We start from the raw sequence: 288358 nt of genomic DNA on the forward strand, positions 1-288358 counted from the left end.
TAAATAAAGGTCAAATATTAATACAATTATCTGTAAGGTCCTTCAGTTGAGTAGTGAATTTCAAGCACAGATTCAACCACAAAAACAGGGAGGTTTTCCAATGCCTCACAAAGAAGGGCACCTATTGGTAGATTGTATAATAAAATATACCATTGAGCTTGGTGAAGTTATTAATTACACTTTGGATAGTGTACCCAGTCACTACAAAGATACAGGCATCCTTCCTAACTCAGTTGCCGGAGAGGAAGGAAACCACTCAGGGATTTCACCATGAGGCCAATAGTGATTTTAAACGACGGTTATGGGAGAGAACTGAGGATGGATCAATGACAATGTTACTCCACAATATTAACCTAAATGACAGAGTGAAAAGAAGGAAGCCTGTACAGAATAAAAAATATCCCAAAACATACATCCTGTTTGCAGTAAGGCACTAAAATAATAATGCAAAAAATGTGGCAAAGAAATTTACTTTTTGTCTTGAATACAATGTGTTATGTTTGGGGCAAATCCAACATCACTGAGTACCACTCTTCATATTTTCAAGAATGGTTGTGGCTTCATCATGTTATGGGTGTGCTTGTATCGGCAAGGACTAGGGAGGTTTTTTCAGGATAAAAATAAACGTAATTGAGCTAAGTACAGGCAATCTGGTTCAGTTTGCTTTCCAACAGACACTGGGAGACAAATTCACCTTTCAGCAGGACAATAATCTAAAACACAAAATGTGAAAAAAGTTAAGGGTTGTGAATACTTTCCGAAGGTACTGTACTTAATAATACTGGCAGCTAACATGAGAGATGCCAATCTTCTGACAGAGATGCCAATCTTAGCTAATGCAACTCTGCCTTGTCACCTGAATGCACTTACAATCGTATAGATTCGTTATTAAGCAAAAAGAATAGTACTTAAATTGCATATGGTTTTCTATTTCCATTGGAAATACTGTGGTAATGACAATGGAATGTATTTTTTGATTAATTGTAATTGTTATTTTGGATTTATTAAGGCAGATTTTTCTATTAGAGAGAATGATATTTACACTCACATTTGTGAGAGAAAATGCCTTTAACACACTTGATTGGAGATGCCTTTCTGGTCAAATACAGCTGTTTCTTGTATTAAACTATGGTCTGTCTCATCTGTTGTTTTGGGTGGGTGGAGAGACTAGGGATGTATTAAACAGTTTTCATAGTGGCAGTTATATTTACTTGAATGTACACCATTATATACCGCAAGAATATGCAGTGTTTTGTGTGAATGTGCATCACCTAGTAGAGGGCTAGTGATTTCTGTTCAATGGTCTGATAATAGGAGCAGTTTTTTAGTTTCTCTGTCTTAGCTCTGATGCACCTGTACTGTATCCGTCTGTTGGACGGTAGCTGAGTGAACAGTCTGTGGCTCAGTTGACTGAGGTCCTTAATGATCTTCTTGGCCTTCCTTTGACACTGGACGCTGTAATGTCCTGGAGCGCAGGCAACGTGCCCCCAGTGATTTGTTGGGGTGCCCGCACCACCCTCTGGAGAGCCATGCGGTTGAGGGCGGAGCAGTTGCTGTACCAGGCGGTGATGCAGCCCAACAGAATGCTCTCAATGGTGCATCTGTAGAAGTGTGTGAGGGTCTTAGAGGCCATGCCGAATTTCTTCAGGTGCCTGAGGTTGTAGAGGCACTGTTGCGCCTTCACCATAATGTTGACGTGGCGGTCATGAAATTATATCAGCCGGTTGTCATGCAAAAGACAGCCGGTGTTACGGTAATTGTCCGTTAATGAACATAAACGCACCATCGCCAGGCCTCCATGCATACAAGCCCCTGATGCGCGCGTTTCCTTTGGAACATTTACATTTAAAAAGTTGAATAATCAATTTAATATACACCATCACAATGAATACATTATTACTTTTAGGTAGGTCTAAAGAAACATTTTGATATGAAGAAAATGTTTTTCAGAAGAGCAGAATACGAGTTGGCCTACTGTATGTTTTCTGGCTATGCCCCATGCTGTAGGCTTGTTCATTTAGCAGACAAGTGCCATTATTTTATATGATTGTACAGTAAGAAGAATATAATTGAACTTGACTGAATAAAATAGATAGAATATTTTGCACATCCCGGAGCAAGTGTGCAAATGAAGTGGTTATGTTGAGCGTAAAAGTGATCATTTGAAACAGGTCCTATATGCTAGATTCAGAGTTATTTAGCAACTTTAGTTGTGACTGATATACGCTGTTCTCTCATCAACTGATCATATTTTCACTATTCTAAATGTAATCTTGTCTTTACTAATATGTAACATTTGTTTAGATTTAGAATGGCCCATTATCATGGGAAAAAAACCAACTATATATATATATATATATATATATATAGTAGGGCTTTAGCTGAGATTGTTCTTTACAGAGTCAAGTGCTGTATATTTGTCCAGGCCTCAATTGTTCCTTTACTAGCATCATTCATTCGCACTGTCGATAATTATGTTATAACTTCTAATAGTAACTGTATCTCCTGGTTAAATGTGAGAGAGGGAGGTAGTTGCCATCTTAGAGCCAACCTTGTTTTCATAACAATGCTGCCTTCCAACAGTAATCTTCTCCGATTAAGAGATTCAAGGGGCTATCACCATTAAGTAACATAATGGTTGAGTATTGAGTATTTAGAATGATGATATTTGAATAATTGTGAAACTTTGTCCAAAAGCATTTAACTGAAGGGTCCTCCCATATAGGGCTGTGGCGTGATTGGGCCCTTCTCACAGGCATCTCAGCTAGAAGTAGGCTACAAGTGAAGACAGACACATCAGGGATGTAACTGCGCGCATCCTTCTTATCCAATTCCGAGGCGCATATTGAACTCATCCTTTGCAACCACGTACCTATGTGAGAGTGGATTCTTGGCCCTCACTAGCATGAAAACTAAATACAGGCACAGACTGTGTGTGGGAAATGATTTAAGACTGAGACTCTCTCCAATACAACCCAACATTGCAGAGTAATGTGCATCCTTTCAAGCACACCCTTCTCATTATTAACCTGTGGTGAGTTATTCACAATTTTCGATGAACAAATAAGGTTTTATATGTAAGATGGCTAAATAAAGAGCAAAATGATTGATTATCTGTGCCCTGGTCCTATAAGAGCTCTTTGTCACTTCCCAGGAGCCGGGTTGTGACAAAAACTCACACTCATTCTTATGTTTAATAAATGTATCGTATAGTGTGTGTGTGGCAGGCTTTCAATGATGGCAAAAAACAACATTTGAGAGTGCGCTGACCCTGGTGCTAGAGGGGGTATGCAGCTGGAGGTTTAATGTTTGAAGTGGTACGGGGACTATAAAAAGTTTGGGAACCACTGACATACAGTATGTAAAGGATGAGTTGTTAATAGTTTCCTTGTTTTTTGAGATATCATTACCAAATTCAGAGTGGTCCATCTTAGGCACGTCCATGATAGCAGTGACAAGTTTAAAGTTGATAGACCAATGTGGAGTGGATTTACAGTGGTTTAAATGACCAATCCCTTAGCTTTTCTCAAACTAAGTTAAAGCATGTACCATGGGCCTGCATTCCACAAGTGGTGTCCTTTGGTCCTATGGTTCATAAGGAGAAGAATTTAAAGGTTTTCAAAAATGTCCAAGATGGAGGAAAAGTCCTAACAGACCTCATGGGTCCTTGAGGCAAATTGTTCAGCACGAGGAAAGACATCTACGCGCAAATGCTCAAATCTCTAGGTCAAACTGGGCGGCTGGGTATGAGGGCCAATCAGTGCCATTCTTTTTGATCGAAGTTGCATATGGCTTCTATTTTCTGTCTGCAAAACTAGAAAATAAGTTACCAATCCATGCTTGAGTTATTTTACCATGTCAAGGGAAAAATCGCTGTGAACTCCTGATTAAAGGTATTGTGTTTACATCCTACTTTTCACTGATTAGGCTTTGTAATGGCAAAAGCTGCCACTTAAGAACATTCTTAAGTCCTTGGAAGTCCTCTCCACCACTCATATACGCGTCGCTTTGCTTTGCCATCAGCTTTGCGTCAATGTGATGTTTGTTTTGAGAGCAGAGAGGAGGAGCTACTTCCCCTACTGTACTTTACCATATTCATTGATTATGCATAAGTACAAAAGCTTTGGTCCAGTTTTTCACAGATACTCTAAATTGTTGCTAATGGTTGTACTAAATTATCCTCTAATTTCACAACTTGTTTTTTTTGTACATTGTGAACCTAGCTAGTCAATGTAGCTAACTAGCTAGTAGTAGCTTCTTGACTTCATCAAATCGAATCAAATGTTTTTGTCACATCCTTCGCATACAACAGGTGTAGACTAACAGTGAAGTGCTTACTTACTTCCCAACAATGCAGAAAAAAAGAAAGGAAATTGTAGAAAAATTTAAACGAGGAATAAATAGAAAAAATTATAACACAAGGAATAATTACACAATGAGTAACGAAAACTTGGCTATATACACAGGGTACCAGTACCGAGTCAATGTGCAGGGCTATGAGGTAACTGAGGTAGATATGTACATATAGGCAGGGATAAAGTGACTAGGCTACGGGATAGATAATAAACAGTAACAGCAGCGTATGTGTTCAAAAGAGTTAGTGCAAAAAGGGTCAATGCAGATATTCCGGGTTGGTTAAATATTTGACTAACTATTTAGCAGTCTTATAACTTGGGGGTAGAAGCTGTTCGGGGTGCTGTTGGTTCCCAGACTTGGTGCATCGGTACCGCTTGCCTTGCAGTAGCAGACTGTCCACACAGTAGTGCTGAATTTCAGCCTCAGCTGAGCTCCAATACTCAAAGATTTTCCTTTGTACTTCCTAATTTTTGCCATTTGTTTGCAATGTGTCTTTGATGAAAATAACCTATGCCTATATTCCAATACATTCAATTTATCAGTTGATTTATCATGGTTTGCTTTTGTCAGTCAGCTGTTTAGAGCACTCTTTGCTTTGTTTTTCAGGTGTTCTCCGTGTCATCCATTGCCAAAAGTAGTAGACCATTTATTTAGCTTTATTAGTTTCGATCAATATTTGTTTTCTTTCCTGGATCAGCTGATGATGGTTGACAATATCACTAGACAACTAGCCTACAGCTAGACACCAATTAACATTCAATAAGTAGGCTATACGTTAATGACAGTAGGCCTATAAGGTGTTAGAAGAGGTTAACGTTCGATTAGAAGCATTCGATTTTGCAATGGCATAGGCCTACATTACTTGGGATTTGTGTACCCATGAGAACTGTTTTCACGGTGAAACATAATGAAGTGTTACGTCAACGTCTTCCGAGATCTCCAGGATCCATGATTCATTGCATTCCTGGACACAGGGACTATGGCGGTCTGCTTGAAACATATAGAGTACATTTGACATTTTCTGTATTTTGTTACTTTATATAAAGCCTTATTCTAAAATGGGTAAAAAAATATCAATCTACAAGTAATATCCCATAATGACAAAGCAAAAACAGGTTTTTGCAAATGTAATAAAAATAAAAACAGATAAAAACAGACATGATTTGGAAAGAAACACACCTGTCTATGTAAGGTCCCACAGTTGACAGTGCATGTCAGAGCAAAAATCAAGCCATGAGATTGAAGGACTTGTCCGAGACAGGATTGTGTCAAGGCACAGATCTGGGGAAGGGTACCAAACTCTTCCAAGAGCTGGCCGCCCGGCCAAACTGAGCAATCGGGGAGAAAAGCCTTGATCAGGGAGGTGACCAAGAACCCGATGGTCACTCTGACAGAGCTTCAGAGTTCCTCTGTGGGGATGGGAGAACCTTCCAGAGGACAACCATCTCTGCAGCACTCCACCAATCAGGTCTATATGGTAGAGTGGCCAGAAGGAAGCCACTCCTCAGTAAAAGGCACATGACAGCCCGCTTGGAGTTTGCCAAAAGGCACCTAGAGGACTCAGACCATGAGAAATGAGATTCTCTGGTCTGATGAAACCAAGATTGAACTCCTTGGCCTGAATGCCAAGCGTCACGTCTGGAGGCAACCTGGCACCATCCCCACGGTGAGGCATGGTGGCAGCATCATGCTGTGGGGATGTTTTTCAGCGGCAGGTAATGGGAGACTAGTCAGGATTGAGGGAATGATCAACGGAGCAAAGTACAGAGAGATCCTTGATGAAAACTTGCTCCAGAGCGCTCAGGACCTCAGACTGGGGCGAAGGTTCACCTTCCAACAGGACAATGATCCTAAGCACACAGCTAAGACAGCGCAGGAGTGGCTCTGAATGTCCTTGAGTTGCCCAGCCAGAGCCCGGACTTAAACCCAATCGTTCTGAATACTTATGTAAATGTGATATTTCATTTTTTAAATTTGTAATACATTTGCAAAATGTACTAAAAACCATGTTTTTCTTTGTCATTATGGGGTATTGTGTGTAGATTGATGAGGGGAAAAAAACGATTTAATCAATTTTAAAATAAGGCTGTGTAGTAACAAAATGTGGAAAAAGTCAAGGGGTCTGAATTATTCCCGAATGCATTGTAGTAGGTATTACAGACTGGGTCAGGGAGAGGTTGAAAATGTCAGTTAATACACTTGCCAGTGCATGCTCTGAGAAGGCATCCTGGTAATCCGATGCTGGTAGAAATGAGGTAAAACAGGTTTCAGTTTTCCTGCATTAAAGTCAATGCTAGGAGCACCGCCTCTGGGTGAGCATTTTCTTTTTTGCTTATGACCCTATGCATCTCGTTGAGAGTGGTCTTAGTGCCAGCATCAGTTTCTGGTGGTAAATAGACAGTTACAAAAAATATAGATAAACTCTCTTGGTAAATAGTGCGGTCTACAGTTTATCATGACGTATTATAGCTCAGGTGACCAGAACTTCGAGACTTCCTCAATTTTAGAGATTGTGCACCAGTTGTTAACAAAGAGACACACACACTCTCTTCTGAGCTTTCCCGACGCAGCCATTCTGTCCTGTGTAGATTTGTATTTACCATGTCCTTGTTCAGCCTCGACTCGGAGAAATATAGGATATTACAGTTCTTCAGATCACGTTGATAGAATAGTCTCGAAGGGAGCTCATCCAGTTTATTCTCCAGCACATTCGCCAATAGACTGGAGGGTAGAGGCTATTTAATCACTCTCCGATGTAGTCTGGTCAGTTATCCTGTACACCGGCCTCTATAGCGCCGTCTCATCCTCCTCCGAGTGTCGGGGATTTAGGCCTGGTCCGACTCGTTGAAGTAGAAATCCTAGTCCAAATCAAGGTTAGTGATAGTTATTCTGATGTCCAGAAGCTCTTTTCGGTCATAGCAAACGATGGCGGAAACATTATTTTCCAAAAAGTTAAGATGAGCCCCCAAAAAATACACAAAATAGCAAAATTGGTCAGGGGCCCGTAAAACGTCCGCCATTTCCTCTGGCGCCATACTATTATAAATCTTAGTAAAATAGCCAGTGGTGAATAGTCAAGGCCATATGCAACCAAAATAAACTTTATTTCAATTCACAAGATAGAATGAATGCGCGCGTGTTAGCCATCGAGAATTGAACCTCAGCTTGGACACTGGCCATTGGACGTGACGCTACACAAGCTCAACACGGGCAGTGAAGCAGCTTTCACTGATTTCAAAGGAAGCATTTCCTCAATGGCTGACGGCAATTGCGGACGTCCGATGGCTATAGTGTACCAGGGCCGTTAGGGGCATATTCTCATTTCACTGCGCACCACATCATCTGGTTCTGCACTACAAGTGTGTGCGTATCTCCAAAGTCACCCCAGTCCGCGCCATTGAGCCATCAGTATCTTCACAGGTGATGTTTATTTCAATGTGATACCTTAATATTCCACAAATTATAACAGTATAAAAACATCTTAAATAATGTAAGCACTATTGTGGAACATTGAACTTGTGATAGGCCTTGTGAAACTAATTAATAAAGTATCAAACTCATAAGAAGCCTGAAAGTTGGAGAAAATAAATATGCTTTAAAACAGTGTAATTTCTGAACTATGCCACATAGGCATTTATACAGGCAGCCCAAATCTGATCATTTCTCACATATTGGTCTAAAAAAGAGCTGCTGTGATTGGTCAAGACTAATTAGTGGAAAAAAGATCAGAATTGGGCTGCCTGTGTAAACACAGCCTTGAGAGCAATTCTTCACGTTAGGATGCTTTGTGAATACGGCCTTAGACTTGTGGGCTCACCACAGTGCATTACTATCAGTCCTCAAAGGACTTGGGACCTCCAGAGCTTGGGACTATAAGGTTCGATCTGCAAAAATATGAGTCTGAGATAATTGGCCTCAATGTTACGAACCCTAATGGGTTTGAATGGTGTCAGCAATTTATATCTAGTATTCTTTTGAATTTAAAATGAATTGGGCTATTAAGAGTGCTATATAGGTAGATAACAAGGCTTATATAGGTAGATAACAAGGCTATGTCAATAACAAGGCTATGTCAATAATTTTGACAAAAATGCAGATAGAACCTTATATTCCCAAATTCTGTAGTTTTCCATTTACCCAGCATCACCAAATATACAGTGCACTGTCAAACAAGATACATTTTTTCAAATAAAATGTTTAATCAAAGTTATACATCTTTATAATAAATATTTTCTGTGCTGTTGTGCCCTCTCAAAGCATCTCAACAATAATTGTTTTTTATGAAAGAATCCGCAAAATAAACAATACAGTTGAGGAAAATTCTTATTCAAATTAAAAATGTCCAACAAATCTGGATTCACAACATAATAAAATTAATACAAAATAACAATGTAAAAATAGCAGGAGTATGATGAACTGTGTACAAGGGCCATGTGAGTGCATAGATGCCAAAGTCACACAAAATGTCAACTATTGATGTGAGGTGAGCGTCAGAGGACACAAAGTCTAGCTGTTGGGTGGAGAAAAGCAAAAGAAGCTGATATTATTTCCTTCCCCTCCTTTGTTGGTGTGGCAATGACTTGTGTATCTGCCATCTTCTAAAATTCATTTCCTTAACATTTTTCTTAAAAATAAAAATCATTAAATATACAAACAGTAACATTTCTTAGGCCAACAATGTTTCTTGAACTTTGTGGTGTACATTCAGGAACATTCATATTGAAAGTGAAAAAAAAAAAAATCAATAACAAAAAAAAAATCATATTAATTGGCTATAATTATGAACAATATAAATTGCCATTACAATTGATCATATGTTACAAAGTATTTTGTTTCTAGCAGTCCAATCTCCCTGCCAAAGTGGTGTGTTCTCATAATTTCTCCTTTGACGGGATCCAGATGTAGGGTCCTGAATGCTCTTCTACCACCATTTTGCAGTGGTTATAAATTTCCTCTAAGGTGTCCCCTTGAACAAGGGCTGCAAAACAAGGGGAGACATTCAGTACAGACAGATCTAGCCATTTATCAATTGTTTTTAAAGAATAAAATTGCTCAATGTCAACTGAGAAGAACATTGTTTTCAGTAATGTACATACTGTTCGTGAGAACAATACATTGCACCCATATAACATATTGTGGTGACATTTACTACCACAGGTTAGGTTGAAAGAGTCAATGCAAAAGATTAAAACATTCTGCTAACACTTCTAAAAAAAATAATGAAATGTACTAGTGGCTTAGTTCCAATTGTTCCTTGTCATACAGCAAATAAGGGTGTTATTTGTCACCATAAAAGTTGAATAAAGGGCATTATCCAGGCAGGGTTGTAATGCTCGTGCACATGCACAGAATTACAGTATGGATCTGCTTTATCATTTGATAAACACCAATAATTTGTGGCGTAAAGTATGCAATGTTCCCACTAATTGTAGGATCTCGATGTGCACCAAAATGGTGTGAAATCTATAGAAGGTTGAGAAATGAGGCCTCATAACTGTATACATCAACACTGAAATCGACAAGACTACAATTTTTCACAACTCTTTTGTCTAAAAAGAGCAACATTGTGCATCTTTAACTCATGGATACTGTACCTGTGAAAAACTCGGCAAACTCCTGCTCCAGCTTCATGGCCCGGTCAAATGTCTTCCTGGCCTGCTCTTCAGTTAGCCTCTTATTCATCTCCCTGGGAACAGATGTTTGTTGTGAGGCCTCAGACTTCATGGGGAGGTTTCCCCAGACACAGATTAAGCCTAGTCCTGGACTATAAAGCAAGGTCAATGGAGAATCTCCATTGAAAGTGCCTTTTAGTCCAGGAATAGGTTTAGGGCTGGATTTAATCCGTAGCGCTGAAGAGCTGCGCTATAGGGCGATATCAATTTAAAGGCAATGTTCGCGCATTAGCAGAGACTGCATCCATTCTAATCGCTATATATGTCGGCTAAATCGGAAATGACCTTTATATTTAAATCGCTGATTTTCAGCACTTAATCTGTGTCTGGGAAACCGGACCCATAAATTCTACTGTCTGCAACTGTTGTATTTGTCAATTCAACTCCCATGTTAACTTAATTGCCCGATTTGCCCCCTGCCTACTTTGGAGACCACATAAAATACATTCTGCACTCACTTGATGTCAGCGCCTTCTATTGTATTGCATATCTGTTATAAACACATTTGCTATGTAATAATATGTTCATGAGTTGGGAGATGAGAACTCACATTAATGAATCGATGGATCTAGGCTTTATAAAGATGGCAATGGGATAGAGTTGTGCTACTTGTAGTCGTTTAATGGCATTCCCCGACACGTCAAGTATGCAGTGTTTACCCTGCTGAAAGAAGAAAGAAACAGTTTATGTACAGTGCATTCAGAAAGTATTCATGCCCCTTGATTTATTCCACATTTTGTTGTGTTACAGCCTGAATTTAAAATTGATTAATACCCCATAATAACAAAGTGAAAAGATGTTTTTAGAAAATGCTGCAATATATTTTTGCAATATTTCTCATTTAAATAAGTATTCACACCCCTGAGTCAATACATGTTAGAATCACCTTTGGCAGTGATGCTATGAGTCTTTCTGGGTAAGTCTCTAAGAGCTTTGCACACCTGGATTATATCACATTTGAACATTATTCTTATTTTAATTCTTCAAGCTCTGTCAAGTTGGTTGCTGATCATTGCTAGACAGCTATTTTCAAGTCTTGCCATTGATTATCAAGCCAATTTAAGTCAAAACTGTAACTAGGCAAACTCAGGAACATTCAATGTCGTCTTGGTAAGCAACTCCAGTGTATATTTGGCCTTGTGTTTTAGGTTACTGTCCTGCTGAAAAATGAATTTGTCTCCCAATGTCTGAAGACTGAACCAGGTTATCCTCTAGGACTTTGCCTGTTCTAAGCTCTATTAAGCTCTATGAAGTGTTACTGAGTGATGTGTTTAATTGGATTTGCCACAAACATAACGCTTTGTATTCAGGACATTGCTTTTCCACATTCTTGGCAGTGTTACTTTAATGCCTTATTGTAAACAGGATGCATATTTTGGAATATTTGTATTCTGTACAGGCTTTCTTCTTTTCACTCTATCACTTAGGTTAGTATTGTGAAGTAACTACAATGTTGTTGATCCATCCTCAGTTTTCTCCGATCACAGCCATTGAACTCTGTAACTGTTTTAAAGTCACTATGATATCCATGAGCGGTTTCCTTCCTCTCGGGCAACTGAGTTAGGAAGGAAACCTGTATCTTTGCAGTGACTGGGTGTATTGATACACCATCCAAAGTGTAAGTAATAACTTCACCATGCTCAAAGGGATATTCAATGTCTACTTTTTATTTTATTTTTAGCCATCTACCAATAGGTGCCCTTTTGTGCGAGGCATTGGAAAACCTCCCTGGTCTTTGTGGTTTAATCTGTGTTTGAAACGCACTGATTGACTGAGGGACCTTACATATTGTGTGTGTGTGTGATAAAGAGATGAGGTAGTCATTCAAAAATTATGTTAAAAACACTATTATTGCACACAGACTGAGTCCATGCAACTTATTATGTGACTTGTTAAGCCCATTTTTACTCCTGAACATATTTAGGCTTGCCATAGCAAAGGGGTTGAATACTTATTGATTCAAAACATTACTGCTTTTCATTTTTTATTAATTTGTAAAAATGTCTAAAAACATAATTACACTTTGACATTATGGGGTATCGTGTGTAGGCCAGTGACACAAAATCTCTTTTTTTTTTACTCAGGCTGTAACAACAAATCACAAGGCACTGTACATAATCATTGAATTTACATGACGTCCTTGATTCAGTCAAATTACTGTTTCTGACAAAGAATCTGGTAATACTTTACTAGAAGGGGTAAACAGTACATACTGTATAAAGGGATAATTATGCTTGAAGACCAATAACACACACAGACTTTAAAAAATTCAGATATCGATCAAATAATTTTTTAAAATCTTTGTGTGGTTGCAACATACAGGAAACCACATTTTGTATTTCTCAGCCAATTAAAATCGTCGACGTAGTTGCACGTGATTAAAGGCGACATGTTAGCTATACTAGTTACATAACCTGGAACATTTAGCCACATGCTAACCTTACCAGGTGGCCGTGATTATATCCTGTTCGTAACAGCCAATTAAAATCGTCAACATAGTTGGACGTGAGCCAACACTTGTTCATGGAAGTGTCCTTAATAACAATTATTAATTATTAATAATCAAAGCAACTACATCACGTGTAGTTGACTGACTGGTCAAATATCTCTCTGTGTAGTGCCTAGCTCCACGTAATTGTCGCAGATTGTGGCAAGGGTTAGAATCACATGAGTCTCCCCCTCATTTTTAAATGTAGAATAACATTTACTGTGTTAGTGTATTAAGATAGGAACCGTGTTGAAAAGTAGTGAACTACATGTATTTCAACTTGTAATATAATTACATTTTGAAGTAGCTTTGTGGTAGTTGAACTAAATTAAAATATTGGTAGTTCAGTAGTTATTTTTGACAACTTTTACATCACTACATTTCTTAGGACAATAATGTACTTTTTACTCCATACATACAAAAGTACTCATTACATTTTGAATGCTTAGCAGGACAGGAAAATGGTCCAATTCATTCACTTATCTTTGGTCATCCCTTCTGCCTCTGATCTGGCGGACTCATTAAACACACATGCTTGGTTTGTAAATGATGTCTGAGTGTTGGAGTGTGCCCCCGGCTATCTGTAATGATGTCTGAGTGTTGGAGTGTGCCCCCGGCTATCCGTAATGATGTCTGAGTGTTGGAGTGTGCCCCCGGCTATCCGTAATGATGTCTGAGTGTTGGAGTGTGCCCCCGGCTATCCGTAATGATGTCTGAGTGTTGGAGTGTGCCCCCGGCTATCCGTAATGATGTCTGAGTGTTGGAGTGTGCCCCCGGCTATCCGTAATGATGTCTGAGTGTTGGAGTGTGCCCCCGGCTATCCGTAATGATGTCTGAGTGTTGGAGTGTGCCCCCGGCTATCTGTAATGATGTCTGAGTGTTGGAGTGTGCCCCCGGTTATCCGTAAATTAAAGTGAAAATGGTGCCGTCTGATTTGCTTAATAGAAGGAATTTGAAATGATTCATAATTTTACTTTTGATACTTAAGCATATTTAAAACCAAATACATTTAGATTTTTTATTCAATTTTACTGGGTGACTTTCACTTGAGTCATTTTCTATTAAGGTACTGAATCTTTACTTTTACTCAAGTATGACAATTTTTACCACCACTGACTACACACAATTTTGTTTAGCAAAAAAAACAAAATATGGGTGAAGTAGGCAAGAATGTCCTTTCTTTTTCAGAAATAGACCTGCCTAATTATCACATGAAACATATGTTTTGTGTTTAATGGGCCAAAATTACACATTCTGTTAACATCTGACTCCAGAGTAATCTTTTCTTGCAATTTGTAGTCTATGACATTTTAGATTTAGATATGCTAATTTATCACAAAGTAGTTTGGATGTAGTGAACTACCTTTTTCAAAGTAACATTAATGAAGTAAACTATATTTTTCTTAAGCGTAGCTTGAGTGCAGCTTAACTTCTTCCGGTGTTAAGTAATCGATGACTTGCTAAACTATATGTTCAGAGTGGATTCCCCAAGACTGGGAGGAAAATACAGATAACAGCTTGAAAATGAAGGAGCTATGGCCTAATAATCATATTGCATCATAATCATATTAATAAAGGAGCTATGGCCTAATAATCATATTGCATCATAATCATATTGCATAAGCAGACCTATAAGCAGACATATATATATTTATTTATTTTATTTATTTCACCTTTATTTAACCAGGTAGGCAAGTTGAGAACAAGTTCTCATTTACAACCTGAGCAAGATAAAGCAAAGCAGTTTGACACATACAACAACACAGAGTTACACATGGAGTAAAACAAACATACAGTCAATAATACAGCAGATAAATAAGTCTATATACAATGTGAGCAAGTGAGGAGAGATAAGGGAGATGAAGTCAAAAAAAAAAGAACAAAAAAAAGAAAAAAGGCCATGGTGGCGAAGTAAATACAATATAGCAAGTAAAACACTGGAATGGTTGATTTGCAGTGGAAGAATGCGCAAAGTAGAGATATAAATAATGGGGTGCAAAGGAGCAAAATAAATACAGTAGGGAAAGAGGTAGTTGTTTGGGCTAAATTATAGATGGGCTATGTACAGGTGCTGTAATCTGTGAGCTGCTCTGACAGCTGGTGCTTAAAGCTAGTGAGGGAGATAAGTGTTTCCAGTTTCAGAGATTTTTGTAGTTCGTTCCAGTCATTGGCAGCAGAGAACTGGAAGGAGAGGCGGCCAAAGGAAGAATTGGTTTTGGGGGTGACCAGAGAGATATACCTGCTGGAGCGCGTGCTACAGGTGGGTGCTGCTATGGTGACCAGCGAGCTGAGAAAAGGGGGGACTTTACCTAGCAGGGTCTTGTAGATGACCTGGAGCCAGTGGGTTTGACGACGAGTATGAAGCGAGGGCCAGCCAACGAGAGTGTACAGGTCGCAGTGGTGGGTAGTATATGGGGCTTTGGTGACAAAACGGATGGCACTGTGATAGACTGCATCCAATTTATTGAGTAGGGTATTGGAGGCTATTTTGTAAATGACATCGCCGAAGTCGAGGATTGGTAGGATGGTCAGTTTTACAAGGGTATGTTTGGCAGCATGAGTGAAGGATACTTTGTTGCAGAATAGGAAGCCAATTCTAGATTTAACTTTGGATTTGAGATGTTTGATGTAAGTCTGGAAGGAAAGTTTACAGTCTAACCAGACACCTAGGTATTTGTAGTTGTCCACATATTCTAAGTCAGAGCCGTCCAGAGTAGTGATGTTGGACAGGCGGGCAGGTGCAGGCAGCGATCGGTTGAAGAGCATGCATTTAGTTTTACTTGTATTTAAGAGCAATTGGAGGCCACAGAAGGAGAGTTGTATGGCATTGAAGCTCGCCTGGAGGGTTGTTAACACAGTGTCCAAAGAAGGGCCAGAAGTATACAGAATGGTGTCGTCTGCGTAGAGGTGGATCAGAGACTCACCAGCAGCAAGAGCGACATCATTGATGTATACAGAGAAGAGAGTCGGTCCAAGAATTGAACCCTGTGGCACCCCCATAGAGACTGCCAGAGGCCCGGACAACAGATCCTCCGATTTGACACACTGAACTCTATCAGAGAAGTAGTTGGTGAACCAGGCGAGGCAATCATTTGAGAAGCCAAGGCTATCGAGTCTGCCGATGAGGATGTGGTGATTGACAGAGTCGAAAGCCTTGGCCAGGTCAATGAATACGGCTGCACAGTATTGTTTCTTATCGATGGCGGTTAAGATATCGTTTAGAACCTTGAGCGTGGCTGAGGTGCACCCATGACCAGCTCTGAAACCAGTTTGCATAGCGGAGAAGGTATGGTGGGATTCGAAATGGTCGGTAATCTGTTTGTTGACTTGGCTTTCGAAGACCTTAGAAAGGCAGGGTAGGATAGATATAGGTCTGTAGCTGTTTGGGTCAAGAGTGTCCCCCCCTTTGAAGAGGGGGATGACCGCAGCTGCTTTTAAATCTTTGGGAATCTCAGACGACACGAAAGAGAGGTTGAACAGGCTAGTAATAGGGGTGGCAACAATTTCAGCAGATAATTTTAGAAAGAAAGGGTCCAGATTATCTAGCCCGGCTGATTTGTAGGGGTCCAGATTTTGCAGCTCATTCAGAACATCAGCTGACTGGATTTGGGAGAAGGAGAAATGGGGAAGGCTTGGGCGAGTAGCTGTGGTAGGGGTAGCCAGGTGGAAAGCATGGCCAGCCGTAGAAAAATGCTTATTGAAATTCTCAATTATAGTGATTTTATCAGTGGTGACAGAGTTTCCTATCCTCAGTGCAGTGGGCAGCTGGGAGGAGGTGTTCTTATTCTCCATGGACTTTTCAGTGTCCCAGAACTTTTTTGAGTTTGTGTTGCAGGAAGCACATTTCTGCTTGAAAAAGCTAGCCTTGGCTTTTCTAACTGCCTGTGTATATTGGTTTCTAGCTTCCCTGAAAAGTTGCATATCACGGGGGCTGTTCGATGCTAATGCAGAACGCCATAGGATGTTTTTGTGTTGGTTAAGGGCAGTCAGGTCTGGAGAGAACCAAGGGCTATATCTGTTCCTGGTTCTAAATTTCTTGAATGGGGCATGATTATTTAAGATGATGAGGAAGGCATTTAAAAAAAATAACCAGGCATCCTCTACTGACGGGATGAGATCAATATCCTTCCAGGATACCCCGGCCAGTCGATTAGAAAGGCCTGCTCGCTGAAGTGTTTCAGGGAGCGTTTGACAGTGATGAGTGGAGGTCGTTTGACCGCTGACCCATTACGGATGCAGGCAATGAGGCAGTGATCGCTGAGATCTTGTATGTATGTATATATATATATATATATATATATATATATATATATATATATATATATATATATATATATATATATAGCCTAAATATATCTCAATTGCTACGACATTGACACTTACCCTCTCAGCCACATATTTGACCGACTGAACACTGGTTCCATACAGATTGTCGTTGTATTGGCCCGCCTCTATGAACTTGTGCTCTTGGATGTCCTGCTCCATCTGCTCTCTGGACATTACAAAATGGTAGTCCCGCCCATCGACCTCGTAGTCCCTTCTTGATCGAGTGGTATCTTTGGTACAAGAGAAGGAGGCAAAGAGGTAAAAGGAGGAAATTGTTTAACTGAATGTGCAAATTATTGTTGAAGAGGGAGTTATAGAGGGGGCAGTGTTTAGAGTGATTGGTTTAACAACTTAAGTGTCATTGTGTCCTTGAAACAAATTCAATATGATCCTAGATAAACGTCAAGGACATATTTAATCCCAAATTATAGGGTGATGCGTCTCAAAATCAGACGATATCTACAGCCGTTCATCGGATGACAATTTTTAAAAATACATTTAGTCATTTAGCAGACGCTCCTATCCAGAGCGACTTACCGGAGCAATTGGGGTTAAGTGCATTGCTTAAGGGAACATCGACATACACTGCTCAAAAAAATAAAGGGAACACTTAAACAACACAATGTAACTCCAAGTCAATCACACTTCTGTGAAATCAAACTGTCCACTTAGGAAGCAACACTGATTGACAATAAATTTCACATGCTGTTGTGCAAACGGAATAGACAAAAGGTGGAAATTATAGGCAATTAGCAGACACCCCCAATAAAGGAGTGATTCTGCAGGTGGTGACCACAGACCACTTCTCAGTTCCTATGCTTCCTGGCTGATGTTTTGGTCACTTTTGAATGCTAGCGGTGCTCTCACTCTAGTGGTAGCATGAGACGGAGTCTACAACCCACACAAGTGGCTCAGGTAGTGCAGCTCATCCAGGATGGCACATCAATGCGAGCTGTGGCAAGAAGGTTTGCTGTGTCTGTCAGCGTAGTGTCCAGAGCATGGAGGCGCTACCAGGAGACAGGCCAGTACATCAGGAGACGTGGATGAGGCCGTATGAGGGCAACAACCCAGCAGCAGGACCGCTACCTCCGCCTTTATGCAAGGAGGAGCACTGCCAGAGCAGTGTATATTTCACCTAGCCGAAACCGTGACCTTTCAAATGTTTTATTTTATTTTATTTTATCTATTTGTTAGAAAAAGACACAAACTTCATTCAACCACTTTGAAATCAAGGTCTTTAAACAATCAGGGGGGATAAAAGTTGTTCGCAAGACAACATTTAAAGATAGAGTCCTTAATTGAAACAATAAAGCAGTCCCCCCGCCTCAGTTTTGGTAGAAAGCTGAGGGATGGGCCTGGAGAAATGTAACCCCTCTCAAATTCACAGACAGAGCTATGGATGCAAAGACTGACCATCCATGAAATAAAAAAATATTGTTTTAAGCATGTTTTGAGGCTATATAGGATTTATTTACATTGTTTTACAAACATTGCAGTGAAATACGTTTCTATTAAGGGGTTCTGATGGGGTACGACAGTTGAACTAAGCACATGAGCCATTTATAAGTTATATTCTTCAAGAATCAATGAGTATTGATATTTAATTCATAAGTCCACAAATGGCTGTAGCAACTAAGGATTCTAGCTTTAATGTCATTTGTTAGTATGGTCCCACTTTACAATAAGTGGCTCTAATACCTTTTTATTTACAATATAGTTACGAAAGGCAGGCACAGTGTGATCACAGTGTAGATACACAAACACAACTGCCTGTTTGTGTGTGTAAACAAACTAATTCATTGTGCACTGTTAGAAGAACATTTTTCAAAATAACATGATCGTTTTGAACCCATTATAACTAGTACACCTACGCTGAAATCTGGAGGGTGTAGGGTTTTCAGTGTGATAGGATGTAAACCCAGTGTAAGTGTTATGATACTCTAAGGTGCTCGATTCAATCCGTATCGCGGAAGTTCAGCGCAATAACACAATTGAAATTTAAAGGCAATGTTCGCGCGTTCGCAGAGACTACATTCACGGTAAACGCTGCATATGTCGGCTCAATTGGAAATGACCTTTACACTTTAAATTGCCCTACGGCGCTGAACTTCCACGACAGGGATTGAATCAAGCCCTGAATGTGCTTTTGTTCAATCAGAATTCTTGGTATACGTGTTAACGTAAATGTGTATAATAGGGAAATCTATAGATTCTCTGTCACATTGGTTAAAAAATGTGTAGGTTTTTCCGGGGAATATACAGATTTACCAGTGAGAACAGAAATCTACACATTCCCCACGGCGAATCTGTAGATCTCCTGGTAACTGTGTACAGAGAGGCATTTTAAAATGTCAATACTTCTACATTTTGAATCAAATACTTACAACAGAGTGGAACCTATTCTACCTTTCACTACATTGACTTTACCAACAACTTTGTTACACTACATATATTCTGTATAGCAGCAACTAAGTGGCTTACTTACCTCGTTGCCCTGAACTGTTAGCTGCTTTATTTGGTTTTAAAAATAGAAAGATAAGTAAATGAAAACAAACAAAATGAAAACAAAAAATATGACATCAAGTACACAGTGATGTGAAATATACAATAGTATTAAATACTCAATTTAGTTTAGTCCAATATTGATAGTCCCAAAAATGCAAGTCTTCATGATCACTTTCATTACATGACGCTCAGTCTCCTGATTCCCAAAATCAAATAGGAGCAAAAAAAGTTCTAAAACTTTTCACAGGCCTGCTATTAAGACAACCATGCGGCTTGTATGTGCAAAATAATTGGATTGTGAGACCACATTAATTGTGTACAGACGAGAAATGTGTGAAAAATGGTTTTTAGAGTAAAATGCTCCTTTAAGCCAGAAACGCTACCGTCCACGAACCTTTGAACTTAGTAGTATGGCCTCACTATCTTTCATACTGGTCTACAACAGTCATACAGCTTTTAAACTAAAAACTACCAAAACACCAAATCCTGTTGTCCGTAAAACTATATCCAAATGTGTTCCCATAGCTTCTGTTGGATTGTGAAAAAATAAAGTTTGTAGTAACTTAAAAACAAACAAAAAACCTAACCATCGATTACAGTGTCTCCTGGCCCATAGACTACATTCAGTGTGAGGAACCATTTAACATCAAGTTCTAAAACCCTGAACTTCCCCTTTAATGGTTCAATTAAATTGCACATGTGAATAGAAGTGAATAATAAGATCCTACATTACTATTGTCATCAAGAAATATTCTCTGGATAATTTAACCAAGTATGTAATATACAAAACAAAGAACCCCAAAAAACATGTAAGAGGAAAAAATTAAATGCCTTTTGATGAGAAATTAGGAAAAACAATGAATCAAACACTATAATGACATAACAAATGAAGGAGATGGATATAAACCACAAGCACAATGGTGTATTGGCAGCACAGTGGAATTTACAAGGGCAACGGTGGTATCTACTGTTTATAGGGAGAGCTAATCACAAGGGCACATGATCACACAATTCATTTTTGTGGAGTGCTGCTCTAGGATCAGGTCCTCTCTGCCCATGAAATCTTATCCATTTTGATCTAAGAGGCAAAACTGATCCTAAAATCAGCGCTCCTACTCCGAGAAGCTTGTTACCTAAGGCCCCTGGTTTCCTTGCGAATGTACAGGTACTTACGTGGCACGCAGGAGCCAAATTTGTCAGGGTATTCTGATATCAGGTCGTCATTGATTCTGTCCTTCATTGGTCCAAGGATTATGACGGGTCTGGCGTAATTAACTGAAAGATAAAATGTGTCGATTGACTAATTTACAGACGTTTGAGGCTATAACTGTCCCCCTAGCGTTACTCTCTGCAGTAATTGTGGGCATGCAATTTTACTACAATAGCCGCTTACCCATTGTCACGCTATATCCGAGCAAGACGATGCATGCTAGCGCCAGAACGGGTTTGATGTCTCGAGACTCAACAAGTGATTACTTCCTGTAAATAACTAGTATGGAAGAACTTGTTGAATCTTGCCTGAATCTTCCTGCAGGAGTTAACAGGAAGTCATCAATTGTTTTATATCTGGATTTTAAAACCTTGTGGCACTAGTACACATTGGCTTTCATGGATATAGCCTGACAATGTGTAAGTGGCTAATGTTTCACTGACTGAAAAAGTGCTGAGGCATTAACAAGGACCGCTTTGGTGAAAGATTGGAGTACTCACTCTCATGTCGAATGACAGGCTCATAAGAGAGAATCATGTCCTCTTGACTCCCTGGTGACATGAAACAATAAGAAAACGGTTACTAAAATAGTTACTATAAAACAGAAAACGGTTACTAAAAACAAACATGACATACATGTTCATGCTTATTCTCATGATCAAGTGTCTTACGACAGGAGAAATGTCAATCTGGATGAGTAAAGAAGTGATTAGATACTTGCAATGAAAACACTCTTGGTGTAAATTGTGACTTTGCCACACTTAAAATAGGGATTGAGAGACTCTGTTGCCAAGGGAGTTCAACTCCTCTGCTGCACTATGCAAACAGGCTTCTCAAGTATACATTTTACAACAAACAAACAAACTGAGGTTCTTTTCTCTCGTCTGAAATTACGACCAGTGGATGCGTTTTGATTTAGAGCTGTGGCCACAAATGAGTGTACTGAGTGGATAATCAAACTACAGCTGGTAGGGACTGCCATATGGACCTCAAAAGGAACCCTTGACCATCAGTCAAGTTATGACTATGGTGATATATTGGTCGCTTCATTGCATTACTTGTCCATACACTTAAATAATATGACATCAAATCAGTTTCTTTAGTCAAAAGATTGTCAATATAGGCCTAATTTAATTTAGGTCACGATTATAGCTCTCAGGAGGATGATCACATTGGGTGCTTGTCTCAAAACCGAAAAAAACTCTTTGCCACGATTAATTTAACCTTCTACTATAACACACCAAGTGCCCTGCTTCACTTTGAAGGCTTCAGCATAACACCTATAAAACCTATATGAATTGTTATCTGGCAACTCATAGTTGTATTTAATTGGTGCTTCTTTGGCATGTTAAGTTAATTGGTTAGTATGCGCAAAACACATCCACATCAACATTCCCCCCATACTAGCCATAGTTATACTGTAATTATAAAGTGTCAATCTACTTCACATAATTGTTGCTTTTTTATTTATTTCATATGAAACACAAGACGGTACCAACGTGATTTTGTTCTGCATCTATTTGTACTCTGATCCCGGGATTTGGACTCAACATAACATCAATAATAATATATAATAGTTATATAAAAATAAGAGGAGAAAGCAAATGTTACACAGGTGGGTGTCCATTATTGTCGCAGTAAAATAAAAAGTTGTGACAGAAAAATAAATGGGAGACAAGAACACCTTCATTCTTGTCATGGGATTCAACAATGCAATGTGTCAAACTCATTCCATGGAGAAACATTCAAAATGTACTATAAGTGAGATAATTAAAAAGCACAAATATACATTGCATTGACAGTAAGAACCCCTTAGCATGCCAGCCTAAAAAGAGCTGATCCCATTCAGATGACCAGTGTATATCCAAACAGATAACACCTGTCTGTTGTAGAAAGAGACAGAGAGATTTACTATAAACAGAATAGTTGCATAAAAAAAATGAACATTTATTTCCAGACTTAAACACTTTGTTTCCGTCTTTCTTTTTTTGTGTCATGCAAACAATCCTAATGTTAGGTGACAGAAATCAAGACAATCAGGTCCCAAAGTGAGTCGTGATACTGCAGCATGCAAACAGGCTATCTAAAAAAGAGTTAATAAGGCAGCGAAAAAACAAAGAGGGAGGAAACAAGCCCAAACTCAAAAGGGAAATGTGTTGGGGGGGGGGGATTTGTTTGACTGAAACGACAGGACCATTCCTAAACCAACTTACTCAGCGTCTTTGTCCCGTACCCGTCATCACCTATTCCTGGGATGTCCTACATGGCCGTCCCAAGAGAGCAAAGACAAGGAGAGAAGGCAAGGATAGCCGGAAAGGAGGAAGGAAGAGGTAAGTGGCGTTAAAGAGGTGAAACGGTGAAACCCTGAAAGGCAAGATTGGTTAGTCCAGCTCAGATCATCTGTCTCAGTTCAGACACTGTGCAGACACCAGACGACCAGCCTAAACCGGTCCTAACTAGCTCAGCACCAGTACAGTTTCAGTTCTCTTATATCACCCCTTTCAGTAATCCTCACATGCTGTAATTAAAAATACATTTTTTATTTTTATTTTTTAGGTCATATCAGATAAGATGATAGATGAGCCCCGGGGAAAGTTGAGGAACCACTGGTGACTGCTCAGTGCTTGACACAGGCAGATCCTGACTTGAGCTCCCAGATGCCATCACTCCACCAGAGCCAAAAGAGAGAGAAAAAAAGATAGGAGGGGGGCCGGCACACGTCTCGATAACGCACCTATGTATCACCTATATGTACCTGTGTCAGTTTGTACCTGTATGTGTGAGTATGTTCGAGCCTACAGTACTTACGTTCGGAATCACTGCCATCCTGCTCACCCAGCTCGTTCTTGTAGAATGGGAACTTTCGTGTAAAGATGAAGTTGTTTTTACGCTTGTCATTGAATGACTGTGGAGGAAAGAAAGCATGGGGTGGGGCAAACAGGGAGCTCTAATTGTTGCCACATTCATGCTGACAAACCAACTAGCTGCAATATGTGGGACATGAAGAATCGATGGCGGTCACCAAAAATGTTACACATGACTGACATTACAGTACTGACGCTACACTAGCTGATTCCTCCCTCAAAGCAGAGTTGAATTATAATAGCCTAATCATTAATGTTGTTGATTTTGCAAAGGAAATATTGAATAAATGAATCAAGACATTTGACAAAACTCTCATTTTGTTTTACAAATTCAAATTGCAATAAGAAAGATGCGGTTTGACAATAACACTGTCAAAATGACTCAATTTGTGATAGAGAAGAATTACACAGCAATATCTGCCATCATTTACTTCATGTGCCATAATTGCACCCGAAACATTCTGAAAACACTTGAAAATAAAACAAGAACAGAACAGGTGTTGAAAAGAAAACACACATAATTGCCGATATGTGGTATGCCATGCAGCAAACACGTTACCAGGGTCATGCTATGAAAGAAGGAACATGGCTGTGACACAAACGACTGTCCAACAATCATGCAGGTTAGAACTTCGGGAGGTGGAGGGATGAGATCCCATGCCATGGCAGTTGGGAGTTCTAGGAGCTAAAATGATTACACTTTTTTAAAGAGAAGTTGTGCGTAGTGCTGTTTGAGGAGCTTGGAGGCAGCGTGGAGGAGACTGAAGGAATAGCAGTTGTAGTGTTTATCTGCGGCGGATACTCATTTGCAGCCATGTACTTCATGAACCCATTCTAAAAGGTATATTCTTTGAACCAGCAATGACCACCGCAACTGGTTCAATAGCAGCCTCAACTGCATGTGTTCGATACGTTTGGCTCTAACTGTCAGCTGAAATAAGTGTGTCCAATGGGTGGATTAAGGTGTGCATAAAAGTTGAGAATTGTATCATGTAATCACAGTGGTTGTGATTCTTACACAGGGGTATCATAAGGATTGACATACTGGCATATTTGTTAACGTGGGTAACATCTGTGACAGACTAATTATCGTGTTAATTTACAATTGAGAAGGATACAGCAATGCGACTACTGCAATGTGTGCTCAGAATATGTACTATTTCTCATGATATTACACACATAGGGCTCTGGTCAAAAGTAGTGCACTACATACGGAATATGATGTCTTTTGGGACGCATACTTAGTGTCCTATTGCTATTAATCATAGCTGTAAAGGACATGCTGTAAACGATGCACACAGCCTAGAAAAAGTATTCACCCCTTTAGGGATTTAAACCTGATCAGTTATGCAAGTCACTGACTGTAAAATAATTATTGTATTGACACAACTGCTGGAGAAATCCTGCTCCTTAGCCCATTAGTGCTGAAAGTTTGGCCCAGAGCCACATCAAAATACAGGGACCATTTCATGTTTCAAAAGTCTGCTTTACAAGACACACATTCAGAGCTAGTTATGACATTGCCATGGATACTTTCCCAACAGACAAGCTTATTCAGATGAAAAGGGTTCTGGGTAGACCCTAAGGCCATACAAATGTAATAAAATGTTAAACATATCTTTTTTAAATATTTTTTTTTAAGTGAGGCACGCAAGTAAAAAATAAAATAAAGTGTTCAAATACTATAATCGACCTTAGTTCAACACCTAGTGACCAAATCAAGAGATTTTAGCCTCTTTGGGAGGCCAAGAGGCATAATTCAGCCATAATCTAAGAGGAAGTTGTGTGTCTCCTTACTGGAAGCTTGAGGACATTATTTTATTTGCAATTTGTCAATACAACTTTTCCCCCCAAAAAATCATTGTATTTTTGAAAAATAAACAATTAAATACATTTGTATGGCCTAACCCTCCAAAACCTATTGGAACCCTTTTAAATAAGAGTGCAGCAAATTCAAACCAAAATCTTCTTTTTACTTGTAACATAGGTAGGCAAAAACATTGATGAACACTGGCGGAATGTCCTGCTGTTATGTCCAAAATTGAATAAGAGTACAAAGTATGGTAATTTGGCTTCTGCTTCCGCAGAGGCTGGGAGTTTCATGAAATAAAAAGAATATCCTCAAATGCTTCATTAAAACAAATCTAATTATCTAAATGTGCAATGTTTATTTAGGGTCAGGGCCGTGAGGGATAGCTGTCAGGGAGAGGGGACAGCCAGTAGAGATGTGTTGAGGTCTTTTCCACTCAGGCAGAGAGAGCTTAGGCTAATACTATAGATGGCCATAAATGACTATCACAACCTCCCCTAATGTGAGGGTAATCTGATTCATTTCACATTAATTCAGAAAAAACTAAGTTTAGAGGCTACTTTTTCAACTTAACAAAGGAATTTATTTGATAAATGTGGGTTTACAAGCGTTTCCATTTCGTAAAACGTCTTCAAAAGTTAAGTTGACTTGCCAGTCCTTAGTATAAGATCTTAGCACTTACCCCTTTTGAATCGATTCCAGGTTTGGCATTGAACTTCACTGTCTTTAGACGTGCTCGTTCTTTCCTCTCAACCCTGCCAGTGCAAGGAAAGACACATGTAAAATAAAAAATAATAATTAGAGTGGCTTTTCCATTTCTCCAATGCTCTCTGCGGCAATTGATTTTCTTGTCATTTTGTGGGGCTTCACTCAGTCTACCCAGAAGCACCCCCATGGGGCAGAGAAAATGTTGCAGTTTTAAAGTTTAGTCCCTGAAGTTCTACACATTTCACCATGACTTATGCCATATTCATATGGAAGTCAGGACCCCTGGGCACGTGCCTTGCCTACCCGGTCAGTAATTTGGCCATGATGACAACAAGGTTTAGATAACTGGCTAGACTAACTTACCTAGCAATCTATAAAATGTTAGTTGACATTGGCTAATTGATTGACTGTCAGTAACTGACAAGAGGAAAACTGCTGATGTGCTAAATTTCAAAATTGCAGGTTGTCTATTCTACTATGCTATCTCAACAGTAAGTTGAGACCCGACAGGACCCCCCCCCCGTGGTCAGGGGCCCTACATGCAGCGCGTTGTCTGCACATAGGCAGAGGCGCTTGGGAACCTACCACACCTAATACACCTTTGAACTTCAGATAAATGGACTGGTAACTGAATGCTTTAGGAATGGAGACTGTAGGCCAATATAATCTCTCATGTCATATACCAATATATCTCTGTTCAGCCTTGTGTTCATTTCTCAGCTATGCTTGCTAATAAAAGAGCTACACTGAACAAAAAATATAAACGCAACATGTAAAGTGTTGGTCCCATGTTTCATGAGCTGAAATAAAAGATCCCAGAAATTTTCCAAAGGCAAAATAATCGTATTTCTCTCAAATTATGTGCACAAATTTGTTTACATCCCTGTTAGTGAGCATTTCTCCTTTGCCGAGCTAATCCATCCACCTGACAGGTGTGGCATATCAAGAAGCTGATTAAACAGCATGATCATTACACAGGTGCACCTTGTGCTGGGGACAATGAAAGGCCACTAAAATGTGCAGTTTTGTCACGCAATACAATGCCACAGATGTCTCATGTTTTGAGGGAGCGTGCAATTGGCATACTGATTGCAGGAATGTCCACCAGAGCTGTTGCCAGAGAGTTGAATGTTGCTTTTGAATTGCTCTGCTATTATTCTTGTATGAGGTATTATTGGTTGGGTTACCCACCCCTGTGCTGTAACGTGTGTTTTAGATGGTGCGTCTTATCTTTTCTCTCCATTGGCTATCTGGCAAACAGGCTACACTCTAGGCATGGGCAATTATTTCCCATGGAGGGCCACATTAGAATATATTTTTGCCATCGTGGGCCAGAATCATATTACAGGATTATACATCATGTGTACGACTGTGTTGACAGATATATTTACTGTAAATCACGTCCAGATATGCAATTTATTTAACTTTTTTAACATGCACAGAAATAAACCATATTCATGTTCTCCTTTTGGTAGGTATTTTCATTATTAAACATGCAATGAACTACACAGAGGGAAAAGTACACTGTGCATTCAGAACCACGGACAGAACTCTTGTTAACGGGTATGCACAAAAACAAAAAGAGAGAGAGAGAGCTCAACATTACATTTAAACTACTCAATCAGTGTGAGGAGTGAAGTCTCTGATGGGCATTGACTAGAGCAGTGAAGTCAGGTATAGTTTCTGACGTCGCTATGCGCAGGATTGCTGAGAGGTGAGAGTCAGTAAGAGATGATCTGTGCCTTGACTTGTTATATTTCATCACTGAAAATGTCTGTTCACATACATAGGTCGACCCAAACAGTACAAACATCTGAGCATGACTCCTAATCATTGGAAAGTTTTGTTCATTGAAAGATGCATAGAACCTCGTCAGTGACATTGTTTTGAATAGTTCTCCAATCACTGCATCAGACTGAAGATCGATAAGATCAAGCTGCAGGTCAGTGGGAGCATTAGCCACATTCAAGGTGAAAGGAGAGGAAACCAACAACATGTCATTTTCCAACACTTTGAAATCCTCAAAACAACGAGAACTCACCTTTCAAAGCACGCAGCAGTGATGTATACTTCTCCCGTTGGTCATCTGATAGGGAACAGACTAGTAATGTCAGAAGGTGGGTGAGATTGTTGGCTTCTACTTGGCTGGTCAGGAAGAGTCATTTTCCTTTGAAGGCTTTGATAAGGCTGTACATCTGATGTGCAAAAAGGCCCTTCCCTTGTAGTTTGGAATTCAGTTCATTCACGAGGGCCATGATGTCCACAGCGAAGAAAAGAAAAATCAGCCAACCATTCTTTATCTTGCAGATGAGGGAAATCCACATATTTTAATTTCATTTGCAAAAACTCAGCAATCTCCGACTTCAGGTCCCACACCCTTTTAAGCATCTTCCTCAAACTCAGTCATCTCATGTTTGTGTGATAGGGGAGATCTGCATGACCAGAGTCTGTCTCTTCCAACAGTGAGACAAACTGCCTGTGGTTTAAAGATTTTGCTCATGAAGTTGAACACTTTAGTGACTGTATCCACAACATGGCTCATTTTCAGAACACATTTACAGAGCACCTCCTGATATATAATGCAACGCAGGAAAATAATGTTCTGATCTGGGTTCAGCTCAGCTACTTGATTTTGTATTCTTTTCAAAAGGCTTTTGTATTCTTTTTTTTCCTGTCAAGTTTGGGCACCGATCAGTGGTCACACTAGATAACTTCTCAAACCCAGTCCCAGCTTTGCCACACACTTATTAACCTCCTCCAATAAATATTTCCCTGTGGTTGTGCTCTTCATTGACTACACTGAAGCAAGCTCTTCTGCCATTTCAAAGTCTGGGGTTATGCCTCGTAAGAATATCAACAACTGTGCCGTGTCACGTGCATCACTGCTCTCATCCAGGGCCAAGGAGAAATAGGTGAAATCCTTTACCTTGTCTTTCAACTGTTGTTCCATATTCTCTGCGATGTCCTCAATACGCCGTGTCACTGTTCGTCTTGCCAGGGAACATTTTCAAACAGCTCTTTCTTGTCGGGGCAAAGTATTGCTGCAGAGTCAATTAAACATTCTTTAATGAATTCGCCCTCAGCGAATGGCTTGCTATGTTTAGCAATTTTGTGGGACAGTACATACTGTAGCTGGCTCTCGCAATTCCGTCGTTTGCTTAATGCCGTTTCGTGAAAAGTCCTTGCTGCTTTTGCAACTGCGAAAGCAACTCTTTCGATGCTCTTGCCCTCTGCTCAGAAGACATATTTCTCTGCATGCTTCGTCTGGAAGTGTCGGGACAAGTTGTAGTCTTTCAAGACTGCGACGCTTTCTACACTAAGCACACAGCTTTCCCTGATACCTCAATAAAGAAAGCATTTCGCTACACTCGCATTAACATCTGCTAATCACGTGTATGTGACAAATAAGATTTGAGAAATATTACTTTCACTGTCACTGAAATACTACTTTCCTTTTCTTTGAAAAATTCAATTTTTTCGCAATTTCTAGCTAGTTACTATTTGTAACTGTGACGTGTGTCAGCCTGTCAGTCACTGTCTGTCCTCGTGTAGTTGTTATTTATACGTGCCTTCAAAATAAATGTCCCACAAGCGGTGGTAGTTAAATCATTACACAAAGGCGAGTATTCGTTGGGCTTTTCATTTGAATAACAAATACGTTTTTCCAAACTTTACTATCGCAAATTCTTTATGTGATCTGAGCATGATTCCGAGGGCCACACTGAATCAGGTCACGGGCCACATATGGCCCCGGGTTGGCCTTTGCCCAGGCCTGCTCTAGCCAGTCACTTTTGCTGATGTGTGTGAGTGTGTGTGTAGCCAGTCACTTTTGCTGATGTGTGTGTGTGTGTGTGTGTGTGTGTGTGTGTGTGTGTGTGTGTGTGTGTGTGTGTGTGTGTGGTAGCGGTATCTATCCTACTCTTTTCCTTTCGGCAGGGTTAATACCTGCCAGTCACCCGAACAAAAAGCTTTCTTTACCCCTCTCTAACAATACCACTACAAACTCTATGCAAAGGAGATGTGTCTGCTGCATGAGGCAAATGGTGGTCACACCAGATACTGACTGGTTTTCTATTTCATGCCCCTACTTTTTTTTTAAAGGTATCTGTGACCAACAGATGCATATCTGTATTACCAGTCATGTGAAATCCATCGATTAAGGCCTAATTTATTAATTTCAATTGACTGATTTATTTATATTAACTGTAACTTAGTCAAATCTATGAAGTTGTTGCATGTTGCGTTTATATTTTTGTTCAGTATAGCTTGTGTAGAATGAAGTATTTCTTGCAGTAAAATGATACACCCAATGTTATTCTTTTTTGCGGGAACATATATATTTTTTAGCATCTCTCAAGCAAATTTGCGAACAGGTAGGGACGTAAAAGGTCCACTGTCCCCCCGGATGTGAAGTTAGCCTTTTGGTCAACCACGTTACAGTTTAGTTTAGCACATCCAACACTCACCTCCTCTTGCTGGGGATGACCCCCATCTCCTCGCTGTCCCCATCGGGGGTCGCCCTCCGGGCCTGCCACCATTCATCGTCTGAGGCGTTGATGACGTGGAGGATGTCCCCGTATCTAAAGCTGAGGCCTTGGCTAGGGAGGCCACTGTCTTTGGCCTTCTCATAGTCAAACTGTGCTCTGTGATGGTAACAGAAGGAGACATACTATTATATAATTATTACGGTAAATGCTATCTATTTGGGATGACAGTCCAAAAGAGACCCACCTGACGTAAAGGGAGCGTTTCTGATTGGTTCGGAGGGATCCGGACCCAGAGCTCATGCTGTGGTTCATCATCTGTTCCCGCAGATCATGGATTTTGGCCTCGAAGCGCCCGTACTCTGCAAGGGAAAGACAACACCCAGGAGTACAATAACGTTCCGTTTTACACTCAATGTATACTGCCCTACACTGCAATGGAAAAAAGGGGGGAACTGGCCCTGGTCAAAAGTAGTGCACTGTGTAGGGAATAGGGTGCCATTTGGGATGCATCCATAAAGGATTATTGTGACATTTAGTGTGCATCAGTAAAAACAAAAATATATATTTGTTTATATGCTTACATTTCAATGGACAGAACCAATGTTTTCAACTGCTTTATATTGATTGATGTATGTACAGTATTACTATGTAAAAATATCCCTGATATTTTATGCAAAACAATATTGTAACGGCTGATTTTGTTTCCCGATATAAATGTCCAAAAGTTAAAAAATATATTTTTATTTCTTAAATGTAATAAGTTGAATGAAGACGTCAATATGCCTATCATACCATTTAAATGCTTTGGTCAATATTAACGATCCTTTACTGTTGCTTAGGACGTGCATTCCCAGTGATTTGCCTTGTCGAATTTGTCTCTCGGTTTTGGATCGTTTCAAAATACTAGGTTGCAAAGGCTGGTTGTGGAGGTGGCTGTGGGACAGGACAGAGAACAGGTTCGATATTGGCAGTCCTATTGGCTCAGGGGGTAAAAATCCCCTACATACAGATGAAGGATCAACTTATCCTACCCGTAGTGGGAAAAATGTAGAACTGACCCAAGATCAGCATCTTGGGAAACTTCACCTTACACTGTCCTATTGAGTGAATGCTCTGTTTACAGCTCTGAGAGTCCCCCTGCAAATTCTCCCTCCCTCCACCACACCCTACGCAAGGTGACATACTGTACAGAAAGCAGACAATGTTAGAGACAGTGTCTGAAGGGCACATGCAGTACAGAAAGCTCAGATAGTCCTCTAAAATGTTGCTCTCAGGATAGTCGAAGCCCCATGCTTCTTCCCATCCAAACCAAACATCCACAAAAACCTAAAATCTTATTTAAATCAAATTTGATGTTACATGCTTCGTAAAACAGGTGTAGACTAACAGTGAAATGCTTACTTACGGGGCCCTTTTCAACAATGCAGAGAGAAAAATATAGAAATGCTCAGAAAAGCAGTAATCGATATCTTCCAAGACAAAATGGAAAACTGTGTTTCCATTGAACTCCATGCCACTTTGCTCCATCAATTTGAAACTTGTCATGACACCACCTCTATATAAAGTTTGGGGATGATATATATATATAAAAAAACATTGAAGCCAGCGGTTTAATTACATTTTGACCCCAAAATCCTAACATAATGCTAATACTATCTCATGAAACCTACTGTGATGACATTTGGGAGAAAGGCTCAAAGTCCCCTACCAGACCAAATAATCACAACATCTCTGAAAGGGATTGTGTAGCTTTGAAGTCACTTAAATTATTTGGATGTGAGTCAGCGGTTGGTGACCGTGGCTAGGTAAACCAGCTCAAAAAGTATCTTCTTGTCCATAGACTGATTTGAGTGTAAGGAAACTAAATATGTAATTATATGTGAGATAATCATTTGGGTGAACTATCCTTGTAATAAAACACTGCTGCAGAAGTCGTATCTGAAGCCCTGGGCAGCCATTCAGCTAATGAGGCAGAAAGACTCACTTCAGCCTAAAGCCCACAACATACCTCGGTATAGCAGTCAGCTAAAGCAGGACTGAGAGCGCATGACCCAGTCAATCAGACTAACGTTTGGACGGAGAGAGTTCATTATTCAGATTGGACAGAAAACATCTCCTGGAACAGTTCACATCAGTAAGGTTCCATACAAAATACATGGACACAAACACAACAAATCATCCAAATAGGGAATCCGCGAGTCTTAAAGCCAATTTCTTCCCGGATGCATGTAATGTGCTTCCCCCTGAGAATGCAGAGTTTTGGGGGAGAATAAGAGCAGATTCGCCCAGGCTGTGCCTTCAATGAGAGAGATGAGGATGTGCATTACAACCAGCAGAAAGACCGTTCTCAACGTTGACATATTCAGGCATTGCAATACTCAGATGCAGAGAGAGAAAGATATTCAGTGATCTAACTAGATGTGAGGTTCTAATACGGGTCTTGTAATGTGTCAGAGGAAAATCGTGTCATCTGTAGAAAAACCTTTGAGTGTTGAAAGAGCCATTCCTTAATCTTTGTTTAGTTTGACAAAGATGCCAAGTCTACCGTTTTAATTTGAGATTTGTCTAATCTTGTTTTGCGCCACTTATAATAATAATAATAATTATGCCATATAGCAGATCGTTTTCTCCAAAGCAACTTACAGTCATGCATATGTTTTAAGTATGGGTGGTCCCAGGAAACCACCAACCGGGCGATAAAAGCACCATGCTCTACCAACTGCGCTACTAAGGAGCATAATGAAAAACAGTCGCATCTGCAACCCTGAGCAGTCATGCAGCTACAGTGCATTCGGAAAGTATTCAGACCCCTTACTCAGTACTTAGTTGAAGCACCTGTGGCAGCGATTACAGCCTCAAGTCTTCTTGGGTATGACGCTACAAGCTTGGCACACCTGTATTTGGGGAGTTTCTCCCATTCTTCTCTGCAGATCCTCTCAAGCTCTGTCAGGTTGGATGGGGAGCGTCGCTGCACAGCTATTTTCAGGTCTCAACCTTCGTTTCATCAGACCAGAGAATCTTGTTTCTCATGGTCTGAGAGTCCTTAGGTGCCTTTTGGCAAACTCATGTGCCTTACTGAGGAGTTGCTTCCGTCTGGCCACTCCTACCATAAAGGCCTGATTGGTGCAGAGATGGTTGTCCTTCTGGAAGGTTCTCCCATATTCACAGAGGAACTCTGGAGCTCTATCAGAGTGACCATCAGGTTGTTGGTCACCTCCCTGATCAAGGCCCTTTTCCCCTGATTGCTCAGTTTGGCCGGGTGGCCAGCTCTAGGATGAGTCTTGGTGGTTCCTAACTTCTTCCATTTAAGAACGGTGGAGGCCACTGTGGTCTTGGGGACCTTCAATGCTGCAGAATGTTTTGGTACCCTTCCCCAGATCTGTGCCTCGACAAAATCCTGTCTCGGAGCTCTACGGACAATTCCTTTGACCTCATAGCTTGGTTTTTGCTCTGACATGCAATGTCAACTGTAGGACCTTATATCGGCAGGTGTGTGCCTTTCCAAATCATGTCCAATCAATTGAATTTACCACAGGTGGACTCCAATCAAGTTGTAGAAACATCTCAAGGATGATCAATGGAAACAGGATGCACCTGAGCTCAATTTAATGTATCATAGCAAAGGGTCTGACTACTTATGTAAATAAGGTATCTGCTTTTTTATTTTTATACATTTGCTAACATTTTGAAAAACCTGCTTTCACTTTGTCATTATGGGGTATTGTATGTAGATCGATGAGGAAAAACATTAATTTAATCCATTTCAGAATAAGGTTGTAACGTAACAAAATGTGGAAAAAAGGAAGGGGTTTGAATACTTTCCGAATGCACTGTATTGGTTTCCTTACCCTTACGTGCAGTTTCATAGCAACATTTCTGTAATTCTGTAAAAGGAAATCCATGGCATATGATGTGTTCGTATGCTATTCACAATGCAAGTGAATATCTGTGATTTTAGATTTTTTTGTGTGTTTTATGGGTAAATCATATTTTTATAACTTTATTGAGCTACACAATCAATTTTAGACACTTTGGGATAATTTGGACATGAAATTTAGCAATCAGAAAAATTTATTTTTAAAGAATGTATTAACATATTTTTTGAAAGGAAACATTAATGGTATGTGCTACCTAAAAATGTTCCTCTGCATGTACTTGAATGTGTCATGAATCATGATGACTTTTTCTCCGTTAGACATATACTACACTTTTGCACCAATGCAATGTTGGTCTGTTATTTTTAGAAGGAATAAAACCAAACAAAAAAAAGTATAAATAAATGAAGAATTAAACAGTCAATTAAATGTTGGCCTTAAATAAATAACATCTGGCCATTATCAAGCACAATTTAGGAAGAAGAGTGACATTTTTGGTGGGAAGAAAATGCAAAAAGGAAACAGCATTCAGTGAGAAAAGGATGTGTGGATGGATGGAATAGGATGTCTTGATGGGTGATGTGAGATCATGTCTTACACCAGGAAAAAAGCACAGCGGGCATTGGTTTAGGGCTGTGAGCTGGGGTATAGTATCAAGACCTGAAAGACAGGCTGTGACTGAATTCTCGTCTCTATATTTACTAGAGTTGGTGCATTACAAAGAAACTAAGGGAGACACAACCTTTGTGTTTATACAATATATTAAATACTTTTGTTTACTTTCTGCATTTAAAAGAACCGTTAGAGCTCTAAATCCCCAAAACATGTCGCTACAACTCAACACATCATTAATGGGACAAGCAAATTTGCCTGCTCTAAACTTCGCATAAAGAACTTTATATATTAATGTTTTATTATTTATAAACAGCTCAACATAAACAAAATAATACAAAAAACATGTATGATGTGAAACTATTTGTCGTGTTTTTCATTGCTGCAAAGGCAAGGGACACAAATGCCACGCAAATTCAATAATGACCCAGGACATAATATAATAATTCGGTCACAGCCATATAGGAGGGGGGTGAATGGAAATGAGGTATGCATCTGTGCATGCAGAGTGAAATACGAAATACAGTGTTCACCGCAGGCTGTGGAAGGGTAAAGTAGTGGTGGAAGGAAGGATTAAAATGTTGTAAAGTGTGAATTGGGATTTGAGGATCTGTTTACACTTGCATATCCAGCGATTCATCTTGCATCTTGGTTTATTAGTTAGGCGGTTCTGAATGATCAAAAGCGGTATTTCAACTTTCAGTTAAATCTTCACTAAGTGGAGAGGTTTGATACACTGCCAAAAACGTTCAAATACACAAGCAATTACTCAGCAGCAATTTATTTTATGGCACTGTACCGGTATTTCCTTTACATTTCCTGCAGTGAAGGTGACCTGCCATAATATGGAAGCAATTGCAAAGCTTGATGATTTTATTCAAGCAGTTATGTACCATCATCACAATATAGGCTAAAATGAAAGGATTGCTGTCAAATTCTCCCACGTCTCTTCTTTGACCTGCTATTGCCTTAATCATATGGAAAACAGAACTGACAGTCTTTCATTTGATTGTCATCAATTATATTGGCAGACAGTTCAGTTTGCTAGTGAAGGCAACAAGTACTTATCCGATAATACATTTCTATGAGCAAATGTGAGTTAGTATTGTTATTCAGAATTACTTCAGGGGTGGGAAATATTTTTGTCTCGAGGGCCACATCAGGATTTAGAATTTCTCTATGATTTTAGACATTCAGATGTAGACTGAAGTCGTTTATCCAAAATAATAATTGTATCATTATCGGGCACCGGATACTGCCCACCCCGATCTGCAGTATGTGTTGGTGTGTGTGGGTGTGTGGGAGAGGGGGTGAGGTAAGATCTTGCAAGATGGGAAGATGAGGGACAAAAAGGGGGAGGAGGGGCTGTCTGATACAAGGAGTAAGCCTGTGACTGAGCAGGGGTAAGTGGACTGCCCGTGACAGGCCACACTCCAGTGATCCTCCCCCCCAAGCCCCCCGTGAGGAACGTCCATGTTCAGAGCTGCCACTGGGGCCAGATTGCTCAACTTTGACCCTGGGCGCTGATCACATGGCACAAACCTGGTGCTGGCGAAGGGGCCCGGCGCGGGGAGCACAAAGCAAGTTCTGACGGGTGAGAAAAGAGAGCAGTCGTCAGTTTGGGGAGTGATCGTCAGCAGGGAGTCCTGTGTGCCAGTCTGTTTCTGGTCAAATCTCAACCACATGATTCAAGCAGGCACTTACATCCCCAGTGTCAAAACAGTCTCAAACGTCAAACCCTTTACTGTTTCTGAGGACAATCTTCGGACAAACCAATTCAGAACATAACGAGTCTCCCCAGAATGCACCTTTACACAGTGATTCTGAAAGTCCAGGTCCATGACTCACTGTTACTGCAGTCATCCCCTGAGGTATCGCCAAATGCAATTGCTGACTTTAATCCAATATGGCATGTCTTGGCACACCAATCAAAACAACCCAGTGTGAAATTCACTTTTTCTGAGCCAATGCAACATTAAAAGCAGTGCTGTATTAATGAGGGTTGGGTAGTGATTTTTTTTTTAAATTTGACTTCACTGGACTCGCAGTGCCTGCATCTGAAGGCCAGTCTCTCAGCGAATGGAGGGAGAGAGCAACAGAGGGTCCACCTCTCACCACCCAGGTAGCTGAATTTGCATATTCAGACCAATGACATTTTTCAAAATGGGATCACTTCGCCTACCCGGTGTACCAGGCAAGTTAATCAAGTGTAAGTAGCCTTGCACAAGCCTTGGCTTGTGTGAGATGGAACGGCTCAGAGGAGCAAGTTTCTGTTTCTGTAGCTTGAGGCAGCTTGATGTACAAGTACACCACTGGACAGGACACAAGTCTATCGCAGGGCCTTACCCACAATCCATCTCCTTAATGCGGAGTGCCAAGCTGAGATGCATTGGGTCTAATTTTTACAGTATTTGGTATGACTCGGCCTGGGATCGAACTTCCAACCTTCCAATCTCAGAGCGGGAACAAGGCCACTTAGTTGGTCTTGTTAATCAGGTGTACTTATCGCTAATAGCATGAGATGAATTTAATAAACGGGAGTGCACTGCTTTATCGTTGGCTATTCAACAGAAAAGTTTGCTGATCGACTAGGAATGCCTTAAGATCTACCAGTCGATTACAATTGACGGGATGGCGACCACTGTTCTAGAGTGTGTGTTGTCATGTGCCTTTCGCCTTGATCATGAAGCTCAGTGATTGACCGTTACAGCTGATACTCACCCTCGGGACGGTACTGGGCAATGATGGTGACCGTTTGGCCCGCCCCCTTTAGCGCTGCAGCAGCTTGCTCGTGGGTGGCCCCGCGTAGGTCGATCCCATTAACCTGCATTGACAAAGACACATTGATCTGTACATACATTTTCCACTTTGTACAACTGCAAACAAAAAAATAACAAGTCAAACAGGTCCCTCCCTCCTTCCCTCTCAACCCATTAATCTCAACCCCTGTGTGTGTGTGCGTGTGTGCTTACTACTCAATGCCTGTCTGACAGTGTGACGTGAAGAGACTGGGAAGTGGGAGGGAAAGTGAGAGACTGAGGGAAAGACTACGTGCCTGAGAGTACATGCCTAAGAGAAAGAGGGAACAAGTTATTCTTAGACATGTAAATCAGGCCAGAGCTGAAATGCACCTTAACTGCCTACTCTGATCAAAGTTGCCAGAGCAGGGGCGTCAGTAAGGCTATTGTAGGGTATGTCTCAAGTTTTGAGGGAGCGTTCAATTGGCATGCTGACTGCAGGAATGTCCACCAGAGCTGTTGCCAGAGTTTAATTTTCATTTCTCTACTATAACCTGCCTCCAACTTCATTTTTGAGAATTTGGCAGTACGTCCAACCGGCCTCACAACCGTAGACCAGTGTATTGCGTCGTGTGGGTGAGCAGTTTGCAGATGTCAATGTTGTGAACCCAGTGCCCATGGTGGCAGTGGGGTTATGGTATGGGCAGGCATAAGCTACGGAAAATGAACACAATTGCATTTTATTGATGGCAATTTTAATGCACAGTGATACCGTGATGAGATCCTGAGGCCCATTGTCGAGCCATTCATCCGCCGCCATCACCTCATGTTTCAGTATGACACCCATTGAGCATGTTCGGGATGCTCTGGATCGATGTGTACGACAATGTGTTCCAGTTCCCGCCAATATCCAGAAACTTTGCACAGCCATTGAAGAGTAGAGTAGTGGTACAACATTCCACAGGCCACAATCAACAGCCTGATCAACTCTATGTGAAGGAGATGTGTCAAGCTGCATGAGGCAAATAGTGGTCACATTTTCTGATGCACGTCCCTATCTTTTTTTAAGGTATCTGTGACCAACATATGCATATCTGTATTCTCAGTCATGTTAAATCCATAGATTAGGGTCTAATGAATTGATATAAATTGACTGATTTCCTTATGTGAGGTGTAACAGTAAAATCTTTGAAATTGTTGCATGTTGCATTTATATTTTTGTTCAGTATAAATGTATTTGAGTGTTTACTAGCATTTGTAACTTGAGTCAGATAATTATCTGTACAAAACAAGTGAATCTGATATTACTTGTGGAATATAAAAAATACTTGCTTTACATATATTTTCCAGTTTCTTGAAATACTTTGCAAATGCAACCTATTTCGTACTGGTCCCCCGTGGGAATTGAACCCACAACCACAGCATTGCAAGCACCATGCTCTACCAACTGAGCCACATCATCACAAACCACTTTGTCTCAATGTACTCAATTACCGTATTGTGTCTTGTTTTTCTTCATGGTGATGGTAAGTCTACAGGTACAAACCTAGATGACCAGCCTATGTACAATACAGTAATGTACATTTACATTAAGAGGTTTGTAAGAATGGCAAATTAATACTGCACAAAAAGTGGTTGTTTTTTGACCAAGAAAAATATCAAATATGATGTGGATGTTTTGTGTCTTTGCCCATTACTTTGCACCTTGTGATGTACATTTTTTGAGGACAGGGTTTTGTTCTATCTGGATTCTATTCGAATGACAATCGCAGAGAAAGGGACAGGGCAACACTGTTCCAATTCCAACTATTGACTCTTGCAAGAGCAAAGCTGAGATGCTGAACTCTTTTATTTTTTCGAGCTGCTGACGTCTATGTCAGTCCGCTAATACTAGTAAAGGCCCAGTACACTGCATTTGTGAAAAAATATTTATTTCAAAAAAGGGTGTCAAGAACTGCAACGCTGTTGGGTTTTTCAAAACATTAGGAACACCTTCCTAAAATTTAGTTGCAACTCCTTTTGCCCTCAGAACAGCCTCAATTCGTCAGGGCATGGAATCTACAAGGTGTTGAAACCGTTTCCACAGGGATGCTGGGACATGTTGACTCCAATGTTTCCCACAGTGTCAAGTTGGCTGGATATCATTTGGGTGTTGGGCCATTCTTGATACACACAGGAAACTGTTGAGTGTGAAAAACCCAGCAGCGTTGCAGTTCTTGACACACTCAAACCGGTGCGCCTGGCACCTATAACCAGACCACGTTCAAATGCAATTCTCTTTAGTCCTGCCCATTCACCCTCTGAATGGTACACATACACAATCCATGTCTCAATTGTCTCAAGGCTGAAAAATCCTTCTTCAACCTGTCTCCTCCCCTTCATCTACACTGACTGAAGTGGATTTAACAAGTGACATCAATAAGGGATCATAGCCTTCAAATGGATTCACCTGGTCAGTCAGTCATGGAAAGAACAGATGTTCCTAATGTTTTGTACAATCAGTGTATATAATCCAAAGATAGTGAAATTATCAAGGTAAAATAAATAAATAATGATATATATTTTTTTAAATACGTATGAGTAATAAGACAAACATTGGAATTGTTGGTCAACATGTTGTTCATTTATAGCCCCAAAAGCTACAGATATACAATGCCAGCATGTGTTTGCACACACGTGTGTATACTGTATGTTTGTACATACAGTGCCTTCGGAAAGTACTCAGACCCCTTGACGTTTTCTACATTTTGTTACGTTATGATTCTAAAATGGATTAAATACAACATTTTCCTCATCAATCTACACACAATTGGACATTTTTGCACATGTGCACATTCAATAAGTAGGCTATACGTTAATGACAGTAGGCCTATAAGGTGTTAGAAGAGGTTAACGTTCGATTAGAAGCATTCGATTTTGCAATGGCATAGGCCTACATTACTTGGGATTTGTGTACCCATGAGAACTGTTTTCACGGTGAAACATAATGAAGTGTTACGTCAGCATAGTTACAGTGCAGTGCCTCTTCCGAGATCTCCAAGATCCATGATTCATTGCATTCTTGGGCACAGGGACTATGGCGGTCTGCTTGAAACATATAGAGTACATTTGACTTTCCACATTTTGTTATGTTACATACAGCCTTATTCGAAAATGGATTAAATCATTTTTCCCCACATCAATCTACAAGCAATATCCGCTAATGACAAAGCGAAAACAGGTTTACATTTTTTGTGTGCAAATGTATTAAAAATTTTAAAAAGATACCTTATTTACAATAAGTATTCAGACCCTTCGCTATGAGACTCGAAATTGAGCTCCGGTGCATCTTGTTTCCATTGATCATCCTTGAGATGTTTCAACTTTCAACTTGGAGTCCACCTGTGGTAAATTCAAGTGATTGGACATGATTTGGAAAGGCGCAACACCTGTCTATACAAGGTCCCACAGTTGACAGTGGATGTCAGAGCAAAAGCCAAGCTACAAGGTCGAAGGAATTGTCCATAGAGCTCAGAGACAGGATTGAAGGTCCCCAAGAACACAGTGGCCTCCATCATTCTTAAATGGAAGAAGTTTGGAACCACCAAGACTCTTCCTAGAGCTGGCCACCCGGCCAAACGGAGAAATTGAGGGAGAAGGGCCTTGGTCAGGGAGGTGACCAAGAACCCGATGATCACTCTGACACAGCTCTAGAGTTCCTCTGTGGAGATGGGACCTTCCAGAAGGACAACCATCTCTGTAGCACTCCACCAATCAGGCCTTTGTGGTAGAGTGACCAGACGCAAGCCTCTTCTCAGTAAAAGGCACATGACAGCCCGCATGGAGTTTGCCAAAAGGCACCTAAAGGACTCTCAGACCATGAGAAACAAGATTCTCTGGTCTGATAAAACCAAGATTTAACTCTTTGGCCTGAATGCCAAGCGTCATGTCTGGAGGAAACCTGGCACCATCCCTATGGTGAAGCATGGTGGTGGCAGCATCATGCTGTGGGGATGTTTTTTCAGCAGCTGGGACTGGGAGATTAGTCAGGATTGAAGGAAAGCTGAACAGGGCAAAATACAGAGAGATACTTGATGAAAACCTGCTCCAGAGCGCTCAGGACCTCAGACTGGGGCGAAGGCTCACCTTCCAACAGTACAACGACACTAAGCACACAGCCAAGACAACGCAGGAGTGGCTTAGGGACAAGATCAAACATCTGTGGAGAGAATTGAAAATAGCCGTGTAGCGACACTCCACATCCAACCTGACAGAGCTTGAGAGGATTTGCATAGAACAATGGGTGAAACTCCCCAAATACAGGTGTGCCAAACTTGCAGCGTCATACCCAAGAAGACTCGAGGATGTAATCGCTGCCAAAGGTGCTTCAGCAAAGTACTGAGTAAAGGGTCTGAATACTTATGTAAATGTAATAATTCAGTTTTTTCGAATTTGCAAAAATGTCTAAAAACCTGTTTTGGTTTGTCATTATAGGGCATTGTGTGTAGATTGATGAGGGAAAAAAACTATTTAATCAAATTTATAATAAGGTTGTAACGTAACAAAATGTGGAAAAAGTCAAGGGGTCTGAATACTTTCCGAATGCACCGGAAGTGTGTCAACATGTACAGTATAAGTACATTACTTTGTACTGTAACTGTTTCTCAGGACATTCTTGAAAATGGAACATCTCAGGAGTATAATCTTGTTCTCAAACCTTGTTAGTGCACTGCCAATTACAGTACATGTGCATACCTGTGTGTGTGTGTGTGTGTGTGTGTGTGTGTATGTAGAAACATTATCAGTATAAATATCATTATGTGCGTCTGTAGGGGTAAACTCACCGACAGGATCTGGTCTCCCCTCCGCAGCTCTCCACTTAGGTCGGCGGGCCCTCCCGCCAGGATGAAGGAGACAAAGATGCCCTCTCCGTCCTCCCCGCCCACGATGTTGAATCCCAGGCCTGTGGAGCCCTTGTGGAGGACCATCCTCCTGGGATCCCTGTACAAACAGGTCAGATAGTACATCAGCTCTGCATCCAAGTCCGAGGGGCTTAGCATCTTGACTGTCGGTCCGGGAGAGAAGAAAGAGAATCACACACTCAAGCAGATAGACGCGGGGGCACGTAGAGCGCGCCTAGGCACAGTACAGAGATGGCAGAGGCCCAAAGGAGCATTGTGCTCTACTTAAATCATTGTCCCATTTCTGACTGGTTTCCTGGAGACGAGGAGCCTGCACATGAGCGTGAGGTCACAAGTGTGCATGTATGCACGCACGCACGCAGGCACACACACACACATTCACACATAGCCATGTATGAAGACCGAGAGCTAGCATCTGCTACCAGCTCCCACTGGGCGAAAGTCAAATAGCAATCAGGACATTGAGGACACCTTCCTCAAGGACTCTTTGGAGAGATGAGACTTATTTTCCCTGTAGTGCCACCAATCTACTCTGAAGGGAGCACTGTCGCTGTCAAACCAACAAAATGATATAGTTAATAATGTATGTAAAGTAAAGATAGAAGGTTCGGAGTCCCTTGCCAGGTGTCTTTTTGAGTTGCTTGAGAACAGTAGGAGACTATGTCTACAGACAGATGAAGTCTGGAAATCAAGCTATAGGGATCGATAGCAATGAGTCTCAGAGCAAGAGCTCTGATCTAGGACAAGGTCCCATGTAATCTTATTCATTGTGATCTAATGGTAAAACTGATCCTATATCAGCACTCCTATGCTGAGATGCTTGATACTGTACATATACATGGCCACTGACCTAGTTGTAAAGTGCTGCGCTGTGGGTTGTAGGTTCCCGCTTAGACCGATTGTTGTGACAGGCCTAACACTTGTTACATAACAATAGATTGCCATCTACTGGGGGATTAAAGGAACACTTCACTGATTTTTAACATCATTCAGCATCATACCACTATGTGTGAAGATGTCACCTTTGAATATGAAGTAAAAAATCTGTGAAATACTGCTTTAAAGTAATTGGGTAAAGCAGTGGTACCCAAAAACATTTAACGTGTGTCTCAAACAATTTGTGAAATAAGGTTAGGGTACGACATTGTCCGAGCATGGTGATTAGTACGTTTTCCTATAATACAAGGGGAGTTTCTCAATTTTGGGGAGGTTCTCAATTGGGTTAAGTCTGTCCTCTCCTCGACTCCTGCGTCCTCCTCTCTTCCGTGAGCTGGAAACCGATAAGTGGTCGAAAAGTGTGTCAACTTGTTAGTAGGTGAACGGAGAAGTATGCTATTCTACTGACCTCCTTCGGCAGAGGTCACACGAGTATTCTCCCACCTGCTAGCGCGGAAGTGTTTTGAAATCTTTTGATGTCTCCTCGATTACGTTTGACCTTTTTCAAAAGCAGGCGAGGAGAGTACGGAGGAGAGGACGCAAGGAGTCGAGCACAACCAAATGATTCTCTCATTGCCTACAAATCTGAACTGTGAATAGAGCAGACAAATTCTAATCTGGACCATTTTCATTCTTTCAATCTAATTAGGGCTGGCACGATAATTGGATAATTGATTAAGGATGAAGACAGTCATAACCGTTTTTTAAAATATATATATAATTATTTTTTGTTTAAAATTGTATTTATTTAAAAAAATGTACTTCATATTTAAGTCAGAAACTTTACCCAAAAGCAGAAAAGTAAAAGTAAGCCTGATTTACCTCTAACAGCCCACAGGAGGGAGGAGAGGAGACAAAAGTATAGCCAGTTTTAGAATGCTGTGTCGTGGAACAATCAGCTGACTGAAAAAGGGAAATCCAGGCATTCAAAAAAATGACATGCGAGTGAGTCAGTTTCTATGGCAACGTGATGGAACTGTGTAGCTCCTTGCTGTAGCCAACTCAAACGATTAGAACGGCGCCCGCTGTCATTTGGCTGACAAATAACCTTCCTCCAAAATGCCATGACCGTCACAGCCCTACCTCTAATCAGGGACTGTAGTACCAGCAGTAATCCGGACCCTCAGGCTCGGATTTGGAAACCCCTGCAATAGCGCATCTATAAAACAAAATAGAGCACGTAAAGTAAAAGAACAAAGCGCGGTCTCCGCCACTTGTTTTGGTATACAGCTGAGGGCAGGGCCAAACATCAGTGTCTGCATGGCTTAACCTGCCAGCACCCAACAGAGCGTTGCTTCCAAAATGTAACACTAGATGGCAACCAAACTCCAGATGGCATCTGAATGTCCTTTAATGTAGCACAAAAGCTTGAACTGAACTTGAAATGCAGCCATGTATTTGAAATCTTCTTAATGTAGCTAATAATATTGGTTGGGATGTAATTATATCCATGGAAATGGGGATATATACATGTTCTGTGCTTAGACCAGCTTTTAGTATACGCTGAGTGGGAAAAACATTAAGAACTAATATTGAGTTACATGGACTCGACAAGATGTCGAAAGCTTTCCACAGGGATGCTGGCCCATGTTGATTCCAATGCTTCCCACAGTTTTGTCAAGTTGGCTGGATGTCCTTTTGGTGGTGGACCATTCTTGATACACACGGAAAATTGTTGAGTATGGAAAACCCCGGCAGCATTGCAGTTCTTGACACAAACCGGTGCGCCTGGCATCTACTACCACACCCTGTTCAAAGGCACTTAAATATTTTGTATTTTCCCTTCACCCTCTTAATGGCACACATAAACAATCCATGTCTCTTAAATATCCTTCTTTAACCTTAACCTGTCTCCTTCATCTACACTGATTGAAGTGGATTTAACAAGTGATGTCAATAAGGGATCATAGCTTTCACCTGGTCAATCTATGTCATGGAAAGACCAGGTGTTCTTAATGATTTGTACACTCAGTGTATTATTTGAAAGACAATGAGCATGGTTGACCCCGTTGCTAGGAATGACAAGCTGCTTTCACCACTCTCATTAATAATAATACTACATGTATTACATTTGTAAAGTAATTTTCATTATACAAGAACAATCTCAAAGTGAATAAAATAGACAAATAGTTAATATATATATATATCTGACCATATCATGAAAGCAACAATCAAAGTCTAGGAGGAGGGATAGGCCAGTTGATAGAGATGAGTCTTAAGGACTGCTTTAAAAGCTCCAACAGTCTGAACAGCTTGGAGACTATCTGGAAGGGAGTTCTATAGGTGTGGTGCACGGGAGGAAAAGGCACGGTAGACGCACCCTTTTAAAACGCTATTGAGATGCATTAAAATCAGAGATTGTTATTGGACAAGTTCAGGTAGTCCTTCCTGTTTCGGCTGTTTTCTTCCATTTGGTTTCTAGTGAAAACGACCCTGATTGCGTTATGCTTCTGTGAGAATACATATGGTATTTAAGCCAGGGTTGTTAATAAATCATTAGAGTGGGCCCTTGCCCTCCCAGTGTCCCCAAAGGCCCCCCTGTGACAACAACACAGACAGCTGAAACACATTGATATGGAGAGAGGAATGGTCAGGTAGCTGGAGGCCCACCAGAGGCCATTCTAGGCTAGGACACAGGGAGGTGGCCTACAGTCAAAATGCTAATGCTAACATGGTTCTGTAAAATCTATTCAGCACACCAGCAATAGCTAATTTGGCGTTTGCGGCACCAAGGCAACCACAGGCATCTCGCCGTAATCATATGGGCGAATGAGAAAACAGAACATTCGTTGTGAATTCCACCTCTCTCTGGGTAAGCTCAGACAACCAATTCCGCCTATGCGTTAAGCATGCTCCATGAAATGCCTTTCTCTTCTTGCCTCATTATTTCATGTCACCTTTTGTTTGGCTCTCCCAGAATCTTTGTACTCATGCATCCCTTTGATATTTAAGTGTTAAAATCGGAAAATGTCGTAAGGAGAATGCCACGAAAGTGAGAAGCAAACAGCCATTTTGAATAGACTGTTGGGTAGGTTACAGAGCATATCTACTGCATATGTGCTTTGCTTCCACATTTCAAATGTCCAGAAAAGGTTTATTTTCAACCTTCCTGCAAAAGTTAACTAATGTTAATCGCTCTGATATTCTGTATAACCTTTGTGCAACAAGTGAAAATATAAATTCTGACGGATATATAACAGCAATCGCATAATGAGTGTGCACAACACAGTTTAGAAATTGAAATATTGCTATTGACTGTGGGTGGGCATCCTCTATCAGCACCCACCCACAGCCACTCAATTTCTGTGAGCGAGAGAGCGAAAAATGTAAATACAACCCATGTTTATTTATTTTCCCTTTTGTACTTCTACTATTTGCATATTGTTATAAACACTGTAAACAGCCATAATATAATGTTTGAAATGTCTCTATTCTTTAGAAACTTTTGTGAGTGTAACGTTTACTGTTAATTTCTGATAGATAATAAACAAAGGTGAAATAAACAATTTCACTTGCTTTGGCAATACAATACATTTCCCATGCCAATAATTCCCATTGAATTGAGAGAGCGAGAGCCACAGTCAGTGAGCATTAGGTAGTAATCAGTTACATTGTGGAGCAAGCTAGCACAAGGCACGAGGGGTTCAACTAGAATTTCGTTTTTATGTAGAGATCCAAGAATCTGTTCAATGGTCATTTCAATTCTTTATATTTACACATTGATTCTTGAAGAATATAACTAATTATAACCACGACTGCCTATGCCTTCCTGCTCTGCATAAGTGTGACTACTTTATACTGCAAAGCGATGTCAACGCTGGTCAAAATAACGTTGCGTGATTTCCATTCGAGTTTTTATAGCGAAAACAACACTGGACACAGAACAAGACCATGTTCAGATGCTCTAAGTACTTGTGTTTTCTCACTCAACTTACTCAATTTACAGCGGAATGAGTGATGAAAACAAAAGCCTTTGAGAAATGCTTGGAACTGCACACACCCTTGCATTCTAGAGTAGGTTTTAAAGAGACAGCTTGATTATTCTCTGCTCCCTCTGAGAAGTCGCCTCACAATACCACAGCTTTCTGAGGTTGTAATTGGATTACGAGAATGGAAGAGGCAGTGCACTCGGCTCACAACAGAGGGAATGCAAATTAAAACGGAGATGAGGCAATCCAAAACACAGTGCGCGTCCCAAACGCGCACCTTCTTTCCTACATAGGGTATTCCTTTTGACCAGCGCCCTATAGGCCCTTGTCAAAAGTAGTGCACTGTATAGGGAATAGGGTGCGATTTGGGACGTAACCACTGTAAACACATTGCCTTCTAGTTAATTAGGGTCCAGACAAAGAAGTAGTTATGCCTACCAATGAGTAATTAGACAAAACGTTCCCCTTTAACAAAATAAAATATTAAATACTAATATGTTCTGATATTCTGTGATTGTGAGGCTTTTGCTAAGTCTTTGTAAAAGGAGACGGTAACTAAAGCTCCTTATTAAAACATAAAAATAGCTCATAAAACATTATTATTAAGGTCAAATGGACTAATAAACTCTGGGCTCCTGGGTGAAGTTTCCCCTAGTTAGAGATCTAGAATCAGTTTCCTTCCCCTAATCCAAACTATATCTATTAGTGAGGAAAATGCCAATCCGACCCAAGGTCAGCATCTAAGGGCAGCTTCACCCTACAGTACATCGATACATTATGTCAGCTACACTTGAGCAATCAATAAAGGCTTATTGAATACCACATTTAATGGTTCTCTTATGCATCTCAGTAACCAGTGTTTGACATGTCAGACACATCAAGCATAGGGAAAGTCATCGAAATGAATTCACTTTCAGTCAGCACATCCAGAGCGAATCTATGAAGATCATTCCATCCCTACTTGTCATTTCATGCCAGATAAGCATGTGTGGTATGATACAAATGGCACAGATTGAAACCAAATGAAGCAATATTCTGACAAATAGTTGAAAAAAACAATCATCCGATTTATAAAATCACATTTTTGTTTTATCCACATGACCAGACAGTGATAAAGACCTACGGTAGTGTGCTTCAACTGGAAGACTCTTCCACAGCAAATAAAACAGCAGACGACTCCATTTGAATTAAAACCATTGTCAAATAACTACATTGATTGTCTTCATAATTGTCAGCACAGTTTGAAATATCCCTTGTAAGTTTGATTTTGACCTAATACAAAACAAACCCTCCTCTACCTGTCCTTTGTGAAACAGCCCAGCATTGCTGCCACATGCGCACAACACCATTTCATGAATACTGATCTAACAAGCTCTGCAATGACCTGCATAGTTAACAGCAGGCCAATTCATTCAAATATTAAAGTAGTCAAGGGACTCCACGTAATGATGCTGGAAGCCATGGTTTGCCAAGTGCCCAGTCTCATGCCTGGTGCTGATCCACTCGCCAGAGCAACTTTGGCTGCCTTTCCTCTGATAAGGAGCAACACGGCATCCCAAATGTAGCATCAGACTTAAATGATCACTTGACTCCAAAACATATTTTTGTATTTTCTTCATTAATCCACTGTTGATATGGTCTCACAAACATATTCTTGTCAGCAGTTACATTGTCAAAACGTTCAGTAAAAAGCTACAAATGATGATGATGATGATGATAAATGCATTATATGATGCAAAACACATCACGCTTTTTTACTGAAAGTGCTCTCTTAACTTTACTGCTGACATGCACCATTTTTGGAGGCCGTATCAACAGTGGACTAATAAACCAAATACTAAAAACGTTTTTTTGTTGTTGAGTAAAGTGATCATTTTAAATGCCTTAACATTCTATGTATCTTGTTCGCATTGCATTAGGCTGGTCCAACTTCAACAATATGGATGACGCACAGTTGAACTAATCTGGTCCGAATAGCATGCACTTTAACACCTCATGCCTTATTCATGGTTACCATCACACCCCAGCTCTGTTGATTGTACTCCCAGATACGCTGCTCATGCAGAAATGATAAACAAGCTGAAATAATAAATAAGCCCTGCACAAACGAGATAAAGATGGCAAAGTGCTGTTACTAAGAGAAAGAGCAGACAAACAACTGTATGCTTACCACTAACGGAATCTTGATCATTATCATATAAAATGGCACCTCAATACTTATATTTCAATTGATGCAAAAAGAGTCTACTGCTGTTCTTGTTGATGTAATATGTATATTATTTTTTGTAATATTATTTGTATTATTATTATAATAACTCCCACGGAGGCCAATTAGGAACTACTTTAGTTTTCATAACATAATGCAGATCATTGAAATTCTAAACAAACAAGCAAAACTTAACGAAGGTGGAGGCCATCCTGATCCAGAAGGGAAATAGTGCTTGAGGGTTCAACTACAATGTGTTCAGGGAGAGCTAAGAAAGAGATATATTGTCAAGCAATCTGAGATTTTGTTTTTGACAAGTATATCTAATATATATGACCAGTGAAATCACAACTTGCCCCTTAACGTTGCGATCACACCAACCACCGGCTTCACAAAAAGTGTAATAGCATCTGGTGCGTTAAGTGCGTTTGATTGTGTTTGAGTGCGTCTGAGTAGCTGCTATAGGCTTCAACATACCACTTTTTAAAACCACATTTACAGAGAAAACACATTCACTTACAACAACATTGCCCGATTTCAGGGGGGGGGGGGGGGGGGTCCAAATGTGTTTGCGGAAGATAAGGCCAGCAGGTTTGGACTAGATCAGACCCCCTGGATTGAGAGGGAGCCGAAGGGAGGAGAGGCATGCAGGTTTAGAAGAGCGAGACCCTCTGGGAACGAGTGAGAAAGTGAGGATAGGAAGAGAGTAGGGGGCATGGATAGAGAGGTAGGAGAGGCATGCAGGCTTAGAAGAGCGAGACCCTCTGGGAACGAGCGAGAAAGTGAGGATAGGAAGAGAGTAGGGGGCATGGATAGAGAGGTAGGAGAGGCATGCAGGCTTAGAAGAGCAAAGATCCTTTGGGAACGAGTGAGTGTGTGTGAGGATAGGAAGAGAGTAGGGGGCATGCCATGCCATGCAATACAATGCAAAGCTATGCCATGCAGCGGGTAGAATACCTGGTGATCTCGGAGTCAGGGAGCAGGCCTAAGTGATAGTGAGGGAAGGGTATGGAGTGGAGGAGGCTTTTGTCGCACTCCATGGGGGAATAGCGGCGGGGAGAAGGTGTTTTGTCACACAGTTTGTTCACAGTGCTGTAAACTGGCTCAGGAGGCCTGGGGGTAGGAGAATAGAGCAAAGAGAGTGGTTAGTACAGAGAGTAGGAGGAGACAGAGACAGAACAGAACAGAGGGACAGAGAGAAACAGAACAGAATAGACAAATAACACCTATGTTGTGGGAGTGGAAAAGGAAGAATTCAACCTTGGTTTATAATGTGCACTCAGGCTTTTGTTGTTTTACATGCAAAACACCTACTGTTACATGTCTTTTGTTTTTCATTTAGAGTTTGGATTCCACAAAAATATCAGTACTCTTTCACCCCCCCCCATGCTGTCGGCACAGAGAGCCCTCCTGCAGACTTCCACTTCACTAGTTTCAAGTTTCAACTTCACTACACGCCACGCTAACATTGCCGCTCCAGTGAGTTTTCCATCTGCTTTATCTTTGAGATTAAGCAAAAAAAGGTCAAACTTGTTCTTAGTATGAAACAAAGTGATTTGCACCATGATAGTACCAGTAAAGGAAAGCCTACTACCATCAGTATGGGGTGGTAGCCGGTGACAACATATGCGGGAACTAAAATCTATATTCATTACTGAACAATCTGAAAATCTTTAAGCTTCATTTATTTTTATCATCAATTTTGTCAATGCTCATTCCGAGTATGCACATCACTAAAGTGGCCTTGTGGTTAGTGTCCGCCCTGAGATTGGAAGGTTGGGAGTTCGATCCCCGGCCGAGTCATACCAAAGACAAAAAATGGGACCCAATGCATCTCTGCTTGGCACTCAGCATTAAGGATATAGGTTGAGGGTAAGGCCCTGCAATAGACTAGCGTCCTGTTCAGTGGGTGTACCTGTACATAAAGCTGCTACAGGAACAGGAGATGGGTGCAGGAGCCTATGAGCCACTCCGGCTCGCACAAGGCTACTTACTTACATCACTAAAGCCCGCTTAGGGCAAAAAGAGGCCGCTTTGAAAGGAAACTGATATGAGAACTGTAACAGGGATCCATATTCAGATAGCACATATAAATAACTTTTTTTTTAATATACTTGAGTTTAGGAAACTGAGCAAAACATAAATAACGCATCTTAATGCCATAATGCCTCTTTATATCTCAGATTAAATCACACTGACAGATTACAGGGAAGTTTATTGGTAATTTTTGCACTTTGCACAATTCTTTTGCACACGTAAATGTATTGTAATGAAACAGGCAGGGAGCAGGTCTCGAAACCCTCGACCTTCTAGCCCGAAGTCCGGCGCGCTATCGACTGTGTCGCAAAAGCATGCTCGAAAGGCAGAGTCGATTTCAGCGCTTATAAACCCAGGGTCGTTACACTACTCCCTCCTTTGAAAGAGCGCGTCCTCGCGCTAGCTTGCGACTCTACGTCTTACAGGAACGCGCTCACCGGCCAAGCACACGCACTGTCGTGGATGCAAGGTCCGATCCCACTTCTGACACCAATGTAATGAAACAGCAGGGAGCAGGTCTCGAACCCTCGACCTTCTACCCCGAGGTCCGGCGCGCTATCGACTGTGCCGCAAAAGCATGCTCAAGCGGCACAGTCGATTTCCGCGCTTATAAACCCAGGGTCGTTACAGTATGTTACCCACTGTATATGCTGTCCTGCATTAGAGGATAAAATGAGGACAAAGATGTATTACAGATGGAATGGGAAGCCAAACATGAGGGTCAGCAGTCATTTTGAAATGTCTCACCTCAACTGGAAGTGCTGCGAATCAAACCTGTGACCCTCCCCGTCATCTATTGAGGCATTTCTGATTGGGGAAGAGATAAGACCAACAAAAGAAGTGCAATAACAGAGTCAGAATCAGAGTGGCAATACGAAGGAAAACTGCAAAAAGGATCAGATTTGACATGGTTTTATTAATTAGAATTACAAATACTAAAAGCTTTATATTTACAATATACTTTGTATGCATTTAGCATAAAAGCCAAACGACGACAGAGCATGCATGTGTTCTTTGTCTTTGACACAACAAACAGTTGGATGCATGCTACAGAAGATGACACAAAGTGTTTGATCAGGGAGAAATGTTTGATAAACAAATAAATTCCTTACAATAGAGACTACAAACGGGACCACCATAATGCATTTCTAAAATTACAAAGTCCTCATTGCCAAAGGTTCATTATTGATATGTCTCAATTACCCAACCTTGGGACAGACTATGTTTGTTCCCACTCTCGGGACTCTGACTCTCTATTGGTTACATAGACTTTTAGCCTCAAAACCTATTCTAACCACCTCTCGCTGGCTTTGTATTCATGTTACCTGATGAAATTGCTGTACAATATGATCTTGTTGCCATCTAATGCACATTCAGATGTCCTAAATCAGCACTGCAGAGCTCTCCCTGTACTATGCCGTGCCTTCATTGTATTACTGTTGATGACATCTGTAAATGTGCATGTACACCCTGGCCCATCTACTGTTGCTAGCCCCAATTCTGACTTGTGCTCTGATATCTGTTTCACTGATTTCTGCTCTCGTATAAGCGTATTACCTAAAATGGATACATTGAAAGTGTGGGTTCACAGCTCCAATCCAGATGTGTTGGTCAATACTGAGACATGTTTAAGGAAGAATGTTTTGAACACTGATGTTAACCTTTCTGGTTATAATCTTTTTCGGCAAGACAGATCTTCCAAATGTGGTGGAGTGGCAATCTTTACCAAGGATCACCTTCAATGCTCGGTTGTCTCCACCAAGTCTGACCCCAAACAATTTGATTTGCTAGTTTTAAGCATTAAACTTTCAAATAGCTCTTTGTTGATTGGTTGCTGGATGTTATCGTCCTCCATTAGCACCGGCCTGTACCCTACCTGGCCTAAGCTCTCTCCTGGCCCCTTACACTAAGTCTGAATTTGTCCTGCTATGTGACATAAACTGGGACATGCTTAAACCACCTGACCAAGTCCTAAAGCAATGGGACTCCCTAAATCTTTCTCAGGCTATTACCAATCCCACAAGGTATGACTCCAAACACCCAAAAAAGGCTACTCTCCTCAATTTTATCCTCACAAATAATCCTGAGTGGTATCAGTCTGGTGTTTTCTGTAATGACCTTAGTGATCACTGTTTTACAGCCTGTGTTCATAATGGCTGCTCAGTGAAACGACCTGTCCTGGTTTGTCATAGACGCTTGCTAAAAAACTTTACTGAGCAGGCCTTCCTTCATGACCTGGCCATTGTAAAATGGTATTGAATCAGCTTGATCCCTTCTGTAGAAGATGCTTGGACATTCTTTTTTTATATTTTCAGTGGTATTGTTAACGAACACGCCCCTATTAAAAGCAGGTTCAGCCCTTAGTTCGACCGTGATCTTGCAGAGTTACTCCACCTCAAGAATTGCATTTGGCGAAAGGCTCTGCACACGCATACTCAGGCTGACTGGCTATCATTCAGGCAAATTAGAAATAAGTGCACTCAGGCTATCCAGAAGGCTAAAGTTAGTTACTTTAAGGAGCAGTTCTCTCTCTGTAGGTCTAATCCCAAGAAAGACCTGGAGAATAAACCCTCCTCCTCACAGCTGCCCATGTCCCTTAATGTTGATTATGTGGTTGTTACTGACAAGAAGCACATGGCTGAGCTCTTTAATCACCACTTCATTAAGTCAGGATTCCTATTTGACTCAACCATGCCTCCTTGCCCGTCCAACATTTCCACATCTCCCAACCCTTCTAATGCGACTATCCCCGATGCTTCTCCCTCTTTTTCCCCTGCCCGCTACAAAGTTTCTCCCTGCAGGTGGTCACTGATTCTGAGGTGCTAAAGGAGCTCCTTAAACTTGACCCCAAAAAACCATCTGGGTCAGATGGTTTAGACCCTTTCTTCTTTAAGGTTGCTGCCCCTATCATCGCCAAGCCGATCGCCAACCTTTTTAACCCGTCTCTCCTTTCTGGGGAGGTTCCCTTTGCTCGGAAGGCAGCCACAGTTTGTCCTTTATTTAAAATGGGGAGATCAAGCTGATCCTAACTGTTATAGGCCTATTTCTATTTTGCCCTGTTTATCAAAAGTGTTGGAAAAACTTGTCAATAATCAACTGACTGGCTTTCTTGATGTCTAAAGTATTATCTCGGGTATGCAATCTGGTTTCTGCTCAGGTTATGGATGTGTCACTGCAACCTTAAAGGTCCTCAATGATGTCACCATTGCCCTTGATTCTAAGCAATATTGTGCTGGTATTTTTATTGACTTGGCCAAAGCTTTTGATACTGTTGACCATTCCATTCTTGTGGGAGATCCTTAAACTTGGAGTATTGGTGTTTCTGAGGGGTCTTTGGGCTGGTTTGCTAACTACCTCTCTCAAAGAGTGCAGTGTATTAAGTCAGAAAATCTGCTGTCTCAGCCACTGCCTGTCACCAAGGGACTAACCCAAGGCTCGATCCTAGGCCCCAATTCTCTCAATTTACATCAACAACATTGCTCAGGCAGTAGGAAGCTCTCTCATCCATTTATATGCAGATGATACAGTCTTATACTCAGCTGGCCCCTCCTCGGATTTTGTGTTAAATGCTCTACAACAAAGCTTTCTTAGTGTCCCACAAGCTTTCTCTACCCTTAACCTTGTTCTGAATACCTCCAAAACAAATGTCATGTGGTTTGGTAAAAAGAATGCCCCTCCTCCCACAGATGTTATTACTATCTCTGAGGGTTTAGAGCTTGAGGTAGTCACCTCATACAAGTACTTGGGAGTATGGCTAGACAGTGCCCTGTCCTTCTCTCAGCAAATATCAAAGCTGCAGGCTAAAGTTAAATCTAGACTTGGTTTCCTCTATCGTAATCGCTCCTCTTTCACCCCAGCTGCCAAACTAACCCTGATTCAGATGATCATCTTACCCATGCTAGATTACAGAGACATCATTTATAGATCTGCAGGTAAGGGTGCTCTCGAGCAGCTAGATGTTCTTTACCATTCGGCCATCAGATTTGCAACCAACGCTCCTTATAGGACACATCAGTGCATTCTATACTTCTCTGTAAACTGGTCATCTCTGTATACCCATCCAACTGGTTGATGCATATTTATAAAACCCTCTTAGGCCTCACCCCCCCTATCTGAGATATCTACTGCAGCCCTCATCGTCCACATACAACACCCGTTCTGCCAGTCACATTCTGTTTAAGGTCCCCAAAGGACACACATCCCTTGGTCGCTCCTCTTTTCAGTTCGCTGCAGCTAGCAACTGGAAGGAGCTGCAACAAACACTCAAAATGGACAGTTTTATCTCAATCTCTTCATTCAAAGACTCAATCATGGACACTCTTACTGACAGTTGTGGCTGCTTTGTGTGATGAATTGTTGTCTCTACCTTCTTGCCTTTTGTGCGCTTGTCTGTGCCCAATAATGTTTGTACCATGTTGTGTTGTCATGTGTTGCTGCCTTGCTATGTTGTTGTCTTAGGTCTCTATATAGTGTTGTCTCTCTTGTTGTGATGTGTGTTTTGTCCTAAATTTATATTGTATTATTTTTTTTAAATCCCAGGCCCCCGTCCCCGCAGGAGGCCTTTTCATTTTTGGTAGGCCGTCATTGTAAATAAGAATTTGTTCTTAACCGATTTGTCTAGTTAAATAAAGGTTAAAAAAAAATACTTTTTTCAAATGATATAGCACCTTAAGTTGAAATAAGTAATGATTTGTGCGCAGTATTTGTCCATTATGTGAGCATTTATGCGCATTTTTGTGTGCCGTTTATATTTTCTAATACACCTTGTATGTGCAGTACTATTAAGAAGGTTGTTGTGGAGTGTACAGACGTGCACGTATCATACACAGTGTATAAGTGTGAACATGTGTGATGCTCCATTGGTTGCAGGGCTGCATGAGCCATTCTTTTTGCTCCTGCCGATTAAACCAGTGTGGGTTGGATATAAGCCCTGCCCTGCTCAGTGGCCCACTTTCCATCTCTCCCCGTACTACGCCCCCTCACCACCCCACCCCCTACTACCCCCACTTCGTGTCGCATGGCCCAGGCTCGTGATGCCTCTACTTGGCCACAGCTCTGAGCATGCCGCAGTACAGCACAGACCCAGATCTCGCTCTCCTCCTGCTGCTACGCTCCTGCACTCTCTAGCTCACTTCTCTGAGTTTAATTGATGAAATACGATCCGATCACAACTCCCAGCTAGCTTCCTCTTGTATACTTCCTATCAAGCCACTCAAGACACAATGAAGGGTGCCTTGATGGGAAAAGTAAGACCCACTATAAATTAACTATTTTTCTACATTTTTCAATTACAGAATGGTGGCCATAATCCCCATTTTCCCCAGTCCATAGACTACCCCTCTTATTAAAGAGCACCTTTATACCAAGTCTCCACAGCCTTATGGTTTTTACCCATTCAAGTGCAGCAGCTCATTGTTTTCAACTGCCTCTTGTGTCATGAGAGTAAGGTGCCTTAAAGCCGCAGTTAAACTGACTACAACCACTCTTCAGCTGCTTCTGTAGCCAGCTTTAGTGGAATATTGAAATCAAACATCAACTTAAATGTCTAATGTATCACAGACCCATACATTTGAGGCCCATTCACCGTCTTTGTAGGACACAAGTAGATTGCATGTCGTGCTTTACAGTAACACACTGTTATTTCAAGTATTGTTTGTCTAATTTAAACAGAGCAGAGATAGTGACACAGACTGTAGATGCAGTTGAGGTACGCTATCCCGTGGCTGAGGGTGGTCTAGCGGGTATCTCCGCAGCCTGCAGCCCATACAGTGAGCTCCAAAAGTATTGGGACAGTGACAAATGTTCTTGTTGTTTTGGCTCTGTATTCCACCTCTTTAGATTTTGAAATTATACAATGACTATGAGGTTAAACCCAGAGATCACCAAAGAAAACCCTTATTTCCAATACAAACTGAAGAGATTAAATCAGAAGATCATACAAATTATTGTAAGATGAAATAGAAGAAAAAAAAAATATATATTTTAAAATATCCTTATTCTTTCTCTGAAGGCCCAGAAGGCCCTCACACCATATACAGTAAGTGAATTTGTTCCAATACTTTTAGTCCCCTAAAATGGGGGGGACTATGAAAAAAAGTGGTGTAATTTCTAAATGGTTCACCTGATACGGATGAAAATACCCTCAATTTAAAGTTGACAGTCTGCACTTTAACGTCATAGCAATTGTACTATTTCAAATGCAAAGTGCTGTAGTACAGAGCCAAAATATTTGTTACTGTCCTAATACTTTTGGAGCTCACTGTATACACCACCCCAGCATGGCTATGAATCACAGCCTCAATGCTATTCTACATCTCCCTCTCTGTCTCCCCACTCATTTCATGCTATTCCTGTCTGAATAGATAGTCTGTCCTGAGGGGTGCTTTCTCCTGCTGGGGGCTCATTTAATTACGGCTGCATCCCGCTCCACAAATGGCACCCTATTCTTGGGCTCTGGTCAAAAGTAGTGCACTATGTAAGGAATAAGGTGCCATTTGGGACGCACCCTACATTTGTTGTGCCGTGTCACAGTATCAAAGCCAGCCAAGCATGCTGTCAGCTGCAGAGGCACACACAGATTGGCAGCCATTCAGGGCTAAACGCTTGCTCAGTTTCTGTCAGCTACACATCTCCCCAATTGGTCTGACAGAAACACAGAAGGAGTTGGCAGACAGCAGGAGTGACCTGACGTTACTATTTGCAGCTACTGAATCAGCAAGTCCTTGTGGGTCTACCTTACAGAGCGCCTACCTGGGCATTGAGGACAAACGTATAATAATATATCCCATTTAGCCAACGAGGCAATTTATAGATTTATACTGTCTGTGAGGTGTAAATGGACTTATTTGGTTATTTTATAACACCTCTGTACAGTATGTGATGGTTAGTGCTGAGCTATTTTACCGAATTGTAGGCAGTGGTGGAAAAAGTACTCAATAAAAGATACCTTAATAGAAAATGACTCAAGTAAAAGTGCAAGTCACCCAGTAAAATACTACTTGAGTAAAAGTAAAAAAATATTTGGTTTTAAATATACTTAAGTATCAAAAGTAAATGTAATTGCTAAAATATACTTAAGTATCAAAAGTAAAAGTACGAATAATAAAACATTCCTTATATTAAGCAAACCAGACGGCACAATTTTCTTGTTTTAGTTTTATTTACGGATAGCCAAGGTCACACTCCAACACTCAGAAATCATTTAAAAACAAAGCATTTGTGTTTAGTGAGTCCGCCAGATGAGAGGCAGTAGGGATGACCAGGATGTTCTCTTGATAAGTGTGAGAATTGGACCATTTTCTGTCCTGCTAAGCATTCAAAATGTAACGAGTACTTTTGGGTCTCAGGGAAAATGTGTGGAGTAAAAAGTACATCATTTTCTTTAGGAATGTAGTGAAGTAAAAGTTGTTAAAAATTTAAATAGAAAGGTACAGATACCCCCCAAAAATACTTAAGTTGTACTTTAATGTATTTTATTTTTCATTTTTTTAAACAAATAATTGACAACTATTTCAATGCGCACATTACACAGTTTCTCTAGATAAATTAGATGTGCAATGTAGTAAGGAGTTGTAGTTTCCAACAGGCCAATATTCTACATAGTTTAGCGCAGAAAGTGGTAATTGACTACAAAGACCACAATCCATTGCTTGTCCAGTCTGTGTGTTTCTTTTACACCTGCTACATTAGGCTGACACAGAGAAGGTGACAGAAGAATGTGTGATTGAGTGGGAGAGAGCAGTTGCTTTGCGAGGTATCTCTACCTGAAAATACATCATCTAAGTGATTGATAGCTGGTATTAAGCAGGCATAAAAGTATGCCTTATTTACTCCGAAGAACTACTAAAATAGAGATTTTGTCAGATGACTGAATGGAATAATAAAATAAAACAAATACAATATACACAACTGAAATATATATTTTATTAAAGTAAAGTAATGTGAATAAATGATGGTTAATAAGTGATAAGCACTACCATTCACTACCATCATTGGACTTTCATTGTTTTATTCTGTGTTACAGCATTCAAACCACATAATGCATAGTGCTTTTAACGTAAAATACATAAACCGAAATTGAAATCCGTGATTATTTTTTAATGATTGAACCAAAACAAAACCAATTTCAAAAAGACCTAATCACCCACAACTAGTGATGGCACTACACGTGTCAGCAATGGAGGTTATCAAAATTGTTGTTGAATTAATTTCTCATTAATTTACAGATTCTGGTAATGGGATATTTCCCATGAACCTGTCAACAATTTGGGTTAAAATAAAAAGTTTTAAAAACTGTGAACAAAAGATGACTTTATACAAATACAAAAAAAGTGGAGAAAAGCACTGCATTAGGCCCTTTATAGTACCAAGATCAATGAATCTGCAAGGGAGAGATCTCAAACATGAACCAAAATTGTGATTTCTTAAGATTTTTTTTAATCTTAATTTAATCTAAGGCAAAAAACTATTTGGATGTTCCATATAGCTATGTTGGCACTGCTGGATTCTAGCTTGAAATGTATACTTATTCATGTTACTATACTAGAACTACTTTACATGTATAATGTCATTGTTAAATCTCATGGATCTTATGGAGAGGGCCAAAGGGTAACAGTCTGGTTTCAGTCACTGATAAAGTTGGATAGCCGTGGATTAGGGAGGAGTGAGGAATGTGGGCCGAGGTCAGGTCAGATGAAGTGACAAGGAGCAGTTATATTACACACGGTTGGATTCTGGGTTAGACTTTGAACAGTGCTATACTAGAGACATGATCGATCAGAAGTAATGCTATAGTATCTGAGGGGTGATAGAGAATGGTTGTCACATCAGAAGTTAATGGTTATCTGTAGGAGACAGATGGTTTTGGAATGTGGTGGGTAGACGGGAGGAAGTCACAGGTGTGCTATAAGTGATACGGGTGGAGTGCTTTAGATTAGACATCAAGGGGGTTGAGGTCAGGTCAGATCACCTGAAGGGAGACAGAACGGTTTATTACTCTATCACTTCGTCTTCCTGTCGCACCATAAGAGGTAAGGAGATGTAAGGAGAGAAGGAGGAGTGTCTAAAGTGGAGTATATATACTTGTGGTGGTGGGAACATGTCTTTGTCTGAATACAGCTGTGTCGACCCTTTGGGGAGAATTAAACTTGGTAAGGCTTCTCTAGTGTCCGTGAGTTATTTACTCTGAAAATTAGAACCTAACAACACACACCACCTGAGTTCCTGCCTAGCAACAGAGATTAATTGGCCGTCTAGATGTGGAAAGACTCCGCCTAATAGGAGGGTATAAATACTTGTGCTGGTAGGAACATGTCTGTCTTTTCAGCTGTTTGACCCAGTGGGTGAATAAACTTGGTTTGAGCTTTGACTAGTCTGTTAGAATCACAAAATGGCAAAGTTGGGTTTGAGCTTACAAGAAGGCAGCCATACAGTACGGAGCCATCTCCAATGTTTAGCTAGTAAGTTTAACTTAAATTAAAATTAACCCAGTCAATTCAGGAAGTAAACTGAAATACCTATTCAATAATTGAGAAAAAGGCTTAATTCAAATCACTTCCTGAATTGACTGACTTCAATTTTAATTGACCCCAACCCTGTTAACTATCAGGTTCACCCTCTGAATTAAAGAGCCACTGAACATGCTGATTGACACGTGGGTTTATCTGTTGCTCATTAGAAAAACTAGATTTCAGTCTTGGAGGTGTGTTTCCTGACCTATTCCTGACGTTTGGATAATGTTTGTCCCCCATGAGACACTGTAGTTCCCACGCCACAAGAACTCTCAACCATTGATACTCTCCCTTCCGGGATGGCTACAAGGCACTCCCCCGACCTCCCTTCGGCAAATCAGATCACAACTCCATTCTGCTCCTCCCATCCTATAGGCAGAAACTCAAACAGGAAGTACCCGTGCTAAGGTCTATTCAAGGCTGGTCTGACCAATCAGAATCCATGCTTCAAGATTGTTTTGATCACGTGGACAGGGTATGCTCCGGGTAGCCTCAGAGAATGACATTGACATTTCCACGAACACAGTGACTGAGTTCATCAGGAAAGTTGAAGTCGGAAGTTTACATACACCTTAGCCAAATACATTTCAACTCAGTTTTTCACAATTCCTGATAATTAATCATAGTAAAAATTCCCTGTCTTAGGTCAGTTAGGATCACCACTTTTATTTAAGAATGTGAAATGTCAGAATAATAGTAGAGATAATTATTTATTTCAGCTTCTATTTCTTTCATCACATTCCCAGTGGGTCAGAAGTTTACATACACTCAATAAGTATTTGGTAGCATTGCCATTTTTTTACTCAGGTCATACGCTTTGGGTAGCCTTCCACAAGCTTCCCACAATAAGTTGGGTGAATTTTGGCCCATTCCTCCTGACAGAGCTGGTGTAACTGAGTCAGGTTTGTAGGCCTCCTTGCTCACACACGCTTTTTCAGTTCTGTCCACCAATTTTCTATGGGATTGAGGTCAGGGCTTTGTGATGGCCACTGCAATACCTTGACTTTGTTGTCCTTAAGCCATTTTGCCACAACTTTGGAAGTATGCTTGTCCATTTGGAAAACCCATTTGCGACCAAGCTTTAACTTCCTGACTGATGTCTTGAGATGTTGCTTCAATATATCCACATAATTTCCCATCCTCATGATGCCATCTATTTTGTGAAGTGCATCAGTCCCTCCTGCAGCAAAGCACCCTTTCAGGTTATGTCGATATAGGGCTCGTTTTACTGTGGATATAGATACTTTTGTACCGGTTTCCTCCAGCATCTTCACAAGGTCCTTTGCTGTTGTTCTGGGATTGATTTGCACTTTTCACACCAAAGTACGCTCATCTCTAGGAGACAGAACGCGTCTCCTTCCTGAGCGGTATGACGGCTGCGTGGTCCCATGGTGTTTATACTTGCGCACTATTGTTTGTACAGATGAACTTGGAACCTTCAGGCGTATGAAAATTGCTCCCAAGGATGAACCAAACTATTTTTTTCTGAGGTCTTGGCTGATTTCTTATGATTCTCCCATGATGTCAAGCAAAGAGGCACTGAGTTTGAAAGTAGGCCTTGAAATACATCCACAGGTACACCTCCAATTGACTCAAATGATGTCAATTAGCCTATCAGAAGCTTCTAAAGCCATGACATAATTTTCTGGAATTTTTCAAGCTGTTTAAAGGCACAGTCAATTTAGTGTATGTAAACTTCTGACCCACTGGAATTGTGATACTGTGAATTATAAGTGAAATAATCTGTCTGTAAACAATTGTTGGGAAAATGACTTGTGTCATGCAGGAAGTAGGTGTCCTAAACGACTTGCCAAAACTATAGTTTGTTGACAAGAAATCTGTGGAGCGGTTGAAAAACGAGTTTTAATGACTTCAACCTAAGTCTATGTAAACTTCCGACTTCAACTGTAGACATGGAATCACTGTTCACTTTAAATGGAACACCAGTCACTTGAATAATGTTTACATACTGTTTTCTTCATTTCGTATGTATATACTGTACTCTGTTTTTTTTTGTCAATGCCACTCAGACATTGCTTGTACTAATATTTATATATTTCTTAATTGCATTCTTTTACTTTTAGATGTATGTGTATTGTTGTGAATTGTTAGATACTACTGCACTGTTGGAGCTAGGAACACAGGCATTTCACTACACCCTCAATAACATCTGCTAAATATGTGTATATGACCAATAACATTTGATAGGCTTCCGTGTCTATTTCACTTCGTCAAAATCCCCAGAATGTATCTAAGATAACTGTAATAAATGTTAACATTTTTGTGTAAATTTAAATCTAACTAAGGTGCTTGGTGCAGTATTTCTCAAGTTAAAAAAATTGCAACGTGTTGTCTTATGTAAACAGTCGGAGCTGCTGGGCAGGTCTATCTCACTGTCCATGCTATTGGATAAAGAGCAATCACCGCAGCTGTTCACACCGTGTTAGTGGGCAAATAGACATTGTCAAATCAAAACCCAACCGTAATTTACCCGGTGTGACGCACGGATATTCCAAACTCTATTTTAGACAAGACTGACTTTATGGCCAAAATTATCCTATTAACACTTTGTAGTCATTTTTGACACTAGAATAACTGTTTTTGACGCATATTGATGCCACATAGGCCGTTTTTCAAAGGGATCTGTTGCTTTCTAGAGCCAGTCACAATTTTTTTTAAATCCAGTGTGCTTTTTTAAATCTGAAACCATCTATTACATGCTCAACGGTATGTAACTTTAAACTAGAACACTACTTTATAATGACAGGATCAGACTGCATTAAAAAAAAAGTGTTCTGCATTTTTTTTTCATACAAAAATGTGAAGATGAAAAGATAGATTTAAATTATTTGGCACTCTAGTACTGATCTATTATGCATTCTGTTTCAGTTACGGAACACATCAAGACAAATTCGATTGATGTTGGCGGATACATTTTAATAAAGTGGCTTGCAGTTGGTCTTAGTTCCTCTTGTATTGATGACCGTCTAGACTTTCTTGTCTTGGAAAGCTGATTACAGGTTTGAAACATCTTTTCTCCATATGGTCTGCCAAGTCATTTCTTGTTGCTCTGAATTTGCCGGGGCATTGAGCCAATCAACTCGCAGCCTGTGTAGGACATTGCTTAGAGTAACACGTCTGCCCTGTGTCAGAGTAAATGCAAATTCACTATATCAAACACTCTACTTCTCTCCTTTAGTAGAAACTTTATTGGAAACTCCATCACCCACCCCCCCACCCCATGTCGTAACAGCACCTGTCCTTCCACTCGAGGAGTTATAGAATATAGACAAGTGGTTCAGTGCTACGACAGACTCCTCTTGAAGGGAGGCTCCTTCCTTTGGAAAGGGAGCGCCAGTTTAATGTGGATGTTGAGTGAGTGAGTGAGTGTGAGTGAGTGGGTGAGTGAGTGACAGAGATTTTCAGGTTAAGCACCCACTCAGAAAAATCAACTGCCTTGCAGAAAACATCTCACTGAAAATAAAACAAGTGAAAACCATCTGCAACCACTACTGATGTAATACCACCGAAGGGATAGACCAACTTCCAAAATTCAAATAACTAGATCAAAGAATAAACCATTTTGTGAAACCCTGAAATAGCTAGTTTGTTGTCTTAAGCTGAATTGATTGTTCAGAGCCGCGATAGTCTGGTCCATTATTACATACATATAAGATTAAAGGAGCAAGCGGAAAAAACTACAAAGGTCGTAAAGGTACAAAACCTGACCATGCCACCCTTTAGTATATCTTCACATGTATCTCAAATTTACCGCCAGATCAAAACTAGTGCTACAACACAACACAGTTGAAAGAATGGACTTGAGTGGAGGTGAGCATTGGACCAAAACAGCTGGGTCAAAGGAATTAGGAAGGGAGGTGCGGGGGGGAGGGGGGCTTGGAATCCCCAAAGCAATCAATTCCATCAACTTGTAACGTCGTCTAGAATTGCTTTTGAGTTTCCATACAAAACGGGGTGAGGTGGATTGAAGTGACGAGACTCTACTTGTAATACTACTGGCGTCGAGTAGGAAGGGATGTAATTACCGTAAGAAGGAAAAACCATCCAACCTGTTTATGTCCTCTTCCCCGAGTAGTTGGTTTGGGAGGGGGGAGTACCTTCCGGGGGAGATGGGCATGGGGGGAAGACTGCACTTGTATTCCAGAGTGCCGTTGTTTCCCACGGAAGAGATATGATTTTCCATTGCTGGAGAGAACGCTTGAAAGAAACAACAAGGGTGTATACAGCTCTTCAGACTTCAGCTTTTTGACATTACTAACCTATCAATCAATACAATCATTTAGTTTGGAGGCCCACACACTAATGTTTTGGAATTTAAGTTTACATTTCAAGGGAGAAAGGTTAAATAAATACTACGTAGCAAACACAATGCACTCTAAAACAATCCCAACTCACATAACATTCTTGTAAAGACTTTATCTAAACTCAGGGATAATGCTCAAGAGATGAACAAGCATACCGCATCAGTGTGAAACTAAACACATTCATTTGCGAAGTGAAAGAAGACTGTACTGGTCTACAACAGCAGAGGTTGCTCACGTCATTTGTAACTCAAATGCTGCCCTCTTGTTCACAACTCGGACGGCAAACTAAAGTTACGTCTCTGTAAGGCGGTTTCACGGACACAGACTAAGCCTAGTGCTGGACTAAGAACTTTTATTGAAGAACCTCCATTGAGCATGCGTTTTAGTCCAGGTCTAAACGTCATCTGTGTCTGGGGAACTGGCCAAACGGGTGGGTAGAGGGGTGAAAAAGAGGTGACAAACTCACAGTGCGTGATATCAGGTGGCCCATAGGGATCTGATAAGTAAACACTGGTGGGCTTGCCCACCTTCAGGTAGACAACGTCAGACGTGTTCTTCAGTATGGCTACTGCCTCCTCGTGGGAGACCTCTTCCAGAGTGTAGTTGTTCACCTGTGTGCATGGAGAAAAACTCAGGCATAACGTAAGAAAGTTAAAGGGTGACTGCACTTCCTGATTTGGCCTCGTTTTAAGATTTGGTTCATTAAATCATCCACTTAAAAAGCCCCAAATACATTAAATACCCTATCCATAACAGATTTAAATAGAACTTGAATCAAACAAATGAACACAATATTATCCAATCCAACAGGGTGCTATTTTTATTGGACCAATATTAGTCCTGGCAGCTACTGTTTTATTTGATCTGTACTGTGTTTTGAGAGAGATTTCGGCCATGACTGAATTCAAACGTGAGTTGGTTTCGGGGTGTGGTTTGATGTGGGAGTCCCTTGTGTCTGTTCGCAGGTGGGAAGATTTACCTAAATTATTTTGCCAAATAGCTTCATCCGGCTGGTGTGCAACCCTGGCAAAGTTGTATACACTTTGGATAGCCAATCTCAGGGAATAGTTAGGGACTGTCAATAAATTGCACAGTGTAAATGGGACAATATTTTCATGTTGCACATCTTTTAGTTATCTCATTAAAGGCTTTCAATATTTGTAAATTAATATCTACAATTTATAGTTGGTTTGAGGTTAAGTCATTGAAATGTGGAGCTATTGACCTTTTAAAATATTGTCCTTTGTACATTATAGTCAATCTATGTAGTCAATTATTTTTGTGGCTCACAGCGATGCCACATAAGCCATTCTCAATGTGAGAAGTTGCTTTTTAGGGGCAGTTGCTCTTTAAACCTTACGTTCCACTCCTTTAATGCCAGACTGACATGGTGCTGCCAAATGCAGATTATGATAGCCCGGGATCCTCCAGAGCTGGAGGCAGCAGGAAGGTAGCTAGTTGAATTTAACTGCGGTTAAGCAACTCACTCTTCTGAAATAGGCTGTGTTGCTACAACACTATAACAGATTTCTGTAGTTGTGATGAAGTTGGCCGTTACCTCGTACACATCAAAAAGGGTTCATGAAGACAGGAACAATTTTACAAAAATGTTGAATTTGAATAAATAGATAGATACAACAACAGGTTAAAATCAGGCTAAGAGCTAACAGGCTAAAACTAGGATTAAAAGATAAAAATGGTAAGAGCATAAAATCTAGCAAACATGCTCTCCTCTATCCTTGCTTCCAACTAAAAGGTAATTTATGCTTGATCCGTAAATGCGGTCCAAAAGCTCCGTACGGAGGGTGTGATCCAATTGCGGAGGCCAAATCAAGCTTTGTACTGCATCGCTGTGCGCTTCCCAAATTGTGTAACAATGCAGAGTGCTCCGTATAGCTACGCATATCTCTGCATTGACGTGATTGTTTGACGGTAGGTGGGGGCGGTACGTCCTCTATAAACATAAACTCACTTCCTTGACAACAGCTCTGCCAAGCGCTAGATGTAAGAATGCCCTGACTTAGGCAGACGCCGCATCGCAGTAAATGCTGTACGGCGAATGCAGACGCCGGGATGAGCATAAATCGTCTTTAACGCTGCCACTCTCCTATTCACCTTAGTACACCTGAATGTAATCAACTCAAATTGGTGAGAGGGGCCTACAATTAATCTATCAGCCAGTCCTGAATTAACACACATATTCTTCACACATTCAATTGGCACACTTAACTATGGCAGGATATGATATTACTGAAAACAGGGCCCTTTACCAAATAAACATGTACACATTCATACACACAATGGGGAATATGGGTCTCTGTTTATACAGTAAATTAGTGTGTTACTGTAAAATAATTATACCGCATAACCTTCAAAACACATGTATTTAACATCCTTCATAAGGAGTTTTCAAAATAAAAGTCCCATTGAATAGATCTTAATTTATCCATTATAAAACATAAATGTATATTTTACTGCCACAGTACCCAACCTTCCTACACACTATTCATTATTTTGTGGCACAATGGATAAATAAAGCTACATTTTATTTTCAAAACTCCTTATGAATGATGTTTAATAAATATGTTATGAAGGTTGTTACGCAGTATAACGCTTTGACAGTACAGTATGGTCCACCTATGGGGGATGAGGACAGGGCAGGGTAGGGGTAGTGAAGCTGCAGTAACTTACCATAAGCAGCCTGTCTCCAACCTGCAAGCGCTGGTCCTTCTGTGCTGCACCACCATCTATGATCTTAGTTACATAGATGCTGTTGTCCCCCGGGATGTGCTGGTTGCCCACCCCTCCTGCGATGCTAAAGCCCAGCCCTGAGGAGAAATAGACGTGGGGTGGAGGTTAAAAAAAAGTATTGTGGCCTAGGGTGGTCTAGCGGTCTAGGCTGCTGCCTCTGGATCACAAGCACAAGCCACTTACACTCATTAACAGTTTATTAGGTACAACACCCCATTCACAAAAATGGATTGCTCCTACAGACAGTGAGTCACATGGCCGTGGCTTGTTATATAAAGCAGGCAGACAGGCATTAAGGCATTCAGTTACTGTTCGACTGAACGTTGGAATGGGCAACACGAGGGACCTAAGCAACTTCGAATGGTGTATGATCGTCAGTACCAGGCGCGACAGATCCCTCCTGGGCTTTTCACGACGACAGTGTCTAGTGTTTACCGAGAATGGTGCGGCAAACAAAAACATCCAGTCAGCAGCCGTCCTGTGGGCGAAAACAGCTCGTTGATGAGGTCGAAGGAGAATGGCAAGAATCGTGCAAGCTAACAGGCGGACCACAAATGGCATCTCAGAACGGCATCTCGGAACACACAACTAGTCGATCCTTGTCACAGAAGGGTAATTGCAGCAGATGAATACACCAGGTTCCACTCTCATCAGCTAAAAGCAAGAAGTGGCTCCAGTGGGTACGCGATCACCAACACTGGACAATTGAGGAGTGGAAAAACATTGCCTGGAACATGACAGCGGGTTCAGTTTACTTGAGTGGCCAGCGCAGTCCCCAGACCTCAACCCAATAGAGCATCTTTGAGATGAGATGGAACGGGCTGTTCACAGCATGAATGTATTGCCGTCCAATCTGCAGCAACTGCATGATGCCATCGCATCAGCATGGACCAACATCCATGTGGAATGTATCCGACACAGATTTCAGACTGTTCTGGAGGCAAAGGGGGGTTCGAGCCGGTACTAGATGGGTATACCTAATAAACTGTCCAGTGAGTGTATATTAGTACATTTCACAGAAACCTGAAGCACTGGAAAATAGACTTGAAGGGTAGACAGATGATTCAGCAAAGAGAGCCTTGTGTTTTTGCTGCTTCACGGATATGCTGCTTCTGCGGCAAGTATAGCATGTTTCATTGATTACAGTGGGTTTGTTTCAACTCCGGCCAATTGACGTGTGAAAAACACATGGGACGCTTATAGTCGGGGTAAGAAAATAGCACCATCAATTATAGACCACACAATGTCGCTTTCCAAATCTCCTCTCCTCCCTCATCTATCTCCCAATCTGGGGTATTCACTAGGAGCCAAAAGTACCCAAAATGGGGAGGGACTAACCTGAACTTAAGATTCCACATTTTTAGTTGGAAAAGGTTTTCATTTGCAAAACGTTTTGCCACAGTGTGCCCTAATGAATACACCCATTGTCACGCCCTGACCTTAGAGAGCCTTTCTATTTCTCTATTTGGTTAGGTCAGGGTGTGATTTGGGTGGGCAATCTAGTTTTCCTATTTCTTTGTTTGGCCTGGTATGGTTCCCAATCAGAGGCAGCTGTCTATCGTTGTCTCTGATTGGGGATCATACTTAGGCAGCCTTTTTTCCCACCTTAGGTTGTGGGATCTTGATTTTGTTAGTTGCTGTATAGCCTGCAGACTTTACGTTCGTTTGTTTTTTGTTGGGTTCTGGTGTTCATTTTAAATAAAAGTAAGATGTTCGCCTACCACGCTGCACCTTGGTCTCATTCCAACAACGGACGTAACACCCATGAATTCATTGCAGCTTTTCCCCAGTGATGACTCATCTCTTTGATATAAATAATGCATCAAAGTTATTTCTTTGTGTGGGGGGTGGTACAAACCCCCACTGATAATATACTAAATAAAACAAAGGATACTGGATGTGCATGGTTATCCGGTTTACCCTTACTGAGCAAAAGATTAAAAAATTAAGACTAGGAGAAAGGAAGTGAGTTGTAGATACAGACAGAGGGATATATTGAGAAAGTAATGATGATGATGATGGGGGGGATTCTAGACATAGAGAGATGAAAATTGAGACAGAGAGATGAAAATTGAAACAGAGAGAGATGAAAATTGAAACAGAGAGAGATGAAAATTGAGACAGAGAGATGAAAATTGTCCAATATGATGTAATGTAATAACCTTTCAAATTTTACCTGAGTTCAATCCCCAAAACATGAGATAGATAGAAAGATGAGAGGGAGTGTAACAACCTTTTGGTCCTTTGATGAGTTTGATCTCAATGACAGTTTCCAGCATGGGTCTCCTCCGCCGAACGTAGAGCCTGACGATGGAGCCGGCCACCTTTAGCGCCTCCACAGCCTTACTGTGGGACACCTCGGACACGTCGGCATCATTCACCCGCAGGATGCAGTCATTCACTCTGCAATGAAAAAAGAGGATGGGAACATGAGCCTTAACCTGTAAATGTTTTATTTGTGTGTGCGTATGCGTGCATGTACGTGCGTGCGTGCGCGTGCATGTGGCAGGGGGAGGAGAAGGCCCCTGCTGCAGTGTGACCCTTTAATAACCCCTTCTGGAGAGGCCACAAACATCCATGCCCACACATTCAAGAACAGAACTCTCCTGAGGCGCATTGTAAGGGACCAGCTGGGACCCTATGCACACACACTCAAGCAGAGCGAGAGATTCTGCCTATTTACACATATAAAAGCTGTGTTTCTATGCTTGTCCTCAGCATGATGCCTTGGTCTGCAGTGAGTTCTGTTAATTTGGTATACACTATATACATTTACAGTACAATGTCCAAAGTTGAATGGACACTGCAAATTGACCAGTGTTGATTTATCAGAGTTATATTTCTAGTGTTGATTCAGGAGTTACATTCACTCTGTATTAACACTCAGTGGTGTCAAATAACCCAAATTGTTGGTGTTAATAACCAGAGCTATTGTTTTACACTGTGGAGAGCCCATCATTAACATATTTTCCAGCATGCTCTACTGCAGGTAGCTTTTTAGGATTGTTTTTAATGTCTGGGTTTTTGCATGTTCATTGATTGTTGAGTGTGGATGCATATACACCAGATTATGTGAGTGGAGCTGAGCAGTTAGAAATCCCGCACAATGTCCTTTCCTACCACTCTGCTAAAAAACGTTCCACGCTCACAGAAAAAAAAACTGCAGCTCCAAATTCGCTGTGTTCCAATGGCATGTTGTGTTAGCTAATCCAAGTTTATCATTTTAAAAGGCTAATTGATAATTAGAAAACCCTTTTGCAGCAGCTGAAAACTGTTGTTCTGATTAAAGAAGCAATACAACTGGCCTTCTTTAGACTAGTTGAGTATCTGGAGCATCAGCATTTGTGGGTTTGATTACAGGCTAAAAATGGCCAGAAACAAATACATTTCTTCTGAAACTCGTCAGTCTATTCTTGTTCTGAGAAATGAAGGCTATTCCATGCGAGAAATTGCCAAGACACTGACGATCTCTCAATTAGCCTTTTAAAATGATAAACTTGGATTAGCTAACACAACGTGACATTGGAACACAGGAGTGATGGTTGCTGATAATGGGCCTCTGTACGCCTATGTAGATATTCCATTAAAATAAAATCAGCCGTTTCCAGCTACATTAGTCATTTACAACATTAACCATGTCTACACTGTATTTCGGATCAATTTGATCAATTTGAAAAAATGTGCTTTTCTTTAAAAAACAAGGACATTTCTAAGTGACCCCAAACCTTTGAACGGTAGTATATATATTATATATATATACACACTGCTCAAAAAATAAAGGGAACACTAAAATAACACATCCTAGATCTGAATGAATGAAATATTCATATTAAATACTTTTTTCTTTACATAGTTGAATGTGCTGACAACAAAATCACACAAAAATTATCAATGGAAATCAAATTTATCAACCCATGGAGGTCTGGATTTGGAGTCACACTCAAAATTAAAGTGGAAAACCACACTACAGGCTGATCCAACTTTGATGTAATGTCTTTAAAACAAGTCAAAATGAGGCTCAGTAGTGTGTGTGGCCTCCACGTGCCTGTATGACCTCCCTACAACGCCTGGGCATGCTCCTGATGAGGTGGCGGATGGTCTCCTGAGGGATCTCCTCCCAGACCTGGACTAAAGCATCCGCCAACTCCTGGACAGTCTGTGGTGCAACGTGGCGTTGGTGGATGGAGCGAGACATGATGTCCCAGATGTGCTCAATTGGATTCAGGTCTGGGGAACGGACGGGCCAGTCCATAGCATCAATGCCTTCTTCTTGCAGGAACTGCTGACACACTCCAGCCACATGAGGTCTTGCATTGTCTTGCATTAGGAGGAACACAGGGCCAACCGCACCAGCATATGGTCTCACAAGGGGTCTGAGGATCTCATCTCGGTACCTAATGGCAGTCAGGCTACCTCTGGCGAGCACATGGAGGGCTGTGCGGCCCCCCAAAGAAATGCCACCCCACACCATGACTGACCCACCGCCAAACCGGTCATGCTGGAGGATGTTGCAGGCAGCAGAACGTTCTCCACGGCGTCTCCAGACTCTGTCACGTCTGTCACATGTGCTCATGTGCTCAGTGTGAACCTGCTTTCATCTGTGAAGAGCACAGGGCGCCAGTGGCGAATTTGCCAATCTTGGTGTTCTCTGGCAAATGCCAAACGTCCTGCACGGTGTTGGGCTGTAAGCACAACCCCCACCTGTGGACGTCGGGCCCTCATACCACCCTCATGGAGTCTGTTTCTGACCGTTTGAGAAGACACATGCACATTTGTGGCCTGCTGGAGGTCATTTTGCAGGGCTCTGGCAGTGCTCCTCCTTGCACAAAGGCGGAGGTAGCGGTCCTGCTGCTGGGTTGTTGCCCTCCTACAGCCTCCTCCACGTCTCCTGATGTACTGGTCTGTCTCCTGGTAGCGCCTCCATGCTCTGGACACTACGCTGACAGACACAGCAAACCTTCTTGCCACAGCTCGCATTGATGTGCCATCCTGGATGAGCTGCACTACCTGAGCCACTTGTGTGGGTTGTAGACTCCGTCTCATGCTACCACTAGAGTGAAAGCACCGCCAGCATTCAAAAGTGACCAAAACATCAGCCAGGAAGCATAGGAACTGAGAAGTGGTCTGTGGTCACCACCTGCAGAACCACTCCTTTATTGGGGGTGTCTTGCTAATTGCCTATAATTTCCACCTGTTGTCTATTCCATTTGCACAACAGCATGTGAAATGTATTGTCAATCAGTGTTGCTTCCTAAGTGGACAGTTTGATTTCACAGAAGTGTGATTGACTTGGAGTTACATTGTGTTGTTTAAGTGTTCCCTTTATTTTTTTGAGCAGTGTATATATAGGACAAAACACACATCACGACAAGAGAGACGACACTACATAAAGAGAGACCTAAGACAACAACATAGCAAGGCAGCAAATTGGGCATGCTCCGCTCCGATACTCTGATATACACACCGCAAAAGTGTTAAAATGAACACTACAATGAGTTAGTTTAACACTTCTGATTTTGCTGTGTTGGTCTGATTTATTATACAGCTGGGTTGTATTCATTAGCGCACACCATAGCAAAAAGTTTACACCACAAAAAGGGATTTTATGCCGAACTTAAAATATCATTGTCACTTTCATCGCCAAATCAACTGAAATCAACTCCATATGTGTTTTGATGATACTTCAAGGTGATTTGCCCATTAAAAAAGAGAGTGATTGCATCTACCACTTCCATTGGTTGTTAGCTAAATGTGGCTAGTCACTCACTCAATCTTGTTTATTTTTACATCAGCAGTTGTCACAAAGTGCTTTACAGATACCCAGCCTAAACCCCCGAAGAGAAAGCAATGCAGATGCAGAAGCTAGCTGAAAAGTGTCTGTTTAAAGAAAACCAAACCTACTTTCAAGATGAGGAATCATCTAACATCAAGTTGTAAAATCCTGAACTTCCCCTTTAATTTACCCTGTCATCTTACTAACTATGTGGTACTCTAAGCATCCCAAAAGTCTTATTTTATGTAGAGTGCTCCCAGAGCAAAGCCTTTGAGTATTTCCTATTTACATTCAGCTAAAACGTAAGAGCAAGAATGTGCTTAGAATAAGTCATGTCAAGCTACAATCCCCCAGACGGTGAAGTGAATAAGTAACCACAAGAGGAGTGTGCCTAACTATAATACTTAAACGATGTCAAAACCCATCATGTCTTCTAGAGTAGGCCTTTTCCACTAATCTCTGTGCACATCTTAAAAACATAATTATAAATTGTATTATACAAATGAGAAAGTATGTGGAATTCTGGGATGTATGCCCCTGCAAGATAATCTCTAAATTGATTTTAAACGTAGAGTCAGTGGTAGACTTAACATCTAAGTGTGTGAAGCTAAACAGAAATTGTATATTTATGTTGGATGTAATTTAGGCTATATTGCTTAATTAACTCAGGAACTACACATGTGGAAGGAAGCACCTGCTTTCAATATACTTTGTATCCCTCATTTACTGACTTTATTTTAGCAGTTACCTGTAGTCTGCTGTATGTAGTACCACGTGAGATTTATATAGAGGTGTTTAGGGATAGTTTCTGGAATGAATGCAATCCCATGGAGAGTTAACGTTAGCCCAAAATAGTAACATGATGAACAAAGACAAAGCGAACAGAGATCTCTGTAACAAATTGTCAAAGAACAGCTCTCGGAAGTAAGATAACATTTCGGGAAAAATCTGAAAACAACCCTTCCAGCTTTTCCATTATAGGATAAATCCTTCAAAACATGGCACAGATATACTTAGATCCAATGATAGATCAGAGTCCTCGAGCCATCCATTCTGACAGCATTTATACCAGAGCATTTTGCCAACTCAATTTCTTCAGTGAAGATTTCATTTGTAAAGGGCTCGATCTATAGCACTCACCTTAACCTGCCATCCTCTGCTGCCGCGCCACCAGAGATGATCTTGGTGATGAAGATCCCTGGGTCATCGCCGACATGGGGGTTATCTGTCCCTCCAGCTATGCTGAAGCCCAACCCTGAGTTCCCCTGTAGAGCATGAAGAACAATGAATAATACATCTAGCAGTAATGTTACACTTCTATTCCTTATAATGCTAACCTGTAAACTGTCCTAAATTACATCCAACATAAAAATACAATTTCTGTTTAGCTTCGTGGGTCACACACTTAAAATGTTAAGTACACAACTGACTCTACGTTTAAAATCCTTTGACAAATTAGCGATTGTCTTGCAGGAGCATGTTTTCCCAGAATTCCACAAACTATCTAATTTGCATAATACAAGCCCCCAATTTACTAGAAACTAGTACCGATTTAGTATTTAGAGTACTAGAAATATGTCTGAAAACACGTTTTATAGTGAAAATAAATATAATTCCTAAGTATACTATTTGAAAGTGAGGAGAAGTGTTAGCATCAAGTGTAATGTCTGACAGAGTATACTAGACATACTGTATGTCTGAAAACATACTTTTATAGCAAAAAGTTATATAATTCCTAAATATACTATTTGAAAGTGAATAAACATCTAATACAAGTTCATATTTAGCTTTACGTTTGAAAAAAGTGAATTGACAATATACATTTATGAACATTTTCGTACGGGTTAATTTGTACGGGATCATTTTCAAGTTTGCACTTGACTGCAATGAAGTCCCCAGAAGATGACTTCATAACCGGTAAATATAATACAGAGGCGAAAGCAGAATTCTCAAAGCCAATGTTTCTGTGTACAACAACAAAGCTCTATCAGTTTTATGAGCCATATCCCCCTCGACACGTTTACAAAATGAATGTGGACGCTTTGATTAAATTGCTAGCTGATGGGAGTAGTGTCTACAGTTGCAAAATTCCGGGAACTTTCAAGAAATTCACAGTTTCTTCCCAAATCCCAGTTGAAAGATTCACGGAATTAGGTGGGAATAAGCAGGAAACCAAGATTAACCAGGATTTCTGGAAAATCAGGGAATTTATTGAAAGTTCCTGGAATTTTGCAACCCTAGTAGGGGCATCTCGACTAAAAATCCACCCTGTAGGCTGAGCTGACGGACACAGCTCAACCAGGCTGAGATGGAAGTAATGATAGCTAGCTCACTCAAGTGCACACATAATCAACGCCCATTGGCTAGATAGGGCAATGGAAGTGGAGTGCATAGATAAAGGGTCCTGTGAGGTGAAGCCTGAATACACAGATGTAGCGTCAGCATTAGCCACTCTAAAGCCACCCTGTTTATTTCTGCTCTTGCACGTCAAAGGGTGAGCTGTGCAGTGTGCACCAAAGGCTTCAGGCTCCGCTGTTGGATGAATTATCACTTCCTTTGGCTGAACTGACCTTTTCCTATTGTAGTTTATTGTTTCAGGTCACAAGGATCCTTTTGTAGCTGTCAAAATGTAATTCAGCAGCCAAGCTAAGCCTCTTATCGCCACTGAGCCTTGGGGATGTTAGCCCTGGCTTCTCTCATGCAAATGCTGTCCCAATTAAGGGCTGGCCTGCTCAAAATACCCACAGGACTTGGATGTTTGTGTTACTTAGCTTGTCTGGCTAAGATCAATTAGCTTTAGTGGAAAGTAAAACGGGTTCCTGTTTAAGTTTGTCAAAGGCACAGTAACCCCAGGCTTTCCTCTTCATGCACCAATTTGAAATATAAATGGTAACGCAATCACAGTTTGTTATTCTGTTATTCAGTTTGCGGAGTCATCTAGCTTCTCCAGCAGCTTCAAAATAGTATCAGTTAGCTTCTTGTTTTTTTTATTCCTCCCGTAACAGGTGTATGGGGTCAAGATCATTTGAAACATATTGGCCTATTAACTTATCCTGCCTGTCACATTCAACGATTACGCTTCCTAGTTTATGACCTAGTTTATGAAGCCCTTTATGGGACATGTCTGAGATGAGCATGAAACAGGATATGGCATCCCTCGTTCAATTTAAATGACTGCAATGTCCTCTCCGGGTCATTTTAAATCGAGTTTAAATAGAGCATTTTCAGATAGTGTGTTTATCAACTCACCCGCTCTAGTGTGATTTCTTCAAACTCGTATTCAATTGCTGTCCCGTTGACCTGTGGGAAAACAAAATGTAAAATCAATTATGTATACCCAGTACATAACTTAGTTTCCTATTTACAGACGTGTGAGCATAGTCAGGGTTGGGTAGGTTACTTTCTAAATGTAATCCGTTAGTTGCTCGTTACCTGTCCAAAATTGTAAACAGTAACGTATCTTTTGGATTACCCAAACTCAGTAATGTAATTTGATTGATTTGAGTTACTTTTAGATTACTTTCCTCTTAACCGCAAGCTGCACACACAGCTTTTTTTGCGGACATATTCTGTAACTTAAACCTGTTAAATCTACAGTTCCAAGGAAGAGGGAAACAATTGTAGACATGGTGGAGAAATTTGAGGCCTTTACTAGGAAGCTTGAGTTGTTCGATTTGGACTCGTCACCAGGGAAGGCTACTGCACTTCAGCACACTGAAGAAACGACAGGCAGAGGGACCAGGCCGCAGCATTGTCACAGAGGTGATGGAAGATTTCATCAAGCAGCTGAGGGACAACTTATCCACCAGATTTGAAGACTACAGCATGCCCAAGGATATCATTGCGTTTGTACGTGATCCTCTCACAGTCCACCCAGGTGGAGAATTCTCCTCCCTTGCTAAGAAAACTGTACCCTTGCTGGATGAGGCCGCAAATCAAACCGAGCTGATTGAATTCCAGACATCGATGCAAATCAGGGATAAGCTCAGGAGTGCTGAGTCCTTGTGTGCGTTTTGGGTGGCATGCTCAGAGGAATACATCACATTAAAGAAACTTGCATTTTATGTGCTAACGATGTTTGGATCGACATAAACCTGCGAGTCCGCATTTTCCTCTATGAACGCAATATAGACTCACAACAGGAACCGGTTTTCACATACAGTTGAAGTCGGAAGTTTACATACACCTTAGCCTGTGCCAAATACATTTAAACTCAGTTTTTCACAATTCCTGACATTTAATCCTAGTACAAAATTACCTGTTTTAGGTCAGTTAGGATCACCACTTTATTTTAAGAATGTGAAATGTCAGAATAATAGTAGAGAGAATGATTTATTTCAGCTTTTATTTCTTTCATCACATTCCCAGTGGGTCAGAAGTTTACATACACTCAATAAGTATTTGGTAGCTTTGCCTTTAAATTGTTTAACTTCTTATGGCTGCAGGGGCAGTATTGAATAGCTTGGATGAAAGGTGCACAGAGGTGCCCAGAGAAAACGGCCAACTCCTCAGTCATAGTTGCTAATATATGCATATTATTATTAGTATTGGATAGAAAACACTCTGAAGGTTCTAAAACTGTTTGAATTATGTCTCTGAGTATAACAGAACTCATATGGCAGGCAAAAACCTGAGAAAAAATCCAAACAGGAAGTGGAAAATCTGAGGCTGGTGATTTTGAAATCACAGCGAGATATGATTGAGTTTGCACTTCCTACGGCTTCCACTAGATGTCAACAGTCTGTAGAACTTTGTCTGATGACTCTACTGTGAAGGGGGGCCGAATGAGAGGATAATTAGTCACGTCTGCCATGAGGTGACCATTCTTTGACCATGCTTTGACCATGCTTTGACCATTCTTTGACCATCACATGAGAGGGATCTCCGTTCCATCGCTCATGTAATTCTCCGGTTGGAACGTTATTCAAAATGTATGTTAACAACATTCTAAAGATTGATTCAATACATCGTTTGACATGTTTCTACAGACTGTTACGGAACTTTTGGACATTTCGTTTTTAGTGAAAACGAAATGTCATTTCGGTTTTAGTTAACGCGCCTCGTGACTTTGGAATTGTTTACCAAACGCACTAACAAAAGTAGCTAATTGGACATAAATAACGGACATTATCAAACAAATCAAGCATTTATTGTGGACCTGGGATTCCTGGGAGTGCATTCTGATGAAGATCATCAAAGGTAAGGGAATATTTATCATGTCATTTCTGGTTTCTGTTGACTCCAACATGGCGGCTAATTTGACTGTTGTTTTGAGCGCCGTCTCAGATTATTGCATGGTTTGCTTTTTCCGTAACGTTTAAAAAAAAATCTGACATAGCGGTTGCATTAAGGAGAGGTATATCTATAATTCCATGTGTATAACTTGTATTATCATCTACATTTATGATGAGTTTTTCTGTTGAATCGATGTGGCTATGCAAAATCACTGGATGTTTTTGGAACTAGTGAACATAACACGCCAATGTAAACTCAGATTTTTTAATATAAATATGAACTTGTTCAAACAAAACATACATGTATTGTGTAACATGAAGTCCTATGAGTGTCATCTGATGAAGATCATCAAAGGTTAGTGATTAATTTTATCTCTATTTGTGCTTTTTGTGACTCCTATCTTTGGCTGGAAAAATGACTGTGTTGGTCTGTGATTTGGCGGTGACCTAACATAATCGTTTGTGGTGCTTTCGCTGAAAATCCTATTTGAAATCGGACACTTTGGTGGGATTAACAACAAGATTACCTTTAAAATGATATAAGACACATGTATGTTTGAGGAATTTTAATTATGAGATTTCTGTTGTTTACTTCCTGACTGATGTCTTGAAATGTTGCTTCAATATATCCATATCATTTTCCATCCTCATGAAGCCATCTATTATGTTTATTTTTTATTTCACCTTTATTTAACCAGGTAGGCTAGTTGAGAACAAGTTCTCATTTACAACTGCGACCTGGCCAAGATAAAGCATAGCAGTGTGAACAGATAAACATGTGAAGTGCACCAGTCCCTCCTGCAGCAAAGCACCCCCACAACATGATGCTGCCACCCCCGTGCTTCATGGTTGGGATGGTGTTCTTCGGCCTGCAACCTCCCCTTATTCCTCCAAACATAACGATGGTCATTATGGCCAAACAGTTCTATTTTTGTTTCATCAGAGCAGAGGACATTTCTCTAAAAAGTATGATCTTTGTCCCCATGTGCAGTTGCAAACCGTAGTCTGGCTTTCTCATGGCGGTTTTGGAGCAGTGGCTTCTTCCTTGCTGAGCGGCCTTTCAGGTTATGTTGCTATAGGACTCGTTTTACTGTGGATATAGATCATTTTGTACCTGTTTCCTCCAGCATCTTCATAAGGTCCTTTGCTGTTGTTATGGGATTGATTTGCACTTTTCACACCAAAGTACGTTCATCTCTAGGAGACAGAACGCGTCTCCTTCCTGAGCGGTATGACGGCTGCGTGGTCCCATGGTGTTTATACTTGCGTACTATTGTTTGTACAGATGAACGTGGTACCTTCGGGTGTTTGGAAATTGCTACCAAGGATGAACCAGACTTGTGGAGGTCTACAATTATTTTCTGAGGTCTCAGCTGATTTCTTTTGATTTTCCCATGATGTCAAGCAAAGAGGCACTGAGTTTGAAGGTAGGCCGTGATATACATCCACAAATACACCTCCAATTGACTCAAATTATGTCAGTTAGCCTATCAGAAGCTTCTAAAGCCATGGCATAATTTCCTGGAATTTTCGAAGCTGTTTAAAGGCACAGTCAAATTAGTGTATGTAAACTTCTGACCCACTGGAATTGTGATACAGTGAATTATAAGTGAAATAATCTGTCTGTAAACAATTGTTGGAAAAATTACTTGTCATGCACAAAGTAGATGTCCTAACCGACTTGCCAAAGCTATAGTTTGTTAACAAGACATTTGTGGAGTGGTTGAAAAACGAGATTTAATGACTCCAGCCTAAATCTATGTAAGCTTCCAACTGTAAGTCAGCCTGCACATCAACATCACATCCATCCATCAAACCCGACATCCACAAGATTGTCTCCGAGGGGAAAATAATAAAATAATTATAAAAGAATAATAAACAACTTCTGGCAGGTCATTTAGAAACAAAGTGGCGTTTCCAAGGATGTTTAGTGACATTTATTGGAAACAGTCGAGGGACAAAATGCAATTAGCATCACGAGGGAACAGCATGCTTCTTCGAGACATTGGATGATGCAACTTTCAAATAAAATGTATTTGTCAAATGCGCCGAATAATTACTTACAAGACCTTAGCCAACAATGCAGAGTAGGAAAATGCTGAATAAACTAAATGTAATTTTTTAAATAACGAGGTTATATACACAGGTTACCGACAGCGAGTCAATGTGTGGGTTATTCAAGATAATTGTACATATGTAAAGTGATTATGCATAGACAATAAACAAATAGTCCGGGTAGACATTTGATTAACTCCTCAGAAGTCTAATGGCTTGGAGGTAGAAGCTGTTAAGGAGCCTTTTGGACCTAGACTTGGCGCTCCGGTACCGCTTGCGTGTGGTAGCAGAGAGAACAGTCTATGACTTGGGGGCGGCCAGTCAGGAAGTCCAGGATCCAGTTGCAGAGAGAGGTGTTTAGTCCCAGGGTCCGTAACTTAGTGATGAGCTTTGAGGGCACTATGGTGTTGAATGCTGAGCTGTAGTCTATGAACAGCATTTTCACATAGGTGTTTCTTTTGTCCAGGTGGGAAAGGGCAGTGTGGAGCGTAATAAAGATTGCATCATTTGTAGATCTGTTGGGGCGTTATGCGAATTGGAGTGGGTCTAGGGTTTTGGGATGATGGTGTTGATGTGAGCCATGACCAGCCTTTCAAAGCCCTTCATGGCTACCGGCATGAGTGCTACGGGTCGGTAGTCATTTAGGACGGTTACCTTAGCATGCTTGGGCATAGGGACTATGGTGGTCTACTTGAAACATGTTGGTATTACAGACTCGGTCAAGGCGAGGTTGAAAATGTCAGTGAAGACACTTGCCAGTTGGTCAGCGCATGCTCTGAGCACACGTCCTGGTAATCCGTCTGGCCCTGCGGCCTTGTGAATGTTGACCCGTTAAAATGTCTTACTCACATCGGCTACGGAGAGCGTGATCACACAGTCGTCCAGAACAGCTGGTGCTCTCATGCATGCTTCAGTGTTGCATGCCTTGAAGCGCGCATAGAAGTCATTTAGCTCGCAATAGTTTGCAAGCCCTGCCACATCCGATGAGCATCAGAGGAGTTATAATATGATTCAATCTAAGTCCTGTACTGACCCTTGGCTTGTTTGATGGTTCGTCAGAGGGCATAGCGGGATTTCTTATAAGCGTCCGGATTAGTGTCCAGCTCCTTGAAAGAGGCAGCTCTAGCCTTTAGCTCAGTGCGGATGTTGCCTGTTATCCATGGCTTCTAGTTGGGATACTTTATTTTCACCCTAACTCATTAATTTATTATCTCACTCCAAATTGTGTCCAAATGGCTTTTTGAAGGACTTTGTCCTCCCAGAGCCAACAAATAGAAACCATCAATAATAAATATCTGTTAAGAGAAAAGTTCTGATGCCAAACGAAAATGCTGGATTTTGGGCTGTACAAATCAGTGGTCCTGTGTAGGTGTTTTATTTATAACAACTATCAATAATTCACAATAGTGGCCTTATTTGTTTTACCCATACACTGTATGTTGTGTTCCAGATAAATATTTAAGAATATAACGTTCGGCCATTGACAACCAGTGCTGAAAAGTCTTACCTGTAAAGACTACTTAAAGTGGGTATAGGGTTGCATGAAGTTGCATCTTGCACTCGAATCAATCCACATGGAAATATATGCCGTTCATACTTAAACATAATCAAATCAATTGCCGAAAATTGAAAAAGGAACTCACGTAAGGTACAGACTCCAGAGTATCCGTGTTGACAATTATTGGGGCGGGACTCGCCTGAAAAAGAGAGAAAAAGGGGGAGAGAAAGATAAGAAAAAGCAAGAGAAGCCTGGACCCACCAGTGTCCTACTTTTTATAAATGGATCCAAAGGACAGCTTCTGGATCATGTGGTGACTTCACCCTGTATCATGAAGAATTCCAGAGCCTCCTCCAGACGCTAGTGCTGTTGGAAACTATTCAGACCCCTTGACTTTTTCAAAATTTTGTTACGTTACAGTTAAAAATTTTACCCCCATTTTCTCCTCAATTTCGTGATTACAAACTTGTCTCATCGCGCCAACTCCCCAACGGGCTCAGAAGAGGCGAAGGTCGAGTCATGCGTCCTCCGAAACATGACCCCCCAAACCGGGCTTCTTAACACCTGCTCGCTTAACCCGTAAGCCAGCCGCACCAATGTGTTCAATTGACGACCAAAGTCAGCCTGCAGGCACCCGGCCTGCCACAAGTAGTCGCTAGACCACGATGAGCCAAGTCAAGCCCCCCGGTCAAACCCTCCCCTAACCCGGATGACGCTGGGCCAATTGTGCGCCCCCCTATGGGACTCCCGGTCATGGCCGGTAATGACAGGCTGAGATCGAACTACAAGCTGTAGTGAAGCCGCAACACTGCGATGCAGTGACCGCTGCGCAACTCGGGAGGCCGGTTACAGCCTTATTCTAAAATTGATTAAATATAGTTTTATTTTTACAAATCTACGCACAAAACCGCATAATGACATACCCCATAATGAAAACAGGTTTTAGAAATGTTTGCAAATATGTATTAAAAATAACAAACAGAAATACCTTATTTACATAAGTATTCTGACCCTTTGCTATGAGACTTGAAATTGAGCTAAGATTCGTCCTGTTTCCATTGATCATCTTTGAGCTGTTTCTACTACTTGATTGGAGTCGACCTGTGGTAATTTCAATTGATTGGACATGATTCGGAAAGGCACACACCAGTCTATATAAGGTCCCACAGTTGACAGTGCATGTCAGAGCAAAAACCAAGCCATGAGGTCGAAGGAATTGTCCATAGAGCTCTGAGACAGGATTGTGTCGAGGCACAGATCTGGGGAAGGCACCCCTGTATTTGGAGAGTTTCTCCCATTCTTCACTGCAGATCATCTCAAGCTATGTCAGGTTGGATGGGGAGCGTCTCTGCACAGCTACCTTCGCCCTAGTCTGAGGTTCCTGAGCGCTCTGGAGCAGGTTTTCATCAACGATCTCTCTGTACTTTGCTCCGTTCATCCTCTTTCCCTTGACTCTGACTAGTCTCCCAGTCCATGCTGCTGAAAAACATCCCGTCAGCATGATGCTGCCACCATCATGCTTCACCGTAGGTTTCCTCCAGACGTGATGCTTGGAATTCAGGCCAAAGAGTTCAATCTTGGTTTCATCAGAGAGCCCTTTAGGTGCCTTTTGGCAAACTCCAAGCGGGCTGTCATGTGCCTTTTACTGAGGAGTGGCTTCCGTCTGGCCACTCTAACATCTCTGCAGCACATGGTGGAGTGCTGCAGAGATGGTTGTCCTTCTGGAAGGTCACCTCCCTGACCAAGGCCCTTCTCCTCCGATTGCTCAGTTTGGCCGGGTGGCCAGCTCTAGGAAGAGTCTGGGTGATTCCAAACTTCTTCCATTTAAGAATGATGGAGGCCACTGTTTCTTGGGGTCCTTCAGTCCTGCAGACATTTTTTGGTACCCTTCCCCAGATTTGTGCCCCGACACAACGGACAAATCCTTTGACGGACATGGCTTGGTTTTTGCTCTGATGTGCACTGTCAACTGTGGGACCTTATATAGACAGGTGTGTGCCTTTCCGAATCATGTCCAATCAATTGAATTTACCACAGGTGGACTCCAATCAAGTTGTAGAAATATCTGAAGGATGATCAATGGAAACAGGATGCACCTGAGCTCAATTTCGAGTCTCATAGTATAGGGTCTGAATACTTATGTAAATAAGGTATTTCTGTTTTTTATTTGTAATACATTTGCAAAAAAATCTAAAAAACTGTTTTTGCTTTGTCATTATGGGGTATTGCTTGTAGATTCATGAGGAAAGCATTTATTTAATTCATTTTAGAATAAGGCTGTAATGTAACAAAATGAGGAAAAAGTGAAGGGGTCTGAATACTTTCCGAATGCACTGTATTTGCAGGTCTTTGACAGCCAGATACTTCTAAGCAATAAGATGGCTCCACATTATCTTCCAATAGCCTTTCCGGTGCTCACTCTTACAGAATGCCCTGAAAGGGAAAGGCTAGCTCAGGCAAGTGATTCCGGTGTCTTTCAGCCTTTTCTACTAATAATTCCGTCAAACCTTTCGATGTTTCCATCAAACAAAGCTCCTTCATATTTTTACACAAAGGCAAATTGTTTGGAGCAGGTAGACTGATGTGTGTGTGTGTTTGAGGCAGAATGGTGTTTGTGTGCAAAATCAATATCTCTGATTGAGACACTTTCTGCTTACACCGCACTGCTGCTAATTGACTGAATAGATTCTCAACCACACAATCTCTCTCAATCAGGGAGAGGAAGGACGAGAGAGAGAGAGCATGTGTCTATGTGTGCATGCACGTGTGCAAAGAGAAAGAGAGAGAGGAAGATTGATTTGAGTGCATTTTAAATGCACAGCACTCAAAGAAATCAATTGAGGCGCTATTCAGGATTATGATTATTATTCAAAGGCAGTTTATATTCAACCGGCAGAAAATGAATGTAAACCTTTATGCCTTTCCAGGAATACTAGACTCAATGTATGTTGTTAATTAGTTCACTGTTAATACAACCCCCTCCAAAATTGTGCAAGTCAGTCAAGCATTCACTGCAGACAAACAACTTATGATGCAGAATACATGCATCATCGTAAGAGTTTTTGCTTTGTACTGCAAGTGCTCTATGTTGTAAACTTGAATGCTGACAATTTTTTGGGACTCCATAAAACCACAATGGTCTAGGTTACACTATGTGTAAAGGAGGAGTGAGGAGCTAGATTTTCCCCATGCAATATTCATCGTAATGTCACACGCACGCACACACGCACGCACGCACGCACACACACACACACACACACTAGCTTGGTACTCAGCATGTGTGCAAGTATAAGTCATGTGCACACATCTGAATACATGCAGTACATACTGTAATATTGCGTGACTGCATTTCCAACCCATTTTTATCTTCCTCTCAGAGAAGCATATTAAGTCTGAGGCCCTATCTAAATTTCCTGTGATTCCTCGCATCCCATCTCCTCACCTCCTTCTCAACCGTATTGGACGATATGATCGGAAGTTCCTCCCTCCAATGTGTTTTGAGAAGGATGCAAGGAGAGATGATGCGAGGAATCGAGGAAAGACAAATTCAAAAAGGGCCTGAACCTCCAACAAACGGGACTGATCGGGATTCACTGGTCTGGTCTGATCTACATCTGGGGTTAATTAGGTGTTAATAACTACAATACACAGAGCATGTTAATTACAAGTCTAACACCGCGTCCCAAATGGCACCCTATTCCCTTTAAAGTGCACATCTTATGAACAGGTTCCATCAGGGTCTATTTAAAAGTACTGCACTACATAGGGAATAGGGTACAATTTGTATTGCATAAGAACCCTTTTAGCTATCGGAATTCCACCTCAAATGTATAAAACATGCAATAACTTGGCAATATCACGAAGCCACTCTGTCTGTGGATTACTGACGATTAGTTGGGGATGAAATGTGAAAATGTTTCTGCTGAAGACGGCTGCATCCCAAATGGCTCCCATAGGGCTCTGGTCAAAAGTTGTGCACTATATGGTGCCATTTGGGATGCAGGCAACTTCTTATATTTGACTGCACAATGTAGCAGAATATATCAACAACTATTTCAACCACTTATGCTACCAATGATTTAGCCTTTCACTGTTCACCTAAGCAAATAACGTACATGAACGTTTACAATGCCTTCAGAAAGGACTCATACCTCTTGTAACACACATCTTGTTGTGTTACAGCATGAATTCCAAATGGCTTAAATTAACAAAAGATTCTCACCCATCTACACACAATACTCCATAATGACAAAGTGAAAACACGTTTTTAGAAATTGTAGCGCATTTATTGTAAATGAAAAACAGAAATATCTCATTTACATAAGTATTCACACCCCAGAGTCAATACTTTGTAGAAGCACCTTTGACAGCAATTACAGCTCTGTCTTTCTGGGTAAGTCTCTAAGAGCTTTCCACAGCTGGATTGTGAAAATGTTCCATTATTCTATTCAAAATTCTTCATGGTCTGTCAAATTGGTTGTTGATCATTGCTAGACAACCATTTTCAGGTCTTGCCATAGATTTTCAAGTAGATTTAAGTCAAAACTGTAACTCAACCACTCAAGAACATTCACTGTCTTCTTGGTAAGCAACTCCAGTGTAGATTTGGCCTTGTGTTTTAGGTAATTGTCCTGCTGAAAGGTGAATTAATCTCCCAGTGTCTGGTGGAAAGCAGACTTAACCAGGTTTTCCTCTAAGATTTTGCCTGTGCCTAGCTCCATTCTGTTTATTTTTTATCCTGAAAAACTCCCCAGTCCTTAATAATTATACCCATAACATGATGCAGCCACCACTATGCTAATAAATATGGAGAGTGGTACTCAGTAATGTGTTGTATTGGATTTGCCCCAAACATAACACATTGTATTCAGGACAAAAAGTGAATTGGTTTGCCACATTTCTTGCAGTATTACTTTAGAACCTTGTCACAAACAGGATGCATGTTTTGGAATATTTTTTTTTCTGTACAGGCTTCCTTCTATTCTCTCTGTCAATTTAGGTTAGTATTGTGGAGTAACTACAATGTTGTTGATCCATCCTCAGTTTTCTCCTATCACAGCCATTAAACTCTGTAACTGTTTTAAAGTCACCATTGGCCTGGTGAAAACCCTGAGAGGTTTCCTTCCTCTCCAGCAGTTGAGTCAGCCACCGTACTTCTACACCTGCATTGCTTGCTGTTTGGGGTTTTAGGCTGGGTTTCTGTACAGCACTTTGATAAATCAGCTGATCTAAGAAGGGCTATATAAATACATTTTGATCTGATTAGTTAGGAAGGACACCGGTATCTTTGTAGAGAATGGATGCATTGATACCCCATCCAAAGTGTAATTAATAACCACCATACTCAAAGGGATATTCAATGTCAGCTTTCTTTATTTTTACCCATCTACCAATAGGTTCCCTTCTTTGCGAAGCATTAGCAAATCTCCCTGGTCTTTGTGGTTGAATCTGTGTTTGAAATTCACTGCTGGACTAAGGGACCTTACAGATAATTGTATGTGTGGGGTACAGAGATGAGGTAGTCATTCAAAAATCATGTTAAACACTATTATTGCACACAGAGTGAGTCCATGCAACTTAAAATGTGACGTTTTAAGCAAAGTTTTACTCCTGAACTTATTTAGGCTTGCCATAACAAAGTTGTTCAACACTTATTGACTCAAGAAATTTCAGCTTTTCATTTTTTATTAATTTGCCAAAAATTCAAAAAACATAATTCCACGTTGACATTAGGCCAGTGACAAAAAAAATCTAAATTGTATCTATTTTAAATTTAGGCTGTAACACAACAAGATGTGTAAAAAGCCAAGTGATGTGAATACTTTCTGAAGGCACTGTCATGTCTGCTTGTCATGTCCACTGGTGCTGATCAAAAAATAACAAAGGGGAAACTTTTATCCTGCCAGACTTATCTTAAGCTGTTACTTCAGTATGGGATGTTGAGAACCCTGTACTCCAATTTCTCAGTGCAGCCTCGTGCTCCAGTTCATTTTGCTCAATAATTTAAGGTGTAGTGCGCACTAGTGTAGTGCACCATGCATAGAAATAACAAATCTATAATTTACAAGAATTTGTTCACATGTAAAAACAGTCAACAACAAAAGCAGATAAAGAGAAGGAGAACAAGAGAGAGATTGAGAGAGGGGGAAATAGAGGGAGAGCTACATCAAGGTCGCGGCAAAAAAAACTAAGTTGTGGTCGGTCTTGGAGAATGGTTTAAATGATGGTGGGAAGTAGATGAGGGAAAGGTAGTCCCAAATCAATGTAGTCCCTCCTGGATCAATGTAGTCCCACCCCACTGTTCCTAGGCTGTCATTGACTTTTTAAAAAATGTTTATTTAACTAGGCAAGTCAGTTAAGAACTAATTCTTATTTACAATGACGGCCTAGGAACAGTGGGGCAGAACGACAAATTTGAACCTTGTCAGCTCGGGGATTCGATCTAGCATCCTTTCGGTTACTGGCCCAACGCTCTAACCACTAGGCTACCTGCCGCCCCCCTGGATAGGGGTAAGCCCATCAGAAGACAAGGAGAAATAAGTACTATGTTGCTTACACCTATCCAATCCCTTCAGGAGTGCCCGGGGAGGAGAGTCTACCCAGCAAACAGGGAACCTTCCCAGAACATTAGCTAAGATTCCCATTAACTTCTAGTCAGGGTTTTCTTACATTAGGATGGTAACATCCCAAAAACATTCAAATAATGTTTTTGATAATTTTTTGTTGTTGTTGTAGAAACTGATTTTAATGAAATATCCTTAAAATGTTCTTCTAACGTTCACAAACACTTTGTGCACAAAATTTGTAACAACCACCACAGAACATTCTCATTAGGTGTCATGCTCGTCTTCGGGTGAAAGAGAGGAGGACCAAGGCGCAGCGTGATAACTATACATCTTCTTTTATTTGAAGACGAAAACGAAACGAAGAACACTGACAAACTATACAAAACAACAAACGACCGTGAAGCTATAAAACGAAAGTGCAGACACAAGCAACTAACGTAAAGACATAGACAATCACCCACGAACTACCTAATGAATATGGCTGCCTAAATATGGTTCCCAATCAGAGACAACGATAGACAGCTGTCTCTAATTGAGAACCAATCTAGGCAACCATAGACATACATACACCTAGACTAGACACTATAACCAACTAAGCCACAGCACCCATAAACATACAAAAACCCCTAGACAATACAAAACACATACATCCCCCATGTCACACCCTGACCTAACTAAAATAATAAAGAAAACAAAGATAACTAAGGCCAGGGCGTGACATTAGGTTTCCAGGTAATGTAATAACACAATTTAACAGTAATGTTTTTAGGACACTGCCGCAACAAAATGTGAAAGCAATAGAAATGGTTCAGAGAAAACATTACGGTAACGTTCTGCTAATGTTGATGGAGAAAAACACCCATAACGTGCAGGGAACATTCCCAAGATGCTCTCATAAAGGGATAGTGGGATGTTATGACATGATTGTTCCAATAACATTCCATAAACATTCTTCAGCAATCATGTTTCGATTCAATGAAATTGTTTCTGAGAAAACATTACTGGAACGTCCCGCTAACATTAATAATGGAGATGTCATCTGAGACACCTACAGTATAACAAGATTAACAATCTCTTTTACAAGAGAGACCTAGCCAAAATACAGCACACAAAGTTGTAGACACATTTACAACATAAAACACAAGGCACTGCAGTTTAAAAAAAACATACATTTACACATTGAACAGCAAGATGGTTTGGGAAAGTGTGGCGCAACTAGGGTTCAAAACATTGACAGCCCCCCCCCCCCCACTTAATTTTCCATTATAGTGTTTAGGCTAGCTTTCGACTAATTTAAAGAGACAAGCTTGTGTAATTTCAGGACCTTTTGAAGCGCATTTCAACCAGAAGGGGTAGAGCACTGGAAAGCTTTTTTCCCTAGCTCTGTACCGGCCTCAACAAAACACAATCATGTGAGAGCAGGCAATAGTTTTAATTGGAGCTGTCTCAATACGGCCTTATAAATAAAAACGTACCACTGATTTAATCTCCGATGAACTAAGGAAGGCCAAGCCACTCTCGGGTACAGTGATGTGTGAGCGCTTTGGAGTTAGTGACAATCCTCAGCGACCCAAACCTCACTCCCTGTTCACAGGCATTTCCCCCACTGCACTAAAAGCTGATATGGTGAATCCCCTTCTGAAGAAAAGTAATCTAGAATCTTCAGCTCTTAGCAATTTTCGGCCAATCTCCAACCTATTCTTAAACAAAATTCTGGAGAAATTGGTTTTCAAACAGCTAAATAATTTAAGTGCCAACTGTATTTTTGTAAAATTCCAATCTGGTTTTCGGGCCCACTACAGCACAGAGACAGACTGACGAGTTTCAGAAGAAAGTCTTTGTTTCTAGCCATTTTGAGCCTGTAATCAAACCCACAAATGCTGATGCTCCAGATACTCAACTAGTCTAAAGAAGGCCAGTTTCATTGCTTCTTTAATCAGCACTACAGTTTTCAGCTGTGCTAACATAATTGAAAAAGTGTTTTCTAATGATCAATTATCCTTTTAAAATGATAAACTTGGTTTAGCTAACACAACATGCCATTGGAACACAGGAGTGATGGTTGCTGATAATGGGCCTCTGTACGCCTTTGTAGATATTCCATAAAAAATCTGCCGTTTCAAGCTACAATAGTCCTTTACAACATTAACAATGTATTGTATTTCTGATCAATTTGATGTTATTTTAATGGACAAAAAATGTGACCCCAAACTTTTAAACAGTAGTGTATGTACAATAAATGTCTAATACATTGTCATGTGATTGCAAATATTTGTCATACTGTGTTTCTACATGGACTGTTGTTACATTAAAGAAACATTAATGGGCTGTTCAACATGTCATTCTGTCATTCTGGGAGCATAGGAATAACATTCAAAGAACATTGAGGGAATGTTTTGTGCACACATATACAAACATTACAAGAATGTCATCACAACTGGGCAGATCTCGTGTCATATCCCCACAATGTTCCCACAAGCTAAAGAAATATTTTAGGAACTTTAAAATAACATAAAAAAGTGTGTTCTGGGAACGTTCTTACAACATCAGGTGAATGCTTTTTTTCTCAACTTAATAGAAACATTGTAATCATCAGCACAACTGGACAGTTTTGTGTTTTGGGAACAAACTGTATCTCGTCATATCACCACAAAGTTACTCCAACCTTAAGAAATGTGTCAGAAAAAAATGTGACGTCCCCACAATTTCCCCACCAGACTGTTCCCACAACCTAATGAAATATTCTGGGAACCTTTAGAAAACTGACAAAATGTGTTCTGGGAACGTTCCTGCAACGTCAGGCGAATGTTTTATACATTGTATAATCATCATTACAACTAGACCGTTTTTGTGCTATGAGAACATTTGCCGTAACCTAACAAATGTTCTGGGAACTTTCACAGAACCAATTTTGGTTTGCTGAGTAGGGGGTGATTTGGGATTCAGGGGTAGAGAGAGGAGTAGAGATGAAATGAGAGTGGAGCACAGTAAAAGAGGAGAGGACAATATAGCAAATGAGAGATTAGTGATACAGAGGAAAAAGGTCCCATTTGGGATGCAACCATTCTCTGTTCAGCTCCATATATCAACGGGAAACCCTAGTAAAACTAGAGTGCTGCATTGCCTCATTGAAATCCTGTAGCCTTGGTGATGGATGTTCCGACATTATTTGCTCATGGCACACATCCCCGTGGCAATTTCAGTCGTGCTACGGTTGCACAAACATTATTCATCGGACCAATAAGCATGCATTGCATCAAGGTTTAAAGCAAACTTTTACTAGACGTCACACATCATCCCATTGTAATTGCCAGGATTGGTTATGTATTTGGAATTGGGAAGTCATATTTTTTATTATGGTCTGAATTTTTATGTTATGGCATATCTGTCAATGACAGATAGACAACCAAACAACCCAAAAACTGACTGACTATCAGATCTGACACTGACAGATTTTTCCCATAGGGAAGTCCAACACTGACACTTTACTATACTGAACAGAAACATACACACAATATGTAAAGTGTTGGTCCCATGTTTCATGAGCCAAAATAAAAGATCCCAGAAATGTTCCATTTGCACAAAAAGATCTCAAATTTGTGCACACATTTGTTTAAATCCCTGTTAGTGAGCATTTCTCCTTTGACAAGGCAATCCATCCACCTGACAGGTGTAGCATATCTAGAAGCTGGTTAAACAGCATGATCATTAAACAGGTGCACCTTGTGTTGGGGACAATAAAAGGCCACTCTGTAAAATGTGCAGTTTTGTCACACAACACAATGCCACAGATGTCTCAAGTTTTGAGGGAGCGTGCAATTGGCATGCTGACTGCAATAATGTCCAACAGAGCTGTTGCCAAATAATTTTATGTTAATTTCTCTACCATAAGCCACCTCCAATGTCATTTTAGAGAATTTGGCAATATGCCCAAACGGTCACACAACCGCAGATCACGTGTAACCACACCAACCCAGGACCTCCACATCCGGCTTCTTCACCTGCGGGATCGTCTGAGACCAGCCACCAGGACAGCTGATGAAACTGAGGAGTATTTCTGTCTGTAATAAAGCCCCTTTGTGCCTGATTGGCTGGGCCTGGCTCCCAAGTGCCCCTGCCCAGTCATGTGAAATCCATAGATTAAGGCCTAATTTATGTATTTCAATTGACTGACTTCCTTCTATGAACTGTAACTCAGTAAAATCGTTTGAAATTGTTGCATGTTGCGTTTATATTTTTGTTCAGTATAGTTGAAAAGACATAATTTCAACCAGTTATGTCATTGTTATGTCATTGTCATTCAGACAGTTTTACTCACTGGGATTGTGCCACTTCTCCGCTCAGGAAGTGAGAACCACAATCAGTCTCATTCCTCTCTCTAATAACCTTGGTCAATACACTACAATACTGCACCTGGGAGCAAAAGACATTGAACCCTGTTTGCCAATACCATGAAATGCCATGATATGGTTTCATTCAGATGTTGAGATTTAAAAAGATGTTAGGACATGTAAAAAAGCTTATGGTGCAGATAGCAGGCTTGTAAATACAGAGCAGCCCGAGAAATAATGCTGCAGTTTCTGTGATTATTATCTGTGTATAATTAAGATTTATTTATATCAATGACTCATATGTGGCCCATTAAAATTGCCAAAACCCATTCATATTTCATTGTCCAAATAATATGTGTGTGTGTATGTGTGTGTGTGTGTGTGTATGTGTGCTTGTTTTGTCCACTTACTCACCTGAGCCTCTGTCCACACTGTCCGAAAAGTCTTATTTCAGAAACCGGGAGGTTACCAAACACATTTTTACCAGAGAGATCTGAACATTTCCATCCAATACCTTTAAAAACACTTTCGTAAGTCAATGAAATCTGGCGACAAGATTTTCAGTCACAAAGACGTGGGCCTGCACGCACACGCACCTGAGCCGTGCAAACACACTATTTCACAGTGTATCACAGATAAACTCAGCAAAAAAAGAAACGTCCTCTCACTGTCTCTCTCTCACCTCTCACAACTGCGTATATTTTCAGCAAACTTAACATCTGTAAATATTTATATGAACATAACAAGTTTCAACAACTGAGACATGAACTGAACAAGTTCCACAGACATGTGACTAACAGAAATGGAATAATGTGTCCCTGAACGGGGGGGGTTAAAATCAAAAGTAACAGTCAGTATCTGGTGTGGTCACCAGCTGCATTAAGTACTGCAGTGCATCTCCTCCTCATGGACTGCACCAGATTTGCCCGTTCTTGCTGTGAGATGTTACCCCACTCTTCCACCAAGTCACCTGCAAGTTCCCGGACATTTCTGGGGGGAATGGCCCTATCCCTCACCCTCCAATCCAACAGGTCCCAGACGTGTTCAATGGGATTGAGATCAGGGCTCCTCGCTGGCCATGGCAGAACACTGACATTCCTGTCTTGCAGGAAATCACACACAGAACAAGCAGTATGGCTGGTGGCATTGTCATGCTGGAGGGTCATGTCAGGATGAGCCTGCAGGAAGGGTACCACATGAGGGAGGAGGATGTCTTCCCTGTAACACACAGCGTTGAGACTGCCTGCAATGACAACAAGCTCAGTCCGATGATGCTGTGACACACCGCCCCAGACCATGACGAACCCTCCACCTCCAAATCGATCCTGCTCCAGAGAACAGGCCTCGTTGTAACGCTCATTCCTTCAACGATAAACGCGAATCCGACCATCACCCCTGGTAAGACAAAACCTCGACTCGTCAGTGAAGAGCACTTTTTGCCAGTCCTGTCTGGTCCAGCGACGGTGGGTTTGTGCCCATAGGCAACGTTGTTGTTGATGATGTCTGGTGAGGACCTGCCTTACAACAGGCCTACAAGCCTTCAGTCCAGCCTCTCTCAGCCTATTGCGGACAGTCTGAGCACTGATGGAGGGATTGTGTGTTCCTGGTGTAACTCGGGCAGTTGTTGTTGCCATCCTCTTGTACCTATCCAGCAGGTGTGATGTTAGGATGTACCGATCCTGTGCAGGTGTTGTTAAACGTGGTCTGCCACTGCGAGGACGATCAGCTGTCCGTCCTGTCTCCCTGTAGCGCTGTCTTAGGCATCTCACAGTACGGACATTGCAATGTATTGCCCTGGCCACATCTGCAGTCCTCATGCCTCCTTGCAGCATGTCTAAGGCATGTTCACGCAGATGAGCAGGGAAACTGGGCATTTTTCTTTTGGTGTTTTTCAGAGTCAGTACAAAGGCCTCTTTAGTGTCCTAAGTTTTCATAACTGTGACCTTAATGGCCTACCGTCTGTACGTTGTTAGTGTCTTAACGACCGTTCCACAGGTGCATGTTCATTAATTGGTTATGGTTCATTGAACAAGCATGGAAAACAGTGTTTAAACCCTTTACAATGAAGATCTGTGAAGTTATTTGGATTTTTACGAATTATCTTTGAAAGACAGGGTCCTGAAAAAGGTACGCTTCTTTTTTTTGCTGAGTATATCTATTCACTTTAACATCACCAAGCTAATGGACTGGGAGGAGAAAGCATTGCTACATTCACATATTATGCAAGAGTGCATCTTTTGAACAGTGCATCCTCAACTCACACATCATTTTAGATGTGATGCCTACTGGGTATCTGCCTGCTCTGGGGTGAAGTTTCCCCAAGGTACAGATCTAGGATCAGCTTCCCCTCCCCAAACTCTAACCATTAGTGGGGAAAAACTAGGCTGAACCAAGCTCAAGGTCAGCGACTTTACCCATCAATCTGCCTACAGCTTGTGTCACTCTCTGAGGCAAATCTCACAGAAGCCTCGTTTTTAGAAAACAGTAAAACAGAGTAATGATTCAGATGAATGTCTGAATTAAAATGCATCCTAGCTGCATTTAGTTTAGTCTTTGTCCTCTTGTGAAGACAATGCCTGTTGGCATATTGGCATAGCTACTTAATATTGTAAAGTTCTCCAGCTCTATGCAGCTCCCAGCCGCCAACCAAGAAACCTGAAGATTACACAGGTATAATAATCCAAATTCAGGACCTCGGCTTTAGCCCGTGAGTGGGTTTGCTGAGACTGCAACTCATTCCCCCCCATACGGAGCCAAGGGGAACACAAACTCTTACACGGACACATACATACACACACACACATACACACATACATACACACACACAAACCTAACCCTTGCTCCTATACTGCTATATAACAAAATCTCTTCTCAATCTTGTCATCCTAATGGTCCCCTTAGAGCTGCTCTGATCTGGACCATAATGCATGAATGGTTGGTTACCTGGTAGTGGTCCTGCCAGCTCTGACTCTGTGGACAGCCGCATTCGGACCACAGGTCACAGCTGCCTCCTTTGGCGCGGACCACAGAACGTCCTGGGCTTCTCCAAGAGCTTTCAGAGCGGGTAGCCATAAGACGGCCCCTTTGCCGGGGCAGAGTAGCACCCCCTGAGGCTGAGCCATAGTGGTATCCCTGGGGCGGTTGCTGCTGCCATCCACAATAGCACGGCACCTCTCCACAGCCCCTTCTGTCCATCTCCACAAAGCAGCTCTGCTGTTTGTTCAGGTAGGCAGCAGTTATCCTGCCCCGTGCAATCCCTTGCTCCCTCTCTCTTTTTTTCCTTTCTCTTTAAGGTTTCTTGTCTTCCGTGCTCTGTGAACAAGGGAGGTGATGCTCGACTCCTCTAACGATAAATTAACAAACGACACTGTTAAGTTGGCAGTGTGTGTGTGTGTTTCCCTGCTCTGAGAGAGAGAGTGCGTGTGCATGTGTGTGAGTGAGTGGTGACAGAGAGCCTGTACTTCTGTTAGAGACCAGGCATGATAGGAAAGTGAGAGGCAATAACAGCAGCAGCAGCCAAGCAGCAGCTGTGTGTGTGAGAGAGATATAGAAAGAGAGAGATAAGGGGTGGTCAGGGGCAGAGAGAGAAGGTGGAAGAATAACAAAGAGCAGAGATGGAACAGAGAGAGAGAGAGAGAGCGAGAGAGAGAGAGAGAGCGAGAGGAAAGCTGAATTAGAGAGAGAGAAAGGAAAGCTGAATTAGAGAGAGAGAACGAGAGGAAAGCTGAATTAGAGAGAGAGAAAGGAAAGCTGAATTAGAGAGAGAGAACGAGAGGAAAGCTGAATTAGAGAGAGAGAAAGGAAAGCTGAATTAGAGAGAGAGAACGAGAGGAAAGCTGAATTAGAGAGAGAGAAAGGAAAGCTGAATTAGAGAGAGAAAGAGGAAAGATGAATTAGAGAGAGAGAAATAGGAAATCTGAATAAGAGAGAGAGAAAGAGGAAAGCTGAATTAGAGAGAGAGAAAGAGGAAAGCTGAATTAGAGAGAGAGAGAGAAAGAGAGAGAATAGCAGAGATGAGCAAAGAGAGAAGGGACTGGTTAGGATCTTTTGCGTTGCTGGCCATGTGCTGGCTGGTAGCTCTTTGTCAATAGATGACTCAACCTGCAGCACAACATGACGGCATCCACGAATCCAGGCAGAAGCAATCTATGCTCCGCACCTCTCTGCTTTCAATTACAGATGCTTCTGTCTTTTTCGCCACTTGAGTTTCTAACTGGGTCTGATAACATTCCTACCTCTAAACCGCCTCCGCCAAGAAACACATGGACTGAATCAAACCCAGATTTAATCAATGTCACTTGTAGTTTGAATGATACATATTTCTCTGTGTATGACTGCAATTCATACGGTAGACTGCATGGCATTGTAGGATTTTCAAATGCTATCTCATAGAATGGTAATAAAGAAAAATGTGTTCTTCTTGTCATTTGGACAATGACAATACATTGTGGAGATTGAAATGCGTCTCAGCACGAGGCATGTAGCCTATCAATCAATGACCAACCACAATACACACTCCATGATTGATAGAATTGAAGTAGATGGCCAAATGATTCATGCATTGGCAAGAATAAGGTCACTGGCACTTCCTAATTCAATGAAATGTCTATTTTTTTTTTATTCCAGCGTCAGATTTAATCACAAGCGAAGGGCTTTAGATGGAGTAATTGATGCTAAACCGCTCAGGCTAAACTATCCAGCTGCTTTCGATCAGATTAATGCCCCACACTGATATCTACTACTGCACAACTGTTGAAAACAAGCCGATCAGAAAAACCCTACCAGAAATTTCACAACAGATTAAAGGTAGACTCAGCGATATGATGTAGATGCAGAAAATAAACAGTATTGTGGATCAATTTCCGCAACAACTAAGAGCATTGAAGTATGAGGCTCTACTTCCCAGCTGTTGGTGCCTTGGCTACAATGCTGAAACAGAGTGATGCGAACCTGAGCACATCCGCAGATACTGTGTGTGACTGTGATAGCAAAGTCATGCGAGACACATTTAGTATGATATGTTATGTTTCGTGTGGTATGTATTCATTTGTGGATGTCCATCACCCATTTCGTATGATATGTTACGAATTACAATTCGTATTACATGTTATGATTTTGCAAACATACAATATGTTACGAATTAGTAAAATGTATAATATGTTACGGTTTCCTTTTGTCCAGGTTTGAGATTGCGTCATCTGTGGCTCTGTTGGGGTGGTATGCGAATTGGAGTGGGTCTAGGGTTTCCGGCATGATGGTGTTGATGTGAGCCATGACCAGCCTTTCAAAGCACTTCACGGCTACCGACGGTAATCATTTAGGCAGGTTACCTTCACTTTCTTGGGCAAAGGGACTATGGTGGTCTGTTTGAAACATGTAGGTATTACAGACTCGGTCAGGGAGAGGTTGAAAATGTCAGTGAAGACACTTGCCAGTTGGTCCGTGCATGCTTTGAGTACACGTCCTGGTAATCCGTCTGGCCCTGCGGCTTTGTGAATGTTGACCTGTTTAAAGGTCTTGCTCACATCGGCTATGGAGAGCGTGACCATGCAGTTGTCCGGAACAGCTAGTGCTCTCATGCATGTTTCAGTGTTGTTTTCCTCGAAGTGAGCATAAAAGGCATTTAGCTCATCTGGTAGGCTTGCGTCACTGGGCAGCTCGCGGCTGGGTTTCCCTTTGTAGTCAGTAATAGTTTGCAAGCCCTGCAACATCTGACGAGCATCAGAGCCGGTGTAGTAGGATTCAATCTTAGTCTTGTATTGACGCTTTGTTTGATGGTTCGTCGGAGGGCATAGTGTGATTTCTTATAAGTCTGGATTAGTGTCCCGCTCCTTTAAAGCGGCAACTCTAGCCTTTAGCTCAGTGCGGATGTTGCCTATAATCCATGGCTTCTGGTTGGGATATGTATGTATGGCCACTGTGGGGACAACATCGTCGATGCACTTCTTGATGAAGCCGGTGACTGATGTGGTACAGTATACTCCTCAATGACATTGGATGAATCCCAGAACATATTCCAGTCTGTGCTAGCAAAACAGTCCTGTAGCGTAGCATCTGCGTCATCTGACCACTTCCATATTGAGTGAGTCACTGGTATCTCCTGCTTTAGTTTTTTCTTGTAAGCAGGAATCAGGAAGATATAATTATGGGCTAACATGCTATGTAGTTACAAAGTAGCTAAAAAGTAGTAAGTAGTTGAACAGTTGCTAATTAGCTAAAATGCTGAAGTTGTCCCTGATGAGATTTTAAACTCACAACCTATACGCCCGACCGACCGTTTTTCCCTTAAGTAACCGTCGGACTTATGTAACCATACCAACATATCATACTCATTTCTAGTGTTCCGGATTTACATTTACTATGTTAGTCTAGTCTATGAGACCAGGCTGTGATCAGACCCGGTGTCATTGGTGACTGGCTTCTTTCCAGGCAGCCTTTGAGGCTCCGGCAATCCTAACCTTACCCATTAGTAGTGAAAATGCTAACCTGACCCAAGATCAGTGTCTAGAGGCCACTTCACCATACTCCAACGTTGAGAGATAAGCACTACAATGGAGTAGGAGTGCCCAGAGCCTACAGAATACTTGATAACAACACAGGACAGAAATACTTCTACATGACAGAGGATACTCTGAATCCTGGATTTCATTGAGAGGTATCAGATATTCTGTTTCTACATTGATAGGACATTATGGATATCAGTATAATATACTGGTTTCAGAATACGATTATATGTCAATCAAAGTGGCCAAGATTAGGTTTGGTGAATTACATGAACTACAGAGTACACTTGATGGTAGAACACTTCCATGGACCACCACATAATGAATGCATGTATAGTGTCTTCCCAATACAGGTATCCTACCACTCAACATGCATGCATGCATGCACATACACACACACTTACTCACGCATGCATGCACATACACACACACACACACACACACACACACACACACACACACACACACACACACACACACACACACACACACACACACACACACACACACACACACACACACACACACATTTTTGCAGACCAACTCTAATCTCAATCTGCTGTTTACACTACTAATCCTTGGCACTCCGGATCTATGTCAGCTCGATTTCATCAGATATCCAGGGTGCCTCCCACCAGTGACCTCTCCCCCTTCTCTTGAAATGTAATACTCGTTCACTATTTCCCACAAATCTAAAATCATTGGGCTGGTGGGAGTTTTCACCTTATTTCTTATACCAGTCATTTCCTTTCAAAACAGTGAAGGGATGTGAACTAGTGCACATTTATGACGTAGTGGTAATTAGGACATAGCCTAAGTATGCCGTTGCATCAACCAGATAACTCGTCAGCGTTACGTCACATGTTGTTTCCTATTGGATATTGTGCGCTATGTACAGGTATGTACACATCATTTTTTTAATGGAATGTGTATTGTGTACTTGTTAGTACATTTTTTCCCTAGATTGCCAATGGTTTTATATGTGCAAGGCAATTTACCTCTCAAGGGCAAAAAGAGTACCTATAGATTTAGAAATAAAACTGAATGGACACATAATGGACCTTATCCACAAAGCAGGTGTTATGGTTCTGAATCTAGGCTTGAAGGGTAAGAAGAAATAGTGCTGAAATGTTCCTCATGTTTAACCTTTAATTCTGTTATGAAACTGTTATCTACCATATTACACTTTTTCTCTTATGCCGAACAGTCCCAGCAAAGTCAAGAAAACGTGACTTCACAATGTGACACGTGGCAATGCCAAGGGTGAAAAAGTCAGCTTCCATAGCTGAGAAGCTTCTTTGGTTGCGGTTGACCATTAAAGATGTGGGAGTTACATAATTTCTGCAGGCATTGGTGTCGGTCTCTGCCAGCTCAATGTTTGTGGGGGCTTAATTACATTGCGGAAGGCCTCCTCTCCCACTCTGAGGCTGACAGGAGTGTGAATGGATACTGACTGTGTCTGACAGCATCAGTACTGGGGGAATATCCTGTGGGGTTGATAGAAACGCAAGTCTCAAAACCGGGCCAGAGCTCAGCAATGCCCCCTGCAGGCCTTGTGGAGACTTTGTTTCACAGAGTAGAGTCACTGTTTTGGCAAGCTAACTTGTTGTGTGAAGAGTGACTAGGAGTGGGGTTAAGTTGCTCCTAGACAATGATCTTGGATCAGTTTCACATTCTCCCCACTAATGGTTAAGGCCCGGATTGGGGGAAGGGGATGCTGGTGCTAAATACACTACATGACCAAAGTATGTGGACACCTGCTTGTCGAACATCTTATTCCAAAATCATGGAATGAGATGTTTGACAGCCTCCACTCTTCTGGGAAGACTTTCCAGTAGATGCCACACAAGCATTAGTGAGGTCGGGCACTGATGTTGGGCGATTAGGCCTGGCTCGCAGTTGTCATTCCAATTCATCCCAAAGGTGTTTGATGTGGTTGAGGTCAGGGCTCTGTGCAGGCCAGTCAAGTTCTTCCACACCGTGCTCCGTGCTATCTTGACAATTTCTGTAAGGACCTCGCTTTTGTGCATGAGGGCATTGTCATGTACAGAATCGTCTAGAATGCCATTGTATGCTGTAGCGATAAGATTTCCTTTCACTTGAACCAAGAGGCCTAGCCCAAACCATGAAAAACAGCCCCAGACCATTATTCCTCCTCCACCAAACTTTACAGTTGGCACTATGATAGCGTTCTCCTGGCATCCGCCAAACCCAGATGCATCACTCCAGAGAACGCGCTTCCACTGCTCCAGTCCAATGGCGGCGAGCTTTACACCACTCCAGCAGACTCTTGGCATTGTGCATGGTGATCTTAGGCTTGTGTGTGGCTGCTCGGCCATGGAAACCCATTTCATGAATCTCCCGACAAACAGTTATTGTGCTGACGTTGCTTCCAGAGGCAGTTTGGAACTCGGTAGTGAGTGTTGCAACCGAGGACAGACTTTATTTTACATGCTACGCGCTTCAGCACTCGGCGTTACCGTTCTGTGAGCTTGTGTGGCCCATCACTTCGCGGCTGAGCCATTGTTGCTCCTAGAAGTTTCCACTTCACAATAACAGCACTTACAGTTGACGTGGGAAGCTCTAGCAGGGCATACATTTGACGAACTGACTTGTTGGAAAGGTGGCATCCTATGACAATGCCACGTTGAAAACCACTGAGCTCTTCAGTAAGGCCATTCTACTGCCAATGTTTGTCTATGGAGATTGCATGAATGTGTGCTTGATTCTATACACTTGTCAACAACGGGTGTGGCTGAAATAGCCAAATCCACAAACTTCTGTATATATAGTGTAAATACCTAGGGAAAACTTCACCTGGGATCAATTGACTAAGCTACATCGATGTAAGCCTGTCAGACCTGTCACTGTTCCATTAATGGCACAATCTATCATTTCCCACAGCCTGACTCTCAACGTTGTTTTGGAAGGTCTAAACTGAAGGATGGGGCTGGGGAAATGTAAACACTTATTCATAGATAGAGCTATGGATGCAATGATTGATAGTCTATGAGATTGGCACAATAGTTTTGAAGCTATACATAGTTTGTGAAAGACAAAAAAAAACATTGGACTAATACAGCCAGAATTTTGGGGTTGTCACAAGACTGTTCACAAATTTTACTTGTTGACTCATTGATCCGTAGCTGGTGTTGAATAATTTACAGATGATGCAATTGCATTTGACTTGCATAGTAGAGTCTACCCAATAGTAGTTGACATTATTAACAGAATTCCATTTAGAATAAAGATGAAATAAGGAGATGATAAAACAAGAAATATTTAAATAGGTATTCCACACAGCTTTCACCTCTCAGGTCCTTCTTATCATATGTAGGGCTGTTATGATGACCGCCACAATAGCAGCGACGAGTCATGACCGCTGTAAAATTCCACGTGACTGCTGAATCATGGTAACTATGCTCCAAAACTGCGCCCTGATGCCGCTGAATGGTCATTAGTAGCCTACCAAACTTGTTAATGGCCGGTCGCTAATGGCCTGGTACTCAGCGCTCTATTGTCCCTCTAATCACTCTGACATCAATGCAAATGCCATCGAAAAATCAAATGCCTTGGCATTCAGAGTTTGCGCTAATAGGATCACCTGTTGCACAGCGAGAGCAAATATAAAGCAGAGTTTTGATGGGCTCTATTAAAAAGAGAGACCACCATCAGCTAGGCCTACTATATTTATTTCTCAACTTTCCTAATATCAAGCACATTGCTTCGCTTTAGAACTGGAGTAGCCTACCTGGTTGGCATGAAAATGAACAGGAAACGCGTCTTCCATTCGCTATAGATGTCTAAAGACCCGATTACATTGAGAATAGTCTGATGGCTAAGAATATTATCAAGTGCTTGTCAAATTGTGAATGAGAGACTGATGAAGTGTGTGCATGCAGCCTGTGCAAGAAACATAGCAGTGCCCTGCCTTTCATGCAACTTTTTTCAACATCATCATTAGTCACATTACGCAGCCTTAGAATGTAGGCCTATTAGAAATCGAAACATACAGCCTAAGGTTTGTATCACAACTAAAATGTACAAATAACTCTGAATGAAGCATATAGGAGGACCTGTTTCAAATGATCACTTTGTTATCCACTCAACACAGAATAGCCCTCTGAAATATTTTGGGAAAAATATCCTTTTTATTTATTTCAGCTATGTTCAATGGTATTCTTCTTGTTATAAAAGAATGCCACGGAATTTATAAGCAAATCTTGTCTGCGAAATGAACTAGTGTAGCCCACAGCCATTTGGCAGTCAGATCAGGGCCGAACATAAGGACAACTCAGAATATGCTATTCTGTTCTTCTGAAATAGGCTACATTTTCTTCATATCATGTTTCTTTAGACCTGCCTACAATAAATCATGGATTTATTGTGCTGGTGTAGGCTATATTAAATTAATTTATTAGACTTTTAAAAGTAAAATGTTCCAAAGGTCCGCATCAGTGGCTTGTAGGCTATGCTTGTAGAGGCTCGTAGAGATGCTAAACGTGTTTATGTTAATTAGTGGTCAATTAGTATACCACATGACAGTTTTCGTCTTGACAAAATTTCATGACCGCCACAGCCTTAATCATTTCCATTAGATCATGCGTTTCATTCATTCATTTATATAAATGTGCAAATTCATCTTGGACAGTATCATCCTGTTGAATATCTGGCGACTCACTCCACCCTCCCTTGGGTACTTCAGTACGTTTTTCCTTATACCATGCAGTAAAAGGCAATTATGAGCAGATCCCTAGTTCCATCTGCTTCAATGCCACTCCTCTCAAAAATAATTTGACCCCCTCAACAGTCACCCAGGTGAAAGAGCCTGTCAAAACCTGACAGGTCATTTACCGAGGCCGTTCCATTCTGTTGAACAGTGCTGGGCCACTCGAACTGCAGTCACACGGAAGCAGAGCCTTTGGACAAAGGGAGCATGCTAAGAGAAAGACATTTAGATTATATCTGAACAACTAAATGGCTGGATCTTTCTCTGCATTCTCTTCAACGAGTATAATGTTCACAATAGATGCACAGAAATAAACAGATATCGAGCTTAAGGTCGTATGATATCTGAGAAATTATATAAAAAACATAGCCTACCCTTTGGCAGTACACTAAGCTTTAGTATGACACAGGGGACCCAGCGGCAGTCTGGCAGATCAAGCATGTCTTTATATACCAATTGCTGCTATTTCTTTTTAGCAGAGCATTGAGGGGGAAAGACACTTGTACTTCATTAGATGTCCACATGGAGGCACTGGTAGCTCAGTTTTTATGTTTTATAGACAAGTGATCACATTGTATACTCCAGTTCAGATCCATCTTAAAGGGGCAATCCGCAATTAACAAAGGCTACACCCCCTGCCACTGTTTCGGTAAAAAGTTGAGGCATGGGGTTGCAGAAAAGTAACCACTCTCAAATCAGAGGTATGGATACAAGGACCGACCACCCAGGATATCAATATTATAGTTTTAACCATGTTTTGAGGCTATACTGTGTTTGTTTACATTTACTTTGTTTACAAACATTGGACTAAAGTGCATATTTTAGGTTCTGATGAGGTATGACAGTTGAACTAAGCGCATGAGGCATTTATAAGTTATATTCTTCAAGAATCAGTGGGTATATATAATTAATTGAAAAGTTCAAAAAAACAAGGTAGCAATCACAGATTTCCCCTTTAAAATGCTGCTATTTTCTCAATATGACTTTCGAAGTTAACAAAGTAAATGACACTTCCTATAGAGCTGAGAAAAATACAAATGTACTGCTGGGGATGGTAGAAGGACACAACAACAGGACCTTTTGTGTACATGATGATTAACTCTGAGATATCCGAATAGCTTGTCCACGTGTGACGTAAATGGAGTGGAAATTTCATCCCAATCACAACCCTCTGCACACCAATACAACACAAGTAGTACTGTCAATACTTCTGCATTGCTTGGGTCCGCGGTGACAGTACTCAGAGAGGGTGGCGTCACTGTACTGTGGCAGCTGCTACTAGTTTACACAAAGCTGACTACCTATCGATTCCACACATGAACGCACATACATAAAACCACACACTTTCCCTAACAGTATACAAAGAGGGCAGTGGAGCATAATCATTCATTGAACCTCACACACATGCACACACGCGCACACACAGCGCCACTTAGCCAATTTAATGCAGCAAGATGAGCCATTCCAGCTCTACGATTTGAAAGACCTTTCACGGAGATATCAGAAGCTGTTGCAGACTTCTGTTGTCGAGGGTAGACATAAAGAGCTACATGCAAAATGAAAAGCTGATGATTATTTAATGGCGGAAGGCAAGAGTGAGGCGCTGATATATTCTAGATTATTCTACCGAGATGTGGCTGCGACTGATTAGAGACTTACCAGCGGGAGATACAGAGGAGGATGCTGGGACGGACCCCATAGTGTACTTTTCCCCCCATATTTTGGTTTAACTTTATTTAAAGGTCTAATATAGATTATCAGCTTAGTGCATATATTCCTGATGCAACGATACAGTATGGTCATGGCTAGGGTTGCAAAATTCTGGCAACTTTCCCTGGTTTTCCAGAATTACATGGCTGGAGGATTCTGGATTTCCGGCTTATTCCATTTTAATTCCAGGAATCTTCCAACCAGGATTTGTGGAAAACCAGGGAATTTTGAGAACGTTAACGGACTTTTGCAACCCTAGCCATGACCATACTGTATCTTTGCATCAGGAATATATGCACTAAGCTGATAATCTATATCAGACCTTTAAATAAAGTTAAACCAAAATATGAAAAAAAATAAAAAAAACCTAGCCATGACCATACGGTATATTTGCATCAGGCATATATGCACTAAGCTGGTAGTCACGGCAGATAAGCGATATATCAACTGAAATATCAATATTGAATCTGGGGAGCGGTAGGTTGCCTGGCTAAAGCAACAGAATCTGGCTGAAACCAGAGGTCTCAAACCCCCAGGGGGAAAACAGTTTGGGATAACCAGTCAGAGCGACCCTAAAAACCACCGTTAACAAGGGACTCAATGAGAGTAAATCAAAACAGGATATCCTGACCAACGTGTGTAAACAGCTCGTGGTCTTTGAGCAACACTGGCAACATGCAATGGCAACTACCAGCTGCAGACACTGCCAGTAGAACTGTCATCAAGGCACCTGGGTGACCTTTCACCTGTCTGTGACATGCCAAAAACTGGTTGAATCAACGTGGGAAACGGATTGGATTTCAAAACATAAAGCCAACTTTTTACCCAACTTTTAACCTACATGGTTATGTTGGTGAAATGTTGGTGAAATGTTTAGTTGATTTTACATTTAATTCACGTTAGTTGACAGGGTTTTGATGGCCATTTACCTCTGTCACTAGCGAGATAATCATGTTTCTGTTATAATGTATGGTGTCCATAGAAGAACAGTTGTGCTGAGACTGAAGGTGTCCTAAAATGGACACTGTAGGCATGTGACAAGCAACCCATGCAACACACACAAATGCAGAAACTAATTAAGTGGAACATTGTATAAGTTTTTCCTTTTTTTTTTACCGTTTGTAGCATGTGCTGCCAGTTGTATAAAATGTTTGAAATATCCACTTCATAAACGTATTGACACATGTCAATGTCCTGTTAAATGGAGCAGCATGCTTCATTCCACCAAATATAAGACAAAAAAACAAAACAGATGTTTTTTTCAAGCTGAATGAACAGTATTTCTTTAGCATGACCGTGACGCAAATATTCTGCTCTACAATACTGTTGTCTCAAGGCCAAATACGCAAGCCTTTCGTTGAATAATGAACCATGCTCCATAGGTCAATACAACAAAGGGCACAGCTCCCTATGAAAGGCCATAATAACACTGCTGTGACTGCATCCAATGTTGCACTATATGCAATGAGAGGCTATTAGAAAACTCCATTAGGAGGTCAAAGTGCAACTTCTACTGATGATCCATCATTTTCAAACACACTATAAATTAACCAACGTACAGTATGAGTTTATTGGCAAACAATTTTTTTTAAACAAAAAAAAACTACATTTTTTGGTCACTGTGTGTCTCTCTACTGTACATTCCTCATTCATAAATATCACCTCATCAATTGTATTTAAAGATACCATTTGCCTCCATGCACATCCATACCTTGAGACAATTCTGCTTGTCATTTCATTTGGAAATACCAAGGGATATTATCTCCACAAGCCATTTTCATCTCTATAAGTAATTTGGGTGATAAGTGGCCTGCTCTGTACATCCTGAGCTCCGGTGTGATATTTCCCCTGGGAACCGATCTAGGATCAGCTTCCCCTCCCCCTATCATTACCTACACCATGAATGGGGAAAATGATAAACTGACCCAAGATCTGTGTCTACGGGCTTCTTCACCCTACTCAATATCCTGAAGGCTGACCTGAAGGTAGCTGACACTGCTGCGGTGTCTCTTCAGTAGCCTCTCGGTCAGGGTCTGCTTCCACTTGCAGATGGTTACCAGCGAGGGCCACTTAAGGTCGGGCGTGCGGCAGGTCCTCAACATATCTATAGACAGACGCTTCTGCAGGAGCCGGGGCCGCAGGCCGTCCATAGGAGGGGGCAGTAAGATAGGAACGCTGCATCTGTGGGTGTTGTCTCCAAGGGGCACATTGTTCACCACCATATAGCTCATCTCACCTCACTGGTTGTTCCACTTCCAACAGGCAATCCACGTTTACCAGAAAATATAAATCAGCACACTGGTATGCTGCTCCCAAAGTGTTAAATGAAAAAATAACGTTTCGAACCAACAAGGGTCTTTGTCCGAACAAGTATTTCACCAAGTGCAATTCAATATATACATTTGCTTCCTCGTTCCCACAACCCACGTTTACCAACCACACCACCTCTCCCGGAATCACAATAAGAAGAGTGGGAGCTGAAATCCCACACCTTAGGTCCTTCCTGGGAGGGAAACAACTTGGTCCGTGCTCCCCAGCTCGCCAGGATCTCTGCTGATCTGTCAATCAAATGGAAAACCTCCTTATGGATGGCTGATAAAAGACAACATTCACCGTGTCTTTATGAGCACTCATCTCACTTTGAAAGACAGCGTATTTTCTTCCATCAGCTTTCCACCAGCATGTAGAGCAGAGAGGGAATCAGTGCAGGTCAGAGGGGTTGGCCAAGCTACGCTAGGTGCTCCTGCCTCTCTCTCTTGTACCCTGGTATTGGGTGGGCCTATACTGGGATCTTTGCATTCTGGACAGTTGGGCAAAACAGGGCAGGGAAACTCTTGTGACACATACTCAATATATCTGATTGGGTGAGAGCAGCACACAGGCCACAGAAGTGGATCTGATTGGATTAGTCAAGGGAGGAGCTGAACGGGCCAATGATGTATGTCACAGATAAACATAATTAATGCCAGAGGGAGGCCAAACTAGATTAAAGGCGATCAATGGAGCATGAGAGAGGAGGAGCGCTCCACTCATACCACACACACACACACACACAGTTCTCAACAGAACACAGCTGCTAACAAGTAAAAACACAACAAAAGGGTAAAACAACAAAGCCTGCCTGGACCGCCAGAAGGCAAATCAAATCTAATTGGAAATTCTTAGAATAGACTGGCATTAACCTTTTCCCTCCATGTGATTGGTGAAATCAGAGGAACCAAGCATACCAGACCCATAGTCCTCTGGTAAAAAGTAGTGCATTAAATAGGGAATAGGGTGCCATTTGGAATGCAGATGAAAACACTGGGGCTGAGAAAAAATGAGATGAGCAGTAGGAAGCAACTTCATTAATGTGCCCATAATTTCCTTCTGTTCCTCCTTTTCCCTCTATCCACACTTTGGCTGTGTTCCAAAATGCACACTTGCGTTCTGCATTATCCCGTTCTTTCAAGGCTGATCTTCCAAGAACACTTGAGAGAACATACTGTCTAGTATGAGAGATTGCAGAGTGCTTAAAATCCGCTATATTTTTTCATGTAACTCGACGTGACCTCTAACCTAAACAGTAAACTGCCTCATCACACAGCATGCGTCAACGAAGCTAGCTTTTATGCTAGCTAGCTACATCTGTTAACATTGTAGCCAATGTAGCAGCATAAGCAACTAGTGCTAGCAATTCAGTGAACAACTATCCCAGAATGGAAATATTTCACTTGAATAACAAGTAAACAATAGAATCGATTTTCTCAGTACCTGTTAGTGTTAGTGAATTAAGCTGACACCGACTCATGGCAAATTGCTTGGTCTGCTGCTACATGGTTGTGGACGATTAACAGGTAAGCTTTCATGCACCTTGTGTATTGACACCTAATATTGATAGGCAATATGATGCAATACAATTAGAAGGCCACGATTACTTCATCCTAATGTAAGCTAAATGCATTGGAGACAACACAAACACTGACATATTACAAAGGTGGACATGTTCAATGTAATTATATGCAAGCATATCAAACAGGATTATATAAATTACATTAAATGAATACACCATTGTAATATTTTTAATGAATGCCCTTCTCTCTCTCCTTGCAGGGGATTCGACAGATGAACTGCAGCCCCCAGATGCCAAAGCCTCAAAACCAGAACAGTGGGGAGATAATACCGTGGGGAGAAAGATAATACAGCATAAAGTCAATAGCTAGAATTAACATTTTACCATCCCCAAGTGAGGGACATCATGGAGATAGATGAACATTCAACATTCAAAAGCTTGTCCAATACACAAGGGCACATTTTGTCATGACAGCCGCAGGTTTTTATAAACAGGACAGAAGTTTACAGGTTTTTGTTCCATCCCTTCACTTACGCCTCATTCAACTAATTGTGGTCTAAATTGAAAACCATGAATAGTTGAACATGGTGTTTGTGCTGGGCAGGAATCAAAACTGGGATTTTGTACCCTGGGGTAGAAATCACCCACGTCTGTATTTAAGAATGAGCTTAATATGTTACAATGAGCTGACAGTTCTGCGTGATTGAGAATAACGTGTGGATCTGCTTCTAACAGTGATGTTGCACACTATTGACTAAACTCATGGGATAGGGTGATTTTACTGGTGGACGGGAGGTTCCCAAGTTCTTTACATTGGTCTGGGTGATGGTGGGATTTGCTTCAACCTGAGGAGGACAGAGCAGAAACATAAGGCTAAGGGAGGAGAAATTAACCTCACTGCTCAAATTTCAGTGTTGGTTCAAGTTGCTGAGAACCACGACTACCTTTCTTAATGTGCTATGGTTTAGTAAACAGTTTTGCATATTCATAGCCTTGATGAAGTTTTCACCGATTTAATTTTAATTGAGCATTGTATTTTTCCCCCAAAAATATTTATATGCAATGGTGGAACAAGGGGTGGAAGGGAAAAAGTGACAAGAAGAAAGTTAGCTAACGTTAAGGGAAATAGACACTGCATGCATGTATTGACTGATAATGTAAGCATGCACAAATAACTTGGCTGGCTGGCAAGCCTAGATTGAACAGAACACAGCTAGCTGCATTTCCTACATTTTTAATCAGATGCTAAAATGTTTTGTCCTGCCAAGTCAATGCCATGGACTGAAGTGCACGCATCAGTTGCCACCTGTCCGTGAAAACAAATAGGAAAAAAATTGTTGCTACATTTGTCATTCGCTGACTAGCAAGGTCACCAATTCAGGATAAAAAAAATGTCTGGGTCTTCACAATTGAGACTTCTGATTTTACAATTAGTTTGTTTAATTGTTCATCCCTAAACAGCTGATAACCAGGACGAGATCGCCTGCTAGCTAGCCATCGTGTTCGACGAGCTAACGGCCGGTGTTCACTAGAATGCAGTAAATTGCCGCGTGTCACTTCGGCCGCTCAGAGTGGCTTGCTGGTGGGTGTGCTGGCAACATATAGCAGCAGTTTGATTGTGCATCAAGAATTCAGCATAGCAAGATTGTATGAAGGTCTGGGTATTAAATGGTAAATCAATTCTCCATTTCATGAATTTATTCACAGGTAAATAGTAATATGCTCTAAACTGCTCTGGTGACAAACAAACTTTGCTACCCTGTTTCCAATCGTCCACATGGCTGGGAGAACCTATTCAAGTAAGTACATACATTTAGAAAATGTTTTAAAAAACGATTAAGCTATAGTTAGTTAACGCACTTTTGTGCATCGCTCTGTAACATACAATTTACCTTATTTTAGCGTCCCCAAAAACTTAAGGTCAACTGTAATATGATGACCATTGTAAAGCACAATTTCTCCCCTTTCCAGTAAAATCAATGACGTGGGGAAACGGCTTTTTTCGCCCGATCTGTCCAACTTATCACCTCTAAAATGTAAATAAAACACTATAAAGAGTTTATATAATGTGTCATTAGACACATATTTGAAGGTTGTGTCGAATTTGAATCGGGTTTTTAGGGCAGCGCTAAAGATATCATCAGAATTAAACAGAGGCTGTGGCGGCTTTTGAGAGTCATGATGGCTTGCAGTGATGACGCAAAAAATGAATGCATTCAGTTGTACAATTGACTAGGTATCCTCCCTTACCCTGTCCCTGTCCCTTTCTTGTTTTTAATCTGCGAGAGAAGCGCTAAACCTGGTGGAGAGAGGCTGTACGACACAGAATGAGTTGCATTATGCGTGCTGTACGTTCCGTCATGACACGCCGATTTTGTACTTTTCTTCAATACTATCGGGCCATTACCATGTCAATCAACGCTTGAATAGAAACGTAGTTCACACCCCTGATTTTGATGCCCACACAGTCACTACAGTCCCATTAGTTTTCATTACAGCCTTGTTTGAATGCAGCGGTTGCGCAAATTTGTACGGAATGGGGTTAGTCAACAGTAACTAGCTACAGTGCAAGCTGACTAAAATTATCTGCTAACGTAGCTAGCAAGCTATCTAGCCAACTTTACATATTGTATAGCTAGCTAGCTAAGTGAATTAAATATCACCAGCTACCTAACTTCATATTAGCTACAGTAGCTATCTTGATGTATTTATCATTGTAAAAAAACAAACTCCAAATGTATTTGTAGGTAGCTAGCTAACAGCCATGGAGGAGGGTAAAAGGATAGCAGCTCCAACTGTCAAAGAAGGGAGAGAGAACGCCCTTCTGGATAGGGCAGATACTTTTGTGTAGTTCCAGTCCCTAGAAGTGAGGACAGAGATAATAGTAACATAATATTCAGTGCTGTCTAATTTGAGTATAATGAAGTATGTTTCTTGTGATGTTTTCTGTCCTCGGTTACAGAGAGCTGTGAAAGCCTGTCTGCAGATGAAGAGCAGTGGTTGTCAAACCTGGTCCTGGGGACTCAAAGGGGTGCACATTTTTGTTTTTATCTTAGCACTACACAGCTGATTCAAATGATCAATTCATCATCAAGCTTGAAGTGGTATGTATGTATTCATTTGTGATGCTATCCTTGATATGATCCTGCTGTTGTCACATGCTACACATGCACATGTGTGTGCACATGCATTTATCTATCAAATGTTATCATTATTTGTTATAAGGGATATTATACTTTAATAATGCACAGAGACCTGGTGATGTAAAAGTCTAATAATGACCTGCATCACTTCATGAGGATGGACACGAGGACCAGGAGGGGATCTGCAGCTCGCCACAGAGTGCCAGAGGAGAGGTCTGCTGCTCTGCAGGATGTTGCCAGGATGAGGGCTAACAACACATGAGAAGCAATCTGTGTGCGGGAGATCTTCACCTCCTACTTCTTCGAAGATGGTGCTCTTCCCTGGCAACACCATAGACTACAGTATGCACAACCAAAGGATCTTTTAAGAGTAATTCACATTGCAATAAGAGTATTCTTCCATTTACTTAGCTACTGTATGTCAACTGAAGTTATTCAATTCCCAGTTTCTCTCTCTTTTATTTCTACTTCTCAGGTGAGGGTGCTGTTCAGGTGAGGGTGATGTCTATACAAAAACAAAATAGGCTATATTGAACAATTAGACACCCTATAACCCACACCTACACACTCGTATCAATCTGATTGATGCATTGTGTTTTGCAGTAAGCAAGCTCAGGTGTATAACTGTGGCTCCTTCCACCTTCAAAGAATAGGCAAGAGGACCAATCATGGAGAATAGTAAGACACTTCATTATTTCTATTTATATAACTATGCTATATTGTTTGTCATGTGTCTGTGCATGTTTTTCAATATAAAGTACTCTGCAGCCATTTAGTGTGGACACCAGGTGAGGCCACACACACAGATTCCTGATGATTATGATGACTGACAGTGTAAGCATGATTAAAACCTTTTGTCAATAGGGGGTGCTATTTGCACTTTGTAATAATTTCGTTTCCAAATTAAACTGCCTCGTACTCAATTCTTGCTCGTACAATATGCATATTATTATTACTATTGGATAGAAAACACTCTCTAGTTTCTAAAACCGTTTGAATTATATCTGTGAGTGAAACAGAACTCGAGTTAGAGCATTTTTCCTATGAGGATGTGAGAATGCATAAATCTTCTTGCTGTTCTGAGATCTGTTTATAAATCTGCCTGTCTTCTATTGGTTGAGATGCACTGCATACGTCTTCCCCTGGGTGTCAGCGAATAGTGAGAGTTGAAATGGGGTTGCTAGGCAGAACTGAAAGCTTATAAAACACCTCGGAACAAAGTGTCCGGCCATTTTTCACTTCGCTCTGACGCATTGAGGACATCTGGCTGTGGCTCTAGAACCCTCCGGTTATAGGCCTTTAGATATATCCGGTCATGTTTTTATTCGTTATAGGTGTTAAAGACATCATAAGGTAGTTAATTTAAACCGACTTATAGCAGTTTATATCAGTTTATTGCGATTTTCTGGAATTTCTTAGTCACGCGCTTTCATGAGTTGGACACCTCTCCTGCACATAGCTAGCATTAGCTGCTATTTCTACAGGAGAAGAGGACATCTTTCAACCAAAAGACGATTGTTCTGGAGAAAGGACACCTTGCCCAAGATTCTGATGGAAGCTCAGCAAATAGTAAGCAGTCTTTATGCTGTTAATTCGTATTTATGTTGACAAATGTCAAATAATAATTCCGCCATGAATTTCGGTGCGGTCTCGCTTTAGCGCACGCTGTATTGCGCAGTAACGTTAATTTTAAAAATCTAACACAGCGGTTGCATTAAGAACTAATGTATCTTTCATTTGCTGTCCAACCTGTATTTTTTTAGTCAAGTTTATGATTACTTATCGATTAGAATAGGTGCCTCTCCAAGATGGCGCCGGACAGATTGCTTGAAGTTTTGGCCACTAATCACATTGTATAACCACGATTTGTGCAGCTAAATATGCACATTTTCGAACAAACCCTATATGCATTGTGTAATATGATGTTACAGGACTGTCATCTGATGAAGAATATCAAGGTTAGTCAAAAATTATATATCTTTTGCCTGTTTGTTACGATCGCTAACCTTTGCTGCTGGTAAATGGTGTTGTGTTTCTGGCTATTGTGGTAAGCTAATATAATGCTATATTGTGTTTTCGCTGTAAAACACTTAGAAAATCTGAAATATTGGCTGGATTCACAAGATCTGTGTCTTTCATTTGCTGTACGCTGTGTATTTTTAAGAAATGTTTTATGATGAGTAATTAGGTAATACACGATGGTCTCTGTAGTTATTCTAGTTGCTTTGGTGAGAGTTGTGATGGTGGCTGCAATGGTAAACTATGATTTATACCTGAAATATGCACATTTTTCTAACAAAACATATGCTATACAATAAATATGTTATCAGACTGTCATCTGATGAAGTTGTTTCTTGGTTAGTGGCTATTTATATCTTTATTTGGTCGAATTTGTGATAGCTACTGATGCAGTAAAAAAATGGTGGAGTAAAAAAAGTGGTGTCTTTTGCTAACGTGGTTAGCTAATAGATTTACATATTGTGTCTTCCCTGTAAAACATTTAAAAAATCAGAAATGATGGCTGGATTCACAAGATGTGTATCTTTCATCTGGTGTCTTGGACTTGTGATTTAATGATATTTAGATGCTAGTATTTACTTGTGACGCTATGCTAGGCTATGCTAGTCAGCTTTTTTACTGATGGGGGTGCTCCCGGATCCGGGTTTGGGAGGAACTAGAAGTTAAGCCTTGTTTTTTCACAATTTTATCTCTCTCTCTCTCCATCTGTCTCTCGTCTGCAGGTATGTTTTGATGTGAGCGAGGACGCCAACCCCCAGTCGTCATCGCCAAATCACCCGCTCTTAAGATAACCTTCGAGCCAACTGGGGGCCCAAGGCTGTTTAGGAGACACCGCTAGAGACACTATTATGCAATTGTGATGACCTGAGAAACTATGAAGTTTAGTACCACTGTAATTCATTAATCATATGCTGTCTTCCCTGCTCCTCTGTTCTTACCTCTTTCCCTTTCTGTCTTACACTCTTTCTCACACCTCTCTCCCCACCCCTTCCTCTGTTTTTATAATGCACACCAGATATGCATTTGAAATACAGATTATTTACAATTATAATATTTATAATGCATGTATTATGTATTTATAACACTTGGATAATGAACTTTCAATAAAGTGTTTCACATTATCTACTGGTTGAAATTAGGTCTCTCATTTGATGAAATACTACACCTATCCTGTTTCCTCAGATCAGTGCAGATGAAGGAAATTAGTTATTGAGATTAACCTGTTTTTGTGTATTTACATGATGCAACCATGGATGTCCCAGGACCAGGATTGGTAAACACTGTTGAAGTGTATATTTGTAATACATACATGCAGACACAGCATCATTCAAAGACTGGAGTTTGATACTCCTGGATATGACTATTTGCCAAGGTAGAGTACATGATTAATGAATATATTCAATGTACAGGCTACAACGTGTGGAACTCATGCTTGGTAATAACTACATGTTGTGGCGTACCGCGGACAAGCCACCAGGGGGAGACTTGTTGAGGCCTGGTGACAGACGGATTCTACATCACGCTGCCGTGGCTCCCTCTGCTGAACGTACTGGGTCTCGACAGGTTTTCCGGCCAGGACAAATTGGGGCTGATTTAGGTTGGTGAGTAATCAAGGGGCTGATTGCTCACCACCCGTACGGGGCCCATAAAGCTGCCAGGACGTAATGAAACACGGGAGGGTTGGAGGTAGTGAGAGGTTGCTACCGGATGGACAACCTCACGGTTCAGCCGGTTTGGACATCCCGAACGAGATCCTGACCGACCAAGGTACCGAGTTCATGTGCCGACTAATGAAAGATTTGTGTGCTCTCCAACAGTTAAAGCAGATCCGGACCTCTGACTTTCATCCACAGACAGATGGGCTTGTCGAGCGATTCAATAAGACGCTCAAACAAATGCTGCGGAAGGTCATCGAGCAGGACGGGAAGAACTGGGACCAGCTACTACCCCAGCTAATGTTCTCGATCTGAGAAGTGCTCCAGGCCTCCACTGGGTTTTCCCCTTTTGAACTCCTCTACGTGAGGAGACCAGACGGCCTACTGGATCTCGCCAAGGAGGTGGGGCGGCAGGGTAGCCTAGTGGTTAGAGCGTTGGACTAGTAACCGAAAGGTTGCAAGTTCAAATCCCCGAGCTGACAAGGTACAAATCTGTCGTTCTGCCCCTGAACAGGCAGTTAACCCATTGTTCCTAGGCCGTCATTAAAAAATAAGAATTTGTTCTTAACTGACTTGCCTAGTTAAAAAAATAAAAAATAAAATAAAAATGCAATACCATGTGTGGATATCATAAGGTGAATGCACCAATTTGTAAGTCGCTCTGGATAAGAGCGTCTGCTAAATGACTTAAATGTAAATGTAAATGAGGTGTGGGAAGCCCAGCTGACCCTCTTACGCAGCGTGGTGGAACACAGAGACGATGAGGAAGAGAATGACAGCCATATGGCCAGTGGTAAGGGAACATATGGAGAAGGCCCAGCGTACCCAAGCCAAGGTTTACAATCGGGGTACCCAGCCCCAAGAGTTCCATGTGAGTGACAAGGTGCTAGTATTAATCCCCACCGCACAAAGTAAGTTCCTGGCAACAAGGCACGGGCCATACAAGGTGACAGAGAAGCTGGGACCAGTAAATTACCACATAAGGCAGCTGGGGAGATGGAAACCCAACAGATTTACCACGTGACCCTATTGTAGAGGTTGCACGTGAGGACAGCATTGGCCGTGTTGGTCTCGACGGGTCTTCCGGCCAGGACAAATTGGGGCTGATTGAGGCTGGTGAGTAATCAAGGGGCTGATTGCTCACCAGCCGTACGGGGCCCATAAAGCTGCCAGGATGGAATGAAACACGGGAGGGTTGGAGGTAGTAAGAGGTTGCTACAGGATGGACAACCTCACAGTCTGCTAGAACCAAGGGGCTTGGTGTTCTACCCAAGAAGAGACAGCATTCCCCGGAGCCCAGATGACAGTTACCCGGAAGAGGTCTCTGTTTCTTTTGTTTTTCATTATTGTTTTAAATAAGCACCCTTGAAACACCCTGTCTGTGTCTGATCAGTGTAAACATTTAGATCAAACCCCCTGGTCTGCCACAATGTATATACTACTTGCATACAAGGCACAATAAAGTTATATTATATTCTACTGAATCCAAAGGCTTCATTGATGCCATTCAGACTGTTTTGAAGTCGATACAACCGGCTATAACAGCTGCGGTTCATAGCTAGGTTAACAGCTAACTAGCTAATATTGACATGTAACAGTCTGAACTAACATTTATACCAAACGTTTTAGGGTCCATACACAGATCGGCTACATAGCTAGTTACACATCCATAGGCATACAGATATTTTTATCCTCCACTACACAATAAGCAAGAAAATAGTTAGTTAGCTACGTTACTTCAGCTGCATTGTATGGCAAATATCATTAAGGCAAGCTTACAAAATTGTACAGTCAATTTGCAGTAGATGCTTTAGCGAGCTAGATTCTTTACATCCACTGTTTCACATTACGACAGCCTGGTTTTCTGTTTTTCTTAGGAGTCCCTAAAACATTAAACAACACGAATTACAATGTAATACTCATGTCATAACACCCATAAAAATAGCTAGCTAGCTGGCTAATGTTAGCTAGTCAGCTAGCTTTATAAATAGCGATTTTCGTAAATTTACTTTACATTTACTGTACATTTTTTTGCATGATTCATTCTGCCGTTATAATTACTTACATACAGTGCCTTGCAAAAGTATTCATCCCCCTTGGCGTTTTCCTATTTTGATGCATTACAACCTGTAATTTAAAAGCATTTTTATTTGGATTTCATGTAATGGACATAAACAAAATAGTCCAAATTGGTGAAGTGAAATGAAAAAAAGAACTTGTATCAAAAAATTCAAAAAAATAAAAAACTGAAAAGTGGTGAGTGCATATGTATTCACCCCCTTTGCTATGAAGCCTCTAAATAAGATATGGTGCAACCAATTACCTTCAGAAGTTACATAATTAGTTCATTAAGTCCACCTGTGTGCAATCTAAGCAAGCAAGGGGCACTAAGCCCCCCACTAAGCAAGGGGCACCACCAAGCAAGCGGCACCATGAAGACCAATGAGCTCTCCAAACAGGTCAGGGAGAAGTACAGATCAGGGTTGGGTTATAAAAAAATATCATAAACTTTAAACATCCCACAGAGCACTATCAAATCCATTATTAAGAAATGGAAAGAATATGGCACCACAACAAACCTGCCAAGAGAGGGCCGCCCACTAAAAATCACGGACCAGGCAAGGAGGGCATTAATCAGAGAGGTAACAAAGAGACCAAAGATAACCCCGAAGGAGCTGCAAAGCTCCACAGCGGAAATTGGAGTATCTGTCCATAGGACCACTTTAATCCATACACTCCACAGAGCTGGGCTTTACAGAAGAGTGGCCAGAAAAAAGTAATTGTTAAAGAAAAAAATAAGCAAACACATTTGGTGTTCGCCAAAAGGCATGTGGGAGACTCCCCAAACATATGGAAGAAGGTACTCTGGTCAGATGAGACTAAAATTGAGCTTTTTGGCCATCAAGGAAAACGCTATGTCTGGCGCAAACCCAACACCTCTCATCACCCCGAGAACACCACCCCGAGAGCACCATGTTTTTCATAGGCAGGGTCTTGGAAACTGGTCAGAATTGAAGGAATGATGGATGGCGCTAAATACAGGGACATTCTTGAGGGAAACCTGTTTCAGACTTCCAGAGATTTGAGACTGGGACGGAGGTTCACCTGCCAGCAGGACAATGACCCTAAGCATACTGCTAAAGCAACACTCGAGTGGTTTAAGGGGAAACATTTAAATGTCTTGGAATGGCCTAGTCAAAGCCCAGACCTCAATCCAATTGAGAATCTGTGGTATGACTTAAATATTGCTGGTACACCAGCGGAACCCATCCAACTTGAAGGAGCTGGAGCAGTTTTGCGTTGAAGAATGGGCAAAAACCCCAGTGGCTAGAGGTGCCAAGCTTATGGAGACATACCCCAAGAGATTTGCAGCTGTAATTGTTGCAAAAGGTGGCTCTACAAAGTATTGACTTTGGGGGGTGAATAGTTATGCACGCTCAAGTTTTCAGTTTTTTTGTCTTTGTCTGAAATAGAATAAATGGCACGGTGTCAAACACATGGAAACCATGTCTTTGATACGAGTTCATCCATTCCATTCCATCCATTACAATGAGCCTGTCCTCCTATATCTCCACCCGCCAGCCTCCTCTGCTTTTCCCAAACCGCTACTGGCCTCAAAGTGTGTCTGGCATTTTGTGCTTTATATCTCCCAGCTGTCTGGTACTTGAACGCGCTGCTTCATTTATAATGGATAGAGAGAGAGAGAGAGAGAGAGAGAGAGAGAGAGAGGACAGAGGGGAAAAAGAGAAAGACAGCGAGAGGGAAAAAATAGAAAAAGAGACAGAGAGAAAGAGAAAGAGCAAGAGAAAGGAAGGGAAATGAAAATTGAGACAGAAAGGGAATGGGATGTTGTCTAATATGATGTAATGTCATAACTTTCTTCTTCTGGCTGCAAGCCCGACGTCGGTACACTTATGACAACAGCCAGCTCAAGTGCAGGGCGCGAAATTCAAAATATATTTTTTAGAAATATTTAACTTTCACACATTAACAAGTCCAATACAGCATTTGAAAGATAAACATCTTGTGAATCCAGCCAACATGTCCGATTTTTTAAATGTTTTACAGCGAAAACACCACGTATATTTATGTTAGCTCACCACCAAATACAAAAAAGGACAGACATTTTTCACAGCACAGGTAGCATGCACAAAACCAACCTAACTAACCAAGAACCAACCAAACTAACCAAGAAACAACTTCATCAGATGACAGTCTTATAACATGTTATTCAATAAATCTATTTTTTATTCGAAAAATGTGCATATTTGAGCTATAAATCAGTTTTACATTGCAGCTACCATCACAGCTACCGTCAGAAATAGCACCGAAGCAGCCAGAGTAATTACAGACACCAACGTCAAATACCTAAATACTCATCATAAAACATTTCTGAAAAATACATGGTGTACAGCAAATGAAAGACAGGCATCTTGTGATTACAGCCAATATTTCCGATTTCTTAAGTGTTTTACAGCGAAAACACAATATAGCATTATATTAGCTTACCACAATAGCCAGAAACACAAGCCATTCCCCAGCAGCAAAAATTAGCGATCGTAACAAACCAGCAAAAGATATATAATTTTTGACTAACCTTGATAAGCTTCATCAGATGACAGTCCTATAACATCAGGTTATACATACACTTATGTTTTGTTCGAAAATGTGCATATTTAGAGCTGAAATCAGTGGTTATACATTGTGCTAACGTAGCATCTTTTTCCCACAACGTCCGGATATTTTTCTGACACTCACATATTCTGACCAAATAACTATTCATAAACATTACTAAAAAATACATGTTGTATAGGAAATGATAGATACACTAGTTCTTAATGCAATCGCCGTGTTAGAATTCTAAAAATAACTTCATTACGATATGCAGTTTACGTTATGGCGAGAGCGTGCCCAAAACCTGGCCGCAAACTACTAGTACACATGTACGACAGATATATGAAATAACATCATAAAATGGGTCCTACTTTTGATGATCTTCCATCAGAATGTTGTACAAGGGGTCCTTTGTCCAGAACAATCGTTGTTTGGATTTAGAATGTCCTCTTCTCCAGTCAATTAGCACGGAAAGCTAGCAAAGTGGCGCGAAGCTCTCCTTCCTGAACAAACGCAGACAAAGCAACACGCCTAACGTCCCGAAAAAAATTCAATAATCTAATAAAACTATATTGAAAAAACATACTTTACGATGATATTGTCACATGTATCAAATAAAATCAAAGCCGGAGATATTAGTCGTCTATAACGACAGCTTTACACAAGGCAATACCAGGTCACTTCTCGCGCGTTCCAGAAAACAGGAAATTGGGGTCACGTCATGCCAAGAGCTTTTATTCGACCCCAGATCATGTTATACACTCCATTTCTTCTCTCACTGCCTGTCGACATCTAGTGGAAGACGTATGAAGTGCATGTATACTAATAAATATCAAGGACATTTATAGGCAGGCCCTAGAACAGAGCATCGATTTCAGATTTTCCACTTCCTGTCAGGAAGTTTGCTGCAAAATGAGTTCTGTTTTACTCACAGATATAATTCAAACGGTTTTAGAAACTAGAGAGTGTTTTCTATCCAATAGTAATAATAATATGCATATTGTACGAGCAAGAATTGAGTACGAGGCCGTTTGAAATGGGCACCTTTTATCCAGGCTACTCAATACTGCCCCTGCAGCCCAAAGAGGTTAAAGCCCCCATGCAGTCTTTGCAATTGTATTTTTTAATCATCACTGTATGTCTAATAAATCACTGTGTGAGTTTATTTAATGAAAATAACTCCAAAATATATGTTTAATCATTTATTTCCCTGAACTTCCTTTGGCCTTTGACATGCTCAGTCTGATCATGTGGGCGTTATGAAAAAGATTTGAAGAGATTTACATACACAGCCCTGATTGGCTGAAAGGATGGTACAGAGCCCACCCCCTTACCCACATGAACAGTCATTGGTCTATTATAATCAGATCGCATTGTGATGTCATGATGTTGACAATAAGTTCCATCCCACCTGAACAGGCGGAAACTCCATGAATTTTTTTTTTTCAACCAGCTTACACAAAAAGAGCATTATCATAATGTTCACAATTTCAGAGTGTTATTTCGACCTCAGTTTGAAAATATCATAAACAAACAGGTAAATCCCATTTTTAACTGCACTGCCCCTTAAAAAAACGTTGCTTTGAGCTTTTTCATAAATTAATGGTCTGAATAACAACAGCACAATTACAGCCGCAATCACCATTCAGGCTCAATTCGGAATATAATGGAACCTAATCATATGGCCAACAACATGGAGAGCTCTTGTGGTGTTCAAGTGGGCTCCGCTAATAAACAAAGTGATCTCGATGAGATGTTCAAAGCATTGCACCGCCCAGACGTATCCACATCAGTGCCAGCTGCCTCGGCAGAGGTGGGCCAATGAAACAAAAATGACATTCAATAACAGTCTGAATGAACCAAATAAGGGCTCTGCAGTACCTTTCTCTTTCCCTTAAGTAGCTTTCTGATGCCTCTTATGCCCATGTTGTTCTACCATTCGGCAGCTGTCTGCTAAATTGATCCTCGCAAAGCCCTTTGAAATAAAGAAAAGTTTGCAGAGCACAGCTGTGGAGACGTTTGATAATGTGGCCTTTGGAGGGACCGCCTGCCAGCCTGCCTTTTGAAGTGGAGAGTGCAGATAGCCCCTGACGGCTGCTGAAGGTAGGAGCCACCTTCTTCTTCCCATATAAATGTATACAGACATGTTAACAAGCACTGCAGTGTGGCCTAGGCTTGGTGTAGGGCCGCAGCCTCAGGCAAACATATCTACAGGGTCAGCATGGGTTTGAATCTGGCCTACTCCCCTTTGACACAACCTCTCACTATCTTTCCCACGTATTATCTTCTAGAATTTCAAGACAATCTTTGAAGAACCTACAATATTCTTTTAAAGAGTCAACAGTGTCTGTGTCTCCCTACGTTGATGTAATAGCAAAGCCTTATTCGACGGTTGACAGTGAACCGTAATTAAAATCGTAATTGTCTCTATTAAGGCCATAATACCCATAATCAAAGCCCTTCATATTTTTATTTGAACAGACGCTCTTATACAGAGCAACTAGTGTTAAGTGCCTTGCTCATGGGCACATTAACATATTTTCCCCCTAGTCAACTCGGGGGATTCGAACCAGCAACCTTTCGTTTACTGGCCCAATGCTCTTAACCTGCTAGGCTACCTGCCGCCCCAAAAATGACATCAGTTTGAAGTACTGTACAAACAAACCAATGAGCAGACCAATTCCCTGGACACTTAGCAGATTTCTTGGTATTCACTGTGCATGTCAAGAAGAATACACCCCAAACACAGAATAAAGTAGCTGATGTTATGCGCATCTACAAATGCATTTGGATCTTACGGACAGTTCATGAGCTATGAAAACACAACCAACCAATATATCATCCAGTGACAAGCTCAAACCATTTCCCCTTGTATTGACTTTGGACTTGCTCATTATGCTGTGCTCTATTCATTATAGTTAAAACTCAAATTACTGCTACGGTAGATACCCAGTGGTCTCAGTGCACAGCATCTACAATTAGGCTTATCTGTAACAACCATTTTCCTCACTCTCCAAGCCTGGGTAATCTGTGTTAATCTCCGAGAACCCTTGAGATTCAAAGCCTAACAGTAGAGCAAGGATAATAATGTTGGTTATACAGCCAATTTACACAATAGCATTACCGCTAATGCCAAGGACCAATTCAGTGTAAGTCAGCTTATGGGACTGAACAGTGCTTACAGCTGCTTTCATTAAAAGGATATAACTGCTCTTTTAAATTGCCATGCCTAGGCATAAAGGTCAAAAGCCAACGGAGATATCATTAAATATTGATTGGCGCCACGCAATCAGAAATGCAATTCTGTCTGGTACTTAGTCTCTAGTTTGGTGCTCTTTCTCTTTGGTATGCTGGCAGCCTTCCAGGGTCCTGAATCTATTGGCTCTCTGGCCTCACCTTGCTGGTACCTGTCAGGTAATAATTAATAACGCGGGTGTATGCTAATAAGATTGGTGACCAGGCCGGCAAGGCTTTTTATAAACTGACAAAATGTCTCCTAAATGGGCCGCACTCTGATGGAGAGATGAGGTCCCATGGGAATAGTTTGGCATTTGTCATTTCAGCCCGGGTGGCAGGTAGAAGGATTTAGCTGTCAAGAGGGGCCTAAAATCATGACGCCCCACAACTACTTCACCCGTCTCTCCCTCTCCAGGTTCTGCGGACTGCCATTTCTTGGCTGTTAAAATTCTAATAGTTTGCCAAATGTCAGTTTATGTGACAAAACAAGTATAGTGTTCAGAATAATTGTACCATCTAAACCGCTGTGAAATACACTATGGCCAAAAGTATATGAACACCTCTTTAAATTAGTGGATTTGCATATTTCAGCCACACCCATTGCTGAAAGGTGTATAAAATCGAATACACCGCCATGCAATCTCCATAGACAAACATTCACAACAGAACGACCCGTACTGAAGAACTCAGTGACTTTCAACGTGGCACCGCCATAGGATGCCACCTTTCAGTTTGTCAAGTCAGTTTGTCAAATTTCTACCTGCTAGAGCTGCGCCGGTCAACTGTAAGCGCTGTTATTGTTCAGTTGAAACATCTAGGAGCATCAGCAACTCAGTCGCAAAGTGGTAGGCCACACAAGCTCACAGAACGGGACCGCCGATTGCTGAAGCGCATAGCGTGTAAGAATCGTCTGTCCTCGTTTGCAACACTCACTACTGAGTTCCAAACTGCCTCTGGAAGCAACGTCAGCACAAGAACTGTTTCTTCTGGAGCTTCATGAAATGGGTCTCCATGGCCGAGCAGCCACACACAAGCCTAAGATCACCATGCGCAATGCCAAGCGTCGGCTGGAGTGGTGTAAAGTTCGCCGCCATAGGACTCTGGAAACGCGTTCTCTGGAGTGATGAATCACACTTCACCATCTGGCAGTCCGACAGAAGAATCTGGGTTTGGCGGATGCCAGGAGAACACTACCATAGTGCCAACTCTAAAGTTTGGTGGAGGAGGAATAATGGTCTGGGACTGTTTTTCATGGTTCGGGCTTGGCCTCTTAGTTCCAGAGAAGGGAAATCGTAATGCCACAGCATACAATGACATTCTAGACAATTCTGTGCTTCCAACTTTGTGGCAAAAGTTTGGGGAAGGCCTTTTCCTGTTTCAGCATGACAATTCTCCCATGCACAAAGCGAGGTCCATACAGAAATGGTTTGTCGAGATTGGTATGTAAGGACTTGATTGGCCTACACAGAGCCCTGACCTCTAACCCATCGAACACCGTTGGGATGAATTGGAACGCAGATTGCGAACCAGGCCTAATCGCCCAACATCAGTGCCCGACTTCACGAATGCTCTTGTAGCTGAATGGAAGCAAGTCCCCGCAGCAATGTTCCAACATCTAGTGGAAAGCCTTCCCAGAAGAGTGGAGGCTGTTATAGCAGCAAAGTGGGAGGCCAAATCTATATTAATAACCATGATTTTGGAATGAGATGTTCGACGAGCAGGCATCCAAATACTTTTGGCCATGTAGTGTATCTTTTCAATAACCAAAAATATAGTATTATCAGCTGTTTGAAGCTGGTGTACTAAGCCAAAAGTAAAATACGCAAAAATGAAACTTAAGCACGGGAAGCATAGAAATATAGCACATAGAATAGATTTACCACTTCTTAGACTTGCTTCAATGAGAATGACAGATCAATAACTCACATTTCTATGTGAATTTGGTCAGGTCGCCCAAAAAGTTACACATTGCAGATTTAATTTTAAAAGCAATGGCAGGTCGCATTGTCATTCTGCTAACAGATTTATGGTGAAGAATGTGGCACAGGTTTTCATTAAAGCTCTAAAAAGTCACATACAGTATGAAACCCTTTAGGCATTATGATAAACCATTCAAGTTAAGTGTCACCTCACATTCTAGTGTCAGTACTCTTTCGTGCTATTGAGCTGCCACACTAAGTGATGTTACAGAGAACTGTACAATAGGAATTTAAGTTTGTATGGTTTCAAGTATCTAAAAGTCAATATTAAGGTCTTTCTGGGACAGTTCATGCTCTCCTTAAATTGGAAGCATTGTCTGAGCCTCTCCAAAGAACATCAAAGGAAATGATTTACTTTGGCGTTAATGCCTTTATTAAAGACTGTACAACCACATCGGAGCACAGGGAAATTAAGATTTCGAGACTTGTTTAAATAGCAAAGCTAAAGCTGAAATAGGCTCATGATGCAATGGGGATCTATTGAGGCTAACCAGTAGGCAAAACCCCATTCTGTTAGAAATAGAGAATGGCTCCAGAGACACCATGGAGTAAAGTTAAATTAGTTGATTCCTTTAAAATGTCGACTTTGATACACTACATGAACAAAAGTTTGTGGACACCAGCTCGTCGAACATCTTATTCCAAAATCATGGGCATTAATATAAAGTTGGTCCCCCTTTGCTGCTATAACAGCCTCCACTTTTCTGGGAAGGCGTTCCACTAGATGTTGGAACATTGCCGAGGGAACATGCTTCCATTCCGCCACAAGAGCAATAGTGAGGTCGGGCACTGATTTTGGGAAATTAGGCGTGGCTCGCAGTCGGACATCCAATTCATCCAAAGGTGTTTGGATGTGAAAAACAGCCCCAGTCCATTATTCCTCCTCCACCAAACTTTAGAGTTGGCACTATACACTCAGGCAGATAGCGTTCTTCTGGCATTCGTCAAACCTAGATTAGTCCGTCAGACTGCCAGATGGTGACTTACCGTTGCCCCCACACATTGACTAACCGGTGCCCTGCTGTATATAGTCTCGCTATTGTTATTTTACTGCTGCTCATTAATTACTTGTTACTTTTATCTCTTATTCTTATTTTTAATGTATTTTTTAAACTGCATTGATGGTTAGGGGCTCGTAAGTTAGGATTTCACTATAAGTTGTATTCGGCGCATGTGACTAATAAAATGTGATTTGAAGCATGATTCATCACTCCAGAGAATGCGTTTCCAGAGTCCAACGGCGGCAAGCTTTGGACTCGCCACTTGGTATTGCGCATGGTGATCTTAGGCTTGTGTGCAACTGCTCGGCCAAACAGTTATTGTGCTGACGTTGCTTCCAGAGGCAGTTTGGAACTCGGTAGTGAAGTGTTGCAACCGAGGACAGACAATTTTTATGTGCTACGCGGTCCAGAAATCGGCGGTCCCATTCTGTGAGCTTGTGTGGCCTACCACTTCGCGGCTTAGCTGTTGTTGTTCCTAGAGGTTTCCACTTCACAATATCATCACTTACAGTTGACCGGGGCAGTTCTAGCAGGAACTTTACGTACTGATTTGTTGGAAAGGTGGCATCCTATGATGGTGCCACGTTGAAAGTCACTGAACTCTTCAGTAAGGCCAATCTACTGCCAATGTTTGTCTATGGAGCTTGCATGGTTGTGTGCTCAATTTTATACACCTTTCAACAAACGGTGTGGCTGAAATAGCCGAATCCACTAATTTGGAGGGATGTTTACATACTTTGGTATATATAGTGGATGTGATGAAAAAACAGATTTTTTAAAACATAATTTTAGACCTGAAAATACTTGTTTACCGAACTCCGATAGAAAGCCATATTGTAGTGTTCTTAAATGGATTGACAAGTCTATATATTTAAGATACAGGGTATTCGGAAAGTATTCCGACTCATTTACATTTTTCAAATTTTGTTACTTTACAGCCTTATTCTAAAATAGATAAAATAATGTTTCCCCCTCATCAATCTACACCCAATACCCCATAATGACAAAGAGAAAACCACTTTTTTGAAATGTTGCAAATTTATAAAAAATGAAAAACAGTTTTTATTTACATAAGTATTCAGACCCTTTGCTATGAGACTCGAAATTCAGCTCAGGTGCATCCTGTTTCCATTGATCATCCTTGAGATGTTTCTACAACTTGACTGGAGTCCACCTGTGGTAAATTCAACTGATTGGACATGATTTGGAAAGGCACACACCTGCCAATATAAGGTCCTACAGTTGACAGTGCATGAGGTAGAAGGAATTGTCCGTAGATCTCTGAGACAGGATTGTGTCAAGGCACAGATCTGGGGAATGGTACCAAAAATATCTGCAGCATTGAAAGTCCCCAAGAACACAGTGGCCTCCATCATTATTAAATGGAAGAAGTTTGGAACAGCCAGAGCCTGGACTTGAACCCGATCAAACATCTCTGGAGAGACCTGAAAATAGCTGTGCAGCAACGCTCCCCATCCAATCTGACAGAGCTTGAGAGGATCTGCAGAGAGAACGGGAGAAACTCCCCAAATACAGGTGTGTCAAGCTTGTAGCATCATACCCAAGAAGACTCAAGGCTGTAATCACTGCCAAAGGTGCTCAACAAAATACTGAGTAAAGGGTCTGAATACTTATGTAATTGTGATATTTCATTTTTTTCTCTCCAAAAATATATAAAACTTGTTTTTGATTTGTCATGATGGGGTATTGTGTGTAGATTGTAATGTAACAATGTGGAAATAGTTAAGGGGACTGAATACTTTCCGAATGCTCTGTAAATGTGGAAAAACACAAAAAGCTGTCTTGACAAATGCTGTCTAAGAGTCCATCTGAACAATGGCTAAAATGACATGCCAGCTTTGCAATTATATTCATCAGTCACAGACACTGAATATCCTGCTGTACCTCACACAAAAGACAGTCTTCACTCCGTAATAACAGCATCAGTAGCCAGATAAGTGAAAGCCTAATTGGCTACATTTCTGTAAAATCTTCACTGTGCAATACAAATCATAAACCAAACTCAAAATGGTATGCAATACGGCATTCTATATTGAATAAATCGAACAATCAAAGCAACTCAATAGTCAATACAATAGTTTATTAATAGATACGAAATATGAATTAAGAGATGCAGGACTCCTACACCAGGAGGATCAATCAACAAAGGGAAACCAAATCGAATACGTTCATCACTTCTTGATGATGACAAATCCTCATGTGAGAGAGTCGAGTCATTCTTACTTTTTCCACACCCTATTTCCCATTTTGGGGACTATTATGAGGAGTACACCTATGGGACTCCTAATGACCTGTGTTGCTCAGTTGGTAGAGTGTGGTGTCTGCAACGCCATGGATTGTGGGTTTGATTCCTGCTTGGGCCACCCTTATGAAATACTGCATGAATGCAAGCATGACTGTAAGTCACTTACAAAGTGTCTGCTAAATAGCATATATTATGTCCACACACCACTTCACGTTTAGAATGGAAACAGTCTATTCCTTCCCGTATCCAATTAAGGAAATCAATTGTGAAGGGATATTAAAAATCCTGTGTAAGGAATGAAAATCCTGCACTATGCACTCCTGTAATACATCTACAAACTTTTGGCTTTGTGACAGATGGCTACACTACCACTACACTACTGATTCAGTGTGCAGCCCAAATGGCACCCAATTATTCCCTATTTAGTGCACTATATAGGGAATAGGTTGCCATTTAGGATGCAGCCCCAGACTGCTGTAAATACAAAATGGAGGCCTTGCAGAAAATCACAAAGGAAGGCAATGTCCTAAAATGAATATCGTTTTTTGTTGGCGGAAGTCCGACTGATCAAATCCTTTTCCAGAAACGTAGCTAAAAAGTTATTGCAACGTGATAAACCTGATGGAGGAAATGAGAAAGACAAATGAGTGCGACATTCAACAGTGTGAGATTATAATGACGTTACGATGGTCTCATCTGAGAATTAATGGGGTTCGAGCCCGACAACACAGGGCAAATGTTTGGGATGACAAGATGGTGTGGTATGCCCTTTGTTAGAGGGAATAATATCATATTTTTGTTGAAATGACTCCTGGACAGTAAGAACAACAATGTGTCTGGCCGCCTGCTAATCAATAAATTCCTAGTCATCAGAGGGTTTGAGTTTTTTAAATTAATGTTAAGGTCCAGGAGATTTGTGTGTATTGTTGTCAAATTGTTAGATATTACTTGTTAGATATTACTGCACTGTTGGAGCTAGAAACACAAGCATTTCGCTACACCCGCAATAACATCTGCCAAACACGTGTATGTGACCAATAAAATTTGATTTGAATTGAGAGGTGTTAAACAACGACAAAAATAATGAGGAACAGCAATTGACTCTTGATGGGGACATTATTTCAGATTTTTAGAATTGAGGTTATGGCAAGGAGCACTTCTGACATAACCTTCTGTTTGTGTTTGGCACGTCAATAAACTTCATTACACAAGTGATGCGTTCTCCAAAAATGATTCAGGAGTGAGTGACTTGATATCAATGGATCTTCATCATGAACTAACACCATAACAATGGAGAAACATGATGTCCAAGTGCCTCGTCGAAATGATGACCGTAGCTAGTCAAAATTAGAACTACCGTAACTGCTAAATCCTCTAGGGTTAAGTTGAGGTTAAACCCAGACGGCTATATCTTAAACCCAGACTGATCTTAAGGCAAAAGTAAACTCCTGAAGACCACACTCTGCAATCGGGACATAACCTGAAACAAAACACTGAAAAAGCAACGTTCCGCTCTACAAGCAGGGTGTTACGCCCAACCTTCCCCATCGACCAACCTCAGACAACCTTCTGGTGGAGGATTCACCAGGTCCCGACTGTACGTATAACCCAATTGGACACAGTCAAATAATGCAATCGAAGGCTTGCAGCCTGACTGGCTGGAGCTGAGAAATAAGTGTTTTTCCAAAATACCTTGATCAAACTTGATCAAACTTGAGAACCACACTGAAACGTTAAAGAAGGCTGGAGGATAAAAGCTGAAATATTTAAGTATGTCAACTGTAAATCAAGGTCTCTCTTTTCCGACTTTGCTTGTTGATAATGCTTCTCACTGTTCAATGTTCAAATTATTCAATAGAAACCCTAAGTAGCCACAAAAGAACCTAAACCCCGAAAGGAATATTACACAAAGAGCAGCCCTTTTCCAGACAACATGTCAGGGCTGCTTAGCAAACACGAGTACAACTCTATTTCTTCAAGTGGAAAATACATATTTTATATCATTCAAAAGTGTGAAAATTAAATTGGCTATTTCTGCTACGATTATGCATATGAGTATATCTGGCAGCAGTGGCTGCTCTGGTAATCTAATAACAAAACCAGTCCTCTTTCAATTTGATTTTATCGCACCGCTGCTTGGATTTGTTCTTGTGTTTCAGGTGAAGGTAAAATGACTATTTAATCAAGGTGGAATATCAAGGACTCTTAGAGAATAGGCTGTCGGCCTACTTTGACACGTATAAGAAGAAGTACATATATGATATCGTGAAGGTTACTTCAGAGGATTCATTGTTTTGGCTTTATGTTCAATTTACTTTTCAAAATCTGTAAAAGTTACATTTGTTTTAGATAACACCATTCCAAAACTAGACTATAAATGAAAATAGATGTAGCAGTACTTTCACTGATTCATGATGCTCATAACGTATTTCCTTAAAGAAACAATGGGTACATTTCAAATAATCATTGAACAGTTTCCCAAATCCCAGACAGTAGTTTAGGGTAAAGAGCTTAGGAGAAAGAAAACCTGAAAAGTATATTCTACACTCCCCCCCAATAACTCTGTGGTTTATTCTGTACAAGAGCTGACACAGAGGACCAATTAGTTGCTTCCCAACTGTGCTGAGGCCTACGCTCCTCTCCGCTCTCCCTGTTGCTCATTCACGCTCAGCTTCACAAGCACCATATTCCCACAGCCACAACCACAACCAACACCCCAGCTTCTTCAGTTACAGGGCCGCAATACACGTGCGCGCACACGCATGAGTGAGTGGCTGCGGACCTGTGTGCCAATGCCAATGTTCTTTTGGCTGTGTTTAAGAGTGCTTGCACAATGCAATGTATGAGGTGAAGGTTATGGCCAAGTAATTTTGCCCATAACATACTGTAAAGTTAATGGTGAGTACAGTGAGCAAAAAAGACCCCTGGTTGGTAATTATTCCATTTCAAAATATATCACACTAAAACAACTACTTTCTTACTTACAACAAGCTAAAAAAATATATATATTTTTATTATTTCACCTTTATTTAACCAGGTGGGCCAGTTGAAAACAAGTTCTCATTTACAACCGCGACCTGGCCAAGATAAAGCAAAGCAGTGCGACAAAAACAACAACACAGAGTTACACATAAACAAATGTACAGCCAATAACACAATAGAACAATATATGTACAGTGTGTGCAAATGTAGAAGAGTAGGGAGGTAAGGCAATAAATAGGCCATAGAGGTGAAATAATTACAATTTAGCATTAACACTGGAGTGATAGATGTGCAGATGATGATGTGCAAGTAGAGATACTGGGGTGCAAAAGAGCAAGAGGATAAGTAACAATATGGGGATGAGGTAGTTGGGTGTGCTATTTACAGATAGGCTGTGTACAGGTACAGTGATCGGTAAGCTGCTCTGACAGCTGATGCTTAAAGTTAGAGAGGGCGATATAAGACTCCAGCTTCAGGGATTTTTGCCATTTTTGCAAATAACATAAGATACAAAAAATGATGCTACTAAAACTTTTCTTGTCCGATTCGGTCGGCAGCCAGCGCTTCCATTCCAACACAAAATTCTAAACTAAAAACCTCCAGACATCCAATAGTCGAGTAAACAAGACAAAATTTGGAAGGTTGGCCCTGCGAGACTACCTTGTCCCTGACTCCTCTAGTCTCCAATCTGGATCAATACGTCCCACCCCAGACTCTCCACATCCCCATTGCAAATCAGCTCTATTGTTGCTAGACATCATGGTGTTTAAGTGAACAAATCCACATCACAATATAAGCCATAGAGGACAACACATTTTTTGGTTTACTGTACAGCTTGCTTAGATTCCACCACCAGAGGCTTGTGCAGCATAAAGGGCTTGGGAGTGAGTGACTTAGCCCTAGAGCAGAAACATGTTGAAAGCCAATTGAAAAGAGCTAAAAAACAGACAATTTCCTCAATAACCCCTATTTAAGTTTCAACATGTTCTGGTTAATAAAAATCTTAGGGTCTAACCTATTCAACGATATTAAAGCCCAGGGTTGAAAATCTGATTTTCCAAGGAAAAAACAAACAGGTGGAAACTCTAGTGATGTAAAACTCATAGAAATCTGTAAAAGCATAAAAGCACACCGTAAATCAAATACTTTCCCAATTAGACTACTTACTTTCTACTTCACGTAAGTCACATTAAACACACACTATCCCAAGTGACTTATGACACTTACATACAATCCCAAACACTCATACGGTGTCCATATTAGGACAACCTCAGTCTCAGCAATGTCAGTAGGACTTCTTACAGGACCAAAACACACTTTCCAATCTGTCTATCTGTTAAACAGTATCTACTGGCAATGTACTGTAAGCAACTGCCCCTGGACTAATCTAAAGCGATTCTGATTTATCTTAAGACCCTGTTTGGGGAGAAAATCTGCTAGTGCAACAGACACATCGTCAAACTTGTATCGGGGACTTCGGAGATGTTTGAGGAGAAATGTAACCAGAGGACAGCTGATAAGAGGATATTGTGTAGTTAATGAGAAAGATACAGCATGCTTTAAGGTCTCTTACACTCGCTCTCAAATGAGGTAGAACAGATGCTTTTAAGGAACAGATTGCATAGCCCACAAAACTGAGCCCTTCAAAATTATAAACAAGAAAGATGCTTCTTACATCCAGATGGACACTTTCACTTTGTATTCTTCTTAAACTATGCCACTATTTGTTGACCAAAATAAATCAGAAAACATCTCACACCTACCATCTCTTTCTGCATTTTGGCTTTCCTCGCATTCTGTACAAGTCTTCTCCCTAGCTTCTTAGCATAGAAAATCGAGGCAAACATACTCACAGAAAATAAATATAGCAAATGTTTTGTTTGCACAGCCGTGTATGTGCCTGAGAGATTATTCCTTGTCAGTATATTCCACAGGCAAGAGAGAGCAGGAGGGGGAATGATGAGAGTGCGAAAGCAGAAGTGGGACTCTCTCGCTCGCTTACCCTCTCTCGCTTTCTCTGCATCTCAGCACAGCAGAGGCAGGTCTCTCTCTCTCACCCACACACACTCACGGTGAAAGAGAGAGAGAGAAGTGGGGGGGGACCGTCTGCAGGTCTATTTACATATCACAGACAGAAGGGACGGACAGAGAGCATGTATTAGCATCCTTAACACCAATCTAGCCCCGAAAACGGCCTATCTAGACCCTTAGCACCCAGGGCAGGTTTGATATCACCCAGCCCATTGCTGTACATCATCCTGGGGCCAGCATGCGTCTCTCTCTCTCTCTTCCCCCCTCCGCCTTAGGCAGCAGGGTTGAGAGTGGAAGGGGGAAAGCTGCTGCTAAATCAATGGTGCCTTCCAGCTTGGCAGGTTTTATACACACACTTTCACACACCGCCATGGTGAGGAGGACCCTATGGGGAACAGAGTCTGTTTCCATGAGTCACGCTAGTGCAATGCAACGTGGGTACTAAACCTGTAATTTTCATGACAAAGAAAACAACCCAATTACTCACTACCTCGGATGGGGGTCCTACTACAAAACCTACTACAAAATACAAAATGTTATTTAACCTTTATTTATACAGGTTTTTCCTCATTGAGATTAAATCTATTTTTCAGAAAACAAATATTTGTCATTTTTGTGTACATGTACCAGTCCCTTAAACAATAAAATGCATATGAAATATAATAAATGGATACTCCAATATTTCTCTGCTCATTTTCTTTTCTCTGCTCATTATAAGCTATTTTCATTCTATTTACTTCTATAATGCATTTTTTAGAGTGATTCAATCAGTACTTATGTACGAACAAGGACCATCACTAAAATTCCTTCTTGGAATTCCCGACCACAAGATATTGTATGTGTGACATTCACATCTTTTAAATTGAAGAACATTTTTCCTCTTCATCCGTCTAACGTTAATCTATCAATTTATTCTGCTATATTAAGGTACAATAAATCAATGTTTGTTACCTTTTCACTTTTTGCCATTTACTTTGTTTAACATTCTGTACACTACAGTCCTACTCTAATGCAATCAGCATTAGAACTACAATGACAATAAAGTGCATTTTACAGTTTGCATCATTGGGCAAAAATACCTTTGGATTCCCTCATAATTGTATAACATACTCTCTTTTAATCAGCTATCAAATGTTATGTGCATGATCATGTTCTGAATAGATATGTGGTTGTCTCACCTACCTTAGTCGAATGCACTGACTGTAAGTGGCTCTGGAGAACAGCGTCTGCCTAAATGACCAAAATGTAAATGTAATTCATTAAAAGCCTTAAGCATTACCCCCATCTTCTCTGATGGAAAATATGATGGCAGCAGTGAAGGATGTGCTTCATTAATGTAGTGTCGGCTCATGTCACACCTCATGGAGGGCTTATTAACACAACCACACCGAGCCTCATTTTCACCCCCAATCAATAGCCCGACACACACATCAAACCACTGGACCCCTGAGGAATAGCATCCGCAGCTGAGGGAGGGTTAGACTGGTTCCTGATAACCCTCTAAACAGCGTCTGAACGTTACAATCACTTAAGAGCACATTGTGAGCTGTAAAGAGTTCTCAGGGTCTTCAGTATTAAAGCAGACAACAAGATTTGTCTGGAAATTATAAGAACTATGGATAGTAAAAAATACTCTTGAATAGCTCCGTTTTGTTGTGAAGATTTTAAGCTCCATTGCTTTGTGACAAGAACCAACACGCCTGCAGTTTACAGTGATGACAATGGATTTTTCTAGGTTAAATATATCACCTCAAAATGTCTGCCTAGTCCACACTATGAGATGCCATAATGTTGTCGCTCATTTAAAAACATTTGTCATCTGCTGGTGTATTTTGCATATATTCATGTCCAAACTGTGAGAGGGAATTCCTGTTTTAGATTATGAGGGATATCTTGTCTGTAATAGACTAAATGGAGCTGTACGTGGAGTGAACAGAAGAAGAGGACTGAGGTGTTTTGGCACAACCACAGTGCAATTGCGTCCCAGAGGCAATTTATTCCCTATATATCCAGGCTGTATCACAACCGGCCGTGATTAGGATTCCCGTCGGGCGGCACACAATTGGCCCAGCGTCGTCCGGGTTTGACCGGGGTAGGCCGTCATTGTAAATAAGAATTTGTTCTTAACTGACTTGCCTAGTAAATAAAAAATATATAAAAATCAAGGGTTTTTCTTTATTTGCTGTGGTAGCCCATGTAGGGAATAGGGTGCTATTTGGGAGACACACTACAACTGCATCATGACTGTTAGTATAATGCCTTCAGAAAGTATTCACAACCCTTTTGTTATGGCAAGCCTAAATAACTTAATTTGTAAAAATGTGCTTAACAAGTCACATAATAAGTTGCATGGTCTCACTCTGTGTGCAATAATAGTTTTTAACATTATTTTTAAATGAATACCCCATCTCGGTACCCCACACATACAATTATCAGTAAGGTCCCTAAGTCAAGCAGTGAATTTCAAGCACAGATATAACCACAAAGACCAGGAAGGTTTTCCTATGCCTCGCAAAGAAGGGCACCTCTTGGTAGATGGGTATAAAAAAAGCAAACATCCCTTTGAGCATGGTGCCGTTATTAATTGTATGTTTCAGATTGTGTTTCAATACAGTCAGTCACAACAAAGATACAGGCGTCCTTCCTAACTCAGTTGCCAGAGAGGAAGGAAACCGCCCAGGGATTTCACTGTGAGGTTACAGAGTTTAATGGCAGTGATAGGAGAAAACTGTGGATGGATCAACAACATTGTAGTTACTCCACAATACTAACCTAAATGACAGGGTGAAAATAAGGAAGCCTGAGCGGAATAAAATATTCCAAAACATGCATTCTGTTTGCAATAATGCACTAAAGTAATACTGCAAAAAATGTGCCAAAGAAATTAACTTTTTTTCCTAAATACAAAGCGTTATGTTTGGGGCAAATCCAACAACACATCACTCTTCATATTTTGAAGAATGGTGGTGGCTGCATCATGTTATGAGTATGCTTGTCATCGGCAAGAACCATGGAGTTTTTTTTAGGATAAAATTAAACATAGAGTTAAGCACCGGTAAAATCCAAGAGGAAAAACTGGTTTAGCCTAAAACAAGGCCAATTTGTCACGCCCTGACCATAGAGAGCCTTTTTATTCTCTATTTTGGTTAGGTCGGGGTGTGACTAGGGTGGGTGATCTAGTGCATTTATTTCTATGTTGGCCTGGTATGGTTCCCAATCAGAGGCTGTTTATCGTTGTCTCTGATTGGGGATCATATTTAGGCAGCCATTTCCCCACTGTGTTTTGTGGGATCTTGTTTCTGTGTAGTTGCCTGTGAGCACTGCTTGAGCTTCACGTATCGTTTATTCTTCTTTGTTGTTTTTGTGAGTTTCATTTGATTAAACATGTGGAACTCTACGTATGCTGCTCCTTGGCCCGTTAATTCATTAGACAATTGTGACACAATTTTTCACTGGAGTTGCTTACCAAGACGACATTGAATGTTCCTGAGTGCCCTATTTACTGTTTTAACTTAAATCAGCTTGAAAATCTATGGCAAGACTTAAAAATGGCTGTCTAGCAGTGATCAATAACCAACTTCAAAGAGCTGGACAATTTTTAAAGAATAAATGGGCAAATATTGTACAATCCAAGTGTACAAAGCTCTTACAGGCTTATCCAGAAAGACTCACAGCTGTAATCACTGCCAAAGGTAATTCTTACATGTATTGACTCAGGGGGTTGAATACTTATCTAATCAAGATATATTAGTATTTTCTTTTCCATTAATAAAAATAAAAATGTAATCTCCAACTGTGTATTTTGTGTAGATCATTGACAGAAAAAAAATGCCAAATCCAATTTTAATCCCACTTTGTAACACAACACAATATGGAAGAAGTCAAGGAGTGTGAATACTTTCTGAAGGCAGATCAGCCAAACTTCAATGATTGTTTTTGTTCATTATGAACATGTCTGTTACATATAGATAAGAGTGGGTCCAAGGGAGTAACTTCAATTTGTAAATCCAGCAAATTAGGATTATGCAATAATAAGAATATTTTGTATTAATGAACTTGTATAGCAATAATCATATAAAGGCATAATATGCCTGAACATCGGGTGAACCGAAACCACATAATGCATGAGCGATGTCACACATTTACAACTCTACAAGTACACATTTTTATGACGCTATTTATCACTGAATAAAAAAACAACTGTATTCTAGAACTGTATTCATGCTCATTCATATGCCCTCATTCCCACTGCACTCTCATAACTATGCTTTGCTTCTGTTACTTAAAGTAGTCTATCATGCCTTTCATTTGTTGATTTCAATCTACCCCCCAAGGTAAAAATTGCAATGTCCATATGAGTGATTGGGGGATTTTCTAACAGTGCTTTCAGACTTGCATTCAATTTTTCGGATGGAGAGAGTTAATACTTGATTTAGAAGTTGTATGTCTGGTTGCATGCACTTAGTCTGGTTGCATTTAGTCCTGAAAGGCTCACGACATAGGACTGCCGCTTTCTGAATATAGTTTCAACTCCCTTCATCTTGCACATGCCAGTGTGCATTTCAAACACACTTCCGAAAGTGCTATCCGGAAATACACCATTGTCAATTGATTGAATATCAGCTTTAGATGCTGGTGAGGCTAAGAATGGCAGCTATGAAAAATACTTTATGTAAATAATCTCCAAAAACAATTGCCTATTGCCTGCCGGCAAATATTCAACTTCGCATTCATGAAATCATTAATACAAAAGTGAATAACAACATGGCATTTTTTGGTGCTTATCTACTGGACTAATGCTACCTTTCAGTGGTGTAAAGTACTTAAGTCGTTTTTTGGGGTTTATGTACTTTACGTAACTACTGATATTTTCTACAAATTTTACTTTACTACATTCCTAAAGAAAATAATGTACTTTTTACTCAAAACATTTTCCCTGACACCCAAAAGTTCTCGTTACATTTTGAATGCTTAGCAGTATAGACAAATTGTCCAACTCATGCACATCTCAAAAGAACATCCCTGGTCATCCCTACTGCCTCTGATCTGGCAGACTCAATAACACAAATGCTTAATTTGTCAATTATTTCTGAGTGTTGGAGTGTGCCCTTGGCTATCCGTAAATAAATAACAATAAAAAAAATGGTGCCTGGTTTGCTTAATATAAGGAATGTGAAATTATTTATACTTTTACTTTTGATACTAAAGTTTATTTTAGCAATTACATTTGATACTTATGTATATGTAAAAAAAAAAAAATACTTTAAAACTTTTACTCAAGTAGTATTTTACTGGGTGACTTTCACTTTTAATTGAGTCATTTTCCATTAAGGTATCTTTACTTTTGATCAAGCATGACAATTGGGTACTTTTTCCACCACTGCTGCATTTGGTAAACTTTTTACAATGGCTACCACGGGCTAAAAGTCCCAGTCGGTGACTACAGCATGTCAGTGAAAGTTTGGATCGTGACTTGTCATACAGGGTTGGATAAAATTCCTTGGCCGTCTGCACATTTGGAGGGTCTGCCCTGGTCATCCCGGGGTTCTGTCTGGAGGACATGCAGGTAAACAGTAAACAGCTCCAGGGGGGTCTGGGAGGGGGATGGGGCACTCAACATGGACGACACAAGGCTTCTTGTCATGCCACCCTTGGCCTTACCAAGAGGTTACCCTCCACATTTGCATAATCTGATACACACACTACTTTCCCGCTGGCCTTTAGTGCATTGTTCCCCTTTGACTGGATCTTAACTTGAATAATAAACAGGTAATATAATAATACAGTATGATAATAACTATAAAATAATGATAATATCTACACAACACACGGGCAAGATATGACACCTACACTACCGTTCAAAAGTTATTAATGTCCTTGTTTTTGAAAGAAAAGCACATTTTTGTCCATTAAAATAACATCAAATTGATCAGAAATACAGTGTAGACATTGTTGATGTTGTAAATAACTATTGTAGCTGGAAACGGCTGATTTTTAATGTAATATCTACATAGGCGTACAGAGGCCCATTATCAGCAACCATCACTCCTGTGTTCCAATGGCATGTTGTGTTAGCTAATCCAAAACACCAGTCTCAATGTCAACAGTGAGGCGACTCCGTGATGCTGGCCTTCTAGGCAGAGTTGCAAAGAAAAAGCCATATCTCAGACTGGCCAATAAAAATAAAATATTAAGATGGGCAAAATAACACAGACAGAGGAACTCTGCCCAGAAGGCCAGCATCCCATCTTCACTGTTGACGTTGAGATTGGTGTTTTGTGGGTACTATTTAAGGAAGCTGCCAGTTGAGGACTTGTGAGGCATCTGTTTCTCAAACTAGACACTGTCATGTACTTGTCTTCTTGCTCAGTTGTGCACCGGGGCCTCCCACTCCTCTTTCTATTCTGGTTAGAGCCAGTTTGTGCTCTTCTGTGAAAGGAGTAGTACACAGCGTTGTCCGAGATCTTCAGTTTCTTGGCAATTTCTCGCATGGAATAGCCTTAATTTCTCAGAACAAGAATAGACTAATGAGTTTCTAGCCATTTTGAGTTTGTAATTGAACCCACAAATGCTGATGCTCCAGATACTCAACTAGTCTAAAGAAGGCCAGTTTTAGTGCTTCTTTAATAAGTACAACAGTTTCAGCTGTGCTAACATAATTGCAAAAGGGTTTTCTAATGATCAATTAGCCTTTTAAAATTATAAACTTGGATTAGCTAACACAACATGCCATTGGAACACAGGAGGGATGGTTGCTGATAATGTAGATATTCCATTCAAAATCAGCAATTTCCAGCTAGAATAGTAATTTACAACATTAACAATGTCTACACTGTATTTCTGATCAAGTAGATGTCATTTTAAATGGACAAAAAATGTGCTTTTCTTTCAAAAACAAGGACATTTCTAAGTGACCCCAAACTTTTGAACGATAGTGTATATGCTTATGTTTGGAACAGGTGTTTACCCCGACCAGGAAAAACTCTGGGCCTGACTTACAGTGCATTCGGAAAGAATTCAGACCTCTTGACTTTATCCACATTTTGTTATGTTACAGCCTTATTCTAAAAATCTTCCTCAACAATCTACACACAATACCCATACCCCGTAATGAAAAAGCAAAAACAGCTTTTTCGAAGAAAAACAAATCTATAATTTTTTAAAAACAGAAATACCTTATTTACATAAGTATTCAGACCCTTTGCTATGAGACTCGAAATTGAGCTCAGGTGTACCCTGTTTCAATTGATCATCCCACGTCACGTCCTGTAAACTGTGACGTGGGACACGGAGCGGTCTATTGGCTCAAGCAATAGCAATATCCACGCAGAGGGAGCTAGGCTATAATCCTTTGCTAACGGATTGATTGTATCTATTTCCTACCCCGAGCAGAATCAAATATCTACAAATTATTGTGGATGAACAAGAACTTAGTTATAAATGTGATGTTTCAGGTGTTATGTCCGACAGAGCGAAGTGACTATTACGCGATGATAGATTCGAATCACAGCTGTTGTTACAGCACCTCCGTCATTCTCAGACAAACAATGGCCCTGTTTTGTGCTTTACAGCTTATAAGCTATGATTTTTTTAAATAAATAAGGCATGCATTTTCTGGGTGAGGCCTGTGTGTTATCTTCTATCAACATGTTGGATAATGCTCCTGAATTGAAAACAAATGTATTGACCAACATTTGAGCCACAGGGAATCTGTCAAAGATAATGGATACTGTAAATAATACACAAATATGCATTTAAGCTTATAGTCTGTGTGATTCCCACCTATATTGTCACTACTTAGCTACATTCTCCTGGGTCAGATCTTTAAAACAAGCCCTTGAAAATTCATTAACTCACAGATTTGACCCTTCTACACCTAAAAGAAGCAGAGGACACCAATACAGGCACATTTGGCTTTCAGCAACACGACTCATCAGAATACTATGCCGCTAAATGCCTGTAGATGATGGCAAGATAGACCATGATACTGTATCAGATAAAGTGTAGATAATCGGATAACATAGAATGCACATTAGTTAACATTCGACGCCATTATTTTCAGTCATACCACGTTATTAATGCTATTTCAGGTGATTCTATTTTTTAAAAAGTAACATTGACGGTTACACTGTTTCAACTTCTAAGGTAAACTGTTTACCTAATATTGTTTTGTTGTCTGAGGACAATCTGCAGGTTTTAATTGGCATAAATCATGTGCATATTGAGAGATCTTTACCAGGATGTCCTAATATATCTTCTTAGTGTATTGTTTTCGTCCCTTCCTATAGAAATCATAATCCCAACAGTCAGAATTGGGATCTAGATTTGAAAGGTTGAAGTTGTCAGCATTGCAGTGATATACAGTGCCTTCAGAAAGTATTCACACCCCTTGACTTATTCCACATTTTGTTGTGCTACAGCCTGAATTTAAAATGGATTAAATTGAGATTTTGTGTCACTGGCCTACACGCATTGAATTTCAAACACAGTTTCAACCACAGGCACAGGTAAAATCCTAGAGGAAAACCTGGTTCAGTCTGCTTGCCAACAGATACTGGGAGACAAATTCACCTTTCAGCAGGACAATAACCTTAAACACAAGGCCAAATATTCACTGGAGTTGCTTACAAGACAACATTGAATGTTCCTCAGTGGCCTAGTTACAGTTTGACTTAAATCGGCTTGAAAACTTCAGAGTTTTAAGAATTAAAATAATAATAATGCAAATATTGTACAATCCAGGTGTGTAAAGCTCTTAGAGACTTACCCAGAAAGACACTAATTGCTGCCAAAGGTGATTCGAATGTGTATTGGCTCAGGGGCGTGAATACTTTTGCAAATGAGATATTTCTGTATTTCGTTCACAATACATTTCCAGCAATTTCTAAAAACATGTTCTCACTTGTCATTGTGGGGTATTGTGTGTAGATGGGTGAGATTTTTTAAAAGTATTATTCATTTTGAATTCAGGCTGTAACAACTAAATGTGGAATAAGTCAAGGGGTATGAATACTTTCTGAAGGTACTGTATAACGTATAATGTCTAACAAGGCTCTATTATAAAACCATATTGAAACAAATTGAATCTTACGCAAATTTTGGGATTCTTTTGGGTACCTGTTTGGGGTACTTTTGAGTTGTTTTGGGTTGTTTGGAGTACTTTTGAGTTGTTTGGGGTGATTAGTAGGACCCAAAATGAATCTTACCTTGAGTTGCTTTTGTAGGCCAGCAGTGACAGCAGAATCCATAATAATCCATAATTTACTTTTAGTAGTCAGCATGATTTAGTATCGTCCACAACAATTTATGTAATCCATGATGCTGAAGGGAAGACGGGTCATTATAATGTCTGACATGGAGTGAATGGAATGGTATCAAACACATGGACACCACGTATTTGATGTGTTCAATACCATTTCATTTATTCAGCTCCAGCCATTACTATGAGCCTGTCCTCCAAAATTAAGGTGCCACCAGCCACCTGTGATGTAATCTAATATCCCAATGTTAGCAAAGATAACTACAGTAGATTGGATGAACCGTGCCTTTTAACCTTTTGCTGCAGTGAGCTAAATCAGGCTAACACAGTGTTTCTTTGTAGTCTTAAACAAATCTACACATGTCAAAGTATATACTGTACCTCACACACAATTTTAAGGTTGCAACCCAATATTACACTTTATATACATCACAGAAGACTGAAATATAAAAAGAAAAACATTTGACATAGAAACACTAGATTTCTGGCTGTTTTTAAAAATGTTTATTCATTTTTTAATTATGAAAAATATGAATAACATTCCACCCATGAGGCCACTAGTCATTTGACTGCAGGAAAGGGTTACAGACAGTGGTAAAGCTTGGGTGTACGTACAAGTGTTACATGACGCAGTTGCAGAGAGATGGGTTCACAGAGGTAATGTCCCTGGACTCATCAACTAATACTTATGTGCAATAGAAATCCTGTTCAAGCTGTCACTCATACTCAGAAGTAGCTTGGTCTCTCTTAAACTAGAGATTAGACGTACCAGCAGAGTGAGGCACATTACACAACAGGTCAACCTGCATCCTCTCACGCCAACCTGCATCCGCAAGCACAAGACAGATGACGATTACCTTATGTCCAATTGTACACAAGATCCAATGGAAATTCGACATCCACTTTATCCCACCCCTCCGAATACACACGCGCACGCACACACACAGACAGACAGACGCAAGTCAGGATTTAAAAGAGGGAGAGAAACTCCATTCTACCAACCCATGTGGAGGTAAAAACTCACACCAGACTTGCCCTACGGCAACAAAAACTGTCTGAACCCCTGCACACAGACAAAATAAACAACAATCATAAATAAGCATACACTCACTCCATGGTTCACACACCGAGGCTGTCAAACTTGCAGGGCTGCCTATTGATTGAAGTGAAAAAAATATAGACCCGGCTGATGACCTTGACTTGTTGGTTAGTGCACACACAAACAAACACACACACACACACATCAGCGACTGCCTTTACTAGAGTAAAGGGGAAGGGCATGAATAAATACACAATTGACATATAGAATTACTGTAAAAGTACATGAATAAAAAGTTAATCAAAACACTTACAATTTTGTCTACTATTGCAGTGCCTTAGTAACTGGAAAGAAAACAGGTAAGAACCTAGAAAGTATTTGAATTATGAATTAATTATTATTTGAAGTATTACACGGGGAAATAGTTTTTTCTGCCCTTACAAAGTTATGGACATTGGACTTCGAGTTGAATAATCAAGTACAAGGGAGGAGCGAAACCCAGCAGACACACGGCACTCAAGGAATAGAGTTTGACATCCCTGCTCTAAAGCCTCATTTGGGACTCTTTGTAGCTCTCCAGCTATACGTACAGTTGAAGTCGGAAGTTTACATACACCTTAGCCAAATACCTTTAAACTCAGTTTTTCACTATTCCTGACATTTAATCCTTGTAAAAATGTCCTGTCTTAGGTCAGTTAGGATCACCACTTTATTTTATGAATGTGAAATGTCAGAATAAAAGTAGAGAATGATATATTTCAACTTTTATTTCTTTCATCACATTCCCAGTGGGTCAGAAGTTTACATACACTAAATTAGTATTTGGTAGCATTGCCTTTAAATTGTTTAACTTGGGCCAAACGTTTTGGGTAGCCTTCCACAAGCTTCCCACAATAAGTTGGGTGAATTTTGGCCCATTCCTCCTGACAGAGTGGGTTTAACTGAGTCAGGTTTCTAGGCCTCCTTGCTCGCACACGCTTTTTCAGTTCTGCCCACACATTTTCTATAGGATTGAGGTCAGGGCTTTGTGATGGCCACTCCAATACCTTGACTTTGTTGTCCTTAAGCCATTTTGCCACAACTTTGGAAGTATGCTTGGGGTCATTGTCCATTTGGAAGACTCATTTGCGACCAAGCTTTAACTTCCTGACTGATGTCTTGAGATGTTTCTTCAATATATCCACATAATTTTCCTCCTCATGATGTCTATTTTGTGAAGTGCACCAGTCCCTCCTGCAGCAAAGCACCCCCACAACATGATGCTGCCACCCCCGTGCTTCACGGTTGGGATGGTGTTCTTCGGCTTGCAAGCCTCCCCCTTTTTCCTCCAAACATAACGATGGTCACTATGGCCAAACAGTTTTATTTTTGTTTCATCAGACCAGAGGACATTTCTCCAAAAAGTACGATCTTTGTCCCCATGTGCAGTTGCAAACCGTAGTCTGGATTTTTTATGGCGGTTTTGGAGCAGTGGCTTCTTCCTGGCTGAGCGGCCCTTTCAGGTTATGTCGATATGGGACTCGTTTTACTGTGGATATAGATACTTTTGTACCGGTTTCCTCCAGCATCTTCACAAGGTCCTTTGCTGTTGTTCTGGGATTGATTCGCACTTTTCACACGAAAGTACGCTCATCTCTGAGACAGAACGCGTCTCCTTCCTGAGCAGTATGACGGCTGCGTGGTCCCATGGTGTTTATACTTGCATACTATTGTTTGTACAGATGAACATGGTACTTTCAGGAGTTTGGAAATTGCTCCCAAGGATGAACCAGACTTGTGGAGGTCTACAATTTTTTTCTGAGGTCTTGGCTGATTTCTTTTGATTTTCCCATGATGTCAAGCAAAGAGGCACTGAGTTTGAAGGTATGCCTTGAAATACATCCACAGGTATAAAGGTAAATTATACAGGTAAATTATGTCAATTAGCCAAACAAAAGCTTCTAAAGCCATGACATAATTTTCTGGAATTTCCCAAGCTGTTTAACTTCTTATGGCTGCAGTGGCAGTTTTGAGTAGCTTGGATGAAAAGGTGCCCAGAGGTGCCCAGCGTAAACTGCCTGCTCCTCAGTCCCAGTTGCTATTATATGCATATTATTATTAGTATTGGATAGGAAACACTCTGAAGTTTCTAAAACTGTTTGAATGATGTCTGTGAGTATAACAGAACTCATAAGGCAGGCAAAAACCTGAGGAAGTGGGAAATCTGAGGTTTGTAGGTTTTCAACTCATCGCCTATCGAATACACAGTGGGATATGGGTAATTTTGCACTTCCTAAGGATTCCACGAGATGTCAACAGTCGTTAGAACCTTGTCTGATGCTTCTACTGTGAAGGGGGGGCGAATGAGAGGGGATTGAGTAAGGTCTACCATGACCTGAACATGCGCTGACCATGCGTGTTCATGTGAGAGCGAGCTCTGTTCCATCGCACTTCTGAAGACAAAGTAATTCTCCGGTTGGAACATTATTGAAGATTTATGTTAAAAACATCCTAAAGATTGATTCAATACATCGTTTGACATGTTTCTAGTGACTGTTACGGAACTTTTTGACATTTCGTCTGTTTTTAGTGAACGCGCTTCGTGACTTTGGATTTGTTTACCAAACGCGCTAACAAAAGTAGCTATTTGGACATAAATTATGGACATTACCGAACAAATCAAACATTTATTGTGGAACTGGGATTCCTGGGAGTGCATTCTGATGAAGATCAAAGGTAAGTGAATATTTATAATATTATTTCTGACTTCTGTTGACTGCACAATATGCCGGATATATTTTTGTCTTGATTGAACTCTGAGTGCCGACCTCAGATTATTGCATGGTTTGCTTTTTCCGTAAAGCTTTTTTGAAATCTGACACAGCGGTTGCATTAACTTTTTAGGGCTGCAATCCCGTTAACAGCCAGTGAAAGTACAGGGCGCCAAATTCAAACAACAGAAATCTCATAATTAAAATTCCTCAAACATACAACTATCTTATACCATTTTAAAGGTAATCTTGTTGTTAATCCCACCACAGTGTCCGATTTCAAAAAGGCTTTACAGCGAAAGCACCACAAACGATTATGTTAGGTCACCGCCAAATCACAGAAAAACACAGCCATTTTTCCAGCCAAAGACAGGAGTCACAAAAAGCAGAAATAGAGATAAAATGAATCACTAACCTTTGATGATCTTCATCAGATGACACTCATAGGACTTCATGTTACACAATACATGTATGTTTTGTTCGGTAAAGTTCATATATATATCAAAAAATCTCAGTATACACTGGCGCGTTATGTTCAGTAGTTCCAAAAACATCCGGTGATTTTGCAGAGAGCCACATCAATTTCCAGAAATACTCATAATAAACGTTGATCAAGTGTTGTACATGGAATTTTAGATCCACTTCTCCTTAAAGGCACAGTCAACTTAGTGTATGTAAACTTCTGACCCACTGGAATTGTGATACAGTGAATATTACCTCATCAATCTACACACAATACCTCATAATGACAAAGTAAAACATATTTTTTTTTTTTTATGTTTGCCAAAAAAATACAAATATTGAAATATTACATTTACATAAGTATTCAGACTTTGTTGAAGCACTAATTACAGTAATTACAGCCTTGAGGCTTTTGGGGTATGACGCTACAAGCTTGGCACACCTGTATTTGCAGAGTTTCTCCCATTCTTCTCTGCAGATCCTCTCAAGCTCTGTCAGGTTGGATGGGGAGTGTTGCTGCACAGCTATTTTTAGTTTGATCGGGTTCAAGTCCGAACTCAACTTCGAGTCTCATAACAAAGGATCTGAATACTTACAGCACCAGTCAAAAGTTTGGACACACCTACTCAATCCCGAGTGGTGCAGCGGTCTAAGGCACTGCATCTCAGTGCAAGAGCCATCACTACAGTCCCTGATTTGAATCCAGGCTGTATCACATCCGGCCGTGATTGGGAGTCCCACTCGGGTTTGGGTTTGGCCGGGGTAGGCCGTCATTGTAAATAAGAATTTGTTCTTAACTGACTTGGCTAGTTAAATAAGGGTTTTTCTTTATTTGCTGTGGTAGGCATGCTGGTTAAGTGTGCCTTCAATTCTAAATAAATCACAGACAGTGTCACCAGCACAGCACCCCCACACCACCTCCTCCATGCTTCATGGTGGGAACTACACATGCGGAGATCATCCGTTCACCTACTCTGCGTTTCAAAGACACGGCGGTTGGAACCAAAAATCTCAAATTTGGACTCATCAGACAGATTTCCACCGGTCTAATGTCCATGGCTCGTGTTTCTTGGCCAAAGCAAGTCTCTTCTTCTTATTGGTGTTCTTTAGTAGTGGTTTCTTTGCAGCAATTCGACCATGAAGGCCTGATTCACGCAGTCTCCTCTGAACAGTTGATGTTGAGATGTGTCTGCTATTTGAACTCTGTGAAGCATTTATTTGGGCTGCAATTTATGAGGCTGGTAACTCTAATGAACTGATCCTCTGCAGCAGAGGTAACTCTGGGTCTTCCTTTCCTGTGGTGGTCCTCATGAGAGACAGTTTCATCATAGTGTTGATGGTTTTTGCGACTGCACTTAAAGAAACTTTCAAAGTTCTTGAAATGTTCCGGATTGACTGACCTTCATGTCTTAAAGTAATGATGGACTGTCATTTCTCTTTGAATATTTGAGCTGTTCTTGCCATAATATGGACTTGGTCTTTTACCAAATAGGGCTATCTTCTGTATACCACCCTTACCTTGTTACAACAGAACTGATTGGCTTAAATGCATTAAGAAGAAAATAAATTCCACAAATATACTTTGAACACACCTGTTAATTGAAATGCATTCCAGGTGACTATCTCATGAAGCTGGTTGAGAGAATGCCGAGAGTATGCAAAGCTGTCATCAAGGCAAAGGCTGGCTACTTTGAAGAATCTCAAATATAAAACATATTTTGATTTGTTTAACACTTTTTTGGTTACTACATGATTCCACAGGTGTTATTTCATAGTTATTCCACAATGTACAAATTTGTAAAAATATAGAAAAACCCTGGAATGAGTAGGTGTTCTAAAACTTTTGACTAGTACTGTACTGTGTGTGAATAAGGTATTTCTGTATTGTGTGTAAATGGCTGAGGATTTGTTTAAATTTAATCCATTTTAGAATAAGGCTGTAACGTAGCAATATTTGATAAAAGTCAAGGGGTCTGAATACTTTCCGTTTCCACCAATGGATTTTCCATCAGAGGTAAACCAAAAAGTAGTTTGAGTGAGTACTGGTAAAGCACAGAAAATTGACCACTTACAGGAGTGCTCCCCATCGCTACCGAGGCCAAGTACTTACCATCTAATAGCAAATCAATTTTGGCATATCCCTTCTTGTGTAAGGGCTTCAGACTGGGAGAGAAATTCTCCAATTCTCCAGTACCCTAGCACACAGTGGATGTTTCTGGGTGAAATCTACTTTGAAGGGGATGGAAAAGCAAGGGGGCATTAAATTAAAGGTCAGGGTTGCTTACTGTGGTGCTGATCTGCCAGTGGTGTACCACAGTTTTGCGAGCCCATTTCCTGCAATTCTACATATTTTACCATTGGTCAGCTAGAAAAATGTGCAGTTTAAAAGCTAATCTTTTGCTATAATTATTGCAGAATTAAAGCTAATTTCCTGTAATTCTAAACATTTTGCCTAAACAGTGCCTCTGTGGTGGGAGAGCAAAAAACACCCATCGGGATAGGGGCAATCCAAAACAATTTGCAGTCCCACTGTCATTGAATCATGCAGTCAATGCACACCTGCATGTATCCATCAACTGCCGGAAACTATTATAAAACCAAAAATACAGACTAAAGTACAACACAACTATTCATGCCAGGGATGATTATGATTTTGGAGTACCTTGTCTCCTCTATGGTCCTCCTCTGACATTCATTACATTGAATAAAACGGAGCCATTGATGGCGCTGGATGAATTCTCCAATTATACAGGTGTTTCCCGGGAGATAATGTCATTCTAGCACTCAGAGACGCAAGTGCAAATCAGGAGACAGAAGAGCATCCAGATAATAAGGCAGATTGATAAGAGCATCCTGTGTAAGGGCAAAATGGCTTACGATGGCGAGATGACATTTTTCCGTTCCCGCTTCCTAACCTGTGGTACAGAGCGAGGAGGCTGAACACTTCTGTCCTAAATGGCACCATATTCCCTTTAAAGTGCACTACTTTTTACCTATGGGCTCTGGTCAAAATTAGTGCACTATATAGGGAATAGGGTGCAAATTAGAATGCATCCAGTGAATCTTCAAAACGGTCAATCACACACAAAAGGCATACACAGTAATCATCATCAGGAACTTCTGATTTAGCGATAACTACATCACCAAAGCTGTGCTCGCACAGCTCACCTCAAGAGGACTTTTTTGGGGGGGTTGATTAAGAATACTTTACTTTTCTACAGCAACGACCTTATCCATCCATCCGGGAAAATGGTACAGTATATCAACGGCCCTCCCTGTAGGCACAGAAGCAATAGCTCATGTTCAATGTGGCCACAGATACATTAGTGACAGACTGGTAACAAGGTCAGAGATAGAGGGAACCTCAGATCTGATTATCAAAATACTCTGGCTTGGTTCCAACTGTTACTAAGCAACTGCTGTCGAATGACATCTATTGTTTACAGTCTGATACTGGAGCACCGACCAATTTCCAGGTATGAAGAGACTGTATTGATGTGGAAATGAAATACAATCACAGTGCATCCCTACCGGAAATATACATGTTTAAAAAGTGTTGGAAATACAATAATTACACAATAATACATTTTACCTAAACACAAATGTAATTGTAACATGTTAAAATAACAGGCTAAAGCTTCTCAGCAAAATGTGCTTATCACTAATATCACTATTTGATGAATTGAACAGTAGCAGCTTACGTTTTCAGCTTTGTAATTAGAATACAAAGTGACATGATGTTGAAGCTGTGTAGAGGGATTAGAGAATGCTTCCAAGAGGTGTCCTGAGTGCTGCATTAGCAATACAATTGCCAAACTCGCTCACTCAAAAGATTTCTTTAGATTTGTAGACATTAGTGAGCTCAAGAGTTTCTCCCATTTCGTACACCGTCTTGAGTCAACAAGTCTGGATGAGACAAATGTTCTCTCTTTCAAGCCTGACAGAGAACACATAATGCCTGGGCTTGCTTGATTGAGACAGATGCTACTTTGATAACAAATCTGTTGGCAAAAAGGAGTAGACAAACACATTTCAAAGAATCTCTATCGGATGATACCAACGAAGTCAGACAGACCCTCCCCCCACAATTAAAGCAACTAAAAAAAGGACTTGGGTAAATATTAATCCTCGTGTACCCCTCCTGTGCTGTGTTTGGTGAAGGTAACCTTGTGAGCATATGGTGTTTAGAGAGATTTACTCTTAGAAAAAAGAGTCCCATAGAAGAACCGTTTTTGGTTCCAACTAGAAAGAAGCCTTTTGGGTTCCATGTAGAACCCTCCGTGGAAAAGGTTCTGCATGGAACCCAAAACAGTTCTACCTGGAATCAAAAAAAGGGTTTTCAAAGGGGGGACAGCCGAAGATCCCTTTTAGGTCCTAGATTGAAACTTGTGTAGTTACAGGGAATCATTTTCTACTGCAAATGCTAACTTAAATGATTTTTACAATATATCATATCTGCCATGCAACATACTGTATATTGATCATGCCTCTTCCACACATCACTCCAAAATGTTAATAGAGGGTTAAAGCTAACAAATATGTCATACTTGCATGTACAGTGCCTTCAGAACATATTCACACCCCTTGATTTGTTCCACATTTGTTGTTACAGCCGGAATATAAAATTGATTCAATTGAGATTTTGTTTCACTGGCCTAAACACAATACCCCATAATGTCAAAGTGGATTTATCTTTTTAGAAATGTTTACTCATTAATAAAAAATGAAAAGCTGAAATATCTTGATATGGCAAGCCTATATAAGTTCAGAAGAAAATATTTGCTTAATAAGTTGCATGGACTCACTCTGTGTGCAATAATGATGGTTAACATGATTTTTTTGAATGACTACCTCATCTCTGTACCCCACACATATAATTATCTCTAAGCTCCCTCAGTCGAGCAGTGAATTACGAACACAAAGACCACAAAGACCAGGGAGGTTTTTCAACGCCTCACAAAGAAGGGCACCTACAGGTAGATGGGTAAAAATATTGAATATCTCTGTGAGCATGGTGAAGATATTAAATACTTTGGAAGGTGTATCAATACACCTAGTCACTACAAAGATACAGGTGTCCTTTATAACTCAGTTGCCGAAAAGGAAGGAAACCGCTCAGGGATTTCACCATGAGGCCAATGGTGACTTTAAAACAGTGAAAATGGCTGTGATAGGAGAAAACTGAGAATATATCAACAACATTGTAGTTACTCCACAATACTAACCTAAATGACAGAGTGAAAAGAAGGAAGCCTGTACAGAATGAAAATATTCAAAAACATACATCCTGTTTGCAATAAGGCACTACGTACACTACATGGCGAAAAGTATGTGGGCACCCTTTCAAATGAGTGGATTCAGCTAATTCAGCCACACTTGTCACCATAAAATCGAGCACACAGCCATGCAATCTCCATAGACAAACATTGGCAGTAGAATGGCCCATACTGAAGAGCTCAGTGACTTTCAACATGGCACCATCATAGGATGCCTTCATTCCAACAAGTCAGTTCGTCAAATTTCTGCTCTGCTAGAGCTGCCCGGTCAACTGTAAATGCTGTTATTGTGAAGTGGAAACGTCTAGGAGCAACAACGGCTAAGCTGCGAAGTAGTAGGCCACACAAGCTCACAGAACGGGACCGCGAGTGCCGAAACGTGTAGCTCGTAAAAATTGCCTGTCCTCGGTTTGCAACACTCACAACAGAGTTCCAAACTGCCTCTGGAACAACGTCAGCACAAGAACTGTTCATCAAGAGCTTCATGAAATTGGTTGCCATGGCCGAGCAGCCGCACACAAGCCTAAGATCACCATGCGCAATGCCAAGTGTCGGCTGGAGTGGTGTAAAGCTCCCGACTCTGGAGCAGTGGAAAAGCATTCTCTGGAGTACTGAATCACACTTCACCATCTGGCAGGCCGACGGAATCTGGGTTTGGTGGATGCCAGAAACGCTACCTGCCCCAATGCATAGTGCCAAGTGTAAAGTTTGGTGGAGGAGGAATAATGGTCTGGGGCTGTTTTTCATGGTTCGGGCTAGGCCCCTTAGTTCCAGTGTACGGAAATCTTAATGCTACAGCATGTGCTTCCAACTTTGTGGCAACAGTTTGGGGAAGGCCCTTTCCTCTTTCAGCATGACAATGCCCCTGTGCACATAGTGAGGTCCATACATAAATGGTTTGTCGAGCACGGTGTGGAAGAACTTGACTGGCCTGCACAGAGCCCTGACCTCAACCCCATCGAACACCTTTGGGATGAATTGGAACGCCGACTGCGAGCCAGGCCTAATCGCCCAACATCAGTGCCTGACCTCACTTATGCTCTTGTGGCTGAATGGATCAAGTCCCCGCAGCAATGTTCCAACATCTAGTGGAAAGCCTTCCCAGAAGAGTGGAAGCTATTATAGCAGCAAAGGGGAGACCAACTCCATATTAATGCCCATGATTTTGGAATGAGATGTTCGACAAGATAGAACTGCCAAAGGGGGAGGAGTTGCAATCTACTCCAGAGATAGCCTGTAAAGTTCTGTCATACTTTCCAGGTCTATGCCCAAACAGTTCGAGCTTCTAATTTTAAAAATGAATCTCTCCAGAAATAAGTTTCTCACTGTTGCTGCCTGTTATAGACACCCCTCAGCTCCCAGCTGTGCCCTGGACACCATATGTGAATTGATTGCCCCCCATCTATCTTCAGAGTTCGTTCTGTTAGGTGACCTAAACTGGGATATGCTTAACACCCCGGCAGTCCTACAATCTAAGCTTGATGCCCTCAATCTCACACAAATTATCAAGGAACCCACCAGGTACAACCCAAAATCTGTAAACATGGGCACCCTCATAGATATTATCCTGACCAACTTGCCCTCCAAATACACCTCTGCTGTTTTCAATCAAGATCTCAGCGATCACTGCCTCATTGCCTGCATCCGCTACAGGTTCGCGGTCAAACGACCACCCCTCATCACTGTCAAACGCTCCCTAAAACACTTCTGCAAGCAGGCCTTTCTAATCGTCCTGGCCTGGGTATCCTGGAAGGATATTGACCTCATCCCGTCAGTCAAGGATGCCTGGTTGTTCTTTAAAAGTAATTTCCTCACCAGCTTAAATAAGCATGCCCCTTTCAAAAAATGTAGAACTAAGAACAGATATAGCCCTTGGATCACTCCAGACCTGACTGCCCTCGACCAGCACAAAAATATCCTGTGGCGGACTGCACTAGCATCGAATAGTCCCTGCGATATGCAACTTTTCAGGGAAGTCAGGAACCAATACACGCAGTCAGCCAGGAAAGCAAAGGCTAGCTTTTTCAAACAGAAATTTGCATCCTGTAGCTCTAACTCCAAAAAGTTTTGGGACACTGTAAAGTCCATGGAGAATAAGAGCACCTCCTCCCAGCTGCCCACTGCACTGAGGCTAGGAAACACTGTCACCACCGATAAATTTCAATAAGCATTTCTCTACGGCTGGCCATGCTTTCCTCCTGGCTACCCCAACCCCGGCCAATAGCTCCACACCCCCTGCAGCTACTTGCCCAAGCCTCCCCAGCTTCTCCTTCACCCAAATCCAGATAGCAGATGTTCTGAAAGAGCTGCAAAACCTGGACCCATACAAATCAGCTGGGCTAGACAATCTGGACCCTATCTTTCTAAAATTATCCGCCGCCATTGTTGCAACCCCTATTACCAATCTGTTCAACCTCTCTTTCGTATAGTCCGAGATCCCTAAAGATTGTAAAGCTGCCGCGGTCATCCCCCTCTTCAAAGGGGGTGACACTCTAGACCCAAACTGTTATAGACCTATATCCATCCTGCCCTGCCTTTCTAAAGTCTTCGAAAGCCAAGTTAATAAACAGATCACTGACCATTTCGAATCCCACCGTAACCTTCTCCGCTGTGCAATACGGTTTCAGAGCTGGTCACGGGTGCACCTTAGCCACGCTCAAGGTACTAAACGATTTCATAACCGCCATCGATAAAAGACAGTACTGTGCAGCTGTATTCATCGACCTGGCCAAGGCTTTCGACTGTCAATCACCGTCTTCTTATCGGCAGACTCAACAGCCTTGGTTTCTTAAATGACTGCCTTGCCTGGTTCACCAACTACTTCTCAGACAGAGTTCAGTGTGTCAAATCGGAGGGCCTGTTGTCCGTACCTCTGGCAGTTTCTATGGGGGTACCACAGGGTTCAATTCTCGGGCCGACTCTTTTCTCTGTATATATCAACGATGTCGCTCTTGCTGCGGGTGATTCCCTGATCCACCTCTACGCAGACGACACCATTCTGTATACATCTGGCCCTTCTTTGGACACTGTGTTAACTAACCTCCAAAAGAGCTTCAATGCCATACAGCACTCCTTCCGTGGCCTCCAACTGCTCTTAAATGCTAGTAAAACCAAATGCATGCTTTTCAACTGTTGGCTGCCCGCACCCGCCCACCCGACTAACATCACTTATCTGGATGGCTCTGACTTAGAATATGTGGACAACTACAAATACCTAGGTGTCTGGCTAGACTGTAAACTCTCCTTCCAGACTCATATTAAACATCTCCAATCCAAAATTAAATCTAGAATTGGCTTCCTATTTCGCAACAAAGCCTCCTTCACTCACGCCGCCAAACATACCCTCGTAAAACTGACTATCCTACCGATCCTCGACTTCGGCGATGTCATTTACAAAATAGCTTCCAAAACTCTACTCAGCAAACTGGATGCAGTCTATCACAGTGCCATCCGTTTTGTCACCAAAGTCCCTTATACCACCCACCACTGCGACCTGTATGGTCTAGTCGGCTGGCCCTCACTACATATTCGTCACCAAACCCACTGGCTCCAGGTCATCTACAGTGGGGAGAACAAGTATTTGATACACTGCCGATTTTGCAGGTTTTCCTACTTACAAAGCATGTAGAGGTCTGTAATTTTTATCATAGGTACACTTCAACTGTGAGAGACGGAATCTAAAACAAAAATCCAGAAAATCACATTGTATGATTTTTAAGTAATTAATTAGCATTTTATTGCATGACATAAGTATTTGATCACCTACCAACCAGTAAGAATTCCAGCTCTCACAGACCTGTTAGTTTTTCTTTAAGAGGCCCTCCTGTTCTCCACTCATTACCTGTATTAACTGCACCTGTTTGAACTCGTTACCTGTATAAAAGACACCTGTCCACACACTCAATCAAACAGACTCCAACCTCTCCACAATGGCCAAGACCAGAGAGCTGTGTAAGGACATCAGGGTTACAATTGTAGACCTGCGCAAGGCTGGGATGGGCTACAGGACAAAAGGCAAGCAGCTTGGTGAGAAGGCAACAACTGTTGGCGCAATTATTAGAAAATGGAAGAAGTTCAAGATGACGGTCAATCACCCTCGGTCTGGGGCTCTCGTGGGGCATCAATGATCATCAGGAAGGTGAGGGATCAGCCCAGAACTACACGGCAGGACCTGGTCAATGACCTGAAGAGAACTGGGACCACAGTCTCAAAGAAAACCATTAGTAACACACTACGCCGTCATGGATTCAAATCCTGCAGCGCACGCAAGGTCCCCCTGCTCAAGCCAGCGCATGTCCAGGCCCGTCTGAAGTTTGCCAATGACCATCTGGATGATCCAGAGGAGGAATGGGAGAAGGTCATGTGGTCTGATGAGACAAAAATAGAGCTTTTTGGTCTAAACTCCACTCGCCGTGTTTGGAGGAAGAAGAAGGATGAGTACAACCCCAAGAACACCATCCCAACCGTGAAGCATGGAGGTGGAAACATCATTCTTTGGGTATGCTTTTCTGCAAAGGGGACAGGATGACTGCCCCGTATTGAGGGGAGGATGGATGGGGCCATGTATCACGAGATCTTGGCCAACAACCTCCTTCCCCCAGTAAGAGCATTGAAGATGGGTCGTGGCTGGGTCTTCCAGCATGACAGTGACCCAAAACACACAGCCAGGGCAACTAAGGAGTGGCTCCATAAGAAGCATCTCAAGGTCCTGGAGTGGCCTAGCCAGTCTCCAGACCTTAACCCAATAGAAAATCTTTGGAGGGAGCTGAAAGTCCGTATTGCCCAGCGACAGCCCCGAAACCTGAAGGATCTGGAGAAGGTCTGTATGGAGGAGTGGGACAAAATCCCTGCTGCAGTGTGTGCAAACCTGGTCAAGAACTACAGGAAACGAATGATCTCTGTAATTGCAAACAAAGGTTTCTGTACCAAATATTAAGTTCTGTTTTTCTGATGTATCAAATACTTATGTCATGCAATAAAATGCAAATTAATTACTTAAAAATCATACAATGTGATTTTCTTGATTTTTGTTTTAGATTCTGTCTCTCGCAGTTGAAGTGTACCTATGATAAAAATTACAGACCTCTACATGCTTTGTAAGTAGGAAAACCTGCAAAATCGGCAGTGTCTCAAATACTTGTTCTCCCCACTGTATAAGTCTATGCTAGGTAAAGCACCGCCTTATCTCAGCTCACTGGTCACGATAACAACACCCACCTGTAGCACGCGCTCCAGCAGGTATATCTCGCTGGTCGTCCCCAAAGCCAACACCTGCTGTGGCCGCCTTTCCTTCCAGTTCTCTGCTGCCAATGACTGGAACTAATTGCAAAAATCGCTGAAGCTGGAGACTTATATTTCCCTCACTAACTTTAAACATCAGCTATCTGAGTAGCTAACCGATCGCTGCAGCTGTACATAGCCCATCTGTAAATAGCCCACCCAATCCACCTACTTCATCTTCATTCTGTTTTTATTTACTTATCTGCTCTTTTGCACACCAGTATGTCTACTTGCACATCACCATCTGCTCATCTATCACTCCAGTGTTAATTTGCTAAATTGTAATGACTTCGCTACTACGGCCTACTTATTGCCTTACCTCCTCACGCCATTTGCACACACTGTATATAGACTTTTTTTCCCCAATTGTGTTATTGACAGTACGCTTGTTTATTCCATGTGTAACTCTGTGTTGTTGTTTGTGTTGCACTGCTTTGCTTTATCTTGGCCAGGTCGCAGTTGTAAATGAGAACTTGTTCTCAACTGCCCTACCTGGTTAAATAAAGGTGAAATAAAAATAATAATTTTAAAAAGCAGGTGTCCACATACTTTTGGTCAGGTAGTGTAAAACTGCAAAAATTGTGGCAAAGAAATTAACTTTATGTCCAAAATACAAAGTGTTATGTTTGGGGCAAATCCAACACAAAACATCGCTGAGTACCACTCTTCGTATTTTCAAGCATAGTGGTGGCTGCATCATGTTCTTAGTATGCTTGTCATCGGCAAGGACTATGGAGTTTTTAAGGATAAAAATAAACGGAATAGAATAAGCACAGGCATAATCCTAGAGGAAAACCTGGTTCAGTCTGCTTTCCAACAGACACAGAGACAAATTCAACTTTGAACAGGACAATAACCTAAAACACAAGGCCAAATATACACTGTAGTTGCTTACCAAGACAACATTGAATGTTCCTGAGTGGCCTAGTTACAGTTTTGACTTAAATCAGCTTGAAAGTCTATGGCAAGACTTGAAAATGTCTGTCTAGCAATGATCAACAATCAACTTGACAAAGCTTGAAAGACTCACAGTTGTAATCACTGACAAAGGTTATTCTAACATTGACTCAGGGGTGTGAATACCTATGTAAATGAGATACAGTATTTCTGTATTTCATTTTCAATAAATTTGCTAATATTTCTAAAAATCTGTTTTCACTTTGTCATTATGGGGTATTGTGTGATATGTTGTGTATGTGTGATAAAAAAAAACGTATATTTAATCCATTTTGAATTCAGGCTGTAACACAACAAAATGTGGAATAGGTCATGGACTATGAATCCTTTCTGAAGGCACTGTAAATACTGTCTGTTTTCTGATTTAGCGCATATGACCGTTTCTCAGGCTGTTGGAATTTGAGCATTGTGAGTACTTGTTATAAGATCAATAACACATTGAAATTTCATATTAAATGTGATTTGTACACAAATCAATTGTTGCTAAACCTCCCATAAAAGGGTTTTAGATCACTCAATTATTTTCAAATCCTTCAAATTGTCATCATGCCACATACAGGTACAACAGTAAGGAAAATACATGGTCGTCATTGGCACACATCTCAAGGGGAAACCATTGGTGCATCTATTTTTACTGTGGCAAGATGTGGAAGCCAAACACCTCTCCCCTCCCTTCAGGTTGTTTACTGTATGTGTCCAGAATACACATGTGCATGTGCCCTTGGCTTGTGTCCCAAATGACACCCTTTTTTTGTCATTTTGTCCCAAATGACACATAGTGCACTACTTTTGACCAGAGCCCTATGATACCTGGTCAAAAGTAGTGCACTGTATAGGGAATAGGGTGCCATTTTGAGACATAGCCTGGGTATGTTCACCATGACATTTAAGACCCCGTCAAAAGACTGAATATATTAATGAGTTTATTTCCAAATACCCCACTCAGCCAATTCATTAAGCCTTCACTTCAATGATAAGAACTACGGTTGTATTTAAACCAATCTGAGGAGAAAATGTTAATGAAAAAATGAAAAGTCCTCCATTAGGATTTGCAATGACTAATAGGAGCCTCGATATCTACTTGATGCTGTAAACCCTTGCTGACGGTAATACTTCAGAGGACCTTCTGTGGTACAATGTAATACACTTGTTGTTCTGTATGGCTCAGGTGATAAAGCATGGTGCTTGTACCACCAGGTTTGTGGGTTCGATTCCCGGGGCCACCCATGCGTAAAATGTATATACGCATGACGGTAAGTCGCTTTGGATAAAAGCATCTGCTAAATGTGATACATTACTTGTACATTGTGTTACGGTATGCTGGCATTAAGTATATGGAATATTTCTTTATACAGTTAAAAAACACTCTATGCTCTGAGGTGCCATAGTGGGCAACGATGATGGCATCAAAACTCCACAACTTGTGTCGGATGCTGGTCTAATCGTAGCACTGTTAACTATGTGACATGGGTTCGAACCCCGCATTTGCCTTCATAGCTACACTGAACGTAGAAAACATTAGGAACACCTTCCCAATATTGAGTTTTTTAACCTCAATTCGTCGGGGCATGGACTCTACAAGGTGTCGAAAGCGTTCCACAGGGAGCTGGGCCATGTTGACTCCAATGCTTCCCACAGCTGTGCCAAGTTGGCTTAATGTCCTTTGGGTGGTGGACCATTCTTGATACACACGGGAAACTGTTGAGCGTGAAAAACCCAGCAGCATTGCAGTTCTTAACCCACTCCTCTTTCTATTCTGGTTAGAGACAGTTTGAGCTGTTCTGTGAAGGGAGTAGTATACAGCGTTGTACGAGATTCAGAAGGAAGTTCTTTGTTTCTGGCCATTTTGAGCCTGTCATCGAACCCACAAATACTGATGCTCCAGATACTCAACTAGTCTAGAGAAGGCCAGTTATATTGCTTCTTTAACCAGAACAACAGTTTTCAGCTGTGCTAACATAATTGCAAAATGGTTTTCTAAGGATCAATTAGCCTTTTAAAATGATAAACTTGGATTAGCTAACACAACATGCCATTGGAACACAGGAGTGATGGTTGCTGATAATGGGCCTCTGTACGCCTATATAGATATCCCATACAAAAATCGGACGTTTCCAGCTACAATAGTGATTTACAACATTAACAATGTCTACACTGTATTTCTGATCAATTTTATGTTATTTTAATGGACAGAAAATGTGCTTTTCTTTCAAAAACAAGGACCTTTCTAAGTGACCCCAAACTTTTGAACGATAGTGTATATCGTTTTTTTTTTTTTTTGAAACTCAATCTCAATTTATAATAGAATACATAAGGTGCAATTTCGAAATTTGGTTGTGCATAAGCAGTCACTCAATTAGTCCATTTTTAGATTGATAAGTCAGTATAGCGGCCACCTATCTAAACGTGTAGGAAGCATTGCTGAATTACCGACCGGGGTGGGGCATTGATCATCAGTTACCATGTTAAAAAACGGCAAACATTTGCCTCCACCCTATGGCAACGTGTAGAATTGCAGGAAATTAGCTGTATAACTGCACATGTTTCTCTCTGCCCCACGGCAAAATGAGTAGAATTGCATGAAATTAGTAAAAAAAAATAGCTAAATATTGTTGCCCAATATTGTTGATCTACGCCGATTTCATTGGTTTTAACAAGCGACATCAATAAGAGCTCATAGCTTTCACATGGTCAGTCTGTGTCACGGAAAGAGCAGGTGTTCCTAATGTTTTGTACACTCAGTGTATATTCCTCTACCTATCCATCTCCCCCTCTCATTTATGACTTTCTATCTAAATAAAGAGAATTGACTCATAACTGTGGTTTAATAGCCAATCAGAGAAACCGCATGAGCCAATCAAGGCCTCCCATCCTGGGGATAACAAGTCTGTGGAGTAATTATGACAACAGGGAGTCAAGATGGAGACCCAATCTGAGTGTGTTTCTTCCCCTGGGGGATCCACACATGTGCAAGAGCCTGCTACCTACCTACCAACCATTGACACACACACAGCAAGAGCCTTCTCTCAGAATTGGACTGATTACTCTGACAAACATCTGTCACCTACTGCGTCTGGGCATACATTAAACCAACTTATCACTCTCAAAGTTCACCCTGCTTGATTGACAGAGGGCTAATCGCTGCTGCGAGATTCATGCATTTTTACCGGCAGATATTACCACGGGAAAAAGACTACAGTAGGTCGATAACGTGTCGGCATGAATCGATGAAGATTTCCAAATCAGTCCATCCCATACTAACGCCTTGCTCAGACAAACTCTTATACCCCTCTCTCTCCCTAGCCTAATGTCTCTGTTGTCGGCCGCTATAATCACCCTTGACAATCGTTGAGCAATTAAAGTGTGGTAGCATTTTCTTTTATAGTGCCCAATACTTTGAAAGTACCATTGAAAAACCATATTACTTAGATTGCTGTTTTTTACTCAAGTTATTTAATGGAATTAACGCGCTAAATCGGTGTAATCCACATTTTGGTTAATCTAACCGTCAAAAACTTTGTTGATGGTGACAAATTATAGATTTTCATTTCATAATAGCCTTTTGATCATTCCTATGACAATATCCCACTTTCCACACTGAGATGGACGTGCCAAATATGTCTTGAGCGTAAGCGTAAACAAAGCATAAGCAAAGACACTGAGGGGACATGCAAAGAGTCATATTCATTATTGTTAAGAAAAAGGCCTATAATACTAGTACGCACAACAAACAATGATTGTTACTTTGCAACACTGATCAACCAAACTGAATGTCATATATGAATGACTGGCGGCACAAAAATAACTTGTGTTTGAGTGACATTGAAAATTAGCCACAAACACACATGGTATTCCTCAGGTAATTTATGGCGTTCAACCGCACAGAAATACAGTGGAATCGCACAGAAATATGATAATTTCATCCGATTCTGCATGTTACCTTTCAAGTACAAAGAAAACATTTGAAAAGTGCCAAGTGAACTCCATGCGTGGCTCATCAACATTTGGGCACAGAAATGGAAACTGACCCCAAAAGCACAGGAAAGAAAAAGAAAAAGAAAATAAAACTTTCAACAGCGATAAAAGGGAAAAAAACTTGCCAGGTAGTTTGCTGCAGTCACACCCGGGTATGTAAGATCAAAACGGGTAACCAGTGCAGGCTGCAAGTAAAATGTGAAAGACAACATCACTCGTAAGTCAGGAAGACAAAAGAGAGACGATTAATACATAAAGATAGAGAGCTGCAGGCTATTCTGGTACTTACAGTATACTGTCATACCCAGTCATACTGCATGTGCCACAGAGGGCAAGAAATAGAAAGAGAGAGAGAGGGCGAGAGAGAGAGGGCGAGAGAGAGAGAGAGAGAGAGAGAGAGAGAGAGAGAGAGAGAGAGAGAGAGAGAGAGAGAGAGAGAGAGAGAGAGAGAGAGAGAGAGAGAGAGAGAGAGAGAGAAAACAGGAGGATGCAGGAGAACAATGTTAGGTTTGAATGAGGATGAGAGGAAGTGATAGAGTCTTACTTCCTGCATATGAGCCAATAAGGAAGAGCCAATAAGGAAGCACCCTTTGGGGACAGATTTACCCATGTCTAAAGTCTGCAACTGTTTAATTCCCTTAATATTGTAACTGCTCTTAAGGGAATGGAAGACTGACAACAGACACAAACTTCTGGTTAAAAAAATGCTCAGTAAACATTGCATTATGTTGCTATAGCAACAGCACTAATTTAAATTTGTATGTTGGTTTACAAAGTAATCATTTCCAAAAGAACACTCAATAGAGTAATCCTAGACCACAACCCTAAACACCACCCAAATCAAGCTAGTGCGTCCTATGCACTGCTAAATGCTACTACTGTAAATTGTCGTAGCAACTTATCTTTCCTTGTAAATTCTGTGAGTTTGAGGGAGTGACTAAAGGAAAAATTGTCTTGAAAAATTGTCTGATATTACCTGAATCAAAATTTGCTCAAAAAACACGGAGGTTTTCGTTCACAGCCTGTCAAAAGATTCCATGCGGCTGTCATAGCACAGGGCCGCTTGTGTTACAGTGTTGTGTCAAATCCAAGACCTGCTGTGTCCATTGATATGTCGTTGCCATGTTTTGAGATCTTCTGTCAAAACAGAGTAGAGCTAAGACGGGCAGCATTTTCTCACTTTGCTGTCAGTATAGTTGTTAAGCTGTTATTATCCTGTTCTCACAAGGACACTGGGATGTTACATGTCGTTTTCAATAAAATAGATTTAACTTTGAAAAAACATTGGTCAAATAACGCCGCAGATTTTCAGCAACCCTAAGTTACGAAACTTGAATCAAATCCAGACAAAAATATTGAGTTTCTTTGTGACAGTTGACTGCAACTGTTGAGGCAAAGGTATACACATACACACAGAGAACACAACAGTATGTGTGATTTCTCTTCCATCCCTCTGTTATGTGTTACAGTTTGGAAATTGGTAGCCCTAGTCAAAAGTAGTACACAAAATTCACAGTGTACAAAACATTAAGAACACGTTCCTAACATCGCGTTTTGCTTTGACTCCAATGCTTCCCACAGTTGTGTCAAGTCGACTGGATGTCCTTTGGTTGGTGGACCATTCTTGATACACATGGGAAACTGTTGAACGTGAAAAATCCAGCAGAGTTGCAGTTCTTGACACAAACCGGTGCGCCTGGCACCTACTACCATATCCCGTTAAAAGGCACTTAAATATTTTGTCTTTCCCATTCACCCTCTGAATGGCACACATACACAATCCATGTCTCAATTGTCTCCCGAGTGGCGCGGTGGTCTAAGCCACTGCATCTCAGTGCTTGAGGCGTCACTACAGACACCCTGGTTCGAATCCAAGCTGTATCACAACCGGCCTTGATTGGGAGTCCCATAGGGCGGCGCACAATTGGCCCAGCATCGTCCGGGTTTGGCTGGTGTAGGCCGTCATTGTAAATAAGAATTTGTTCTTAACTGATTGCCTAATTAAATACAAAATTTAAATAACGTCTCAAGGCTTATCTACTACACTGATTGGAGTGGATTTAACAAGTGACGTCAATAAAGGATCATAGTGTTAGAATATTCTAAGATAAATACACAACGCAGACGACTAAAGGTCAAAAGGGTGGGGGGTGTCTTGCTAATTGCCTATAATTTCCACCTGTTGTCTATTCCATTTGCACAACAGCATGTAAAATTTATTGTCAATCAGTGTTGCTTCCTAAGTGGACAGTTTGATTTCATAGAAGTGTGATTGACTTGGAGTTACATTGTGTTGTTTAAGTGTTCCCTTTATTTTTTTGAGCAGTGTAGTTGTTTTTCAGTTCAACATCTGTTTAGAATCTGTATATGGGGTTCTCGTTGGAACAAGTTATCGACTATGTTGGAGGCTCCTAACATCATCATACAACGTGGCAAACCATGTAATCCAGCTACTCTGATGCTTCCTCCAGACACCACATTACTTGAACACGACTGTTGTGAGTTGGTGTCGGATCAGCTCTCTGATGGGTTTACTAAGAGTCATCCGTTGGAAAACCCCGAGTTTATCTTATAAAACAGATGGTTCAAGCGTTGTGGAGGGGGGGGGGGGGGGGGGTAAGGAAGGCAGGCTGGGCAGTTACTACAATGGACAATGTGATAGTGACAGACACGTTAGCATCAGGAGCATCAGCACAGGTGGCGGAATTGGTGGCTTTGACAGAAGCATGTAAACAGGCTGAAGGAAAAACAGCTAATATCTACACAGACTCAAGGTATGCTTTCGGGGGTACCCATGATTTTGGATAAATATGGAAAAACGGAGGATTCATGACATCACTGGGAGCTCCTGTGAAGAATGGACCAGAGGTGATGGCTCTACTGAACGCTCTCCAGTTGCCGGCACAAGTTGCAATTTTGAAAATGAAAGCACATGGAAAAAATCTTTACAGACGAGAGTAAAGGTAACGACCTGGCTGACAGAGCTGCCAAGGCGGCTGCTAAGAGAACACCTCTGTCCCCTAAACTGATGAGGAAATACACCGTGGATACATTGCAACACAGAGACATGCAAAGCAATGCACCAAAAGATGAAGTGTGGGAATGGGTGGCTGCAGGATGCAAACACATAACAAAACCACAGGGTTGAGTCCGTTTGAGGTCGTCACAGGTCGACCCATTTACTACCAGGCTCGTTAGATTTGACAAAGGCAGACGTACACATTATGAGTAACACAATGTTTAACTATTGCATACAACTTTCTAAGGCAGTAGGGGAAGCAGACAGACAAGTAAAAGAGGTGTGGGGAATAACTCCCGAGGGGGGACATGACGTAGTGCCAGGACAGTGGGTGATGGCAAAAAAATATTTTAAAAAACGCAACAGACACATTAAGGCGAAAATGGGAAGGTCCTTATCAAGTTTTGTTCATAACAAGGTCAGCAGTAAAAGTCCAGGGCAAATCACGATTGATACATGTTACTCATTGCAAAGGTGTCAATTTTGATGACAAAGTGGAGCCTGGAGAATAAAGAACTGATTGATTAGCAGTCGGGGGCCAATCTCAGGTGAAGAAGCATAGTAAGATGATCAGAACCTGATAAGCTTCTATGTTGTACACCGCAGTCATCATATTAGGGATATCTAGGTGAAATGTCCACTTTTTCCTGAAAAATCGGGACATGCTTACTTAGGGAAATCTAAGTGAAATATACATTTCTCTTGAAACCAGGATATGTTCCTTTCACTTCTTTGTTTCCTTCGTTACAGGTTATGATAATCTACAGTCTGAAGCTGCAGAAATATCCCCTGACCCAAGGTCAGTACCTGATACGATACAAGATCACTGGTGAAGTGTTCAATAGAGACGTCCTTATCAACCAGTGGAACGGAAGAAGAATTCCTCACAACCGGCAGACTCTCTAATATAGTTATTTTATGTGGGACTGATACCGTGGTGGAACAGCTGGTCACTTTTAAAGGACTCTGTGAATGATTACCTTGCCAATAGGACGATTGAATATTATTGTTTTACAGAGAATTTTTGGGGGGGTGAGTGTCATCCCAATACAGGATGTGGTAGGAATCGTAAGGGTCATCATCATCACACCTGTTAATACTTAGTTTCTATAACTTTGTGTGAAATCTATTTCGTATTGCAAAGGCAAATAAAATATACTCTTTGTGTTTTATAGAAATGTAAGGTGTTTAATGTGAATGATTTTATGCTTACAGCTAATGTTTTTTTATACTGTCGATGGGTTCTATTGTTTTCTAAAAATACATTTTAAGTATATGTATTTTTTAAATGGTCTAGGGGGGAGTGTAAGAATATTGTAAGATAAATACACAACGCAGAGGACTAAAGGTCAAGAGGGAATTTACGATCAATGGAAATAGTTGTTTTTCACTTCAACATCTGTTTAGAATCGGTGTATGGGGTTCCAGTCCGGGACTCATAGCTACATGTGGCAAGTTCTCATTGGTCCAAATTGTCTATTGAGCCTGAAACGGGATACTTGGTATTTGGCCATTGGCCCAGTTTTACTGCAAGGAATTCTAATTGGTCAACCAAAGGCTTGGGTATTAACTACATCCTTTGTTCAGTGGAGAAACATTGAGAACAGGGAAGAATAAACATCTACCATCTACTTTCCAGCATAACAACTATGATTTGTTCTCTTTGAATAAATATATGGGGTCTGTGTTATTGAAGAATAACATCAACTGCTAACAATAGCTTTCACCTGGATTCACCTGGTCTGCCTATTTCATGGAAATAGCAGGTGTTCTTAATGTTTTGTACACTCAGTGTAGGTAATAGGGTGGCATTTCGGATGAAGCCACAGAATTGATCTGTTGCCTTATCTCTTAACAATCCAATCCAAAGAAGGTTAAAAAAAATGTCAGGGTGCTGCCAACTCTCATCAGATATTTCTTTATCTGAACTGGGGAAAGAGATGGGGAAAGTGAATACTAAAAAGTATTTCACAGTGAAATAATTAAATGTATGTGATACTATCCCACACAATCTCCAAATAATATTGAGGCATTTAAGCCCACAAAATATTACATCAGATACACAGGGTTCAAAAGAGCAGGCCTTAACAAGGAAAGTTACTGTCTATCAGTCAGGCAAGTTGAGCCAATGGCAAGTTGAGCAAATTGAAATGTTTTCTTCCCAGGCTTAATTCAAGGCATTATTGCTGGGATACGAGGTAACAACAGGACCTGGCCTATATAAATATCTATTTATTTAAGTACTAAGTGTTTGTTAGGTGTTAAGCCGGTGTAAAAAAAGATGATTAAAATGATTGAAAAACTTGCGATTGTGTTGAATTGTGTTTGGGAAATAAATATTAACATGGTTTTAAAAAGTTAGGTCATATTTAATTCAGAACAGAAATGTGTAGGCAGCCTAACTTACCCTGTCCTGCGGCTCAACTTACCCCATACCCGGTAAGTTGTGTGACAAGAGAACACTTTTTTTGGACAAGCTATGTTTTCAAAACTGTAATGTTAACATGAATTATGATGATTTCCAGGGATACACAGCATCCTGAAATATATGCAGATATACTGTAGTATCTTTGTTAGGAAGAATACTACATTTCCCTTGACAGAGTGATGCTGAATGTAATAAATGGCTCAACTTACCCCACTCTCCCCTACCTTAATCTAGATAATTAAGTATAAATGTGAATCTTATTAGTGGAATATGAATATCAGTTCTGTGCTGCTTTACCTTTGTTTTATTTTTCAAAAAACAAAACAAAGATTAAACTACAGCTATATTCGGCCAATGAGAGTTTCCTACAAAAAAAACATTTAATTATTTCAATCACATATTAAATGAACTCCAATGAAATCGCAGACAAATCCAAATATCTTGTCACTCAACAATATAGCTCCTGTGATAGACTAACGTCCTGTCCAGGGGGTGTACTTGTACATCAAGCTGCCTCATGCTACAGAAACAGGACATAGTCTCAGACAAGGCTGCCTACTTACAACAATCAAATTAAACTGTGAATGCTGTCTGTACTAATCAGTGTTGGTTACTATGTACACATTCTCCATTGACTCCCATTCTGGTCCCACATTGCCCCCAGCTGGCTGGTATTGTGTTCTGAGTTCAGGGGTGAAGTTTCCCCTAGGTACAGATCAAGGATCAGCTTCTCCTCCCCCAATCCTAACCTTAACCATTGAGGGGGAAAATGATAAACTGACCCAAGACCAGTGTAGGGGAAACTTCACCCTGCAGTGTGTGCTGAGCAACAATTGTTGTTTTAATTATGCTTATTTAAAACTGAACACTCAGCACCACCTGCTGTTCATTTACTTTATTACAATCAGGAAACACTGAATTCAAATGACTAACTAAAATCCAAGACAGTTGGCTTGCAAAGTAATCTCTTTAATAATTTCTCATTGGTTGAGTGCCATATCAACGACACTATCAATTACTTTATTTAACATGAATCAATGAATGTGTAAATCCTGTTCCATGAAGTCAAGCATGTCAGAAATTTATTCCCCTTCTTAAATGTTAAATAACTTTTTAAGTACATTAACAAGAGCATTATTCAGTATTATATCCCTTAAAAAACGAATTAAATCATTAGCTTTCTCTAGAAAAGTTTCTCAAATAGTCGAATGCATCCAACACAGATATGAAACAGCCCGTGTCACATTTAAATAAAAACAGATTGCTTTCCATCCCGATCAGGAATTTTAGGCAGTGAACACATGGGTCATGTTCATTAGGGCATGTAAGGGACAGATCTAAATTTACTGGGGGGAGGGGCGGGTCCAACTCAAGATGTAATAAATAAAAATGCACCCCCTCGCCAAAGTAAAACACATTTTCACATGACCCTCCCCTTGTACTGTAAAATAAATTGAACACCCTCCACCCTCATATGATGAACTCAAAATAATTATAACTGGAGCGACCTTGCGTTTATAAACGTGGATATCGATTTTGCCACTTTCAGCATGGTTTTGTGGCACAGTCGATGCCACACAGAGCTCCGGGCCAGAAGGTTGAGGGTTCACAGACCACCACAGACGAGTTCACTCTCCCTGCCTGTTTCATTACACTATGATCAGAGCCGGCTGCAAGCAATGATCAGCTAGGGTAAAATCAGGTTTTCTAATTATGTAAAACATATACAACTAATTTTCCACCAACAGGTTACTGTGCTAATACACCACACACACAACCAATAGACAAATCATTTACTGACTTCGGCCAGTTAAATATCACGGTTTGCGTTTTCAACACCACAATAAATAGACTATGTCAATCTTGACAAACAGAAAACACATCCCTCCCTACCTTAGGCTTACCCAGTATCGAAGGCTATCCGAATGTCATTCAACTTTTTGGTGTTTTGTAACAGATGTCTCTTTCCATTCATCAATTGGCCGCTGCACAATTTAGATTGAATGATTGATTGATTTGATATGTCAGTTAAAAAAATACATATATAGTGTACACAAATATTTTATTAAGAGACCAGAATTGCGCAATAAAGTCGGAGCCTTATTTCCATTGTGGTCCCTATTTGTTACATAAATACATATACAGTTACATAGATACAGACACAATTACAGAGATAGATGAAAACATGCTCAACCTCCAGATGAGTACGGGGGGGGGGAGTTTAAGTACAATTCTTACAAGCTTGTTTGGCTGGTAGCTTCTTTTGAAGACGTTTGGGGCTGCTGGTGAACCATGATGTGCTGGCATAATCAAAGTGACATTGGACTAGAGCACTTGCCAGTCTTTAGGGTGTCTGTAGCTAGGTTTCCATCCAATTGGCAACAGATCTTCATGTGAATATTCCCTCAACCTTCATAAAAACAATATGCCATTTCAGAGTGTCATTTAGGAAAATGTGGAGCTGGACAACATGACAGGGAAGATTTTAATTTACCGGACATTTGAGAAATGTAACGGACATCCATACGCATTCAGATTCAACCTGGCGCAGCCAGCACCATCAATAAACAATGGGTGTTGGCCAAATGAGCCATATTTACATGTCCTTAAAAACAATCTATTCCTTGTGTTTCAATGTGTAGCTTATTTCCTAAAACAAGAATTGTCCACCTCACGGTTGTTAGGAATTTTGTTAATAAATAGTTAAAACAAATTCTAGCTTTAGATAAAACTATAACAAATTGAACTCTGCATGCCTGGTGAAAAGAGATTTGTGTTGTGGGTCATAAAATAAGCAGAAAGGGTCGTTAAACTATGGTTGAACTGACCCAACTTAGCCCTGAGGTGTTAGATAAGGCTGTGGGTAACTTTTTAGGTCTTCCATTATCTTGAGTTGTCTGCTAAAGTGGTAATAAATTATAGTGAGCCTTCAGGATAATTGATTATATTATGTGTCATGTGTGTGTCCAGTGAAGTTAGAATGAACTTTTGAACCTGTTTTCTATTTGTCAGGACAATGAGACTCATTCTGTAACCTATGACGTCATATCTTGTATATAAACCTGTGTTTATGATCAAATGGCAGCGTGCTCCGAGAATAAACACTATTATCTAATTTTAATAAGACTGTATCCTGTCTATTTTATGTTAATAAGTATCTTACAAATTCTTATAAATAGACAGATTGAATTTAATTAATGAGTATATTGTAGGAATTATTTAATTCCACTAACAATTGGTCCTTCGAGTGGATTTCCAAACTTTGCCTCTGTCATCCGAAGATATTAGCCGGAAACCGTGCACGGGCGGGTCAAGACCCGTTATTTAAAGTCCTGGCCTCTGAATTGAGGTTAAAAAACAGGCCGGTATATATATATCTGAGGTCGACAGAGACGGTGACGGAATCAAACCGGCATTGCTTTTCCCAGTCTGCAAGACGAAGGTAAATAGTCTTTATTCTCGAATGTGGGGGGTATGATGTAAGTTATCTTTGATTTTAAGTTCTAAACGTGTTTAGCATTTATCAATAATGGTAGCTTCGCTATTCCAAACATATTGTGGGTTACTTGTATGACCGAAATACAAGGTAGGTCCGAAAAGACCTATGGTGGGTGCATTACCGGAAAAAAAATATTGGCCTTAAATGATCCGGGCCTTGCAAGCCGTGGGTTATTTAAGGAGGATATAGTAAGTGTTGTTAGATAGGACGGTCGTTTTGTACAAATAGGACAGCCATTAATTCAAAAGACATACCTAAATGAAGTTTTAACCTAAAACAGGTGAGGATAAATTAGGTGGTGAGAAGGCAGGGTAATCCTAGGCGAACGGAATAACTGATCCTATTCAATACTGAAAGGGAATATCCAAAAGGGTGGGAGGGAAACTTAATATAGCGAAGTGAGATTGGATAAATACAACCAGAGTTTGACCAGGGAAGTAAGTCCCCTGGGTAATAACTGATAGTTTAAAGTGAGATCTAATGTCCGATCAATAACAACGCTATAGATAAAGTTTCCAGGGAAGAGAATCATATAAATTCATACACATAGATTATAACTAGGTAACGGTAAAACGCACATAACATAGAAATATATTCACCTAGATTGTGAGAGCGGTAGGAAGTGGTAACACACACATAGAGAAATAAATGAATAAATAGAAAGACATAGATAGGTGATAAATACCATAACTACTAGTAAAGGCAAGGATTATCAAACATGGGTAGTAAATCCTCCAAGGAGGTCCCGGTATTAACGGGAGACCAGCGTTTTATGGAACTGAAAGATAAGAGGAATTTAGAATTCTGTCCAATGGAGTAAGTATTATGGATTTGATGGTAGGCTAAATGTTGAAAAACTAGAATTGCTTATCAAACAGATACATAAGGAGTGTGGTAAGGATGAGAAGAAGCAGAATAAACAGGGGTTAGCCACAGCTAGAGTCTGGCTTTCGGAAGCTAGGAAAAGAGTAGAGGGTAGTAACAGAAAGAAATCTAAAGAGAGCCAAGATACGCTGCACTCCGCTCCCACAGATGAAAAAGTTAGCCGAATGGGTGGGGGTGAGGGTAACAAACTATATCCTTCGCTAGGATACCAGATATACAGAGGTAATCCTGTTGATGAGATAGTAGTGGTGAGAATACGGCTGCAGGAGATAACGGTACAACCACCACCCAAAATTGTGGAGTCTGCTGAAGCCGAAGGGGGAATAGTCGGTGTGGAGAAAGAAAATAAGTCGAGAAAAGTGGGAAATGTGAGTCAAAAGAAAAAGAGAAAATGTTTTAATTGCAATAATTTAGGGCATATCGCCTGGGAGTGTAATATTCCCTGCACACATTGTGACAGGTTAGGACATAAACATCAAGATTGTAATTTAATTAAGAGGGAGGTCAGGCGCGGCTATCGGGAGAATAAGAGAGAGTCGAGAAACAACGAAAGCGAGAAAAATGGGAATTCTCACTGAGGAAAGGCTTGAGCTTTTAAATTAGGGATATTTTGTTGACTCGGGGTTGGAATTACGAATACAGATACATGTAAAGTGGGTTTAAATGCGAATAAGTTTTTGTTATTTACATGGCTTTGGTGGATCAGTGGTAGAATTCTCGCCTGGAACGCGAGAGTCTCGGGTTCGGTTCCCGGTAAATGTTTTGACTAGAATCCGAGTTTTTGATTGTAATTAAACTATTTGTATGTTTTGCCTAGAAAGGTATAGTTGCTAGTGTTTGTATAAGATATAAACTGAACGTTTTAATAGATTGTTTAGGTTAAATTAATAGACTAATTCATTCCACTTAAAAGAATAACGAAGCGAATTTCGATGCAAGACGATGTATGTTGCCTAAATTATATGTTTGAATAATGTATTGGGAATATAGTCGTAATTAAAATGCTGAATCAAGGAAGAGATAGTTACTAAATTCTAATGAATTCTAAAATAATAATGAAGAGAGAATTAATTGTATGGTGATAACGCAAAACTGCGTCGTTACGTTGAATACACATTTACGTTACTCAAATTAATTTGAAAGTAGTTTAGGGACAGACTCCCACTCTTTTCTGTACTTCTGGCAGTACAATTTTGATTGAGAGATGTTGTAAGTTCTGATTCAACAGATGTGATAAATTAGGTTTGGTTTATCGAACCCGTACTACTGTTGCTGCAGACAGCCAACAATTATTTACAATTCATTGAAAGTCGTTGCGGCTTGGGTCTGGGTTGAGCGCCTGTTGATGACATCACTCACAAGGCACTTTTGTCGCCACGGCAATGATGTTGTGACTGGGGTATGGCAGATAAAAGTGTTTGTGTCATTTAGAAGGAAAATGCGTCCATTATTGTTTTGAGTCACTTTTCAGAAGTTGATAAACATTTCCAGATACATTTTTAAAAGTAGCTGTAAATCGTCAGGGTAGTTAGGAAAGATGCTAAAAACTAGCAACAGATTCGCTAGGTGGGCATCATTGATTTATGGTGTTTATTGGACTATATTCACCTGTGTGAAGGGAGATCTGAATGTCTGAATCGTAAAACATAGTGATAATGGATTCTGATGGTTATTGATTATAAACATTGTATTCTGGTGTGTTTAAGTAGGATTCCTTCTTCCGGGACGGATGGAAGTTATCTAAAATATGTAAGTTGAAGGAGCCATGGGAAAATACGTTTACATTTTTATTAAATACCTGGGATTAAATTACTGATTTCTTACACTGAGAAATGTAAGACATTTGCGACAGAGGAAAAAAGTAATACGGTTAGATAATAAATATCAGGTTAATTGCATCTAAGGCTAACATGTTCACTTAAGTAGGCATATACATTGACGTTGTTTAAAACTTATGATTAATGATTTGAGGTAAAGAGGAATTATCATTAGGTTTGGTTAATAGTTCACTTTTGAGTTTCTGAATCGATGTAGCACAGTGAATGCTAGTTAGGCGTTTTGTGTTTTTCCTGGGAGAGTGGGAGTTTTATTGTCTCCTTGGATGTTTCCTGGGACTATTATCTTGAGATTGAGGAGTGAGATTGAGGCCATAAACGACCAAATTGGAAAGGGCCTGAAAGGTTTTTGTTTTTTCATTAAGGTTTGCAAATATACACACATAAAACATTTGTTAGGACTGTTTTGTTTTAGTGCAAAGGTATTTTAAAGGGGCATGCTCACATATGGAGTTTTATGAGTTTTTATCTTCTGAGTTTTAATTACACAAGTGAATTTTTTGATTTTAAGGATAAAGGGTTCTTTAAAATGTCTAGGAACATGACTATACAAGGGTGGTATAACCTTTGACCTTTATCATGGCTGTCTCTTGAAGTCTGATCAGCTTCGGGGGAGGGCCATGAAGATAATGCATTTGTGGTCATTTGGGATACTAGTTTTGAGGTAAATTAATTGACTATTATTGATTTGGTATTACAACTGGAAAAATCCCCTTTGTCATCAATAATAAATGAGGGAAGATATGATACATTGAGGTTTGGACAGGATATATTTTAAGCCAATAGGGCAGGAAAATACATAAGCATTAAAATTATTTATGAGAAGAAATAAGTTTTAGTTCTTAGGAGTGGTAATTTACTGTGGATAAGGTATCCACACTGTAAAACATATATTAATTATTTATGAGACTGAGTTTAAGTTTAACCAATATTATTATTTAATAAAAAACAGTGGACTCCTGGGGGAGAGAGCTTATTAGTAAAGAAAGGATTTGATATGGTTACCATTTGTTTTGGCCATTAGAAGATTTTTATTTAAATAGTATTAAAATTGACAGGGGTATATGACATGTGTGATGATTTGGGATTATTGATAGGTTGATTAAGGTTATGTAAGGATTTTAGAGATTGACACTATAAGACATGTTGTTTTTTTAAATCCATGATTTTAGATAAAGCTAAAACAGTGAGACACTTAGTTAATATTTGGATGGAACACATAGTTGTTATTGACATACAGAGGGGTCTGCCACGCACTGTTGAGATCTTGAAGGTTTGAGAGCAGAGTGGAGAGGGGGGACCAGGACATGAGCAAGGTAGGCTGTGAAATAAGATAGGTGAGAAAAGGGATACGGTTTAAATCAATAAATATATATATACACTGCTCAAAAAAATAAAGGGAACACTTAAACAACACAATGTAACTCCAAGTCAATCACACTTCTGTGAAATCAAACTGTCCACTTAGGAAGCAACACTGATTGACAATAAATTTCACATGCTGTTGTGCAAATGGAATAGACAAAAGGTGGAAATTATAGGCAATTAGCAAGACACCCCCAATAAAGGAATGGTGCAGCAGGTGGTGACCACAGACCACTTCTCAGTTCCTATGCTTCCTGGCTGATGTGTTGGTCACTTTTGAATGCTGGCGGTGCTTTCACTCTAGTGGTAGCATGAGACGGAGTCTACAACCCACACAAGTGGCTCAGGTAGTGCAGTTCATCCAGGATGGCACATCAATGCGAGCTGTGGCAAAAAGGTTTGCTGTGTCTGTCAGCGTAGTGTCCAGAGCATGGAGGCGCTACCAGGAGACAGGCCAGTACATCAGGAGACGTGGAGGAGGCCGTAGGAGGGCAACAACCCAGCAGCAGGACCGTTACCTCCGCCTTTGTGCAAGGATGTGCACTGCCAGAGCCCTGCAAAATGACCTCCAGCAGGCCACAAATGTGCATGTGTCAGCATATGGTCTCACAAGGGGTCTGAGGATCTTATCTCGGTACCTAATGGCAGTCAGGCTACCTCTGGCGAGCACATGGAGGACTGTGCGGCCCCACAAAGAAATGCCACCCCACACCATGACTGACCCACCGCCAAACCGGTCATGCTGGAGGATGTTGCAGGCAGCAGAACGTTCTCCACGGCGTCTCCAGACTCTGTCACGTCTGTCACATGTGCTCATGTGCTCAGTGTGAACCTGCTTTCATCTGTGAAGAGCACAGGGCGCCAGTGGCGAATTTGCCAATCTTGGTGTTCTCTGGCAAATGCCAAACGTCCTGCACGGTGTTGGGTTGTAAGCACAACCCCCACCTGTGGACGTCGGGCCCTCATACCACCCTCATGGAGTCTGTTTCTGACCCTTTGAGCAGACACATGCACATTTGTGGCCTGCTGGAGGTCATTTTGCAGTGCTCTGGCAGTGCACCTCCTTGCACAAAGGCGGAGGTAACGGTCCTGCTGCTGGGTTGTTGCCCTCCTACGGCCTCCTCCACGTCTCCTGATGTACTGGCCTGTCTCCTGGTAGCGCCTCCATGCTCTGGACACTACGCTGACAGACACAGCAAACCTTTTTGCCACAGCTCGCATTGATGTGCCATCCTGGATGAACTGCACTACCTGAGCCACTTGTGTGGGTTGTAGACTCCGTCTCATGCTACCACTAGAGTGAAAGCACCGCCAGCATTCAAAAGTGACCAACACATCAGCCAGGAAGCATAGGAACTGAGAAGTGGTCTGTGGTCACCACCTGCTGCACCATTCCTTTATTGGGGGTGTCTTGCTAATTGCCTATAATTTCCACCTTTTGTCTATTCCATTTGCACAACAGCATGTGAAATTTATTGTCAATCAGTGTTGCTTCCTAAGTGGACAGTTTGATTTCACAGAAGTGTGATTGACTTGGAGTTACATTGTGTTGTTTAAGTGTTCCCTTTATTTTTTTGAGCAGTGTATTTAAGAACATATATAAGCAGCACAGATACTTTTTTAAGTAGATAAGTAACTTGACAGAGAATTGGAAAAGGATAGATATGAATGGACGCCCAAGGGAGAATTGAACATGCGGCGAATGAAAGGGGCGTTCCTACATGATAATGTCAGACATAAGGATAATTTACACTAATTTTACCTAAGTCATTGGTTAGGTTAGGCAAGGTTAGGCAAAGGGGGGATGGGTAAGTTGTGGTCTAGGATAGGATGTGGCCTATTGGATGATAAACTAATTTAAAAAAAAATCTAGCTAAATAAGCAGATATAGAAATAGAAAGTATTGTTAATTACATGAAAAGGTTGTTTGTTTAACCAAACCTGTATGTCCAAGATTTTATGCACTACAGGTGAATTACAGGTGAAGTCACTCAATCCAGTCCCTGAGGCCTGTTGGGGGGACCATACCAAGGACTCCTGGTAACAGCTAGCTGAAAGAGCTACCCGGATTCATATCACACTGCGGGAGGGTAAGACACATTGACACTGTCGAACAAGCACAGTGTCCGAGAGGAGAACTGGAATTAACAGAATTCCGGGGGCCATCTCTCGGATGAAGATTTCCTTTTCCCGTCATTCCATTCCTGTGTTTGTTCATAGAAGTGAAGGTGTGTCTGGCTTCTTGCTGATGATGTTTTCTCTGGGAGAGGGTGGGGCTTTATAGGTGGGCGGTCCATCCTGAGCTGTCTGGTTGTGGGAGCCATATTCCTGATACACCATGAACCCCAAGAAGGCCAGAGGGTAATATTGACACATAGTTAGACAATGAGGATTTTGTATTAACCAAGCATAAGAGATCACTTGATCTGGATAAACAGGAAGTGAGAGTGGGATTGGGAAGGAAGTCTCAGTGGAGTTCTATGTAGACCAAATGGGGCCTCTGACTCCTTGGAAGTTTAGGACTAAGAGCAGCCATTGTGGAAGACATCTATGAAAGTCCCTGTGTAGCTCATGGAAACAGGTTATAGCTCACATCATGAGGGCTACATAAATCTACATACCCAGTATGGAAGATGGAGAGTAGTGAAAGTAAGGGTTTCAGTTGACAACCTAGTGCCATTCCGAGTACGAGAAGTTAGAGCAGATGATAGTCAGCCAGAATACAAGCAGAGCCCCAGACAAAGCAGATACTGACCGTAGAGTTGTCCAGAGCCAAGGTCGATGTGGATGGTTCAGATGAAAGATTTTAAGGAAGTGATTGAGGTGGAAACTGTTATGGGATTCTAACCTATGGTTAGGCATGCCTCAGCAAAACCTCAGTTCATAACCATTTCCTTTCCAATTGATGGAATTGCTACACCCATGGAATGGCCTGTATGATAAAGCGGTTCAAGAGGGCAGGAAGCTGAACTATGACAGTTGCATTGATCTGTGATATGTGTCCCCAGGTGCCGATTACATCCAGATTTTCTCTTTCACAGTGACAGGATTTTATGGATCGCTACATAACACACGGATGAGAAGTAGGGGAAGTCAGTACATGCAATAGGACTGAGAATGTTACAACCGAGAAGACAATGAGGGACCTGACTGGCAGATGAAAAGGTTTAGAGTGTGGAGGTATGAAGCTGTGACCTAACCTGCCTACCAATTGGAACGGTAGTTGTGCACTAGTGCAGTTAGGCATGCTCTTTACCCTTATCCAGATCCAATTCAAAGCGAAGAATTAGATCATAGCAGGATTAGAGTCAAGTATTTTCTAGTGGTCCACTCTCAATAAGAATGTGGACTAGATCAATTATACCAGAGATGTAATGAATGGCTTGGCAGAATAGAATAGAATCGTTAATAGATATGTTATAGGCAGAAAAGGGTGGGGTTTGTGTGTTATTCGGGTCGATGTGCTGTACGTTTATCCCAAGTAACACAGCTCCGGATGGATCAGTGACCAAGGCCTTGGCAGGTTTAACCACCCTAGCTCACGAGTTGGCAGTGACCTCAGGGGTGGATACTTTTCTGACTAATTGGTTTGACAGTATGTTTGGGAAATGGAAAAATTTCATGATTACTGTGTTATGGGCTACCTTCACATGTGTGACTGTATTAGTTTTGTGTGGATGTGGTTTGATTCCGTGTGTGAAAGTTCTCATTTCCAGGATTCTGGAGAAATCAATGACACAACAGATGATGAAGTACGGATCAATTCTAAGCTCTGACCAGTGGAAGGATGAATGTATGGGGCCGGATCTAGTGGAGAACGATTCCGGATCTTTTAATTATGAGGAACCGAGATTGGATGAAACTGTATTTGACGTTTAGAGAATTTAGACGGTTACATGTTTCAATGTATAGACTGTTTCTTTAATGAAGATTGTAACGAAAATCCTAAATATAGAGTTATGTTTCTGATGAAGGTTAGAACAGTCATTGATGTTGATGGAGTGTAAATACATGTATTGATGTGGTTTTATTCTTGTATAACATTTATGTTTCTATATGATATTTGATATGTAGCTATGAATTGTTTTGTTATTTAGGGTGGATTGTTAGGAATTTTGTTAATAAATAGTTAAAACAAATTCTAGCTTTAGATAAAACTATAACAAATTGAACTCTGCGTGCCTGGTGAAAAGAGATTTGTGTTGTGGGTCATAAAATAAGCAGAAAGGGTCGTTAAACTATGGTTGAACTGACCCAACTTAGCCCTGAGGTGTTAGATAAGGCTGTGGGTAACTTTTTAGGTCTTCCATTATCTTGAGTTGTCTGCTAAAGTGGTAATAAATTATAGTGAGCCTTCAGGATAATTGATTATATTATGTGTCATGTGTGTGTCCAGTGAAGTTAGAATGAACTTTTGAACCTGTTTTCTATTTGTCAGGACAATGAGACTCATTCTGTAACCTATGACGTCATATCTTGTATATAAACCTGTGTTTATGATCAAATGGCAGCGTGCTCCGAGAATAAACACTATTATCTAATTTTAATAAGACTGTATCCTGTCTATTTTATGTTAATAAGTATCTTACAAATTCTTATAAATAGACAGATTGAATTTAATTAATGAGTATATTGTAGGAATTATTTAATTCCACTAACAACGGTTCAGCTATCAGAGATTTGAGCACCATCTGTATCAGGGCATTGCATGCAAAAGCCTATAGGCTTTGGTGTCCACTGTATGATATTAATATTGAAATTCATATTTAAATAAATATATTATATATGTATATACACACAGTTGACAGTGCATGTCAGAGCAAAAACCAAGCCATGAGGTCGAAGGAATTGTCAATAGAGCTCGACATAGGATTGTGTCAAGGCACAGATCTGGGAAAGGGTACCAAAACATTTCTGCAGCATTGAAAGTCCTCAAGAACAAAGTGGCCTCCATCATTCTTAAATGGAACTCTTCCTAGAGTTGGCCGCCTGGCCAAACTGAGCAATCGGGGGAGAAGGGCCTTTGTCAGGGAGGTGATCAAGAACCTGATGGTCACTCTGACAGAGCTCTAGAGTTCCTCTGAGGAGATGGGAGAACCTTCCAGAAGGACAACCATCTCTGCAGCACTCCACCAATAAGCCCTTTATGGTAGATTGGCCAGACGGAAGCCACTCCTCAGTAAAAGGCACATGACAGCCCGATTGGAGTTAGACAAAAGGCACCTAAAGACTTTCAGACCATGAGAAACAAGATTCTCTGGTCTGAAGAAACCAAGATGGAACTCTTTGGCCTGAATGCCAAGTGTCACGTCTGGAAGAAACCTGGCACCATCCCTACGGTGAAGCATGGTGGTGGCAGCATCAAGCTGTGGGGATGTTTTTCAGCGGCAGGGACTGCAAAACAAGTCAGGATCGAAACAAAGATGAACAGAGCAAATTACAGAGATCCTTGATGAACACCTGCTCCAGAGCGCTCAGGACCTCAGACTGGGGCGAAGGTCACCTTCCAACAGGACAACGACCCTAAGCACACAGCAAAGACAACGCAAGAATGGCTTCGGGACAAGACTCTGAATGTCCTTGAGTGGCCCAGCCAGACCCCGGACTTGAACCCGATCGAACATCGCTGGAGAGACCTGAAAAAAGCTGTGCAGCACCGCTCCCCATCCAACCTGACAGATTTTGAGAGTATCTGCAGAGAAGAATGGCATGATGGCGCCGGAGGGGATGGCTGCCGTCTTATCGGCTCTTAACCAACCATGCTATTTTGTTAGTTTTTTTGCGTTGTTCGTAACCTGTTTTGTCCATAATGTTGCTGCTACTGTCTCTTATGACCGAAAAGAGCTTCTGGACATCAGTACTGCGATTACTCAACTCAGATTAGACAAAGAGTTTTTCTTCAATGAGTCGGACGAGAGGGATATACTACAGACACCCGACCATGCCCAGATCCCCGTGATTCGCTGGGAAAGGAAACGTAGGTTTCGCGGAAAAAGATCAGGGTGCCTTGTGAGGATCAGGTGACGAGTGGCTAATCTTCCTTTAACTTCAGTCCTGATAGCTAACATTCAATCGCTGGAAAATAAATGGGACGAACTGAAAGCACGTATATCCTATCGATGGGACATTAAAAACTGTAATATATTATGTTTCACAGAGTCGTGGCTGAACGACGACATTAAGAACATACAGCTGGCGGGTTATACACTCTATCGGCAGGACAGAACAGCAGCCTCTGGTAAGACACAGGTGGGGGCTTATGCATATATGTAAACAACAGCTGGTGCACCATATCTAAGGAAGTCTCTAGGTTTTGCTCGCCTGAGGTAGAGTATCTCATGATAAACTGTAGACCACACTATCTACCAAGAGAGATTTCATCTGTATTTTTCGGAGCTGTCTACATACCACCACAGATCGATGCTGGCAGTAAAACCACACTCAATGAGCTGTATACCGCCATAAGCAAACAGGAAAACGTTCATCCAGATGCGGCGGTCCTTGTGGCTGGGGACTTTAATGCAAGGAAACTAAAATCAGTTTTACCTCATTTCTATCAGCATGTTAAATGTGCAACCAGAGGGGGAAAAAAATTCTAGACCACCTATACTCCACACACAGAGACGTGTACAAAGCTCTCCCTCACCCTCCATTTGGCAAATCTGACCATAATTCTATCCTCCTAATTCCTGCTTACAAACTAAAATTAAAGCAGGAAAATCCAGTGACTCGGTGTATAAAAAAGTGGTCAGATGAAGCAGATGATAAACTACAGGACTGTTTTGCGAGTACAGACTGGAATATGTTCTGGGATTCTTCTGATGGCATTGAGGAGTACACTACATCAGTCGCTGGCTTTATCAATAAGTGCATTGAGGACGTCGCCCCCACAATGACTGCACGTACATACCCCAACCAGAAGCAATGGATTACAGGCAACATTCACACTGAGCTAAAGGGTAGAGCTACCACTTTCAAGGAGCGGGACTCTGACCCGGAAGCTTATAAGAAATCCCACAATGCCCTCGGACGAACCATCAAACAGGCAAAGAGTCAATACAGGACTAAGATCAAATCATACTACACCGGCTCAGACGCTCGTCAAAAGTGGTAGGGCTTGCAAACTATTACAGACTACAAAGGGAAGCACAGCCGAGAGCTACCCAGTGACACTAGCCTACTAGATGAGCTAAATAACTTCTATGCTCGCTTCAAGGCAAGTAACACTGAAACATGCATGAGAGCATCAGCTGTTCCGGACGACTGTGTGATCTCGCTCTCCGCAGCCAATGTGAGTAAGACCTTTAAACAGGCCACAGGGCCTGAAGGATTACCAGAATGTGTGCTTGCATGCACTGACCAACTGGCAAGTGTCTTCACTGACATTTTCAACCTCTCCCTGTCTGAGTATGTAATAACAACATGCTTCAAGCAGACCACCCTGTGCTCAAGAACACTAAGGTAACCTGCCTAAATTACTACCGACCCGTAGCACTCACGTCTGTAGCCATGAAATGCTTTGAAAGGCTGGTCATGGCTCACATCAACACCATTATCCAAGAAACCCTAGACCCACTCCAATTTGCATACCTCACCAACAGATCAACAGATGATGCAATCTCTATTGCACTCCACACTGCCCTTTCATACCTGGACATAAAGGAACACCTATGTGAGAATGCTATTCACCGGCATGCATTTCTTTATGTCAGATGACTACTGCATCTACTATACAGATATAGACGTACAGAAGGTGTGTAATTCGTAACAAATTTTACCTAATATTTTGTATAAAGATAAGCATTACATTGTTAGATTATAGGAGTAACTCTGGTAGGCCTGAAAATGTCACCTCAAGTTTAACTGTTGGAGTCAGTTGGAGCGCCGGGGCGCACTGCCTTGATATCATAGGCCTGTAGTAGCTAAAGCTTAATAATAGCCACACCATACAAAACCTTCACAAACATTTCAAAAATCTATTAGGGTAATATCAAAAGTATGTCGAGCCATTGTTTATAGGGAAAATACGAGCAGAAGTGCAAATGTAAACCAGGGAAAAAACGCACTACCCTCCCCTGTGCCCCTCCAAAAAAAAAAAAAAAAGTTTGACTACCCTCCCATATTTTGGACCACCCCTCCCCAGTACATTTCGATCTGTCCCTAATGGACAATTATTTAAAGGATTTCTTACTGGACAAGTTCAGGTAGTCCCTCCCTGTTTGTCAATTTTCTTACATTTGGTGCCTAATAAAATGACCACGACGATGTTCTTGTGTTAGCAGTAGGGTACTGAGTTGCACTTATGAGAGGCTTACTGATGACTCAGGGTAGGAATCACAATGGCTTTTGAATGACTCAAGAGATTAATAGAAGGAATGGCTAAGAGGAATGAGAGAAAGAGATGGTAAGAAATAAACGGAAAGAAACAAAGAACAAGAGAGAGATAAGAAATGAAACTTGAGGGGACAAAAGAAAAAGAACAAGAGAGCGAGAGAGAGAGAGAGAAAGAGAGAAAGAGAGAGATAGGGAGGAACATGGAGTCCACCATGTTGGCAGTCATGCATGGTGTGGTTTGGCGAGATCTCGCCAATGAGAAAAACACTGGTTGAAAATATGTAATTTTTGCAGTTGAAATTACGTATTTTCAGACAGTTTTGCTCACTGGATTAGGGGTGCCGGAGAGGACGTTTGCTAACCTTGAGCGGGGAGATATGGGAGTGGGACACATAGCCATGCACATTCTCAATCTCTGAGAGGTTCTTCTCCGACACGTGCACCAACTCAGGGGCGCGCACCTCGTTGGTCAGCCGCGGGAACCCGTGCTCAGGCGGAGAGTCCTCATCTTCATAGCGATACTGCTTTAGAACGGAGGAAGAAGTGAAGGAGAAAAGGAGCACAGTGGAAAAGGGAAAAGAAACAGTAAAAAGTCAATCAGAATGACAACAATAATAGACAGACATATATTTAAGTTCCACTTTGTGAACCATGCTGTTTGTAGATAAATGTTACAAAGTAACATAATACATTGACTAGGCTACATGTGTAGCCCAATTCTGTGGCCTAATGAAGTGAATGAGGAATCCTGTGATGGTTCCCATATGATTTATATGGTACTTCACCACTACTAAACTCTTGTGAAATGACAGTGAAAGCTTTGTCCCATTGGGGGCCTAGGGATAGAAGGGGAAGGGAGGTCTTTGCCAGCAGGTGTGAATCTATGACAGTGTATTTAAGTGTGAACATGTGGGCCCTACCAGATGATGTCAGAATGCAAAATGATGGGTGAACTGAAACATGGTAGCCTTGTTGAAATTGGAATGTAAAGTGAGAAAGTTGCACTTCTTTTCATAAGTCCTTTTTGTGAAATAACTAGCGCCGGGATTCAATCAAAGCCGTGTTGTGGACAAATGCATTTAAATACAATTTCCCTCACCCTCGCGGATATGGCATTCACAGTAAAGCTGCAGATGACGGCTCAAGCAATAATTCCCTTTAAAAGTGAAGTGCAGTGCGCTTGTCGACAACTCTCCTTGGATTCAATTCTGGCTTAGGTGAACATTGCTACATTTAGTCGCAATAACAAAAGACTAAATGTAGTCTTTTGTTCTGGCTCCTGACCAATACTGTGATTTTGTGTGTTTTTTTTGTACGGAATGTTTCCGCCATCTTTTCCTATGACCGAAAAGAGCTTCTGAACATCAGAACAGTGATCAGTAACCTCAATTTGGATGAAGATTTCTACTTTTGTACCAACAAGTCAGTAGCGGAGGACATACTTCTCACTCTGGACTAGGCCCTAATCCCCGAGACTCGGAAAAGAAAACGGCTGCATATGAGGGGCCAACATGTGGGCACCCTGACGAAATTACGTTGGCTAGTACATAAACCGTTTCTACCCTCCGTTCTACTGGTGAACGTACAATCTCTGGAGAACAAACTGGACAAGCTCCGTTCAAGACTGTCCTATCAACGGGACCTGAAGAAATGTGATATCCTATGTTTCTCGAAGTCATGGCTGAAGAAGGACATGGATAATATACAGTGCCCTTGGAAAGTATTCAGACCCCTTGACTTATTCCGCATTTTGTTAGCTTACAGACTTATTATGAAATGTATTAAATTGTTTTTTTCCCTCATCAATCTACACACAATACCCCATGACGACAAAGCAAAAACATTTTTGCTAATTTGTTACAAACAAAAACCGAAAATATCACAATTACAAAAATATTCAGACCCTTTACTCAGTACTTTGTTGAAGCCCCTTTGGCAGCGATTACAGCCTTGAGTCTTCTTGGGTATGACGCTACAAGCTTGGCACACCTGTATTTGGGGAGTTTCTCCCATTCTTCTCTGCAGATCCTCTCAAACTCTGTCAGGTTGGATGGGGAGCGTTGCTGCATAGCTATTTTCAGGTCTCTCCAAAGATGTTCAATCTGGTTCAAGTACAGGCTCTGGCTGGGACATTGAAGGACTTTGACAGACTTGTCCCGAAGCCACTCCTGCGTTGTCTTGGCTGTGTGCTTAGGGTCGTTGTCCTGTTGGAAGGTGAACCTTCGCCCCCAGTCTGAGGTCCCGAGTGTTCTGGAGCAGGTTTTCATCAAGGATCTCTTTGTACTTTGCTCTGTTCATCTTTGCCTTGATCCTGACTAGTCTCCCAGTCCCCGCCTTCTGAAAAACATCCCCCATAGCGTGATGCTGCCACCACCATGCTTCACTGTAGGGATGGTGCCAGGTTTCCTCCAGACTTGACACTTGGCATTCAGGCCAAAGAGTTCAATCTTGGTTCAATCTTTACTGAGGAGTGGCTTCCGTCTGGCCAATCTACCGTAAAGGCCTGATTGGTGGAGTGCTGCAGTGATGGTTGTCCTTCTGGAAGGTTCTCCCATCACCACAGAGGAACTCTAGAGCTCTGTCAGAGTGACCATCGGGTTCTTGGTCACCTTCCTGACCAAGGCCCTTCTCCCCCGATTTCTCAGTTTGGCCAGGCGTCCAGAGAGTCTTTGTAGTTCTAAACTTCTTCCATTTAAGAATGATGGAGGCCACTGTGTTCTTGGGGACCTTCAATGCTGCAGAAATGTTTCGGTAACCTTCACCAGATCTGTGTCTCGGAGCTCTATTGACAATTCATTTGACCTCATGGCTTGGTTTTTTCTCTGACATGCACTGTCAACTGTGGAACCTTATATAGACAGGTGTGTGCCTTTCCAAATCATGTCCAATCATTTACCATAGGTGGACTCCAATCAAGTTGTAGAAACATCAAGGATGATCAATAGAAAAAGGATGCACCTGAGCTCAATTTCGTGTCTCACAGCAAAGGGTCTGAATACTTATGTAAATAAGGTATGTCAGTTTTTTTTAATATACATTTGCCAACATTTCTAAAAAACAGTTTTTTTGCTTTGTCATTATGGGGTATTGTGTTTTTATTTATTTAATCAATTTTAGAATAAGGCTGTAAAGTAACAAAATGTGGAGAAAGTCAAGGGGTCTGAATACTTTCTGAAGACACAGTATATCTAGTTGTTTTTTCTATGCATTAGCAGGACAGAATGGTAGCGCCGGGTAAGCTCAAAGGGGGAGGTGTGTGTCTCTTTGTTAACAACAGCTGATGCGCAATCTCTAATATTAAGGAAGTGTCATGGTTTGCCTGAGTTAGAATACCTCATGATAAGCTGTAGACCATACTATTAACCAAGAGAGATTTCATCTATATTTTTTGTAGCTGTCTATTTATCACCACAAACCGATGCTGGCACTAAGACCGCACTCAACGAGCTGTATACCACCATAAGCAAACAAGAAAATGCTCATCCAGATGCAGCGCTCCTAGTGGCCAGTGATTTTAAAGCAGGGAAACTGAAATCCATTTTACCTCATTTCTACCAGCATGTAACATGTGCAACTTGAACTTGAAAAAACTCTAGACAACCTTTACTCCACACACAGAAAAACACATACAAATCTCTCCCTTGGCAAATCTGAACTATATCATCCTGATTCCTGCTTACAATCAAAAACTCAAAAAGGAAGTACCAGTGACAAGCTCAATATGGAAGTGGTCAGATGAAGTGGATGCTAAGCTACAGGACTGTTTCGCTAACACAGACTGGAATAGGTTCCGGGATCCATCTGATGGCATTGAGGAGTTTACCACATCAGTCTCCTGCTTCATTAATAAGTGCATCTACAATGTCGTCTCCACAGTGACCCTACGTACATATCCCAACTAGAAGCCATGGATTACAGGCAACATCTGCACCGAGCTAAAGGCTAGAGCTGCTGCTTTCAAGGAGCGGGACACTAATCCAGACGCTTATAAGAAATCCAGCTACATCCTCTGACGAACCATCAAACAGGCAAATCATCAATACAGGGCCAAGATCGAATCCTACTACACCAGCTCGGATGAGGCAGGGTTTGAAAACTTTCATGGATTACAAAGGGAAACCCAGACGCCTTGTTGCCCAGTGACGCAAGTTTATCAGACATGCTAAATACCTTTGATGTTCGCTTCGAGGCAAGCAACACTGAATCATGCATGAGAGCACCAGCTGTTCCAGACGACTCTATGATCATGTTCTACATAGCCGATGTAAGACCTTTAAACAGGTTAACATTCACAAGGCCGCAGGGCCAGAAGGATTACCAGGAAGCGTAATTAGAGCATGCGCTGACCAGCTGACGAGTGTCTTCACTGACATTTTCAACCGCTCTTTGGCCCAGTCTGTAATAACTACATGTTTCAATCAGACCCCCATAGCCCTGTGCCCAAGAACACGAAGGTAATGTGTCTAAATGACTATCGACCTGTAGCACTCACATCTGTAGCCATGAAATGCTTTGAAAGGCTGGTCATGGCTCACATCAACACCATCATCGCAGACACCCTGGACCCACTCCAATTCGCATACCGCCTCAACAGATCCACAGATGACGCAATCTCAATCGCACTCCACACCGCCCTTTCTCACCTGGACAAAAGGAACACCTATGTGAGAATGCTGTTCATTGACTACAACTCAGCGTTCAACACCATAGTGGCCTCCAAGCTCATCACAAACCTAAGGACCCTGGGACTAAACACCTCTCTCTGCAGCTGGATCCTGGACTTCCAGATGGGCCACCCCCAGGTGGTGAGGGAATTCAACAACACATCTGCTATGCTAACCCTCAACACAGGGGCCCCTCAGGGGTGCATGCCTAGTCCCCTCTTGTACTCCCTGTTCACCCATGACTGCAAGACTCCAACAACATCATTACATTTTCAGACGACACGGCAGTGGTAGGCCTGATCACAGACGACGATGAGACAGCCTATAAAGAGGTCAGAGAACTGGCAGTGTTGTGCCAAGACAACAACCTCTCCCTCAACGTCAGCAAGACAAAGAGGCTGATCGTGGACTACAGGAAACGGAGGGCCGAGCACGCCCCCATTCACATCAACGAGGCTGTAGTTGAGCGGTTCATTAGCTTCAAGTTTCTCTGTGTCCATATCCCTAAGGATCTATCATGGTCCACACACACCAACACAGTTATGAAGAGGGCACACCAATGCCTCTTCACTCTCAGGAGGCTGAAAAGATTTGGCATGGGCCCTCAGATCCTCAAAGTTTCTACAGCTGCACCACTAACAGCATCTTGACTGGCTGCATCAACGCTTGGTAAGGCAACTGCTTTACATCTGACCGCAAGGCGCTACAGAGGGTAGTGAGTACGGCCCAGTACATCACTGGGGCTGAACTCCCTGCCATCCAGAACCTCTATACCAGGCAGTTTCAGAAGAAGGCCCAAGTCAAAGACTGTTCTCTCTGCTACCACACGGCAAGATGTACTGATGGTCTGGAAACAACAAGACCCTGAACCGCTTCTACCGCCAAGCCATAAAACTGCTAAATAGTTAACCAAATAGCTACCCAAACTATCTACATTGACCCTTTTTGGAGGAACTTTTTTGACTCATCACATACCCTGCTGCTATTCTTTATTATCTGTCACTTTATTCCTAGTTATATGTACATATCTACCTCAATTACCCCGTACCCCTGCACATCGACTAGGTACTCGTACCCTGTGTATATAGCCAAGTTATCGTTACTCATTGTGTATTTATTATTACGTGCTTTATTTTCTACAATTTCTCTATTTTCATTCTCTCTGCATTGTTGGGAAGGGCCCGTAAGCATATTAATGTTATCTACACCTGTTGTTTACGAGGCATGATTTTTTTATTTGAAAATACACTAAAATGAAATTACTGAAGGAGTGCCTTGTTTAACTGATCCTTTGAACTTGCCTTGGGATACAGTGGACTGCCATATCTTTCTTGTCGCAGAAGTAGACAATGCTTCAGATGACCTTTCTGAACGTCTTTCTTCCTGCCTTCACTGAAGTCATATCATGGCAAACAAATTTTGCTTGATTTCTCGCATGAGGTGTTTGACAAATTAGCTTTCTGGATGTAACATTTTCTATATTAATACCTAGAGAAAGACAAGGCAAAGCTGTCTATTATAAGCCTGCTAAGATAACTCATCGCTATATGCCCACATAACCCTAAAATGTTAAAACCAACTCAAAACAATATCAAATAAATACCTATATTTCCATCAAGCTAATACTGTATGTCCCTTAACCTATTTTATCCATGATAGAGTGAAAAGGGGCAATAGGCCTGAGTGCCTTATGATATGAAAGCAGTGAAGTCCTCTCTGTGTACAGCACAAGAGTGGAAAGCGGCATGAGAGTGGCATGGATGGGCAGTGCCCTGCCCGAAGCATGAGGAGAAGGATGGCATGAAGATGGGGCCCGAGGGACAGTGTAAAGTCCCCTCTCTCACCCAGGGAGCGTTCATCAAGTCGGGGTTCATGCATGCCGGGGGCTGGCCAGTGTGTGGGGACACCTGCACCGCAGCCGGCCTGTTCTGTGGACAAGAGAGAGCAATCCAGCTTTGACCACAAGGGGGAAACCAAGAGAAGAGCAAAAGTCAAAATGTTCAGCGTAAAGTTTCTCATATGGGTACATATCTAGGATCAGTTTACCCTCCCTAAATCCTAACCGGGGAGGGATGCAAAAAAGGCCTTAGATCAGACTCTGGGTAACTTCATCCTGCTCAAAAGTAAACACTCATCCAAAAGCTCCAGTCGCCCGGGAAGAAGCTCGCCACACGCAAACACGTGTGTGAAACTCAAGACAAACACACCAGCCAGTGTAGCTGTGATAGAAACAAATAGACAGGGTGACGAATGCCACCATGCTCTCCAACAATTAGACCCACCACACACACACACAGTTTGGGCAGACGGTAATGGCTGGAAAATGGGTCAAAAGGACAAACATGATAATCAAGTTCCCATGTACCGCAGCAACATTGAATGGACACACTCAGATTCCATCCCAAATGACATTCTATTCCTTAGTGCACTACTATTAACCAGTGCCCATAATGCTCCGGTCAAAAGCAGTGCTCTATGTAGGGAATATGGTGCCATTTGGGATCCATCCTAAATAAGCGATTCACAACATTCAGCAGGCTCGGAATACAAAAATCCCAGTAGGTGATGAACCAAAACAATAGATGAGATATCTACGACTGAGGGAACAGCATTATAGGTGGATCATGTCAGCTGCAATGCACCAGCAATCTTTGATAAGGGCCTCAAGGCAGGAAAATGGAAACTGAAGGCAACATTTTTAAGAGTTGAGGGAGAAGCCTATGTATAGGGCGGCAGGTAGCCTAGCGGTTAAGAGCGTTAGGCCAATAAGCAAAAAGGTTGCTGGTTTGAATCCCAGAGCCGACTAGGTGAAAAAGCTGTCGTTGTGCCCTTGAGCAAAGCCCTTAACCTTAATTGTTCCTGTAAGTTTCTCTGGATATAATGTCAAATGTATGCTATAAACCTAATGGTATACCGCCCAGCCCCTCACCCTTTGCAAATAACATCAAAAGCAATAGGCCAGAGAGAACTATCCCAATATATATTCATCTGCAATAAGCTAGTTACACATATCAGATTTCCCTGATTTAAGCTGCAGTCATATTTTAAAGCATCTTTCCACACGTTCCTATGCAGAGGAACAATCTGATGCCTCAAACTCTCCAATTACCCCACATCCTGTGCTAATAATCTCCCTTTATGATTAGACACTAAGCACTGTGGCCGACTGTCTAATCCGCTGTCCTATTTCCTCTTTTATCACTCCCTCGATCTTTCCTCAGTTTCTCTTTTTCCCTTTTCACACTACTAAGTCAAGCTAAGTTATACATCCACCATAGTTGATGGACCCGTACTGGAAAGGCCAATTAAAAGGAAATATCAGACCCAGTACAGTTCGGGTTGACACGCTAATCTGAAAAGGTCATTACATTCTCAAACTAATGCATTCTAACCCTCTCTCTCTCTTTCGCTCTCCTCTAGTAGTCTGAGTAAGAACAGACAGACAGTGAACACTCCAGCTGGTGCCCACAGGGCAAAGGTCATGCACTCTTCCTCTCTAACCCACAATTCCCTTCCCAAACTAAGTGTACCTCAACCATCTGACCCCTATCAGACTACCACAGAGTTCTAACCCCTGTACTACACCAAATACAGTACATGGGTTTGATTCCCACGTCTGCCACACACTGAATATCAACACAACACCTTAGTCGTTATGCCAAGAGATCCGATCCCCTTGACAAGGTCGCCAGGTTTTGGGTTAGGGTTGCTACAATATGCTTACTGTCTATTATGATTGGTTGTTGAGGGACATACTGTAAGTACTAACGTTGGTCACTTAGGGAGTGGGATGTCACAGGCTTAAGGTATAAATAATGGTGCTTGGCCTCTCGAGTGGCGCAGCGGTATAAAGCACTGCATAGCAATACTTGATGCATCACTACAGACCCGGGTTCGATCCCAGGCTGTTACACAGCCGGCAGTGACCGGGAGACCCATAAGGCGGCGCACAATTGGCCCAGCGTCTTCCGGGTTAGGGTAGGGTTTGGCCGGACGGGATGTCTTTGTCCCATCGCGCTCTAGCAACCCCTTGTGACGGGACGGGCGCCTGCAAGCTGACTTCAGTCACCAGCTGTACGGTGTTTCCTCCGACACATTGATGCGGGATAAGCGAGCAGTGCTGCTTGGCAGAGTCGTGTTTCGGGGAGAACCTTCGCCACTCCCGAGTCAGTACGGGAGTTGCAGCGATGGTACAAGACTGGAGCTAACAATTGGATAACAATTGGGGAGAATAAGGCGTAAAAGCACCAAAAATATAAATATATTTATATACACTGCTCAAAAAAATAAAGGGAACACTTAAACAACACAATGTAACTCCAAGTCAATCACACTTCTGTGAAATCAAACTGTCCACTTAGGAAGCAACACTGATTGACAATAAATTTCACATGCTGTTGTGCAAATGGAATAGACAAAAGGTGGAAATTATAGGCAATTAGTAAGACACCCCCAAAAAAGGAATGGTTCTGCAGGTGGTGACCACACACCACTTCTCAGTTCCTATGCTTCCTGGCTGATGTTTTGGTCACTTTTGAATGCTGGGGGTGCTTTCACTCTAGTGGTAGCATGAGACGGAGTCTACAACCCACACAAGTGGCTCAGGTAGTGCAGTTCATCCAGGATGGCACATCAGTGCGAGCTGTGGCAAAAAGGTTTGTTGTGTCTGTCAGCGTAGTGTCCAGAGCATGGAGGCGCTACCAGGAGACAGGCCAGTACATCAGGAGACGTGGAGGAGGCCGTAGGAGGGCAACAACCCAGCAGCAGGAGCGCTACCTCCGCCTTTGTGCAAGGAGGTGCACTGCCAGAGCCCTGCAAAATGACCTCCAGCAGGCCACAAATGTGCATGTGTCAGCATATGGTCTCACAAGCGGTCTGAGGATCTCATCTCGGTACCTAATGGCAGTCAGGCTACCTCTGGCGAGCACATGGAGGGCTGTGCGGCCCCACAAAGAAATGCCACCCCACACCATGACTGACCGACCGCCAAACCGGTCATGCTGGAGGATGTTTCAGGCAGCAGAAAGTTCTCCACGGCGTCTCCAGACTCTGTCACGTCTGTCACATGTGCTCAGTGTGAACCTGCTTTCATCTGTGAAGAGCACAGGGCGCCAGTGGCGAATTTGCCAATCTTGGTGTTCTCTGGCAAATGCCAAACGTCCTGCACGGTGTTGGGCTGTAAGCACAACCCCCACCTGTGGACGTCGGGCCCTCATACCACCCTCATGGAGTCTGTTTCTGACCGTTTGAGCAGACACATGCACATTTGTGGCCTGCTGGAGGTCATTTTGCAGGGCTCTGGCAGTGCACCTCCTTGCACAAAGGCGGAGGTAGCGCTCCTGCTGCTGGGTTGTTGCCCTCCTACGGCCTCCTCCACGTCTCCTGATGTACTGGCCTGTCTCCTGGTAGCGCCTCCATGCTCTGGACACTACGCTGACAGACACAACAAACCTTTTTGCCACAGCTCGCACTGATGTGCCATCCTGGATGAACTGCACTACCTGAGCCACTTGTGTGGGTTGTAGACTCCGTCTCATGCTACCACTAGAGTGAAAGCACCCCCAGCATTCAAAAGTGACCAAAACATCAGCCAGGAAGCATAGGAACTGAGAAGTGGTGTGTGGTCACCACCTGCAGAACCATTCCTTTTTTGGGGGTGTCTTACTAATTGCCTATAATTTCCACCTTTTGTCTATTCCATTTGCACAACAGCATGTGGAATTTATTGTCAATCAGTGTTGCTTCCTAAGTGGACAGTTTGATTTCACAGAAGTGTGATTGACTTGGAGTTACATTGTGTTGTTTAAGTGTTCCCTTTATTTTTTTGAGCAGTGTATATATAAGAAATGTAGAGATGTAGAGTGATTTAGGCATAGATTCAATCAAATCAAGAGGTCACCAGCGATAGCCGACACCCGCATAGTTTGTGTTTTGGTGCGTCGGAGGTGTAACTGCGTTAGAACTGTCAAATCGGTGGGAAGTTTCTGGCGTGGTCATTGTCATAAAGCCACACCCGTCCCACTCATGTTAGAAGTTCAGAATGAAAAAGTGTAGGCTATATTCAGTAGATTTAATGACACTCAAATTGAAAATAATTTAACTAAATAATGAGGATTTGTATCAGCCTAATGGAGGTGTAGATTACATCTCACATTCCAGTGTTCCAACTTGTAAACAAGGCTGCATAGGATTTCTCTTAATGTGACTGTGTAGCCTTTATTTTCCCTATATCATTTATATGTATCCATACTGCAATGTATGTATCTGTATCCGGAGATAAATGTGTGTGCAAGAGAGACATTGTGTGTGAATGTATTACATTCTATTTTAAGATGCCATTATACCTTGCGTTGGCACAGTTTCATTGAACCGGCACACTTTTTCTCACTGCACCCTGTAATTGAATATAACTATTCAGACAGGGCAATCAGCAGACGTCATCCCACACTGGCACTTAGTGTCTGTGCCTAACGTACCATAGCAGTGCCCACTGAAAAGTGGAAACTGGCAGTGCCATTCCTTAATATTGGCACAGTAACATAAAATGTCCTCTATGCATCTTCATTCTATACGTTATTAAGAAGCGGCTCAGTTGGTAAGCTCGCGGCGCCGGCAATTCCAAGCGTCCTGGGTTCAATTTCGGAGGGGGATCACATACACGACTATTGCTTTGATAAAAGCTTCTGCCAAGTGGCATAAACTGCAAACGATTATATTAGGGCAACATTATCATAACATCAGAAATGACCTCTTCTCAAAGGAATGTATGTGTTTTTTATAGTTGTGTTTTTCTTGAGCTGATGATATCTTTCAATCTGTAAACTGAGAGGACTTGAAATTGTACGGTGTCTCAAGTTTAAAAAAAAAACGCACTTCAGTTAAAAACTTTATACGGAGTAGAAAGGAAACAGTGAACGTAAAAGAACTGGGATGCCCCCTCTCACACACACAAACACCCAAACACAGGAGAGGGGCACATGTGGGAAGCCAAGGGCAGTGCCCGGTTACTCTGTGCCAACATGGCCACTTCAGATGAACATAGAGAGCTGATGAACTTGGCTGGAAACACAGGGGCAGGTGTGTGTCACTATCGCTCCTGTCTGTCGCCCAAAATGGGATGTAGAGGAGTACTGGATAGATGGTCATGGGGAAAAAACTAGGCCTAATACCACTCTGTTGCATTTCCATGACCATTTGTAACACAAATTGGTTACACGTTCCATTATAGTGGCCTAATTACTGTGTAATTTCCTGTAATTGTAATTACGCACTATTACACTGAACTTAACTGTACTTAATAAGAGTTACTTAGGGTTAGAGTTAGTGCCTAAGTAAGGGTTAGGGATTAATGAGTAATTACAATACTTATTACACGAGTAGTTACACAGTAATAACGGCACTGTAATGTAAAGTGTTACCCAGAAATCTCATTAGCTCTCAATGTATTCTGTGGTTCTGTGTGCCATTTTATTCATATTTAGGGTAGAATGGCATTTCATTCAATCCCCTGTAGACCTATACAGATGCAGTGATATGAAAATGTGGGGTTGGCCCATAAGCGGGCATACTTTACTTGAAGTTGTGAAGACACCATATGACGTATATAACACATATACTACCATGCAGTTACACAAGATTGCAATGTATTGGTAGTACATGTAACCACTACACCATTGCACCACAACTACTTTGAATGAGAATTTGGTGAGTTGTGAAGCTACCGTCTAACTCAGTGTTTCTCAATCCTGGTCCTTGGGACCCAAAGGGTCGCAAATTGTTGTTTTTGCCCTAGCATTCACACACGTCATTCCACTAATCAACTCATCATCAAGGTTTTGATTTGAATCAGGTGTGTTAGTGCTATAGGGCAAAAATAAAAATGTGCACCGCTTTGGGTCCCTAGGACCAGGACTAAGAAACACTGCAAGTGCCAACAACATTTTGGTTACCAAAGTAGTTATGGAATAACTATATTGGCATTAGGAAGAAGTAATGTGAAGCGTTACCCATTTAACTTGACTTTTTATAGTGTGTAGGCCTACATGTCCAAGCTGCCAGAATCTCTCAAAATCATTGAGACATTATCCAGAAAGAGCAGAGCTGAGCTAAGCTTTTCCTCCCTTTCAACATGAGTCATCCTGAGCTACCATTGACAGCAGTGAGTGTGCATTCAAAAATATGCTTGCCATAGTTCTTCAAAACATTGAAACTGACACGTAGTTAAAGGGATAGTTCACTCAAAAACAATACTTGAGTATGTTGTTCATCAGTCCACTGTTAATGCAATCCCAAACAATTGTGCATGTCAACCGTCACGTTCCCAAGATGGATCACTTTCAGTACAGAGCAAAAACTGTAATGTCTTTTACATCATATGTGTTAATAACTATAGCTACATTAATAAACTCAGCAAAAAAAGAAACGTCCCTTTTTCAGGACCCTGTCTTTCAAAGATAATTCGTAAAAATCCAAATAACTTCACAGATCTTCATTGTAAAGGGTTTAAACAATGTTTCCCATGCTTGTTCAATGAACCATAAACAATTAATGAACATGAACCTGTGGAACGGTCGTTAACTTCTTATGGCTGCAGGGGCAGTATTGAGTAGCTTGGATGAAAGGTGCCCAGAGTAAACGGCCTGCTCCTCAGTTCCAGTTGCTAATATATGCATATTATAGTATTGGATAGAAAACACTCTGAATTTTCTAAAACTGTTTGAATGATGTCTGTGAGTATAACAGAACTCATATGGCAGGCAAAAACCTGAGAAGAAATCCAAACAGGAAGTGGGAAATCTGAGGTTGGTCGATTTTCAACCCAGCCCCTATTGAATACACAGTGGGATATGGATCTGTTTGCACTTCCTACGGCTTCCACTAGATGTCAACAGTCTGTAGAACCTTGAATGAGGCTTCTACTGTGATGTGGAGCCGGATGGGAGCTGTTTGAGTCAGTGGTCTGGCAGAGAGCCAGGTCCTGGTCACTCGCATTTCACATGATAGCGACCTGCGTTCCATTGCTTCTCTACAGAAAAAGGAATTCTCCGGTTGGAACGTTATTGAATATTTATGATAACATCCTAAAGATTGATTCTATACTTAGTTTGACAAGTTTCCTCGACCTGTAATATAACTCTTTGAAGTTTTCGTCCGACATTCGGCTGGACCTGCACGAGCGTTTGGATTTGTGTACTAACCGCGCTAACAAAAGTAGCTACTTGGACATAAATAATGGACATTATCAAACAAAACAAACAGTTATTGTGGAACTAGGATTCCTGGGAGTGCATTCTGATGAAGATCATCAAAGGTAAGGGAATATTTATAATGTTATTTCTGATTTATGTTGACTCCAACATGGCGGATATTCTTTTTTTTTTTCTGAGCGCCATCTCAGATTATTGCATGGTTTGCTTTTTCCGTAAAGTTTTTTTGAAATCTGACACAGCGGTTGCATTAAGAACAAGTGTATCTTTAATTCTATGTAAAACATGTATCTTTCATCAAAGTTTATGATGAGTATTTATGTTATTTGACGTGACTCTGCAATTTCTCCGGATATTTTGGAGGCATTTCTGAACATGGCGCCAATGTAAACTGAGGTTTTTGGATATAAATATTAACTTTATCAAACAAAACATATATGTATTGTGTAACATGAAGTCCTATGAGTGTCATCTGATGAAGATCATCAAAGGTTAGTGATTAATTTTATTTCCATTTCTGCTTTTTGTGACTCCTGTCTTTGGCTAAAAAATTGCTGTGTTTTTCTGTGATTTTGTGGTGACCTAACATAATTGTTTGTGGCGCTTTCGCTGTAAAGCCTATTTGAAATCGGACACTTTGGTGGGATTAACAACAAGATTACCTTTAAAATTGTATAAGATACATGTATGTTTGAGGAATTTTAATTATGAGATATCTGTTGTTTGAATTTGGCGCCCTGCACTTTCACTGGCTGTTGTCATATCATCCCGTTAACGGGATTGCAGCCATAAGAAGTTTTTAAGACACTAATAGCTTACAGACGGTAGGCAATTAAGGTCACAGTTATGAAAACTTAGGACACCAAAGAGGCCTATCTACTGACTCTGAAAAAACACCAAAAGAAAGATGCCCAGGGTTGCTGCTTATCTGTGTGAACGTGCCTTAGGCATGCTGCAGGGATGCATGAGGACTGCAGATGTGGCCAGGGCAATAAATTGCAATGTCCGTACTGTGAGACTAAGACAGCGCTACAGTGCTCAGAGTGTCTGCAATAGGCTGAGAGAGGCTGGACTGAGGGCTTGTAGGCCTGTTGTAAGGCAGGTCCTCACCAGACATCACCGGCAACAACGTCGCCTATGGGCACAAACCCACCGTCGCTGGACCAGACAGGACTGGCAAAAAGTGCTCTTCACTGACGAGTCGCAGTTTTGTCTCACCAGGGGTGATGATCGGATTCACATTTATTGTTGAAGGAATGAGCGTTACATCGAGATCTGTACTCTGGAGCGGGATCGATTTGGAGGTGGAGGGTCCGTCATGGTCTGGGGCGGTGTGTCACAGCATCATCGGACTGAGCTTGTTGTCATTGCATGCAATCTCAACGCTGTGCGTTACAGGGAAGACATCCTCCTCCCTCATGTGGTGAGGGCTAGTGCCATTCCCCCCAGAAATGTCCGGGAACTTGCTGGTGCCTTGGTGGAAGAGTGGGGTAACATCTCACAACATGAACTGGCAAATCTGGTGCAGTCCATGAGGAGGAGATGCACTGCAGTACTTAACACAGCTGGTGGCCACACCAGATACTGACTGTTACTTTTGATTTTGACCCCCCCTTTGTTCAGGGACACATTATTCCATTTCTGTTAGTCACATGTCTGTAGAACTTGTTCAGTTTATTTCTCAGTTGTTGAATCTTATTATGTTCATACAAATATTTACACGTTAAGTTTGCTGAAAATAAACGCAGTTGACAGTGAGAGGATGTTTCTTTTTTTGCTGAGTTTAGCAATACGCCATATGGCACTATCTATAGTGTATGGCAAGATCAGTATTAAGAGGTCGTAGTGCAGAAGGTTAGGTGCCATATCTACAAGGGGCCAACAAAGACCCAGCTGACGAAAGCTTTTAAAAATGACTAGAAGGCTAGGCATTTTCAGTTATAATATGGTTGCAGAAAGATTGCAAAATTATATTTGTCATTTTAAAAACTCATGCAATGGTTAACCGTTTGGTCTGAAATTATTAACCTTTGGTTAAGGAGGTTTGAAAATGAAAAATACATTGGGATGAGGTGTGGAAGGGATTAGGTGTTTGTAAAAAAAAAAAACATTTTATTGGGATTCTTATTGAATGTACAGATTATACACTGTCAATACCCAACTGTACAGTTGTATTTATGATTATTTTTGTCACCAATTACACACAGATATACGAAGTTTATACAATTAAAAATACAGCAGTTTGTTAGCGTATATTTCTCATCAGTCCATTTGGTCTCAAAATATCATTATTTTCCACATATTTTCCTCATAGTTATCCTAATAGCAGGTCTATGTTTACCTCCTGGAAAGTCTTGTGATGTTGCAAAACCAGATTGATGCGCAAAACACATCATCGTGAGGCTTATTAATTCTCTTGCTTAATTTTGGACATCAGGAGACTAAAAGCAATATATCTTTAACTTGAAAATGTACATGCTCAATTTTGTGGGACTGTAGGCTATCAAAATTGAAGAATAATTGAAAAAATTATTAAGTAAAATGACACTTTATGACGGCTTTTAATTTACAGAGAACAATCTAACATTATGGCACTGTATCTTCGCATATTGGTTACTGCCAACAGACAACCAACCCACAAAAACAACAACAACGGTTGATAACCATCAGATCTGAAACTTTGACCACAGGGCATGTTTGTACTCGTTCCATATTGTTACCACACTCATAGCACTGAGACACAGCCCACGTAGCATGGTTTAGCACCGTAGCACGGTTAGCTCTGGGGTGACGTTTCCCCTAGGTACAGATTTAGGATCAGCTTCCCCTCCCCCAATCCTAACCTTAACCATTAGTGGGGTGGGTTGCAGCGTCTAGGGGCAACTTCACCCTACTCGGTTCAGCCCACTGAAGTATACTTAGCGTTGCAAAGCTACCGGTAATTTACCAAAGTAAATAGGTAATCTATGTCAATCTATGGTAATTTTGGCAATGTATACTTAAATAACTTTTAAAAACTGTATTAATATATAGTATTCATTTCTTATATGTGTCCATATTGTCCCTGAGTTTCTAGTGGATAGACCATACAGTTTAAGAGAAAATAGCCTAATTAATGAAAGAAAAATTCTAATCAACAATGGCATTATTTTCTATTAACTCTGCAACTCTTCCAACTATTGACTTGCCAAACTGCCACCAGTTTGGCACCAAAACATTTACAATAAAGATACAGTATACTGACATAGTAAACTATATAAAAAAAACACCTCCAAAACAAAGGTCATGTGGTTTGGTAAGAAGAATGCCCCTCTCCCCACAGCTGTGATTACAACCTCTGAGGGTTTAAAGCTTGAGGTAGTCACCTCATAAGTACTTGGCAGTATGGCTAGACGGTACACTGTCTTTCTCTCAGCACATATCAAAGCTGCAGGCTAAAGTTAAATCTAGACTTGGTTTTCTCTATCGTAATCGCTCCACTTTCCTCCCAGCTGCCAAACTAACCCTGATTCAGATGACCATCCTAGATTACGGAGACATCATTTATAGATCGGCAGGTAAAGGTGCTCTCGAGCGGCTACATGTTCTTTACCTGTCGGCCATCAGATTTGCCACCAATGCTACTTATAGGACACATCACTGCACTTTACTCCTCTGTAAACTGGACATCTCTGTATACTCGTCACAAGACCCACTGGTTGATTCTTATTTATAAAAACCTTTTAGGCCTCACTCCCCCCTATCTGAGATACTTACTGCAGCCCTCATCCTCCACATACAACAACCGTTCTGCCAGTCACATTCTGTTAAAGATCCCCAAAGCACACATATCCCTGGGTCGCTCCTCTTTTCAGTTCGGTGCAGCTATGGACTGGAACGAGCTGCAACAAACACTCAAACTGGACAGTTTTATCTCAATCTTTTCATTCAAAGACTCAATCATGGACAATTGTGTCTGCTTCGCGTAATGTATTGTTGTCTCTACCTTCTTGCCCTTTGTGCTGTTGTCTGTGCCCAATAATGTTTGTACCATGTTGTGCTGCAGCCATGTTGTGTTGCTACTATGTTGTTGTCATGTTGTGGTGCTACCATGCTTTGTTGTCATGTGTTGCTGCCATGCTATGTTGTTGTCTTAGGTCTCTCTTTATGTAGTGTTGTGGTGTCTCTCTTGTTGCGACGTGTGCTTTGTCCTATATTTGTATTTTTAATCCCAGCCCCCGTCCCCGAAGGAGGCCTTTTACCTTTTGGTAGGCCGTCAATGTAAATAAGAATGTGTTCTTAACTGACTTGCCTAGTTAAATAAAAAAATATATAATCTGAAGTAGCCAATACAGCCACTTGATGTCACCTGATAAAAAAAAAAAAAAAATCGAACTTTAAAATGACCAAAATTCTGGTAGTTTTCTGGGAAACTTACAAAGTTTCCAGTCATATACCCTCCCTTTGCAACCCTACATATACTACTATAACCCTGAGTGACTAGTGCTCGAGGGGTGAGAGAGAGGCCCATCTGACAGCTGGTTAAACTGAGGAAAATGTCCTTTTGCTTCGTAAAAAGAGGAACGCAAGACTGAATACGTAATGAGGTCCTCCGGGGAAAATGTGAGCCTATTTTTACACACAATGTTATAACTGTAACTCATTACAGAGACCCAGCACATGCACAGCCTACTCTAGGCAGACAAATATGCGCTCCTCTTTGATCAATACAGCTAATTAAAAGGCAATCACTACCGAAATTCAAATTGAATGGCCGTGGAGCCCAGTCCAGGTAGGGATGGAACGAGGTGTATAGATTTTCATAAGGCAGGGAAGGTTAGTGCAGAATGGATGGATTGAGGGGATTCTTTAAACCAGTCTATCAGTTAATCTGACCATGCTTTAATGGGTAGATCATCTGTGAGAGAGAGTGAGAGAGAGAGTGGTATTGTACTTTACAATGATGATGATGTTGTGGGACATGTGTGTACAGCACGTCAATGTGGGAAATCAATAAACAAAAATATACTGTTGACAAATTAATGATAATATTACATCAGAGTTTAAATGTCCCTTGGTCCTACAGTATCTGACATCTTAAGAGTTGGAATGTCTTAATGGTCACATGACTGGCTTGCTTTTGGCCACTATTTCAGGTTTGCCTTGAAGCTTACAAAAGGTACTGCACTGTCTCACACTGGTTGGCAGCGTGTTCTGTAATCCAGACCCTTTGATTCAAAAAGCAGTCTGGACAAATTTGGTGGACCTGAACTGAGTTGAGCATTCCCCTCTGGTTGAAGCTCTTGTCGCCTTGGTACTGTCCTTGCAGTATGTAAGAAACTGCTTCAGAGGTGGTGGGGCAAAGCCATGAGTGATCTTAAACAGCAGAGGTGTCAACAAGGCATACGAAGCTGTCCGAGCTCAGTATTGTATTTCTTAATGATATTGCAGTGTTGATAGTTGTTTGTTTTTTTGTCCAACACTTTCAGTTTGTTTACAGAGCTTTTGAAGTGGTTTCATTGCTGTGATACCAGCTTGTGAGTGTGGTCAGCTTGTGACACTGTACGCTGTTGCTCTTCGATGACGTCATACGAAAGGTCAAAAAGGTTTCCTATGCCTTTTTTGTATGTTATCAGTGGCGTGGTTAGGTCTTTTGAATATCGAGACATAATATTCTGAGAAAACGTGAAGGGATGGTGTCAACTACTGGGGCCAGTGATGACATTGCAGCCTCTCCTGTGTTACTAAAAGACTGAGGAGAACTGACAAGTATTAAACCTACTAACATGATCTCACATAATCCCATGACCAGGTAGGTTACGTCCCAAACGGCATCCTATTACTATACATAGTGAACTACTTTTGACCAGAGCCTCTTTGTCTCTGAAAGTGGCCACGGGAGACATCTATAAAGATGCCTAATCTCAAGGGATTTGTCCTGCTCACACATTTCTGAACAAAGCAAACAAATGTGCCAGTCCTGTATGATGTGTTCGGGCTCTTCACTCAAATGTACTACATTATGCAGAGGTTTAAGGATGTTCTATGGCTGGCTGTAGGGTTGCCTGATGAGCTGTGTGCTGCTCACGTATAGGGTAACGCTGTGTTGCCCTCAGTGCACGGAGGGTCCTTCCCCGGCGTTTGCTGCACTCAGAAAGGCTCAGCTCGTGGAGACGGGATGAGACGAGAATGTGAGGTGGCATGGCCGAGGGCTGATTCTGAGCTCTGTGCGGAATTGTTTGGAATCTCCTCGCGGTTGTGTGCACTGACCCCTTTTCCGTGGCTTTATATACCAACTCATCACTACGCTAGCCCTATTTCCCGTTCTCCAAGAAGTGAAGGGCGGGAGGGAGAGCGGAGTTAGGGAAAAAAGGGAAGCACCTGCCCTTTCCCCATACGTTTTGAGAGTTCTACTTTCATTCCATTTAATAGATGTTGAATCCAATTCTTCCTGTACATAACAGCCTTCTACTGACTGTTTAATTATTCATATTTGACCCTTGCATGCCAATAAATCTCCCAATTTAATCTCCCAAGCGACAACCAATTAATTTGCCTAAAACCTGTCCCTCTATGCTGCCATTGCTCAGCAGTTGAAGCATGTTTGTTGGAATGTGTGCGTGCGTGTGTCCAAAATATGTCCAGGAGCCATTTTCTTACAAACAGCATTACAGTGAAATGGGAAATTTCAAAGATACTCTACATGCGTCAATTTGGGGATTATTTAAGCTTGTAGAGACAAGGAATTTAGCTCTATAGTGAGAATGACTCTGGTCTCTCTCTCCCTCCCCCATCTCTGGTGCAGAGGGAGCATGGATCACTGACGCTGAGATTCGCTGTACCTTGTTAAGAGCAAATGCTCTTAGTCATGCCTCTGTGACAGGCAGCAAAAATAATAATTCAGTGACTGACATACTAGGCATCCTGCAGTCTTCCACTATAGCAAATCATACGCTTCAATTTGTCAGGATTTGTTCTGAATAAAAAAAAGAAACATGAGAAATTTGAAAGAAGTGGTGTAAAACCGTCACCGAAACATGCTGATATTGGACTCCCTCAACAAATGTGGATCCCTATGCATTCTACTTTACTACATTACAAGAAGCAATGGGAAGCTAAAGCGATTCCTTGTTGCTTGACGTAAGGCTGAAATACTGTTCTAGGTACAAACACATTACATCTTGAGCAAGTCCTCCCATCTAGGCACAAAGCCAGTCCCCATTACACTGCAAAGGCAGTAGTGGATAGTGGAATGGGGGGGGGGGGAGTTCAGACTTCTTTCTGCAGGCATGATTCACTTTCTATAGAATCTGAATCAGCTGACAGAGCGGCCAAAGCTCTCGGGCTTGAACTGACGTGTTCTGAGCCCAGTTTTTCGGGAAAGAGGAAAGCGAACGGGAAAGAGCAAAGGTTAAGCAGAGAGTAGAGCAACACATGATGAACCTGCATCACCGTGTCTCGGAAAGGAGTAGCCATGACCTTTCCACTAAGATTAACAAGGAGCGACAGTAAGAGGATGCACAAACGGTGTTAAGCACTATGCACTAGCTATGCATATGCTGAAGATCTGGCTTCATTAGGTCCCGGGTAACATTAATACAGACTATTGTTTTTGATGCTGGGCTAAAACTCAAAAATACCTCTAATGCTAAGGTTTCTTGGCTTTCGCATCCGACGAACTGTCCAATATCCCATACAAATATTTACGTGAGCGGTATACATCATTTAAACAAAACACTCCGTTTAGGAAAATTTCATCTAGTTATCCCAAACATAGAAAACAACACTATAACACAACCAGAGCCCCACGCATCAACATCAACTCTACTTTAACGACAAAACAAGGCACTCAACAGCCGTCAGCTGCTTACCTTGCATCCGAACATCAACGACAAGGTGTTGTTGGTGCATGCAACTTTGCAATGACAGAGCATGGGCTTGCAGTCAGGGCTTTTGACAATGGGCGACATTCCTTCAGAGGTGCGACGCGGCCAGTGTAGCTCCAGCTCCAAGGCAGTGGAGATAAGAGATGAGGAGAGGAGGAAAGTGCACGCGCAGCTTGAGAGAGCAGCTTTACTCCTGGCTAAGTGGGAGTCTATACCCTGCACACTCACTCGCACGCTCTCTCCCCCGCTCTCTCTCACTTTCCCTCACACACACACATTGTCTCTCCCGCTCACCCTCATATATATATACAGTTCTCTCTCTCTCTCCCTGCCTCTCCCTCTCACAGAGCCATGGCATGCCCATCGCTTCTCTCATTCACCCTCATATACAATATACTCTCTCTCTCTCTCTGTCCCACCCACAGAGCCATGGCGTGCCCATCGCTTATTTCTCGCTCACCTTCCTATACAGTATACACTCTCCTCTAGATCTCTCACACACGGAGAGCCATGGCGTGCCCATTGCTTCTCTATCACAGTCTTTTATATTATCCCTTTCCTCTCCACTCTCGCTCTGTGTAAAGCTGCCACTCCTTCTTTCTCTCTTATCCACACCCGCATCCTTGCGCCACAATCTCTTTTGAAAACTCCTACACTTTTGGAATAAACTTGGTTTCCTATCAGCTTTCCTGTCAATCATTGTTTGATTGTTTTTTTTAGCAGGGCTAGTTGGGTAACTAGCGCAATTGTACAATATACTAATATGAATTGCATCCCATTTGCTATAAGCTGCTGTGCCAGCTTATGACAAGCGATGCTATTAAGCATTACAACACTTTCTTTAGACATTGGTTTAGCCATGATGTGTGTGAGACTCAATGTGAACTAGCAAAATGACATACAGTTCACATCACTCTTCTGATAGTGGTGGAAAGGTACTGTGTCAGGCCACCGCAGGTAAACAGTAACCAAGTTAACTATGGTCTGAATCGGAGTAGGAGCTGATGAAAATAAGTTTAAAAAAAATAAAAATGAAATAGTAAAAAAAGAATACAAACATTTTGGGTTAATGGGTTTGTATATTGATGACAGGTACGCAAACTGTGCATTTTCTGTGCTCTGGAAAGATTCGATTTTGCCACAAATCAGGTGCTACTTAAATGGATCTTGATGCCATTCTCAAAACAAAGACGACAATAACAAACACTTTTTATTTTTTTGATCACCCTAGGCAGTTTCAAGGACACCCACATCAATCTCACAATCATGAAAACAGTTTTGTGTTTCGTCAGGAGACGTTAGTGCTATGATTTATCCTGCCATCTCTCATCACTACGGTATTTAAACGTGTGACAGTAATGGGGGAGCTGAACACAACCCAAGCCCTGCCTGTCGGGATGCCCATGTGAGCGCGGAGGGCCAGGATTAGGGGAATTTAAGAGAGTGCTGGATCTTCTGAGGTCAAGGTGAGAATTGCGAGTTGACACTCCAGAAAGAGCCCTTTGGAAATAAACAAGGAACCTCCTGCTTCCTAACCCAGACCACATATGATGTCAAATGGAGGTTTATAATAATAATAATAATAATATACTGTATACGCCACTTAGCAGACGGTGCGACAGTCATGCATGCATGCATACATTTCCATTTGGGTGGCCCCAGCAGGAATCGAACCCACTATCCTGGTATTGCAAGTGCCATGCTACCCACTAAAGCCTGTCCCATTCTTTCCAGTTGAAGCATTTTGAGCATATATTATCACAACATTGTGTGATGTTTTTGTTCGTTTTGGCGTTCGGCAAGGGCTTTTTCCGGTTGTTCGCGGACACCTTTTTTCTTGAGGCAAGTTGAAGTTCGGTAGCCGAAGTCTACACGCTTTCGTCAGTGATTTGTCAACAGTAGGGGTGGGAACTATGGACGGGATTCTTCAATGAAGTGCTTGCTGTCATTCAACGAGAGAGACGAGAGAGCACAGCAGCAGCTAGGCCCTACTGGCTGCAGCGCACTACTAGTTTTCATGCAGTTTTTCACTTGAGAACTACAGCACCAAACATCTTAGCTGATGTAAAATTGCGCGACTAAGACCTCCTTGGCAAAAACGTCTAAATTAATTTCAAATTTCTTGATTTATCTCATTTTAATTATGACTATTTTGATCAAGTGTTATGGTTATGTTGTTGCTACGTTGGCTCAAGAGGGACAAACAGTAATATTGCGGCTTATATTTAGCAAAGATATACACAGGATCCAACCTAAAGGAGTGTGTGTGTGTGTGTGTGTGTGTGTGTGTGTGTGTGTGTGTGGTCCTTAAAACCTTTTCCCTCTCAAGCTCTCTGTAACGAAGTAAACATGTGGCCCTCACTTCTGTGAGTGTTACCAACAATGACCCATAGGGGGTGCAACAAGACTGAGTTTTTGTTTGTGCTGGGGCACAAGGTTGGTGCTGGATAAAAGTGTGGGCCAAGCAACTCATCAGACCTGATACTTAAGTAATTACAGCATCCCTGAATAACCAGCCTGCCATTATAATTAGGTTTGAGGTTTTATTTATTTATTTATTCGCACCCAAAAAAATAAGTGAAACACAAAACAGTACAGATAAATAAAATCTGTTAAAGCATATTCATTATAATTGTACATGATATACGCAGTATACAAACATTGTGCTTAAAATACATGCGTTATAGTGTGGTAATATAAAACAAAACCACTTAATTGAATGCTTTCTGGCAGGTAAATTTACCCTGTTGAGTGCTTCCTACTGAAATAACTGGTAAACTAGTGAATATGTAACGAGAAACTACTGATAAAAACTTGGCATAAAAGATTCCAAGTGGAGCTGAGACAGACTATTCATTCACTCAGCGAAATCTAGACTTTCCACTCACAGCCTTTTGATACCGTATACAGGTTGAAAATGGCAGATTTTGTCATTGATAAGCCCCTAAATTGAAACGCAGTGGCTGTACAATAACATGTAATGCAATGGTTACTCAGGTTGTCCGCTTCAATGCGTTGCTTATGACTGACAGACATGATAAACTTGAGCACCGAGGCCCCCATTCCTCCAGCAAATTGAGCTACTTTTGCACATTTGTTGTTGTCTGATTGACTGAAAGGCTGTAAATCGAAAGGGTCGATGTGTTCTGAAAGATGAGACGTTGAAGGTTATAATAAAATAGCGCTTTGATGTCATACAAGCAAACCACAAAACACATGAGTCCAAATGTGCACTTCCCATTTCCATACTTGACAACTTATGTAATTTACAGTATCAATGTTTATGATCGCTATGTTACAATGGCGACATGCGTTATACTCTGGGTTGTCCTGAACACAATGAGCCTGTCGTATTGTGAAGAACCATGCTCATAAGGTTCTAAATGGAACTGTTAAGGTGCTATAAAGAACACTTTCTGAAGGTTATACAAAGAACAATTAAACAAAGGTTCTACAGTGGCCTATTTTGTTGCCTTACAACCTGAAATTAAAATAAGATTTTTTGGGGGGGGGTTTGTATCATTTGATTTACACAACATGCCTACCACTTTGAAGATGCAAAATATTTTTTGGGGTGAAACAAACAAGAACTAAGACACAAAAAAAAGAAAACTTGAGCGTACATAACTATTCACACCCCTGAGGTCAAAACTTTGTAGAGCCACATTTTGCAGCAATTACAGCTGCAAGCCTCTTGGGGTATGTATGTCTCTATAAGCTTGGCACATCTAGCCACTGGGATTGTGGCCCATTCTTCAAGGCAAAACTGCTCCAGCTCCTTCAAGTTGGATGGGTTTCCCGCTGGTGTACAGCAATCTTTAAGTCATATCACAGATTCTCAATTGGATTGAGGTCTGGGCTTTGACTAGGCCATTCCAAGACATTTAAATGTTTCCCCTTAAACCACTCAAGTGTTGCTTTAGCAGTATGCTTAGGGTCATTGTCCTACTGGAAGGTGAACTTCCGTCCCAGTCTCAAATCTCTGGAAGACTGAAACAGGTTTCCCTCAAGAATTTCCCTGCATTTAGCGCCATCCATCATTCCTTCAATTCTGACCAGTTTCCCAGTCCCTGCCGATGAAAAACATCCCCACAGCATGATGCTGCCACCACCATGCTTCACTGTGGGGATAGTGTTCTCGGGGTGATGAGAGGTGTTGGGTTTGCGCCAGACATAGCGTTTTCCTTGATGGCCAAAAAGCTCAATTTTAGTCTCATCTGACCAGAGTACCTTCTTCCATATGTTTGGGGAGTCTCCCACATGCCTTTTGGCGAACACCAAACGTGTTTGTTTATTTTTTTCTGGCAACTCTTCCGTAAAGCACAGCTCTGTGGAGTGTACGGCTTAAAGTGATCCTATGGACAGATACTCGAATCTCCGCTGTGGAGCTTTGCAGCTCCTTCAGGGTTATCTTTGGTCTCTTTGTTTCCTCTCTGATTAATGCCCTCCTTGCCTGGTCCGTGAGATTTGGTGGGTGGCCCTCTCGTGGCAGGTTTGTGGTGCCATATTCTTTCCAGTTTTTAAAAATGGATTTAATGGAGCTCCGGGGATGTTCAAAGTTTCTGATATTTTTTCTCCACAACTTTGTCCCTGACCTGTTTGGAGAGCTCCTTGGTCTTTATGGTGCCACTTGCCTGGTGGTGCCCCTTGCTTAGTGGTGTTGCAGACTCTGGGGCCTGTCATGTGACAGATCATGTGACACTTAGATTGCACACAGGTGAACTTTATTTAACTAATTATGTGACTTCTGAAGGTAATTGGTTGCACCAGATCTTATTTAGGGGCTTCAAAGTAAAGGGGTGAATACAGATGCACGCACCACTTTTTCATATATTTTTTGGGAGAATCTTTTGAAATAAGTTATTTTTTTCCTTTCACTTCCCCAATTTGGACTATTTTGTGTATGTCCATTACATGAAGTCCAAATAAAAATCCATTTAAATTACAGGTTGAAATGCAACAAAATAGGAAAAACGCCAAGGGGGATGAATACTTTTGCAAGGCACTGTAGCACCAAAAAGGGTTCCGCTATGGTTTCTACAAATTATGTTTCTACAAATTACCAACAGATTTTTTGCTTATTCTGGTTAGTGATATATTGTTTAAATGTAATAGGTGCTGTTATTGTGTAAATGCAGAAGTAGAATCAGGTATGCTAGATCTGGAACAGTTGGCGGTCCCTGAGAAGAGAATTGAGAACCACTGATTAAGTCAACAGTTCTCAATTGACACAAGGCCTTACATGAGTCTTTCTCAAGACACCGTTACTGGCTATGTAGTCATAATTAACATGTAATTACATACACAACAGACTAGATCAACTGGAATGACACTCACTCATGGTTGCACAAAAAGAGCTGTGTGCAAACCACACCCCAAACTATTTTAATTATCACTAAAATATTAAAGAACCCTTTTCTGAACTGTAAAGACCCATTGAAGGGCTCAAAGGGTCATTATGGATCCAAATAAAACCATCTCGCTTACCAAAGAACCCTTGAGGAACCCTCTCTTCGAAGTGTGTAGGGTCCTAGGTTAACCTTCTCCAAGGAAGACTTGCTGTCAAGGTGAAATTCCTGGCTGGCATTATTACATTATTAATAATAATATTGTCCTTTGGTAGATAACTCAGAATAGTTTCCTATTTATTCGAACCTACACCTTTGCTAATTCTAATTCTTCCATTCTACACTATGTTTCACTGTGTCCACACTTTTCTCTACACATACAGTGAGGGAAAAAAGTATTTGATCCCCTGCTGATTTTTCACGTTTGCCCACTGACAAAGAAATAATCCGTCTATAATTTTAATGTGACAGGGGCAATTGTAACAGTAACAGGGGTGAAATGCAACCCCTAAAAAAGAACCCAAATAAATTTACTTCAAAAACATTAATGTTAATGAATTATCATAGACACGTAATGATTTTGCATATGCAAGTCTTGCTATGCACGCAACCAATATTTACAGTAACACCCATTTGTCCATGGCCATTTGGTTCCTCTCAAAAATGTTTACAACTTCTTTGGTACTTTTAATAGGACCCCAAGGCTATTTAAAATGAGTATTTGTATAATTCATAAGATCTTAAAGTTAAAATCAGTTGTTTTCATCATTTGGCTGCTTGGCTCAGGGTCATTTTAACACTGCGTTACAATTGCCTCCAACCCAGCAGCCATGACAAAACCTCACGTGCCAAGCAAGAGACAACAATAGTGACACATGTCAATCATGTCAGTGTTTAGCCAATATATAATGATAAAAAGTATGCTAGTTTGAATTATTGAGCATTAATGCTCAGGACAATATAAGAAAAATGCAGCAGGTGGAAAAAAAACGATTTTAACTCCTAAAAAACAAACATTTGCTAATATTTTGCTGAAACTTTTCAAGCAGGGAGAGAACCTAAATGGGCATCTACTGTGTGAGCTTCATCACTCTAGCTTGTTTCTGTTCGGGGAATTTCAAGCTGTTACAATTGCTCCCAGTCTGCCCTACCTGCAACAAAAAAGCCGTCATTCATAATTTAGCATAACTTTCACAAGAACATGACAGGAGAGTACTTTCTCCTGCTGTCTTCGGTCTTAGCAGGTGCAGATGCAGTGCAGCATATCAAAAAGAGAGCCAGGCAGCTCAGCTTTTTTTTTTACCTTCTCTGATTTTCTTTCAGCACTCCCCAAGCTACAGTAACCAGTGATGTAAAGCAGACTGCTTTATCCATAAGTCATGCGTGCATACATTTTTCCTATGGGCGGCCTCAGCGGAAAACAATCCCACTATCCTGGCGTTGCAAGCAGAACAGACGTAAAAGATGAATACAAGTTTTCAAACCCACACTAACATCAATTTAAAATCAAAGAACATATAAAAGTTCTAAAAAACGAACCGGATGTTCCAAAAGCATCTGTGTCCGAGCTAAGGCGGTAGCCTTACAGAATTCCTAAGAACCTGCCGGCAGGCCCCACAGGAGCCATCCGTTCCTCGCTGCAGGACATAAAGACGACGGCAAAGTGGAAATTAATTTAAAGTTTGATTGCATTTACAGCAGAATTAATTACAGCAGAATAGAGGTGATTAAGCTTGTAGCTGAGTGGCAGCACTGAGGTCCCACATCAAAGACGAACACGAAAAGTACTCGTTACATTTTGAATGCTTAGCAGGACAGAAAATGGTCCAATTCTCACACTTATCAAGAGAACATCCCTGGTCATCCCTACTGCCTCTGATCTGGCGGACTCACTAAACACAAATGCTTTGTTTGTAAATGATATCTGAGTGTTGGATTGTGACCCTGGCTATCCGTAAATAAAACTAAAACAAGAAAATGTTACTTTTACTTTTGATACTTAAGTATATTTAAAACCAAATACTTTTAGACTTTTACTCAAGTAGTATTTTACTGGGTGACTTTCATTTTCTATTAAGGTATCTTTACTTTTAGTATGAGAATTGAGTACTTTTCCCCCCCACTGGTAAAAATGGTCTTTAAAAAATGAAACTAGTAGATGCTACACACAACACGCGTACAGAAGAAACAACCACTGGACATTTGATTGAGGGGAATGATATATTTGTAACTGTTATACATTATTCCGATAATGGAACTAAAAACAAAAAGGAACTAAAAACACAACCATGACAAACTGTGGCATCGTAATTCACAACAAGAAAATATTGTTCTGTTTTGTTTTACAAAACAGCAGTAATGCTATATGATGCTGGTGATATAATAAGCAATCCCAGTGCTTTCTGGGTAAAGCCATGCCTCCTAGGTAACCAAGACAACCTACAGTAATTGTAAGTCAATGAACCATAGAAAGAAGGGCAAATATTGGGGTCCAAAAATGGTTTGTCAATATTACTCTTCACACCAGCCCTAACTATTCCAAATAGAATCACACTTTTCACATAAATGAATGATGCAACAGTGAGTAGTATCCCTAACTCAATGATTCTCAACCACTTATGAATTCCATTCACGTTCCAATGAGGGTCTTGACTTGTTCACATGCATAATACAATCTTTGTTGTATTGTGTCTTTAAAGCTGGGAATTTAGAATACAGAAGTCATATGTTTTGAATATCTTCAAGATATTTGCAATACAATGTAATCAATTAGCTTGAGCAAAACGTCACATTCTACCCAAGTATGTTTTCTAACCGACTAACAGAATATGAAATGCACACAATCCCTTGCCCCTCAGGCATAGTCCATATTGTATTCATGGCGTCACACATGCACACTAATTATATTGTAAAAACAAACACCATATTGTTGTGTTACCCATAATAAGGTACACATGCAGGATTACTGCAACAACAATTATTTCAGGCATATTATGTGAATAACAAATGAAGGCATTGACTTCCAAGCATTTCACTGTACATGAACTCGAGTTCTTGGCCTGCTCTGTGTCTTGTATGTGAGTTATGTGTGCAGACGAGGCTTAACCAAAGATGAGATGAGTGCAGTGGGAAGGTAGGCCCCTAAACGGCAGGTAATCCAAGAAAGAAAACAAGTAAGCGGCCAAAACAATAGATCAGCTCAGCCTATAGTTAACATTAGGATGCACAACTGGTTGTTTCTTCTGTTAATAATTGTAGGCTGATCTGCTCCTATATGTATTGTTTTGTATACATTTTCTGTAAATTGTTCAAAAGTTTATTGCATCACCTACTTGTTTTCATTCTTGTAGAAAAGGCTTCACAGAGATCTCATGGCAGGAAGTGACAAAGCCAGTGAGGTTTGCTGTGATCTCTGGTCACTGCTGTGATTACTTGTCCTCTACTGATGTTGTCTTTGTGATTTACCATCTCTTAAATCATACGCTCAGCAGTGTCAGAGGCCATTCAGCTCTCAAAAGAACGAAAGTGCTCAGTGTACATTTTCCTCTTAAGAGAAATTCTCTTTCACCAGCAACATCTACATCAATGCATGTTCCCGCTGAGATATCAATAAATTAATTAGAACGACTAGCCATCCTAGATGGACTGTTATTGAGGTTAAATCTAAGACTTGGTTGTGGTCACAGTGTGTATAGAAAAGCCTGATATGCTTAGTCATTCACACCATCACACAATCTCGTCCCATTTTCCATGAATACAACCCAGTAAGCATAATTACGTTGAAAATACGTCTTTTAGACATCTTTTCCAGACGTTGAACTCACGTGCATTTTAGGTGCTGAATGAAAGGTTAGAAGAAGTCTTTCCCTTATATCGGAAAAAAAATATTTTTGGGATGTCGAAAATACATATTTCGGACATAAAAAAAAGTATTATACAGACGTTGAAAATATGTATTTTTCAAAAGACGTCGCCATCAGTAAATTCTTAGTGGGAATTGGAGGCCTATACTCTTTCACAACAGTACTTCCCTCAAATGTAAAGGCAGGATCAGGGGGATTCTAGGCTAGTAGAATGAGATTCCACCATTGCTTAGGCTACCAGTCATGATGTTTCACGATCATGGACGCCATCCCATTTTTGACACCAATGTTGCAAACAACATACCTGGGTCATGGCGTGAAAGGAAAACCCCTTACTGGACCAATAATATATGTTTATATTTGGGCCAAATCAAGGCCAGTCTGGACCAAATCTGAACCAATTATAAAATTTACTTTTGGAGTCAAATCAAGGCCGATCCGGACCAAAGCTGAACCAAATATAGACGTCTATGATTGGTTCAGATTTGGTCCGGACGTTGAAATCAAGGCTGGTCCGGACCACACCAAAAAAAATATCTAAAAAAGACAGAGAGCACCAAAAAAAAGACATCCAAAAGACGTCGCCTGACGGTAAACGCTTAGTGGGAACATAGCAGTATCACATCAAGACATGCTTGACAAAGATGAACGCAATGCTTCCCCTCCAAATAACTTCCTGTCTGTTGACAATTCAGGAAAGGGAGCTTAGTTAGCTTGCACTTACAAAGCATTCAACCTCTTACATGTCACGGCTTCCTCACGACCCAACCGGGGGTTGCCAAACTACGTTAGCGGTGAAGGAGGACTTTGCCGTTGTAATCTAGTAAGGGCGTTGAATGTCATCACTAACTAAACAGAACAGAAGTCAAGAAAAACTATGTTTAAATCTGCCTAGACTGACACTATTGCCTATTCACATTAGGGAGGAGCCAGTAGTGGTAGAGTCATTTGAATTATGTTGTTTTTGTCAGTAACCAGGAAGTCACCCTGTGTATGATGATGTCATATTGCTGAGTTTACCTTTAAATGGATTGTTCAATCAAAAACTATATTTTAGTATTTTGTTCATTAGTCCACAGGTAATTTTTTAAAAAATGTCCGTGTCAGCAATCAAGTTTTCTAGATAGAGCACAACGTGTGATGATGATGCATTTTGAGGGATGGTTGAGTGAACTCCTGCACCCTCCTATCGCATAGATTCTGAATTGCATTCGGGTAGCTTCTGGGCTCATGAGGATAGCGGTTGAGGCTAGAGAGAGAGCAAGGTGGGTCAGTCACTGGGTGAGTGCCAGGCCTCCCATCTGTTAACGGCCCATGTTTACTTATCTCCCCCTTAGCCCATGAAAAAGGAACTACCTCTCCACCTCCCACCCCTCTCTCCCTGCCTCCATCCCGTTACCCCGCACCAGGCCCAAACATGAGAGGGCTTCCCCAAACAATGGCTGCATTCTGGACGAGAGAAAGGGAGCGATACAGGGGGAGGAGAAAGAAGGAGCAAAACAGAGAGGCATGAATAAGCTAAGGCCACTTGGATGGGCTCGAAGAAGAGGGAGCAGGGCCGAAAAAGAGTCAACACTCTCTCTCTCAAGCCACCTTCTTTCTCCGGGAATGTGTCTCTTTCTCTCAGTTTATGTCCCAAATATGATGTCACGGTTTTACTGTTAATAAAGAAACAGTTTTATAAACTTCCACTGTCCTCCAAGAGTTGCTGAAATGCCTCTTCACCAAATATAATTTCCTCTCTCTTTTTCTCACTCTTCAAAACACAAAGCAAACTTATTTAATCTTGCCACACGCCACTTTATTGCAAGACTCTCTCTATCGCTCTCTCAAACATGCAAGTCACTATGGGTGGAAGGACTGTATAGAGCAGTGGTCCATCTCTCCAAGCCAAAACAAACATGAACGCTTCTGCTGGATAGGGGGTGCAATCTGACCACACATGAGGCTCTCACAGTCTAACTGCAGAATTAGATGTTTGTCCACGTTCTCTTTAGAAGTTGCTCCAAACACCAAATTCCTAAGTGTTTTAGTTGCTCCTGCTGCTCTTTTTTTTTTTTTTTTTTCATTTTGTATTTATTTAACTAGGGAAGTCAGATAACTTTTTAGGGATAGAGGGCAGCATTTTCACTTTGGATGAATAGCGTGCCCAGAGTGAACTGCCTCCTACTCTGTCCCAGATGCTAATATATGCATATTATTATTACTATTGGATAGAAAACACTCTGAAGTTTCTAAAACTGTTTGAATGATGTCTGTGAGTATAACATAACTCATATGGCAGGCAAAAACCTGAGAAAAAATCCAAACAGGAAGTGGGAATTCTGAGGCTGGTCGATTTTCAACTCATCGCCTATTGAAATCCCAGTGGGATATTGATCTGTTTGCACTTCCTACGGCTTCCACTAGATGTCAACAGTCTGTAGAACGTTGAATGAAGCTTCTACTGTGATGTTGAGCCGGATGGGAGCTGTTTGAGTCAGTGGTCTGGCAGAGAGCCAGGTCCTGGTCACGCGCATTCCACATGATATCGACTTGCGCTCCATTACTTCTATAGACACAAAGGAAATCTCCGGATGGAACGTTATTGAATATGTATGATAACAACATCCTAAAGATTGATTCTATACTTAGTTTGACAAGTTTATTCGACCTGTAATATAACTTTTTGAAGTTTGTGGACCTGCACGAGCGTTTGGATATGTGTACTAAACGTGCTAACAAAAGTAGCTACTTGGACATAAATAATGGACATTATCGAACAAAACAACAATTTATTGTGGAACTAGGATTCCTGGGAGTGCATTCTGATGAAGATCATAAAAGGGAATATTTATGATGTAATTTCGTATTTCTGTTGACTCCAACAAGGCGGAGAAATGTTGTTTCTATCTGAGCGCCGTCTCAGATTATTGCATGGTTTGCTTTTTCCGTTTTTTTTTTAAATCTGACAAAGCGGTTGCATTAAGAACAAGTGTATCTTTAATTCTATGTAAAACATGTATCTTTCATCAAAGTTTATGATGAGTATTTCTGTTATTTGATGTGGCTCTCTGCAATTTCTCCGGATATTATGGAGGCATTTCTGAACATGGCGCCAATGTAAACTGAGATTTTTGGATATAAATATGCACATTATCGAACAAAACATACATGTATTGTGTAACATGATGTCCTATGAGTGTCATCTGATGAAGATCATCAAAGGTTAGTGATTAATTTTATCTCTATTTCTACTTTTTGTGACTACTATCTTTGGCTGGGAAAATGGCTGTGTGTTTTTTGGACTTGGTGGTGATCTAACATAACCATATGTTGTGTTTTCGCTGTAAAGCATTTTTTTTTTTTAAATCGGACACGATGGGTAGATTAACAAGATGTTTATCTTTCATTTGCTGTATTGGACTTGTTAATGTGTGAAAGTGACATATTTCCCCCCAAAAAATTTGAATTTCCCGCGCTGCCTTTTCAGCGGAATGTTGTGGAGGGGTTCCGCTAGCGGAACGTGTGTCCTAGAAAGGTTAAAAACAAATTCTTATTTACAATGACAGCCTACCCTGGCCAAACCCTAACGACGCTGGGCGCCGCCCTATGGGACTCCCAATCAAGCCCGTTTGTGATACAGCCTGGAATCGAACCACGGTGTGTAATGACGCCTCTAGCACTGAGATGCAGTGCCTTAGACCACCGCGCCACTCGGGAGCTGTATCGTTCCATTTAGCCAAACGTCAAATTTCGAAGTGACGGGTTAAGTTTAGCACACATTCCGGATAGTATGGGTTAAGCTTTGGGATAAGGTTAAAACCAGTGTCCACGACTGGGAACAAACACTCAACCTTCTGATCCATTCATACTTGATGCTAATAGCACTCACTGCTGCCCCAAGTGGCCTGTTTTGAAGGCATTGCCTGACATCCTCAGGACATGGATAATTTCGATGTCAATCTTGAACAATCTCCCTGGACCTCAAGCCCCCGCTCCGACATGTCAGCCTCAAATACACATTCCCCTTCCCTTTAAATATTTTGTTGTTTGTTCGCATGTATGTGTGTGGAGGGGGAGGAAGATAGATATAGAGGGAGGGAGAGAGGAGGTAAGCCAGAGACACTTTGCTGCAGTTGTTTTCTAGAGAGTTCAGTCTGCATGTCTCCTCAGTTTTAAGCCTGCTGGTTGAGAAGGCAGCAAATACACAGCCGACACACACACACACACTACTAAAACCGTAGTAAGACAGGGTCATTATTTTATCACTTTAACACTGCCAGCTCCCTAACTTAGCACTGAAGTTTAAATACCTCCTCGTAATTTATTGAGTGTTTTCTTACCTCCAAGCTTTTTTTCTTCTTCTCCTGCATGCCCGTGTATGGAGTGCGTATGCTCGCTGTCTGAGTTTCAGGAGCACTGGAAGGATTCACTCACTCACTCTGATACTGCACGACTGGAAGGAGCTCTTCTGAAGCTACTGCTACTTCCCACTCTGGCAGCTCTTAGACTGGCTGCTGCTCATTTTGTGTCTCTGTGTGTGTGTGTGTGTGTGTGTGTGTGTGTGTGTGTGTGTGTGTGTGTGTGTGTGTGTGTGTGTGTGTGTGTGTGTATGTGTGTGTGTGTGTGTGTGTGTGTGCGCTTGCGTGCCAGCAATGCTGCCGGGATGTGGGACAGCTAAGAATTGCTTCCCCATCGCTGCACCTACCACTCTGCGGCAAAGAGTCCCCCCCCTCCCCACACACCCAGTACAGGGAGGGAGCCTAGCCAAGAAGGAACTAAGAGGCTACAGGGGCCATGTTGTAGCCCAGGCACATTTAGCTGCTGCACCACATGCCGGTAAGGGAGCAAAAAGAGGAGCACATGCAGAGATGGGGAAATGTATTGTTTGATAACAGAAAGGAATGTGGCGCATGAGGAAGTAAGGATGACCTGCGTTGGAACACATTCCATGTTCCTCAGATTTGATGTGAAGGAGATGTACATGCATGTCGGTTGTTGTTTTTTCCAGAGAATCACATACTTTGAGGAGAGCTGTACAAGCATGGTCAACCAACCAATGGAGTTTCTGATTGGGTTGATCAGATTGATATCTAACCCAGAGTAGGGCTGTGGCGGTCGCAACATTTTGTCAGCTGGTGATTGTCAAGCAAATAACTGTCGGTCTCACTGGAATTGACCGTTAATTAACATAAACACATTTAGCATCTCCTGGCTTCCACACCATTTTAAAAAGTCTAATATATCCATGTAATATATCCTACACTTTCACAATAAATCCACTGTTTATTTTAGACAGGTCAAAAGCAGCATGATATGAAGAAAATGTAGTCTACCTCAGAAGAAAATAATAGCATATTCTGAGTTGTCCTTATGTTAGGTCCTGGTGTGGCTATGCCACATGGCTGTGGGCTACACTAGTTCATTTAGCAGACAAGATTTGCTTAGAATTCCGTGGCATTATTTAATATAATTTTATAGTAGAATATAATTGTACAAAGCTGAATAAAATATAAATATTTTCTTCAAACAATTTGAGGGAGTGTGCACATGTGGCTATTCTGTGTTAATTTAGAGTTATTAATGTAACTTTAGTTGTTCTACAAACATTGGCTATATGTTCAGATTTTTAATACATTGTAAGGCTGCATGATGAGACTGATGATGATTTGAAAAAAGGCATGAGCTTTTTGCGCAGGCTGTACACACTCCAATAGACTCTCATAACCCAATTTGACAAGCAGTTGATAATGCCTCAAATTTCACGGTGGCATAGCCTTTGTGGCCGTAATGCACTCTAAAAAAATCCATGCCTTTTGCGGCCCGGAGTGCTGCATTGTGCCCTTTTCCCAGAGCGCTGCGCAATCCAAAGCATCTCTCACTCACACCACTCTCCGTCACGAGATCAGGTCTTTCTCACAGGCTACAAGTTAAGACAGACACATCGGGGACGCAACTGCGCGTGTCCTTATCCAATTCCAAGGTGCATATTGAAGACATTGGATGAACTGTCCACATTTACTTTTCGTCAGCCAACAAGATGAATAGGCCTAACGAACAGCAAAAGCACTAGCCAATGTCAATATACTATCCCCCATAGTACAAAAGTTGACCTATTCTATTCTGTGCCAGAAATATATATTACAATCAGTCTGGGACATTAATATAACCACTAGCATTAAAAAAAAATGTTTTTATGCAATGTGAATGATGCAACAGATCAGAACATTTACCTTAAAATGTTGATAAACTATTAGGCTATTTCTTCACATTATAAGTACAACAATACACACATTGTAGTAGGCTATAAGTGCGAATGTCCCATTAGCGGAAAACATTATTATCAAAAGTGACCGCAAATGCAATTATGCATGTAATGCTTTTATTATAAAGGTGCATTTTTATGGTGAAAATTATCTTCCCTAAACTTGAAACTCACACCCTGCTTATATATGCCAGTAAGGCTCTACACCCCTTGTAAAGCGCATTAATGTGCTTTGTCATTATGAGATATTGTGTGTAGATTGATGAGAAAAAAAACCAATTTTATAAATTTTACAATAAGTCTGTAACCTAACAAAATGAGGAAAAAGTCAAGGGGTCTGAATACTTTTTCTATTTTCATATATATATATATATAATTGTTTTTTTTAATTAACCTCTCCACCACCCCCCCTCTTCGGAGGACAAATATCTTTAAAAAATGTTTACAGATTTTCTGCTACATATACATTTTACATATACATACATGGTACTTTTATATAAAGCAGTCACATAACAATAATACATTACTAAACATAAACTCTTAATCCCACCTCTCAGCCACTCTCAGCTCATCCCACCTATCACCATAGACCACCCTCATTTTGTTTCTATGTGCCATATATATTTCAACTGTGCTGTGATGTTTTACATAACTTTTTTACCTTCCTAATCATATATAAACTCAGCAAAAAAAGAAAAGTCCTCTTACTGTCAACTGCATTTATTTTCAGCAAACGTAACATCTGTAAATATTTGTAAGAACATAACAAAATTCAACAACTGAGAAATAAACTGAACAAGTTCCACAGACATGTGACTAACAGAAATGGAATAATGTGTCCCTGAACAAAGGGGGGGGTCAAAATCAAAAGTAACAGTCAGTATCTGGTGTGGCCACCAGCTGCATTAAGTACTGCAGTGCATCTCCTCCTCATGGACTGCACCATATTTGCCAGTTCTTGCTGTGAGATGTTACCCACACTTCCACCAAGGCACCTGCAAGTTCCCAGACATTTCTGGGGGGAATGGCCCTAGCCCTCACCCTCCGATCCAATAGGTCCCAGATGTGCTCAATGGGATTGAGATCCAGGCTCTTTGCTGGCCATGGCAGAACACTGACATTCCTGACTTGCAGGAAATCACACAGAACAAGCAGTATGGCTGGTGGCATTGTCATGCTGGAGGGTCATGTCAGGATGAGCCTGCAGGTAAGGTACCACATGAGGGAGGAGGATGTCTTCCCTGTAACACACAGCATTGAGATTGCCTGCAATGACAACAAGCTCAGTCCGATGATGCTGTGACACACCGCCTCAGACCATGACGGACTCTCCACCTCCAAATCAATCCCGCTCCAGAGTACAGGCCTCGGTGTAATGCTCATTCCTTCAACAATAAACGCGAATTCAACCATCACCCCTGGTCAAACAAAACCGCAACTCGTCAGTGAAGAGCACTTTTTACCAGTCCTGTCTGGTCCAGCGACGGTGGGTTTGTGCCCATAGGCAACGTTGTTGCCAGTGATGTCTAGTGAGGACCTGCCTTACAACAGGCCTACAAGCCCTCAGTCCAGCCTCTCTCAGCCTATTGTGGACAGTCTGAGCACTGATGGAGGGATTGTGTGTTCCTGGTGTAACTCGGGCAGTTGTTGCCATCCTGTACCTGTCCCGCAGGTGTGATGTTCGGATGTACCGATCCTGTGCAGGTGTTGTTACACATGGTCTGCCGCTGCGAGGTGTCCGTCCTGTCTTCCTGTAGCGCTGTCTTAGGCGTCTCACGGTACGGACATTGCAATTTATTGCCATGGCCACATCTGCAGTCCTCATGCCTCCTTGCAGCATGCCTAAGGCACGCTCACACAGATGAGCAGGGACCCTGGGCATCTTTCTTTCGGTGTTTTTCAGAGTCAGTAGAAAGGCCTCTTTAGTGTCCTAAGTTTTCATAACTGTGACCTTAATTGCCTACTGTCTGTAAGCTGTTAGTGTCTTAACGACCGTTCCACAGGTTCATGTTCATTAATTGTTTATGGTTCATTGAACAAGCATGGGAAACAGTGTAAGGTAACCTGCCAAAATGACTACCGCCACCGTAGCACTCACGGCGGTAGTCATGAAGTGCTTTGAAAGGCTGGTCTTGGCTCACATCAACATCATCATCATGGAAACCCTAGACCTACTCCAATTCGCATACTGCCCCAACAGATCCACAGATGACGCAATCTCAATCACACTCCACACTGCCCTTTCCCACCTGGACAAAAGGAACACTTATGTGAGAATGCTCTTCATTGACTACAGCTCAGAGTTCAACACCATAGCGCCGACAAAGCTCCTCACTAAGCTGAGGACCCTGGGACTAAACACCTATCTCTGCAACTGGATCCTGGACTTCCTGACGGGCCACCAACAGGTGGTAAGTGTAGGCAACAACACATCTGCCACACGGATCCTTAACACGGGGACCCATCACGGGTGCGTGCTTAGTCTCCTCCTGTACTTCCTGTTCACCCACGACTGTGTGGCCAAGCACAACTCCAACAACATCATTCATTTTGCTGACGACAACGGTGGTAGGCCTGATCACCGACAACAATTAGACAGCCTATAGGGAGGAGGTCAGAGACCAGGCAGTGTGGTGCCAGGACAACAACCTCTCCCTCAACATGAGCAAGATAAAGGAGATGATCGTGGGCCACAGGAAAAGGAGGGCAGAACACGCCCCCATTCACATCGACGGGGCTGTAGTGGAGCGGGTCAAGAGTTTCAAGTTCCTTGTTGTCCACATCACCAACAAACTATCATGGTCCAAACACACCAAGACAGTCATGAAGAGGGCACAATAACCCATTTCCCCCTCAGGAGACTAAAAAGATTTGGCATGGGTCCCCAGATCCTCAAAAAAAGTTTGACAGCTGCACCATCGAGAGCAACCTGACCGGTTGCATCACATACTGGTCTGGCAACTGCTCGACATCTGACCATAAGGCATTACAGATGACTCCGACAGAAAGATGACACCGACAGAGAAGGCTTTCATGCTTCTAGCTCTTAGGAAACTTTGCAGTATTTTTTAAATGTATTATTTCTTACATTATTAGCCCATACATTTTTTGGTGTGTTATTACATACAGCCAGGAAGAACTATAGGATATCAGAGAGGCGGTAATTCACCAGCACTACGACCAGGAATACGACTTTCCCGAATTGGATCCTTTGTTCGCAACCGCCAGGGCAATTGAACAGATTCCAGAGGCTGACCCAAAACACAGCCGGCGGAGGTGATGTACTCAGAGTGGTCTTCTAGTCCGACTTAGGAGGCGCGCACACCACCCACCACTTCCGAGTAAATTACTCTATAATGTTCAGTCTCTGGATAATAAAGTTGACGAGCTCAAGGCGAGTATTTCTTTCCAGAGAGACATCAGGGATTGTAACATAATCTGTTTCACGGAAACATGGCTCTCTCGGGATATACTGTCTGAGTCCGTCCAGCCAGTTGGGTCCTCAGTTCAACGTGCAAACAGGAATAAATATCTCTCCGGGAATAAGAAGGGTGGGGATATATGTTTCATGATTAACGACTCATGGTGTGATTGTGATAACATACAGGAACTCAAGTCCTTTTGATCACCCAACCTAGAATACCTCAATCAAATGCCTACCGTATTATCTTCCAAGAGAATTCTCATTGGTTATAGTCACAGCCGTGTATATCCCCCCAAATCTGAACATGACTCCATTTTGCTCCTCCCTTCCTATAGTCAGAAACTCAAACAGGAAGTACCCGTGCAAAGGACTATTCAACGCTGGTCTGACCAATCGGAATCCACGCTTCAAAATTGTTTCGATCAAGTAGCCTCCAATAATAACATTGACGAATATACTGATTCTGTAACTGAGTTTATCAAGAAGTGTATAGGAGATGTTGTACCCACTGTGACTATTTAAACCTACCCTAACCAGAAACCAGGGATAGATGGCAGCATTTGAGGGTAAACTGCATGTCGCTCTTGCTGCTGGTGATTCTCTGATCCACCTCTACGCAGACGACACCATTCTGTATACTTCTGACCCTTCTTTGGACACTGTGTTAACTAACCTCCAGACGAGATTCAATGCCATACAACTCTCCTTCCGTGGCCTCCAACTGCTCTTAAATGCAAGTAAAACTAAATGCATGCTCTTCAACCGATCACTGCCCGCACGTCCAGCATCACTACTCTGACGGCTCCGACTTAGAATATGTGGATAACTACAAATACCTAGGTGTCTGGTTAGACTGTAAACTCTCCTTCCAGACTCACATTAAGCATCTCCAATCCAAAATTAAATCTAGAATCAGCTTCCTATTTCGCAACAAAGCATCCTTCACTCATGCTGCCAAACATACCCTCGTAAAACTGACCATCCTACCGATCCTCGACTTCGGCGATGTCATTTATAAAATAGCCTCCAACACTCTACTCAACAAATTGGATGCAGTCTATCACAGTGCCATCCTTTTTGTCACCAAAGCCCCATATACTACCCACCACTGCGACCTGTATGCTCTTGTTGGCTGGCCCTCGCTTCATACTCGTCGCCAAACCCACTGGCTCCAGGTCATCTACAAGTCTCTGCTAGGTAAAGCCCCACCTTATCTCAGCTCACTAATCACCATAGCAGCACCCACTCGTAGCACGCGGTCCAGCAGGTATATCTCACTGGTCACCCCCAAAGCCAATTCCTCCTTTGGCCGCCTTTCTTTCCAGTTCTCTGCTGCCAATGACTGGAACGAACTGCAAAAATCACTGAAGCTGGAGACTCATATCTCCCTCACTAGCTTTAAGCACCAGCTGTCTGAGCAGCTCACAGATCATTGCACCTGTACATAGCCTATCTGTAAACAGCCCATCCAACTACCTCATCCCCATACTGTATTTATTTATTTATCTTGCTCCTTTGCACCCCAGTATCTCTACTTGCACATTCATCTTCTGCACATCTACCATTCCAGTGTTTAATTGCTATATTGTAATTAATTTGCCACCATGGCCTATGTATTGCCTTAACTCCCTTATCTTACCTCATTTGCACTCACTGTATATAGACTTTATGTTTTCTTTTTTTCTACTGTATTATTGACTGTGTGTTTTTATTCCATGTGTAACTCTGTGTTGTTGTATGTGTCGAACTGCTATGCTTTATCTTGGCCAGGTCGCAGATGCAAATGAGAACTTGTTCTCAACTAGCCTACCTGGTTAAATAAAGGTGACATTTTTTTTTAAATAACTGAAAGAGCGAACCACCGCATTTAACCATGGCAAGGTGACTGGGAATATGGCACAATACAGTGTAGCTATTCCCTCCGCAAGGCATTCAAACAGGCAAAACGTCAGTATAGAGACAATGTAGTCGCAATTCAACGGCTCAGACACAAGACGTACGTGGCAGTGCCTACAGACAATCACTGACTACAAGAGGAAAAATAGCCATGTCGTGGACACCGACATCTTTCTTCCGGACAAGCTTTGCCCGCTTTGAGGATAACACAGTGCCACTGACGTGGCCCGCTAACAAAGACTGTGGGGTCTCCTTCTCCGTGGCCAACGTGAGTAAGACGTTTAAGCGTGTTAACCCTTGCAAGGCTGCCGGCCCAGACAGCATCCCTAGCCGCATCCTCAGAGCATCTGCAGACCAGCTGGCTGGTGTGTTTACGGACATATTCAATCTCTCCCTATCTCAGTCTGCTGTCCCCATATGCTTCAAGATGGCATCATTGTTCGTGTACCCAAGAAAGCAAAGGTAACTGAACTAATGAGTATCGCCCAGTAGCACTCACTTCTGTCATCATGAAGTGCTTTGAGATACTAGTCAAGGATCATATCACCTCTACCTTAACTGACACCCTAGACCCACTCCAATTTGCTTACTGCCCCAATAAATCCACAGATGATGTAATCGCCATTGCACTGCACACTGACCTATCCCATCTGGACAAGAGGAATACCTACGTAAGAATGCTGTTCATTGACTATAGCTCAGCATTCAACACCACACTACCCTCCAAGCTCATCATTAAACTCGAGGCCCTGGGTCTGAACTCCGCCCTGTGCAACTGGGTCCTGGACTTCCTGACGGGCCACCCCCAGATGGTGAAGGTAGGAAACAACACCTCCACTTCGCGCAACAGCGCCTCTTCAACCTCAGGAGGCTGAATAAATTTGGCTTTGCACCCAAAACCCTCACACACTTGTACATATGCACAATTGAGAGCATCCTATAGAGCTGTATAACCATCTGGTACGGCAACTGCACCACCGCAACCGCAGGGCTCTCTAGGGGGTGGTGTGGTCTGCCCAACGCATCAAAGGGGCAAACTACCTGCCCTCCAGGACACCTACAGCACCCGATGTCACAGAAAGGCCAAAAAGATAATCAAAGACGACAACCATCCGAGCCACCGCCTGTTCACCCCACTATCATCCAGAAGGAGAGGACAGTACAGGTGCATCAAAGTTGGGACTGAAAAACAGCTTCTATCTCAAGGCCATCAGACTGCTAAATAGCCATCACTAGCCAGCTACCACCCAGTTACTCAACCCTGCTGCCCTACATACAGTACCAGTCAAAAGATTGGACACACCTACTCATTCAAGGGTTATTCTTTATTTTGACTATTTTCTACATTGTAGAATAATAGTGAAGACATCAAAACTATGAAATAACACATATGGAATCATGTAGTAACCAAAAAAGTGTTAAACAAATCAAAATATATTTTATATTTAAAATTCTTCAAAGCAGACACCATTTGCACACTCTTGGTCACTTTAATAATGGAACACTAGTCACTTTAATAATGTTTACATACTGCTTTACTCATTTCATATGTACAGTGGGGCAAAAAAGTATTTAGTCAGCCACCAATTGTTCAAAAGTTCTCCCACTTAAAAAGATGAGAGAGGCCTGTAATTTTCATCATAGGTACACTTCAACTATGACAGACAAAATGAGAAGGAAAAAAATCCAGAAAATCACATTTTTAATGAATTTATTTGCAAATTATGGTGGAAAATAAGTATTTGGTCAATAACAAAAGTTTATCTCAATACTGTTATATACCCTTTGTTGGCAATGACAGAGGTCAAACGTTTTCTGTAAGTCTTCACAAGGTTTTCATACACTGTTGCTGGTGTATTTCTAAAAACCTGTTTCTGCTTTGTCATTATGGGTATTGTGTGTAGATAGAGGGGGGAAAATATTTAATCAATTTTAGAATAAGGCTAGAACCTAACAAAATGTAGGGTCTGTTAACTTTCTGAAGGCACTGTATCTTCTGCCATGGCTTACTGGCAGATACTGTTAAGACATAAACTTCAGCTCAGGTAGACTATATTGTAGGTCTAGGTTTTAAATGATCATGCTGCTGAGCAGTATATGTAGTGACATTAGGCTTTGGATAGCACAGGTGGTGACATGTAGTTATCGTTTTAGTTGCGGTTTTGGGGGGGTTGTTAGTATACTCTGTTGTTTATGCTATGTGATGGTACGTCATGTCTGAGCTGCGCGCTCTGTAGCATTCATCGTCTGCTCTTCTCTCTGTACGATGTCTTCCGTTTTATAACCACGTATGCATTTTCGATTCCAAATGTCAGGTAGGCAAAGGCGGCCTTTCGTTTCATGGTCCGATAGCAGGGGTTCAGTTAATCTCAGCTGTCAGGACCCTTCGGCGTGTAGTTTGCTCAGGAATCCATCTGTCGCCTACTCTTTATGTACTAGGGAAAGCAACCAACATGCATATTAGGAGTATCTCTCCTCTCTCAGTAGCACACGTTCACTTAAGGCTATGGTGTTGGATTTACATGAACCTTTGCTAGAGGCAGTCTGTTTGATGGCTTTTATGGGTTCTTAAGTCTGAGATGCACTAATGTTCCATCCCTTAAATCTTGCGTGACTATCAAATTATATTGTTTTATGGACTCTCGCATGTTAACAGTACTTATACACTCAGCGATGAGGAATTAGCAATGGAATGTCAGTCATCATTAACAAGAACTAACACTGCCTTATCCCTCTCTTTCATGTTACACTACCTGCATGCTGAGCACGGGCGACACCTGGCTAACCCCTGTTCAACACTGATGCTGGCACCCAATGAAAAGATCCTGGAACTCCTCACGGTTCTGATTCCTTTGTAAGCGTTGTGGGCCAGGTCTGAGCTATGGGCCGCCCACTCCTGCATCAGCACTGTTCCGGCTTGACCCTCAAGATTATGGGTCATAATCCTCTGCTGCCTACGATGTTTCACTCTGAGGGTGTGGAGCCTACATGAGTTCCGGCTGTAATTGCTAATATGATCGGGATTGCGTCAGCCCTATAATCCAGTATCTATGTTGCTTCTTTTCTGCATTGCATCTCATACAGTATATAACCCTGTTACCTTAGGTGAGTGGCTGACACCTGGCGGTGCATGTATTTTGCCGGTGGTTCATAGGTAGAATATTCTCATGTACCAAGACGACAGCTCATCTTGCTCAGCAAGGTCACCCAGCGGTGCATGTATATTGCAGGTGGTTGGCTGTGTTCATAGTTATAATATTCTCATGATCCAACATGACAGCTCATCTTGCCTGGTCAAGGGCACCCGGCAGGGTGTCACTATGGCAGGCGGGTTCATACTACACTGAACAAAAATATAAATGGAACATGTAAAGTGTTGGTCCCATGTTTCATGAGCTGAAATAAAATATTCCCATATTTTTACATATGCACAAAATTTGTGCCCAAATTTGTTTACATCCCTGTTAGTGAGCATTTCTCCTTTGCCAAGATAATCCATCCACCTGAAGGTGTGGCATATCAAGAAGCTGATTAAACAGCATGAACATTACAAAGGTGCACCTTGTGCTGAGGACAATAAAAGGCCACTAAAATGTGCAGTATTGTCACACAACGCCACAGATGTCTCAAGTTTTGAGGCAGCATACAATTGACCAGAGCTGTTGCCAGATAATTTAATGTTAATTTCTCTACCATAAGCCACCTCCAACATCATTTTAGAGAATTTGGCAGTACGTCCAACCCGGCCTCACAACCGCAGACCACGTGTATGGTGTTGTGTGGGTGAGCCGTTTGCTGACGTCAACATTGTGAATAAAGTGCCATGGTGGCAGTGGGGTTATGGTATGGGAAGGCATAAGCAATACACAACGAACACATACCGTGACGAGAGCCTGATTCCCATTGTCGTGCTATTCCTCCACCGCCATCACCTCATGTTTCAGTATAATAATGCACAGCTCCATGTTTTCTGATCCATTATTAAAATAATAATGAATGCCAATGAACCAATTACTGCATGATATATTTTTGGAAAGGTTTACACACACACGTGGAATTGTGCCAGCTAGAAGGCGCAAAAAAATACTCACCAAAGCAGCCACACACACACACACGCAGAGAACAAAAATCAAACCTACTACTAACACACTATAGATGATAAATGTGTAGTCAATACACACAAACCGGCACCGTCCTCACACTCAAACACACACACAGGCACACACACAACACTGCAGCAGCAGCTTGTCCTCCCCAATATTCACAGTGGCATCACTGTTCACTTCACTAGCATCAGTATTTTTCTCCCTGCTCAATCCATTTTAGCCTGTATATCAGTGTTCACCAACCTTTTCTGAGTCAAGGTCATTTTTCGCAGTCAAAAAGCAAGCCGAGATCTACCGCTCAGAATTTTTTTAAACATGTGTCTTACATTTTTTTTAACATTAACCTAATAAAAACAGTTCTGTAGGAATGAGTTTTGTGCAGTAGGCCTAATACATTATCACAGTATATTAGCTATATGCCTGGCCTGACAAAATTGATATTCTCAGACCATTTTATATTTCAAAACTTGATCTTTGATAACAAAATAGATCAGCTGGTGTAGCACTTGCAAGACACAGCTGAGCATAAATGTAAATAACTTGCAAATCACTTGCTTTTTCATTTTACTGGACTGATGGTACCTGCACCTGATGGTCATTGTGCTTTCAAGACAACTGGAAACTCAGAAAGAAAACCAGTTCCAATCATCCCGTCAGTGATTTACAGGTCGGAAACTCGGAATTCCGAGTTGGATGACCGTTAAAAAGATTTTTCCCTGTCGGATCTCGTTTTTTCCTTGAGTTCCCCGTTGTCTTGAACGTACTGAAGTCCGAGATTTCCAGAGTTCCCAGTTGTTTTAAACACGGCATTAGTCTCAGCGGTACTGCTTTCTCACTCCTTCCTCTCCACCAGTCAGACTGACCAGAGAGAGGAGACACTGTCTTCCACCTGATGCCGGAACTCGAGTCGCACCGCATCTGCATCATGCACAAATTCATGTTGTTCCTATGACCAGAGAAAGTTAAATATGCCTCAATATTAAAATAGACACAACAATCTGCTGCTAATAATAAAAAGGGAGGACTATTGATACACTTGGGGTTGGCTACTCATTCATTGCAGCGCAATTAGAAGTAGGGAGAAGCGCGTTTTATGTTTTGTAATAGTGCTGAATAAAAACGTTGCTATATTCTTTGACAGTTTGTCTGGTCATGGTTTTAAAAGCTATGAAACCTCACATAGGCTAGTATCAAACTTTCCTGTGGCCAGGGTCGCGGAAGCTGTAGGAATGGTAATTTAAGCTATCCGATTGGCCAGCACAGTATGCAAACTCGATTTAGCCACAGATCTCCCGGTCGGCCGGGCAGGCAGAGTTTATTTTCAGACAAATTAAATGGTTCAAAATGAGAACACTTTGCTTAAACGGTGCTTAGGGCTTCTGATTCAAATGCCCCTACCGCCAGCAGCGCAACACGAATAAAAGGCGCTGCATAGTCGATCCGAGATCTGCATTGGACGTGCAGCATTTACAGTGATACGGCCTCTGCAGAAGTCAGGGCATTCATACTTCTTGCTCCGGATCAGCTCAGGGCTGTTGAGCAGAGCTGTTGTGAAGGACGTTGTCAAGGAAGTGAGTTTGTGTTTATATAGGACCTCCCGCCCCCACCTACCATCAACCAATCATGTCAATGCCGAGCTATACGTAGCTACACAAAATTTGGGAGGCGCACAGCGATGCGGTGCAGAGCTCAATTTGGCCTCTGCGTGCCTCCGATGGCTCCGCAATTGCGTCACACCCTCCATACGGAGCCTCCGACAACCACCAGATCAAGCATAAGTTGGCTTTTATTTTTTAGAACCTATAATATGCTGATGTTGAGAGAGCACCGTAGGTCACTATTTTTTAACAAACCTAATAAGCAACTTGTATGAATCACCTGATACTCTCTATTTATTTCAAAACCTTTTATTTTTCTATATCCATGAAAGGTGTCATAATATTCATCTTTATAGTGATGCACAACTATGCTGATGCATTCAACATGAAATGGTACAGTCTATTTCGACAGCTGTGCCACATTTTGCATTGGCAAAATGTCCATCTGAAAGTACCAGTCAGTGAACTTGACCAATAAATAGCCTTGTTATCAAAAACGTGAATTAATGTGAGGTTCAATATTCAAGTCTGTACAACATGCCTCATGCCTGCATAGTTATTGGAATTACTAATCCAAGGTGAAGTTACTTCCACAAAGTATAGTCCAGCATGCGTAGCAGACTTGCATTCAAATACATGTGTATTTAAGTACTTGTATTTGAAATACTTATTTTCAGTGTATTTTAGTATTTTCAAATACACAGCCAAAAACAACTATTTCAAATAGAAGTATTATGTACTAAGCGTAGTATGTAGTACAAATGTATTCATTCATTCACATGATTAAAAAGACATAGCCCTGCCCTGTGAATGTGGCATATAACATGTAAAGAGTTGCATGCTGTTATAATCAGCTATAGTAGGGGGACAAATAAACGACAACTACATAATGTGATGAGTCATCTATGACCATTTCTGCGGTATGTTAAGCTCTACCTTCAAAGTCGAGGCTTTACCTAGAGATGGCAGGAGATGTCGCCATCGTAAAAGTGTATGCATTGGCAATGCCCCTTACAAGTGCTCAGCACAACTAGGAACTTGACTCTAGAGGGATGGGACCGATCCATCAGTAATTCATCAGTGTGCCTTTAGTTATCATCTGTGTAGTCCAGGTACAGAGACATTGCTGTTTGAATCATCGGTATGCATACATTACCCACAATTCCCATCCCACCCACTGATCCATTCCCGTAACTGCTCTGAATTTGACTGTCATGAACAGTGTTGCAAAATAAGTGTAGTTGCTGGACATCAAGCGTGAAACTATTTTTGTTTCAATAATAATCTCAGCATTCATTCAAATTAAGCAATCATTTATTAGAGCTTCAATGGCAAGGACAATACCCCAAAGAAACTGGACCCTGTGCTTACGGCAAATATCTGTCTAGGGAATCTTCTTTGCCAGAAGCGGTGGGTAAGAGGGAGACACTTTCCCCATGACAGAGAAATCTCCAGACCTGAACTGTGGCCACTTTTTTTTTTTGACCCCTCTAATATATGGAAACAAAGACTCAGACCCTCAAAAGAGTTCACTGCGCTCAGCTAACCATGACAAACAGGCACAAATTGAAATACCATATCTGTGTATGCACCAGGCACAGGGAGCTGAGGGAAGGCAAGCAAGGCAAGGGGGAGAGAGGTGGAAAGCTCCTTTTGTGGCTGAGAACAAAAACTCTAGCCTCATTAGAAATTATATTATGCACTATTATGCTTTGTATTGAAGCTGTCAGAGGGCATCAGGGAGAGCGTTTCTCAGCAGTTTCCGAATAAGAAAAAGCTTGGTGATACAACGGTAGTCTCTCTCTTCAATTCATGAAAGACTGCAGCCTACATGGTAACATTCACACAATTGGTAAGAGGCGTGAAAAAAACAAAACACAACCACCTGTGCAGGCTGCACGTCTTCCAATACTTTTGCAACCTCCCTTTTTTCGCTCTCCCTCACTCTCTTACACACACACACACGTGATAGTGGGAAACATAGATTCCTTACCTTAGAAGCATTTTTTCCCAGTGCACAGTAACATGCAAAAAGCATTGCAGTGCACAAGGAGCATAAGGCTGACGATGTGAAGGCTGAGCTTCTTTTAGGAAGGGAAAACAAAGGCGAGAGAGAGCACCAAAACATCAGATCAGAGAAACGTTACATCACTGAGCGAGGTCTATGCTGCTTTAGTGTCGTGTGCTACCGTATTGATTCCTTGCTTGAGCGACTTTTTACATAGACAAATAGTGGGGAAGGAGGCAATGCTACATCTAACACTGTAGCTGACAGGCAGGCGGGATTCAGCTGCCGAGAGTAAGCGAGTAAAAGAGAGAGAAAGGAGAGGAGAGTGAGAGAGAGCGTACTGTATATGTGAGCTGTCTGTGTGGAGATTGTGGAAGGAGAAGAAGAAGGAAAGTCTGCTTCTTATGACGGAGTGTGCTCACCTTATGCAAGATTCATCAAGAGCCATTGGACGCAGTTCATCATAGCGCACTACGCCTTGTTACAGGCGATCGGTTCAGTACACATCACTGCATTCTGTATCAGAAAGTAGGCTGGCCCTCTTTGAAGTACTCGTAGGTATTGCACTCTTTTTGTTTATAAATCCCTCCATCATAAACTTCCTCCGTATCTTACGTCATTGTTAACTAAAAGATGTACGAGATACCAGACCCGGTCTCAGGGATGGGTAACTCTGGAGTTTCCTTAAGATCTCCACTGAGTTGGGCAGATATGCTTGGAAAAAAATGTTGCACCTTGTGTTGAATGATCTCCAAGGTACTTAAAGGAATTGGTGCATCTAGGACTGTTTTTACTGAATAATGTGTCTGTTTTTTTATTATTGTGTTTTCCTTATCAAGTTTGAAAGTTTATTCACCATGTGCACATGATACAACAGGTGTAAAAGAGTACAGTAAAACTCTGAGGTGGGTTTATAGACATAAAGTGACTTTTAGTGGGCATACATGTAAACAGGGCTGAAAAGTGTCTGGTAGCAGGCAGTGTTAATTTCGTCAACAAAAAGAGTGACTGGCCTTCCGAGTGGCGCAGCAGTCTAACGCCGCGCACGTGCGTCATCGTACGCAAATTGATTTCGTCCCCCCACACAAAACGCGATCACGACAGGCAGGTTGAAATATCAAAACAAACTCTGAACCAATTCTATTAATTTGGGGACAGGTTGAAAAGCATTAAACATTTATGGCAATTTAGCCAGCTAGCTTGCAGTTGCTGGCTAATTTGTCCTATTTAGCTAGCTTGCTGTTTCTAGCTAATTTGTCCTGGGATATAAACGTTGAGTTGTTATTTTACCTGAAATGCACAAGGTCCTCTACTCCGACGATTAATCCACACATAAAACGGTCAACCAAATCGTTTCTAGTCATCTCTCCTCCTTACAGGTTTTTCCTTCTTTGGACTTTATATGGCAATTGGCATCTAACTTTCATAGTTACCACCATGACCGACCGAACTCAGTTCCTCTTTCAATCACCCACGTGGGTATAACCAATGAGGAGATGGGAGAGGCAGGACTTGCACCGCGTTCAGCGTCACAAGTAGAACTGACTTCTATTTTAGCGCTTGGCAACGCAGACGCTCGTTGGCGCGCGCAAACAGTGTGGATGCAATAATTGAATAACATGTATGTTTACATTTATTTTGCGACGTGAGCAGTGTGGTCTGCATGTAAGGCACTTGAGGCGTCACTACAGACCCGGGTTCGATCCCAGGCTGTGACTCATGATGCGGCGCACAATTGGCCCAGCAATGTCCGGGTTAGGGTAGGGTTTGGCCGGACGGAATTTCCTTGTCCCATCGCGCTCTAGCGACTCCATGTGGCGGGCCGGATGCCTACAAGCGGCTGGCTTCCGGGTTAAGCAAGCAATGTGTCAAGAAGCAGTGCGGCTCAGCAGGGTCGTGTTTCAGAGGACGTATGGCTGGCTCTCTACCTTCGCCTCTCCTGAGTCCGTAGGGAAGTTGCAGTGATGGGACAAGACTGTAACTACCAATTGGATATCACAAAACTGGGGAGGGGAGGGGTAAAAGTAAAAAATTACTCAAATATTAGTCAAACACCTATTTTTCAATGGCAATTGATTAGACTATAACTGAGTAAGTAGACCCAGAAAAAACTATAACTAAACGAAAATGATTTTTCATTTCAGTTGACTGAAACAAGACTAGACAAAATTATCTCTGAATCAAATCTGACTAAGTGGACTGCACAAGAGTTTTGGGAGAGATTGAGAGTTTTTCAGTGAAAAGCACAATAAATATTAGCAGCACAGATGCGCAGCGCCGTTCTGTTCAGCAGGGGGAAGGACGGGCCACACCAGGCACACACGACCTAACTTTCACCAGCTGGTGAGCTGCGGGGGAGCAAGCGATGTGGGCAGACAGCTGCAGACAGGCTCCCTTCCGGCTCCGCCTCCAATTATACACATCCTGCAGGCGACTCTCTTGCTTCCCTATAGCTAACCAGTCACCACCAGCCTTCTGATTAGATACCCTTTGCCTGGTTAAGAAACAAGTTGCTTTACTAAATTTGTACTATTAGCATTAAGTTTAACTTCTACTTCATCACCATCCCGGATCCGGGAGCACCCCCATCAGTAAAAAAGCTGACTAGCATAGCCTAGCATAGCGTCACAAGTAAATACTAGCATCTAAATATCATTAAATCACAAGTCCAAGACACCAGATGAAAGATACACATCTTGTGAATCCAGCCATCATTTCTGATTTTTAAAATGTTTTACAGGGAAGACACAATATGTATTTCTATTAGCTAACCACGATAGCAAAAGACACAACTTTTTTTTCCCACCATTTTTTTCCTGCATAGGTAGCTATCACAATTTCGACCAAATAAAGATATAAATAGTCACTAACCAAGAAACAACTTCATCAGATGACAGTCTGATAACATATTTATTGTATAGCATATGTTTTGTTAGAAAAATGTGCATATTTCAGGTATAAATCATAGTTTTACATTGCAGCCACCATCACAACTCTCACCAAAGCAACTAGAATAACTACAGAGACCAACGTGAATTACCTAAATACTCATCATAAAACATTTATGAAAAATACACAGCGTACAGCAAATGAAAGACAAAGATCGTGTGAATCCAGCCAATATTTCAGATTTTTTAAGTGTTTTACAGCGAAAACACAATATAGCATTATATTAGCTTACTACAATAGCCAACCACACAACAGCATTGATTCAAGCCAACAATAGCGATAACGAATAAACCAGCAAAAGATATTAATTTTTTCACTAACCTTCTCAAACTTCTTCAGATGACAGTCCTATAACATCATATTACACAATACATATAGAGTTTGTTCGAAAATGTGCATATTTAGCGGCACAAATCGTGGTTATTGTCACGACTTCCGCCGAAGTTGGCTCCCCTGCCTGTTCGGGCGGTGCTCGGCGGTCGTCGTCACCGTCCTACTAGCCGCCACCGATCCCTTTTTCGTTTGTCTGTTTGTTTTGTCTTATTAGTTGCACCTGTGGTTTTTGGTTTCGTAATGAGCTTCCCTATATTTAGGAGTTTGACCCGCCCTTGTTTTGTGCGGGATTGTCTTTTGGTTACGTGTGTGTGTTTTGGGTTTTTGCAAGTGTTTCTCTGCGCCCTGGATGTTCGGGCTTATCATTTTTTGGGAAATAGTAAAAAGGAATATTTTTTACAAGCGGCTCTCTCTTTGCGTCTGATTCTTTCACCCACCTAGTCCCGCGTGACAGTTATACAATGAGAATAGTAGCCAAGCTGCCAACAAAATGTCGGGAGAAATCTTGGGAGAGGCACCTAATCTAATCATTAACTAATCATAAACTTGACAAAAAAAAATACAGGTTGGACAGCAAATGAAAGATACATTAGTTCTTAATGCAACCGCTGTGTTAGATTTTTAAAATTAACGTTACTACGACATACAGCGTGCGTTAAAGCGAGACCGCACCGAAATTAATGGCGGAATAGGAGTTTTACATTTTTCAACAGAACAACGAATTAACATCATAAATAGTTCTTACTTTTTGATGAGCTTTCATCAGAATCTTGGGCAAGTTGTCCTTTGTCCAAAAGAATCGTTGCTCGGTTGTAGATCGTCGCCTTCAACTTTGGAATTAGCAGTAAACATTAGCCATGTGGCCCAGACGTGCCCAACTCACTATAACGCAGCACAAAGAAATATCCGAAAATCGCAATATACTGATATAAACTGATATAACTCGGTTTAAAATAACAACATTATGTCTTTAACACCTATATCGAATAAAATCAGAGCCGGATATATCTAAGGCCTATAACGGGAGCTTTCCAGAACGCCATCCTGAGGTCTGTCTTGCGTCATGGCGAATGTTGAAAAGAGTGCACCCCACGTTCCAAGCCCATTTATATGGCCTCAGATCTGCCTAGCAACTCCATTCCAATTCTCACTATTTGCTGACATCTAGGGGAAGGCGTATGCAGTGCATCTCGACCAATAGAAGACATGCAAATTAATAAACTGACCCCAGAACAGCCTGCCTGATTTCAGATTTCTCACTTCCTCACAGGAAGTTTGCTCCAACTTGAGTTCTGTTTTACTCACAGATATAATTCAAACGGTTTTAGAAACTAGAGAGTGTTTTCTATCCAATAGTAATAATAATATGCATATTGTACGAGCAAGAATTGAGTACGAGGCAGTTTAATTTGGGAACGAAATTTTCACAAAGTGAAAACAGCACCCCCTATTGAGAAAAGGTTTTAATAGTAAAACAAAAGTATAGTTTTTCTCCCTTGAGTATAGAAATGTTTTTGAATTTGTAGTCTCACTCAACCCTCGCACATTCCCCACTGCATTTCGTAGCCTCAGAAGGTTGTGTAGCCTCAGAAAACAATGTATTGATTCTTAGCCATTACTGTCCAAAAGATATGACCCATGACACCGCAATTTTTTCCCCTATAGTGTATTGGCGGACCGCATTCTACATAAATAAAGCATTATGCGGGCCGTTCTAAAACTAGGCTACTTGCGGACAGGACCGTTAACCATTTGTTTAGGATACACCTTGTTCAGCCATGTTACCTCATTAGCTAGCTATAGCTAACAACCATTCAGTGCATTCAGCAGGACCCAACATTTAGGAAGGTTCAGATATAAATATGCTACAGTGGCAAGAAAAAGTATGCAAAACCTTCAGAAATACCTGGATTTTTGCATAAATTGGTCAATAACTTTGATCTGATCTTCATCTAGGTCACAACAATAGACAAACACAGTCTGCTTAAAATAATAACACACAAACAATTATAAATGTTCATGTCTTTATTGAACACACCGTGTAAACATTCACAGTGCAGGGTGGAAAAGGTATGTGAACCCTTGGATTTAATAACTGGTTGACCCTCCTTTGGCAGCAATAACCTCAACCAAAAGTTTTCTGTTGTTGCGGATCAGACCTGCACAATGGTCAGGAGAAATTTTGGACCATTCCTCTTTACAAAACTGTTCCAGTTCAGCAATATTCTTGGGATGTTGGGTGTTAACTGCTCTCGAGGTCATGCCACAGTATCTCAAATCGGATTGAGGTCAGGACTGGGCCACTCCAGAAGGCATATTTTCTTCTGTTGAAGTCATTCTGTTGTTAATTTACTTCTGTGTTTTGGGTCGTTGTCCTGTTGCATCACCCAACTTCTGTTGAAACTCAATTGGCAGACAGATAGCCTAACATTCTCCATCAAAATATCTTGATAATCTTAATTTTGTATTAAAGAAAAATGGAATTCATTTTTCGTCAATGATAGCGAGCTGTCCAGGACCTGAGGCAGCAAAGCAGCCCCAAACCATGATGCTCCCTCCACCATAATTTACAGTTGGGATGAGGTTGATCTTGGTGTGTTGTGCCTTTTTTCTCTACACATAGTGTTGTGTTCCTTCCAAATAACTCAACTGTAGTTTCATCTGTCCACAGATATTTTTGCCCGTAGCGCTGTGGAATATCCAGATGCTCTTTTGCAAACTTCAAACATGCAGCAATGGTTTTTTTGGACAGCAGTGGCTTCTTCCGTGGTGTCCTCCCATTAACACCATTCTTGTTTAGTGTTTTACGTATCGTAAACTCGTCAACATAAATGTTAGCATGTTCCAGAGATTTCTGTAAATCTTTAGCTGACACTCTAGGATTCTTATTAACCTCATTGAGCATTCTGCGCTGTGCTCTTGCAGTTATCTTTGCAGGACGGCCACTCCTAGGGAGATTAGCAACAGTGCTGAAATTTCTCCATTTATAGACAATTTGTCTTACCATGGAATGATGAACATCAAGGCTTTTAGAGATACTTTTGTAACCCTTTCCAGCTTTATGCAAGTCAACAATTCTTAATCTTAGGTCTTCTGAGATCTCTTTTGTTCGAGGCATGGTTCACATCAGGCAATGCTTCTTGTGAATAGCAAACTCAAATTTTGTGATGGTTTTTTTAAATCGGGCAAGGCAGCTATAACCAACATCTCCAATCTCATCTCATTGATTGGACTCCAGGTTAGCTGACTCCAATTAGCTTTTGGAGAAGTCATTAGCCTAAGGGTTCACATACTTTCCCCAACCTACTCTGTGAATGTTTAAATTATGTATTCAATATAGACAAGAAAAATACAATCATTTGTGTGTTATTAGTTTAAGCACACTATGTTTGTCTATTGTTGTGACTTAGATGAAGATCAGATCAAATTTGATGACCATTTTATGCAGAAATCCAGGTAATTCCAAATGGTTCACATACTTTTTCTTGCCACTGTATGTACAACAAACATGCCACTAACATGTTGAATGAGGAATAACGTCAGCTCTATTCATGGGAATTCTATCTGCAATGTTTAAGAACGTTTTGCAACTGAACATGGCCCTGCTAACATTACCAGTAGCCTATATGCAAACATTTGGTGGCACAGAAAAAAACGAAAATGGATAGCAAACAATTTATTTACTAATTCCCTCTCGCCACTATACTATATCTGATTGGGTAAATAACTTTACTTTGAGTGAATCACTGGGTCCACATTAAAACTTGAGCACATAGACCAGGACTCGAGCACGGGGACTCGGACTTCAGCCATAGGGACTCATGACTCGATCGTTGGTGACTCAGACTTGGACTCGAGCAAAGTGGACTTGGGACTCAATTCGGACTCGAGGTTTAGTGACTCGACTACATCACTGAGCGAAACAGTCATTAGCTCCCGTTCAAAGGTAATAGCCCCTGTTCTACTTTTGTACATCAATTTGGCTGCAGCGTCTGTTGAACGTTGATAACAACGGCAATGATGTGACCGAGTGACGGAGGTGCAATCCATAACACGCTTGAACAAAATTATAAACGCAACATGTAAAGTCTTGGTCCCATGTTTCATGAGCTGAAATAAAGATCCCAGAAATGTTCCATATGCACAAAATTGTTATTTCGCACATTTTTTTTTACATCCCTGTTAGTGAGAATTTCTCCTTTGCCAAAATAAGGAATCAACCTGACAGGTGTGGCATTTCAAGAATCTGATTAAACAGCATGATCATTACACAGTTGCTCCTTGTGCTCGGGACAATAAAAGGCCACTCTAAAATGTGCAGTATTGTCACACAACATAATGCCACAGATGTCTCAAGTTTTGAGGGAGCGTGCAATTGGCATGCTGACTGCAGGAATGTTCACCAGAGCTGTTGCCAGATAATTTAATGTTTATTTCTCTACCATATGCCACCTCCAATGTCATTTTAGAGAATTTGCCAGTAAGTCCAACCGGCCTCACAACCGCAGATCACTTGTATGGCGTAATGTGGGCGAGCAGTTTGCTAATGTAAACGTTGTGCCCCATGGTGATGGTGGGGTTATGGTATCTTTATATGAACCACAACTCAGTAAAATCCTTGAAATTGTTGCATGTGCGTTTATATTTTCGCTCAGTATACTTCTCCAATACTTTGCGGCACCATCTGGAGATTGTGCTACTCTATCTCTCGCTGCTTGTGTTTTATGTAATGTGCAATATCTATGTAAACTGAGTTAGGAATTTACATGGACAGATAATTGTTATATATTGTTATATATATTTATCATATTTCTGCTGTTTGTAAGAGAATAGGATGTCATACAGAAAAATATGTTGGTAGGACAAGGCTATGTATGCACACGGAAGTCAGTGATTTATGTTTACTATAGGTCATTGAGGCAATACTAATGTAATGTGACTAAAATGTGACTAAAATGAAAGGGCATATAGTTTACTAAAATGGTCCACTGTTTTAATTTCAGCATTTTGACAATAACTAGACTACATCATTATTCAAATTATATAAATGTGACTAAAACGTAATGCTATTTTAGTCAAAATGACTAAGATTAGACTAAATCTAAAAAAAGAGTGCCAAAATGAACACTGGTAGCAGGAATAGACACACTGAGTATACAAAACATTAAGAACACCTGCTCTTTCCATGACAGACTGACCAGGTGAATCCAGGTGAAGCCTATTGATCCCTTATTGATGTCACTTTTTAAATCCACTTCAAATCAGTGTAGATGAAGGGGAGGAGACAAGTTAAAGAAGGACTTTTAAGCCTTGAGACAATTGAGTCATGGATTGTGTATGTGTGCCATTCAGGGAGTGAATGGGCAAGACAAAAGATTTAAGTGCCTTGAACGGGGTACGGTAGTAGGTGCCAGGCGCACCGGTTTGTGTCAAGAAATGCAACGCTGCTGGATTTTTCACACTCAACAGTTTCCTGTGTGTATCAAGAATGGTCCACCACCCAAAGGACATCCAGCCAACTTGACACAACTGTGGGAAGCATTGGAGTCTAATCAATTTAGCAGTGGTGTAGGTTGCATCTGAGTGGGTAGAGACCTGTGGATGGGCACAGAGTCAATGTAGATATTCTGTGGGAGAGGGAGTGCAGTAGTTGTTACACATTTAACAGTCTTATGGCCAGGGGATAGAAGTCTGAGCCTTTATGCACCGGTACCGCCTGCCAGACGGGAGCATGGAGAACACTTTTCGGGCCGCTCTCATTCACCGCCTGGCATTTACGTGGATGGCTGCGAACTCGTCCCCAGTGATGCGCTGGGCTGTCCGCACCACCCTCTGTAGGGCCTTCCGGTTGAGGGCGGTGCAATTGCCATACCAGACTGTGATATAACTAGTCAGGATGTTCTCAATGGTGCAGCTGTAAAAGGTTCCTGAGGATCTGAGGAGCCATGCCAAATTGTTTCAGCCTCCTGAGGGAGAAGAGGAGCTGCCATGCCTTCTTCACAACTGTTCTGGTGTGAGAAGACCATGTTAAGTCTCCAGTGATGTGGACACAGAGGAACTTGAAGCTCTTGGCCATCTCCACTGAGGCCCCGTCGATGTGGGTGATCAGCTTGAGACAAGTAGGGATTACAGACTGGGACAAGGAGTGGTTGAAAATGCAGGGATGCAAACTGGTGAGGGCCCAAAAAAGGTGACACTTTTTTTGCACTGAAACATGCAAAAAACAAAATCCCCGCTAGGGGGAAATGTTGGTTTTAACTAATTAAACAACAAAGAATATGATCTACATGATCAGTCTCTGTGTGTAAAATAAAAAGTTGTTCATGTGAACCTATCTCGCAGCTAAAAAAATGTAAAGAAAGCAATCCAATGTTATTTGTTGCCTAGACTTTACTGCAAATGACACTCAAGTCTTAAGAAAAAACAATACACTAATATTGCAGTTAGCAATGCCAGCCTTTATAATAGAACTCTTGGGAACACACACATCTAAATATTTCACTTGGGGAAAAAACATCTTACGTAGAAATAGAATGAAACAAACAGGCATTCTATTTTTGCTCTATTATAGTGGCCACTATAGTAGACATCGATCAAGTGCACAAGGCTACATGTGTGCAAAAATAACATTCACTGAGTAAAAAATTAAATAATCCCCCCTCACACACACACACACACACACACACACACACACACACACACACGTGTTACTGTCAAGTTCAACACAACAAAAACAATATATTTGGGCTACACTGCACATTATTACATTGTACACTGTCTGCCTGTGGACATCTATTCTACAATGTGCCAACAGAGCATGATACCCTTTGTTGGCATAATTGATCTCTTTCAGGCAGAGTACACCTGGCATACCCCTTTTTATCCACTGTATTGAAAAAGTGAGAAAGAGGGAAACTGTGTGGTGTTCCTTTCACCTCTATAGTGGCATCCAGCTTAGGCCAGGCTCAGCTCCAGCTACACTTGACTGTTTAACAAGCAACGCCTCATTTTCACCTAATTCTCTCATTCTGAAAATTAACCACATACTGTAAAGGGAAAACATCAGTTCACAGATAGTAGTTAGTTTGTTAGCTAGTTAACATTTCACATATTGCCAGGGTCCAGTAAGCAACTAACGCATTATAATTTGAGGAAAGGATAGGAGTAACGTTATAACGTTACCAGTTAATACTATAGCGAATTGGTTTGGTTACTAACGTTAGCTCATCTGATCTTGTAATATTCGCTAGCTAACGTTAGCTGTCTGACTTTATTAGCCAGCTAATTTTCACACCATAAACTCAATTATTTGATCAGTTAAGTTGGCTAATACTGCTCAACATTTCTCTGGCTAGCTAACGGATACTTCGATCCCAGCTAGAAAGATACTTAACAATGCTAACAATACTTGTTCCACCACACTTTCTTCTTTTTTTTTTCAATTTTGGATTCAAAATGGCGAATTTCGCCAAAAGTTGACTAGTTTGCATCCCTGAAATGCAGGGATGCATTTCAAACCAGATGCCTGCCAGCTGGTTTGCACATGCTCTGAGAACACGCCCTTGAATACTGTCTGGCCCCGTGTAGAGTGTTGACCAGATTAAAAACCTTACTCACATCTGCCTCGGCGAGCGAGATCACCCAGTCCTCTGGGACGGCAGGGACCCTCGTGCACGGCTCGGTGTTGTGTTTGTCGAAGCGTGCATAATGTCACACCCTGATCGGTTTCACCTGTCTTTGTGCTTGTCTCCTCCCCCCTCCCAGGTGTCGCCTATCTTCCCCTTTATCCCCTGTGTATTTATACCTGTGTTCTCTGTTTGTCTGTTGCCAGTTCGTCTTATCTTGTCAGATCTTACCAGCGTGCTTTCCCGCCTTGCTGCTTCTCAAGTTTCTGTTTCCTAGTTTCTCCGTTTCTGACCATTCTGCCTGCCCTGACTCCGAGCCTGCCTGCTGTTCGGTACCTGCCTGACTCTGACACAATTACAAACATGGTTTTCATCTTGTCTGAAAGCCATGTTTCAGAAAAACAGATAATATTGCAGTTACAAGGCTATTGCAGTTGGGGCTCCTGAGTGGCGCAGCGATCTAAGGCACTGCATCTCGGTACTAGAGGCGGCACTACTGGTTCGAATCCAGGCTGTAACACAACTGGCTGTGATTGGGAGTCCCATAGAGCGGGGCACAATTGGCCCAGTGTCGCCCAGGTTTGGCCGGTGTAGGCCGGCATTGTAAATAAGAATTTGTTCTTAACTGACTTGCCTAGTTAAATAAAAGGTTCAATTTAAAAAATATAAAATCAAAACAAGAGTCCCATTGATAGCAAATCTGCGATCGGAGGTCCTCCATCTTATTATCAAGTGACTGTACATTGGCCAATAGAATGGAGGGAAGTGGTGGCCAGTTTTCACTTCGCCTTAGTCTCAACAGAATGCCCGATCTCTTGCCTCTTTTTCGCAGGCGTTTCCTCTTGGAAGATTGGATCGGAGGTACATAAAGAGCTCAGGGCAGATGAGTTGAAATTGAAGCCGAAATGTAGGTTAGTAACTGCCGGGGGAGCTCGGCAATCCCAGCACGCTGCCCACAACCTCGGAAGAAAAAGTTATTCTCTCTTCACACAAACTGTTACATAACAGGCCTCTCTTCAGCTCCAAGCTCAGCTGCAGAAAAGTATTACAGTTGCTTCATAGTGATGAGGCGGAGGAAAACCATACTACTACACCACTACACGTTCCTGTTTGTCAGATTGGAAACCACTTTTAGTATGAACATGAGGGTCTGCAAACATAACAGGACATAAAGGGTACTGTGTACAGTTAATTTTAAAATCTCTGTGCGATCGTACCCCTAACTTTTTTGGGCTGCGTTGTATACACACAAAGGCACAGAACATCTGTGTGGCGGAACTCAACAACAGCCATCATGATTACAGTATAAACAGCTGACAGCCAACTGAGATTGGTCATCACAGGTACTGCACAAACAGCCACACTTTCGGTAATTTCCAAAAATTCCCAGGTTTTCCAGAAATCAAGTTGGAGGATTCCGGATTTCCAGCTTATTCACTTCTGATTCCGGGAATCTTCACGAAAACATGAGCATTTTGGGAAAGTTAACAGTAAACAGCCATCACTGAAAGTAGGAACACTAAACAAACAGCCATCATTAAGGAAAGCCAGCGTTATTACTACAGAGACAGCACATAATTATCCCTGCAAGAACTGCAATTTGAGGGCAATTGCAGTAGGCTACTGCCTCTAGAGGGTAAATTTGTCACTATCATAGAGAGAACACTATGGGACCAGCCAACACTGTCACTCAACAAACAGCTAGGATTTTTGTACTGCGGGAACTGACAATTTGACAGAATGGTATACTACATACCGGTACATGAGTAAATGTCACCTTCTAATCTCTAACCCAACCAGTGTGTGCGCTTGGGATCCACTAGGGGGCACAAAACAAGCTCTCACTAGCGTTCATAACTATTGATTCAACACTAAGGGGCACTGGTAACAGCTAAAAAGCTGCTCTGTGTCAAATAACCGATTGCAACAAAAGGTGAATACTCCTGAAAGAAAAACCCACCAGATGTTATTTTCAGATGAAATGCATATACATACGCAATGACTTAACACATTCTCTATGAAGTCAAGATCACATCCCCAAGTTTGGACACTGGACACTGAGTAAGTTTAAAAAAAACTGGAAACCTACTTAAGGCAGCCACCACTGGCTGAAATGACATTTTTGCATCTACCTATCAATTTTGAGATATGTTGGTATTTGGTCCATTAATATTAGTATTTTCAAACAGCAAACATAAAAATGTCAAACTTCATGAAAATGTATATCATACTACCGTCATTTTATGAATTTTAACTACTTTCGAATGGACATACATCAATCATTTCAAAGCTCACTACATTCAATTACACATAGGGCTCTATTTTTGGCTGACATTACAGCAGTGCTAGTGCCAACGCACGTTAGTTTGCAATGTTCTCATGTAAAAACTGGCACTTTCCAGCCCAACTGCCAGGTTTGGCAATTTACCTGTTTTATATCAGCTGGCTTGCACTCAGATGGGCGGGGTTGAAATATTTGAGGTGTGTCCTTAAAAACAAATGCTAATTTCAGGCAGCACTGGTAGGGATATTTAAGACTAACCAAAAGCTGGTTTTAGTGGTAACACTGTTATCGAATGAAATCCAGCCGTGATGCACACTGCCCATATACGCATAGAACAAGAGTAGCCTAATGTGCTTTTGGGACCTTTATACGTATTTAGAAACATAAAAAACTCATGTTTTTTCCCATTTCGTTTTATATGGAAAACAAGCATAACCTCCTCTCAATTACATTTTTTTTTTGTCCTGCACAATGCAATCGCAAAAGTAGTCAAGACTGTTGTCTAAACTGTTGTTGCTCCTAGACGTCTCCACTTCACAATAACAGAACTTACAGTTGACCGGGGCAGCTCTAGCAGGGCAGAAATTTGACGAACTGACTTGTTGGAAAGGTGGCATCCTATGACGGTGCGACATTGAAAGTCACTGAGCTATTCAGGAAGGCCATTTTACTGCCTATGTTTGTCTATGGAGACTGCATAGTGGTGTGCTCGATTAAATACGCCTGTCAGCAACTGGTGTGGCTGAAAAAGCCAAAGCCACTGATTGGAAGTGGTGTCCACATACTTTTGTATATATAGTGTATGTTGTACATTTTTTATTCTATATAACATTTTATTTGGAAAAATTTGCCAAAAATGCATTTTACGTACAGTACATATCTTTAGTATTCTACAGATTTTACAGAAAGCTGAAAAGTACTTATTCAGAATCTGCTCCGGACAAGTCCGGTACTGGAGTCTCATAACAAAATGAAACAAAATGATTTAGGATGACTTCATCTAGTGTCCAGAAAAAATTATTTGCATGGTAAGCAACTATGCTTTAAAAAAAAAAAAAAAATTACAAATCACCTCATTTGCACATTGTAATAAAATATTTCTGAAAATTGTAATACAAAAAAAAGATATGTGTTTACCATCAACTGGTAAAAGTTCATTATGATATGATTATGATTTTTTTTAAATCCCTATTAGGGTGTGGTGCCTTGCCTTAAAGAATAAGTTAATTTATTGTGCACTGTTTCATTTATTTTTGGGGGTGAGCATGTTTGCAGAAATAGAACACCAATCGAGTTTGAATCTACAAGAAGGATATCTGGCCTCAATGTACAATGCAGTGATATTACACAAGCCATGTGGTTTCTGAAAGTAAACTCATGTATGCTTGAAAGCAGAAGTGTCATCGCAGGATCATTCTTCTGGAAGTCAGAGGGCAGCAGCTCCAATCATCTGAATCTCCATATTTGGAGCCGTGGAGGACCAATTATGTGACAGTTTGATTTCCAGGCAGATGTGTCATGTACAGTAAAATGCTTGATGAGCTGCTCTTCATTCGTATGCATCCTGCCTCAGAGTGTAGAAAGTGGCGGTATGTGAGCAGGCCCGAGGCAGAAGGCAGTGGGAGGTATCAAAGATGCTTTATAGAATATATTTTTGGTGCCAGACACTGTTACCGTGGTAACTTGCTGTTCGGCAGTCAGCTGCTTTACAGTGTACCGGATGAGAAAGATCTCCCTTAGTTTTTCAATGCAATTGGAAACAAACTGAGATGAGTGGGAAGAGAGAGTGAGGGAGGGAGGGAGGGAGAGAGGGGGATGGAGGAGTGGGGGAGAGTGTGTGGGGGAGAAACGAGGAAGTTGCGAGAAAAGGAAGAGGAGGAAAACTGGGGGTGGTTGGGTGGGTGAACGACAAGAGATGAAACTGCTGTGCAACAATGTTTTAACACCACAGAAAGAAAGGCTGTCTTGAAATTCATGTAGGCCTAGCGCATACAATAATGTATGTATTTTTCTGATTGTGTACGATACAACTGATTTCCCTTTTGTATGGAAAGGAGAGAGGGAGACAGGTGGAAGGGGATGCACAGTGAAGAATGTGGCAAACTATTTCAGGTTACCTCTGCATCCCAGAGCATTAGTAGAGACAAATGGGAAAATCTTCTCTAAAATCTTCTCCAAAGCTTCTTGATATGCCACACCTGTCAGGTGGATAGATTATCTTGGAAAAGGAGAAAGGCTCACTAACAAGAATGTAAACACATTTGTGCACACAATTTAAGAGAAATAAGCTTTTTGTGCGTATGGAACATTTCTGGGATTTTTGTTTTTAGCTCATGAAACATGGGACCAACACTTTACGTTTATATCTTAAATATTTTTTATATGTTGCGTTTATATTTTTGTAAAGTTTATTTGGGGAGGTGGAAAAGTACAACGGAGGTAGCTAGTACACTCTGAGATTGCTTAAACGGTCTGCAACTGAGTGATAAACCTAACTGACCTTCTGTAACCTCTAAACCATGTGACACTTCAAATAGTGTTGCGCTTGCCCTGTTTGATACTGGATGAGGTGCATTGTTTGTCAATGAATGAAACGAGTGTAATAAAATCCTAATCTTCGCAAACAAACGACTGGATCCATGCTGGCAGCAGAGGAAGAACTGGCAAAGCTGCAGCAAAGCAAGTATAAATATATCTTCTCCCAGAGGCGTCTCCCACTGAATGAATGAGTCACCCCCACACACACAGATACACACTTGCATGTGCATACACTGACACACACAACACACACACACAGGTAGAATCGAAGGTCAGAGGAAGGCTTGTTTTTTCTGCAGACTCAAACAATCTGCCCCCATATGGTCTAGGTAGAGTCTTGCCCTGAACCTCAATTACTACTGTGTGCGTGTGTGTGTATGCGTGGGTGTGTCCTGTGTATGCGTGGGTGTGTCCAGAATGACACAGTGGGTCACACTCCTAACCACACTTAACACATCTCCCCCGCATTGGCATTTAAAATCTAAATACGTAATGTAATTATATAACACAACTATTTCTATTCCATTACATACTACAACAGCACTATAGTGAAGAGCCTAAGTACAGAACTGCAATGCTCCCGTCCTCTAAGGCTTTACCATTCAATTAATGGTAACACTTTCTAGTATCTTTCATTGATACATCTTTAAAGATGCCTATAAATGCTTAAATGCTTTACAAACTATTGTAAATGCCCATGGAATCGAAAGCTTATACTATTTATACGCTTCTACATTTTCATCAATCAAATGACGTGTTTATTAATGCTTATTCATAATAGTGATTGTAAAGTGTTACCTAATAAATGAATCACTTGATTGGATCAAGCACTGTGTTCTCTTCCGCGTGAGACGGCTGAACCGTTTGTGCACTGTTTCAGAGGAAGACTGGTTTTGGCTTGTTCATGTCGGAGGATATCATGGACATGAAAACATGGGTCCAGGGTCAATTTGCTCTATTTTCACATCAAATCATGCACTACATGGGAAGTTATAACAAATCATTTGACAGCACTAAACTCTAACCCAGGTTCAACATGTTATACCTGTCAGTGATATGACAATAGATTGAATATTTTAGACATATTTAGTCATTGAATATTGAATATTTGAGGAAGGTTCTGCTTGCAATGTAACTTTGCTCATATCTGTACCATGGATTACATTCATAAATGTGGATGATGCTAATTATGCTAACTCGTGGCTGTGGCAAAAGTAAACAATGGATTATTATGAATGTGGTCACTATGGGTCTTTAGACACAACTCAAGGTAAGAGGAATTTGACCCAACATACATTTTCCCTTTAATACGTTGCAGTGTGTGGATTAGGTTAAAAACGCTTGGCTATCAAGCATAAGTAGCACTCCACTACAGATGAGTCCAAAGTTAATATTTAGCAGACAACCCTAAGGGGCTCCAACACTCTGGCGGGCCAATGAAGTCATGGGAACAGGTCCGTTTTTACCAGGAAACAATGGGCTTGTTGGACATTACAGCTGACTGCCATCTGACTGATCGATCTACAAATCGCCTTGCATCATAAATAACTACTCATTATTATTTCTAGAGCAGTCGGTCAGTCACAATTTACCCACAATGCATCACATATTTGATGCTCTCAAACATGGCCATAGAGATTCGCTCTACCGTTACTGAATAAACTGTAAGTTCAGTAAGAGCTACTATTCTTTACACAGTTGATTCATACACTATATACATTTATACTGTATGCTAAGAAAGTCTCAAATTGCTATCTAATCCGATTTATCCACAATTGAGTAGGTGTATTATGTATTCAGGTTTATTTTGTCCTCATTTGTCAATGGCCATTTCAGTTATTTTGTTCACAATAAAGTAAGTAGCCTTGTCCAAGCCAGAAGGACCCATCCTGCTTCTGTAGCTCGAGGCAGATTGATGTACAAGTACACAGGATGCTCGTCTATTGCCTTGTTTTAAAAACTGTTTACAACGGTTCAGAGGAAAGTATAGAGATGGCCATGTTGATCCTTGGATCAGATAGAAGTTCTCTCCCCCTTGCTCCCTCTCTCTATGCTCTCATCCTTTCTTCTTCTCCCTCCACTGGCAACGATGTAACAGGCTGCGATTTGCCAAGCTCCTCTTTTAACCGTTCGGCGGCATGGTGTGTTTTGTCATTAACTTTAAGTCTGGAATTCAATCCGATCGCGGATTTGGGCAATGCCCCCTTTAAAAGGTCATTTCCGATTGAGCCAACATAGCCAGCGTGACCGTGAATGTGGTCTCCGCCAACGTGGGAACATTGCATTTAAAGACAAATCTCGATCGGATTGAATCTTAGTTTCAAATAAAAGCGCTTGCTAAATGCACAATGACCATCTATTCAGCCACTGGTCTAAAGACAGTGGGGAAACACAGACCCACAATGCAGGAGGGACTCTCTCAGAATTGTCTTTCAGTCTTGAGTATTGACTTATTCAAGATTGCTTCAACCTAAAGCAAGATTCTAAAAGCAGATGTGTGGCGAACACATCCTTTGTCAACTACTGTGTTCATTTGATTTGTTCCCATCCAAGTTGCCAATTCCTAGAACAACAGTCTACCTTGATCCGTCATGAGCACACAATGACACTCCTGCGCTGAGAAATTTGCTATGCTAATTGTTTCTTTTCAAATCTGTCAGAACATGTCCTCCTAGAACACTCCGGAACATCAATGCTCTGGGTAGTTTTAGCTTCCCCACTGACCTGACTAAATTTCTCTCCATGAGGGAGACAAAAAGCATCAGCCACATGGCAAGAAATGGCCTGGTTATTCTCCAGCGCTCATTGGATTTAGAGGGCTACATGGGCTACTACATAGGCTTAGCCATCCCTCAAATGAAAGTACAAGAGGAATGTTAGGAAGGTTTCTCATAACCTGGATAACAGAGAGCGAATCCACTCGCAAGGTTTCCAAGGGCTAAGTCAGTCACTGATTAAAAGGTCAGGATCAAAAGAAGCAGACTCTGTGGCCCTTGAGGGCTGACGGATGAGAACACCTGCCCTAGAGGGATCGAGGCAGTGTGTGTGCCTGTGGTATCCTGTGCAAGTCTCTCTCTCCATCAATCCATCTCCCCCTCCCTCTACCCACCCATACCGCCATCCATTCCTCCATCTCCCTCTTTCAATCTCCCCATCTCACTCCCTCCCATCTGTCCCTATATGTCCACTTGTCCATTCTTGCACTATGACTGGCATGATGAATCAGAGTGATTAGTGGGTAACACTTTATAATCATGAATAAGCATTCATAAACAATGTATAAACTATTAACACATATTTGAAATGTTAAAATGCTACACTGAACTCACAGAATGACTATGTATCAAACCTGTAATTATTTTAACTTAATTTGAGGCATTCCCCAAAGATAAAGCACAATAACTACAAATAGTATATTTTGAACTATGTAATAACCCAAAAAGTTTTACATTTTTAATGATACAATTATTCTGGTGAAGGTTGCTTAAAGCGACTTACAATATAAATATTTGTTTATCTATTTTTGAATTTGAGTGGAATTACACCCTCAAGTATTTTTTTTGCTTTATTGAGACTGCATTAAAATAGATGGGGGGGTACAGGTTAGGAGGGAAAGCAGGAAAGCCAGAGGTGGGGATCAAACCCACAACCATTGGCGCAACAACAAGTGTTACCACTTGACCAGGCGCCAAACAATATAAATAATTGAGGGGGGATTGGAGGGGGGTGATTGACATCACTAAAGAGATTGAGGATAACACATTTTCATTGTGACTAGGTCAATTATTGGTAAAAAAATAATCTGTAACACATCATTTGAATGCTAGATCGTCTAGGTGCATTTATATAGGTCTGGCGCAGGACAATTAAGTACAGTAGTATGTAAATTGGAGTACACTACAAAGTCTTTCTGCAAGTCAGATGGAAATTCCCCACGCTGAATCAGGATTCTAATCTGGATTCATCATTGGCCCAACCATCTATCACGCTACGTTCGCACACGCAATCAGGACAATTAAATCAAAATTGTTAGTCTGGGGATTTCATCCCGTCTCGTATGTATGTAAATACACTTTTACATCTTGGTATTACTGACAACTAATGTTACATCGAGCCAGTCCCTGCCATACAAAAAAAAAAAAATGTAAATCACGTCTACCACAGCCTTGCGTAGGCATTACAACAGAACATTCAAATAAAGTATAGCAGGGGGGGGAAAAAATCTATATCAGCTCCTGTTCCTACACACATGACCCGTAGTTGCTACTATATGTTCCACCGGGCCCCCTTGTGTGTGGGAACCCTCGCATGGAGATGCGTCCTCTGCATTGCATCACCACCTAGAGAATGGAGAGTGGGTCTAAAAAAGCAACGGCCGTGGAGAATCAACACACTATAGTGTAGGAGTGCTCTCTTCCTCTCCCTCTTTCTCTGCTACAGCTCTGCACTCAACGTGCCTCACTATCGTTACATAATATGCCTGTGGAATGAAAAATGCATATCATTACGCTGCGTATGCTTAAAACTGGGAAGGGGGTTGTGGCCGATGTGGAATCTCTAGCCATAGCGGTGTGTGCTAGTAGCAACCATTACTTTGGGGTTAGCTTAATAACCAGACACGCAGAGCACACAGAAGTCTGAATTAGCATTTTGTCTATTCCTGTTAGAAAGCTGAAGCAGCTTCTTCCTACCCCTTGGCTATGTCAGTCCAATGTTTGCTGGCCATAGTCAATACATCGGTCAATGTCATGCAATCGATTCTCACACAACATGTCGGATAACATTGGCAAAAGCCGAATGGATAGCATTTTCAATAGTTAGGGAATCTCATCGCATTGTGAGATTCTTTGTGTGTGGGCCAGAGTTGAACTGCCTCCCCACACAATCAGTCATCAGATTCGATTAGTAGTCCCTCGCACTCACCTTCACATGATAAACAAAATGCCAACCCACCTCTGCCATGGTCACAAGCAGCACAGCAAGCTAATGCCATTAGCGAATTAGATCCCAAATGTAACTTTACAAAAGGAGTCAACGAAACAAAAAACAATGAATAGTGAATAAGACCAGATTCAGGAACTGCCCACGACAAACCAAAACCAAAAGGCTAGTGGTAGAGCTAGCTAGCAAAACTGACAGCAGAAATATGGGGCTTGGAATCTAATGGCCTTGGAGTCTTAATAGCAGAGGTGAACTGGGGGGGGGGGGGGTGCTTCTGTTGTTTCGATCTGGGACTCCCAGCGGTTCCCCAGGCCTCACTGTCTCAGACCCAAGATAAACATCAGACTCTCCATTTACCAGGGACAGAGCTCACTGTCTGAGGCCATGCCAGTGAGCTACATATCAGCCTGTGGCCTGTCATCAAAATAATTACACTTTGTAATTCAATGAAATGGGATAACCCCCTTTCCTGACTACAGTAAGGGTCCAACTCAAAACCAGGAAGTGGGCTCACAAAGTAAATCAGAAATCTTCCCTTGTAGCATGAAATACTGTGTACATTTAAATGTATGTTTCACACAAAAAAATGTTTAACCTGTTTTGTACCTGATGCCATTAAGGGGTGGCAGGTAGCCTAGCGTTAAGAGAGACTTCAGCTGCAGGGTTGTCAGTTCCAATCCCGGGACCGACAAGAGAAATGTGGTGGGAAGTGAGCTGGTACCCAGAGGGTTGCTGGTATCAAATCCTAAATGACATTGCCTGCTGTTGTGCCATTGAGCAAGGCACTTAACCCCCCACAACAGCTCCTTGGGCGCCCAGTGTGGCAGCCCCTGCACCTATCCAAAGTCTAATTTTGGTTGGACCTTGTATGCAATTGACAAATAAAGTGATTTTAATTCAACTGAGGGGTATACTACAAAATAGGATCAATTAGTTAGCTAGCTTACTTTGATAAGCAACCAGAAATAGCTATTGATTTTCTTGTTCATTATAAAAGTCCAATTTAGATATGTGTTTTCATTTAATGAATCAATTAGACCATTTGAAGCTTATCTTTCTAAAAAAATAAAAGGTTATATCAGAATATTTAGGCATTTTAGCTGTCTAACTCCGTCCTGCTTTGTAGTATACCCCTCTGGCCAATGAGAACTGATAAACACTGCTTTGTAGTATCCCCCTCTGGCCAATGAGAACTGATAAACACTGCTTTGTAGTATCCCCCTCTGGCCAATGAGAACTGATAAACACTGCTTTGTAGTATACCCCTCTGGCCAATGAGAACTGATAAACACTGCTTTGTAGTATACCCCTCTGGCCAATGAGAACTGATAAATACTGCTTTGTAGTATCCCCCTCTGGCCAATGAGAACTGATAAACACTGCTTTGTAGTATCCCCCTCTGGCCAATGAGAACTGATAAACACTGCTATGTAGTATACCCCTCTGGCCAATGAGAACTGATAAACACTGCTTTGTAGTATACCCCTCTGGCCAATGAGAACTGATAAACACTGCTTTGTAGTATACCCCTCTGGCCAATGAGAACTGATAAACACTGCTTTGTAGTATACCCCTCTGGCCAATGAGAACTGATAAACACTGCTTTGTAGTATACCCCTCTGGCCAATGAGAACTGATAAACACTGCTTTGTAGTATACCCCTCTGGCCAATGAGAACTGATAAACACTGCTTTGTAGTATACCCCTCTGGCCAATGAGAACTGATAAACACTGCTTTGTAGTATCCCCCTCTGGCCAATGAGAACTGATAAACACTGCTTTGTAGTATCCCCCTCTGGCCAATGAGAACTGATAAACACTGCTTTGTAGTATACCCCTCTGGCCAATGAGAACTGATAAACACTGCTATGTAGTATACCCCTCTGGCCAATGAGAACTGATAAACACTGCTTTGTAGTATACCCCTCTGGCCAATGAGAACTGATAAACACTGCTTTGTAGTATACCCCTCTGGCCAATGAGAACTGATAAACACTGCTTTGTAGTATACCCCTCTGGCCAATGAGAACTGATAAACACTGCTTTGTAGTATACCCCTCTGGCCAATGAGAACTGATAAACACTGCTTTGTAGTATACCCCTCTGGCCAATGAGAACTGATAAACACTGCTTTGTAGTATACCCCTCTGGCCAATGAGAACTGATAAACACTGCTTTGTAGTATCCCCCTCTGGCCAATGAGAACTGATAAACACTGCTTTGTAGTATCCCCCTCTGGCCAATGAGAACTGATAAACACTGCTTTGTAGTATACCCCTCTGGCCAATGAGAACTGATAAACACTGCTTTGTAGTATACCCCTCTGGCCAATGAGAACTGATAAATACTGCTTTGTAGTATCCCCCTCTGGCCAATGAGAACTGATAAACACTGCTTTGTAGTATCCCCCTCTGGCCAATGAGAACTGATAAACACTGCTATGTAGTATACCCCTCTGGCCAATGAGAACTGATAAACACTGCTTTGTAGTATACCCCTCTGGCCAATGAGAACTGATAAACACTGCTTTGTAGTATACCCCTCTGGTCAATGAGAACTGATAAACACTGCTTTGTAGTATACCCCTCTGGCCAATGAGAACTGATAAACACTGCTTTGTAGTATACCCCTCTGGCCAATGAGAACTGATAAACACTGCTTTGTAGTATACCCCTCTGGCCAATGAGAACTGATAAACACTGCTTTGTAGTATACCCCTCTGGCCAATGAGAACTGATAAACACTGCTTTGTAGTATCCCCCTCTGGCCAATGAGAACTGATAAACACTGCTTTGTAGTATCCCCCTCTGGCCAATGAGAACTGATAAACACTGCTTTGTAGTATACCCCTCTGGCCAATGAGAACTGATAAACACTGCTTTGTAGTATACCCCTCTGGCCAATGAGAACTGATAAATACTGCTTTGTAGTATCCCCCTCTGGCCAATGAGAACTGATAAACACTGCTTTGTAGTATCCCCCTCTGGCCAATGAGAACTGATAAACACTGCTATGTAGTATACCCCTCTGGCCAATGAGAACTGATAAACACTGCTTTGTAGTATACCCCTCTGGCCAATGAGAACTGATAAACACTGCTTTGTAGTATACCCCTCTGGTCAATGAGAACTGATAAACACTGCTTTGTAGTATACCCCTCTGGCCAATGAGAACTGATAAACACTGCTTTGTAGTATACCCCTCTGGCCAATGAGAACTGATAAACACTGCTTTGTAGTATACCCCTCTGGCCAATGAGAACTGATAAACACTGCTTTGTAGTATACCCCTCTGGCCAATGAGAACTGATAAACACTGCTTTGTAGTATCCCCCTCTGGCCAATGAGAACTGATAAACACTGCTTTGTAGTATCCCCCTCTGGCCAATGAGAACTGATAAACACTGCTTTGTAGTATCCCCCTCTGGCCAATGAGAACTGATAAACACTGCTTTGTAGTATACCCCTCTGGCCAATGAGAACTGATAAACACTGCTTTGTAGTATACCCCTCTGGCCAATGAGAACTGATAAACACTGCTTTGTAGTATACCCCTCTGGCCAATGAGAACTGATAAACACTGCTTTGTAGTATACCCCTCTGGCCAATGAGAACTGATAAACACTGCTTTGTAGTATACCCCTCTGGCCAATGAGAACTGATAAACACTGCTTTGTAGTATCCCCCTCTGGCCAATGAGAACTGATAAACACTGCTTTGTAGTATCCCCCTCTGGCCAATGAGAACTGATAAACACTGCTTTGCACAAAATGAGCTTACCTGGTCACTTAGTCACTTTATATTTATACTTGCTTACATCCATTTTTACATTCCTCAAGGAACAACTAGCTGGACTTTTATCATGTTTTTTTTATAATTTACCCCATTGCTTTTGTGGTCATGGCTTAAGTAAATTGTTATCGGTTGTTGTGTGTATTTGCACTGCTGCATGCACAATTACCCCTTGTGGGAAAAATAAAGTATTTTGAAAGGAATTTGAATTGTGTAGTATATGAAACCAAACTGCGCAATTGTTGTTTAGTTTATGATGAAGTAAAATCTCCCTTCTGAAAGCAATACAAATAGCTTTACACAACCACAGTCACAATCACAGCACTGTTCTATCCTGCATGACACAGATGCTATTTCTAGCAGAGCAGCCGAAGAGAATTAGAATGTCAACTCCTCAGACCAGGGAGAGCTCGATACTTCAGCATCTAGAATGAGACAGCTAATAAGCTCCACACTGCAGGCCTGACACGTTAGAGGACACACACATGAAAAATATTACAGTTTCCTATGGAATACTACAGTACTTACAACAGAATTCTATAATAAACGGTAGTATACTGTAGAATACTATACTACACACTTTAGTATCTGTAGTATCCCTCGATCATATGTCGTACTTACTATAGAATGCTGTAGTATACTGCAGAATACTATCCACCCACTTAAAAACACTGTAGTAAATACTACAATACTGTCCGCAAAAACACCACTTTTTTAACTACAGTAAGTACTACAGAGCTCATTTGCATATGCCCTGCCCATTCCCCTCCCTTTTTCATGTGGGGGCAGACAGAGTAACAGTAAAACTATTCAGCCAACTACAAGTCATCTGCTGACTACCACATCTCTCTCTCTGTCTCTTCATGTGAAATGTCATTATCTTTCGGATGTGTATTCCTGACAATACAATCTCTCCCAGCTATGCTCACTTGTCCAGGAATGTTATGCTTTTTATTTGATTTTTTAGGTCAGCTGGGCAGTCCAGGTGAATGCATGCACCTCCAGCCAGTCTAGGGAATCATGTGCACCAGCTGGGAGGGTGGTGACTCCAGTGGCTTGATCAGCATTTTCTGCGTGGTGTTAACCAGGTGAAAAGGCAGTCTGTGGCCTCCACACACACACACAAACAATCACAGAAAGAAGATGAGGACCTTAAATGACCCAATGTGGTAACACAGTCTGATGTCCCAATAACCCTTTGACACGGTCTTCACGTGCCATCAAAATGCATTCTGGGAGGCTAATTAAGGTGTCATTCTGTGGCCAAGCACAGTCACAGACGCTTTCAAAGACCACCTCAACAACCAACGATGCATCTACAACCAACGACACGTCTACTGGGATATCCAATCGTGATGGCACACATTTTGAAAAGAAAGCACAAACACAGCACTAGTACCAGGAGTATATGCAGATAAATGTCTGTATATATATCCCATCACCTAGATCATAGCTCAGACAATTAAATACAAGTTATAAATGATGAACCCAGTATACTGAGGATGACTGTCACAGGAAGCAGAAGGAGTATGGCAGTTGTTCAACAGAGGTGTTCCAATATGGCAAATTGGGGATTGTCTACTGATAAGGTCTTCCTTTTGTGTATGGGCATCCATTTCTCATCCTCTCTCCTATGGTCCGAGCCATACTGTGAGCAGTGTGTCCTCAGGGCTTTTTTTTGTATATTTTGTGTCAATAATACCCCCCCACACACACACACACACACACCTGATTCAAATAACCAACTCATCACCAAGCTTTGATTATTTTAATCAGCTCTGTAGTGCTAGGGCAAAAACTAAAGTGTGCACCCAGGGGGGGCCCAAGGACCGTGTTTGGTAAACCCTGCATTAGTTTGCCACAAACCTAGAAACTTTGTTAAATAATAATTTTATAAAGGCGCACATTTTCTCCTCTACTTCGCTACTGACTGCATGTGCTGCCATAGAAATAGAATGAATAGACCGTTCAAGTCAATGACGGCATAATGAGTGGACTGGCTCCCACTGCGAGTGTACCTATAGGAGCTAGGTAGAAGATGACAAAGGTTAAAACAACGGGATTCTAATAACCCATAACTCTTCGCAACAATGGGACCAGCTACGCTAGTGAGCAACGGCGCTGGTAGTTAGCAATGGCATTGGTCCCAGATTTGTGACGACATTGTCTTAACCTGTATATTTTCAACCTAGCATAGGAGGAAGTAAAAGCAGAAAGTGTAACCATCAATATGCTGTGATTTGTTGATTCAACTCAACTGGCGTTACAAAACATACATTCCATTGCATGAGCCACATCAGTTAACATCAATTTGAATGAACATTCTACATTACAATGGAAATTATTGCATCACAATACCCGGCAGCCATTGCAAGTGTACCAATGAGTTTACGAGTCAAATTGCAAGGGTTAGAGGTTCGAAGCCCAGTCTAGTCATTCTATATCTATGTAATCTGTTTCAATCTCCGTCTATTTCACACACACACACACACACACACACACACACGCACCCTCCTTGCAAAAAATAAAGACCCACACAGCTGAGGGTCCTATTCAATCAAAGCTGGTAACTAGTGAAAAACGTCATTCTTCATGAGCTCCGCCTGCTTTCTGACTGCACAGGAGGATTTGTTTAGTTTTTGCTTTGCCTAACTCAGAAACCTGATTACTGTAATGAGGGAATGAGGGAACTGTTCACTTAACATTTTCCCAATGAGTACATTACAATGAAAACAGTGTTCTTCATCATGGATTTAACATGGCATGGAAACAAACATACATATTTAACCAGGCTTTTAGAAAGGGAATTAACATCATCATCATCTATTCTAGGAGTTGCTGCCTCGTGTTCATTAGGGCACACAACGGAAAACATTTTGAAACGCTTTGCAATGGAAAAACTAAATCTGCATTTTTTTATTGGACAAGCCAAGGTAGTCCCTCGCTGTTTCAGTCTTTTGGTACCCAATGAACAATACCTTGATGTGATTTGTGTCATCCCAGATGGAGGGAATAGCTCTACTAGTGACAGAGCTTTTTAGGGTCTTATGAGGCTTCCTTGGATTCCATGACTAGTCATTACAATTCAGTCAAAACATTACTTTTTTATGAGAATGACTGCAAAGCAGATGCTCTGGAACTACTTTTTCCCTTGGATCTCGGCTCTCATAATCATATCCTTAAACATTAGTGGGGGAAATGCAAAACTGACCCAAGATCAGCATCTAGGGGATACTTCCCCCGACACCAAAGCAGGTCTTACACCTGGTACTCTTTCCTTCCCAAAAACAAACCTTGACTACCGCTTTCACACTTCTGCCAAGACACAATTATAAAAAGATAAAAACCATTAACCCAGTCAAAATTGTTCTCATTTGTCAGATTGACAAACTCTGTCTCTTACAACAAACATAAATCAGAGAGGATGTGCATGTCCTCAATAAACTGCTGCATTCAAATAACACAGTGATACTTTACTCGACTGCTAATTGTGGACAGCTGGGAAAGAGGTTTCCCCTTAATTGATTCCAGATGCAGCCCAAGCCAAGCTCTGCTATAAGCTATTGTTTAGCCCCTGATCAAAAAGGATGTTCCGGACCTCACAACAAAGAGGGTCATTATCTCTCTGAAGGCAGCAGCGGAGGACTGACTGAAGTTTCCGACAAGTTCTAGTAGTGTGACATTTCAATAGAGGTGCTGTCGCTCCCCAGCGGGCTTTACGCCTGGTAACCAGCCAAGAACGTTGTGGACAGATGGACACACACAACTTGGGAAGGGGAAAAAAACAGAAATCACACAAACATGAAATGTGAACCACTGGCCATAACACACACACGCACAGATGCGCGCACACACACACATTCCTTGAGCAGGCAGCTGAAATATGCAGATCAAACAACACTGGAGGACAGACACAGACAGAGCTTCTTCCCTCCTGTTCTCGCTGCATCCCTCTCTCGTTCTCTCTCATTATGTCTCTATCACTGGCACTGCTGCTCTTACCTTAGTTGTGACAATGCAAAGACAATCCATTGCGGGCAGAAAAGCTCAACCTATGCTTGAATTCATCGCCGCCACAAAATTTGTGAGATGGAAACGAGGGGGAGAAGAAGAAAAAAGAAAGAAAGAGGGGGTGGGGGAGAAGAGGTGTAAGCCGCCACGGGAGAGAAGGCACGCGGATAGCTACTACTGGAAGTGGGGCCCCTCTGAGAAACTAGATTCCTCCTCCACAATGCTGAAGGCATTCATGATCCTAACGCAATCTTAAAGTCCAGCACACATACAAATGCATGGTCTTGCTGGCCAGCGAGCCACAGGCTTGGCCCCCTCCAACCTGAGAACCTGCTCCCTCTCCTCCTCTGCTTTCCCAGACGATGACTGAGCGACAGTGTGGAAAGGGAAAAGAGCGGAGGAAGAGAGCCGTGGTGATGCTGATGCTGAGACGGAGCAGCAGTATTTCATTGTGTGTGTGGGCTGCAAGACTATGATGAGCAACCTTGAACACACCTGTGTAGGCCTAGGCTTTAGCTCAGTGGGCTAACGTGATTTTTAAAACATACACAATAGGCAAGTTTATAGAAACCGGACAGCAATGTTTGTCTTTGTTAAGTTTGTTGCAGAGACAAATCTTTACACTGAGTAGTCGTGTGCCCATTATGGACAAAGGGGAATTTATTGTGAAATTCCATGAGAACATTTGGTTGAATCACCAATACAAAAAATAATGATTGCTTCGCCGTTTAACTGTAAAATATAACACTACTTGTTTTACTGTAAAATACAAAAGTCTACTCTATTTACGGTAATATAAAACTCTACTTACAAGCCCTGATATCTATATTTAACCAAGATCATTAAATTGTTCTGGAAATCCAGCTGAAAGTGTATGAAACATCCAACAGAGAGAAGCAGCTCATAGCTCACAGAATTTGTCTTTCTTAATATGCAGCAACATGGCCCGTCAGAGGAGGCTGCCCATAACACACAATGGATACCAGGGACGGACTGGGACCAGAAATCGGCCCGGACATTTGAACACACAGGACCATTTTTTCCCCTTGAAGCCCACACACTGGCTGTCCCTGATGGAGACCAATAACTCTTGTTATGAAACACTTCTGTCAAAAAAACAGGAGAAGAATACCTGCATGTTCATCTTGACTCATTATTTCAACTCTTATAAGATATTCATGTTAACTAGCCAGAAAGTCACCCAGAAAATGCATTACTTTCACATGCATTACTATTTTGCCATGATACATACTTATATGGGCTGTGCCTAAAACTAAAATACATTTATGAAAGGATTTGAGAGGAAATGCAGCTCCTAAAATGCTATAATCAACATGCTATAAGGCCCAAAGAGCTTAGCTAACAAGCCCAATGCAGACAAATGAGTAAACTGTTCCTACTCCTAGTTAGAAATAATTGGAATCATTGGATTACTGTACTTAAAACAAGCGACACATTTGCAAACTAACAACACTCTAAAATTACATCTGGCAGTTCTCTTCGAAACATGATTCAGAAATTAAGCGGAGCCAGTTCAGAAAGGAAACCCGAGTGCCCCGCCTCAGCTGAGATGGTACCAATTAGAGGCAAGTATCATTCACACCTACGTTATTGGGTGGTTATTTAAGCTTTACGGGTCTGCTCTCTCACTCTGCTGCCATTATATGGCAGCAGTGTATGTGCAAAGTTCAAGACTGATCCAATGAACCATTGTATTTCTGTTCAAAATGTTGTATCAAGACTGCCTAAATGTGCCTAATTGGTTTATTAATACATTTTCAAGTTCATAAATTCGCACTCTCATCAAACAATAGCATGGTATTCTTTCACTGACATATTGTAACTACTGTAAATTGGACAGTGCAGTTAGATTAACAAGAATTTAAGCTTTATGCCAATATCAGATATGTATATGTCCTGGGAAATTTTCTTGTTACTTACAACCTCATGCAAACCGCATTAGCCTACGTTAGCTCAAACATCCTACGGGGGCCCCCCCGATCCTGTAGAGGTGAGATATACTGAACAAAAATAGAAACACAATATGCAAAACATTTTGGGATTTTACTGAGTTACAGTTTATATAAGGAAGTCAGTCAATTCAAATAAATTCATTAGGCCCTAATCTATGGATTACACATGGCCGGGAATAGAGATATGCATCTGTTGGTCACAGATACCTTAAAATAAATTGGTAGGGTCGTGGATCAGAAAACCAGTCAGTATCTGGTGTGACTACCACTTGCCTCAAGCAGCGCGACACATCTCCTTTGCATAGAGTTGATCAGGCTGTTGACTGTGGCCTGCGGAATGTTGTCCCACTCCTCTTTAATTGCTGTGCGAAGTTGATGGATATTGGTGGGAACTGGAACACGCTGTCGTACACGTCAATCCAGAGCATCCAAAACATGCTCAGTGGGTGACATGTCTGGTGAATATGCAAGCCATGGAAGAACTGCGACATTTCAAGCATCCAAGATTTGTGTACAGATCCTTGCGACATGGGGCCGTGCATTATCATGCTGACACATGAGATGATGGCGGCGGATGAATGTCATGATAATGGGCCTCAGAATCTCGTCACGGTATCTCTGTGCATTCAAATTGCCATGGATGAAATGCAATTATGTTAGTTGCCTGTAGCTTATGCCTGCCCATACCGTAACCCAACCGTCACCATCCACTCGCCCAAACGACGCCATACACGTGTTCTGCGGTTGTGAGGCCGGTTGGATGTACTGACAAATTCTCTAAAACACATACCATAACCCAACCGTCACCATGGGACACTGTTCACAACGTTGACATCAGCAGACCGCTCGCCCACACATAGCCATACACATGATCTGCGGTTGTGAGGCAGGTTGGACGTCCCGTCACATTCTCTAAAACGCAGTTGGAACCGGCTTAAGGTAGAGAAATTAACATTAAATTCTCTGGCAACTGATCTGGTGGACATTCCTGCAGTAAGCAAGCCAATTGCAAGTGCCCTCAAAACTTAAGACATCTGTGGCATTGTGTTGTTGTGTGACAAAACTGCACATTTTAGAGTGGCCTTTTACTGTCCCCAGCACAAGGTGAACCTGTGTAATGATCATGCTGTTCAATCAGCTTGATATGCTACAACTGTCAGATGGATGGATTATCTTGGCAAATGAGAAATGCTCACTAACAGGAATGTAAACAAATTTGAGCCAAAGTTGAGAGAAATAAGCAATCAGAGTATCTGCGTTCATGAATGCATATTTGTTGCACAAGTCACGCGATTAGCACACATTTTCGGTATCCTTTCAGTCAATGTAGTTATATTGACTTTTTTTCTGACTTGCAGCAGTAGATTTAGACTGTTTATTAGCATGTCTAATCATGTGTCATGCATTTTACATAGACGCTCCTCCCGGTCAGTCCATCTTGCGTTCTAGTAGTATTATTCTAAGGACCGGTGTTATTCTTATCTTATGCTATTGTATCATATGCTGTAGCAATCACTTCATTCTAGTCAACGTGTATTAGTACTGGTATTAATTCATTTTCTGTGCATTTTGTTCTTTTCATGTCTTACATAATAGTTATATTATGCGTTTCGGCTGCCACTTCCCCCCCTTTTCTCCCCAATTTCGTGGTATCCAATTGTTAGTAGTTACTGTCTTGTCTCATCGCTACAACTCCCGTACGGGCTCGGGAGAGACGAAGGTCGAGAGCCATGCGTCCGGGCCGGGCACAGCCACAGGAGTCACTAGTGCGCGATGAGACAAGGATATCCCTACCGGCCAAACCCTCCCTAACCCGGACGACGCTAGGCCAATTGTGTGTCGCCCCATGGACCTCTCGGTCGCAGCCGGCTGCGACAGAGCCTGGGCTCGAACCCAGAGTCTCTGGTAGCACAGCTAGCACTGCGATGCAGTGCCTTAGACCACTGCGCCACCCGGGAGGCCCTCGGCTGCCACTCTTACTGCTGTGATGAATGCTCGCACATTCAGGTGTAAGCTGATATTCTCTGCTTCCTTTTCTACACAGTATGGATATAGCATGGCTGCCAACATCACAACGTGGAAGCACGTGCTGGTTATACTCCTTATACATCACCTAGGTGGATGTTGTTTTATTCATGCATGGCTGTATTGTCTGTATTATCTGCACATAGTGTTACGGCATGGTTTCTATTATTTCAAAAGCACACAGGGGGGTTGTGGTTACATAGAGGGCAACACTAGATATCCCTTACACAGCATCTGCTGGAGCATTGCAGTATGATGGCGCATGATTTTTATGATAGTAGTAAACAAGTTTATGTGCATTATCATGCATGCTTGTACATAGTGCATATGGAGGCATCTTATACCCTGATGCAGCTCACTGAGCGTGACTCATATCTACCAAATTGTGCTGGTCCAAATGTGTGGGTGCTACATGCTAACACTGTTCAGCAGTCAAGCAGCGTGATATCTTGTGTTACTCGAATGGCGTTCGTCTGTCGTCGGCAAAACATTACGGGGACTTTTCATCACTAGTTATATTCACAGGTCTACAGCCTCATTATCAAGTTGATCCTCCTGCCTAACCCTAACCTTTTTTCCTCATATTTTAATTGATCACCCTGGGCCTTAGTGGGGAAGCTGACATGTACAGCTGTACGCTGCAAGCTTGGCACACCTGTATTTGGGGAATTTCTCCCATTCTTCTCTGCAGATCCTCTCAAGCTCTGTCAGGTTGTATGGGGAGCGTTGCTGTACAGCTATTTTGAGGTTTCTCCAGAGATATTCAATTGGGTTCAAGTCCGGGCTCTGGCTGGGCCACTCAAGGACATTCTGAGACTTGTCCCGAAGCCACTCCTGCTTTGTCTTGGCTGTGTGCTTAGGGTCGTTGTCGTGTTGGAAGGTGAACCTTTGCCCAAGTCTGAGGTCCTGAGCGCTCTGGAGCAGGTTTCCATCAAGGATCTCTCTGTACTTTGCTCTGTTCATCTTTTGTACGATCCTGACTAGTCTCCCAGTCCCTGCTGCTGAAAAACATCCCCACAACATGATGCTGCCACCACCATGCTTCACCGTAGGGATACTGCCAGGTTTCCTCCAGACGTGATGCTGGGCATTCAGGCCAAAGAGTTCAGTCCTTGTTTCATCAGACCAGATCATTTTGTTTATCATGGTCTGAATCCTTTAGGTGCCATTTGGCAAACTCCAAGCGGGCTGTCATGTGCCTTTTACTGATGAGTGGCTTCGGTCTGGCCACTCTACCATAAAGGCCTGATTGGTGAAGTGCTGCAGAGATTGTTGTCCTTCTGGAAGCGTCTCCCATCTCCACAAAGGAACTCTGGAGCTTTGTCAGATTGACCATCGGGTCCTCGGTCACCTCCCTGACCAAGGCCTTTCTCCCCCGATTGCACAGTTTGGCCAGTCGGCCAGCTCTAGGAAGAGTCTTGGTGGTTCCAAACTTCTTCCATTTAAGAATGATGGAGGCCAATGTATTCTAGGAGACCTTCAATGCTGCAGACATGTTTTGGTACCCTTCCCCAGATCTGCGCCTAGACACAATTCTGTCTCGGAGCTCTACAGATGATTCCTTCGACCTCATGGCTTGGTTTTTGCTCTGACATGCACTGTCAACTGTGGGACCTTGTATAGACAGGTGTGAACCTTTCTCAAGGATGATCATTGGAAACAGGATGCAACAGAGCTCAATTTCGAGTCTCATAGCAAAGGGTCTGAATACTTACACTACCGTTCAGGTTTGGGGTCACTTAGAAATGTCCTTGTTTTTGAAAGAAAAGCAAATTTTTTGTCCATTAAAATAACATCAAATTGATCAGAAATACAGTGTATACATTGATAATGTTGTAAATGACTATTGTAGCTGGAAATGGCAGATTTTGAATGGAATATCTACATAGGCTTATGGAGGCCCATTATCAGCAACCATCACTCCTGTGTTCCAATGGCACGTTGTGTTAGCTAATCCAAGTTTATCATTTTAAAAAGGCAAAATTATCATTTGAAAACCCTTTTGCAATTAAGTTAGTACAGCTGAAAACTGTTGTTCTGATTAAAGAAGCAATAAAACTGGCCTTCTTTAGACTAGTTGAGTATCTGGAGCATCAGCAGTTGTGGGTTCGATTACATGCTCAAAATGGCAAGAAACAAACAACTTTCTTCTGAAACTCATCAGTCTATTCTTGTTCTGAGAAATGCAGAAATTATGCTGACATTCCAGGCAGAGTTGAAAAGAAAAAGCCATATCTCAGACTGGCCAATAAAAAGAGAAGATGGGCAAAAGAACACAGACACTGGACAGAGGAAGATTGGAAAAAAGTGTTATGGACAGACGGATCTAAGTTTGAGGTGTTTGGATAACAAATAAGAACATTCGTAAGTTGCAGAGAAAAAGAAAAGATGCCGGAGGAGTGCTTGACGCCATCTGTCAAGCATGGTGGAGGCAATATGATGGTCTGGGGGTGCTTTGGTGGTGGTAAAGTGGGAGATTTGTACAGGGTAAAATGGATCTTGAAGAAAGAAGGCTATCACTCCATTTTGCAACGCCATGCCATACCCTGTGGACAGCGCTTAATTGGAGCCAATTTCCTCCTAAAACAGGACAATGACCCAAAGCACAGCTCCAAACTATGCAATAAGTATTTAGGGAAGAAGCAGTCAGCTGGTATTCTGTCTATAATGGAGTGGCCAGCACAGTCACCGGATCTCAACCCTATTGAGCGGTTGTTGGAGCAGCTTGACCGTATGGTACGTAAGAAGTGCACATCAAGCCAATCGAACTTGTGAGAGGTGCTTCATCAAGCATGGGGTGAAATCTCTTCAGATTACCTCAACAAATTGACAACTAAAATGACAAAGGTCTGCAAGACTATAATTGCTGCAAATAGAGGATTCTTTGACGAAAGCAAAGTTTGAAGGACACAATAATTATTTAAATTAAAAATCTTTATAACCTTGTCAACGTCGACTATATTTCCTATTCATTTTGCAACTCATTTAAAATATATTTTAATGGAAAACAAGGACATTTCTAAGTGACCCCAAACTTTTGAACGGTAGTGTATGTAAATAAAATAAAAAATGTATCTTCACATTTGCAAAAATTTCTAAAAACCTGTTCTTGCTTTGTCATTAAAGGGTATTGTGTGTAGATTGATGATGAAAACAAATATTTAATCAATTTTAGAATAAGGCTGTAATATAACAAAATGTGGAAAAAGTCAAGGGGTCTGAAAACTTTCCAAACGCACTGTAAATCTGAATGACCTGATAAAAATCTATGGAAATTGACTAGAGAGGAGGCTCTCTGTATCATGCTTGTGAAATTCCAAAGCAAAAGTTCAGGGCCGAGTGTGTTTTTCAGGAGGAATTGGCTCAGTGAAGGCCTTGGTGTTGGCTGTGTGGGCGAGAGGTGGCAAATACTGCTAGTCTCACTGCCTTACATACAGGGAGAGAGAGAAAATAGGGGGAGATAGGAAGATAGAGATAGGGGCGAGGAATGATGTAGAATGGTGCATGAAAGCGACAAAGAAGAGAGAGAGAACAAGAGAGAAAGAAAGAGATAAAAAGTGGAGGAAGGCCTTGAGAAAGAGGTTGTAATAATTTGCTAAGCTCCCCTCTCTCCACCAAGCTTTTAATATGTAAACAATCTGTTCAGGACCCACAAAACAGGACTCAACAGACTTCTCATGCTATAGCAAACACCTTCACTCCTCTGACTACTTCTCTCTGTTCGGTGTTTTCTATCCCTCTATTTTAGGGCTTCCGATTTCTATAAATATTAGGAATATCATATTTCAATATGAATCTACTGTAATTCAACTTTTTTTTTGTGCCAATTCTCTTTAAATGTTGTGTACTGTAGATCAATGTTTGTGAATCATGGGACCAATACATACATCTACTGTATTTTGTCCCAACAGTTTGATGAGGTAATTATACTGAACAGAAACACAGTACCAGTCAAAAGTTTGGACACACCTACTCATTCAAGGGTTTTTCTTTATTTTTACTATTTTCTACATTGTAGAATAATATTGAAGACATTAAAACAATAAAATAACACATATGGAATAATGTAATAACCAAATTAAACAAATTCTTCAAATTAGCCAATAAGATGTGCTGTGGCAAGGTACGGGTGTTATACAGAAGACAGCCCTATTTGGTAATAGACCAAGTCCATGTTATGACAAGAACAGCTCAAATAAGCAAAGAGAAACGACAGTTCATCAATACTTTAAGACATGAAGCATTTCAATAACTTTGAAAGTTTCTTCAAGTGCATTGGCAAAAACCATCAAGCACTATGATGAAACTGTCTCCCCTGAGGACCGCTACAGGAAAGGTAGACCCAGAGTTACCTCTGCTGCAGAGGATCAGTTCATTAGAGTTAACTGCACCTCAGATTGCAGCCCAAAAAAATGCTTCACAGGTAGCAGACACATCTCAACATCAACTGTTCAAAGGAGATTCCATGAATCAGGCCTTCATGGTCGAATTGCTGCAAAGGAATCACTACTAAAAAGGACACCAATAGGAAGAAGATACTTGCTTGGGCCAAGAAACACAAACAATGGACATTAGATCGGTGGAAATCTGTCCTTTGGTTTGATGAGTCCAAATTTGCGATTTTTGGTTCCAACCGACTTGTCTTTGTGAGACGCAGAGTAGGTGAACGGATGATCTCCGCATCTGTGGTTCCCACCATGAAGCATGGAGGAGGTGTGATGGTGTGGGGATGCTTTGCTGGTGACTTAGAATTCAAGGCACACTTATAACCAGCATGGCTACCACAGAATTCTGCAGTGATATGCTATCCTATCTGGTTTGCGCTTAGTGGGACTATCATTTGTTTTTCAGCAGGACAATGACCCAACACACCTCCAGGCTGTGTAAGGGCTATTTGACCAAGAAGGAGAGGGATGGAGTGCTGCATCACATGACCTGGCCTCCAAAATCACCCAACCTCAACCCAATTGAAATGGTTATGGATGAGTTGGACTGCAGAGTGAAGGAAAAGCAGCCAACAAGTGCTCAGCCTATGTGGGAACTCCTTCAAGACTGTTGGAAAAGCATTCCAGGTGAAGCTGGTTGAGAGAATGCCAAGAGTGTGCAAAGCTGTCATCAAGGCAAAGGGTGGATACTTTGAAGAATCTCAAATATAAAATATATTTTGATTTGTTGAATCACTTTTTTGGTTACTAGATGATTCCATATGTGTTATTTGATCGTTTTGAGGTCTTCATTATTATTCTACAATGTAGAACATTTAAAAAATATAGAAAAACCCTAGAATGAGTAGGTGTGTCCAACCTTTTGACTGGTACTGTATATACGCAACATGTAAAGTGTTGCTCCCATGTTTCATGAGCTGAAATAAGATCCCAGAATTTTCCATATAGACAAAAGGATTTTCTCTCCAATTTTGTGCATACATTTGTTTACATCCCTGTTAGTGAGAATTTCTCCTTTGCCAAGATAATTAATCCACCTGACAGGTGTGGCATATCAAGAAGCTGATTAAACATTACACAAGTGCACTTTGTGCTGGGGACAATAAAAGTCCACTCTAAAATGTGCAGTTTTGTCAAACAACAATGCCACAGATGTCAAAAATGTTGAGGGAGCGTACAATTAGTATGTTGACTGCAGGAATATCCACCAGAGCTGTTGCCAGAGGATTAATTTTAATTTCTCTACCATAACCCGCCTCCAACATCGTTTAGAGAATTTGGCAGTACGTCCAACCGGCCTCACAACCGCAGACCACGTGTAACCTCGCCAGCCCAGGATCTCTACATCCGGCTTCTTCAACTGCGGGACCATCTGAGACCAGCCACCCAGACAGTTGAGGAAACTGAGGACTATTTCTGTCTGTAATAAAGCCCTTTTGTGGGGAAAAACTGATTCTGATTGACTGGGCCTGGCTTCCCAATGGGTGGGCCTAGCTCCCAAATGAGTGGGCCTACAGTATGCCCTCCCAGGCCCACCCATGGCTGCGACCCTGCCCAGTCATGAATTTATTTCAGTTCACTGATTTCCTTATATGAACTGTAACTCAGTAAAATCGTTGAAATTGTTGCATTTATATTTTTGTTCAGTATACTTGAATCAAGTGTGTGAGTGCTAGGCTAGAACAACAATTTTCACACCATGGCATCGCTGCCAAATAATTAAATTAAACTTGGGCTCAGCGTAAATTTCACTCTGATTCTATTTTCAACAATTCAATGTGCTGCTCACATCTGAAAACACTTCAAAATCAGGTGGCTTGTGCCCTGCTTACTCATGCAAAAAGCTATGCGTCCAGTAGGTAGAGTGGGGCTTCCACATGGTACTCACTTCAGAGACTTTTACACTGATCTCGGTCTGCACCTTCCTACTGGGCTCCGAGCTGCTCCGCTCCCTCATCTGAGGACACACACACACACACACATTAAGTATCATTGTATTATGTTAATAGAATAGGCTTCATTGGGACGACAGAAAAACTAACTATTTCCTGAGGTTACAGTGTTTCTTTGACCCGTGAGTGCCAAAATAATTGTCATAATACTATATCAGGGTATAAAACCCCATCTCCACAATACAGACATTCGGCCATTAAACCTTGAAGCTGAGCAGTACCTGACTATTTGTTTGACTTTTGGCCAAGGTGATTCTTTAATAAGTACACCATGTATTCTTGTGTACATGTCCAAGACAAAGAAAAATAAATGCTTAAACCTGGCACACAAACACAGATGCACGCATGTGCACACACACACAGCGCTTGCATAGTGGACACAGAGATAGTGGCTTGCGAAAGTATTCACCCCTCATGGCATTTTTCCTATTTCGTTGCCTTACACACTGAAATTAAAATTGATTTTTGGGGTTTGTATCATTTGATTTACATAGCATGCCTACCACATTGAAGATGCTAAATATTTTTTCTTGTGAAATAAACAAGAAATAAGACCCCAAAAAAAGAAAACTTGAGCGTGCATTACTATTCACCCCCCAAAGTCAATACCTTGTAGAGCCACATTTTGCAGCAATTACAGCTGTAAGTCTCTTATGGTATGTCTCTATAAGCTTGCCACATGGGATTTTTGCCCATTCTTCAAAGCAAAATTGCTCCAGCTCCTTCAAGTTGGATGGGTTCCGCTGGTGTACAGCAATCTTGAAGTCATACCACAGATTCTCAATTGGATTGAGGTCTGGGCTTTGACTAGGCCATTCCAAGACATTTAAATGTTTCCCCTTAAACCACTCGAGTGTTGCTTTAGCAGTATGCTTAAGGTTATTGTCCTGCTGGAAGGTGAACCTCCGTCCCAGTCTCAAATCTCTGGAAGACTGAAACAGGTTTCCCTCAAGAATTTCCCTGTATTTAGCGCCATCCATCATTCCTTCAATTCTGACCAGTTTCCCAGTCCCTGCCTATGAAAAACATTCCCACAGCATGATGCTGCCACCACCATGCTTCACTGTGGGGATAGTGTTCTCGGGGTGATGAGAGGTGTTGGGTTTGCGCCAGACATAGCGTTTTCCTTGATGGCCAAAAAGCTCAATTTTAGTCTCATCTGACCAGAGTACCATCTTCCATATGTTTGGGGAGTCTCCCACATGCCTTATGGCGAACACCAAACATGTTTGCTTATTTTTTTCTGGCCACTCTTCCGTAAAGCCCAGCTCTGTGGAGTGTACGGCTTAAAGTGGTCCTATGGACAGATACTCCAATCTCCACTGTGGAGCTTTGCAGCTCTTTCAGGGTTATCTTTGGTTTATTTGTTGCCGCTCTGATTAATGCCCTCCTTGCCTGATCCGTGAGTTTTGGTGGGCGGCCCTCTCTTGGCAGGTTTGTTGTGGTGCCATATTCGTAACAATTATTTATAATAGATTTCATGGTGCTCCGTGGGATGTTCAAAGTTTCCGATATTTCTTTATTACCCAACCCTGATCGGTACTTGTCCACAATTTTGTCCTTGACCTGTTTGGAGAGCTCCTTGGTCTTCACAGTGTCGCTTGCTTGGTGGTGCACCTTGGTTAGTGGTGTTGCAGACTCTGGGGCCTTTCAGAACAGGTGTAGATATACTGAGATCATGTGACACTTAGATTGCACACATGTGGACTTTATTAAACTAATTGTGTGACTTCTGAAGGTAATTGATTGGACCAGATCTTATTTAGGGGCTTCATAGCAAAGGGGGTGAATACATATGCACGCACCACTTTTACATTTTGAATTTTTTGGGAATTTTTTGAAACAAGTAATTTTTTTCATTTCACTTCACCAATTTGGACTATTTTGTGTATGTCCATTACATGAAACCAAATAAAAATTACAGGTTGTAATGCAACAAAATAGGAAAAATGCCAAGGGGGGTGAATACTTTTGCAAGGCACTGTAAGTCTACATCAACCCTAAATCCCCACTCCAATCAGTCTCTCTCTGTTCACTCACCATCTATGCTCTCATTCTTGCATTTAAAATGTGTCCAAGGAAACTGCTCACTTCAAATGAATTCAAGCAAAACATAAAAGAAGACTGCATCTTGTGTGGCAAAAAAACAAATACTGGGATCAAAAACACTGTACCAGATTGCATCAAAAACACACTACCACACATTTTGATAACCCTTCAATTTATTTAGCATGGCTTAATATACTTGCCATGTGTTTCGTAACACGGAACAAAATAACAACACGGACATCACATTATTGTTGGGAGATTTCTGACCCAAATGAGAAGACGGAGTGAAGACATGATGTAGCCAGACTTTTCAGGCTCTTTCTTCACAAATGTAACTAGGGTGTTAGGTATAAGGTGTAGGGTGAAGTTTCCCCTAGATGCTGATCTGAGATCAATTTAGCAATTTTCCCATGGTTAAGGTTAGGATTGGGGGAGGGAAAGCTGATCCTAGATCTGGACCCGGGAGAAACTTCACCCCAGGTAAAGAGTCAGGTAAACCAACTGAGAGTCAGGTAAACCAACTCAATGCAGACCAGACAGTGTTGGCCAGTGGACAGAAAGCTTGCAGAGGCCACAACCTGCTTTGTGTCACTTTCTAAGTAGGGATCCTGTTGTAGAATTAAGCAATAAGGCCCGATGGGGTGTGGAATATGGCCAAAACACAACAGCTGCGGGCTGCTCTTAAGCACGATGCAACGAGGAGTGCCTGGATATAGCCCTTAGCTGTGGTATATTGGCCATATACCATAAAGCCCTGAGGTGCCTTATTCCTATAATAAACTAGTTACCAACGTAATACCCCCAGTATACAGTCTGATATACCACGGCTTTCAGCCAATCAGTGTTCAGGGCTCCAACTGCCCGGTTGATAACAGTGGTAAAGAACTGCTCCCATAGCCTACATGGTAGTAGGACAGGTGAACCCATCTCAGAGTTCAAAGTCGCCTGTGACTTCTACAATCCCTTAATTTAGCCCCATGCATGTACTAAACGTACACATCCACACTCCTTTAACACCAAGGGCTTCTGAACAGTATATTAGTTTCAGATCTAAACATACAGTTGAAGTCGGAAGTTTACATACAATTAGGTTGGAGTCATTAAAACTCGTTTTTCAACCACTCCACAAATTTATTGTTAACAAACTATAGTTTTGGCAAGTCGGTTAGGACATCTACTTTGTGCATGACACAAGTCATTTTTCCAACAATTGTTGGAAAGGCAGATTATTTCAGATACAGGCAGATTATTTCACTATATCACAATTCCAGTGGGTCAAAAGTTTACATACACTAAGTTGACTGTGCCTTGGAAAATTCCAGAAAATGATGTCAAGGCTTTAGAAGCTTCTGATAGGCTAATTGACATCCTCTGAGTCAATTGGAGGTGTACCTGTGGATGTATTTCAAGAACTACCTTCAAACTCAGTACCTCTTTGCTTGACATCATGGGAAAAGCAAAAGAAATCAGCCAAGACCTCAGAAAAGAATTGTAGACCTCCACAAGTCTGGTTCATCCATGGGAGCAATTTCCAAACGCCTGAAGGTGCCAGGCTCATTTGTACAAACAATAGTACGCAAGTATAAACACCATGGGACCACGCAGCCGTCAAACCACTCAGGAAGGAGATGCATTCTGTCTCCTAGAGATGAACGTACTTTGGTGCGAAAAGTGCAGATCAATCCCAGAACAACAGCAAAGGACCTTGTGAAGATGCTGGAGGAAACAGGTACAAAAGTATCTATATCCACAGTAAAACGAGATCCTATATCGACATAATCTGAAAGGCCGCTTAGCAAAGAAGAAGCCACTGCTCCAAAACAACCATAAAAAAGCCAGACTACGGTTTGCAACTGCACATGGGGACAAAGATTGTACTTTTTGGAGAAATGTCCTCTGATCTGATGAAACAAAGATAGAACTGTTTGGCCATAATGACCATCGTTATGTTTGGAGGAAAAAGGGGGAGGTTTGCAAGCCGAAGAACACCAACCCAACCGTGAAGCACGGGGGTGGCAGCATCATGTTGTGGGGGTGCTTTGCTGCAGGAGGGACTGGTGTACTTCACAAAATAGATGGCTTCATGAGGAGGGAAACTTATGTGGATATATTGAAGAAACATCTCAAGACATCAGTCAGGAAGTTAAAGCTTGGTCGCAAATGGGTCTTCCAAAGCATACTTCCAAAGTTGTGGCAAAATGGCTTAAGGACCACATAGTCAAGGTATTGGAGTGGCCATCACAAAGCCCTGACCTCAATCCTATAGAAATGTGTGGGCAGAACTGAAAAAGCGTGTGCGAGCAAGGAGGCCTACAAACCTGACTCAGTTACACCAGCTCTGTCAGGAGGAATGGGCCAAAATTCACCCAACTTATTGTGGGAAGCTTGTGGAAGGCTACCCAAAACGTTTGACCCAAGTTAAACAATTTAAAGGCAATGCTACCAAATACTAATTGAGTGCATGGAAACTTCTGACCCACTGGGAATGTGATGAAAGAAATAAAAGCTGAAATAAATAATTCTCTCTACTATTATTCTGACATTTCAGTCTTAAAATAAAGTGGTGATCCTAACTGACCTAAGACATGGAATCTTTACTAGGATTAAATGTCAGGAATTGTGAAAAACGGAGTTTAAATGTATTTGGCCAAGGTGTATGTAAACTTCCGACTTCAACTGTACATACAGTACCAGTCAAAAGTTTGGACACACCCACTCATTCAAGGGTTTTTCTTTATTTGTATTATTTTCTACATTGTAGAATAATAATGAAGACATCAAAACTATGAAATAACACATATGGAATCATGTAGTAACCAAGAATTTTTGGGGTCATAGTCCTGTTGAAAAACAAATGATAGTCCCACTAAGCGCAAACCAGATAGGATGGCATATCGCTGCAGAATGCTGTGGTAGCCATGCTGGTTAAGTGTGCCTTGAAATCTAAATAAATCACTGACAGTGTCACCAGCAAAGCACCCCCACACCATGACCCTTCCTCCTCCATGCTTCACAATGGGAACCACACATGTGGAGATCATCCGTTCACCTACTCTGCATCTCACAAAGACACGGCGGTTGGAACAAAAAATCTCAAATTTGGACTCACCAGACCAAAGGACAGATTTCCACCGGTCTAATGTTTGAGGGGCTCCAGAGTGGTGCAGCAGTCTAAGTCAATGCATCTCAGTGCTAGAAACGTCACTACAGACCCTGGTTCGATTCTCGGCTGTATCACAACCGGCTGAGATTGGGAGTCCCATAGGGCAGTGCACAATTGACCCAGCGTCGTCCGGGTTAAGGTTTGGCCGGGGTAGGCCATCATTGTAAATAAGAACCGACTTGCCTAGTTAAACAAAGGTTCAATTAAAAATACATTTAAAAAATGTCCATTGCTCGTGTTTCTTGGCCCAAGCAAGTCTCTTATTATTATTGGTGACCTGGGATTCTCTGCCTCTAACCCTATTATGGGGCTGAGTCACTGGCTTACTGGTGCTCTTCTATGCCGTCCCTATGAAGGGTGCGTCACTTGAGTGGGTTGAGTCACTGACGTGATCTTCCTGTCCTGGTTGGCGTCCCCCTCGGGTTTGTGCCGTGGGGGAGATCTTCGTGGGCAATTCTCGGCCTTGTCTCAGGGTAGTAAGTTGGTGGTTGAAGATATCCCTCTAGCGGTGTGGGGCTGTGCTTTGGCAAAGTGGGTGGGGTTATATCTGCCTGGTTGGCCCTGTCTGGGGGTATAGTGGGACGGGGCCACAGTGTCTCCCGACCCCTCCTGTCTCAGCCTCCAGTAATTATGCTGCAATAGTTTGTGTCGGGGGGCTATGGTCAGTCTGTTATATCTGGAGTATTTCTCCTGTCTTATCCGGTGTCTTGTGTGAATTTAAGTATGCTCCCTCTAATTCTCTCTCTTCTTCTCCCTCTCTTTTCTCTGAGGACCTGAAACCTAGGACCATGCCTCAAGACTACCTGGCCTGATGACTCTTTGCTGTCCCCAGTCCACCTGGTCGTGCTGCTGCCACCAGCTATGGAACCCTGACCTGTTCACCGGACGTGCTACCTTTTCCCAGACCTGCTGTTTTCGACTCACTCTCTCTACTGCACCTGCTGTCTCTAACTGAAGGATTGGCTATGAAAAGCCAACTGACATTTACTCCTGAGCTGTTGACCTGTTGCACCCTCTACAACCACTGTGATTATTATTATTATTTGACCCTGCTGGTCATCTATGAACGTTTGAACATCGTGGCCATGTACTGTTATAATCTCCACCCGGCACAGCCAGAAATGGACTGGCCACCCCTCAGAGCCTGGTTCCTCTCTAGGTTTCTTCCTAGGTTCCTGCCTCTTTAGGAAGTTTTTCCTAGCCACTGTGCTTCTACATCTGCATTGCTCGCTGTTTGGGGTTTTAGGCTGGGTTTCTGTTTAGCACTTTGTGACATCGGCTGATGTAAAAAGGGCTTCATAAATACATTTGATTGATTGAAATAAATTCGATAGTAGTGGTTTCTTTGCAGCAATTCAACCATGAAGGCCTGATTCACTCTGAACAGTTAATGTTGAGATGTGTCTGTTACTTGAACTCTGTGAAGCATTTATTTGGGCTGCAATCTGAGGTGCAGTTAACTCTAATGAACTGATCCTCTATATTCCAAATAGGGCTATCTTCTGTCACACCACAACTGATTGGCTCAAACGCATTAAGAAAGAAAGAAATTCCACAAATTAACAAGTCACGCCTGTGAATTGAAATGCATTCCAGGTGACTATCTCTATGCTTGTATGGATGTCCACCCCGGATTTGACAAATATCCACTTTGTTAGATCAGATTTGTTTGAATGTGCGCCAATCCGGCGTCTTTCTTCTAAGTTAAGAACACTGTTGTATAGGAGTGACTATCGCTTCCTAATTTGTCAATTCTTAAAGATCCCATCACAGGCAAGATCCCCTGCATGGCTTAAACTTGCCTTTACAGTGTTAGAGTAACAGTGGCACAATTATTCCAAAAGATTGCCTTTCTCAAATGAGTGTTCATTCAGGACTGCAGGGTGTGACTCAGTACTCAAGAGTATTCAGGTAAAAATATAAAATTATCTACAAATGATCTACCTCCAGCTCCATTTCGAGGACTTAATAAAAGAAGTCTGACTCATTGTGGAAACTCTTGCTTTCATCAAATGGCAAGCATTTATAACCCTCACCCTTTCAGCACTCTCCATTCATTGATTTTAATTATAATGTCACAGGCCTGGCCCCATCATACAAAATGACTCTGCTGACAAACACAGGCTTTCATGCTATTCTTTTCTGAAGCTATTCCAAACAAGGAAATAACAGGAGAGGGAACAGAGCGGTGTCGGCAACAGAGTGCTGGACTGTGTAGCACTAGCAAATTGGCCTTTGAGAGAGAAAGGCCACTAATGTTGCAAGAGAGAGTAGGCATTCTCATTTTGACACCAAACCCACCACTGGTGTGAGTGGCCAAAGAGCTCTATTTTGAACGTTTGCTACATTGCGGAACAGTTTGTACTGAACGACACGTTTCCCCAAAACGTTGTTGTACATTCTTGAACAGACTTTGGAGGTACGTTTGCATCCATTTGGTGGGTGCGGCGAGCAGTGGCTTCAAGCAATGAATGACGTATTTAAAAAGGGCAGTAGCCATGCTGACAGCGTTCCCCAACCCACAACCCCTCCCAGTTTTTTCAAATGGTCGTTCAGTACAGCACCATTTCCGTTTAATTCTAATCAATCAAATCAAATTTTATTAGTCACATGCGCCGAATACAACAGGTATAGACCTTACAGTGAAATGATTACTTACAAGCCCAAAACCAAAAATGCAGTTCAAAAAAATATGGATAAGAATAAGAAATAAAAGTAACAAGTAATTAAAGAGCAGCAGTAAAATAACAATAGCGAGACTGTATACAGGGGGGTACCGGTACAGAGTCAATGTGTTGTGGCACCGGTTAGTTGAGGTAACATGTACATGTAGGTTATTAAAGTGACTATTGTCGTAGCTGAATCAGAATTAGTTAGGTAACATAGATAAATAAGATGTTTTATTTACTTTCTTAATATGCTTATGTGAGATACTTGTCATTAGAATGTCTCTTTTGGACTATACTGTCGGCAGTTGCATTTTTCCTTTGTTCTCTAGGGAAAAGTCACTTGGGGCCCAGAGAGGGGAGAGGTCAGGCTTGTCTTTTACATGTCTGGGAATATGCAGAATATCAGAATGGAACATTGTCTTCATATGTGAACAGGTTTGAACATTGTCTTCATATGTGAATGTATCTGTTAAACCATGTGAAGGGCTCCACAATGTCTGTACTCCAGTCACTCCCTCCTTTTTCCATTGGGGGGAGGACTATGGCAGTGTCTGGAACCATTGTATTACCCCTCTGATGTTGAACTTATCTTGACCTAGTATATGACCTAGAGGCTCACTCCCCTCAGTGAGCTTGTACAGGAGGGGATGTATTTGAGATGGGAGTATCTAAAGTTGACAATTGATATACGCCATTGGATGAGGTAATGTTTTGGTACTATGAAGTACCAAGAACGAGATTAGAACCTCGTCTTAGAGATATAAACTGAACGATAATTTATAGCTAATGCTATCTGGCTATGGGATACTCCTCTCTCAAGTAAAAGGCCCTTTGTGAAGTTTCTGAGATCTGTGGTTTGTCATGTAAGTTGAGAGGGGTGTATCTTGGCTATAAAATATCTTTGTATTCTCTTATAGGAACTCTCAGAATTCATTTATAGTCACTGAATTGATCTGAGAGTCAAAGGGCTATGGTGAAGCTCATTTGATTAAAGATGAAGTTTAAATATATAACTCTGACTTGTGTGTTTTGTAAACTCTCCTCATTTAGTAATACAGGAAATGACCACAACACTATGCATAGATGATAACAACAGAGAGCAGCAGCGTTGTAAAAGAGGGGGGCAATGCAAATACTCTGGAATGCCATTTGATTACATGTTCAGGAGTCTTTTGGCTTGGGGGTAGAAGCTGTTTAGAAGCCTCTTGGACCTAGACTTAGCGCTCCGGTACCGCTTGCCATGCGGTAGCAGAGTGAACAGTTTATGACTTGGGTGGCTGGAGTCTTTGATCATTTTTAAGGCCTTCCTCTGACACCGCCTGGTATAGAGGTCCTGGATGGCAGGAAGCTTAGCACCAGTGATGTACTGGGCCATTCGCACTACCCTTTGTACTGCCTTGCTGTCAGAGGCCGAGCAACAAGTAAGGAAGTCAGAATGCTCAAGTCAGGATGCTCTCGATGGTGCAGCTGTGGTGCAGCTGTAGAACCTTTGAGGACGTGAGGACCCATGCCAAATCTTTTCAGTCTCCTGAGGGGGAAAAGGTTTAGTCGTGCCCTCTTCATGACTCTCTTGGTGTGCTTGGACCATGTTAGTTTGTTGGGGATGTGGACCCCAAGGAACTTGGAGCTCTCAACCTGCTCCACTGCAGCCCCGTCGATGAGAATGGGGGCGTGCTCGGTCCTCTTTTCCCTGTAGTCCACAATTATCTCCTTTGTCTTGTTCACATTGAGGAAGAGGTTGTTGTTCTGGCTCCACACGGCCAGGTCTCTGACCTCCTCCCTATAGGCTGTCTCGTCATTGTCGGTGATCAGGCCCTACCACTGTTGTGTCATCAGAAGACTTAATGATGGTGTTGGAGTCGTGTCTGGCGTGCAGTAATGAGTGAACAAAGAGTACAGGAGGGGACTGAGCACGCACCCCGGAGGGGCTCCTGTGTTGAGGATCAACGTGGCAGATGTGTTGTTACCTACCCTTACCACCTGGGGGCGTCCCGTCAAGAAGTCCAGGATCCAGTTGCAGAGGTCCTGTTTAGTCCCAGGGTCCTTAGCTTATTGATGAGCTTGAGGGCACTATGGTGTTGCACGCTGAGCTGTAGTCACATGTAATCCGTTACTCCCCAACCCTGGGAGTAACAACTAGGGCTGTGGCGGTCACAAAATTTAGTCAGCCGGTGATTGTTAAGCAAATAAGTGTCGGTCTTACGGTAATTGACCGTTAATTAACAAACACATTTAGCATCTCCTGGCTTCCACACACAGCCTACAAGCCATTTTTAAAAAGTATCTAATAAATCCATATAATATAGCCTACACCTTCACAATAAATCCATTATTTATTTTAGACGGGTCTAAAGAAGCATGATATGAAGAAAATGTATTCTATTTCAGAAGAAAAGAATAGCAAACTCTGAGTTTGTCACGTCCTGACCATAGAAAGCCTGTATTTTCTATGGTAGAGTAGGTCAGGGTCGTGACTAGGGGTGTTTAGTCTAGTTTATTATTTCTATGTGAGGTTCTAGGTTTATTTTTCTATGTTGATGTTTGTGTATGATTCCCAATTAGAGGCAGCTGTTAATCGTTGTCTCTAATTGGGGATCATACTGAAGTTGCATTTTTTCCACCTGTGGGTTATGGGATATTGTTTATGTTTAGTTGCCTGTTCGCACTATATTGTCATCACGGTTAGTTTATTCTTTATTTTGTATTAGCTTAAGTTTCCCTTTCATTCAAATATGTGAAACTCGAAGTACGCTGCACCTTGGTCCGACCATCATTATTACGAACATCGTGACAGAGTTGTCCTTATGTTAAGTCCTGATGTGGCTATGCCAAATGGCTGTGGGCTACACTAGTTAATTTAGCAAACAAGATATCCTTATAATTCCGTGGTACTATTTTAGATTATTTTACAGTATGAAGAATACAATTGAACAACGCTGAATAAAATATAAATATTTTCTCCAAACGACTTGAGTGCGTGCCCACATGCGGCTATTCTGTGTTGAGTGGTTAACAAAGAAAAGGTACTGCTATATGGTTAATTTAGAGTTATTCATGTAACTTTAGTTTGTTCTACAAACATCGGGCTATATGTTTTTATTTTTAATACATTGTAAGGCTGCATGATGAGACTAATGATAATGCTTGAAAGGCATGAGCTCTGCTTTGTTTTTTTTGCGCAGGCTGTACACACTCCAATAGTCTCTCATTCACAATTTGACAAGCACTTGATAATGCCTAAAATTTCATGTTGATAAACTATTAGACTATTTCTTTACATTATAAGCGCAGCAATACGCACAAGGCAGTAGGCTATAAGCGCAAATGTTCCATTAGCGGGAAAACACCCTTATCAAAAGTGACCGCAAATGCAATTATGCATGTATAAAGGTGCATTCATATGGGGAAATTATCTTCCCCAAACTTGAAACTCACGCGCTGCTTATATATGCCAGTTAGGCTCTACACCCCTTGTAAAATGGATTAATGTGCTTAATTTTAAGAAGTTACTTGGCCACTTTAGTTGTGATACAAACCTTATTAAAACATATAGGCCTATGGGCTAGGCTACATGAGGTGTGCGAATATGATTCAAACAAGTCACACAAAAAAAGGCATTGTTTCTTATGCTGGGCATCATTCAAGTGATAATATCTAACTCACAAGTGATAGGCTAATACTGTCACCCGTCAGAATATTATTGATTTAATCGTGTCTTTCCATATACGTGTGACATTTGTTTTGATTTCGAATGGACCATTATCATGCACCTGCATCAAAACAGGGGCAGCGGAAAAAATATAACTAATCTAAGCACATAAATAGTGAATGGACAACGTTTTTCACCGTGGTTTATTTTCATACCAGCCAGGTAGGCTATACTCCTGTTGTAAATATAAGCAATGAGCTTAAATATTAGGAAAGTTGAGAAATAAATATAGTAAGCCTTGACGTGGATGTCAATCATGGCAGCCCCCCACATCTCTCTGATTCAGAAGGGTTGGGAAAATGTGGAAGACACATTTTCAGTTGAATGCATTCAGTTGTACAACTGACTTGGTATCCCCCTTTCCCTATAGAAAGCTGATGGGATCATCCTCTTTTTATTAGCGGCCATCACTCTGTTTTCTCCCGCAATCGCATAGCCTATAGAAATGTTGCGCAACATGAGCTCATGGATTTTCATGAAGTGTTTGATTAGATTTTCAAATGCATTTGCATTGATGTCAGAGTGATTAGTGGAACGATACTGCTGAGTACCAGCCAGTTATTAAGTTTGGTAGGCTACTAATGACCAGCAGCAGCATCAGAGCTTCGAGAAGCCAAATTACCATGACTAAACAGTCATGTGGAATTTGACTGCCTTCATGACTCGTGACCATAATATGGTCACCGCAACAGCCCTAGTAACAACATGAATTTGTGCATGAGGCAGAAATGTGACTCGAGTTTCGCCATCAACTCGAAGACAGTGTCTTAGAAGAGGGGAGAGAGCTGAGGGACGGTCCGACTGTGAGATGCAGACCATCTGATGCTCTTCCTCCGCTGAGACTGGCCATCAGATGCAGGCACCATCAGTCTAGTAAAATAAAGAAACCAAATGATATAAATGTATGCTCACTCAGCTGTGCCTCACATGTAATACAACAAATTATGATATATTACAAGTGTGATCATGTACCTCAAGTTTTGAAATATACATTTTTGAATGGTCTGAGATTAGCAGGGAAATTCAAGCATATCCAATATTCAGTGATAATGTATTGGGCCTATAGCCTACTGCACAAATATGTGTTTTTAATAGGTTCATGTTGCAACGGCTTATGTTTTTTAAGTAAAAACAATCGGAGCGGTAGATCTTGGCCTGCATTTTGACTCAGAAAGTGATTTAGGCTCAGAAAAAGTTGGTGACCACTGCCATAGTAGAATAGTTGACCTATTCAATTGTTCAGCCTGTCACATTCTATGCAAGAAAATAATATTCCTCGAGGTGTATTCAAATTGCGAGTGGCGCACAGGGAGAGAAATAGGAATGCCTAGCCATTGTAGCCTACAACATTCTTAATGCAGTCGCGGGAAAACGCACCTTTGAAAGCAGTTCGATGGCCACTTAAAAGAAGATCACTGAGCATTCTAGTGTTACTAAGCTACACTTATTTCTCAAATCCAAGAAATGAGTAAAATGCAACATTTTAGAACCTGAGTTTTTAGCAGCGGGTTGGTTTATGCACGTTAGCAGGCGCCAAAGGCGTTAAATGCAAGGGAAGATCGGGGCTAAATGTAACAAGGGTCTGGTGTAACAGGTTGGCCAACATTATATTCACAGTACATGATCCGTGGTTGGCTGAGTGCCAGTGGAACGTTTTTTGGGGGAGACGTTCAAGTCATCAATACGTAGCCTAATGTTTAGACTTGAGTGTGTGACCTAGCTAATGATTAGTCCAATGGGGTAAATGGGCAATACTTAGCCTATTTATTTTTAGCCACTACGCAGTTCAGCTACATCAGGTGATAATAATTGTTGCTAAATAGCACACCTGCCTGATAATATGGACTAATAAGTTATATTGGACTCATTTCTGGAGGGGAAAATTATATTTTAGATGTCAGCATGATTTT

General features: G+C 41.5%; 1 protein-coding gene across 2 annotated transcripts; it reads right to left on the reverse strand.

The window, feature by feature from the left end:
* Positions 1–9227: 9227 nt before the first annotated feature.
* LOC120031851 (disks large homolog 2-like) lies at positions 9228–207585 on the reverse strand. Of its 2 annotated transcripts, XM_038977671.1 has the most exons (27): positions 207487–207585; positions 186129–186290; positions 172376–172390; positions 155144–155155; positions 120569–120620; positions 118174–118179; positions 111225–111257; positions 105435–105439; positions 82951–83004; positions 77268–77318; positions 75159–75283; positions 70479–70648; positions 68186–68322; positions 65961–66105; positions 65240–65387; positions 42475–42631; positions 37635–37737; positions 30671–30785; positions 30406–30582; positions 25914–25986; positions 23366–23462; positions 21058–21108; positions 20521–20622; positions 16900–17072; positions 10579–10688; positions 9951–10042; positions 9228–9334 (listed from the first exon to the last, which is right to left on the reverse strand). In XM_038977671.1, exons 1-27 carry the CDS (start codon positions 207583–207585, stop codon positions 9228–9230), a joined length of 2571 nt encoding a protein of 856 aa, XP_038833599.1. The 2 variants fall into 2 exon arrangements, with proteins under 2 accessions (XP_038833599.1, XP_038833602.1); XM_038977674.1 differs by lacking the exons at positions 23366–23462; positions 30406–30582; positions 37635–37737; ... (14 more) ...; positions 186129–186290; positions 207487–207585 and adding an exon at positions 22771–22816 and having other exon boundaries at positions 30671–30741.
* Positions 207586–288358: the final 80773 nt, after the last annotated feature.

Source organism: Salvelinus namaycush, chromosome 3 (genome assembly GCF_016432855.1).
Source record: "Salvelinus namaycush isolate Seneca chromosome 3, SaNama_1.0, whole genome shotgun sequence".
Classification (NCBI taxonomy): Eukaryota; Metazoa; Chordata; class Actinopteri; order Salmoniformes; family Salmonidae; genus Salvelinus; species Salvelinus namaycush.

What these genes read in the sequence shown, in the direction of transcription:
- LOC120031851 (XM_038977671.1), bottom strand. Translation starts at nt 207,585, where the DNA reads ATGTCGCCCATTGTCAAAAGCCCTGACTGCAAGCCCATGCTCTGTCAT. An exon ending in GGGGAGACCAGATCCTGTCG is followed by an intron (nt 37,738 to 42,474) that starts GTGAGTTTACCC and finishes TTGTCAATGCAG; the next exon opens with GTTAATGGGATCGACCTACG. An exon ending in AAACGCTCCCTTTACGTCAG is followed by an intron (nt 30,583 to 30,670) that starts GTGGGTCTCTTT and finishes TTACCATCACAG; the next exon opens with AGCACAGTTTGACTATGAGA.